At 51.9% G+C, this 288,358-nt stretch overlaps 1 long non-coding RNA gene, 3 pseudogenes and 6 gene segments (V, D, J or C); 9 read left to right on the top strand and 1 right to left on the bottom strand.

Moving 5' to 3' along the window:
• The first annotated feature begins 35,733 nt into the window (after positions 1–35,733).
• On the top strand, positions 35,734–39,171 carry LOC103229872 (serine/threonine-protein kinase tousled-like 1 pseudogene; annotated as a pseudogene).
• An 8,545-nt stretch (positions 39,172–47,716) lies between these two features.
• LOC103229879 (immunoglobulin heavy constant alpha 2-like) lies at positions 47,717–277,398 on the top strand. The segment is given in 6 exon segments: positions 47,717–47,917; positions 272,709–273,014; positions 273,229–273,555; positions 273,767–274,099; positions 276,750–276,985; positions 277,266–277,398. Coding segments are annotated over 5 exon segments (1,263 nt in total).
• On the top strand, positions 49,243–139,715 carry LOC103229933 (immunoglobulin heavy constant gamma 1-like). The segment is given in 8 exon segments: positions 49,243–49,281; positions 49,478–49,685; positions 132,467–132,760; positions 133,152–133,205; positions 133,324–133,653; positions 133,751–134,065; positions 135,364–135,494; positions 138,207–139,715. Coding segments are annotated over 8 exon segments (1,455 nt in total).
• On the top strand, positions 49,728–61,380 carry LOC103229874 (immunoglobulin heavy constant mu-like). The segment is given in 7 exon segments: positions 49,728–50,317; positions 56,844–57,158; positions 57,250–57,585; positions 57,808–58,125; positions 58,306–58,638; positions 60,806–60,921; positions 61,111–61,380. Coding segments are annotated over 6 exon segments (1,191 nt in total).
• On the top strand, positions 116,053–116,962 carry LOC140710018 (V-type proton ATPase subunit G 1 pseudogene; annotated as a pseudogene).
• Positions 187,248–187,609, top strand: LOC103229877 (V-type proton ATPase subunit G 1 pseudogene; annotated as a pseudogene).
• Positions 206,889–212,819, top strand: LOC119622805 (immunoglobulin heavy constant gamma 2-like). The segment is given in 6 exon segments: positions 206,889–207,291; positions 207,681–207,716; positions 207,835–208,161; positions 208,259–208,573; positions 209,873–210,003; positions 211,310–212,819. Coding segments are annotated over 6 exon segments (1,296 nt in total).
• On the bottom strand, positions 221,396–231,765 carry LOC140710020 (uncharacterized). The gene is made up of 4 exons (XR_012090897.1): positions 231,680–231,765; positions 224,959–225,146; positions 222,450–222,594; positions 221,396–221,903 (listed from the first exon to the last, which is right to left on the bottom strand). It is a non-coding gene; the product is annotated as an uncharacterized lncRNA (long non-coding RNA).
• LOC119619010 (immunoglobulin heavy constant gamma 4-like) lies at positions 232,147–236,708 on the top strand. The segment is given in 7 exon segments: positions 232,147–232,880; positions 233,270–233,305; positions 233,424–233,753; positions 233,852–234,166; positions 235,468–235,598; positions 235,990–236,022; positions 236,625–236,708. Coding segments are annotated over 7 exon segments (1,338 nt in total).
• On the top strand, positions 254,408–261,709 carry LOC119619006 (immunoglobulin heavy constant epsilon-like). The segment is given in 5 exon segments: positions 254,408–254,504; positions 259,820–260,143; positions 260,341–260,661; positions 260,747–261,070; positions 261,161–261,709. Coding segments are annotated over 5 exon segments (1,398 nt in total).
• Positions 277,399–288,358: the final 10,960 nt, after the last annotated feature.

The raw sequence follows: 288,358 nt of genomic DNA, 5'->3' as shown, positions 1-288,358 counted from the left end.
CATGGAACAGTCATGGAGGCCGCTGGATAGTAACTGAGTCAGTGACTGACCTGGAGGGCAGGGGAGCTGTGAGCCCGAGCCCAGACTGTAGGGATAGAGACCAGCCACTGACATCCCGAGCCCCTCACTGGTGGCCCCACAACACCCTGTGGAAACAGAACAGACCCGCAGTCCTACCTGGAACAGGGTAGACTCTGCCGAGTCCCCAGAACCAGCTCTGAAAACACCAGGCAACACCATCAGGGGCAGCATCTGAGAAAGAGAGGAGGGAAGGTCTCCTCCACCAGCAAGCGCTTCCCTTGACCAAAAACAGGGTCCACGCAACTCCCCCAGGACAAAGGCGGAGCCCCCTGTACAGCACTGGGCTCAGAGTCCTCTCCAAGGCACCGTGAGCTTTAGACAAAAAGCCCCTGGGAGGCACAGTCTCAGCAGGAGAGCCGGGCCAGAGCCAGAAAGAGGGGACTCGGTGACACCCGCAGGGACAGGAGGATTTTGTGGAGGCTCGTGTCACTGTGAGAATACTGTACTGGTAGTGGTTGCTATGCCCACAGTGACACAGCCCCAGTCCTAAAGCCCTGTGGCAAACACACCTGCTTCTGGGGCTGAAGGGCTGGGGCAGCATCTGGGAAGTAGGACCTGGAGTGGCCATCAATGTCCCAAATGCCCCAGACTCCCCCCATACATCACCCCACCAGCCAGTGAGCAGAGTAAACAGAAAATGAGAGGCAGCTGGGAAGCTGGCACAGGCTCCAAGGAAAGAGCTTTGGCGGGTGTGCAAGAGGGGATGCTGGCAGAGCCTGAGCAGGGCCTTTTGCTGTTTCTGCTTTCCTGTGAAGAGAATTCCATAAACTGGAGTTTGGGATCAATGACTGGGAGTGAGCCCAGGAGGACAGTCTGTGGGAAGGGCAGGGGGAAGGAGGAGCAGCCACTATCCTACGCTGTCATCTTTTGAAAGTTTGCCCTGTGCCCACACTGCTGCATCACGGGATGCTTAACAGCTGGTGTACACACAGCTGAAGAGAGAATCAGTGAGGTGAATCTGCAGCACAGATCTGAATAAATTCTCCTGTGGAGCAGCACAGAAGCAAGCACACAGAAAGTGCCTGATGCCAGGGCAAAGTTCAGTGGGCACCTTCAGGCATTGCTGCTGGGCACAGACACTCTGAAAAGTACTGGCAGGAGCTGCCTGCAACAAAGCAGAACCCTGCAGGCAATGCCAGCCCTAAAGCCCTCCCTGAGAGCCTCATGGGCAAAGATGTGCAGAACATCTGATTGTCATAGCCCCAAACTGAGAACGAAGCAAACGTCCATCTGAAGGAAAACAGGCAAATAAACGATGGCAGGTTCATGCAATGCAAACTAGGACAGTGACAAGGACAAGAGTAGAGAGTTACGTGTGACTCTGTGGTTGAGTTCATGACAATGCTGAGTAATTGGAGTAACAAAGGAAACTCCAAAAAATACTTTCAATGTGATTTCTTCTAAATAAAATTTATACCCAGCAAAATGAACTATCTTCTTAAGGGATAAACTTTCCACTAGAAAAACTACAAGGAAAATCAAGAAAATGAGGATCACATAAACACAGTTGTGGTTACTTCCACTGGGGAAGGAAGAGGGTATGAACTGAGACACACAGCGTTGGCAAGTCTCCTAATAAGAACAGAACAAATACATCATAGTACCTTGAAAACAGCAGTTAAACTTCTAAATCGCAAGAAGAGGAAAATGCACACAGCTGTGTTTAGAAAATTCTCACTCCGGCACTGTTCATAATAGCAAAGACATTAACCCAGGTTGGAGAAATAAACAATGGCACAGGCAATTGTACAATGATACAGACATATATTTAGTACATGAGTCATCAATGATGTATCCCCCAAAGAAACGACTTTAAAGAGAAAAGGCCTGATGTGTGGAGCACTCACCTCCCTGGGCATTCCCGGACAGGCTGCAGGCTCACCGTGTGGCAGGGCAGCCCGGTACCTGCTGGCAGCTCCTGCGGCCTGATGTGGAACAAGCACAGAGCTGTAACCCCCCAAGGACGTATACCGCTGAGGACGGCACAGTCGGTGCATTCTGGAGAGAAGCAACTCAGCCACAATCCTGGCCAGAGCCCGAGAGGGACGCCCATGCACAGGGAGGCAGAGCCCAGCTCCTCCACAGCCAGCACCACCTGGGCAGGGGCTGCCATCTGGCAGGCACAGAGCGGGGGCTGGGAGGAGGGGCAGGGACACCAGAAAGGCTCGGCACCGAGGTAAACTGCAGAAGCCTCGCATGTCCACCTGGCCTCCCCTGACCTGGACCTCACGTGGCTTGGGCCTCACCTGACATGGGCTTAAGCTGACCTTGGCCTCACCTGTCCTGGGCCTCACCTGGCTGGGACCTTACCTGGCCTGGACATCACCTGACCTGGGCCTCACTGGCCTGGACCTCACCTGGCCTGAGATTCACCTTGCCTGGGGCCTCACCTGCACATGCTCCAGGTCTAGCTGGAACCTGAGTAGCACTGAGGCTGCAGGAGTCCATCCAGGGTTGGGAAATGACTCTGGAACTCTCCTACATCTGACCTTTCTGGGTTGAGGCACCTGGTTCCCTGGGAATATAAAAAGCCGCAGAGCTTGTGGGCTTTTTATGAACCCGAAAGGACACGGCAACGGGGCAGGTAGCGACTGACGCAAGACTGAGGAGGAACCCCAGGACACAGGTGGCCACGGACACTGTCCACCTAAGCGAGGGGCAGACCCGAGTGTCCCCGCAGCAGACCTGAGAGCGCTGGGCCCACAGCCTCCCCTCGGGGCCTTGCTGCCTCCTCAGGTCAGCCCTGGACATCCTGGGTTTCCCCAGGCCTGGGTGGGTTTGGAGTGAGGTCCGTGTCACTGTGCTACTGGAGGGATTATTATGACCACAGTGTCATGGAGTCCATCAAAAACCCATCCCTGGGAGCCTCCTGCCACAGCCCTCCCTGCAGGGCACCGCCACGTGCCTTCGTCACAGGATGTTTTATCGGGGCCACGGCACCACAGGTGTGGTGGCTGCCAAAGCAGTACAAGACATGACCCAAACCCACAGGGCAGCAGGCATGACAGACAGGCCCACGAGTGGCCACGCTGGGCTGCAGCCCACCAGCCCCAGAGACCAGGAAACAGATGGCCAGGTCACCCTAAAGGTCAGCCAGACCTGGCTGCGAGGGGTCTGCACCGCTGCTGCCCTCCAACACCGATCCAGATGGGGACAGGGTCGACCCCACAGCACCATCCACTGCTGTCCGGCTAGCGGTCCTGGAAGTCCCTCCCTCAAGGCTGGGCCACATGTCTGGACCCTGAGAGCCCCCCATGTCTGAGTACAACAGGAATGGGGGGCTGGCCCTGTGCACTGTCCCTGCCCCGGTGGTCCCTGGCCCTGAGGTCTGAGCCTCTCCTGGGTCATTTCCAACACAGAAGACATTCCCCAGGACAGCCGGAGCTGGGCGTCACTCATCCTGCCCGGCCGTCCTGAGTCCTGCTGGTTTCCAGATCTCACCAGGGAAGCCAACAGAGGACTCACCTCCCACAGTCAGAGACAAAGAACCTTCCAGAAATCCCTGTCTCTCGCCCCAGGGGGCACCCTCTTCCAGAACAGTCCTTGGTGGCATCACAGCAGGAATCCACATCTGGATCGGGACGGCCCCCAGAACACAAGATGGCCCATGGGGACAGGCCCACAGTCCAGCCCTTCCCAGACCCCTAAAAGGCATCCCACCCCCTGCACCTGCCCCAGGGCTCAAACTCCAGGAGGCCTGACTCCTACACACTCTCCTGACAGACGTCACCTCAGCCCCTCCTGGAGGGGACAGGAGCCCAGGAGGGTGAATCAGCTCCACCTGCCCTGGATGGCAGGTGTGGAAGATTCAGAAAGGCCTGAGATTCCCAGGACGCAGCACCACGGTCAATGGGGGCCTCAGACGCCTGGACCAGGGCCTGCGTGGGAAAGGCCTCTGGCCACACTCAGGGGCTTTTTGTGAAGGGCCCTCCTACTGTGTGAATACAGTAACTACCACAGTGATGAAACCAGAGACAAAAACTGGCCGGACACCCAGGGGCCATGCACACTCCTCGGCTCAGAGCTCTCCGGGACCACGATAGCGGGGCCCAACGGTTTGTGCCCAGACCCTCAGCCTCTAGGGACACTTGGGCCATCACAGCCCCTGGGTTGGTGCCCCGCACACCGTGTACCCCCAAACAGGGGCTTCAGAGGACTCTGAGGTGACCTCACTGATAACAGGTGTCCTGGCCCCTTTCCCTCCACCTGTAACAGACCCTGTCCCAAGAGCTGGCCTGGTTCCAACAGCCAATTCCTGGGGCCTGGAATTGCTATAGACACCAACCATCTTCCAGCACCTCCTGCCAATTGCCTGGATTCCCATCCTGGCTGGAATCAAGAGGACAGCGTCCCCCAGGCTCCCAACAGGCAGGACTCCCACACACCCTCCTCTGAGAGGCCACTGTGTTCTATAGGGACAAGTCCCAGACAGTCCCCGTCACCTGCCACTACAGACACACCTGCTACTGATGTCCCCACCTGGCAAAGACCACTCATGGAGCCCCCAGCCCCAGGTATAGCCCCAGGTATAGAGAGAGTCTCCGAGGCTCCTAAAAAGGAGCCCATGCCGAGTTCTGCCTGGACCCTCGGCTGGGCTGACAGGAGTGGAGGCTGACGACTGGAGCTGGGCCCGCACTGGGTCGCATAGGAGCTCACCAGTGAAGAGACAGGAGAGCACATGCCGGGGGAGCACCCAGCCTCTTGCTGACCGGAGGCCCGTCCCAGAGCCCAGGAGGCTGCAGAGGCCTCTCCAGGGTGACACCGTGCACATCTGGTACCTGAGCAGCCCCCCCACCTCCCCAGCCTTAGGGGCTCCTGGCACAGCTGTCTGGGCCCTCCCCGTTCCCTGGGAAGCTCCTCCTGACAGCCCCGCCTCCAGTTCCAGGTGTGGTTATTGTCAGGGGGTGTCAGGCTGTGGTGGATATAGTGGGTACAGTTACCACAGTGGTGCCGCCCATAGCAGCAACCAGGCCAACTAGACAGACCCCTGCCACACAGCCCCAGGCCTCCAGCTCACCTGCTTCTCCTGGGGCTCTCAAGGCTGCCGCTGTCTGCCCTCTGGCCCTCTGTGGGGAGGTTCCCTCAGTGGGAGGTCTGTGCCCCAGGCAGGGATGACTGAGATAGAAACCAAAGGCTGACAGGACAGGCAGCTTCCAGCCCTGAGAGGTACAGGCAGCACCACGGAGTCAGAGCCACGGAGCCCCCAGTGTGGGCACGTGAGGGTGCTGTGCCCCTGGCAGGCCCAGCCCTGAGGGGGAAGCCCGCCCGTCCCACAGCCCAGGTCCACAGGGACAGCGGGCACAGAAGCTGCCAGGCTGTGCTCCATGATCCTCATCCCTCCAGCAGCATCCCCCCCACAGTGGGGAAACTGAGGCTTGGAGCACCACCCAACCCCCTGGAAACGAGGCGGGGAGCCCAGGCAGTGGGCCTGGAGCATTGTGTGTACCCGGCAGAACCTGGGCACGGGGATCAGCCAGAGATGCCAAACCCTGAGTGGCAGAAGGGTCCGACCCCACCCAGGCCACTCGATTAATCCCCATCCCCCTGCCCTGGAGACCTCTTCGAGAACCACCAGCAGCTCAGCTTCTCAGGGCCTCATCCCTGCAAGGAAGGTCAAGGACTGGGCCTGCCAGAAACACAGCACCTCCCAGGCCGCGGCTGAGACAGGGTGGGCAGACGGCTGTGGACAGGACGTATTGCTGGGGCATCTGTCACTGTAAGTTCTGGGTATTGGCTCCCATAACACAGACCCTGCCAAAATCCCCACTGCCTCCCCTTCGAGGGGCTGGCCTGGTCTCCTCCCGCTGTCCGAGGAGGCTGCTGACCTCCAGGATGGCTCCCACACCCAGTTTCAGACCCAGAGCGGATCCCAGGCAGGCTGCAGGCTGGGAGGCCACCCCCATCCTTGCCGGGGTTCAGTGCAGGTGTCCAGGGCAGGAAATGGCATGAACACAGGGATGACCGGGCCATCCCACACCTGAGTCCGCCCCTCCTGCTCTGCACCCCACACCCCCCAGGCCAGTCCACAACGTCCAACAACCCCACACCACAGTCACTGCCTGGCGCTGCCCTGGGGAGACCCCTCAGCCCCCACCCTGTCTGGAGGACTGGGGAGGACAGGACACAGGCCCTCTCCTTACCGTTCCCCCACCTGGCTCCTGCCGGGACCCTCAGGGTGTGGACAGAAAAGACACCTGCCTGATTGACCCCCAAGAGCCGGGAACTTCTCTCCAGGGACCCCAGCCCGAGCGCCCCCTAACCCAGGACCCAGTCCTGTCCCTCCTCCCCTCTGCCCTCCTCATCTCCCCAAGGGAATCCGGAATCCCCAGGAAGCCATCAGGAAGGGCTGAGGGAGGAAGCGGGGCTGCTGCACCACTGTGCGGGAGGCTCTGTCTTCATGAACCCAGGGAAGTGCCAGCCTCCTGGAGGGTATGGTCCACCCTGCCGAGGGCTCCCACAGTGGCAGGCTGCGGGGAAAGACCAGCGACGATGTGCCGAAGGGCTCAGGGCCCCATGGGTGCTCCTCCATCCTCAGTGAACCCCCATCGCTGGTGACCCACTGACCCGCTCACCTCCAGGTTGTCCACACTTTCCTAAGCCCCACCTACACCAGAGCTGGTAGAGCCAGTGCAGACAGAGGCTGGGGTACAAGGGGGCCGCCAGGGCAGCTTCAGGGAGGGAAGGATGGAGGGACGGGAGGTCAGTGAACATGGCCTCCTCCCCTGGGTCCAGGATCCTCCTATGGGATCCCCTGGATCCCGCCTCCTCCAGGCTCTGGGAGGACAATCAGGATGGGAGATTCTGTGTGGGACCCTCTCACAGTGGAATACCCCACAGCGGCCCAGGCCAGACCCAAAGGCCCCTCAGTGAGCTCTCCACTAGAGTCCTGGGCCTGGGGGCAGCCCCTCCCAGACAGGACAGACTCAGCACCCCGAGGAGGTCCTGCCAGGGGCAGCTCAGAGCCATGGAGGAGCATGATATGGGGCCCCCAATACAAACACAGACGTCAGCTCCATCCAGGACCACCCAGCCCACGCCCTGAGAGGAACGCCTGTCTCCAGCCTCTGCAGGCCCAGAGGCAGCTGGCCTCTGCCTCTGACCCCTACTGCAGACACAAGACAGAGGAGCAGGCCTCCCAGAGCCAGGGTTGAGGGATGCCCTCGTTAAGGCCAAACAAGACCAAGGGGCGCTGAGCTCAGCAAGGGAAGGCCCCCAAACAGACCAAGAGGTTTCTGAAGGTGTCTGTGTCACAGTGGGGTATAGCGGCAGCTGGAACCACAGTGACACTCGCCCGGCCAGAAACCCCATTCCAAGTCAGCGGAACGCAGACAGAGCAGGGAGGACAGGTTTAGGATCTGAGACCGCATCTGACACCCAGGCATCAGACGTCTCCCCTCTAGGGCACCACACCCTGTCCTGTATTTCTGCAAGAACAGGGGCAGCCTGGGGGGGATCTAGGGCGAGGAGATGGGTCCCCTCTACCCCAAGGAGGAGCTGGCAGGGCCCGAGCACCCTCCCCATTGAGGCTGACCTGCCCAGAGGGGCCTCGGCCAACTGCAGACACTGGGCGGAATGTGTGCAGGACCCGGTCTCTGTGGGTGTCCAGCTAGCTGGGGCCCCCAGTGCTCACCCCACACCTAAAACAAGCCACAGCCTCCAGAGCCCACAAAGGAGACCCCACCCAGCAGCCCAGCCCCCCCAGGAGGCCCCAAAGCTCAGGCCATCTGGATTCTGAACAGCCCCGAGTCACGGTGGGTATGACTGGAACTACCCCTGTGAGAAAAGTTGCGTCCAAAACTGTCCCGTGACCACTGCTGGAGGCCCAGCCAGAGAGGGGAGCAGCCGCCCGAACCCATGTCCTGCCGGCTCCCATGACCCCCGGCACCCGGAGCCCCACGGTGTCCCCACTGGATGGGAAGACAAGGGCCGGGGGCTCCGGCGGGTTGGGCAGGGGCTTGATCCCATCCTTCTGCCCTGGCCCAGTGCCCCTGGCTGGAGTTGACCCTTCTGACAAGTGTCCTCAGAGACACGGGGATCAGCGGCGCCTCCCAACATCAACCCCAGGCAGCCCAGGCACAAACCCACATCCAGAGCTGACTCCAGGAGCAAAGACGCCCCAATACCCTGGGGGACCCGACCCTGATGACTCCCGTCCCATCTCTGTCCTCACTTGGGGCCTGCTGCGGGGCGAGCACTTGGGAGCAGACTCGGGCTTAGGGGACACCACCGTGGGCCCGACCTCGCCCAGGCCACAGACCCTTCCTCCCTGCCCTGGTGCAGCACGGACTCTGGGGCCTGGGCCGGGAGGAACTTCTGGCAGGTCACCAAGCACAGAGCTCCCAGGCTGAAGTGGCCCCAGGAGGATCCCAAGGAGGTGGCCCACGTCCCTTCCTCCCAGCTGGACCCCATGTCCTCCCCAAGAGAGGGGTGCCATCCAAGGCAGGTGCTCCATGGAGCCCCCTTCAGGCTCCTCCCCAGACCCCACTGGGCCTCAGTCCCCACTCTGGAAATGCAGCCACCTCGGGCACCCCAGGCAGCCCAGGCCCAGCCACCCTGCAGTGCCCAAGCACACACTCTGGAGCAGAGCAGGGGGCGTCTGGGAGGGGCTGGGCTCCCCACTCCCACCCACCACCCCCACCTGCACACCCCACCCACCCCTGTCCAGTGGCTCTGCAGGGGAGACAAGCCCACATGGGGTATGGACTTAGGGTCTCACTCACGCGCCTCCCCTCCTTGGAAAAGGGGTCTCATGCCCAGATCCCCACAGCAATGCTGGTCACAACTGGAGGCAGTGGCCCCAGGGACACCTTGATCTGCCCCTCAGGTTCATCCAGCCCCGGCTGCCCTGCTGTCCCCGGGAGGCCTGAGCTCCACCAGACCACAGGCCGGGACACCGCCCACAGGAGCCACCAACATAGCTCACAGGAAGAAGATAAGCCCCAGACCCGCAGGGCCAGGACCTGCCTTGCTACCACTGCTTCCTGCCCCAGACCTCAGTGCCCTCCCCCTTCCACTTACACCAGGCCAGGAAGCTGTTCCCACACAGTTCAACCCCAAACCGGGACCGCCTGGCACTCAGGTCACTGCCCTTTCCTTCTCCGTTTACTCCCAGTGCCTCTGTGCTCCCTCCCTCCTCCCTCCTTCGGGGGAACACCCTGTGCAGCCCCTCCCTGCAGCCCACACCCTGGGGAGACTCAACCCTGCACCCACACCCTGGGGAGACCCAACCCTGCAGCCCACACCCTGGGGAGACCCGATCCTGCCTCCAGCCCTTTCTCCCCCGCTGCTCTTCCCGCCCACACAGACAACCCTGGGGTCCCGTCCCTGTAGTCCCCACCCTGGTGTCCACCCAGACCCCTGTCCCTCCCTCCAGACACCCCTACCAGGCCAACCCTGCACCTGCAGGCCCTCCTCTTCTGCTGCAGAGCCTCAGTTTCTCCCGCCTGTGCCCATCCCGTGCCCTCTCCTGTCCACAACTCGAGCTCTTCCTCTCCTGGGGCCCCTGAGCCATGGCACTGACCCTGCACTCCCCACCCACACACTGCCCATGCCCTCACCTTCCTCTGGCCACTCCGGCCCCGCTCCCCTCTCAGGCCCAGCTGTTGTATTTCCAGGACAAAGGCTCACCCAAGTCTTTGCCATGCAGGCCTGGGCCCTTGCCCTCACTGCCCGGTTAAAGGGCAGCCTCCTGTGCACAGAAGCAGGGAGCTCAGCCCTTCCACAGGCAGAAGGCACTGAAACAAATCGGCCTCCAACACCTTGACGCACGTCCGCCTGTGTCTGTCACTGCCCGCACCTGCAGGGAGGCTCGGCTCTCCCTTTAAAGACGAGGGATCCAGGCAGCAACATTACGGGAGAATGCACGGCTCCCAGACATCCCGGTCCTCTCACAGGCCTCTCCTGGGAAGAGACCTGCAGCCACCCAGTCAACAGAGTCTAACACCAAACATCCCCGGAGGTGAATGATACTAACGGAGTCGCTGCCAGACCCGGAGGCAGGGGAGCAGTGAGCCCGAGCCCAGACCGCAGGGACAGAGACCAGCCGCTGACATCCGGAGCTCCTCACTGGTGGCCCCACAACACCCTGTGTAAACAGGACAGACCCACATTCCCAGCTGGACCAGGGCGGAGACTGCTGAGCCCCCAGCACCAGTACCAAGAAACACCAGGTAACGACATCAGCGGGCGCTCCTGCAGAACAAAGGAAGGTCTCCTCCACCAGCAAGCGCTTGCCTTGACCAAAAACAGGGTCCACGCAATTCCCCCAGGACAAAGGAGGAGCCCCCTGTACAGCGCTGGGCTCAGAGTCCTCTCCAAGACACACGAGTTTCAGATAAAAACCCCCTGGAATGCACAGTCTCAGCAGGAGAGCCAGGCCAGAGCCAGCAAGACGGGACTCGGTGACACCGCAGGGACAGGAGGATTTTGTGGGGGCTCGTGTCACTGTGAGGATATTGTAGTGGTGCTTACTGCTACACCCACAGGGACACAGCCCCAGTCCCAAAGCCCTACTTCAAACACACCCATTTCTGGGGCTGAGGGGCTGGGGGCAGCTTCTGGGAAGTAGGGTCTAGGGGTGTCCATCAATGCCCAAAACGCACCAGACTCCCCCCATATATCACCCCCACCAGCCAGCGAGCAGAGTAAACAGAAAATGAGAGGCAGCTGGGGAAGCTTGCACAGGCCCCAAGGAAAGAGCTTTGGCAGGAGTGCAAGAGGGGATGCTGGCAGAGCCTGAGCAGGGCCTTTTGCTGTTTCTGCTTTCCTATGAAGAGAATTCCATAAACGAGTTTGGGATCAATGACTGAGAGTGAGCCCAGAAGGAGAGTCTGTGGGAAGGGCAGGGGGAAGGAGGAGCAGCCACTATCCTATGCTGTCATCATTCGAAAGTTTGCCCTGTGCCCACACTGCTGCATCACAGGATGCTTAACAGCTGATGTAGACACAGCTGAAGAGAGAATCAGTGAGGTGGATTTGCAGAACAGATCTGAATAAATTCTCCTGAATGTGGAGCAGCACAGAAGCAAGCACACAGAAAGTGCCTGATGCCAGGGCAAAGTTCAGTGGGCACCTTCAGGCATTGCTGCTGGGCACAGACACTCTGAAAAGCACTGGCAGGAGCTGCCTGTGACAAAGCAGAACCCTGCAGGCAATGCCAGCCCTAGAGCCCTCCCTGAGAGCCTCATGGGCAAAGACGTGCAGAACATCTGATTGTCATAGGCCCAAACTGAGAACAAAGCAAACATTCATCTGAAGGAGAACAGGCAAATAAACAATGGCAGGTTCATGCAATGCAAACCCAGACAGCCACGAGGACAACAGTACAGGGTTATGAGCGACTCTGCAGTTGAGTTCACGACAATGCTGAGTAATTGGAGTAACAACAGAAAGTCCAAAAAATACTTTCAATGTGATTTCTTCTAAATAAAATGTACGCCCAGCTAAATGAACTATCTTCTTAAGGGATACATTTTCCAGTTATAAAACCATAAAGAAAACCAAGAACATAATAATCACATAATCAAAGTAGTGGTTACTTCCACTGGGGAAGGAAGAGGGTATGAACTGAGACACAGGGTTGGCAAGTCTCCTAACAAGAACAGAACAATTACATTACAGTATCTGAAAATAGTAGTTAAATTTCTAAATCACAAGAGGAAAATGCACACAGCTGTGTTCAGAAAATTCTCACTCCAGCACTGTTCATAATAAAGACATTAACCCAGGCTGGATAAACAAATGATGACGCAGGCAATTGTACAATGATACAGACGTATATTTAGTACATGAGTCATCGATGATGTATCCCCCAAAGAAACGACTTTAAAGAGAAAAGGCCTGATGTGTGGCAACACTCACCTCCCTGGGCATCCCCAGACAGGCTGCAGGCTCACCGTGTGGCAGGGCAGCCCGGTACCTGCTGGCAGCTCCTGGGGACTGATGTGGAGCAAGCACAGAGCCCCGAGGATGTATATCCCTGAGGACAGCACAGTCAGTGAACTCCAGAGAGAAGCAGCTCAGCCACACTCCCCCGCCAGAGCCCGAGAGGGACGCCTCTGCACAGGGAGACAGAGCCCAGCTCCTCCAGAGCCAGCACCACCTGGGCAGGGGCCGCCATCTGGCAGGCACAGAGCAGGGGCTGGGAGGAGGGGCAGGGACACCAGGCAGGGTCAGCACCCAGAGAAAACTGCAGAAACCTCACACATCCACCTGGGCCTCCCCTGACCTGGACCTCACTTGACATGGGCTTCACCTGACCTGGGCCTCACCTTGCCTGGACCTTGCCTGTCCCGAGCTTCACCTGACCTGGGCCTCAACTCACCTGGACCTCTCCTAGCCTGGGTTTAACCTGTCCTGGAACTCACCTGGCATGGGCCTCACCGGACTGGAACTCACCTGACCTCGGGCCTCACCTGCACCAGCTCCAGGTCTTGCTGGAACCTGAGTAGCACTGAGGCTGTAGAAGCTCATCCAGGGTTGGGGAATGACTCTGGAACTCTCCTACATCTCACCTTTCTGGGTGGAGGCACCTGGTGGCCCTGGGAATATAAAAAGCCCCAGAATGATGCCTGCGTGATTTGGGGACAATTTATGAACCCGAAAGGACAAGGCTATGGGGTGGGTAGGGACAGTAGGAACAGTAGGAACAGCCTGAAATGGAGCCTCAGGACACAGGTGGGCACGGACACTGTCCACCTCAGCGACGGGCAGACCCGGGTGTCCCCACAGCAGACCTGAGAACGCTGGGCCCACAGCCTCCCCTCAGGGCTCCGCTGCCTCCTCAGGTCAGCCCTGAACATCCTGAGTTTCCTCGGGCCTGGCGGTAGGTTTGAAGTGAGGTCTGTGTCACAGTGGTATTACTATGATAGTGGTTATTACACCCACAGCGTCACAGAGTCCATCAAAAACCCAACCCTGGGAGCCTCCCACCACAGCCCTCCCCGCGGGGGACCGCCGCGTGCCATGTTAGGGTTTTGATCAAGGACACAGCACCATGGGTGTGGTGGCCACCACAGCAGTGCAGCCTGTGACCCAAACCCACAGGGCAGCTGGCACGATGGACAGCTCCACGAGTGACCACACTGGGCTCCAGCCCACCAGCCCCGGAGACCATGAAACACATGGCCAAGGTCACCCCACAGGTCAGCCAGACCTTGCTCCAAGGGGTCCACACCGCTGCTGCCCTCCAACACCAGTCCAGATGGGGACAGGGCCGGCCCCACAGCACCATCTGCTGCCGTCTGGCCAGCGGTCCCAGAAGCCCCTCCCTCAAGGCTGGGCCACATGTGTAGAGCCTGTGAGCCCCTCATGTCTGAGTAGGGGCATCAGGAGGGTGGGGCTGGCCCTGTGCACTGTCCCTGCCCCTGTGGTCCCTGGCCTGCCTGGCCCTGAGGCCTGAGCCTCTCCTGGGTCATTTCCAACACAGAAGACATTCCCAGGGACAGCCGGAGCTGGGCGTCACTCATCCTGCCCGGCCGTCCTGAGTCCTGCTCCTTTCCAGACCTCACCGGGGAAGCCAACAGAGGACTCACCTCCCACAGTCAGAGACAAAGAACCTTCCAGAAATCCCTGTCTCTCTCCCCAGTGAGCACCCTCTTCTAGGACAGTCCTCAGTGGCATCAGAGCGGGAACCCACATCTGGATCGGGACGGCCCCAGAGCACAAGATGGCCCATGGGGACGGCCCCACAGCCCAGCCCTTCCCAGCCCCTAGAAGGCGTCCCACCCCCTGCACCTGCCCCAGGGCTCAAACTCCAGGAGGCCTGACTCCTGCACACCCTCCACTAGACATCACCTCAGCCTCTCCTGGAGGGGACAGGAGCTCGGGAGGTGAGTCAGATCCACCTGCCCTCGATGGCAGACGGAAAAGATTCAGAAAGGCCTGAGATCCCCAGGACGCAGCACCACTGTCCATGGGGGCCCCGGACACCTGGAAGAAGGCCTGGGTGGGAAAGGCCTCTCGCCACACTCAGGGGCTTTATGTGAAAGGCCTTCTTACTGTGTGACTACAGTAGCAGCTACCACAGTGATGAACCCAGTGGCAAAAACCAGCCGGACACCCAGGGTTTATGCATACTCCTCGGCTCAGAGCTTTCCAGGACCAGAAGAGCCAGGTCTGAGAGTTTTGCCCAGACCCTCGGCCTCTAGGGACACCTGGTCATCTCAGCCCATGGGCTGGTGCCCCGCACACCGTGTGCCTCCAAACAGGGGCTTCAGAGGGCTCTGAGGTGACCTCACTGATGACCACAGGTGCCCTGGCCCCTTCCCTGCCAGGTGCACCAGACCCTGTCCCCACAGATGCCCCGGTTCCAACACCCAACTCCTGGGGCCTGGAATTGCTATAGACACCAGCAGCTCCTGTCAATTGCCTGGATTCCCATCCTGGCTGGAATCAAGAGGACAGCGTCCCCCAGGCTCCCAACAGGCAGGACTCCCACACACCCTCCTCTGAGAGGCCACTGTGTTCCGTAGGGTCAGGCCCCAGACAGTCCCCCTCACCTGCCACTACAGACACACCTGCCACTGATGTCCCCACCTGGCAAAGACCACTCATGGAGCCCCCAGCCCCAGGTAGAGCGGTAGAGATAGTCTCCGAGGCCCCTAAAATGGAGTTCATGCCCACTTCTGCCTGGACCCTCAGCCAGGCTGACAGGAGTGGACACTGGAGCTGGGCCCGCACTGGGCTGCATAGGAGCTCACCGGTGAGGAGACAGGAGAGCACATGCCGGGGGGAGCACCCAGCCTCCTGCTGACCGGAGGCCCATCCCAGAGCCCAGAAGGCTGCAGAGGCCTCTCCAGGGTGACACCGTGCATGTCTGGTACCTGAGCAGCCCCCTGCCTCCCCAGCCCTGGGGGCTCCTGGCACAGCTGTCTGGACCCTCCCTGTTCCCTGGGAAGCTCCTCCTGACAGCCCCGCCTCCAGTTCCAGGTGTGGTTATTGTCAGGGGGTGTCAGACTGTGGTGGATACAGTGGGTACGGTTACCACAGTGGTGCCGCCCATAGCAGCAACCAGGCCAAGTAGATGGGCCCCTGCCGCGCAGCCCCAGGCCTCCAGCTCACCTGCTTCTCCTGGGGCTCTCAAGGCTGCCGCTGTCTGCCCTCTGGCCCTCTGTGGGGAGGTTCCCTCAGTGGGAGGTCTGTGCCCCAGGCAGGGATGACTGAGATAGAAACCAAAGGCTGACAGGACAGGCAGCTTCCAGCCCTGAGAGGTACAGGCAGCACTATGGAGCCAGAGCCACGGAGCCCCCAGTGTGGGCACGTGAGGGTGCTGTGCCCCTGGCAGGCCCAGCCCTGAGGGGGAAGCCCGCCCGTCCCACAGCCCAGGTCCACAGGGACAGCGGGCACAGAAGCTGCCAGGCTGTGCTCCATGATCCTCATCCCTCCAGCAGCATCCCCCCCACAGTGGGGAAACTGAGGCTTGGAGCACCACCCAACCCCCTGGAAACGAGGCGGGGAGCCCAGGCAGTGGGCCTGGAGCATTGTGTGTACCCGGCAGAACCTGGGCACGGGGATCAGCCAGAGATGCCAAACCCTGAGTGGCAGAAGGGTCCGACCCCACCCAGGCCACTCGATTAATCCCCATCCCCCTGCCCTGGAGACCTCTTCGAGAACCACCAGCAGCTCAGCTTCTCAGGGCCTCATCCCTGCAAGGAAGGTCAAGGACTGGGCCTGCCAGAAACACAGCACCTCCCAGGCCGCGGCTGAGACAGGGTGGGCAGACGGCTGTGGACAGGACGTATTGCTGACGCATCTGTCACTGGAAGTTCTGGGTATTGGCTCCCATAACACAGACCCTGCCAAAATCCCCACTGCCTCCCCTTCGAGGGGCTGGCCTGGTCTCCTCCCGCTGTCCGAGGAGGCTGCTGACCTCCAGGATGGCTCCCGTCCCCAGTTCCAGGCCCAGAGCGGATCCCAGGCAGGCTGCAGGCTGGGAGGCCACCCCTATCCTTGCTGCAGTTCAGTGCAGGTGTCCAGGGCAGGAAATGGCATGAACACAGGGATGACCGGGCCACCCCACACCTGAGTCCGCCCCTCCTGCTCTGCACCCCGCACTCCCCAGGCCAGTCCACAACTTCCAACAACCCCACACCACAGTACTGCCTGGCGCTGCCCTGGGGAGACCCCTCAGCCCCCACCCTGTCTAGAGGACTGAGGAGGACAGGACACAGGCCCTCTCCTTACCGCTCCCCCACCTGGCTCCTGCCGGGACCCTCAGGGTGTGGACAGAAAAGACACCTGCCTGACTGGCCCCCAGGAACCAGGAACTTCTTTCCAGGGACCCCAGCCCGAGCGCCCCCTAACCCAGGACCCAGTCCTGTCCCTCCTCCCCTCTGCTCTCCTCTCATCACCCCATGGGAATCTGGATTCCCCAGGAAGCCATCAGGAAGGGCTGAGGGATGAAGCCTCCTGCACCAATAGGCGGGAGGCTCTGACTTCATGAACCAGGGAAGTACCAGCCTCCTAGAGGGTATGCTGCACCCTGCCGAGGGCTCCCACAGTGGCAGGCTGCGCAGAAAGACCAGGGATGGTGTCGGGAGGGCTCAGGGCTCCACGGGTGCTCCACCGTCCTGGATGAGCCCACTCCACGGCCGGTGACCCACTGACCCGCCCACCTCCTTTCCACCCTAGCCACAGGTCATCCACACCTTCCTAAGTCCCACCTACACCAGAGCTGGCAGAGCCAGTGCAGACAGAGGCTGGGGTGCAGTGGGGCCGCCAGGGCAGCTTCGGGGAGGGAAGGATGGAGGGAGGGGAGGTCGGTGAAGAGGCCCCCCTCCCCTGGGTCCAGGATCCTCCTCTGGGATCCCCAGATCCAGCCCCCTCCAGGCTCTGGGAGGACAAGCAGGATGGGAGATTCTCTGTGGGACCCTCTCACAGTGGAATACCCCCACAGCGGCTCAGGCCAGACCCAAAAGCCCCTCAGTGAGCTCTGCACTGCAGTGCCGGGCCTGGGGGCAGCCCCTCCCAAACAGGATGAACCCAGCACCCCAAGGAGGTCCTGCCAGGGGGAGCTCAGAGCCACGGAGGAGCAGGATATGGGGCCCCGATACAGGCACAGACCTCAGCTCCATCCAGGACCACCTGGCCCCTGCCCTGGGAGGAAGGCCTGTCTCCAGTCCCTGCAGGCAATTAGGCAGCTGGCCTCTGCCTCAGACCCCCCACTCCAGACGCCAGACAGAGGGGCAGGCCCCCCAGAACCAGAGTTGAGGGATGCCCCGTCAAGGCCAGACCAGACCGGGGGTGATGAGCCCAGTAAGGGAAGGCCCCCAAACAGACCAGGAGGTTTCTGAAGGTGTCTGTGTCACAGTGGGGTATAGCAGCAGCTGGTACCACAGTGACACTCGCCAGGGCGGAAACCCCGTCCCAAGTCAGCAGAACCCAGAGAGAGCAGGGACACGTTTAGGATCTGAGGCCGCACCTGACACCCAGGCCAGCAGACGTCCCCCCTCCAGGGCACCCTCCACTGTCCGGAATTTCTGCAAGAACAGGGGCAGCCTGACGAGGTCCAGGGCCAGGAGATGGGCCCCCTCTACCCCAAGGAGGAGCCAGGCAGGACCTGAGCACCCTCCCTGTTGAGGCCGACCTGCCCAGAGGGGCCTGGGCCCAGCCCACACACTGGGCGGAATGTGTGCAGGCCCCAGTCTCTGTGGGTGTTCCACTAGCTGGGGTTCCCAGTGCTCACCCCATACTTAAAATGAGTCACAGCCTCTGGAGCCCCCACAGGAGACCCCGCCCACAAGCCCAGCCCCCACCCAGAAGGCCCCAGAGCTCAGGGAGCCTCCTCAGGTTCTGAACAGCCCCGAGTCACAGTGGGTATAACTGGAATGACCCCTGTGAGAAAAGCTGTGTCCAAAACTGTGCCGTGGCCACTGCCGGAGGCCCAGCCAGAGAGGGGAGCAGCCGCCCGAGCCCATGTCCTGCCGGCTCCCATGACCCCCGGCACCTGGAGCCCCACGGTGTCCCCATTGGATGGGAGGACAAGGGCCGGGGGCTCCGGCGGGTCGGGGCAGGGGCTTGATCCCATCCTTCTGCCCGGGCCCCCGTGCCTCTGGCTGGAGCTGACCTTTCTGCAAGTGTCCTCAGAGAGACAGGGATCAGCGGCGCCTCCCAACATCAACCTCAGGCAGAACAGGCACAAACCCACATCCAGAGCCGACTCCAGGAGCAGAGACGCCCCAATACCCTGGGGGACCCTGACGCTGATGACTCCCCACTTCCGGGGAACTTCTGGGAAGTCGCCAAGCACAGAGCCCCCAGGCGGAGAGGGTCCCAGGCAGACCCCCAGGAGGTGGCACACTCACCTTCCTCCCAGCTGGACCCCATGTCTTCCCCAAGATAGGGGTGTCATCCAAGGCAGGTCCTCCACGGAGCCCCTTTCAGATTCCTCCACGGACCCCACTGGGCCTCAGTCCCAGTTCTGGGAATGCAACCACCACGCGCACGAGGCAGCCCAGGCCCAGCCACCCTGCAGTGCCCAAGCACACACCCTGGAGCAGAGCAGAGTGCGTCTGGGAAGGACTGGGCTCCCCACCTCCCACCTGCACCCAGCCACCCACCCCTGTCCAGCCCCTCTGCAGGAGGGTCAGAGCCCCCCATGGGGTATGGACTAAGGGTCTCACTCACGCCTCCTGGGTGACGGGGCCTCATGCCCAGATCCCCACAGCAGCACTAGTCACAGGTGGAGGCAGTGCCCCAGGGCTACCCTGACCTGATCCCTCAGGCTCCTCCAGCCCCGGCTGCCCTGCTGTCCCTGGGAGGCCTGGGCTCCACCAGACCACAGGTCCAGGGCACCTCCCACAGGTGCCGCCCACACACAGCTCACAGGAAGAAGATAAGCCCCAGACCCCCAGGGCCGGGACCTGGTTACTACCCCAGCTTCCTGCCCCAGACCTCAGTGCCCTCCCCCTTTCACTGACACACAGGCCAGGAAGCCGTTCCCACACAGTTCAACCCCAAACCGGGACCGCCTGGCCATCGGGTCACTGCCTTTCCTTCTCCATTTGCTCCCAGCACCTCTGTGCTCCCTCCTTCCTCCCTCCTTCGGGAGAACACCCTGTGCAGCCCCTCCCTGCAGCCCACATCTCAGGCCCGGCTGTTGTATTTCCAGGACGAAGGCTCACTCAAGTCTTTGCCATGCAGGCCTGGGTCCTTGCCCTCACTGCCCGGTTACAGGGCAGCCCCCTGTGCACAGAAGCAGGGAGCTCAGCCCTTCCACAGGCAGAAGGCACTGAAACAAATCGGCCTCCAGCGCCTTGACGCACGTCCGCCTGTGTCTGTCACCGCCCGCACCTGCAGGGAGGCTCGGCTCTCCCTTCAAAGATGAGGGATCCAGGCAGCAACATCACGGGAGAATGCACGGCTCCCAGACATCCCGGTCCTCTCACAGGCCTCTCCTGGGAAGAGACCTGCAGCCACCACGGAACAGTCATGGAGGCCGCTGGATAGTAACTGAGTCAGTGACCGACCTGGAGGGCAGGGGAGCTGTGAGCCGGAGCCCAGACCGCAGGGACAGAGACCAGCTGCTGACATCCCGAGCCCCTCACTGGGGGCCCCACAACACCTCAAGGAGACAGAACAGACCCACAGTCCCACCTGGAACAGGGTAGACACTGCCGAGCCCCCAGAACCAGCCCTGAGAAACACCAGGCAACAGCATCAGCGGGGGCTCCTGAGAAAGAGGAGGGGAGGTCTCCTCCACCAGCAAGCGCTTCCCTTGACCAAAAACAGGGCCCACGCAACTCCCCCAAGACAAAGGAGGAGCCCCCTGTACAGCACTGGGCTCAGACTCCTCTCCAAGACACCCTGAGTTTCAGACAAAAACCCCCGGGAATGCACAGTCTCTGCAGGAGAGCCAGGCCAAAGTAGCGAGTAGCGAGAAGGGACTCAGTGACACCCGCAGGGACTGGAGGATTTTGTGGGGGCTCGTGTCACTGTGAGCACACTGTAGTGATAGTGGCTGCTCCTCCCACAGTGACACAGCTCCAGTCCCTAAGCCCTACTGCAAAAGCACCCACTTCCGGGGCTGAGGGGCTGGGGCAGCGTCTGGGAAGTAGGGCCTGGGGTGTCCATCAATGTCCAAAATGCACCAGACACCCCCCGATACATCACCCCCACCGGTCATCGAGCAGAGTAAATAGAAAATGAGAGGCAGCTGGGGAAGATGGCACAGGCCCCAAGGAAAGAGCTTTGGTGGGTGTGCAAGAGGGGATGCTGGCAGAGCCTGAGCAGGGCCTTTTGCTGTTTCTGCTTTCCTGTGAAGAGAATTCCATAAACTGGAGTTTTGGAACAATGGCTTGGAGTGAACCCGGGAGGACACTCTGTGGGAAGGGCAGGGGGAAGGAGGAGCAGCCACTATCCTACGCTGTCATCATTCGAAAGTTTGCCCTGTGCCCACACTGCTGCATCATGGGATGCTTAACAGCTGGTGTAGACACAGCTAAAGAGAGAATCAGTGGGATGGATTTGCAGCACAGACCTGAATAAATTCTCCAGAACGTGGGGCAGCACAAAAACAAGCACACAGAAAGTTCCTGATGCCAGGGCAAAATTCAGTGGGCACCTTCAGGCATTGCTGCTGGGCACAGACACTCTGAAAAGCACTGGCAGGAACTCCCTGTGATAAAGCAGAACCCTGCAGGCAATGCCAGCCCTAGAGCCCTCCCTGAGAGCCTCATGGGCAAAGATGTGCAGAAAAATTGACTGTCACAGGCACAAACTGAGAACAAAGCAAACGTCCATCTGAAGGAAAACAGGCAAATAAACGATGGCACTTTCATGCAATGCAAACTAGGACAGCGACAAGGACAAGAGTAGAGAGTTACATGTGACTCTGTAGTTGAGTTCATGACAATGCTGAGTAACTGGAGTAACAAAGGAAACTCCAAAAAATACTTTCAATATGATTTCTTCTAAATAAAATTTATACCCAGCAAAATGAACTACTTTCTTAAGGGATAAACTTTCCACTAGAAAAACTACAAGGAAAATCAAGAAAATGAGGATCACATAAACACAGTTGTGGTTACTTCTACTGGGGAAGGAAGAGGGTATGAACTGAGATTCACAGGGTTGGCAAGTCTCCTAACAAGAATAGAACAAATTTACTACAGTACCTTGAAAACAGCAGTTAAACTTCTAAATCGCAAGAAGAGGAAAATGCACACAGCTGTGTTTAGAAAATTCTCACTCCAGCACTGTTCACAATAGCAAAGACATTAACCCAGGTGGGATAAATAAAATGATGACACAGGCAATTGTACAATGATACAGACATATATTTAATATATGAGACATCTATGATGCATCCCTGAAGAAACGACTTTAAAGAGAAAAGGCCTGATGTGTGGTAGCACTCACCTCCCTGGGCATTCCCAGACAGGCTGCGGGCTCACTGTGTGGCAGGGCAGGCTGGTACCTGCTGGCAGCTCCTGCGGCCTGATGTGGAACAAGCACAGAGCTGTATCCCCCCAAGGACGTATACCGCTGAGGACGGCACAGTCGGTGCATTCTGGAGAGAAGCAACTCAGCCACACTCCCGGCCAGAGCCCAAGAGGGACGCCCATGCACAGGGAGGCAGAGCCCAGCTCCTCCACAGCCAGCACCACCTGGGCAGGGGCTGCCATCTGGCAGGCACAGAGCGGGGGCTGGGAGGAGGGGCAGGGACACCAGAAAGGCTCGGCACCGAGGTAAACTGCAGAAGCCTCGCACGTCCACCTGGCCTCCCCTGACCTGGACCTCACGTGGCTTGGGCCTCACCTGACATGGGCTTAAGCTGACCTTGGCCTCACCTGTCCTGGGCCTCACCTGGCTGGGACCTTACCTGGCCTGGACATCACCTGACCTGGGCCTCACTGGCCTGGACCTCACCTGGCCTGGGATTCACCTTGCCTGGGGCCTCACCTGCACATGCTCCAGGTCTGGCTGGAACCTGAGTAGCACTGAGGCTGCGGGGGTCCATCCAGGGTTGGGGAATGACTGTGGAACTCTCCTACATCTGACCTTTCTGGGTGGAGGCACCTGGTTCCCTGGGAACATAAAAAGCCCCAGAGTGATGCTTGCGTAACTTGTGGGCAATTTATGAACCCGAAAGGACATGGCAACGGGGCAGGTAGCGACTGACGCAAGACTGAGGAGGAACCCCAGGACACAGGTGGCCACGGTCACTGTCCACCTAAGCGAGGGGCAGACCCGAGTGTCCCCGCAGCAGACCTGAGAGCGCTGGGCCCACAGCCTCCCCTCAGGGCCTTACTGCCTCCTCAGGTCAGCCCTGGACATCCTGGGTTTCCCCAGGCCTGGGTGGGTTTGGAGTGAGGTCCGTGTCACTGTGGTATTGGGGTGATTATTATGACCACAGTGTCATGGAGTCCATCAAAAACCCATCCCTGGGAGCCTCCTGCCACAGCCCTCCCTGCAGGGCACCGCCGCGTGCCTTCGTCACAGGATGTTTTATCGGGGTCACGGCACCACAGGTGTGGTGGCTGCCAAAGCAGTACAAGACATCACCCAAACCCACAGGGCAGCAGGCATGACAGACAGGCCCACGAGTGGCCACGCTGGGCTCCAGCCCACCAGCCCCAGAGACCAGGAAACAGATGGCCAGGTCACCCTAAAGGTCAGCCAGACCTGGCTGCGAGGGGTCCGCACCGCTGCTGCCCTCCAACACCGATCCAGATGGGGACAGGGTCGACCCCACAGCACCATCAACTACTGTCCGGCCAGCGGTCCTGGAAGTCCCTCCCTCAAGGCTGGGCCACATGTCTGGACCCTGAGAGGCCCCCATGTCTGAGTACAACAGGAACGGGGGGCTGGCCCTGTGCACTGTCCCTGCCCCGGTGGTCCCTGGCCTGCCTGGCCCTGAGGCCTGAGCCTCTCCTGGGTCATTTCCAACACAGAAGACATTCCTGGGGACAGCCGGAACTGGGCATCGCTCAGCCTGCCTGGCCGTCCTGAGTCCTGCTGGTTTCCAGACCTCACCGGGGAGGCCAACAGAGGACTCACCTCCCACAGTCAGAGACAAAGAACCTTCCAGAAATCCCTCTCTCTCTCCCCAGTGGCCACCCTCTTCCAGGACAGTCCTTGGTGGCATCACAGTGGGAACCCACATCTGGATCGGGATGGCCCCCAGAACACAAGATGGCCCATGGGGACAGCCCCACAGCCCAGCCCTTCCCAGACCCCTAAAAGGTGTCCCACCCCCTGCACCTGCCCCAGGGCTCAAACTCCAGGAGGCCTGACTCCTGCACACCCTCTGGCCGGACGTCACCTCAGCCCCTCCTGAAGGGGACAGGAGCCTGTGAGGTGAGTCAGATCCACCTGCCCTGGATGGCAGGTGTGGAAGATTCAGAAAGGCCTGAGATCCCCAGGACACAGCACCACTCTCAGTGGGGGCCCCAGACGCCTGGACCAGGGCCTGCGTGGGAAAGGCCTCTAGCCACACTCAGGGGCTTTTTGTGAAGGGCCTTCCTACTGTGTGACTACGGTAGCTACCACAGTGATGAACCCAGCGGCAAAAACTGGCCGGACACCCAGGGGCCGTGCGCACTCCTCTGCTCGGAGCTCTCCGGGACCACGATAGCCGGGCCCAACGGTTTGCGCCCAGACCCTCAGCCTCTAGGGACACCCGGGCCATCTCAGCCCACAGGCTGGTGCCTCGCACACCGTGTGCCCCCAAACAGGGGCTTCAGAGGGCTCTGAGGTGACTTCACTGATGACCACAGGTTCCCTGGTCCCTTCCCTGACAGCTGTGCCAGACCCTGTCCCGACAGCTGGCCCGGTTCCAACAGTCAATTCCTGGGGCCCAGAATCATTGTAGACACCAGCCTCGTTCTAACACCTCCTGCCAATTGCCTGGATTCCCATCCTGGCTGGAATCAACAGGGCAGCGCCCCCCAGGCTCCCAACAGGCAGGACTCCCACACACCCTCCTCCGAGAGGACACTGTGCTCCGTAGGGCCAGGCCCCGGAAAGTCCCCCTCACCTGCCACTATAGAAATGTCTGCCTTTGACATCCCCACCTCGCAAAGACCATTTATGGAGCCCCCAGCCCCAGGTACAACCGTAGAGAGTCTCTGAGGGACCTAAGAAGGAGCCATGCCCAGTTCTGCCTGGACCCTTGGCCAGGCTGACAGGAGTGGACGCTGGAGCTGGGCCCGCACTGGGTCGCATAGGAGCTCACTGGTGAGGAGGACAGGAGAGCACATCCTGGGGGAGCACCCAGCCTCCTGCTGACCGGAGGCCTGTCCCGGAGCCCAGGAGGCTGCAGAGGCCTCTCCAGGGGGACACTGTGCATCTGGTACTTAAGCAGCCCCCCACCTCCCCAGCCCTGGGGGCCCCTGGCACAGTTGTCTGGACCCTCCCTGTTCCCTGGGAAGCTCCTCCTCACAGCCCTGCCTCCAGTTCCAGGTGTGGTTATTGTCAGGGGGTGTCAGACTGTGGTGGATACAGCTACCGTTACCACAGTGGCGCCGCCCATAGCAGCAACCAGGCCAGGTAGATGGGCCCCTGCCGCGCAGCCCCAGGCCTCCAGCTCACCCGCCTCTCCCGGGGCTCTCAAGGCTGCTGTCATCTGCACTCTGCCCTCTGTGGGGAGGTTCCCTCAGTGGGACGTCTGTTCTCAGCATCCCAGGGCCTCATTCCCGCATGGAAGGTCAAGGGCTGGGCCTGCCAGGGGCACAGCACCCTCACACACCGCGGCTAAGACAGGGTGGGCAGCCTGGTGGGGGAAAGGACACACTGCTGGGGTATCTGTCACTGTGCCTAGTGGGGCACTGGCTCCCATACCACTCAGTCCTTGCCAAAATCCCCACTGCCTCCCCCGATAGGGGCCTGGTGTCCTGCTGTCCTAGGAGGCTGCTGACCTCCAGGATGACTCCCATCCCCAGTTCTAGGGCCAGAGCAGATCCCAGGCAGGCTGCAGGCTGGGAGGCCAGCCCCTCCTTGCCAGGGTTCACTGCTGGTGACCAGGACAGGAAATGGCATGAACACACGGATGACCAGGCCATCCCCCAACAGAGTCTGCACCCCCTGCTCTGTGCCCTGTACCCCCCAAGCCAGTCCACCACGACCAGGGCCCCACATCAGAGTCACTGCCTGGCTCTGCCCTGGGGAGGATCCCTCGGCCCCCACCCTGTCTAGAGGACTGGGGAGGACAGGACACAGGCCCTCTCCTTACTGTTCTCCCATCTGGCTCCTGCCGGGAGCCAGGGTGTGGACAGAAAGGACACCTGCCTGATTCGCCCCCAGGAACCCAGAACTTCTCTCCAGGGACCCCAGCCCGAGCGTCCCCTTCCCCAGGACACAGCCCTGCCCCTCCTCCGCTCTGCTCTCCTCTTAACACCCCATGGATATCAGGAATCCCCAGGAAGCCATCAGAAAGGGCTGAGGGAAGAAGCAGGGCTGCTGCACCACCGGGCGGGAGGCTCCGTCTTCGTGAACCCAGGGAAGTGCCAGCCTCCTAGAGGGTATGGTCCACCCTGCCAAGGGCTCCCACAGTGGCAGGCTGCGAGGAAAGAACAGGGACGGTGTGGGAGAGGGCTCAGGGCCCCACGGGTGCTCCACCGTCCTGGATGAGCCCACCCCTCTCACCCACAGACCCGCCCACCTCCTCTCCACCCGGGCACCACCCTGGTACACCAGAGCCGGCAGAGCCAGTGCAGACAAAGGCTGGGAAGCGGGAGGGCCGACAGGGCAGCTTGGGGAAGGGAGGGATGCAGGGAGGGGAGGTCAGTGAAGAGGCCCCCCTTCCCCTGGGTCCAGGATCCTCCTCTGGGATCCCCAGATCCAGCCCCCTCCAGGCTCTGGGAGGACAAGCAGGATGGGAGATTCTCTGTGGGACCCTCTCACAGTGGAATACCCCCACAGCAGCCCAGGCCAGACCCAAAAGCCCCTCAGTGAGCTCTCCGCTAGAGTCCTGGGACTTGGGGGCAGCCCCTCCCAAACAGAATGAACCCAGCACCCTGAGGAGGTCCTGCCAGGGGGAGCTCAGAGCCATGGAGGAGCAGGATACTGGGCCCCGATACAGGCACAGACCTCAGCTCCATCCAGGACCGCCCGGCCCCTGCCCTGGGAGGAAGGCCTGTCTCCGGCCCCTGCAGGCAATTAGGCAACTGGTCTCGGCCTCGGACACCGATTCCAGACACCAGACAGATGGGCAGGCCCCCCACAGCCAGCGTTGACGGATGCCCCTGTCCAGGCCAGCCAAGTCCAAGAGGCGCTGAGCCCAGCAAGGGAAGGCCCCCAAACAAACCAGGAGGTTTCTGAAGGTGTCTGTGTCACAGGGTATAGCAGCAGCTACCACAATGACACTGGCCAGGACAGAAATCCCATCCCAAGTCAGCCGAAGACAGAGAGAGCAGGCAGGACATGTTTAGGATATGAGGCCGCACCTGACACCCAGGCCAGTAGATGTCTCCCCTCCAGGGCGCTCTGCCCTGTTCGGTGTTCCTGAGAAAACGGGCAGCCTGAGGGGATCCAGGGCCAGGAGATGGGCCCCCTCTACCCCAAGGAGGAGCCAGGCAGCAACCCTAGCCCCCTCCCCATTGAGGCCGACCTGTCCAGAGAGGCCTGGACCCACCCCACACCCAGGCAGAATGTGTGCAGGCCTCAGGTTCTGTGGGTGTGCCGCTAGCTGGGGCTCCCGGTGCTCACCCCACACCTAAGGTGAGCCACAGCCTCCAGAGCCCCCACAGGAGACCCCGCCCAGCAGCCCAGCCCCCACCCATAAGGCCCCAGAGCTCAGGGCACCTGGCGGGATTCTGAACAGCCCCGAGTCACGGTGGGTATAGTGGGAACTACAACCACTGTGAGAAAAGCTGCGTCCAAAACTGTCTCCCGGCCGCTGCTGGAGGCCCAACCAGAGGGGGAGCAGCCACCTGAACCTACGACCTTCCCAGCCCTCGTGACCCCCAGCACCGGGAGCCCCACGGTGTCCCCATTGGATGGTAAGGATGGGGGTCGGGGGCCATCTGCACCTCCCAACATCACCCCCTAGGCAGCACAGGCACAAACCCGAATCCAGAGCCGACACCCGGACATCCCAACACCCTGGGGGACCCCGGCCCTGGTGACTTCCCACTGGAATCCACCCCCATGTCCATCTGGATCAAAAACCCCACCCCCGTCTCTGTCGCTCACTCAGGGCCTGCTGAGGGGCGAGCGCTTCGGGGCCGACTCAGGGCCTGCTGAGGGGCGAGCGCTTCGGGGCAGACTCAGGGCCTGCTGAGGGGCGAGCGCTTTGGGGCAGACTCAGGTTTAGGGGGCACCACTGTGGGGCCCAACCTCGACCAGGCCACAGATTTTTCTTTCCTGCCCTGGGGCAGCACAGACTTTGGAGTCTGGGCAGGGAGGACCTTCTGGCAAGTCACCAGGCACAGAGCCCCGGACTGAGGTGGCCTCAGGAAGACCCCCAGGAGGGGTTTGTGCCCCTTCTCTCATGTGGACCCCACGCCCCTCAAGACAGCGGCGTCATGCAGGCAGGTCCTCCATGCAGCCACCACCAGGCACCTCCCTGGCGCCGGTCCCACTGCGCCTCCATCGCGGTTCTGGGGATGCAGCCACGTTGGCCACACCAGCCAGCCCGTGCCCAGCCACCCTGCAGTGCCCAAGCCCTTGGCAGGATTCCCAGAGGCTGGAGCCCACCCCTCCTCATCCCCCCACACCTGTACACACACACCCACCCCCTGCGCAGTCACCCTCCAGGAGGGTTGGAGCCGCCCAGAGGGTGGGGGCTCCAGGTCTCACTCACTCGCTTCCCTTCCTGGGCAAAGGCGCCTCGTGCCCTGGTCCCCCCTGCCAGCGCTGGTCACAGGTGTGGGTACTGGGCCCCAGGGCTCCTCCAGCCGCAGCTGCCCTGCTGTCCCTGGGAGACCTGGACTCCACCAGACCACCAGTCCAAGGCAAAGCCCCAGAGAGCCGCCCACCGCCAGCTCACAGGAAGAAGATAAGCTCCAGACCCCCAGGGCCAGGAGCTGCCTTCCTGCCACCCCTTCCTGCCCCAGACCTCCATGCCCTCCCCCATCCACTTACACACGGGCCAGGGACTGTTTCCACACAGTCCAACCCCAAACCAGGACCGCCTGGCTCTCGGGTCGCTGCCATTTCCCTCTCCATTTGCTCCCAGCACCCCTGTGTTGGGGTTCCCTCCCTCCTCCCTCCTTCCTTTCTTCCTGCATTGGGTTCATACCCCGGAGTGCCGGGTGCAGGTCAGCCCTGAGCTGGGGGCCACCTCCTCACGGAAAGCAGCCTCAGGGTGCCTGGGGGCAGGCAGGGTGGGGGTGAGCTTCCAGCTCCAGCCACTCCACCATCCAGGACTAAGGAAGTGAGAGGCAGCCAGAAATCCAGACCATTCCGTAACAAAGGGATGTCATTAAAGTTACCAGACTTCAGTGTAAATAACATGAGCCCCTGGGCAACAATCTCTTATGAAGGCAAAGTCAGTGTCGCCTCAGATTTCTCAAAAAAATGCAAAAATTTATCAATGCCTGTAAAAGTCTGTTGGAAAGAAAATACGATTCAAGAATGTTATGCCCAACGAAGCTGGCATATTTTCCACACAGACACACTCGGGGAATGTGGCCCCTTGAGTGCTTCTCTCACTGCGTAAATCTTACGTGGTGTTTAAGCACATTCATAAATGTGTATGTCTATTTTTATGTGTAAGATGGTTCATTTTTATTTTATTTATTCAATATGTACAATAAAGAACATTGACAAATAGGCCGGACGCGGTGGCTCCCACCCGTAATCCCAGCACTTTGGGAGGCCAAGGAGGGCAGATCACCTGAGGTCAGGAGTTTGAGACCAGCCTGGCCAACATGAAGAAACTCTATCTCTACTAAAAATACAAAGATTAGGCAGGCATGGTGGTGCATGCCTGTAATCCCAGCTACTCAGGAGGCTGAGACAGGAGAATCGCTTGAACCCAGGAGGCGGAGGTTACAGTGAGCCAAGATCACACCACTGCACTCCAGCCTGGCGACAGAGCAAGATTCCATCAAAAAAAAAGACAAAGAAATTTATTTTTGGATAAAGACAAATTTCATCATGTGGAGACAAACATGCAAAGCTCCAGACAGGAAGGCAAGGCCACCACAGTGAAGCTCGGCATGGGCGCTGGGCGGCCAGGCACATGGCAGGAGTGCCAGCATCTCTCAGTGCCCACCATGGCCACTCCGGCCTCAGTGTTCTCACGAGGCTGGCTGTGCAAGGCAAAGAGCGTGTTACAAGCTCTAGGGCAACCACTGGAAGTGAGGCTGAGGAGCAGAGCCCAGAGGCCCGTGGAGATGATGAAAACAAAGCTACAGAAAGTGCTGCCTCCCGACATGGTAGGAAAAGAGAGAGAGCAGACGGCAAAGGGAGCTTGCTGAGGGGACTCTTTACAATGGTGTGCACAGAGCTCAGGGGGTCTGGGAGGCTAGGGCCCTGCGCAAAGCAGTCTCCCCAGCCTGCTGACCAAGGTTTGCTGCAGTGAGCTCAGGGGTGGCTGAGGCGTGGTCCCTGGAGCCATCCCTCAAGGGAACGAGGCAGCAGAGTGGGCCAAGGCCCAGGTCGGCTGCAAGGCTGCCCAGGACTTGGGGTCCTTACACCAGCAGCCACTGATGCAGCTGGCCCAGAGAGAGGCGCCGAGCAGGTTGCCTCCAGGGGACAAAACAGGTCGGAGAGGGTGAGGCAGTGGATGGAGTCACAACAACCCCCGGCACGGGCGAAACGTGCGTTCACGCACCTCTGACCCTTCCTCCCTCACAAAACTGTTTCCCTCTGCCTTCCCCATGGTTGCGAAAAAGCAAAATGTAGATGGTTTTTCTTTTTTTAATTAATGTTTTAATTGACAAATGAAGCTGTATCTATTTATTGTGTAAAACATGATGTTTTAAAATATGTATACATCGTGGGACGGCAACATCGAGCTAATTAACATGCATTACTTCACAAACTTGTCATCTTTTGTGGCAAGAATGCTTAAAATCCACTCCCTTAGTATTTTTTAAGAATGCAGTACATTGTTATCAACCGTGGTCACTGTGATGCACAGCCAAGCTCCCGAACTCACCCTCCTGCCAGCTGCGGCTATGCATCCTTTCACCAGCATCCCCCGCCCCAGCCCCTGGCCCTGGTAACTACCACTCTATCCTCTACTTGTATGAGTTCAGCTTTTTAAGATTCCACAGATGAATGAGATCATACAGCATTTGCTTTCTATGCCTGGCTTATTTTAGTTAACACACTGTCCTCCAGATTCATCCATGTGGTTGCAAGTGACAGGGTTTCATTCTTTTTAAAGTCTAAACAGTATTCCATTGTGTAAATGAACCTCATTTTCTTTATCCATGCATCAACTGATGGACATTTAGGTTGACTCCGTTTCGTAGCTGTTGTGGATGGTGCTGCAATAAATATGGGGTGCGGATGTCTCTTCAACATACTGACTTCATGTCCTTTGGATAAACACCCAGCAGTGAGATCGCTAGAACACAATGTACAGGTTTGTTTTTTTTTTTTTAAATAGAAACTTTCATTTTTTAGTGAAACTAGGAAAAGAGATAAACCCCACAGAATCCAAAATATATGTGAAGATGCCAAAAACAGCTGACATCGGGCAGAGGTCACATGGGAGGAAGTGAATATACGAAAACGGTACGAGGGCCCAGAGGCAGCTAAAATACACTTTCTAAACATGAGGACCTCTTCTGAGCATGCAGAAGCTTTATCCTGCACATACAATGACCAGCACAGGAGCCAGAATAAAGAAGAGTTGCCAGCAGACAGCCAGAGTCCATGTGTCCAGCTGAATTTAAGATGCAGACGGCGCTGGGGCAGCCAGTCACACCCTAAGTCGCTTTTGCTGCATGCATTTGTCTTTGCCAAAGCAGAAAACGAGAAACCCTTTGGGCTGCAGAGCTTCACAGGCTCCTCTTCTCCCACCTCCACAGAAACACCTACAAACAGCAGGCCCGGCACAGCTTAATTCATGAAAATGAGTAATACACTTGAACTGGAACAGTATCGACGTTTTACAAACAGCAACAGAGTGTATAAAAAATATTCACCAGAGGAATATTTCCAAACAATGAGATGAGAATTTCAGCCAAGTAATTCTCCTTGGATAGAAAATAATGAAGGGATTGAATTTATGAATGAAAGTCATGAGGCTCAAATACAAGAGAAGAGAATCAAAAATGAACAGAAGGAGATAAAGTAGGGTCTGGTCAAAGTTACAAAATAAATTTTTTTAAAAAACCTTCATTGGGCTGGGCACAGTGGCTCACGCCTGTAATCCCAGAACTTTGGGAGGCCAAGGAGGGCGAATCATGAGGTCAGAAGATCAAGACCATCCTGGCTAACACGGTGAAACCCCATCTCTACTAAAAAGAGAAAAATTAGCTGGGCGTGGTTTGCAGCACCTGTAGTCCCAGCTACTCGGGAGGCTGAGGCAGGACAATCGCGTAAACCTGGGAGGCAGAGCTTGCAGTGAGCTGAGATGGCGCCATTGCACTCCAGTCTCGGCGACAGAGCGAGACTCCATCAAAAAAAAAAAAAAAACCTTCATCATGGCAAGTAGAAAGAGCAAGAGGAAAATAGATCCCATGGAAGACACAAATAGGCCACAGGGAGAAAAATAAACGAGACGAAACACAGAGCAGAAATAAAATTTTACAGAACTAAAGACAAGTGATCTGAACTTGTCTGGGGCCTGGGGGACCTTGCCACCCTGAAGGGAAAGACACAGGCTTGTCTGTCTTTGCCACCTACTAATTGTAGAGCCCCACAGATTAGAACAAACATAGGTAGTAGCCAGGGAGTAGTTACAGTAGGCCTTGAGCAAGACCCAGTGTTGTGCTGACTTCAGGTCTGACCCAGCACAGTCATAGTGGTGGTGTCCATAGTGGTGGTGGGGGTGCTTGTGTCACTCCACCCCCAAATCCAGGAGGCTCAGAACAGAGAGAGAGAGAGAGACTCCACTTGTTTGGGAGAAAGTAAGGGACGAGAACAAGTCTCTGCCTGGTAATCCAGAGAATTATTCTAGATCTTGGCCAAGATGATCAACGCAGTACCTCTATGAGTCTGCAAGAACCATAATGTTTCTGGTCTTGGAGTCCCCCTAAAGCAGATATAGCTAAGATGACAACACCCAAGTCCTTTTGAATATCTGGGAAGCCTTCCCAAGGACAGGAGAAAACAAACAAACACAGACTGCAAAAACCTACAATAAATACCTCACTCTTCAATGCCCAGACACTGAAGAACATCTCCTAGCAGCAACACCATCCAGGAAAACATGGCCTCAACCAATGAACTACATAAGGCACCAGGGACCAGTCTTTGAGAAATAGAGATATGTTACCTTTCAGAGAATTCAAAGCAGCTGTGTTGAGGCAACTCGAAGTAATTCAGGATAATACAGTGAAGGAATTCAGAATCCTATCAGATAAATTTAACAGAGATTGAGACAATTAAAAAGAATTAAGCAGAAATTATGAAGCTGAAAAATGCAATTGGCATACTGAAAAATGCATCAGAGTACTTTAATATCATCATATATCAAGGAGAAGAAAAATTAGTGAGCTTGAAAACAGGCTGTTTGAAAAAGCACAATAAAAGGAAACAAAAGAAAAAAGAATAAATAACAATGAAGCCTATCTACAGGACCTAGAAAATAGCCTCAAAAAGCCAAATCTAAGAATTATTAGCCTTAAAGAGGAGGTAGAGAAAGAGAGATGGAGAGGTTACTCAAACGGATAATAACAGAAAACTTCCCAAACCTAGAGAAAGATATCAATATCCAAATGCAAGAAGGACGCAGTACACCAAGCAGATTTAATGCAAAGACGACTACCTTAAGGCATTCAATACTCAAACTCCCACATGACAAGGATTTTAAAAAGATCCTAAAAGCAGCAAGAGAAAAGAAATGAATAAAATGCTATGGAGCTCCAATATGTCTGGCAGCAGACTTCTCAGTGAAGACCTTACAGGACAGGACAGAGTGGCATAATGGATTTAAAGTGCTGAAGGAAAAAACTTTTATCCTCAAATAATATAGCTGGTGAAATTACCCTTCAAACGTGAAGGAGAAATAATTTGTTTCCAGACAAACAAATGTTGAGGGATTTCATGAACATCAGACCTGTCTTACAAAAAATGCTAAAGGGAGTATTTCAATCAGAAAGAAACAGATGTTAGTGAACAATAAGAAATCATCTGAAGGCATAAAACTCACTGGTAATATTAAATACACAGAAAAACACAGAACATTATAACACTGTAACTGTGGTGTGTAAACTTCTTTTTTTGTTAGTTTGTTTTTTGTTTTGAGATGGAGTTTCGCTCCAGCCCAGACTGAAGTGCAAACGGCTCACTGCAACTTCTGCCTCCTGGGTTCAAGCGATTCTCCTGCCTCAGCCTCCCAAGTAGCTGGGATTACAGGCATGTGCCACCATGTCCAGCTAATTTTGTATTTTAGTAGAGATGGGGTTTCACCATGTTGGTCAGGCTAGTCTTATCTTGAGTAGAAAAACGAAATGATGAAGCAATGAAAAATAGTAACCACAACTTTTCAAGACACAGTACAATAAGATAAAAATCATAACAAAAAGTTAAAAAGTGGAGGGATGAAGTTAAGGCATAAAGTCTTAATTAGTCTTCTTTTTACTTCTTTGTTTATGCAAACGGTGTTAAGTTGTTATCAGCTTAAAATAATGGGTCATAAGATACTATTTGCAAGCCTCATGGTAACATCAAACCAAAACCAGTACAACAGATACACAAAAAACAAAAAGCAAGAAGCTAAATAATATCATCAGAGAAAATCACCTTCACTAAAAGGAAGATGGAGAAAAGAAAGAAGAGAGAGAAGACCAAAAGCAATTAGCAAAATGGCAGGAGTAAGTCCTTACTTATCAATAATAACATTGAATGTAAATGGACTAAATTTTCCAATCAAAAGACATAGAGTGGCTGAATCAATTAAAGAAAAAACAAGACCCATTAATCTGTTGTCTACAAGAAACACACAGCATCTATAAAGACACATATTGACTGAAAACAAAGGGATGGAAGAAGATACTCCATGCCAATGGAAACCAAAGAAAGAGACACAGTAGCTACACTTACATCAGACAAAATAGATTTCAAGACAAAACTATAAGAAGAGACAAGGTCACTAATAATAAACAGGTCAATTCAGCAAGGGGATATAACAATTGTAAATATATATGCACCCAATGCTGGAGCACCCAGATATATAAAGCAAGTATTTACTAGAGCTAAAGAGAGAAATAGACTCCAATGCAATAATAGCCAGAGATTTCAACATCCCACTTCCAACACTGAACAGATCCTCCAGATAGAAAATCAACAAAGAAATACTGGACTTAATCTGCACTATCAACCAAATGGATCTAACAGATATTTACAGAACATTTAATCCAACAGCTGCAGAACACACATTCTTTTCCTCAGCACATAGATCATTCTCAAGGATAGACCATATGTTGGGTTACAAAACAAGTTTTAAAATATTCAAAGAAATTTATATAATATCAAGCATCTTCTCTGACCACAATGGAATAAAACTAGAAATCAACAACAAGAGGAATTTTGGAAACTATATCAATATATGGAAATTAAACAATGAATGCTGAGTAGGTCAATGAAGAAATTAAGAAGGAAACAAAATTTTCTTGGAACAAATGATCATGGAAACACAAAATACCAAAACCTGTGGGATACAGCAAAACTAGTACTGAGAAGGAAGTTTACAGCTACAAATGCTTACATAAAAAAGAAGAGAAACTTCAAATAAAAAACATAACAATGCATCTTAAAGAACTAGAAAAGCAAGAAAATCAAACCCAAAATTAGTGGAAGAAAACAAATAGTAAAGGTCAGAGCAGACATAAGTAAAATTGAAATGAAGAAAACAATACAAAAGATTAATAAAACAAAAAGTTGTTTTCTTGAAATGCTAAATGAAATTGACAAACCTTTAGCCAGACTAAGAAAAGACAGAAGGCACGCGAGTCAGGCAACCCCGGGCTTCCCCGCGGCCCTGCGATCCGCGGGTGCAGCAGGGTCGCCCCGACGCTCTCCTCTCTTTCCTCGCGCGCTCGCTCCCTCCCCATGCCCCCACCCCCCCAGTCCCTGGCAGGTCCCTCCCCAAAGCCTGCTCCCGCGGCCGCCGCCGCCGCCGCTACCGCTACCGGAGGCGCAGGAGCCTCGCGATAGTGTTTGCACAGGCGGCACGTGACGCCACCGCCGCCTGTAACCGATACAAGGGTTACCCCGCCGCCTCAGCCGCCACCCACCGCCGCCTCAGCCGCCACCCACCGCCCGCCGCCGCCTCAGCCGCCACCCACTGCCGCCTCAACCGCCACCCACAGCCCGCCGCCGCCTGTAACCGATGCAGGGGTTACCCCGCCGCCTCAGCGGCCACCCACCGCCCGCGGCCGCCTCAGCCGCCACCCACCGCCCGCGGCCCCCTCAGCCGCCACCCACCGCCGCCGCCGCCTGTAACCGATGCAGGGGTTACCTCGCCGCCTCAGCCGCCACCCACCGCCCGCCGCCCCCTCAGCTGCCACCCACCGCCCGCCGCCGCCGCTGCCGCCTCAGCCACCACCCACCGCCGGGAACCGAGGCGCTGCTGAGGTGCCGGCAGGTTCCGCCCGCGGAAGTCTCCTCGGCCGGCGCAGCCCGCGCTCGGATCCCGGCCTCAGGGCACCCCTTCGACGCCTCCGCCTCCGCGCCCTTTTTCTCCGCCTCTTCTCCGGCGCGCCCGCCCCCTCCCTGGCTTTTCTCCCTTTCACTCCTCCCTGTTCCCTCTCCTTCCTTCACCACCTCTCCTCTTCTCGGTTTCCTCCCCCATCCCCTTGACTCTCCCCTCCCAGCCCTTGCTCTCTAGCTCGCCTTTAGCGCGGCCCCCGCCATAACGGAGGCGGGTGCCGGTGCCCTTGCCGCCGCTGCCGTCGCAGGGGGAGAGTCGGGTTCCCAGAAAGTAGCTTGATGAGTGTCCAAAGTAGCAGTGGAAGTTTGGAGGGGCCGCCATCTTGGTCCCAGCGCTCCACGTCTCCAACCCCGGGCTCGGCGGCGGCGGCGGCCAGGTCCCCGCTGAATCGCACGCGGCCATCCGGGAGGCCCAGGGAAGGTGCAGTGGATGAGCTTCATAGTCTGGATCCAAGAAGGCAAGAGTTACTGGAAGCTAGATTTTCTGGAGTTGCAAGTGGGAGCACTGGGAGTACGGGCAGTTGCAGTGTTGGAGCTAAAGCCTCAACAAATAACGAAAGCTCTAATCACAGTTTTGGAAGCTTGGGATCTTTAAGTGACAAAGAATCAGAGACACCAGAGAAGAAACAATCAATCATCCAGGGGAAGAAAGAGAAAAGCAGAAAACCAGAATGAAAGTAATAAGGGAAAAAGTATTGGGGGACGTGGCCACAAAATTAGCGACTATTTTGAATACCAGGGTGGAAATGGCTCAAGTCCAGTAAGAGGCATACCTCCTGCAATCTGTTCTCCTCAAAATTCACATTCACGTTCCACTCCTTCCTCATCTGTTCGACCCAACAGCCATTCTCCTACTGCATTAGCATTTGGGGACCACCCTATTGTACAACCAAAGCAGTTATCCTTTAAAATTATTCAGACTGATCTCACAGTGCTGAAATTAGCAGCATTAGAAAGTAATAAAATCCAGGACCTGGAAAAGAAGGAGGGACGTATAGATGATTTGCTCAGGGCTAACTGTGATCTCAGACGGCAAATAGATGAACAACAAAAATTACTTGAAAAATTCAAAGAACGATTAAGTAAGTGCATATCAATGAGCAAGAAACTTCTTATTGAAAAGAGTACACAACAAAAATTGTCAAGCAGAGAGAAGAGTATGCAAGATCGATTACCCCTTGGGCACTTTACAACAGTTAGACATGGCGCTTCATTTACTGAACAATAGACAGATGGTTTTGCATTTCAGAATCTTGTGAAGCAACAAGAATGAGTGAATCAGCAAAGGGAAGATATTGAAAGGCAAAGGAAACTTTTAGCCAAACCCTAACCTCCCACAGCTAATAATTCTCAGGCACCCTCTACCAATTCTGAGCCAAAATAAAGGAAAAACAAAGCAGTCAATGGAGCAAAGAATGATCCCTTTGTTAGACCAAATTTACCACAACTATTGACTTTGGCAGAATATCATGAACAGGAAGAAATTTTCAAACTTAGACTAGGACATCTCAAAAAGGAAGAGGCAGAAATCCAGGCAAAACTTGAACGTTTGGAAAGAGTCAGAAATCACACACATGAGCTGAAAAGAATAAACAATGAAGATAATTCACAGTTCAAAGATCACCCAACATTGAATGAAAGATATTTATTACTTCATCTACTTGGTAGAGGTGGCTTTAGTGAAGTATATAAGGCTCTTGACCTTTATGAACAAAGATGTGCTGCTGTGAAGATACATCAGCTTAATAAAAGCTGGAGAGATGAGAAGAAAGAAAACTACCACAAACATGCCTGCAGAGAGTACAGAATACACAAAGAACTGGATCACCCCTGAATAGTTAAACTCTATGATTATTTCTCCTTGGATACAGATACATTTTGTATAGTGTTAGAATACTGTGAAGGCAATGACTTGGATTTCTATCTGAAGCAACACAAGTTAATGTCAGAGAAAGAAGCTAGGTCTATTGTAATGCAGATTGTAAATGTACCAAGATATCTCAATGAGATCAAACCCCCTATTATACATTATGATCTTAAGCCAGGAAACATCCAGCTGGTAGATGGATCAGCATGTGGTGAAATCAAAATCACTGATTTTGGTCTGCCCAGGATTATGGACAGTGATAGCTATGGTGTAGATGGAATGGATCTAACTTCCCAGGGGGCAGGCACTTACTGGTATTTACCTCCTGAGTATTTTGTAGTTGGAAAAGAGCCACCAAAGATTTCCAACAAGGTTGATGTATGGTCAGTTGGAGTCATCTTCTTTCAGTGTCTTTATGGTAGAAAGCCATTTGGTCACAATCAATCTCAACGAGACATTCTTCAAGAAAATACAATATTAAAAGCCACAGAAGTTCAGTTCCCTGTAAAACCTGTTGTAAGCAGTGAAGCCAAGGCCTTTACAAGACGCTGTTAGGCATATCGAAAAGAAGATCAATTTGATGTGCACCAGCTGGCAAATGACCCATACCTTCTCCCACATATGAGAAGATCAAATTCTTAAGGAAACCTACACATGGCTGGGCTGACAGCATCCCCTACACCCCCTTCTTCAAGCATAATTACTTACTGACTTTCCTCTAAGACTGGCATGATATCTTTGAATTGCTGTCAGATGCACACTTGAGTTTCAGAGCATTTGAGTGTTGTTTTTTTGTTTGTTTGTTTGTTTTTTACACAAGACATGGTTAAGAACTGTTTGTGAACTGAAGTTCCTCATAGTGTCATTTGTATGAGAGTGGATCATGGACAATGAATAAATGCACACTTCTGACTATAATTTTGAGCAGTGAAGGATGACCGCCTGTTACACAGAAACAGGAATACCATGTTAAGATAAAAGAAAAAAATTTTGTTTATTTGGGGGAACACTGTAAATAACGTTTATAATACTTAAATACATTTGGTTGTTACTAGAGAGTTCTAATATGAAGGGTAGTTTTTCATTATTTAAAAACACATGGAAAAATAAGAGACATATTTCTAACATACGAACTATAGTGCCTGGATATATTCTTCAGCATTTGGCAGTTAATCTGCTGAAACCAAAGTAAGAACTGAATGACAGTGACAGTTGTGTTTTATAGTAATAGAATGTGAGAGTTAGAATCTTTGGACAAAGTTAGGCTTTGTCATTTGCCTATTCTGGCTTTTACCAAGTTGTTCCTCAAGATCACATGTCCGTTTTCTTTCACTGGTTATATTAAAGGGAGAGCTATTATTTCTAAATACTTTACGCTTTTGACAAAATGAGCTGCTTGTTTTGAAATCAGTTAAATTCACTAAATTACAATATTGCCAGTGTTTTCAACATGTTAGAATTGATAACAGGTATTTTTCTTTTGTTACTAGGCCTTGTTTATCAAAACAGGTGACAGTATGTAACCAAATGCAGACCAGTTCTATGCAAGATAATGATAAATTCCCTTCTAGCTCTATTGTAAATTGTTGTACAGATGTCATATTTCAATTACTAAGTTTCAGCAGCTTATTCTTGTACAAATGTCTAAAGCATGACTTTTCTAATTGGATACTGTATTTTTTTAAGTCTTCTTGAAGGTGCTCTAATTGCTGCTCTAATTGCTGCTAAATGATGTTGCTTCTTTGCTAAAAAATTAAATGACCTAGAAGGTGCAAGTTGACTGTACATCATAGATATTAAAAAGCATACAGTCATTAACAATGAAGAGGTGAAAGTGATCCATGTTGGACATAATTGAATTTTTAAAATCAGTTCATTGGGTTCTAGGGCTGTGGAGCACATAGATACTAGATTTATACTTTGTTCATGGTTATTCTACATTTCTAGAAAGTTCTTATCAGCAAGATGGTCCCATAAACAAATTTCTTGTGGTTTGTACAGATTTGTTAAAATGTGAACATTTTCTAACTGCCTTGTAGGGTAGAAACCAATATTTTTCAGGATGCTGTATTTCACTCCTGGAAGGACTTTTTCTTTATTGTCACATTCATAATGCTGATACTTACACGTAAGTTGTTCATATTGCAGAAAAAGGAGGTTATACTTACCGCGGATTCTCTTTAATATTGTACAGTTAAACTGTATTTCTGATGTTGCGAGCCGTTTTGATTTTTCATTGTACATAGACACATTGTCTCTTTAAAATGCTGCTGAAATTGTAGAGAATATGGCCAAATGGTAATAAACAATGACAGTTAAAATGTAAAGACTATGAAAATTACGTTGGAAGGGAGCTTTCAAGATGGTAGGATATTGACTGACTGAGCTCCTTTACTTAAAAATCAGCTGAATAAATTCCTTAAGTATACTTCAAAAAAAAAGAAAAAAAGGAAAAAAGACAGAAGATCCAAATAATAAAATCAGAAACGAAAAAGGTGACATTACAACTTAAACCACAGAAACTCAAAGGATCATTAGTGGCTACTATAAGCAACTACATGGCAATAAATTGGAAAATCTAGAAGAAATGCACAAATTCCTAGACACATACAACCTCCCAAGATTGAACCAAGAAGAAATTCAAAACCCAAACAGACTGATAACAAGTATTGAGATCAAAGCCATAATAAAAAGTCTCCCAGTAAAGAGAAGCCCAGGACCCAATGGCTTCACTGCTGAATTCTACCAAACATTTAAAGTAGAACTAATGCCAATCCTACTTAGATTATTCCAGAAAATACAGGAGGAGGGAATACTTCGAAATTCATTATACAAGGCCAGTATTAACCTCATACCAAAACTAGACAAAGACACATCAAAAAAAGAAAACTATAGGCCAATATGTCTGATGAATATTGACACAAAAATCCTCAGCAAAATACTAGCAAACCAAATTCAACTACACATTAGAAAGATCACTTATCATGACCAAGTGGAATTTATCCAACTTGGGATGCAAGGATGGTTCAACATATATGAATCAATCAATGAGATACATCATATCAACAGAATGAATGACAAAAACCGTTTGATCATTTTGATTGATGCTGAAAAAGCATTTGATAAAATTCAACATTCCTTCATAGTAAAAATTCTCTTCTACAGTAGGTATGGAAGAAATTTACCTCAACATAATAAAGCCATATAAGACAGTGCCACAGTATGATACTAAATGAGGAAAAACTGAGAGCCTTTCCTCTAAGATCCGGAACATGACAAAGATGCCCACTTTCACCACTGTTATTCAGCATAGTAGTGGAAGTCCTAGCTAGAGTAATCAGACAAGAGAAAGATATAAAAGGCATCCAAATTGGAAAGGAAGAAGTCAAATTATCCTCATTTGCCTATGGTATGATCTTCTAATTAAAACTAACTAAAGACTCCACCAAAAATAAGTTATTAGAACTGGTAAACAAATTCAGTAAAGTTGCAGTATACAAAATCAACAAACAAAAATCAGTAGCATTTCTATATGCCAACAATGAACAATCTGAAAAAGAAATTAAAGAGTAACCCTATTTACAATAACCACAAATAAACACCTAGGAATTAACCAAAGAGGTAAAAGATCTCTATAGTGAAAATTATAAAACACTGATGAAAGAAATTGAAGAGTATATCCAAAAAAATGGAAAGATATTGCATGTTCATGGATGGATTAGAAGAATCAATGTTGTTACAATGTCCATACTATCCAAAGCAATCTACAGATTCGATGCAATCCCTATCAAAATACCAATGACATCATTCACAGAAATAGAAAAAAAACCCCTAAAATTTACATGGAACCACAAAGACCCAGGATAGCCAAAGTTCTCCTAAGCAAAAAGAACAAAACTGTAGGAATGACATTGCCTGTCTTCAAATTGTACTACAGAGCTATAGAAGTAACCAACACAGCATGGTACTGGCATAAAAACAGACACAGAGATGAACGGAATAAAATTTAAAACCCAGAACTAAATCCACACACCTACAGCGAACTCATTTTTGACAAAGTTGCCAAGAACACACACTAAGGAAAAGATAATGATATCTCTTCAATAAATGGTGCCGGGAAAACTGGATATCCATATATATAACAGTGAAACTAGACCCCTCTCTTTCACTGTGTATAAAAATCAAATCAAAATGGATTAAGAACTTAAATCTAAGACCTCATACTATGAAACCACTGTAAGACAACCTTGGCGGAAACTCTCCAAGACATCAGTCCAGGCAAAGATTTCTTGAGTAATATCCCACAAGCACAGACAACTAAAGCAAAAATGGACAAATGGGATCATATCAAGTTAAAAAGCTTCTGCACAGTAAAGGAAACAATCAACAAAATGAAAAGACAGCACACAGAATGGGAGAAAATATTTGAAAAATACCCATCTGGCAAAGGATCAATAACCAGAATATATACAGAATAAATAAGGAGTTCAAATAGTGCTATAGAAAAAAATCTAATAATCTGATTTAAAAATGGGAAAGATGTTAGAATAGATATTTCTTAAAATAAGACATACAGATGGCAAACTGACATGGAAAAGTGCTCAACATCATGGATTATCAGAGAAACACAATCAAAACTAAAACTAAAATGTGCTATCATCTCACCCCAGTTAAAATGGCTAATATCCAAAAGACAGGCAAAAACAAATGCTGGCAAGGATGTGGAGAAAAGGGAACCCTCATACACTGTTGGTGGGGATGTAAATTAGTACAACCACTATGGAGAACAGCATGAAAGTTCCTCAAAAAACTAAAAAGAGAGCTACCACAGGATCCAGCAATCCCACTGCTGCGTATGTACCCCAAAAGAAAGGAAGTCTGTATATTAAGAGGTATCTGCACTTCCATGTTTATTGCATCCCTGTTCACAACAGCCAAGATTTGGAAGCAACCTAAGTGTTCATCAGCAGTTGAATGTATAAAGAAAATGTGGTGCATATACACAATGTACTATTCAATCATAAAGAAGAATGAGTTGAGTCATTTGCAACAACATGGATGGAACTGGAGATCATTATGTTAAGTGAAATAAGCCAGGCACAGAAAGACAAACATTACATGTTCTGACTTATTAATGAGATCTAAAAATCAAAACAATTGCACCCATGTTCATAAAGAGTAAAAGGATGGTTACCAGAGGCTGGGAACAGTAATGGGGGGATAGGGAAATGTGAGAATAGTTAATAGGTACAAAAAAATAGAAAGAATGAATAAAACTTACTATTTGATAGCACAACAAGGTGGCTATAGTCAATAGTTTAGTTCTACAGTTTTAATAACGAAAAGTGTATAATTGGATTGTTTGTAACACAAAGGATAATGCTTAAGGGGATGGATACCTCATTTTCCATGATGTGATTATTTCATATTGCATGCCTGTATCAAAACATCCCATGTACCCCATAAATATATACATCTTCTATGTACCCATAAAAGTTCTGAAAAATAAAATATATAAAAAGAGGTGACAGATATGGAAGACAGGCAAAGAAGAGATGACATCCACACAATCCAAGTCCCTAGGAGAGAATGGAGTCCACTGCATTTGCTAGTAGACATCTCAGGAGCCACCATTCTGAGCCAATTTTCTCTGGCTCTAATTGCCCACCAATACGGGGGCAATCCTGTTTTATTTCAGGATAGAGTTTTTGAAATTATAAATGTAAGTATGCTTTCTGTTCTATTACTTTTGGTAATTAATTTTAGGAAGAACTAATTTGGGCACAAATTCAAAAAAATCTAAATCCAAACACACACACACACACACACACACACACACACACACACACACACACACAGAGTCATCTATAAGGGAGTTGATGACCAGTCCCAGATTTCTCACCAGCCACATTCAAGATCAGTAAATGGTAGGACAACACCTGTAGGGTTCTCAAGGGGGGAAGAAGTGGTGGATAGTCCAGAGTCTATATACAGCCAACTGTTCTACAAGAACAAAGGCTGCTGAAAAGGAGTTCCAAACATTCTATAGTCCGTAATCTCATGATAAAACTACTAGAGGAAGACTGCCAGCCATCAAAAGGTGCTTGGAGAACTCAGGGCCAAGAACTAAAAGTAAATATTAAGTGTCCTTAACTGCAAAACTAAGACAGAAATGACTGTGGGGGACTGTGTGACCTCAAAAGGGGTGAAATGGTGTCTGCCTGTCAAAGTGGATATTTTACAATGATCAAAACACAGAATATGAGACAGCACTTCTGAATTACTGCCCCACTCCAAATAACTCTCAGCCAAAGGACATCAGTAAAATCAAATCTGGCATCTTAGACAGTACAAACAAACTTTAAGAAAATAATATTATTGACTACAATCATATGATGCTAGAGATGGAGGGGAAAAGGAAGAGGAAACCAGGTAATTTCATACCTGTATATGGTAAAGAACTAAAGTATACTATCCAAAGAAGAACAAAGAATATTTTGGAAAGTTATAAAGGTAGCCACTACACGTGGAAGCTATCAAAGAATAAGAAAACTTAAGATGGAAAACTTTTGAAAGTATAAAAATAGAGAACATACACTACTAAGATTGAAGCCAAACAGATCTATGAAAACAACAAACGTGAATGGTCTTAACTTGCCTATTAAAAGGAAGAGACATTCAAATTGGACCCCAAGATTATTACACATAAAATAAGGAAAACTGAAAAAACTTGGGCAAAATTCACCCCAAGCAAATTCCACTGTTTCCTCTGGGACAAAATGTCAAACTCCATGCCAGGGAAGATGATTCTCCTCAGACCTTCTCCTCACTCTCCCAGTCCTCTTAGAGAAGGAATTGGGTGTCAGTGGAGGGAAACTCTGTAGATTCACCAGCGGTAGCAGCGGTGTGCTCCTGCAATGCTTCTGACCTGGGAAATGAAGCAGCAAGACTTTTTCCACTGTGGCTTTACCCAGAAGGGCCTTCCTCCCAGAGCAGAGTGCCGGGCTAGAGGAGCAGCAGTGGAAGCGTGGAAACCACATCTCCAGCAGCAGAGACCATCAGACACAGAGCCTCGGGTATAAGGGATACAACGCGCTCTCCCCAGCCTGAGAGTGACAGAATGTGTCATTCCTCACAATGATACCCCTGTGTTCCAGCCATCTGGCCCACCACAGAGCCAGCCCAGAGCCAGCCCCTCGCCAATCTGGAGCCTGGCCAGCTCGCCAAGCTGCACCGTAGGCCTGGAAGGCGTGGAGACCTGCTGCAGTGCCCTGTCCTCCAGTGAGGCCTGCCATCCCTGCCAAGGGTGGCCTCTGGCTTCTCCTTCTCCAGGATGGCACAGTCCAGAGACTCAGTGCCCAGAGTAGGTGTTGCCCCTCTGCTTCTGGGCCCAGACCCTCCCTTGTTGCTGACCCCTGGCCTTTCCCTCTGGCTTGGATGTCCAGGGCCCTGTCACAGCCGGGGAGCTGCTCCTGCTCAAGGACTTTCTTCAGCAGGATCGAAAGGCTATGTCCTGAACAATGTGTGGGCCACGTGAGCAGAGCAGGATCAAAAGGCCACATCCTAAACAGTGCATGGGCCATGTGAGTGGAGTGCCCTCTCCACTGCCCTCGGGGCTGCAGCTCTCAGCTCAGCTCCCAGCTCTGCTCAGGGCAGCCAGGCCAGGAAGTGCCATCCAGGCTAAGTGACCCTGAGGGGGGACAGGTACCCCAGGAGATGCCAGCTGTGGGCAGAGGCTGGGGGCCAACTCGACCTGGCCTGTGGGCCCTGCCCTGGCCACCCATTGCACGATCCGGCCACCATGTCTGTGACATTCGTGTGCTTTCCCTGGTGTGTCCTTGTGGCAGGTGGGGACAGAGGGTGTGCTCCCAGGACTCAGCCACAGGATGCTGTGGAAGGAGCTGGGCCCAGACACCTGCAAAGTCACGGGCATGGGGGTCTCTGGCCCCTCCACAGATCTGCACACAGGGACCATATACAGGGGCCTCATGTGCCTGCGCGTCTGCTGGAGCTGAACGGGCCTCTGAAGTGTGTGAAAAGGCAGGGCCAGGGGAGGGCTGGATGCGGGCAAGGGGTGGAGCCAGTGCTTCTGGAGGGACCTGGAAACCCCACCCCTCACCCCTGCAAAGGATGCAGGAGGCCCCAGAGCTGAGACCATCAGAGGAAGAGCCTTGGGAAAGGGTCTGGGGGCTCAAGGAGTCATACCACGAACTGTGAGCCCAAGTGAGTCTCAAAGGGCAGCTCAGAACCCCACTGCTTCCTCAGACAGCAGGACCCCAGTGCAGGAGGAGAGGGAAGGCCAGGCCCTCCCTCCCCCAGCCCAGGGATCCAGAGGCCCAGGCATGGAGGCGTGAGGCACAGCCCACCCTCAGCCTGCTCCCTTGACCCTTGACCCTGCCTGCGCCCCCCAGGGCCAGAAGTCCTAAGGCCAGAGAGCCACTCCCCCAGCGCCAGACCACCCTCCTCCTCACTCCCCCACCTCGCCCCCTCACAGGTGCCTCCCTGGCCATCAGGGCCCAACCACCCCTAATCAAATGGGTTCTCAGCCCCTCATGGCTAGAGACAAGTTATCTCACCATTCCCAGCCTAAGACTCCGTCCCCATGCTGGCAACTGTTCAACCATGTCTAGAGAGATCCACTGCCCCAGACAGTACCTCAGAGTCCCCCGTCCTGCCTGGACCCCTGTAGGAAACCCCACAAACCACTGCCATTCTGTCCACACCCCTACAGGAGCCCCAACCCTCTCCCCACATCCAGGCTTCCCTCCCAGACCCCTCATCCCTGCCCGCACAGTGCCTGAGGGAGTCTTCTTGAGCAGCCTCTAAGCAAGCCCCCAGCACCCTTCAGCCCCTTCAAGGCACTCAGGCCCCCTTTCCACCCCGCCTCAGCAAACCACCTGCGACCTCCAATGACAGGTCCCAGCCTCCCAGCCTTTGCCTTGCCTATTCCTCTCCCTGGAACTCTGCCCCGACATAGATCCTCCCCAGCAAGCCTGCAGGGGCAACTCCCCTCCCCCAGACACCCTGTGCCCATCAGTTCACCCCAGCAGAGGCCCTCGCCGGGCACACCCCCATGCTCACACCTGGCCGTGGGCCTCGGCCTCCCCGAGGGCCCCACCCAGCCCGCGTCTGGCCAGTGGTGCCTGCAAAGCCCCTCACCCAGACTCGGAAGGCAGCCAGTGCGGGCCTGGGGAGGGGCTCCCTGTAGACCACCTTGCACCTTCCCTGGCACCCGCCATGGGAACAGCTGAGACCTCATTGAGGACCAGCTGAGGCGCAGGGAAGGGACCTAACACTAGTGGACACACAGGGAGCCCACGCTAGGGCTCTGTGGTGAGACCCGCCACCACCCGCTGAGGCCTCCCGTTCAGTGGAACGTCGGTGAATAGGTGGAACCAACCAGGCAACCCACGCTGGGCCCCACAGACGGGATCAGAGCAAGAAAGGCTCCCTGCCCCTGCGGGCCAGCGAGGAGCCCTGGGGGGGGGCCGTGGCCCTGCAGGCGAGGAGGCTCCCCCAGCCACTGCCACCCGGGCCTCTCTGCAGCTGGGAAAACAAGTCAGAAAGCAAGCGGATGAGAGGTGGCGTGACAGACCCAGCTTCAGATCTGCTCTAATTTACATAAGAAAAGGAAAAACACACTCGGCAGCCTTCAGCACTCTAATGATTCTCAACGGCAGCAAATGACTGGCACAAGACTCAAGAGGGACTGGCAGGGTTGAGGGCTGGGGTCTCCCGCATGTTCTGGGGCTAACAGCGGAAGGGAGAGCACTGGCAAAGGTGCTGGGGGCCCCTGGACCTGACCCGCCCTGGGGACCGCAGCCAGACCAGCCCCAGGCCCCGCAGGCCCCCTACCAGCCGCAGGGTTTTGGCTGAGCTGGGAACCACTGTGCTAACTGGGGACACAGTGATAGGAAGCTCTGCAAAAACCATGCTCTCCAGGGACCCCGGCTGTGGGTTTCTGCAGCCCCTGGCTCAGGGCTGACTCACTGTGGCTGAATACTTCGAGCACTGGGGCCAGGGCGCCCTGGTCACCGTCTCCTCAGGTGAGTCTGCTGTCTGGGGATAGTGGGGAGCCAGGTGTACTGGGCCAGGCAAGGGCTTTGGCCTCAGACTTGGGGACAGGTGCTCAGCAAAGGAGGTTGGCAGGAGGGCGGAGGGTATGTTTTTGTATGGGAGAAGCAGGAGGGCAGAGGCTGTGCTACTGGTACTTGGATCTCTGGGGCCGTGGCACCCTCATCACCGTCTCCTCAGGTGAGCCCCCCTGCAGCCCCCTCCCAGTCTTCTCTGTCCAGGCACCAGGCCAGGTCTCTGGGGTCTGCAGCTGGTCTGGGTCTGGCCTGAGGCCACACCAGCTGCCATCCCTGGGATCTCTGCCATGGGCTGCATGCCAGAGCCCTGCTGTCACTTAGCCCTGGGGCCAGCTAGAGCCCCCAAGGACAGACAGGGACCCCGCTGGGCTTCAGCCCCATCAGGGACCCTCCACAGATGGCAAGCAGGCTGAGGGCAGGGATGGGAAAGAGAAGTTGTGGGCAGAGCCGGGACCGGGGCTAGGCGCTGGCTTTTCAGGTGCCAGGGACCAGGCCCATACTTTAGCGTGGCTGCAAGTACTTGGAGCACTGGGGCCCGGAGCACTGGGGCCCAGATCACAGGGCAGCCTGGCCACCATCTCCCTGGGAACGTCACCCCTCCTGGCCTGGGTCTCAGCCTGGGGATCTGTGTGACTGGGGACAGGGATGCCGGCTATCTCTGCTCTGTGCTTGGGCCATGTGACCCATTCGAGTGTCCTGCATGGGCACGGGTTTGTGTCTGGGCAGGAACAGGGACTGTGTCCCTGTGTGATGCTTTTGATCTCTGGGGCCAAGGGCTCAGAGTCACCGTCTCTTCAGGTAAGATGGCTTTCTTTCTGCCTCCTTGCTCTGGGTCCAGTGTCCTCTGTCCTGGAGCTGGGAGATAATGTCCAGTGGCTCCTTGGTCTGTGCAGGGCCACGTTCAGCAGGCCTTTCTTTGGGAATCGGGACTCTGCTCCTGGGACAAAGGGTGGGCAGAGTCATGCTTGTGCTGGGGACAAAATGACCTTGGGACACGGGGCTGGCTGCCACAGCTGGCCCGGGACAGTCGGAGAGTTGGGTTTTTGTGCACCCCTTAATGGGGCCTCCCACAATGTGACTACTTTGAGTACTGGGGCCAGGGAGTCCTGGTCACCGTCTCCTCAGGTGAGTCCTCACAACCTCTCTCCTGCTTTAACTCTGAGGGGTTTTGCTGCATTTTGGGGGAAAAATAAGTGTGCCTGGGTCTCCTGCCAAGAAAGCCCTGGAGCAGCCGGGGGGCTCAGGAGGATGCCCCGAGGCAACAGCGGCCACACAGACAAGGGGCAAGGGCTCCAGATGCTCCCTCCTCCTGAGCCCAGGCAGCAGGGGTCTCTCTGTGGTCAGGGCCACCCTGGGCCTCTGGGGTCCCTTGGCCCAACAACCCCTGGGCCCTCCACGGGCTCCGCCTGAGAGGGTCCCAGGGACTTAGCGGGTGCCAGTTCTTGCCTGGGGTCCTGGCATTGTTGTCACAATGTGACAACTGGTTCGATGTCTGGGGTCCGGGAGTCCTGGTCACCGTCTCCTCAGGTGAGTCCTCACAACCTCTCTCCTGCTTTAACTCTGAGGGGTTTTGCTGCATTTTTGGGGGAAAATAAGTGTCCCTGGGTCTCCTGCCAAGAAAGCCCTGGAGCAGCCGGGGGGGGCTCAGGAGGACGCCCTGAGGCAACAGCGGCCACACAGACAAGGGGCAAGGGCTCCAGATGCTCCCTCCTCCTGAGCCCAGGCAACATGGGTCTCTCTGTGGTCAGGGCCACCCTGGGCCTCTGGGGTCCCTTGGCCCAACAACCCCTGGGCCCTCCACGGGCTCCATCTGAGAGGGTCCCAGGGACTTAGTGGGTGCCAGTTCTTGCCTGAGGTCCTGGCATTGTTGTCACAATGTGACAACTCATTGGATGTCTGGGGCCGGGGAGTTCTGGTCACTGTCTCCTCAGGTGAGTCCTCACCACCCCCTCTCCGAGTCCACTTAGGGAGACTCGGCTTGCCGGGGTCTTAGGGTCAGAGTCCTGGAGGCACTTTGGACGTCAGGAAAGAAAGCCAGGGAGAGGGTCCCTTCGAATGGGAACTCAGCGTCTCCTCCCCAAGTCCAGCCACAGATGTCGGCAGCTGGGGGGTTCCTTTGGCTGGTCTGGGGTGACCACTCTCTGCTTCATTTGGAGCATTCTCAGGGGCTGTGGTGACGATTGTGTGGTAGGGCTCTGTCCCGCTCCAAGGCACCCACGCTCTGGGACGGGTGCCCGCCGGGGTGTTTGGACTCCTGGGGGTGACTTGTCAGCCGTCTGCTTGCAGTTGGATGTCCCAGGCTGACAGTGGTCTGGCTTCTGAGGGGTCAGGCCAGAATGTGGGGTACGTGGGAGGCCAGCAGAGGGTTCCATGAGAAGGGCAGGACAGGGACACGGACAGTCGGCTTCCATGTGACGCCTGGAGACAGAAGGTCTCTGGGTGGCTGGGAACAACGCGAGCCGGGCGCCCAGGGTTTTTGTGGGGTGAGGATGGACATTCTGCCATTGTGATTACTACGGTTTGGATTCCTGGGGCCAAGGGGTCCTCGTCACCGTCTCCTCAGGTAAGAATGGCCACTCTAGGGCCTTTGTTTTCTGCTATTGCCTGTGGGGTTTTCTGAGCATTGCAGGCTGGTCCTCGGGACATGTTCCAAGGGGACCTGGGCGGACTGGCCAGGAGGGGACGGGCACTGGGGTGCCTTGGGGATCTGGGAGCCTCTGTGGATTTTCCGATGCCTTTGGAAAATGGGACTTAGGTTGGATGTGTCTGATGGAGTAACTGAGCCTGGGGGCTTGGGGAGCCACATCTGGACGAGATGCCAGAGCAAAACAGGGGTCTTAGTGATGGCTGAGGAATGTGTCTCAGGTGCGGTGTCTGTAGGACTGCAGGATCGCTGCACACACAGCGAATCATGAAACATTTTCTTTAGAATTATGAGGTGCGCTGTGTGCCAACCTGCATCTTAAATTCTCTGTTGGCTGGAAAGAGAACTGTCAGAGTGGGTGAATCCAGCCAGGACGGACGCGTAGCCTTGGTCTTGATGAGAGCAGGGTCGGGGCACGGGTAGTCCAGAAAGGGTGGCTGCTGTCCTGACAGGGGCTTAGGGAGGCCCCAGGAACTCAGTGCCCTGAAGTTGGTTTCCAAGAGAAAGTGATTGTTCATCTTAAGAGGCGTGCTTATTAAATGTTAAAAGACAGGATATGTTTGAAGTGGCTCCAGAGAAAAATGGTTAAGACAATTATGACTTAAAAATGTGAAAGATTTTGAAGTATATTAATTTTTTTAACTGTCCAAGTATTTGAAATTCTTATCATTTGATTAACACCCATGAGTGGTGTGTCTCTGGAATTAGGGCCAAAGTAAGTTTAGCTAAGAAATACTAGCACAGTGCTGTCGGCTCTGACACAGGACTGAGTTTTGAGCATCATAAATCAAGTTTATTTTTTTAATTAATTGAGTGAAGCTGGGAGCGGATGATGAGTTAGAGTCAAGATGGCTGCATGGGGGTCTTGGGCACCCACAGCAGGTGGCAGGAAGCAGGTCACCGCAAGAGTCTATTTTAGGAAGCAAAAAAACACAACTGGTAAATTTATCACTTCTGGTTGTGAAGAGGTGGTTTCGCCTGGGCCCAGATCTGAAAGTGCTCTACTGAGCAAAACAACACCTGGACGATTTGCGTTTCTAAAATAAGGCGAGGCTGACCGAAACTGGAAAGGCTCTTTTTTTTAACTATCCGAATTTCATTTCCAATCTTAGCTTATCAACTGCTAGTTTGTGCAAACAGGATATCAACTTCTAAACTGCATTCATTTTTAAAGTAAGATGTTTCAGAAATTAAATAGTCTTAGGGAGAGTTTATGACTGCATTCAAAAAACTTTTAAAATTAGTTTGTTATCCCTTCATGTGATAATTAATCTCAAACACGTTTTCAATACCTCAGAGCATTATTTTTATAATAACTATGTTCACAATCTTTTTAGGTTAACTCGTTTTCTCTTTGTGATTAAGGAGAAACACTTTGATATTCTGATAGAGTGGCCTTCATTTTAGTTGTTTTTCAAGACCACTTTTCAACTACTCACTTTAGGATAAGTTTTAGGTAAAATATGCATCATTATCCTGAATTATTTCAGTTAAACATGTTAGTTTGTGGCTTAAGAGAAAACTCAGTCAGATAGTGCTGAAGACAGGACTGTGGAGACACCTTAGAAGGACGGGTTCTGTTCGGAATCACCGATTCGGCTTCAGCCAGACTGGCCTAGCGGAGGCTCTGGGAGGCTGCCTGCCAGGCCCGGGCTGGGCTTGGGTCTCCCCGGACTACCCAGAGCTGGGATGCGTGGCTTCTGCCACCAGGCCAACTGGCTGCTGAGGACCCAGCCCTTGTTAATGGACTTGGAGGAATGATTCCATGCCAAAGCCTTGCAAGGCTCGCAGTGACTACACACCCGACATGGTAAGACAGGCAGCCGCCGCTGCTGCATTCGCTTCTCTTAAACCTTTGTATTTGATGTCTTATTTGCAATAGAAGGGGAATTGGTCTTTGCTTGATGAAGAGCAGGAGACTCATTCGTGTGAGTCTTTTGAGTGACCATTGTCTGGGTCACTCCCATTTAACTTTCCCTAAAGCCCATTTGAAGAAGAGGTCACCCGAGCTCTTTCGCAACCTCTGAATGCGGATGGCATGAGTCATGATGCTTCAGCCCCACTGGCATCGCCCTTGTCTAAATCATTGACTTAGGTCATCGTGCCCTTGAAAGTAGCCCATGCCTTCCAAAGCAATTTGCGGTAAATGGCAGAATTTTAAGTGGCAAATTCAGATAAAATGCATTTCTTGGTTGTTTCCAATGATGACTGTTATCTAGAGGGAATTTAAAGGCAGGGGTTTATTTCAGACTCAGAAGGGAGGAGATGCTCCGAGAAGGTGGAGGCTTTGAGCATTTCAATACCCTCCTCTCGGTGCAGAAGCTAAGCTGCCGATTCTAGAGCAAGGGGAGCTCCTCATTTTTATCACAGTACAGGCTCCTAAATTCTTGGTCTAATTCTGAAGATGTTCTAATAACTTTAAAGCAGCAAAGAAATATTCCACCCCGGTAGTAGGGGGTGGTAATGACTGGTACTGCTTTGGAACCAAAACCCAGATGGTGCTAGGGCAGGACTGCAGGAAACTGGGGTATCAAGTAGAGGGAGACAAACGATGAAAGCCGGCCTGGCTGTGCAGGAACCTGGCAATGAGACGGCTTTAGCTGAGAAAAGCAGGTCTGGTGGGCTGACTGTTTCCAGCCATGACAACTCCATCCAGCTTTCAGAAATGGCCTTGGATGGGCAAAACTGACCTAAGCTGACCTAGACTAAACAAGGCTGAACTGGGCTGAGCTGAGCTGAGCTGGGCTAAGTTGCACTAGCTGAGCTGAGCTGGGCTGGGCTGCACTAAGCTGGGCTGAGCCGGGCAGGGCAGAGCTGTGCTGAGCTGGGCTGAGCTATGCTATGCTGGGCTGACCTGGGCTGAGTTATGCTTTGCTGGGCTGGGCTGGGCTGGGCTGGGCTGTGTTGGGCTAGGCTGGGCTAGGCTGGGCTGAGCTGGGCTGAGCTGGGCTGAGCTGAGCAAGACTAGGCTGAGCAAGACTAGGCTGAGCTGGGCTGGGCTGGGCTGGGCTGGGCTGAGCTGAGCTGAGTTGAGCTTAGCTGGGCTGAGCTAACCGGGGCAGGGGCTGAGCTGGGCTGAGCTAACCTGGACTGGGGCTGAGCTAACCCGGGCTGGGGCTGAGCTAACCTGGGCTGGGCTGAGCTGAGCTGAGCTGAGCTAGGTTGGGCTGGGCTGAGCAGGCTGTGTTGGGCTGACCCAAGCTGGGCTGAGCTCATGAGAGCTCAGCTGAGCTGAGTTTAGCTGGGCTGAGCTAACCAGGGCTGGGCTGAGGTGGGCTGAGCTGAGCAGAGCTAAGCCTGCTAGAGAACTAAGAGCTAAGCTATGCTGGGCTGACCTGGGCTGAGCTATGCTTTGCTGGGCTGGGTTGGGCTGAGCTGGGCTGAGCTGAGCTGAGTTGAGCAAGGCTAGGCTAAGCTGAGCTGAGCTGAGATGAGCTGAGCTGAGATGAGCTGAGCGGAGCTGAGCTGGGCCGGGCTGAGCTGGGCCGAGCTGAGCTGAACCGGGCTGAGCCGAGCTGAACTGGATTGAGCGTGCTGTGTTGGGCTGAGCCAAGCTAGGCTGAGCTGAGCCGAGTTGAGCTTAGCTGGGCTGAGCTAACCTGGGCAGGGATGAGCTGGGCTGAGATAACCTGGGCTGGGCTGAGCTAGGGTGAGCTGGGCTTCACTGGCGTCAGTCAGGTTGGATTGGGCTGAGTTGAGCTGACCTCAACTGAACTGACCTAGGCTGAGCTGAACTGAGCTGAAGTGGGATGTGCTGGGCTGAGCTGGGATGGGCTGGGCTGGGCTGAGCGGACCTGGGCTGAGCTGGGTCAAGCTGAGCTGAACCAGGATGAGCTGGGCTGGGCGGTACGGGCTGGGCTGACCTGGACCAGGCTGGGCCAGGTTGAGCTGGGCTGGGCTGCGCTGGGTTGAGCTGGGCTGGGCTGGGCTGGGCTGAGCTGAGCTGAGCTGGGCTGGGCTATGCTGAGCTGGGATGGGCTGGGCTGAGCCAGGTTGTGCCCGGCTGAACTGAGCTGGGCTAAGCTGAGCTGGGCTGAGCTGGGCTGAGCTGGGCTGAGTCGAGCTGGGCTGGGCTGGGCTGGGCTGGGCTGGGCTGGGCTGGGCTGAGCTGAGCTGGGCTGGGCTGGGCTGGGCTGAGCTGAGCTGGGCTGAGCTGACCTGGGCTGGGCTGGGCTGGGCTGGGCTGGGCTGGGCTGGGCTGGGCTGGGCTGAGCTGAGCTGAGCTGGGCTGAGCTGGGCTGAGCTGAGCTGGGCTGAGCTGAGCTGGGCTGAGCTGAGCTGGGCTGAGCTGGGCTGAGCGGAGCTGGGCTGGGCTGAGCGGGGCTGGGCTGGGCTGGGCTGGGCTGGGCTGAGCTGGGCTGAGCTGAACTGGGCTGGGCTGGGCTGAGCTGAGCTGAGGTGAGCTGAGCTAGGCTGAGCTGGGCTGAGTGGGGCTAGGCTGGGCTGGGCTGAGTGGGGCTGGGCTGGGCTGAGTGGGGCTGGGCTGGGCTGAGCTGAGCTGAACTGGGCTGAGCTGAGCTGGGCTGAGCTGAGCTGAACTGGGCTGAGCTGAACTGGGCTGAGCTGAGCTGAGCTGGGCTGGGCTGAGCTGGGCTGGGCTGGGCTGGGCTGGGCTGGGCTGGGCTAGGCTGGGCTGGGCTGGGCTGGGCTGGGCTGAGCTGAGCTGAACTGAACTGGGCTGAGCTGAGCTGGGCTGAGCTGAACTGGGCTGGGCTGAACTGGGCTGGGCTGGGCTGAGCTGAGCTGAGGTGAGCTGAGCTAGGCTGGGTTGGGTTGAGCTGAGCTGAGCTGAGCTGAGCTGGGTTGGGCTGGGCTGTGCTGGGCTGACCTGGGCTGAGCTGAGCTGAGCTGAGCTAAACTGGGCTGTGCTGGGCTGAACTGGACTGAGCTGTGCTGGGCTGGGCTGGGCTGAGCTGGGCTGAGCTGAATTGGTCCAGGCTGGGCTGAACTGAGCTGGGTTGAGCCAAACTAGGCTGAGCTGGGATGAGCTGGGCTGAACTGGGCTGGGTTGAACAGAGCTGGGTTGAGCTGGGCTGGACTGGGCTGAGTTGAACCAGGCTGACCTGGGCTGAGCCGAGCTGGGTTGAGCTGAACCGGGCTGGGCTGGGCTGCGATGAGCTGAGCTGAGCTGAACTGAGCTGGGCTGAGCTGAGCTGGGTTGGGCCAAGTTAGGCTGGGCTGGGCTGAGCTGAACTGAGCTGGGCTGAGCTGAGTTGGTCCGGGCTGGGCTGGACTGAGCTGGGCTGAGCTGTGCTGGGTTGAGTGGAGCTGGACTGGGCTGAGTTGAGCCAGGTTGACCTGGGCTGAGCTCAGTTGGGTTGAGCCGAGCCGAGCCGGGCTGGGCTAGGCCGAGCTGAGCCAGGCTAGGTTGAGCTGGGCTGGGCTGGGCTAAGCTACGCTGTGCTGAGCCGAGCTGGGTTGAGCGAGCTGGGCTGGGCTGGGTTGGGCTGAGCTGGGCTGTGCTGAGCTGGGCTGAGCTGGGTTGAACTGTGCTGAGCTGGGCTGTGTCGAACTGTGCTTAACTGGTCTAGGCTATACTGGGCTTAGCTGGGCTGAGCTGAGATGGTCTTAGGTGGTCTGAGCTCAGCTAGGCTGGGCTGAGCTGGTCTGAGCTCATCTGAGTTGGGTTGAGCTGAGCTTGGCTTTGCTGAGCTGGGCTTGGCTGAGCTGGATTGAGCCAGCCTGGGCTGGGATGAACTGGAAGACATGGCACTGGGCCAGTCTTCATGATCTTGTCGGACACAGATGGATAGCCTCAGCTGAGTGTACACTGCATTCCCCATCACATCCACCATCCCTATACTCACTCCCAGGTCTGGGTTGTCTGCCTGGGGAGACTTCAGGGTAGCTGGAGGGTGGCTGAGATGGGGGCAGCATAAGCTGGGTTGGAGGGACCAAGCTCTCTATTGGCTGCCTGCTGGGTATGTGGCTCCAGGCTTCCCATTCAGGTATGCAACCTGGGCCCTCCAGCTGCATGTGCTGGGAGCTGAGTGTGTGCAGCACCTACCTGCTGCTGCCTCAGGGGAAAGCAGGCCTGGTCCACCCAAACCTGAGCCCTCAGCCATTCTGAGCAGGGAGCCAGGGGCAGGCAGGCCTCAGAGTGCAGCAGGGCAGCCAACTGAATGGTGGCAGGGGCGGCTCCACCTGCTCCAGGAGCCCCCAGGTCTGCCCAGGTGTTCAGCGCTGGGCCCTGCAGCAGGACCGGCTGAGGCCTGCAGCCCCGACAGCCTTGGACAAAGACCCGAGGCCTCGCCACGGCCCCACCACCCGTTAGCCATGATAATCTGGGCTTTGGAGGCCTGCAGGTGGCCTTGGCTTTGGTGGGGCAGCCACAGTGGGACACAAGTAGAGAGGGCCACTCAGAACGCCACTCAGCCCCGACAGGCAAGGCACAAGGAGGCAGCTCCTCACCCCTCCCTTTCTCTTTTGTCCTGCGGGTCCTCAGGGAGTGCATCCGCCCCAACCCTTTTCCCCCTCGTCTCCTGTGAGAATGCCCTGTTGGATACGAACAAAGTGGCCGTTGGCTGCCTCGCACAGGACTTCCTTCCCGACTCCATCACTTTCTCCTGGAAATTCAAGAACAACTCTGACATCAGTAAAGGCGTCTGGGGCTTCCCATCAGTCCTGAGAGGGGACAAGTACGTGGCCACCTCGCAGGTGCTGCTGGCTTCCACGGACGTCATGCAGGGCACAGACGAACACGTGGTATGCAAAGTCCAGCACCCCAATGGCAACAAAGAACAGAACGTGCCTCTTCCAGGTGAGGGCGGGGTCCACCCACCAGGGGCAGAGAGGGAGCCAAAGGGGGCGGGAGTGGCGGGCACCGGGCTGATGCGTGTCCCTCACTGCAGTGGTTGCCGAGCAGCCTCCCAACGTGAGTGTCTTCATCCCACCCCGAGACGGCTTCGTCGGCAACCCCCGCGAGTCCAAGCTCATCTGCCAGGCCACAGGTTTCAGCCCCCGGCAGATTGAGGTGTCCTGGCTGCGCGAGGGGAAGCAGGTGGGGTCTGGCATCACCACGGACCAGGTGGAGGCTGAAGCCAAAGAGTCTGGGCCCACGACCTTCAAGGTGACCAGCACACTGACCGTCAGCGAGAGAGACTGGCTCAGCCAGAGCGTGTTCACCTGCCGCGTGGATCACAGGGGCCTGACCTTCCAGAAGAACGTGTCCTCCGTGTGTGGCCCCAGTGAGTGACCTGTCCCCGAGGGCGGCACCCACCGACACACAGGGGTCCACCTGGGTCTGGCATTCACCACCCAGATGCAGCCATCTGCTCCCTGAGCCTTGGCTTCCCAGAGCGGCCAAGGGCAGGGGTTCGGCAGAGGCTGTTGCTACTCTCTGGGTGGGAACCACGCCTCCGCCCGCATCCACACCTGCCCCACCTCTGACTCCCTTCTCTTGACTTCAGATCCAGACATAGCCATCCGGGTCTTCGCCATCCCCCCATCCTTTGCCAGCATCTTCCTCACCAAGTCCACCAAGTTGACCTGCCTGGTCACAGACCTGGCCACCTACGACAGTGTGACCATCTCCTGGACCCGCCAGAATGGCGAAGCTCTGAAAACCCACACCAACATCTCCGAGAGCCACCCCAATGGCACCTTCAGCGCCGTGGGTGAGGCCAGCATCTGCGAGGACGACTGGAACTCCGGGGAGTGGTTCAGGTGCACCGTGACCCACACGGACCTGCCCTCGCCGCTGAAGCAGACCATCTCCAGGCCCAAGGGTAGGCCCCACTCTTGCCCCTCTTCCTGCACTCCCTGGGACCCTCCCTGGGCCTCTGGGGCGTGGTGGAGAGCACCCCTCACTCCCCCGTTGTCTGGGCAACTGGGGAAAAGGGGACTTGCCCCCAACCCACAGGCCGGTCCCCTCACTGCCCCGCCCTCACCACCATCTCTTCTCACAGGGGTGCCCATGCACAGGCCCGATGTCTACTTGCTGCCACCAGCCCGGGAGCAGCTGAACCTGCGGGAGTCGGCCACCATCACCTGCCTGGTGACGGGCTTCTCTCCCGCGGACATCTTCGTGCAGTGGATGCAGAGGGGGCAGCCTTTGTCCCCGGAGAAGTATGTGACCAGTGCCCCAATGCCTGAGCCCCAGGCCCCAGGCCGGTACTTCGCCCACAGCATCCTGACCGTGTCTGAAGAGGACTGGAACACGGGGGAGACCTACACCTGCGTCGTGGCCCACGAGGCCCTGCCTAACAGGGTCACCGAGAGGACCGTGGACAAGTCCACCGGTAAACCCACCCTGTACAACGTGTCCCTCGTCATGTCCGACACAGCTGGCACCTGCTACTGACCCTGCTGGCCTGCCCACAGGCTCAGGGCGGCCGGCCGCTCTGTGTTGCGCGCAAACTAACCGTGTCAACGGGGTGAGATGTTGCATCTTATAAAACTAGAAATAAAAAGATCCATTCAAAAGATACTGGTCCTGAGTGCACAATGCTCTAGCCTGCTGGGGCGGTGGCTGTGCTGCACCCACTCTGCGCCTTCCCTACACACCACCTTCCTCCACAGCCTCCACCCCTCCCTCACCTACCCTACACACCACCTTCCTCCACAGCCTCCACCCCTGCCTCACCCACCTGCGTGCCACAGTGGCTTCTAGAAACCCCTGGACTCCCTGCAGCTGCTCACGGCAGGCTGACCTCAGACTTGCCATTCCTCCTACTGCTTCCAGGAAGAAAGCTGAAAGCAAGGCCACACGTATACAGGCAGCACACAGGCATGTGTGGACACACATGGACAGACACGGATACACACAGACACATGGACACACAGAGATGTGCTAACCCATGGGCACACACATACACAGACATGGACACACGCATACACAAACATACGTGGACACACATGTACAACCACGCACAGGCACACAAAGAGAACACTAACTACAGGCACACACACATGGACACATGGACGTATGCACACATGGACATATACATGTGCAGGACGTGCACACAGACACACTAGCACAGAGGCATACACACACAGACACATATCCACAAACACACAGGTGCATGCACACACACACAGACACAAGTACATGGACACGTGCACACACACAGACACACCGACACAGACACGCAGGAGCACGTGCATACACTAACACGTGGACACACACATGTCTACCCACAGGCACACAACAGACAGACACGTGCACACAGACATGCACACACCCACAGATACAACATGTGCACATGCTGGCCAGCCCCCACCCGCATTCTCCCGGTGCCCTGTCATACACTCTGTCCCTGCAGCAGTTTGCTCTCTGTGCTATGCTGGCCCCGGGGCTTTGGGCCCAGGCTCTGCTTGTCCTTCTGTCTCTGCTTGGAGGTGCTGCCATGGCACCCAGCTTGGACCCTACCTGGGAAGCAGCGGCCCCAGGGATAGCATGTGAACCCTGCTGAGGCCAGGCTCTTGATGAAGGCAGTAGATAGCCCCCACACCCACCGGTGAGCAGAACCAGGGCCTGTGCCATGTGCTGAGGGCAGGCAGTGACTAAGCATGGGCCCAGAGGGCAGGGTGGCTGCTCTGGCGGCTGCTCCTCTTACAGGAGGCCTCAGGAGATGAGCTGGAGCAAGTCTGCCCCTGCAAAGACCACCTGCTCCCCAGCCCACAGCAGGGAGCAGGCGAGGTCAGACAGCAGCAGCCCAGGAAGGACTGAGCCCAAGCAGGGGAAGGCAGGGCCCAAGTGAGGTCTCCACACCCAAACACAGTGCTGTCCCTAACTGGGGAGTCCCCACCACACTCTTGGCCCTTTGGGGTCCTGGGCTCCAGGTGTCTCCAGGGGCCCATCTGTGCAGGGGATGCAGCCCCCTGAATGTCCTCATTCCACTGTGGAGCTCAGGTCTCCGTCTGCCCCCTGGGTCCTGGCAGGGTAGGACAAGTCCGCCAGGATGTCCCCACGCAGACTCTGCTCCAAAAGGGAGCTGGAGAGTCAGGGCCTTGGTGACGGGGTGAAGATCGGGCACCCCCCAGCTTAGTCCTCCCACCTGCCCACCCCCACAGCACAAGGGCAGGGCCACACCCCCTGCTTCCCCCTCCAGGAGAGTGAGGACATGCTGGCCGCTGCTCCGCTAGGGCCCCAACCTCCGGCCCCTGCCTGTGTCTGTGTGCTGCATCCCCCACGCTCTCTCCACCACCCCAGGGCTCCTGGGAAGAGACCTCAGGGTCCCAGCCCTGCCCAGCCTCGGCCTGTGCCCCTGCTGCATCAGGCTTTCAGGGACCCAGCCCAGGCCCTGAACAGTGCCCCAGCCCCCCTGCACTTGCTCTCCCCGCCCCCGCCCCGGGTGCAGCACAGCCTAGGCGCCAAGGGTAGGCTTAGAGGATGGGCCCCAGGGGCAGGCTTTGCTGGGTGCCACCCCAGCCTGACCCTATTTCCCTGTGCTGTGTCTCCTGCAGAGGGGGAGGTGAGTGCTGACGAGGAGGGCTTTGAGAACCTGTGGGCCACTGCCTCCACCTTCATCGTTCTCTTCCTCTTGAGCCTCTTCTACAGTACCACCGTCACCTTGTTCAAGGTAGCACGGCTGTGGCACAGGGATGAGGGCACAGGGGGAGTGTGGGACCCGGGGAGCATGGAGCCCGGGGAGCAGCCTGGGCTGGACGTCTACCCCGGAGGCCCCCATACCACCCTGCTGGGTCACCTCTGCCCCAGCTCCCTTCCCAACCATGGGGAAAGCACTTCACCCTGTCTCTGTTGCCCGCAGGTGAAATGATCCCAACAGAAGAACATCGGAGACCAGAGACAGGAACTCAAAGGGGCGCTGCCTCCGGGTCTGGGGTCCCGGCCTGTGTGGCCTGTTGGCGCGTGTTTCTCTTCCCTGCCCGGCCTCCAGCTATGTGCTCTAACACAGGCTTCCTTCTAGAGAGGCAGGGGCGGGCTGGTGTGCGGACCACGACGGGGGCTCCACTCCACATCGCTTTGCTGTGTATACGCTTGTTGCCCTGAAATAAATATGCACATTTTATCCATGAAACTGCTTTCTCGTGAGGGTTTTTGTTTCTTTTTCAAAACTTTCATGCTTCATGGGCATCTCAAAGGCAGCTGTGGAAAAGAGCGCTGGGTCAGCGCAGGGGGTTTCGAGGAAAGCCATGTGCCCAGGAAAGGGGCCGCAGGAGCAGGTGGGCCAGACTTAGACTCGGGGCATGCCCAGCCTGATGGAAGGAGGGCAACTGAGCAGGAGAGGACTCCAGGCCTGGTCCCCCAAGCACAGCCTGAATTGGGAGACTGGGGCTCAGGCCTCTGCGGCCTCTGTGTGTGCTCCACGAGCCTACAACTGCCCGGGTCACCTTGCCGCCGTTCCTAGCAAGCCCAGATGGGTCTTGGCCTTGCCCCAAACCTTCGTGATGTCTGGTGCACACCACTGGGATCCAGGAGGCATGGGCTGAGCCCTCGAGAGCAGGTGGCCCTGTCTGCACAGTGTGGGGGCCTCTTGCACCCCACAGAAGCACAGGGGTGGGTTGGCTGCAGCCACGCCTGTGGCAGGGGTGTGGAAGTTGGAGCAAAAATTTTGGGTGAAGTAGTGTCTTACTCCAATTGGGCGACTATCACAAAACACTATCAGCTGGGAAGCTTGAGCAATAGACATTTGCCTCCCACAGCTCTTGAGGCTGGAAGTCTAAGATCAAGGCGCCAGCAACTTCAGCGTCTAGTGAAGGCCAGTTCCCGGCTCAGAGACGCACCTTCTCACTGCATCCTCACGCGGCAGAAGTGGGTTAAAGAGCTCTCGGGGTCTCTTTCATACGGGCGCTAAGCCCATCACGAGGGCCTCATCATTTCCCAGATGCTCAGGCTCCCAATGTTATCCCCTTGTGGGTGAGGACTGGGGGGCATGACCGTGTGGTCCTTAGGAACCATTAGGGAATACAAGGTGGGGAGGGTAAGTCTCCACCATCACCCTGAAGATGGGCAGGTGGTGGTCAGGCTTTGGGCAGTGCCAAAAAATGACTCCCCAGGTTGGTAGGAGCAGGATCAAAGAACAGGGGACTTTTTCAGAGATGGCAGCCAAGCAGAAGTTGGGGGCTCATGCCAGGAGGCTCACTTGGCCATGGTGCAGTCAGCCAGAGGTGACCCACAGTCCATGGCAAAGTCAAGGACAGCAGTGGTTGTGAGACCAGGCTGGAGTCAGGTGGTTGAGGGGAGAGGACCAGGCTGGAGGACTGGGCAGACCCCAAGGCCATAGAATTGTACTGGAGGAAGCATCCAGGATGGCGTCTTGGGAGGGCTCAAAAGCTGGGGGCCCAGAAGGAGGCCATTTCAGGTTCTGAGGAGCAGCCTGGCACTTGCTCTGAGCCAGCTGTCACGGGCATCTGGGGGCTGCTGGGTACAACTTGTGTCCCTCTCACTGTGCTCTCCACAAGGACCTGGCTCGCCCTTGTGACCCTGCTGGATCCCCGAGTTGGCACCAGCCCTGCCCTCAGAGAGAATGTACAGGAGGCAGGTGGAGATGCACATGTGGGTCCCTGGGGAAATCCATCCTCCGGCCGTGGGCTCCCAGTTGGCTCCTAGCCTCCGGCTCCAGCTTCACCCCATATAGCTTACCATGGGCTCAACCTCCCATGCTGGGGGAGGACAGAGTGAGGGATCCCACACTGCCCATGGCACACCCAGGGGGCCAGAGAGACTGCGCTGGGCTCGGGCAGGGAGGCCTCGTGCAGGCCGTGGGGCTGGCAGCTCAGAACACCACCCATATCCATTAGCTGTGGCCCTGGCAACACGGCACCCCAGACTGTGTGGCTTAAACAACAGAAGTTTATTCTGTCTTGGTTCTGGAGGCTGGGCATCTGGGATGGAGGCCTCGGTGAGGCTGACTCCTCTGTGTCACCGAAGACTCTGTCCCAGGCTCTCTCCTGGCTGCTGGGCGTTGCCGGCCCTGCTGCTCCTGGCTTGTGGAAGCAGCGCCATCTTCACAGGGCGTTCTCCCCACGTGCTATCTGTGCCCAGATTCCCCCTTTTGATGAGGACAGCAGTCATATCAGATCAGAGGCTCGCCCTACTCCAGGGTGACCTCATCTGAACTTGATTGCACTTGCAAAGACTGTTTCCAAACAAGGTCACATTCTGAGGTCCTGGGGGTTAGGACTTCAACACATGAATTTATAGGGGAACACACTTTAACCCATGACACTTTGCCTCTGCTCCCCTCATAATCATGTCCTTCTCACATGTAAAACTCCTGCATCCCATAGCAGCATCTCCAAGATGGCTAACCCCTTCCAGCACCAACTCTTAGTCCACAATCTCAGCTAAATATCACCTGCATCAAGTGTGGGAGAAACCCAGGGTGAGATTCATTCTGGGGTGAAATTCCTCTCCATCTGTGGACCTTTGTAATGGACAAGAAGCTACCTGCTTCCAACATGCAATGATGGGACAGGCATAGGATAGACATTCCCATTCTGAAAGGTATACATCAAAAGGGAGTAATGAGCCATGGGTCCCAAGCAAGCCCAAAACCCAGCAGGGAAAACTGCATTAGATTTAAGACTCAAGGCTCATCCTCCTGGGTCAATGCTCCATCTTCCAGGTCCACTGGGGTGACCCCATGCTCTTGGCCCGTGGTGGTCAGAGCCCCCACAGCCTCCTCATCCTTGGCTCTGATCTCAAAGTCACCCTTCCTTCATTGTGTCTGGTCTCCTTCCCCTTCCATCCAACCTGGCATTGTTTCTGCTGTTTTATAATTCACAAAATCCTTGTCAGCTTCCCATGAAATTCATGGGGGTTCGAGTCATCAGACAAGAGAGCCCTGCACAGTTATATCCTCAATAACCTCATCTCTACTCCTGGTTTCTGCTGAGATGTTTGATTGGATCCATAAGTCATGATTCCAATCTCTTTAACAAATTATTGCCCAGACACATCCTTGGCCTTGTTTCCAGAGCACACAATTGGACAGGCTGAGAATTTACCAGCTGTTCAAGTTGTGGGTCCTGTTTCCTGAACACTTTCTTCTTCAACTGATCTCTCTCCTCTCACATTTTACTATAAGCAGTTGGGAGAAATCAGGTTGTGCCTTCAACACTTTTCTTAGAAATATCCTCAGCTAAACATCCAAGTTCATCACTTGTAAGTCCTACTTACCATAAAAAGAATGTGATTCAGCAAAGTCCTTTGCCACTATAACAAAGGTCACCTTTCCTCCAATTTTCAATAACATGTTGCCTTACCACCAGAGGCATCTTTAACATTCACGTTTCTAGCAACATTCTGTTTGTGACAATTTATGTATTCTCTAAGATGACAGACGTTTTCTCTATAGCTCTCCTCTTTCTTTCTGAGCCCCTACCAGGATCACCTTTAATGTCCAAATCTCTACCAATAGTCTTCAAGGAAACCTAGGCTTTTTCTAACATGCACCTCAAAACTCTTCTCACCTCTACACATTACCCTATCCCAAATTTATTTCCACAGTTTTAAGTATCGATTAAATCAGCACCCCACTTCTAAAGCCAAATCTGTTTTAGTTTCTTATGAGCTATTGTAACAAAGTACCACAACTGCATGGCTGAAACAACAGAAATGTATTCTCTCTCATTTCTGGAGGCCAGGTGTCTGAGATCAAGCTGTGGGCAGGGTTGGTTCCTCTGGGTTGGCAGGGAGAATCTGTTCCAGGCTTCTGTCCTGAATTATGTTGGTTAGCTGGGAAACTTTGGTGTTCCTTGGCTTTTGGAAACAGCTCCTCCATCTCCACCTTTACCTTCATTTGGCATTCTGCCTGTGTGCATGTCTGTCTAAATTTCCCCTTTGCATAAGGACACCAGCCATATTGGATCAGAGGCTCACCCACCTCCAGTGTGACCTCATCTTAACTTGACAGCATCTGCAAAAGTCTACTTCCAAAGAAGGGCACATTCTGAGGCCCTACAGGTCAAAGCTTCAACACGTCCATTTATTTGAAGACACAACTCAACCCAAAACAAGACCCATCCCTAGTGTCTCACCAGTGGTGCTGTAGAGGGAGGCCTGGCAGGGCTGACATCCCAGAACCTCAGGGAAAAGTGAAAATAGCACAGAGAGGTCCAAGAGGTGGCTCAAGGAAGGGAATTAGGAAGGGAGTTTTGAGGTGCATGTTAGAAAAGGTCTAGGTTTCCTTGAAGACTACTGGTAGAAATTTGGACATTAAAGGTGATCCTGGTGGGGGCTCAGAAAGAAAGAGGAGAGCTATAGAGAAAACGTCTGTCATCTTAGAGAATACATAAATTGTCATAAACAGAATGTTGCTAGAAATGTGAATATTAAAGATGCCTCTGGTAAGGCCCCAGAGGTGGAAGATTCTGTTCAGGTGGAAGACTCTGAGGTGGGCCATGAATACTGCCTAGGATGTGGAGGGTTGATAACGGGTTGACAATCCTGCTCAGAAAATCCCAGGAAAAAGGATGTAAATGGGGAAAAGAGGAGGGTCATCCAGTGTTTGGGAAAGCAGGGCGGCAGGTTCTGCCCCAAGGGAGAAGGGAAGGAGGATGGGGCCACCGCCACACCGGATGACCTTGTGTACCAGGCTGAAGAACGGGAACAACTGGCCCCACCTGAGCAGCGACAGTCAGTGTGGTGGTGGGAAGACATGGGTGGAGGCAGGGGGTGAGTAGAAGATTAGACTAAGACGGAGCACCTGGGGCCACCAGGGACCCAGGCAAGAACTCTGCACTTGCTCAGCTGCCCTGGGTACCCAGGTCTCCAGGAAAGTGAGGCTGAGAGCCAAGCCCAGCAGGCAGCCACACATTCTGGGACCTGCCACCCTACAGCCTGCTGTCCATGAATAACACCCCTTACAAGGGGCCAGGCCAGCTCATGGGTTTGTCCCAGGCAGCAGAGCCCCTGGGGCCAGGTATTAGGGAGAGAAGGATCCAATCCCACCAGCTCCTCTGGAGCCACTCAGAGGACCAGACGCATGGCCCTCCACAGGGACCCCATGGCCCCTGCGGGTCAGCTGAGGACCCACGGCTGGAGGCCTGGGCAGGGGGGCCACACAGCCCTAGGCCCATTACACCCAGGCTTGAGGGCCCCTCCTCCCCTCAGGGGCCCAAGGGAAGTGGTTCCCAGAGAGACTAGGGGTAGCAGGGAAGGTGGAGGTCCCAGGAATGCCCAGAGGGGTACCAAAGCCTCTGGAAGGAAGACCTCTCCCTTCCAAGGGCTCTCAGCAACAGCAGCCTAGCGTCCTCAAAGCCACGGGTCCCACTCAGTTATGCTGATAGGAGCGGCAGTCGGGACATTCACGTGCACAGGCCATCTGGCCAGCCCTGCTCAACCTGGGAACTCCTCCTGGACCCCTTCTCCTTGGCTCCCCTATCATTCTGCTGCCAGGGACCTCTGCCCTGCCCTGCCCCTTGTCCTCAGAGCCTCCAGCCTCAGACTCCCACTGTGTCTGTCTTCCAGCGTCCACCAAGGCTCCGGACGTGTTCATCACATCAGCGTGCGAACTCCCAAAGGATAACAGCCCTGTGGTCCTGGCATGCTTGATAACTGGGTACAACCCAAAGTCCGTGACTGTCACTTGGCACCTGGGGACACAGATCCAGAACCAGATTATGTTCCCTGAGACAGACACACAGGGCAGCTACACGACAAGCAGCCAACTTGTCACCCCACCCCTCTCCCAGCGGCACCAAGGCGAGTACAAATGCACCGTCAAGCACACCCCCAGCAATACAAACAAGGAGAAGACCTTCCACTGGCCAGGTAGGTAGCACCAGAGATCACCTAGAAGGGTCCCCCAGGAACCCCAGCACCTTCCACTCAGGGCCCGACCACAAAGACAGAAGCAAGGGCTGGGCTGTGAGGCAACCCCCACCTCTCCCCTCGGGGTACATCCTTCCCCCCTTACCCTGTATCCACCCCACTGGACCTCCCCTTCCCTCTCCCTCAGCCCCTCCGCTCCCTCTCTCTGCAGCCCCATCTCCCAACATTCAGATCCCTTTCCTTCCAGACCTTTCCCCCAGTATGCACGGAGGCAGCTTGCCCAGCAAGGGTGGCTGTCGAGTGGGCTTCCCACAGCCAAGCTCCCACCCCATGCTGTGGCCCCTCCCTTCTGCCTGCCTGGCTCCCTGTGCCCCCCACCTACCTGTCCACAACCCAGCCTCTGGTACATCCATGCCCTCTGCCCTCACCCTCACCTGCACTGTTCCTTGGATTTCAGAGTCTCCAAAGGCACAGTACCCCTCAGTGTCCACTGCACAGCCCCAAGCAGAGGGCGGCCTCTCCAAGGCAACCAGATCCCCGGCCACCAACAGGAACACAGGTGAGAAGCCCTTTCCCTGCACCCCACCCCCACCCACCTGCTCATTCCTCAGCTGCCTCCTGCAGGCAGCCCTTCATAACTCCTTGTCTGAGTCTCCAAGTCACACTTTGGGTAAGGAAAGGGACATTGAACTGACCTCTAACAAACACCTACAGCCAGCCAGTCTGCAGGACAGCAGATGCCAAACAGCCAGCAGACTCCCAGAGCAGACCTGAGCCGGCTCCCTGGCCCATGGACCCAGCTCTGCCTCGCTGGGCTGAGGCATGGGCTCTCAGTGCAGCCTCACATAGAGCCACTCTGCCGAGGCAGTCTGGCTCGCAGACTCACAGGTGACTTGGGCTGCAGCAGCCCCTCCCCGTGACCCTCGCCTCCTGCCTGCCCCAGGCCTGGCTCTCTGCAAGTGTTCGGTCCTGATGGCCAGCCTGCTTCTCACCCTCACCCTGCCTGCCACCTCAGAATGGCAAAGGAAAGAGGGTCCTCACCAGGAACTTTATTTGAGAAGTCTGAGGCTTGTGACTCTGACCCACCTGAGATATCCATGTGGCTGGGGGGACGGGTTCAGTGTTCGGGAGAACACAGGTACGTGCCTGACCTTCTCTGAGTAGGGCAGGAGGCTGTTAGGAGAAGCAGCAGTAGGTGGGCTGGACCAACAGGCAAAATGACTATCCTTCACCCACCCTCTGGGGTGTGGGTCAAGCTCTGACAAGGGCATGGCACAGCCATGGTGGCCCCTGCCTGGATGAGTGGCCACAGTGCCCTCACCCTGAGCAAGAATCTGCCTCCACTCTGCAGGTGCAGAAACACGACATTCCCATCTCTAAACATACCTAGCTCCCAGGCTTGGGGTGGGTCAATTGGATGCAGGGAGATGGACACAACACAGGGGCCAGAGCTTCCCATGAGAAAGGTGAGGGCAGCTGCTCCCTGACCCAGGCATCTGCACTTGTCCCTCTCCACCCTCCTCATGGGCAGTGGAGACTCAGCAACAAAACAAGCTGAGTGCATTGGCAACCAGCTCTGGAGCCAAGTCACTCACCCCACCGCCTTGTCTGCTGGTGGAGGGGCCTTCCCCTGGGCAGCCTTCAAGAAGATGGCCAAGTGCTCTTACTCAGACCACAGTGCTACTTCCTGGCACCTCAATTTCCCACAACAATATGGGGTGCAGACAGGCGAGGGCCTCCTGTCCTGGGGCCCGGAGAGCATCCAGTTAAAGATGACCCTTCATAGGAGGCCTGAGATGTGCTGACCTCAGCAGCTGAGCCCTCAGGTCTGGTCTGCACTGCCCCACCTGGAGGACCCAATTGACCCAGACACAGTCAGGGTTATGGCATGACCCCGTGGACAGCGACCCACAGGCCAGATACAGCCAGGGCCTGTTTTGTGTGGCCTAGAAATGTCTTTATTTTAGTGGGATGGAGGAGGAAGAGAAAGAGGGGAGGGAGAGAGAAAAACAGGGAAGAGGAAGAAGAGGAGTTCAATGCAGTCTCTACCAAAATTTCAATGACATTCTTCACAGAAGTGGAAAAGACCATCCTAACGCACATATGTAGCCACAGAAGACCCCAAAAGCCAAAACAATTTTGAGCAGAAAGAACAAGGCAGGAAACATCCCAGTACCTGAATTCAAAACATACTGTAAAGCAGCTGTAATCAAAACAGGATGGTACATCATAAAAACAGATACACAGACCCATGGAACAGACAAGCGAGCCAAGAAATAAATCTACATGTTTGCAGTCCATTGATTTTCAACAAAGGCACCAGGAAAACACAATGGGGAGAGGACAGTTTCCTCAATAAATAGTGCTGTTCGGGAAACTGTGCAGACCATGTGCAGACCAATGAAACTACACAAAAATCAATTGAAAAACAGTCTAGGCCGGTGGCTCATGCCTGTAACCCCAGCACTTTGGGAGGCCGAGGCAAGGCGCATCACCTGAGGTCAGGAGTTTGAGACCAGCTTGGCCAACATGGCAAAACCCTGTCTCTACTAAAAATACAAAATTTAGCACATGGTGGCCCACACCTGTTATCCCAACTTTTCGGGAAGCTGAGGCAGGAGAATCACTTGAATCCAGGAGGTAGAGGTTGCAGGGAGCCGAGATTGTGCCACTGCATTTCAGCCTGGACAACAGAGTGAGACTGTGTCTCAAAAAGAAAAAAAGAAAAAAAGAAAAAGAAAACAGTCTAAAGGTTTAACTGAACAGAAAAAGCTACTAGAAGAAAACATAGGGAGAAAACTCCATGACATTAGTCTGAGCAACAATTTTTCAGTATGATCCCAAAAGCTCAGGCAGCCGAAGCAAAAATACACAAATGAGATTACGTCAAACTTCAAAGCTTCTGCACAGCAGAGGGAACAATCAACAGTGAAGAGACAACCTATGGAATGGGAGAAAATTCTTTGCAAACCCTACAACTGAGAAGGAACTAATATCCAAAATGTATAAGGAACTCAACAACTCAGTCCTAAGAAAACAAATAACTCAATTTAAAAATGGGTGAAGTATCTCAGTAGACATTTATGAAAAGAAGACCTTAATGGCCAATACACGCACGAAAAAGTGCTCAACCTCACTAACCCTCAGAGGAATTAAGATTAAAACCATAATGAGATATCATTTCATAGCTGTTAGGATTCCTATCACCAAAAAGACAGAACATAACATATGTTCGTGGGGCTGTGGAGGAAAGGAACCCTGGTGCACTATTGGTGGGAATGTAATTAGTACGGCCATCTTGGAAAATAGTATGGAGGTTCCTCAGAAAACAAAACATGGAAGTACCGTACCACCTGGTAATCCCACTGCTGGCGACATAGCCAAAGGGCAAGAAGTCACTATTTAGAAGAGACATCTGCATTCATGCTCATGGCAGCACCAGTAACAAAAGCCAAGATATGGAACCAACCTAAGCACCCTCAGCATATGCACGGGTAAAGAAAATGTGGTATATATGGGGCGCAATGGAATACTACTCAGCCTTTAAAAAGAGCGAAATTCTGTCATTGGCAACAATGTAGATGAACCTGAAGGGCATTTAGGCTAAGCGAAATAAGCCAGGCACAGAAAGAGCAATACTGCATGATTGCACTTACATTTGGAATGCTAAAAAGGCAAACTCTTAGAGGCAGAGAGCAGAGAGGTGGGTGCCAGGGAGCAGGCACTGGTGACTGGGGAGATGTTGGTCAAAGGGCACAAAACTTCAGTTGGGAGGAATTAGTTCAGGACATTCCTTGTACATGGGGACTGTAGTTAGTAACAATGGATTGTATTCTTGAAAACCACTAAGAAAACAGATTTTAAGTGTTCTTGCCACAAAAAGTGACAAGTATGTGAGATAATGCATGGTCATTAGCTTGATTTAGCCATTCCACAATGTACACATATTTCAAACATTGTGTTGTACATGATAAACATATATAATTTTTGTCAATTAAAAATTTTTAGGAAGAAGAGAAAAGGAGGACAAGGAGGAGAAAGAACAACAAGAGGGAGAGACAAAGACCCCAGGTTTTTTCTGACCCCTGGGTTGTCAAAACACCTATGACCTAATAACTAGTTGGCCGTTGGCACCCTAAACTATAGAAGTGACTGCTGTTGTGTGGATGGGCCCTGGACACTTAGAAGCTCATGACCCCTGAGGACCCCCACGAGGACAGTCAGAGTCCCCCCGAACTCAGGGAGCACTGAGGAAGGAGCTCTTAGAAGCATGGGGCCTCTCAAGCCCCTCAGAGGGCTCTGCCACATGGGTCGGGGGCAGGCTGAGGAGGAGTCCCAGGCTCCATGGGCAGCCTTTGTGCCTCTGACCAGGGTGTCCCCCACACTGCCACCTCCCCAGTGCCCTCCACTAGCCACACCTGGCCAGAAGCTGGGGGGAGGATTGCCCAGTGGTTAAGTCAGTCCCTGCAGGGAGACAGCACCAGAAAAAAACCCGGCCTGTGGATGAGTCCCGGCCTGGCAGCCACGGAGCCGAGAGCTCTGGAAGCAACGAAGGCCCAAGTCTGCTTAGGGAAGAGCCGGCAGCAGCCTTGGGGCCAGACAGTGACCAAGAGTGCACTGCCCATGGCCCAACGGGTCTTTGCCCATGGACCCCCCAGCTCCTGGAGACAGAGTCGGTGCACCTGGCCATGCAGGCAGGCCCCACACTCATGGGGAGGCTGCTGTGGAGCTCTGTGCAGCGCCCGGGGTGGGAGCCAGCTGCTCTCGAGGGTCTGGCCACAGCTGTTCTCCTTTGGTCTCCCCTGCAGAGTGTCCAAGACACACCCAGCCTCTCGGCATCTACCTGCTGCCCCCGGCCCTGCAGGACCTGTGGTTCCGAGACAAAGCCACCTTCACCTGCTTCGTGGTGGGCAGTGACCTGCAGGATGCCCACCTGTCCTGGGAGGTGGCCGGGAAGGTCCCCAAAGGGGACATGGAGGAGGGGCCGCTGGAGCAGCACAGCAACGGCTCCCAGAGCCAGCACAGCCGCCTGGCCCTGCCCAGGTCCTTGTGGAATGCGGGGACCTCCGTCACCTGCACACTGAACCATCCCAGCCTCCCATCCCAGAAGCTGATGGCGCTGAGAGAACCGGGTGAGGCCGGCTCCCAGGTGGGGAGATGAGGGTGCCCGCAGCCTGCTGACCCCCACGCCTGCCCCAGGGCCACGACCCCAGCTGGGCCCCAGCAGCACCCATCATCTTCCACAGGAAAGGAGAAGGGAGGCACCAGCACCCTGGCCGGCCCCGCTTCTCTCCCAGTGCCCCCTGTGACCACAGCCCGACAGCCTCCCCCGCCTCCCCGCAGCGCCCCCTGTGACCACAGCCCGACAGCCTCCCCCGCCTCCCCGCAGCGCCCCCTGTGGCCGGAGCCCGACAGCCTCCCCCGCCTCCCCGCAGCGCCCCCTGTGGCCGGAGCCCGACAGCCTCCCCCGCCTCCCCGCAGCGCCCCCTGTGGCCACAGCCCGACAGCCTCCCCCGCCTCCCCGCAGCGCCCCCTGTGGCCACAGCCCGACAGCCTCCCCCGCCTCCCCGCAGCGCCCCCTGTGGCCGGAGCCCGACAGCCTCCCCCGCCTCCCCGCAGCGCCCCCTGTGGCCACAGCCTGACAGCCTCCCCCGCCTCCCCGCAGCGCCCCCTGTGGCCACAGCCTGACACCCTCCCCTGCCTCCCCGCAGCGCCCCCTGTGGCCGGAGCCTGATAGCCTCCCCTGCCTCCCCGCAGCTGCCCAGGCACCCGTCAGGCTTTCCCTGAACCTGTTGGCCTCGTCTGACCCTCCGGAAGCAGCCTCATGGCTCCTGTGTGAGGTGTCTGACTTCTCGCCCCCCAACATCCTCCTGATGTGGCTGGAGGACCAGCGCGAGGTGAACTCTTCTTGGTTTGCCACCACGCACCCCACTCCACAGCCCGGGAGCACCATGTTCTGGGCCTGGAGTGTGCTGCGTGTCCCAGGCCCGACCAGCCCTCAGCCAGCCACCTACACGTGTGTGGTCAGCCACGAGGACTCCAGGACTCTGCTCAACGTCAGCTGTAAGTCACCCCTAGGCCCAGGGTTGGGAGGGGGACTCTGTGGGGGACCATAAGGAGCTGGACTCCGTACTGGGCAGGGGTGGGGCACTGGGCAGGGGCAGGGCTATGCTGCCCGGGGCACACAGGCTCGTTCTCAGTGTCTGGCAGGAGCAAAGGCTTCCCAGTACTCCTGGGCTGTGGGTGTCCCAGCGCCCATCCTCACTGTCCACACCACATGCTGGCCCAGGCTGGCTAGCACAGTAAGAGATGGATACGACCCTTCGCCATGCCCTGAGGAGTGGTGGTTCCCTGCCAAGACGCTCCTCATGGCTGGGTGCTGGGCACAGGCCTTCCCTGGTGTGACCGTGAATGTGGTCATCCTGAGCAGCTGCCCTCCCTGGGGACATCTGACTGTCAAGACCACAGTCAGCTCTGGCTCTGGGAGCCAGAGGGGATCTCCAGAGACCCCCAGATGTCACATTTGGGCTCAGTGCCCAGTGAAAGGTCAGCCCCACACATACCCACAGTGGGCGCCAACCCAGAGTGACAGCTCCCAGCCTCCTGCCAGGCCCACCCTTTGCCACCCCCTTGAGGCATGGCACCCAGACCAGTGCAGCCCCTGCCCGAACATGGCCCCAGCGGGACATGGTGGCCATGAGGGGCTGTGCACACAGCAAGAGGGTGTCCGCTCTGCTCAGGGCCTGCTGCCGGTGCCCCAGCTGTCTAGCCAAGGGAGGCGCAGAAGGGCCCCAGGTGTGAGCTGTAGCCAGGCGCCCAGCTGCTCTGCAGAGCCAGGGAAAGGAAGACACCCAAGTCAATAAGGGGCAGGGCTGAGGGCTGTCCCAGGCTCTGTTGGCCCCAGGGGCTGCCAGCAGCCCTGACCCAGCATGGGCCTTCCCGAAGAGTGACCCTGTGAGGTGGCCTCGCAGAGAACCCCCTCCGAGGACAGTGTCTGATCCTGCCTGCCTCACACAGATGGGCCCCACAGCAGTGGATGGCCTGTGGGGCAGCAGCCCCACCTGACCCTTCAGGCACCGCCCCCTGCAGCAGCAGCTGCTTCTCAGTCCACCAACCTCCCTGTCCCCAACAGACAGTCTCCCCCTGAAGCTGCAGCCCCAGCCCATGGCTGCCCACCAGGGGCCGGGACTCCCTGTCCACTGCCCCCTCCCCTTCGGGGCACCATCTGTGCTGGGGCCCAGGTTCGGCCTACAGATTCCCATCATTACCATGACCTCCTGACCTTGCCTGTCCACCCCCCACTATGGGCTCCACGCTGACCCTCCCCCAGGCTCCCACGCCCAGCTGTCCAGTCATCTCCAGGCACAGACAGTCTGAGATCTCACAGGTGAGCTGGACCATCCACCTGGCCAGACCTGGGAGAGACTGGAAGCTGCCCTGCCACCACACACCAGGGCCCCAGCTTGCAGTACTGTGGGGGGTGTGTGTGTGTACCCGTGTACCTAGGATATCTGAGTGAACTCTTGTGCCCCCAAGCACAAGTCTCCCTCCCAAGCAGTGAGGCCCAGAGGGTGCAGTGGTTAGAGCTAAGGCTTATCCCGGAGAACCCTGGCGCCTTGGTCCAAGGAAGCCCCTGTGCTTTTCTTGCCTCGATTTCCCCTCTTGTCTGCTGAGCCAGCAGGGGCCACGTCCTGGGCTGCTGTGAGGAGGAAGCGAGTTGGTGCTAGGAGGGGCTCCTGTGTGTGCGTGGGCGGGCGGGATGCAGGTATCTGAGCACCCCGGCCTCCACCTGAAAGAGCAGGGCAGGAGCTCTCTGACCCACCCAGACCACACATGGTGTGTTCCACGTGTCTCACGTTATCTGTGGCAGAGAATCCAGCTTCTTTCTAAATTTCCAGTTCTTCACAAAACAATACCTTTGTAAAATGCAGTAAGAAATACTAGAAAAATGATATGAACAGAAAGACACGCCAATTTTTTGTTATTAGATTTAACAGACCGTGGCCCCGTGAAATGATCCCTGGAACAGATCCGTCCACACCCGCCACTCAGCAGCCCTGGCTGAGCTCACAGTACAACCACAATAAACGCTTGTTGAATGAACACTAGGAAATCTGTGACGTGGCTGGTTCTTGTCAATGCTTCCTGCCTGCCCACAGGCTCTTCCTCATGGAGGGGGCTGTGCTGGCCACGAAAGTGTTTTTCCCAGCCTGGGCTTGCCTTGGGCCCCACTACCGTCTCCAGCTGCAGATTACCTTTTACACACACATTTGTTCGTGACAGACCCTTGCTTAGCCCCTTCCATGGCTCCCTCCTGCTGATGGGATAAAATTGCCTTGCCTGGATCTCCCCTCCTGGGCCCCTTTCCACCCTCCTGGGTCAGCCCCTCTAATTCAGGGCATCTGCTTTCCCCCCTGTGGAGATGCCACTCTGTCCTTGTTGCCTGGCTGTGTCTTGCCTTCCACACCTTGTCACAGTGGCCACTTCCTAAAGAAGGCCTCCAAGTGTGCAGGTGTGCAGAAGTGCCCCAGACTCCCATCACCCTTGTCACAGGAGCCCAAACCACGAGAGTCTATGGTTCTGTCTGTCTGCCCCACTCAGGGCAGTGACATGTCCAGGCGGGTCAGTGGGCAGAGGCTTGTCAAGGAGGCAGATGAGCAAGAGGGCGAAGCTGGGAGCTCCCTGGAGATAACCATGCCTCCTGGAAAGACTCGCCGTCATTTCAGCTCCACCCTGTGTGGGGCGGGTGGAGGAGTAGCCTGGCCCTCAGGACCAGGGAGCTTCTCACTCAGCCCCTGTTCCTCCCCAGACCTGGCCACAACCCCCCTGATCCCTCAGAGCAAGGATGAGAACAGCGATGACTACACGACCTTGGATGACATGGGCAGCCTGTGGACCACCCTGTCCACGTTCGTGGCCCTCTTCGTCCTCACCCTCCTCTATAGCGGCATTGTCACTTTCATCAAGGTCAGGGGAGCCGCCAGGCTCTCGGTGCCTCTCGGGGTGGGTACGGGGCAAGGTGCCCTTCCAGGGGACATGCCGGAGCTGGTCCGGGGATCTTGGACCAGGCAGAGGCAGGGTTGAGGGAGCCTAGAGGACATGCAGGCCCACTGTGGGCTGTGGACACTGCCAAAGGCCCTCTTGACCCTGTGGATGAAGGACAACATCCCCTCCCCTGCTCCTCTGTCTCCCCTGCCCCTGCACCCCTCAGGCTTCTAGCCCCCATCTGATCCCAGGGGCTGTCTTGCAGGTGAAGTAGCCCTAGAAGAGCAGGATGCCCTGTACCTGCAGAAAAGGGAAGCAGCCTCTGTGCCTCATCCGTGGATGCCAGAGAGCAGAAAGGACCCACCCTGGACTCTGCTGTACACAGGAAAATGCACCAGCCCCTGCCTCCAGCTCCCCTCTGTCTGCCACAGAACCCAGTCTTCTAGACCAGGGGAACGGGCATCCATCACTCCGCAGGTGAAGCGGAGCACCCTTGCCCTGGCCCTAACCCCTGTGCCTCCTTCCTGTGCTTCCCCCAGAGCCAGCTAGTCCCATCTGCACCCCCCAGCCTCCCCATAAACACGCTTTGGTTGATTTCACCTGCCTCCTGTGCTTTGTCCCAGCGGCCTGGATTCACCTGAAGTTAAAGGACACAGGGAGCTGAAGGCAATAGGCAGGGAGTTTGGGGTGTCAGCAGCAACAGGGAACACAATAGCCAAAGCTGTCACAGCAAGAACTGAGCGGAGACCCTGCTCTGAAGTTATGGGCTAAGAAATGCCCCTCCACACACCAAACACAAACATGCACGCTCACCTGTACATGCACACACACATCTATGTGCACATGCACATATGCACAGCTCACAAACACATATGCACACACATGCAGTACACCCACATGCGTGCAAACAGGCAGATGCACAGGCATGGGCACACACGCACAAGGCATGCATGTGCTGATCTGCAGACACACACATCTGCATGCACATACAGGGACGTGCACCTGCACATACACAAGTGCACACAGGCATCAAAAACACACGTGGTCATGCACACACATACACACAGACATGCACACTTACACATGCACACACCATGAGAAGATGGCACAGGAACAACCTTGCATATGGAGCTCGTACTGTGTGTATCTGCCTGCACCTCTTACTGTCTGCATGACTGTGGGCAAGAGCCTGAACCCTGTACCTCCCTTTCCTCATCAGAATAGGGGTGAAAATACCTGTCAAGTAGAGTGAGGTGACAAGTGAGTAAAATTCTATCTGAAAGGGGCTCAGCAAGGACCCGGGTATTGGTCGGCCCTCCTGTTATCATCTGCTGTGAGCTGAACATGTGTGTCCTCCTGAAATTCATACATTCATATATTCATACATTTCTCCCTGAAATCCTAACCTCCAATGTAATGGTATTAGAAGATGGGGTTTTTAGGGGTGCTGAGGTCATAAAGGTGGGGCCCTCATGAAGAGGATTAGCGACCTTATAAGAGAGGCCCCAGAGAGCTCCCTCACCCTTTCTCCCTTGTGAGGAGATGCTGTCTATGAACTAGGATGCAGGCCTCGCCTGACACCTGTCTGCTGGAGCTTTGGTCTGGGACATTCAGCCTCCAGAATGGTGAGAAATAAGTTTCTGTTGTTTATGAGCCACCATGTCTCTAGTATGTGGAAGTCATCAGAATCAAAATTGAGTCACCTATTTTTTTTTTTTAATCCCTGACAAATAGAGCCTAGGAAGACCAAGAAGAGAAGTGGGTTCTCATCCATAAACACTTGATAACAAAAACTATTATAAAAGACTCTACAAAAACTGCAACTGGCACAAAGGCTATCACAACCTTACACAGAAAATACTTCTGTGAGGACATCTTCCCAGCAATGGCCTGTCCAACCTCCGACCGGCATTGCCTTTGTTATTGGTCCTTGTAGCAAGGGTAATTATCTCAAAACAATCATGTAATCCTCCTCACTTTTCCTTTGAAAGCCTTGATCTCCCTTTGCCTCCCTGAATACGTACATAGTTGACTATGGCAGGCATATCCCATTGCAATGCTCTATCTGCAAATAGATATATTTTTCTTTTAGAGGGCCTTTCTGTGTTATTTAGGTTGAGATAAATGGAGTCAGAAGTGGGATGTGGAGAAGGATCACTGCTGGAAGGAATCAGCAGTTCCTGGGGCCGGTGTGCATATTCACTTGAGCCCTTTGAGCTCTCAACTTCCACGGCTTGCTTTTTGTGACCTACTCAATCTTCTCTCAGGCCAAACCCTCCCTCTTTTTAGAAAATGCTGTTTTAATATTAGGTCGGGTTTGTTTTGGTTATTGGACTGCCTTCATAAAGGACCGTATGTCCCTCCTGGAATGATAAAAGACTTTTTGTGTTTTCCGGCAAGTCCTGTTCGGCATAAAGACATTCCGGTCTGAGTACTCTGGTTGCTACAGAGTTTGCATTCTGTCTCTGAGGGATGTCTTCTCTGGCGAGGTGACTTTGGTTCTTTCTGTATGCCTCATTTAATATTTTGTTGGATAGGCATGCCTGGGTTTACATTTTTGTGAGCACCGTTATCTTGCCTTTTTTTTTTTTTTTCTTGCTGTGGTTATGTGTATCTGTCAATGATTTGGCTCTTTTCCTCTGCTTGTTTCTAAAAATCTTTCGAGAGCAAAACAAACATTCTAAATGGTGGGCACAGGACGGCTCATTAAAAGCTGTTACAGCAGTCACCACCATCTAAAGCACCAGTCCAAACTGCCGGCGTGGCCTCATAGCATCTGTAGAATGTTCTTTACTGTAAAAAGATTATTAAGAAGGGGAATGGTTTTTAAATATTAAGGCATGCCAAGTTTTCTGGGACTCCTGCTGGCTACATCCTTATGCACATTTTTAAAGTAATGGGCAAATTACATCAAGGAAAACTTAGAGTTCAAATGGTCATTGTTCCAACTCTCTAACAAAAACCCTGCAACTGTAGTCACCATGTAGAGCCTCCTAACTCCTCTGTCTCTCTATTTTTTTTTTTCTGCCGACTTTAAACCTGCTGATGGTTTTACTCATGTTGCAATAAAACTCACTGGTTACGGCATTCCAGCCAAGATTTTTTTGTTTTTTGTTTGTTTGTTTTTTGAGATAGAATCTTGCTCTGTCACCTAGGCTGGAATGCAGTGGTTCCCTTCTTGGCTCACTGCAACCTCTGCCTCCCGGGTTCAAGTGATTTTCCTGCCTTAGCCTCCTGAGTAGCTGATTACAGGCGCCCACCACCATGCCCAGCTAGTTTTTGTATTTTAGTAGAGATGGGTTTTCACTCTGTTGGCCAAGCTCGTCTTGAACTCCTGACCTCAAGTGATCCGCCTGCTTTGGCCTCCCAAAGTGCTAAAACTATAGGCCTGAGCCACCGCACCTGGCCCAGGATTTTTTAAAGTTTCTTAAAGGTTTTAAATTAATGGCTTTACAAATTACAACAGCTTTATGGTAACCAACGACCTAGATCTAAGAGTCATTTCTGTTGAAAATGTAAATTTAGGTTTGCCTGGCTAACAATTGCTTAGGCTGATGGAATAGCTAACTGAAGGACTGACAGTCTAAAAGAAAAGAACCAGGTAAATATTTATAGAAATTAGGCTCTCAGATAGAACAGGCCAAAATCTCAAGCTTAGAGCAGTAATACAAGGTATCTCTGTCTGCCATAAAAATTTTGCTTTGCCACACAGGTGCCAGAAAAAAGTGAAAACACTGCTAAAATGCTTCCCTGCATGCATTGTCTAGTCCAGAAAATCAGACCAGCAACCAAAAAACAGATTTGTTACTAGTGTAGACTAACTGAAGATTTTTGTTTTTCATACGCAATTCAGTCAGTCCTAGCTAAAACACAATCACTGAAAATTTAACCTTAAATTCATTTAAAACTGAAAAAGGTCTTTTGAAATCAAACTAATGCAGACACTGTTTTAGTGCAGTTTTCTGCTTTAATGCAGAAACCCAAAATTCTGATCCATAGCCCTCATTAGATTACCTATCAGGACAAATAAAGTTTAGCATGTGAACAAGCTCCAGTTTTGTCAAAAACATAATTTGGATTGACGTGTCTTTTAGAAACTGATAGATTTGTGTTATTATCTCATGACCAAAATTCTAAAATGAAAGCTATAATGTCTTTATTTGTGTGTGTATGTGGTTAAGTGTGTTTATGCATATGTATGTATATTATGTTGTATGTTGTATCTACATGGTAAAATCTGGCATCATCAACAAAAAATCTATTAAGGGATTCTATTTAGATTGGCTTAAATAAATGAGAATTCATAAAAACTATATACTAATTAACCCAAATGCCTTTTAGTTCATGTGACTTAAGTATATCTTTAATAAATAAATCACTTTTTAAATTGTTGGTAAAATAAAAATACAAATGTTCTCAGAATTGCCAGCATACATTTTTGCCTGAGTTTACTGGTCAGGCAGTTTTACATTTGACTCTGATAGATGTTTTAAGATGTCAGGGTTTGACACAAAGATGATAAAACTACAAACCCATCCTAAAACAGAATAATCTTTATATGATCTTTGATAAATAAGACTAATTTGGTTGGGTGCGATGGCTCAGGCCTGTAATTCCAGCACTTTGGGAGGCCAAGGTGGGCAGATCACTTGAGGTCAGGACTTTGAGACCAGCCTGGCCAACACAGCAAAATCCCATCTCTACTAAAAATACAAAATTAGCAAGGCATGGTGGAGTGCATAATCCCAGCTACTTGGGGGCCTGACGCAGGAAAATCACTTGAACCTGGGAGGCAGAGGTTGCAGTGAGCCAAGATAGCGCTACCGCACTCCAGCCTGGGCAGCAGAGCGAGACTCCATCTCAAAAAAAAAAAAAAGGCTAATTTAATATGACTGGCTTAATAAAAACAGCTGTATCTTCTGAGTTATCGACAAAATACCCATACACTTAACTAAGTTTCTTACTTAAGTGAACATCTAATAATCACAGGCTGTAAGAATGGTTAAAAGGGAAATAACTTTCAGTGATGGCTAGCTTTGTCTAATATCTCAATTTTCATAAGTAATCTAGGTAAATTGTTAAAAATAAATTAATTAAGCCTGGTGACATGGCACACGCCTATAGTCCTAGCTACTCCAGGAGGCTGAGGTGGGAGGATTGCTTGAGCCCAGTTCAGGCCACCCTGAGCAATGCAACAAGACCCCCAGCTAAAAAATAAATAAATAAATAAGATAAATGTCAATAAAATGAATGTTTATAAATAAGATTTTCATATAATTTACAGTCTTTTTTTTTTCAGACGGAGTCTCACTCTGTCACCAAGGCTGGAGTGCAGTGGCGTGATCTCGGCTCACTGCAAGCTCCGTCTCCCGGGTTCATGCCATTCTCCTGCCTCAGCCTCCTGAGTAGCTGGGACTACAGGCACCTGCCACTACGCCCGGCTAATGTTTTTTGTATTTTTAGTAGAGATGGGGTTTCACCGTGTTAGCCAGGATGGTCTCAATCTCCTAACCTTGTGATCCACCTGCCTCGGCCTCCCAAAGTGCTGGGATTACAGGCGTGAGCCACCGTGCCCAGCCATGTAATTTAAAATCTTAAAGTTATGTTATCTTCAGTCAAATAATAGATACTCATTAAATGTCTGGGTCATTTCCAAATAAGATTTTTAAACCTAAAACAACTTATGGAACATAAATGTCTGTTCTTGGCTTCTTAAATTTTACACAAATTTTGTAGAAAGATTAAATTTATTTGGGTCTATTAATATATGTAAAAATTATGGAAATATGTTTTCAAAAATTATAAAATGTTTCTCATCTATAAAATAGTGATATGTGACAAATGGTTAAAACTTGCTAGAAATTAAACTTATGAAGAGTTAAAATTCTAATTAATATATATAATTCTGTCTACAAAGTATACCACAAAAAGATGTGATTTTTATTTCTAAAATTTATAAGAAAGGCATTTATAATTTATTTTTATTTCAAAAAATAATTTTATCTAATTTGGAGTTTGTTTAAAGGTTGTTTCAAAGCACAGATTTAGGAAAAACCTAAAAACAAGATAGAAAAGAACCACTCTCATCTGCCGCCATGTAAGACGTACCTGCTCCCCTTCCACCACAATTGTGTTTCCCAAGGCCTCCCCAGTCATGTAGAAATGAATTTAATCTACAAATAGAGTTGAGCAAGTAACTTTAAGGTATATGGACAATAATACCCTTTGCAGCATAAATACCTGAAAACAAACTAAAGGCCCATCAGTGGGAAATTGTTTCAACGAATCACAGAACACTCAGTGAAAAACTCCACAGCCATTAAAAAAGAATGAAGGGGGAGAGACCATCATGGTGGACAGGAGGCAGGGCTAGATTGCAGCTCCGACTGGGACGGACAGAGCACATGTGGAGGCTCGTGTCATGAATTTTAGCTCCAGAGCAACTGCAGGAATAAATCAGGAATCCCAAGAGGACCCACAGACCATCTGAAGGAAGCAGGTTGCTCCCGCAGGACCCGGAGACACCCCAAATACTGTGAGTGCCCAAACAGTGGAAGTAGGAATGGGAGATCCTCCGTCCTGCACACACACCCTCACTAGAGAAACTGAAGGTCCAACCTTACCTGGAGCTGAGTCAATTTAGAAAGTCAAGTGAAATGCAGGAGTAGAGGGAGCAGCAGGAAAGGCCCTGGAGACTTGCTGGGTCCCCAAGCAGGACATTCCTGCTTGGCATCATATGAATACTTTGGGAGGGTGGCCAGAGGCACAGGGAAAATGTCACAGGGAGAAGGAAGTCTCCAGCTGAACTCAGGGGAGGGCACGAATCTGGCGTGCAGACTCCACCACTGGAGGAACAAAGTCCTGTTCTTTCAGAGCTGGGAAGCAGGTAGTCTGGGGCAAGTTCTCTGCTTGCCCAATGCCTGGAAACAGACTTGGTGCTGTTGGTGAGGGGCATGGTGTGAGTGAGACCCACCCTTCGGATTGCATGGAAGCTGGGTGAGGCCTGTGACTGCCGACTTTCCCACTTCCCTGACAACCTCCATGACTCAGCAGAGGCAGTTATAATCCTCCTAGGTTCACAACTCATTGACCTGGGAACCTCACAGCCATCCCCCACAGCAGCCACAGCAAGATCCATCCAAGGAGACTCTGTGAGCTCAGACACACCTAGCCCTGCCTGCATCTGATGGTCCTTCCCTACCCACCCTGGTAGTTGAAGACAAAGGGCATATACTCTTAGGAGTTCTAGGGCCCCACCCACCGCTGGTTCCTCTCCATACTACCACAACTGATGCTCTCTGGAAAACGCCATTTCCCGGCAGGAGGCCAACCAGCACAAAAATAGAGCATTAAACCACTAAAGCTAATGGACTCCTCATGAAGTCCATTTCACACCCCTGCCACCTCCACTGGGACAGTTGCTGGTATGCACGGCTGAGAAACCCACAGACGATTCACATCACAGGACTCTGTGCAGACAACCCCCAGTACCAGCCTGGAGCCTGGTAGACTTGCTGGGTGGCTAGACCCAGAAGAGAGCTGACAATCACTACAGCTCGGCTCTCAGGAAGCCACATCCATAGGAAACGGGGGAGAGTGCTACATCAAGGGAACACCCCGTGGGACAAAAGAATCTGAACAACAGCCTTCAGCCCTAGACCTTCCCTCAGACAGAACCTACTCAAATGAGAAGGAACCAGAAAACCAGCTCTGGTAATATGACCAAACAAAGCTCTTTAACGCCCCCAACAAATTACACTAGCTCACCAGCAATGGATCCAAACCAAGAAGAAATCCCTGATTTACCTAAAAAAGAATTCAGGAAATTGGTTATTAAGCTAATCATGGAGGTACCACATCAATGTAAAGCCCAATGCAAGGAAATTAAAAAAAAAAAAAAAAATACAAGAAGTGAAGGGAGAAATGTTCAAGGAAATGGATAGCATAAAGAAAAAACAATAAAAACTTCAGGGAACATTGGACACACTTACAGAAATGCAAAATGCTCTGGAAAGTCTCAGCAATAGAATTGAACAAGTAGAAGAAAGAAATCCAGAGCATGAATACAACGTCTTTGAATTAACCCAATCCAACAAAGACAAACAAAAAAGAGTAAGAAAATATGAACAAAGCCTCCAAGAAGTCTAGGATTATGTTAAATGAACAAACCTAAGAATAATTAGTGTTCCTGAGGAAAAAGAGAAATCTAAAAGTTTGGAAAACATATATGAGGGAATCATTAAGGAAAATTCCCTGGCTTTATGAGAGACCTAGACATCCAAATACAAGAGGCACAAAGAACGCCTGGAAAATTCATCACAAAAAGATCTTTAAAACTAAAACTAAAACAAGCAATCTACAAAACCTAGGCACATTGTCATCAGGTTATCTAAAGTTAAGATGAAGGAAAGAATCTTAACAGCTGTGAGACAAACACACCACATGCTTAGTTTCACTGGATACAAAATTCTCCGCTGATAATTGTTCCGTTTGAGGAAGATGAAGATAGGTCCCCAATCTCTTCTAGCTTGTAGTGTTTCTGTTGAGAAATCTGCTATTAATCTGATAGGTTTTCCTTTATAGGTTACCCGGTACTTTCGGTTCAAAACTTTCTTTAATTTCCATCCTGATTTCGTCTTTGACCCAATAATCATTCAAGAGCAGGTTATTTAATTTCCATGTATGTGCATGGTTTTGAAGGTTCCTTTCAGAGTTGATTTCCAGTTTTATTCCACTGTGATCTGAGAGAGTGCTTGATATACTTTCAATTTTCTTAAATTTATTGAGGCTTGTTTTGTGGCCTATCGTACAGTCTGTCTAGGAGAATGTTCCATACGCCGTTGAATAGAATGTGACCACATGATAGGAAATCAACTCCAAAAGGAACCGAATGACAACAGCGACACAACCTGTCAAAACCTCTGGAATACAGCAAAGGCGGTGCTAAGAGGAAAGGTCATACCCCCAAACACCTACATCAAAAAGACTGAAAAAGCACAAACTGATATTCTAAGGTCACACCTCAGGGAACAAGAGAAACAAGAACAAACCAAATCCAAACTCAGCAGAAGAAAGGAAATAAGATCAGAGCAAACCTAAAGGAAACTGAGACAAAAAAAAACACACAAAAGATAAATGAAACAAAAAGCTGGTTCTTTGAAAAGATAAATAAAATTGATAGACCATTAGCAAGATAACCAAGAAAAGAAGAAAGTCCAAATCACCTCAATAGGAAATGAAACGGGAAATATTACAACTGACAACACAGAAATACAAAAGATCATTCAAGGCTGCTATGAACACCTTTATGCAAATAAACTAGAAAACCTAGAAGAGATGGATAAATTCCTAGAAAAATACAACCCTCCTAGCTTAAATCAGGAAAAATTATATACCCTGAAGTAACCAATAACAAGCAGCAAGATTGAAATGGTAATTTTAAAATTACCAACAACAAAGAAAGTCCAGGACCAGATTCACAGTAGAATTCTACCAGACATTCAAAGAATTGGTACCAATCCTATTGGAGCTATTCCACAAGATAGAGAAAGTGGGAAGCCTCCCTAATTCATTCTATGAAGCCAGCATCACCCTAATACCAAACCCGGGAAAGGACATCACCAAAAAGAAAACTACAGACCAATATCCTTGATGAACACAGATGCTAAAATCCTTAACAAAATGCTAGCTAACCAAGTCCAATAACATATCAAAAAGATAATCCACCATGATCAAGTGGCTTTCATACCAGGGATGCAGGGATGGTTTAACATATGCAAGTCAGTAAATGTGATACACTACATAAACAGAATTAAAAACAAAAATCACATGATCATCTCAATAGATGCAGAAACAGCATTTGACAAAATCCAGCATAGCTTTATGATTAAAACTCTCAGCAAAATCGACATACCAAGGGACATACTTCAATGTAAAAAAAGCTATCCATGACAAACCCACAGCCAACATAATTCTGAATGGGGAAAAGTTGAAAGCATTCCCTCTGAGAACTGGAAAAAGACAAGGATGCCCACTGTCACCACTCCTCTTCAACATAGTATTGGACATAGTATTAGAAGTCCTAGACAGAGTAATCAGACAAGGGAAAGAAATAAAGGGCATCCAAATTAATAAAGAGAAGTCAAACTGTCACTACTGATGATATGATTGTTTACCTGGAAAACCCTAAAGACTCCTCCAGAAAACTCCTAGGACGGAAAAAAAATTCAGCAAAGTTTCCAGATAGAAGATTAACGTACACAAATCAGTAGCTATTCTATACACCAACAGCAATTAAGCAGAGAATCAAATCAAGAACTCAACCCCTTTTACAATAGCTGCAAAAAAAAAAAGTAGAATAGGGGCGCACCCAAGATGGCTGAATAGGAACAGCTCCAGCCTCCAGCTCCCAGCGTGAGCGGCACAGAAGATGGGTGATTTCTGCATTTCAACTGAGGTACCGGGTTAATCTTACTGGGGCGTGTCAGACAGTTGGTACTGGACTGTGCATGCAGCCTGACCAGCGAGAGCTGAAGCAGGGCGAGGCATCGCCTCACCTGGGAAGCGCAAGGGGGAAGGGAATTCCTTTTCCTAGCCAAAGAAAATTGAGACACACCACACCTGGAAAATCTCTCACCCTAATACTGCGCTTTACCAAGTGTCTTAGCAAACGGCACACCAGGACATTATATCCCACACCTGGCCCAGAGGGTCCCACGCCCACAGAGCCTCCCTCATTGCTAGCACAGCAGTCTGAGATCTAACTGCAAGGTGGCAGCGAGGCCGGGGGAGGGGTGCCCACCATTGCTGAGGCTTAAGTAGGTAAACAAAGCCGCCCACAAGCTCGAATTGGGTGGAACCCACCACAGCTCAAGGAGGCCGGCCTGCCTCTGTAGACTCCTCCTCTGAGAACAAGGTGTAGCTAAAGAAAAAGCAGCAGAAATCTCTGCAGAGGTAAATGCCCCTGTCTGACAGCTTGGAAGAGAGCAGTAGATCTCCCAGCATGGAGGTTGAGATCTGAGAACAGACAGACTGCCTGTTCAAGTGGGTCCCTGACCCCTGAGTAGCCTAACAGGGAGACATTCCCCAGTAGATTCTTCCAGAGCAAGAATCAGACATCAACACTCGCTGTTCAGCAATATTCAATCTTCTGCAGCCTCCGCTACTGATACCCAGGCAAACAGGGTCTGGAGTGGACCTCAAGCAAACTCCAACAGACCTACAGCTGAGGGTCCTGACTGTTAGAAGGAAAACTAACAAACAGAAAGGACACCCACACCAAAACCCCATCAGTACATCACCATCATCAAAGACCAAAGGCAGATAAAACCACAAAGATGGGGAAAAAGCAGTGCAGAAAAGCTGGAAATTCAAAAAATCAGAGCACATCTCCCCCTCCAAAGGAACGCAGCTCATCAGCAGCAATGGAACAAACCTGGATGGAGTATGACTTGAATGAGGTGAGAGAAGAAGGCTTCAGCTGATCAAACTTATCAGAGCTAAAGGAGGAACTACGTACCCAGCGCAAAAAAAGAAAAAACCTTGAAAAAAGAATGGAAGAATGGATAACTAGAATAATCAATGCAGAGAAGATCTTAAAAGAACTGACAGAGATGAAAACCATAACGCAAGAACTACGTGACAAATGCACAAGCTTCAGTAACCAACTGGATCAACTGGAAGAAAGAGTATCAGCGATTGAAGATCAAATGAATGAAATGAAGTGAGAAGAGAAGTGTAGAGAAAAAAAAAGAGTAAAAAGAAATGAACAAACCCTCCAAGAAATATGGGATTATGTAAAAAGACCAAATCTGCGTCTGATTGGTGAGCCTGAAAGTGACGGGAGAAATGGAACCAAGTTGGAAAACACTCTGCAGGATATGATCCAGGAGAACTTCCCCAACCTAGCAAGGCAAGCCAACATTAATATTCAGGAAATACAGAGAACGCCACAAAGATACTCCTCGAGAAGAGCAACTCTAAGACACATAATTGTCAGATTCGCCAAATTTGAAATCAAAGAAAACATGTTAAGGGCAGCCACAGAGAAAGGTTGGGTTACCCACAATGGGAAGCCCATCAGACTAACAGCAGATCTCTTGGCAGAAACTCTCCAAGCCAGAAGAGAGTGAGGATCAATATTCAACATTCTTAAAGAAAAGAATTTTCAACCCAGAATTTCACATCCAGTCAAATTAAGTTTCATAAGTGAAGGAGAAATAAAATCCTTTACAGACAAGCAAATGCTGAGAGATTTTGTCACCATCAGGCCTGCCCTACAAGAGATCCTGAAGGAAACACTAAAGATGGAAAGGAACAACAGGTACCAGCCATTGCAAAAACATGTCAAAATGTAAAATCCATCGATGCTAGGAAGAAACTGCATCAACTAACGAGCAAAATAACCAGCTAATATCATGATGACAGGATCAAGTTCACACATAACAATATTAACCTTAAATGTAAATGGAATAAATGGTCCAATTAAAAGACACAGACTGGCAAATTGGATAAAGAGTTAAGACCCATCAGTTTGCTGTATTCAGGAGACCCATCAGTTTGCTGTATTCAGGAGACCCATCTCACATGCAGAGACACACATAGGCTCAAAATAAAGGGATGGAGGAAGATCTACCAAGCAAATGGAAAACAAAAAAAAAAGCAGGGGTTGCAATCCTAGTCTCTGATAAAACAAACCTTAAACCATCAAAGATCAAAAGAGACACAGACGGCCATTACATAATGGTGAAGGGATCAATTCATTAGGAAGAGCTAACTATTCTAAATATATATGCACCCAATACAGGAGTACCCAGATTCATAAAGCCAGTCCTAAGAGACTTACAAAGAGACTTAGACTCCCATACAATAATAATGGGAGACTTTAACAGCCCACTGTCAACATTAGACAGATCAACGAGACAGAAAGTTAACAAGGATATCCAGGAATTGAACTCAACTCTGCACCAAGCGAACCTAATAGACACCTACAGAACTCTCCACCCCAAATCGACAGAATATACATTCTTCTCAGCACCACATCGCACTTATTGCAAAATTGACCACATAGTTGGAAGTAAAGCACTCCTCAGCAAATGCAAAAGAACAAAAATTATAACAAACTCTCTCAGACCACAGTGCAATCAAACTAGAACTCAGGACAAAGAAACTCAATCAAAACCACTCAACTACAAGGAAACTGAACAACCTGCTCCTGAATGACTACTGGGTACATAATGAAATGAAGGCAGAAATAAAGATGTTCTTTGAAACCAATGAGAACAAAGATGCAACATACCAGAATCTCTGGGACACATTTAAAGCAGAGGGAAATTTATAGCACTAAATGCCCACAAGAGAAAGCAGGAAACATTTAAAATTGACACCCTAACATCACAATTAAAAGAACTAGAGAAGCAAGAGCAAACACATTCAAAAGCTACCAGAAGGCAAGAAATAACTAAGATCAGAGCAGAACTGAAGGAGATAGAGACACAAAAAATCCTCCAAAAAATCAATGAATTCAGGAGCTGGTATTTTGAAAAGATCAACAAAATTGATAGACTGCTAGCAACACTAATAAAGAAGAAAAGAGAGAAGAATCAAATAGACACAATAAAAAATGATAAAGGGAATATCACCACTGACCCCACAGAAATACAAACTACCATCAGAGAATACTATAAACACCTCTATGCAAATAAACTAGAAAATCTAGAAGAAATGGATAATTTCCTGGACACTTACAATCTCCCAAGACTAAATCAGGAAGAAGTTGAATCCCTGAATAGACCAATAGCAGGCTCTGAAATTGTGGCAATAATTAATAGCTTACCAACCAAAAAAGTCCAGGACCAGACGGATTCACAGCCGAATTCTACCAGAGGTACAAGGAGGAGTTGGTACCATTCCTTCTGAAACTATTCCAATCAATAGAAAAAGAGGGAATCCTCTCTAACTCATTTTACGAGGTCAACATCATCCTCATACCAAAGCCTGAAAGAGATACAACAAAAAAAAGAGAATTTTAGACCAATATCCCTGATGACCATCAATGCAAAAATCCTCCATAAAATACTGGCAAACCGCATCCAGCAGCACATCAAAAAGCTTATCCACCATGATCAAGTGGGCTTCATCCCTGGGATGCAAGGCTGGTTCAACATACACAAATCAATAAACGTAAACCAGCATATAAACAGAAGCAAAGACAAAAACCACATGATTATCTCAATAGATGCAGAAAAGGCCTTTGACAAAATTCAACAGCCCTTCATGCTAAAAACTCTCAATAAATTCGGTATTGATGGAACGTATCTCATAATAATAAGAGCTATTTATGACAAAACCACAGTCAATATCATACTGAATGGGCAAAAACTGGAAGCATTCCCTTTGAAAACTGGCACAAGACAGGGATGCCCCCTCTCACCACTCCAATTCAACATTGTGTTGGAAGTTCTGGCTAGGGCAAGAGAAAGAGAAAGAGAATCAGGCAAGAGAAAGAATCAGGCAAGAGAAAGAAATAAAGGGTATTTAGTTACGAAAAGAAGAAGTCAAATTGTTCCTGTTTGCAGATGACATGATTGTATATTTAGAAAATCTGATCGTCTCAGCCCAAAATCTCCTTAAGCTGATAAGCAACTTCAGAAGAGTCTCAGGATAAAAAATCAATGTGCAAAAATCACAAGCATTCTTATACACCAATAACAGACGGAGAGCCAAATCATGAATGAACTCCCATTCACAACTGCTTCAAAGAGAATAAAATACCTAGGAATCCAACGTACAAGGGATGTGAAGGACCTCTTCAAAGAGAACTACAAACCACTGATCAGTGAAATAAAAGAGGACACAAACAAATGGAAGAACATACCATGCTCATGGATAGGAAGAATCAATATTGTGAAAATAGCCATACTGCCCAAGGTAATTTATAGATTCAATGCCATCTCCATTAAGCTACCAAAGACTTTCTTCACAGAATTGGAAAAAATTGATTTAAAGTTCATATGGAACTAAAAAAGAGCCTGCATTGCCAAGACAATCCTATGCCAAAAGAACAAAGCTGGAGGCATCACGCTACCTGACTTCAAACTATACTGCAAGGCTACAGTAACCAAAACAGCATGGTACTGGTACCAAAACAGAGATATAGACCAATGGAACAGAACAGAGCCCTCAGAAATAATACCACACATCTGCAGCCGTCTGATCTTTGACAAACCTGACAAAAATAAGAAATGGGGAAAGAATTCCCTATTTAACAAATGGTACTGGGAAAACTGGCTAGCCATAAGTAGAAAGCTGAAACTGGATCTTTTGTTTACTCCTTATACGAAAATTAATTCAAGCTGGATTAGAGACTTAAATATTAGACCTAAAACCATAAAAACCCTAGAAGAAAACCTAGGTAATACCATTCAGGACACAGGCATGGGCAATGACTTCATGTCTAAAACAGCAAAAGCAATAGCAACAAAAGCCAAAATTGACAAATGGGATCTAATTAAACTGAAGAACTTCTGCACAGCAAAAGAAACTACCATCAGAGTGAACAGGCAACCTACCGAATGGGAGAACACTTTTGCAATCTACTCATCTGACAAAGGGCTAATATCCAGAACCTATAAAGAACTCAAACAAATTTACAAGAAAAAAACAACCCCATCAAAAAGCAGGCAAAGGATATGAACAGACACTTCTCAAAAGAAGACATTCATACAGCCAACAGACACATGAAAAAATGCTCATTATCACTGGCCATCAGAGAAATGCAAATCAAAACCACAATGAGATACCATCTCATACCGGTTAGAATGGCAAACATTAAAAAACCAGGAAAACAACAGGTGCTGGAGAGGATGTGGAGAAATAGGAACACTTTTACACTGTTGGTGGGATGTAAACTAGTTCAACCATTGTGGAAAACAGTGTGGCGATTCCTCAAAGACCTAGAACTAGAAATACCATTTGACCCAGCCATCCCATTAGTGGGGATATACCCAAAGGATTATAAATCATGCTGCTATAAAGACACATGCACACGTATGTTTATTGCGGCACTATTCACAATAGCAAAGACTTGGAATCAACCCAAATGTCCATCAGTGACAGACTGGATTTAAAAATTGTGGCACATATACACAATGGAATACTATGTAGTCATCAAAAAGGATGAGTTCGTGTCCTTTATAGGGACATGGATGCAGCTGGAAACCATCATTCTCCACAAACTATCACAAGAACAGAAAACCAAACGCCGCATGTTCTCACTCATAGGTGGGAATTGAACAAGGAGATCACTTGGACACAGGAAGGGGAACATCACACACTGGGGCCTATTGTGGGGTTGGGGGAGGAGGGAGGGATAGCATTAGGAGATATACCTAATGTAAATGACGAGTTAATGGGTGCAGCACACCAACATGGCACATGTATACATATGTAACAAACCTGCACGTTGTGCACATGCACCCTAGAACTTAAAGTATAATTTTTAAAAAAAAGAAAGAAAAATTCCATCAAAAAGTGAGCTAAGGACATGAATAGACAGTTCTCAAAAGAAGATATCAAATGGCCAACAAATATATGAAAAAATGCTCAACATCACTAATGATTAGGGAAATGCAAATCAAAACCACAGTGCGATACCACCTTACCCCTGTAAGAATGGCCATAATCAAAAAATCAAAAACCAGTAGATGTTAGTGTGGATGCAGTGATCAGGAAACACTTCTACACTGCTGGTGGGAATGTAAACTAGTGCAGCCGCTATGGAAAACAGTGCGGAGATCCCATAAAGAACTAAAAGTAGAACTGCTATTTGATCCTGCAATTCCACTACTGGGTATCTACCCAGAGGAAAAGAAGTCATTATATGAAAAAGATCCTTGCACACTCATGTTTATAGCACCACAATTTGCAGCTGCAAACTTGTGGAACCAACCCAAATGCCCATTAATCAACAAGTGGATAAAGAAACTGTAGTATGTATATATGGTAGAATACTACACAGCCACAAAAAGGAATGAATTAATGGCACTCACTGTGACCTGGATGAGATTGGAGACTATTATTCTAAGTGACGTAACTCAGGAATGGAAAACCAAACATCTTATGTTCTTACTGACATGTGGGAGCTAAGCTATGATGCAAAGGCATAAGAATGATACAATAGACTTTGGGAACTTGGGGGTAAGCGTGAGAGAGGAATGAGGGATAAAAGACTACAAATATGGTGCAGTGTATACTGCTCGGATGATGGGTGCACCAAAATCTCACAAATCACCACTAAAGAACTTATTCAGGTAACCAAATACCACCTGTCTTCCAGTGACCTATAGAAAAATAAAAATTAAAAGAATAAAAAAGACAAAAAAATTTTAAAAACAGTAAGTAGAAGGGAGGTATGTGAAGGAAGTTATGGGTATGACGATGTATTTTTGGTAAGGAAGGTTAAAAAGAAAAGAGAATAATTTTTAAAAAAGGAAGAATCTTGTGTGATAAATTTTGTCGTAAAGTAAAATGACTGCTTACTTGAAAAAAGGAGGTATCAAACAAAGCAGAATGTCTCAACATGTCATAAAATATCTCAGTAAGTCATAATAAGGTTTGCAAATAATGAATTTATGAAAGGAATTTTGCATGTGATCAAGATGGCTATGATTAGAAGGGAATTATTTATAAGTCTAAAGACTGAGCTTTGCTATTAAAAACACACTAATATAAAACTAAAGATTTGGTTTCCTGTGTTAGAACAACAAGGTTATCTTGAAGTGTTGATCTGTTCTTAAAACTACAAGAAGTTTTTATTTTTAATCCTAAAATCTGTTTAACAGACCATTTCTATTGCTTCCTGGGATCCATTTACTTTCCCTAGTTTCAGGTTGGAAATGATGTCCTCTTCATGTAAAATGGGAATTTCATTTCTTGACATAGACTTTTCCCCTAAAGCTTCTCAGATTTAGATTTCAGAAGTTCAACTTCTGTTGTATCTCACAGCACATGATTTATAGATCATGTCTATAAATAAGGATTTATAGATCATGTCTATAAATACAGATTTATCCATCAGTGCCTTCAGCTCTTCCTCCCCATGAGATGGCCTGGGGTGATAACTCTCTTTTTCAACTTTTTAATCAACTCCAATCACATTTTTTCTCCCATTATAACTCGGCTGTCATGGCTTGATGCCGAAATGTTTATCCTGAAAGTCTAGAAAACAAATTTCTCTCCAGTATAATTCCAGTATAATTGAATTGTCCCATGTAACCAGGAAACTTCTCATGCTCTTGCTTTTCCTATGTGTTCCCCTGCTCAGGTACTAGTTATCTTGTTTACATTTCTCTACTAATGGTTCACACTCATAGCCTTGGACACACTCTTTCTCTGCCTAATTAAACTCAGTGTCTTTTTCATCAGGTTTGACTGCCAGTTGATCTACATGGGCTTCCCATGAGGGGACACAATCACACTGCAGGAGGCGTTTCTCTAACTTTTGGGTAAGTGGCCTAAAAAAAACAAAGATTTTGTATTTTACTAGTATAATTTTTTGCGTTGTCTTTATGAGGTTTTTGGTTACTTAGGAAACTTGAGCTTTAAAGAAGTTAGGTCCTTTTAATCCATGTAACTTTCTGTATTACTTTTAAAGTCTTTTGATGATCACTGGTTAAATACATGGCCATATTTAATAGTGACCTGTGATTCTGCTTTCATCAACCGTGTTGATGCTGCTGACATCTTTGGCAGGCTTCCTCAGGATCAAAATTCTAAAGTAAGTCTTTTTTATCTAGAATTGACCTAGTGATTTTACAGGTAGACCCCTGGAAAGCCTCAAATAATTTCTCTCTCATCCCATAGAGAAAATAAATGAACTAGGCTTATTTGGTAAATTATATGGGAAACATTGTCAAATCATAAGTGATATTAGATCTTCTTTCAGTTACATTTATGGGTATGCTATTGACATGATGTTTCAAAAATTACATAAATTCGTGTAAGTCTATAATGTTATCAGCCATAATTTTGGTTATGGTACATCTTCTTTAAAGCTATATTTGTATGGAGCTGTTATTGATGTGAGTATTCTAAAGATTATGTGAAATTTATAAAACCCTGATGGTTCTGATGTGATGCTATCAGTCACAGTCATGATTCTGTTTGTTACCTTAACACGCTCCAGTAATTTTTAAAAAGTAAATTTCCTTATCAATTGCTGATTATAATGAACTTTCATCAGCTGTTTCACCATGACTATTTTGTTTTTGTGACCCAGAGTTATTGTTTAGATTTTTCTCCAAGAGCATTTGTCATCAGCTATTGTCCAAAATGGCTTTTCATGGAAGAGACTCAAACAGGAACTCTTCAATACAGTTTCCTGATAAAAGATCAATGGACTCAATAAAAAATTTTCAGAACTCTAATAAGACACTGAGAAACTCAAAAACCTCTGATCAAGCTCAAGCAGAAAAACTAACCTCATGATATTGAAGAGCTGATGAGGGGAATATTTTCATGAATTTTATTTGAAGCATTGTTGGTTCTTTAGTTAAATGTTTTGTATGCCAACCCCTGCTCATGCTCTTGGTGAGCTTATCAATATTGTGGTTTCCAACAGCATCTGTTCATCATTTCAACTCATATCTGTCCCTAAGTGTGGACTTTTATTCCATGCATTGGCACTGGCAGTCAGCTGTGTGCCTCCTACTCAAGACATCCGAAACTGAAGTGGGGTAGTCGGCTAAGTCAGGCCCCAAAAGTGTCCTCATCCAGATTCCCAGAACCGTGACTCTGAGATCTTACATGGCAAACGGGACTTTGCAGATGAGATTAAGTGAACGATCTTGAGATGAGGAGAGGAGCCTGGGTTATGTGGGTGGCTCCGAATGTGATCACAGGTGTCATATGAGGGAGGCAGAGGGAGACGTGAGACGAAGGAGAAAGTGCTATGACTCCAAAGCCAGAGGCTCCTGCTGATCCTCCAGCCCCACCCCCACCCCACGGATCATGTGGTCTTTTTAAAACATGAATCTGTCAGGGCAGCCCATTCAAACCCACAGAGACGTTCCCACTGCATCAAGAACAAAGTCAGAACTCTCAGGCCTGACCCACTGCCCTAGGCCAGCCTGGATCCCCAGTGCCCGCAGGCCTGCTCCTGGCCTCAGAGTGTAACAGGTTCCCTCCCACCACCCATCTGCATGGCGGGCGCCTTGCCATCGCCTCCCCTCTGAGAGCACAGACAGCCACAGCTGGCCTCCGTGTGAAAGGATGGATGAACGGTCAGGCCGGGCGAGGGCTCTCAGAGCCTGCTGGCCAACGGAGGGAGCAGCTCAGGCCTCTGCCACGAAGCATCCCAGGTGTGATCACAGTTGCCGCCCAGTTGTCCCCAAGGAGGCAGCTCTTGGCTTTTCCCCTGGGCCTTGAATCTGCAGGGAGCCCCATCCACAGGCCCCTGGGAGGCGGGAAGACATCTCGGGCTCCAAAGCCAGTCACCTGTGATTCCCCTGAGGACAGTGAGAACCCAATCTGACGGTGTGGGGCAGATGGTCTGTATTTGAGCTTTGTTTCTCTCTAGCAATCATACCTAGGAAATGCCCTAAAGTGCACGACGCGACGCACTTTGTCCCCAGCAAACTCCCCACCCTGCGCCTGTTTCTAGTGCCGGGGCTGGTCCAGCACAGCCTGTGCACTTGCCCAAATGTCTACAGCCCTGGCCCTCAGCCGCACTGTGTTGTTTTCATGCACCTTCATCCAACAGACTTGCTCCAACAGAGTGATTCAGGGAGCTGCCCTCCAGCACCACTTCCCCTTTTCATGTTACATAAATGTCCGTTGAGTCCTGACCAACTACAGAAATCTGTCTGCTGGGGGCATGTGACGGCCCCAGGTGGCCAAGAGCCCCCTAGAGGAATGTGTTTACAGCGTTCCCGGCACTGAAGCCACAGTCATAACTCAGCCTCGTGACATGGGCCAGGGCCCTCGCCCCTGCATGCTCTGCAGCTCACCCGTGTCGCCACAGCCTCCTGGGCCTGGACGCCACCCTCTGAGGGGGCACTCAGGGCAGAAACATCTGTTTCCAGCTTGTAACAAACAGGACATGTGCGCCTCGCACACCTAAATCAATGCTTGACAAGCCTGGCCTGGTCTTGGGGCGCTCAGCACCAGCTACCTGCCTGGGCCCAGCCGAGCTCCTCTCTCTTGGTATTCTGAGGGAAGGGTCTGAGCCCTTTCTGCCCCGCTAGACTTGTGGACAGAGGCCCCCCAAGACCTGGACAGAAATCAGGCCATAGTCTCCAGCCCCAAAGAGCCTTCCAGAGGCCTGCACCTCTCCTCCCCAGCCGAGGCCCTGATGTCTGTGGCTGTGGCCACAGCCAGCTCTGTACTTGCCAAACATGGTTTAGATAACACCTAAAAACAGAATTGGGGAAATGAAAGAGAAAAGAGAAAGGATTTCTGCTCTCATTGTAAGGACAAAAAGCAATTAGGGATCAGCACTGATAAAGATCAATAATCAGACCAGAAAAAAATATGGCAAGATATCTATATTCTCTTAAGGTGAATAAGTGTTTTCTCAGAATGAGGCTAAGGCCAGGAACAGTGAAAAGTAAGACTGATGAATTTGCCCACAGGAAAAAAGTAAAGAGTCTCCAAGGACAAAGCCTCCATAAACAAAGCAAACACCACAGGAAAGAAGGTGACCAAAGTATCTAACATCAGAGAGAGTCTGTATTCACATGAGTTCGAGAGAGACAGAAGCCGCAGGATGTGGATGTGGATATCGACAGAAATAGGAATCAACACGGACACAGGCTATGGCCACAGGTATGGATAGAGGGAGAGATGCGAGAGAGAGATTTTAAGGAATTGGCTCACACAATTGTGGAGACGAATGTCCAAAATCTGCAGGGCAAACCAGCAGGCTGGAGACCCAGAGAAGAGCTGAGGCTGCTGCTCCCGTCCAAAGTTCAGCCTGCTGGCAGAACTCCCTCCTCCTTGGGGACTGCCGTCTGTTTTCTCTTAAGGCCTCCATCTGCCTGGATAAAACCCACCCACATGATGGATGATGATCTGCCTTACGTCAAGTCCACTGGTTGAAATGTTAATAACATCTAAAAATTACCTGCACTATCTAGACTGGTGCGTGGCCAAACATCTGGGTACTACGGCCTGCCCAAGTTAACACCTAAAATTAACTATCATGGAGTCTAAGTAAATCAATGTAAAAAAAAAAAAAAAAAAAAAAAAAAGATGAATGACACAAACTCGACCTTGAAGAAGTTTTCAGTGGAACATGGGAAAGAGGAGTTCACTTTAGCAAGCTGCAGGCACAAACAGCCAATAGAACACATGGAGATTATTAAAAGTCACAAATCGTCAATGGAAAGCAACTTACAATGTGATGTTCCTTGACCACCTACTGTGTGCCAGGCAAGAGCTAGGGTGGACACATGCAGTGTGCCTGCACTGCAGCACTAAGATCCTGGCGGGGAATGGATAATACAATTAAAAACAAATCACAAAGAAAACAGAAGAGGAAAAAAAGCAATTAAAAACAAATAAATGCTCCATAAAGGACAACACTGCCACGTGAGGGTGTGGCCATCGATGCCAGGCATCCAGAAAGTGTCCTTGGGGACATGGACCACTGGGAGATGCATCCCAGGCAGACGGAGCAGGAGGGGAAGGGTCCGGGCCAGAAACGTGCTTGCCAAGTTCAAGAGCAGTGGGAAGGCCAGTGGGCTTGGGAAGGAGTGGGCTGGAAGGACAGGCCTGAGGCCAGACTGCACGGGGCCAGACCGGCCCGATTCCAGCCTTGGACTTCACTTTATGGTGACAGATCCTCGGAGGGACTTGGGGAGGGGTTGTGTGTTTTCCTGGGAGCCACAGGAAAGTGAGTGGCACTGGGCTGAGGAGGGGAGTCACAGGGCCCACCAATGTCTATGCAGGAGTCCCAGTGGAAGAGCAGAAAAAATCCAGAAGAATATACAAAAGCATTCAAAAGTAATTCAAAATAACAAAAATCCAAAATATTCAATAATTTAAATGCTATTACTTAAAATAGTACTATAAATAATAAAAAACATATTATTAAATATAATAGATCACTGGCTATAATGCCAATGTACAGAAATTCGTTTTATTCCTATAGAACAGCAACAAACAGAAAATGTGATTCTTATAAAGATGGCAGATGTCTGCTTCTATTAAAGGCATACAGGGAACTCGGACCAGTTAGCAAATCTGAAAGAAATACTTTAAAAATCTGTCTGAAGGTAATGGAGAGACACCAAAGTGGTGAATAATAGCCACCAAAGTAGCTGTCATTTGCGGCCACTTCCCCCTAAGCCACCCCCCGAAAGCATTTGCTGATTCTGGGATAGTCAGCGAGAAGCTGAGCAGAAATCCTGACAATCTTAGAGCTAGGGAGAAAAAACTCAGAAGCCAGGACTCACCAGGAGAAAGGCACTTGGGAACTCCATGTACTTTGCATTAGAAACCCATAGACTTTCCTCATGGGAGCAAAGATGAAGGAAATCATCCCTCACATGAACTGCAACCAGATGCACGTCATCCAGGTCCTTAGAAAAGCTCAACCTCTGCCACTGGGTTAAGTTGACCTCAGATTTTGAATTCCACCAGGAACCAGCCAGAAGCATATGAAAATCATCTCTGGAAAATTATAACATCACTTTAGGCTCAATTGCTCAACCCAATATTTGTGAATACAATATGCAGCACACAATCACAAAGAACCACACATACAAGGAGATGAAGCAACATGAGGAAGAACAACAAAAACGGAAGATCAACAGGGACTCTAGACCTCAGCTATGGGAACCATCAAATGAAGACTTTCCTAATATTTTTTATTTCAGTAGCTTTGGGGCTACAAGTAGTTTTTGGTTACATGGATGAATTATATAGTGGTGAATTCTGAGATTTTAGGCAACCCATCATCCAAGTAGTGTACACTATATCCAATATGTAGTTTTTTATTCTTCACCTCCCCCACCTACCCTCATCCTGTAAGAGGCCAGGCAGGGTAGCTCACACCTGTAACCCCAGTACTTCAGGAGGCAGGAGGTTTGGGACCAGCCTGGGCAACATGGCAAGACCCTATCTCTACAAAAAATGTTTAATAATTACCTGGGCATAGTGATACACATCTGTAGCCCCCACTATCTGAGAGGCTGAGGTGGGATGATCGCTTGAGCCAGAAGTTTGGGGCTACAGGGAGCTGTGATTGAATCACTGCACTCCAGCCTGGGTGACAGAGTGAAGCCCTGTCTCCTGAAAAGAATAAAAATAAGTAAAATTTTAAAACTAATAAAATAACAGTACTACTAGGTTTGAAGAGTTTAAACGCAATCTGAAAATTTCATCATAAATTGAAAACTATAAAACACACATAACAGATCTTTTTTAATTCAGAATTTTAGAACAGAAGTATACAATTAAGAGCTCACATGATGGGTTTAAGAGCAGACTTAACACAGCTGAAGAAAGAATTAGTGAACCAGAAGCTGGATCAGAAGAAAATATCCAGAATGAAGGATAGACAAAAACACAAGCATGGAACTGGAGGGTTAAAAGAAGAGAGTGTCCACTGGTAAGGTCTAACATATAGGTAGTTAGAGTCCCAGAAGGAAAAGTGAGAAAGAAAAGAAGAAACATTTTTAAAGAGGCAATTGCAGAAATCTCTCTAAACTTAAGGAAATATCCATCCCATCATTCATATAGAATAAAATACGTAGAAAATCTCATCCGGGCCTGGCATGGTGGTTCATGCCTGCAATCTCAGCACCCTGGGAGGCTGAGGCAGGCATATCACTTGAGGACAGGAGCTTCGGACCAACCTGGCCAACATGGTGAAACCCTCTCTCTAGTAAAAATACAAAAATTAGCCTGTCTTGGTGGTGCTCACCTGTAATTCCAGCTGCTTGGGAAGCTAAGCCAGGAGAATCTCTTGAACTCAGGAGGTGGAGGTTGCAGTGAACCAAGATCACACCCCTGCACTCCAGCCTGGGTGACAGCAAGACTCTTAAGAAAAGAAAAAAAAAAAAAAAGAAAAGGAAAGGAAACCACATCCATCCATAACATTAGAAAACTCCTGAATACTGAAAGAAAAAAAAAAAAAAAGAGGCTATCTTAAAAGTAGCCAAGGGCAGGGAAGCTCACAGTAGCTTTAAAGGAGGACCAGTGAGGCTGGCAGCTAATGTCATAACAGAAACAAAGAGAATGAGATGCTATCTTTACAGTGCTAAAAGAAATACCTGCTAAGCCAGAGAAACTATCTTTTGAAAATAAAGATGACTTTTATTTTTCTCTTCTTTTCTGTTTTCATTCCCTAGGGCTATCCTAACAAGGACCATAAAGAACAGAAGTATATTCTTGCACAGCTCTGGAAGCTGGAAGTCTAAACTCAAAGTGTCAGAAGGGCTGGGCTCTCTCTAAAGCCTGTAGGGTAGGATCCTTTCTTGCCCCTTCTAGCTTCTTTTTTTAAATTTCTAAAAACACCTGTATTGCTAAGAACCATGATTATTACTTAAAATAGATTTTCAGTTACTGACATAAAATATGTTGCTTTTGAGAACACATGGACACATAGAGGGGAACGACACACACTGGGGCCTATTGGAGGGTGGAGGTCGGGAGGAGGGAGAGGGATGGGAAAAATAACTAAGGGGCACTAGGCTTAATACTTGGGTGATTAAATCATCTGTACGACAGACTCCCATGGCACACGTTTACCTGCGTAACAAACCTGCATATGTACCCCTGAACTCAAAATAAAAGGTTCTTTAAAAAATGTTCTTTGTGTTTCTAAAAATGTCTGAATGATCCTATATGCATTTTTTTTCTTATTTGCCTCTTATGCATAGCTTATAGATTTAAAAGTACAATGTTGCTTGTTTTGTATGCACCTTGGTGGATCTAATAATTTACAAATAGGACATAGGCATGCTGATACAGCCAGCAGTCAATTGCTCCTTCTGAAAGCAGGGTCCAAATATACAACAAGCAATGTGTGCAAGTGGAGAGACATAGAGGATTTTTTTTTTTTTTTTTTTTTGAGATGGAATTTCGCTCTTGTTGCCCAGGCTGGAGTGCAATGTCCTGATCTCGGCTCACTGCAACCTCCGTCTCCTGGGTTCAAGCAATTCTCCTGCCTCAGCCTCTTGAGTAACTGGGATTACAAGCATGCGCCACCACGCCTTGCTAATTTTGTGTTTTTAGTAAACATGGGGTTTCACCATGTTGGTCAGGCTGGTCTCGAACTCCGGACCTCAGGTGATCCGCCCACCTTGGCCTCCCAAAGTGCTGGGATTACAGGTGTGAGCCACCACGCCTTGCACAAAGTTGTAGGTCATCTGTGATTCACAAATGACAGGCTTCAAGAAGCTCTGGAACGTGCCAAACAAGGCACTGTGGGGTAGTTTGGCTCCATGTGACCTAAGAGAGGAAAATTCGTTGTCTTTGGGAACATTACACAATTCAGGTAACATATGTGCATATTCTCAAGGCAAATTTAAGGTCCTCATACTCAGTAAATCAACACGAGAGTAGCATTCGCAGATAATATTCAGAGTGACAGAAGCTTCTTCATACCTGACGTGGTGGAAAGACCACTGGATGACTGGACGCTGAGATGGGTGGTTGACAGTCTTGTCTCTGAAACACATGATTTGAGTTTTGAGATTGGATACTTGTTTTCCTCCAGCATCAGTTTTTTTCATCAGTAAAACAATAATAATAATGCTATTGATAACATGACAAAGTGCTAGCAGCCCTCACTCTCAGGGCCTCCTCAGCCTCAATGTCCACTCTGGTGGTGCTTGAGGGGCCCTTCAGCCTGCTGAGGCACCGTGGGAGCCCCTCTCTGGGTTGGCTGAGGCCGGAGCCCCCTCCCTCTGCTTGTCGGGAGGTGTGGAGGGAGAGGCGCAGGCGGGAACCGGGGCTACGCGCTGCACGCTCCGCGCTGGCAAGCCAGTGAGAGTTCTGGCGGGCGCGGGTGCGGGCGCGGGCTCTGGCTCGGTGGGCCCCACACACTGAGCGGCTGGTCAGCACCCCCGGCCCAGGGCAGTGAGGGGCTTAGCACCCGGGCCAGCAGCTGCGGAGCCAGCAGCTGCGGCGGTTGTGCTGGGTCCCCCAGCAGTGCCGGTCTGCCAGCGATGCACTCAAATTCTCGCCAGGTTTGGCCGCCTCCTGACGGGGCAGGGCTGGGGACCTACAGCCCGCCTTGTCGGAACTCCTCCCCCTGTGGTGGGCTCCTGCGCGGCCTGAGCCTCTCCCACGGGCGCCGCCCCCTGCTCTGTCGCGCCCAGTCCTGTCTACAGCCCAAGGGCTGAAGAGTGCAGGCGTGGCTCGGGAGTGGCGGGAAGCTCTGCCTGCAGCCCCGGTGCAGGACTCACTGGGTGAAGGGGCTCCTGAACTGGGTGGGGACTTGGAGAACTTTTATATCTACCCGGAGGATCATATATACACCAATCAGCACTCTGTGTCTAGCTCAGGGTTTGTAAATGCACCAATCAGCACTCTGTGTCTAGCTCAAGGATTGTAAATGCACCAATCAGCACTCTGTGTCTAGCTCAGGGTTTGTGAATACACCAATCAGCACTCTGTGTCTAGCTCAAGGTTCGTAAATACACCAATTGGTACTCTGTATCCACCTAACCTAGTGGAGACTTGCAGGACTAGCACTCTGTGTCTAGCTCAAGGATTGTAAATGCAACAATCAGCACTCTGTGTCTAACTCAAGGTTTGTAAATACACCAATCAGTACTCTGTGTATAGCTCAAAGTTTGTAAATACACCAATTGGTACTCTGTATCTAGCTAACTCTGTATCTAGCTATCTAGCTCTCTGTGACTCTGTCTAGCTCAAGGATTGTAAACGTACCAATCAGCACTCTGTCAAATCAGACCAATCAGCTCTCTGCAAAATGGACCAATCAGCAGGATGTAGGTGGGGCCAGATAAGGGAATAAAAGCAGGCTGTGGGAGCCAGCAGTGGCAACCGGCTGGGGTTGGCTTCCAGGTGGTGGAAGCTTAGTTTTTTTGCTCTTTGCAGTAAATCTTGCTGCTGCTCACTCTTTGGGTCGATTCTAACTTTATGAGCTGTAACACACCCTGTGAAGGTCTGCAGCTTCACTCCTGGAGCCAGTGAGACCACAAATCCACCGGGAATAATGGACAACTCCAGACGCGCGCTGCCTTTAAAAGCTGTAACACCACGAAGGTCTGCAGCTTCATTCCTGACAGTGAGACCATGAACCCAACAGAAGGAAGAAGCTCCAGACACATCTGAATGTCTGAAGGAACAAATTCCGGACACCCCATCTTTAGGAACTGTAACACTCACCTTGAGGGTCTGTGGCTTCATTCTTGAAGTCAGTGAGACCAAGAACCCACCAATTCCTGACAGACTATGACTGCACCAACATCATTAGGAAGATCACTTTAAATGGTGTATATAAAAGGCTCTGTCAACCTTAAAGCCAATACCCAATATACACTCATAGATATCAGCATATTACAGAAAAGTAGTATTTCTTTTGTGGTCAAGCATATCTGGATTCTAATCCCAATTCTACTAATTACTCCCTTATTTTTTGTGTGCTGTGATAATGTTTTTATCATTAAAATCTTGATAATATTTAGCTCGCCATGTTTTTCTGTAAATCATATGAGATAACATGCAAAGGACTTAGTGCAGCACCAAATGTGACTCTTCCAGCTCCTGTGGTTGTCGACTGCCCTGGGCGCTTCTGAGCCTGCAGACGCATCGCTCCAGCCTCTGCCTCTGCCTTCACGCAGTGTTCTCCCTATATCTGTGTCTCAATGTTTCTCTTCTTATAATGGCACTGACCATAGTGGATCTAGGACCCACTCTACTGTACAGTGGCCTCATGTTACCTTGATTACATCTGCCAAGTCCCTCTTTCCAAATAAGGCCACATTCTCAAGTTCTGGGTGGACATAAATTTGGGTGTGACTCTATTCAACTCAGTATACTCTCTCTTCCTGAGAAGAGCAGTTTGGACTCAAAGCTGTTCAGTGGGCAGATCAAGGGTGGGGGGTGTCTGCATGGTGGGGGTGGGAGGAGAGATGCAGGGGCCCAGAGTGGGAAGCCAGTGTGGAGTCCAGACTCGGAGCACCCACAGGAGCAGGAGTGGGCAGCCTCATGTGGAAAGTCAGATCTTAAGCGGGGTGAGAAGGGTTTCAGATGGGGAGGGAGTACAGACTAGAATGGAGGGGGTCCAGAATGGCAGAAGGGAAGAGAATACTGGCAGAGAGGGCAGATTGGTCACACAAGGGGATTGGTCAAGTAAGTAAATATACTGAAAAGAATAGAAAAGAGAGAAGATAGTTCCAAATACCAAAAGGGAGTGATGGTTTGGATCTGTGTCCCCACCCAAATCTCATGTCGAATTGTAATCCCCGGTGTTGGAGGTGGGGCCTGGTGGGAGGTGGTTGGATCACGGGGGCAGGTTCTCATGAATGGTTTAGCACCGTCCCCCTAGTGCTGTTTTCCTTAGAGTCCTCCTGAGATCTGGCTGTTTAAGAGCATGTGGCACCTCCCTGGTCTCCTTTTCTCCTGCTCTGGGCATGTAAGATGTGCCTGCTTCCCTTCACCTTCAACCATGATTTTAAGTTGCCTCAGGCCTCCCCAGAAGCCAGGCAGAAGCTACTATGCTTCCTGGATAGTTTGCAGAACCGTGAGTCAATTAAACCTCTTTTCTTCATAAATTACCCAGTCTCGGGTATTTATTTATAGCAGTTCAAGAACAGACTACAGAGAGAAACTGGCATGAATCCTATGGTACTGGAATGGAATTTGATCCAGTTTGAATACATGGTTTCTAACATAAATAGCCATTATACAGGAGCTGTCCTGATTTGTAGAAAACACACTAAAATATTTATGAAGGAGGAGGTGGCAGGTCAGAAAAATACTCTCTTGAATGATTCAGATAAAAATTCTTTGTACTTTTCTTGCAACTTCCAAATTTTGGCTGAAGCTAAAAAAATATTTTCAGACAAAACAGAATATTTGTTGCCAGAGGACACACACTAAAGGAACTACTTAAAGATAGCCTTAAGAAAGAAGGAAAATGATCCCAGAGGAAACCTCAGAGATGAAAAAAAGAATTGAAGAGTGTAAAGTACACAGGCGAGTACATTTTAAGAGTTATTAACTAATAACAATGATGAGGTAATGTCTAGTGAGGATAGAAAATTAAAACAATTTAGATACATAGCAATAACATGCAAGTAATGAAGGGCTAATAACACTGCCTCATCATATCTGAAAAGAAGATCAAAGAATTAGTGACAAATTTTTTGATAAATTAAACTAATAGAAAAAAAATGCAACTGTAAGAAAGTCTATCCAAAGGGAGGCAAGAAAAAAGGGATAAAGAAGACAAACAAGAACAGCATTATCTCACTTATTTGTGGAATCTAAAAAGAGCTGAGCTCATAGAAGTAGAGATTAGAATGGTGGTTACCAGAGGCTAGGGGTGGAGAGGGAGGGAATGGAGCATGGTTAGTCAAAGGGTATAAAGTCTCATAGACAAGAGGAATAAGTTCTGAGATCTATTGCATGACAGAGTGACTATACTCAATAATAATGTATATTTTGAGATAACTAAGGGAGTCAATTGAAAGGATCTCTCCACAAAAAATAAGTAAATGAGGTAACGGATATATTAATTAGCTTTATTCAATCATTCCACATTGTTTACATGTCCCAAAACATTGTGGCCAGGTGCGGGGGCTCACGCCTGTAATCCCAGCACTTTTGGAGGCCAAAGTAGGTGGATCACTTGAGGTCCGGAATTCAAGACTAGCCTGGCCAACATGGTGAAACCTAGTCTCCACTAAAAATACAAAAATCAGCTGGGCGTGGTGGTACATGCCTGTAATCCAAGCTACTTGGGAGGGTGAGGCAGGAGAATCACTTGAACCCGGGAGGCAGAGGTTGTAGTGAGCTGAGATGATGCCACTGCACTCTAGGCTGGGCAACAGAGCCAGACTCTGTCTCAAAGAAACAAACAAACAAACAAACAAAAAACATTGCATTGAACTCCATAAATGTATCTAATTATGATTTGTCAATTGAAAATTATATTAATTTTAAAACCACATGGCTAGACAGGAGATTTAGGCTCAAATATATCAGTATTTACATTAAATGTAAATGGTCTGGGAGTAATGTCACTGAAAATGGCAGCACCAAAAATGTGTCCTTTCACAAAAACAACAATTAAGCTGGCAAAAAACTGACAGAATTCATTTTTTCATAACTCTAGAATATAACCATATATTGAGGTGTTAACCATAAAATATTTGTCTATGACAATGTCCTGTAATGTGTTCCCTATGTTTTCTTCTAGTAGTTTCATAATTTTTAGTCTTATGTTTAAGTCTTTAATACATTTTAGTTGTTTTTTTATTATATCGGGACCTAGTTTTATTCTTCTGCATATGAATATCCAGTTTTCCTAGCATCATTTATTGAAGAGGCTGTCCTTTCCTAGCACTTTCATTGAAAATCACTAGGCTGTAAATATGCAGTTGTTTTGTTTCTAGATTTTCAATTCTGTTCCATTGGTCTGGGTCTGTTTTTATACCAATGTCATGCTGTTTTGTTTCCTATATCCTTGTGATAAAGGTAGTATGATGCGTCCAGCTTTATTCTTTTTCCTAAGGGTTGCTTTGGCTATTCAAGCTCTTTTTTTGGTTTCATACTAATTTTAGGATTGTTTTTCCATTTCTCTGAAAAAATGACATTGCCATTTTCATAGCGATTACATTGAATCTGTAGATTGCTTTGGATAGTATGGTCATTTTAACAATATTAATTCTTCCAATTTATGAGCCTGAAAGTTCTTTTGATTTGTTTGTGTTCTCTTCAATTTCTTTCATCAGTGTCTTGTAGTTTTCCTTGCAGAAGTCTTTCACCTTCTTGGTGAAATTCATTTATATGGATTTTTGTAGCTATTGTACATTGGATTGCCTTCTTGGTTACTTTCTCAGCTAGTTCATTATCAGGGTAGAGAAATACTACTGACTTTCATATATTGATTTTGTATCTTGCAACTTTACTAAATTTATTTGTCAGATCTAAGAGTTTTTGGTGGAGTCTTTGGGTTTTTTTCTGTTCAGCCAGAATATATCTTTTAAGTGGAAAGTTCTATCTGTTTACGTTCAAGGTTATTATTGACACATAAGGACTTATTTCTGTCATTTTGTTGGTTGTTTTCTTGTTGTTTTGTCTATCCTGTGTTCCTTTCTTTCTCTCTTATCCTTTATCATTGTGGCTTGGTGGTTCTCTGTAGTGGTGACATTTGAGTCTTTTCTCGTCCTCATTTTTTGTATTTGCTGTGCTGCTATAAGTTTTATACATTTATGTGTTTTCATGATGGTGGAGATAATCCTTTTGCTTCCAGGTATAGAACTCCCTTAAGCATTTCTTGTGAGGCCAATATAGTGGCGATGAATTTCCCCAGGCTCCAGTGGCTCACATAGATGCTGGCTGTGGTGGGCAGGATGGGGTGATCCCTTGACCCCTCCAGTAGCAGTAGCAGTGTGATGGGAGAGCCTGTCCTCAGAGCATGTGAAGTGCACAGTGGCCCTGCTATGGGGTCACTGCCCGAGGCATGTACTTCAGCCCTGGAAGCAGCAGCAACTTCATCATAGCTTATTTAATTCAGTGGACCAAGAGCATAAACACATGAGCTTCCTCTAATTATCTGCTCATTCTGTTTCCTAAGTTCTCAAGGACTTATGTGGACAGTCTTCCTGCACTTGCCAAAAACTCAGTTCATTCCGTTATAAATCTCAGTGCCTCTACCTGCTACAGACACAGAGCTCACCCCCTCAGTGGCACCCCTTCTGACCCAGAAGTGTCCTTGGGTGTCTTTGTGGCCTCTGCCATGGGTGCTGGGACACCATCGTGGGAGGTGGGAGGCAATGGGAGTCAGGAGGCTGCTCCTCTGGGAGGAGCTGCCTGCCAATCAAGATCCTGACTCTACTTCCACCCCATGTGACCAGGCCGCAGGGGCAGGGCTGAGTGGGCACTGCTGCTGCCCTGGTCACAAGATACCCTGGAGGTGAAGGAGGCCTTCCAATTCTAAAGATGTAGCTGCAGACTTGGGCAGTACAAATCCTGTCAAGACAGAACACCAAATTCCATCACCCACTCAGGCTTGAAGTTAAATGGGAGGGAGAGAGTCCCTGCAGGACCCTTTCTACAGTTGGGTGTTTGTCCCCCAAGACTTCATGTTGAAATTTGATCCCCAGTGTTGGAGACGGGGCCCAGTAGAAGGTGTTTGGATTTTGGCTGCAGATCCCTCATGAGTAGATTAATGCTCTCCTTTGAAGGTGAGTTCTCACTCTTACTCCTGCTAGAACTGGCTGTTGAAAAGAGCCTGGCATCTCCCCTCTCTCTTGCTTCCTCTCTCCCCATGTGATCTCTGCACATACCATGGTTCTTGTACAGCCTGCAGAACAATGAGCCAAATAAACCTCTTTTCTTTATAAATTACCCAGCTTCAGGAATTCCCTTATAGCAACTTAATGGACAAAGATGATGCCTGACAGCCACTCTCCCACATGCCTCCAGCAATGCTCTGTGGGTTTGCACCTCCAACTAAATCATTTAGGAAGGATTTAATGGAAGGACACCTTGCTGACACAGGTCTGGGCTTGGTGCAAGAGCCTCTGGGACACTGAGGCCTCCAGAGCCGGCCCCGGCAGAGTGAAGAGTAGCAGAATGTGCCACTTTCAAACAAGAATAATTTTGAGCTGAAGACAATTAAAAAGAAGCATACCCAAGAAGAAAATCTCTGCCCACTCCCTTTCTACCAGGAAAAGCAGAGGATTCTTAATCCTTGGAGACAACCGTAGATGCTTATCAGCCCAGAGAAGGCACTAGAGGAATCTACACAACAAACTAGCAAGTTATCTTCTGTTAGCTTCACCTATATATTTACTTCCCAGAATTTGCTGCCCTACAGGTTGAAAGCCCCTTTGCTTTGTCTTGCCAATTCTGTAAAAATGATTGCCCATTTGCTAAGATGCTCCGTAAGCTCACGTTCCAACCGCTCCTTTGAGTTCCTCATCTCTGACGGCTCCGGCATGGAGGCATAATGCACATGTTAGTAAACTTCTGTTTGTTTTTCTCTTGTTGATATGTTGTTAATCTAATTGACAAGACCCCAGTTAATGAACCTAAGATGGGTTGAAGGGGGGAAGATGTTTCTTCCCCTACAAAAGCAAGCACCGTTCCCACACTAGAGGAGGAGAGAGAGCCACTCTGAGATCTGCAGGAACAGAGGCTCCTTGGGCTGTCTGTTGAGGAAGGCAATAAGGTCCAGGCCACCCTGCAAGGAGACACCCAGCATCACCATTTAGCATCAGTATCTCCTCCCTCTGATCTCCTGCAGGCAGCCAGCCCACCCAAGGAGCTGACCCATCCAGCTCCCAAGGAGTGAGGCAGGCCAGAGTCCACTCCAAGGACAGAGGCTGTGGGGCACGTGGGGAGCCAGCCTGGAGGATGTTGGCAGAGCCAGGTGGGTCATGGCACCCACAGCCCGGGGACCCCAGCTGGAGAGAGACCCTGAGGGCCAGGCTTGTCAGAGCTGATAACAGAGGAGTTGTGATGACAGGGCTCATTGTCAGACACCATAGGCTATCAGGCTGTCAACCTGAGCAGACCCAAGTCTTCCCATCTGCAAGACAGCTCACCCCAGCTACCAGGGGTGGGCACCAGGAGGACAGGCCATTCTCATCTCCACCTGAGCTCCTTTAGTGCTCCTAGAACATTCTGATGCTGAAGAGGAGTGTGGAATCAGATAAAAACAATTCCTCTTGTAGCTTCCATGATGGGGTGGTAAAGTACAACTGGCTTTGTTCATTCATTTTGCATTGCTGTAGAGGAATACCTGAGGCTCGGTAACTTATAAAACAAAGAGGTTTATTTGGCTCAGGGTTTTGCAGGCCATAAAAGAACCCTCGTGCCAGCATCTGCTTCTCGTGAGGGCATCAGGGAGCTTACAACCATGGCAGAAGGTGATGAGGGAGAGAGCATGTGACATGGTGAGAGAGAGAGCAAGAGAGGGAAGGAGGAGATGCCAAGCTCTTTTAAACACCAGCGCTTGTGTGAACCAATAGAGCAAAACTCACTCATCACCAAGAGGATGGCAGCAAGCCATTCATGAGGGATCCATGGCATGACCCAAACATTTCCCACTAGGCCCCACCTCCAACATTGGGGATCACATTTCAACAGGAGATTTGGAGGGGACAAATATCCAAACCATGTCATTCCACACTGTCCCCACAAATGTCATGTCCCTCTCACATTGCAATATATAATCATCCCTTCCCAATAGTGCCCAAAAATCTCAACTTGCTCTAGCATCTACTCAATCAAAACTCCGAAGTTTCATCTGAGACTCAAGGCATGCTCCTACCTATGAGGCTGTACAATCAAAAACAAGTTGCTACTTCCAAGATACAGTGATGGTACAGGCATTGGGTAAACATTTCCATTCCAAAAGAGATAAATCAGCCCAAAAAGGGAGTGGGGAGAAGCAACAGGCCCCACACAATTCTGAGAGAAAAACATTAAACTAAAGCTCCAAAATAATCATTGACTCCATGTACTGCATCCAGGGCACACTGATGTGAGGAGCGGGCTCCCAAGGCCTTGGGCAGGTCAGCCCCCATGGCTTTGCAGAGTGCAGCCCACATGGCTGCTCTCATGGGTTGGAGTTGAGTGCCTGAATCTTTTCCAGGCTCTGGGTGCAAATTGCTGGTGGTTCTGCCATTCTTGCGTCTGGAAGGCAGCAGCCCCATTCCCAGAGCTCCACTAGGCATTGCCCCAGTGGGGACTCTGTGAAGGGGCTCCAACCCTACATTTTCCCTCCACATTGCCCTAGTGGAGGCTCTGTGAGAGAACTCCACCCCGTGGCAAGTTTCTGTCTGTGCTCCCAGGCTTTCTTTATTGTCTCTCTCTCTCTTTTTATTTTTATTTCAATAGTTTCAGGGAAACAGGTGGTTTTTTGTTACATAGATAAGTTCTTTCATGGTAATTTCTGAGATCTTGGCACACTCGTCACCCAAGCAGTGTACGCTGTACCCAGTATGTAATCTTTTATCCCTCACCTCCATCCTCCACTTGCCCTCAAGTATCCAAAGTCCATTACACCATTCTTATGCCTTTTTATCCTTATAGCTTAGCTCCCACTTATAAGTGAGAACACATGATGTTTGTTTTGCCATTCCTGAGTTACTTCACTTAGAATAATGGCCTCCAACTCCATCCAGGTTGCTGCAAATGCCATTATTTTATTCCTTTTTAAGGCTGAGTAGTATTCCACGGTGTATATATGCCACATCTTTTACCCACTCATTGGTCAATGGGCATTTAGGCAGGTTCCATATTTTTGCAATTGTAAGGAGTTGCAATTGCACTGCTGTAAATATGTGTGTGCAAGTGTCTTCTTCATATAATGACTTATTTTTTTCTGGATACCCAATAGTGGTGCTGCTGGATCAAATGGTTGTTCTACTTTTAGTTATTTAAGGAATCTCTATACTGTTTTCCAAAGTGGTTGTACTAGTTTACATTCCCAACCAGCAGTATAAAAGTGTTCCCTTTTCACCATATTCATGACAACATCTATCAGTTTTTAATTTTTAATTATAGTCATTCTTACAGGAGTGAGGTGGTATCTCATTGCAGTTTTAATCTGAATTTCCCAGAAAATTAGTGATGTTGAGCATTTCTTTATATGTTTGTTGGCCATTTGTATATCTTCTTTTGAGAATTGTCTATTCATGTCATTTGCCCACTTTTTGATGGTATTATTTGGTTTCTTATTGATTGTTTGAATTCCTTGTAGATTCTCGATATTAGTCCTTTATCAGGTGCATAGTTTGCAAATATTTTCTCTTATTCTGTGGGCTGTCTGTTTACTCTCTGATTATTCCTTTTGCTGTACAGAACCATTTTTGTCTGATTAGGTCACATTTATTTATTTATTTTTCTTTTTGTTGCACTTGCTTTTGGGTTCTTGATCATGAAGTCTTTGCCTAAGCCAACGTCTAGAAGAGTTTTACCACTGTTATCTTCTACAATTTTCATAGTTTCAGGTCTTAGATTTAAGCCTTTCATCCATCTTGAGTTGATTTTTGTATAAAGTGAGAGATGAGGATCCAGTTTCATTCTTCTACATATGACTTGCCAATTATCCCAGCACCATTTGTTGAATAGGGTGTCCTTTTCCCCACTTTACGTTTTTGTTTGCTTTGTCAAAGATCAGTTGGATGTAAGTATTTGACTTCATTTCTGGATGCTCTGTTCTGTTCCATTGGTCTAAGGCCTATTTTTATACCAGTACCATGCTGTTTTGATAACTATAGCCTTGTAGTATAGTATGAATTTCAGTAATGTAATGCCTCCAGATTTGTTTCCTTTGCTTAGTCTTGCTTTGGCTATGTGGAGTCTTTTTTGGTTCCAAATGAATTTTAGGATTGTTTTTTATATTTCTGTGAAGAATGATGGTGGCACTTTGATGGCAATTGCTTAAAATCTGTAGATTGCTTTTTGCAGTATGGTCATTTTCACAATATTGATTCTACCCATCCATGAGCATGGGATGTGTCTCCATTTGTTTGTGTCATTGATGATTGCTTTCAGCAGTGTTTTGTAGTTTTTCTTGTACAGATCTTTTACCTCCTTGGTTAGGTATACTCCTAAGTATTTTATTTTTTGCAGGTGTTGTAAAAGGGATTGAGTTCTTAATTTGTTTCTTAGCTTGGTCATTCTTGGTGTATAGCAGTGCTACTAGTTTATGTACCTTGATTTTGTATCCTGAAACTTTACTGAATTAATTTAACAGATCTAGAAGCTTTTTTGGATGAACTTTAGGTTTTCTAGGTATGCAATCATATCATCAGTGAACAGCGACAGTCTGACTTCCTCTTTACTGATTTGGATGGGCACCCAGACTTTCTTATACATCCTCTGAAATGTAGGTAGGAGCTGCCATGCCTCCTTCACTCTTGTATTCTGCAAACCTGTGGGCTTAGCACCATGTGGAAGCTACCAAGGCTTCCAGCTTGCACCTCTGGAGTGGAGCCTGAGCTGCACCTGGGACCCTTTGAGCCTTGGCTGAACCTGGAGCAGCAACCTTCCAAGATACCACAAGGAAGCAAGACCCCAGCCCTGGCCCCCATAACCATTTCATCCTCCTAGGCCTCTGGGCCTGTGATAGGAGAGACTGTCCAAAGACTTCTGAAATGCCTTCAAGACCTTTTTCTCATTGTCTTTGCTATTAGCACTTAGTTCCCTTTTAGTTAGGCTAATCTCTCTAGCAAGTGGTTGCTCCATAAGGCATTTGGGTCCCTTGCCTGAAAAGGCTCTTTTCTTCTCAACCTCATGGCCAGCCTGCAAATTTTCCAAATGTTTATCCTCTGCTTACCTTTTAATTATAAATACTAACTTTAAGTCATTTTTTACTCCCATATTTAATTTAGGCCATTTGAAGCAGCCAGGTTACTTCTTGGATGCTTTGCTGCTTAGAAATTTCTTCCACCAAATAACTTAGGTCATCACTGTTAATTTCAGCCTTTCACAAAGCCCTAGAACATGGACACAATACAGCCAAGCTCCTTGCTGGGGCATAACAGGCATCACCTTTACTCCAGTTCCCAATAAATTCCTCATTTCTACCTGAGACCTCATCAGCCTGGCCTTCACTGTCTGTATTTCTATCAGCACTTTGGTCACAACTATTTAACCAGTCTCTAAAAAGTTCCAAATTTCCCCTCATCTTCCTATCTTCTTCCTGGGCCCTCCAAACTCTTCCAACCTCTGCCCATTACCCAGTTCCAAAGCCACTTTCACATTTTCAGGTATCTTTATAGCAACACCCTACTCCTTGCTACCGATTTTCTGTTTTCATCCATTTTGCATTGCTATAAAAGAATATCTGAAGCAGATAATTTATAAAGAAAAAGAGTTTATTTGGCTCACTACAAACTGTACAAGAAGCATAATGCCAGTATCTCCATCTGGTGATGCCTCTGGAAGTTTACCATCAAGGCAGAAGGCAAAAAAGGAGCCAGCATAGGCCAGGCATGGTGGCTTACACATGTAATTCCAGCACTTTGGGAGGCCAAGGCAGATGGATCACTTGAGGTCAGGAGGGAGTTCGAGACTAGCTTGACCAACATGGGGAAGCCCCATCTCTACTAAAAGTGCAAAATTAGCTGGGTATGGTGGTGCATGCCTGTAGTCCCAGCTACTAGGGAGGCTGATGCAGGAGAATTGCTTGAACCCAGGAGACAGAGGTTGCAGTGAGTGAGCCGAGATCACACCATTGCAATCCAGCCTGAACAACAAGAGTGAAACTCCATCTCCAAAAAAAAAAAAAATAGGAGCCAGCAAGTCACATGGTGAGAATGGTGAGAGAGGGAGAAAGAGAGATAAGAAGGAGGCATCAGGCTTTTTTAAACAACCAGCTCTTGTATGAACTAATACAGTGAAAAATCACCCATCACCAAGGGGATGGCACCAAACCATTCATGAGAGATCTGCCCCCATGACCCAAACACCTCCCACTAGGCCCCATCTCCAACACTAGGGATCATATTTCAATATGGAATTTGGACGGGACAAACATCTAAATCATATCAGGAACTCCATATTATTGCTCACCCCCAAATCTCTAGGGGTGACATTGAGTGACATGTATGGTACTGAAAGATACTTGTTTAGGCTCTCCCAGTGAAGCCCAAGCGCCCTCAGGTACAGGGCTGGGAGGCCCAATCACACCAGCTGAGCCCAGGACTTGTCTGAGGCTGCCACAGCATTACAAGATAGCAGGCCTAGAACTGGGTTAAACAAGACCAGGCCACTTTGTGCATGTTGCCAAAAAAAAACTGAAGAATCAGAAGTGAGCAGTAAGTTTTCAGTGAACCCAGGGGTCACAAGTAGCAAAAATGTGGAATTCAGTAAGGGGTAGAGGCTGGAAGAGTTCTGAGGTATGTGTTAGAAAAAGCTTAGGTTTCTTTGAAGACTATTGGAAGAAATTTGGACATTAAAGGTGATCCCGATGGGGGCTCAGAAAGAGAGGTGAGCTGTAGAGAAAACATCTGTCATCTTAGAGAATACATGAATTGTCACAAACAAAATGTTGCTAGAAATGTGAATGTTAAAGGTGCCTCTGATGAGGCTCCAGACAGAAGTGAGGAACGTGTTATCGAAAACTAGAAGAAAGGTGACCCTTGTTATAAAGTGGCAAAGCACTTGGCTGAACTGTCTTCTCCTGTCTTGTGGAAAGTAGAAATTATACATGATGAACTTAGACGTTTAGCTGAGGAAGTTCCTGAGAAAATTGTTGAAGGCATTCCTGATTTCTCCTTGCAGCTTACAGTAAAATGTGAGAAGAGAGAGACCAGCTGAAGAGGGAAGTGCTGAGGTGGCTGGGTCAGCTGACCCAAGGGCCCTTCGAGCGGATGTAGGCTGCTCACCTCGGTCTCAGAGTCACCATGGCCGTGGCCAGTCAGTCACAGGCGATCCAGCAGCTGCTGCAGGCTGAGAAGCAGGCTACCAAGAAGGTGTCCTGGGCCCACAGGCAAAAGAACCAGAGGCTGAAGCAGCCCAAAGAAGCAGCTCAGGCTGAAATCGAACAGCACTGCCTGCAGAAGGAGAAACAGTTCAAGGCCAAGGAAGCTGCAGCACTAGGATCTCACAGACCCAGGATGACCATCCTCCAGACCTACTTCCAGCAGAGCAGGGAAGAAGTCTTAGATCAACTTTTGGCCTTTGTCTGCGGCATCCTGCCAGAAATCCCTGAAAACTATCACATAAATGGATAAGAAAAGAGAAGCACCTCTTCCATGGATTGGCATTTTAGATGCCCTCATGGAATAAGAAGCTCTAGTTATATTCTTAGAAGAAGACATTAACTTATTATATAGTAGGTCCATTCACTTTTTGGAGAGAAGCAAAACTAGTTTCTTCGTACAGACTTAGAATTTATCTAGGCTGGGCATGGTGGTTCACGCCTGTAATCCCAGCACTTTCGGGAGCCAAGGCGGGCAGATGGCTTGAGCTCAGGGGTTTGAGACCAGCCTGAACCACATAGGGATATCGTGTCTCGACAAGAAAATATAAAAATTAGCCAGATTTGGTGGTACACGCCTATAGTCCTAGCTACTTGGAAGGGTGAGGCAGGAGGATCACTTGGGCCCAGAAGACAGAGGTTATAGTGAGCCAAGATCATGCCACTGCACTCCAGCCTGGGTGCTAGAGTGAGACCCTGTCTCAAATAAAACTTATCTAAAGATTTCATCTTTTTACCTCATGTTTCTTAGGAATATAATGGGTAAATATTGTCTATTTTATTATGCCATTTGGCTCAAGCTATATACATATATACATACATATATGTATATGTACACAAATATATATATCACTGTTGACTTTTTCTTTCTTATATCAAGTTTAAAAGAAAAAACAAAACAAAGCAAGCCTTTAAAGAAAAGAAGGAATTAAATCATTTTCTCCTTAATGCTTTTTTGAAGGTCAGGGGCTTTATCTATGAAAAAGTAGTAGTTTTCGTAACCTGTGTGAAGCATCAGCCAGCCTTAAAGTAGTCCATTCCTGCTAATAACTAGAACAGTGAATACCACTAGTATAACTGCTTCAGCTTCTTAATCAAAATTACTAGATGATAGAATTCAAGAACTTGTTACATCTTATTACTCAGTGTACTAATAATCATTTAAAAGTAAAGACTGGCATGCAAAAAAAAAAAAAAAAAAATGAGACCAGACAAAATAAAGAAAGAGAGACTTTGAGATCAGAGCCACAAGTGAGGAGGCTGTTGGGGCTGCTGTGGCCACCATGGCCCAGAGCGTGGGGCCACCCCAGTGGGCCTGGAAGATGGAACATTAACTGAGGAGGATGAATCTTGAGCCTTAAATCTAATAAAGGGCCAACTAGAAGCCCCTAGTGCTCATCATCCTCATAAAGACAGCCAGAACGGTGAGTACACAACTCTATTTTAATGAAAATAACTGCGGGAGAGCACTGAGTGCATCAGAGGAGTAACAGAAACCCTGATATGCACAGAGATGTGGGCTGGCCACATAGACAACAGAAGGAAACGCACGGCCTCCACCACTCCTTCGCCCAACCAGGATTATCTGGGAATCCGGAGGAACTTCTGACATGAGGAGGTAAGCAAGAGGATCCCAGCGGCACCCACTAACACCCTGGACACCTGCAGACCTCGCCACTGCGGTCCCCTGCAGTTTGCACTAGAGGGAGTTGCCGGGAGGCCACACAGCTGTGCTCCTCAAAAAAGGTGCTCACACCGTACCCCACTCTCACATGGCTAGTGCTTCACTACACTGGAAAAGGAACTATGGTTGGAGTGTGTCTCACTCGAGGAGTCAGTAGCCACAGCTCCCCTTCATCCCTGAAGCTAAGCTGCCACTGAACAACCCAGACTAGTGGCCCGATGTCTCCAAGTCAAGGTATGGGCATCTACTAAACCCTTCCTCCCAGAGTCAAGTGGATCAGCTCCACCCACCCCTCCCCCGACCCTTTGAGTTGAAGCTAAAGCAGTTTCTTGCCTCCTAGCAAAACAAGACTTTGGCCATGCAGAGGAATCATGCCTTTCTAGTGTCTACATTGAAGCATCACCCTGCATCCCTGGAAATAATGCCTTGGCCACCCAGAAGGTCACACGCTGCAGTACCTAGGCTGAAGCAGCAACCTGTATCCTACGGAAATGGTGCCTGGAACACTCAGAACAATCACACCCACTGATACGTAAATGCAGGCCTTTCCTTACAGTGGAGAAGGCCTGAGCTGAAGCCACACATCACCCTCTAGGGAATCAGTGCCCTGGCTTAAGCTGAGCAGCAGCACATCCCAAGGCTGAGCTGATACAACACCCTATGTCCCAGGGAAACAGAGCAGTGGCTAAGCTGAGACATCTCACCTGACAGGGCAAACAACTGTAGTGCCCTGCTTCCCTGGAGCTTGCCTAGGCCCCTAGAGTCTGAGCTGCTGAGGCACCTTCTCCCTGGGAAGTAGAATCAGCACTGTGCTGTTCCCTGCCTGCCCCCTACCAAGGCCCAAATTACAGCTATGCTCTGCCATCCTGGGATACCTGCTGCCACTGTACCTGGTCTCACAGAGTCTGGGATCCTGCTGAGCCCCACCATCCTAGGGTCTACAGTCAATACCACACAGTGCCTCATCCCCTGGGACCAAAGTTTACATTGTGCCCTATTGGTTCAGTTTCTCAAATTGCAGCCATCCCTTATTCCCCAGGTCCACACCCCCAGAACACCCCTTCTTTCCCAGAGTTGGACCAATGATGCACCCCCCAGGAATAGACTCACAGCTGTAACCTGACCCCTTGAGCAAAAACTGTTAAGGGGTGCCTCAAAGTCACAGATCCTAGCACTGTGAGCAACCTAATCCAACCTTGCCACAGAAACTGAACCTACACCCCAAGACCCAGGTGCCACAGCAGATTCTTGAAACCAGGAGACTAGGACCCCAGCTGCACAGCTACTCTAATTTTCTGCACCTGGAACCCAGCACCATTGCAGCTGCACACTGGTCACATTAGACCTGCCACCAAGAGAGAGCCCCTTGACTAAGTCTCCTCATTGTGGGGAAACAAGAAGAGGAGGACTTCAAAAGCCCTGGACACTGAGTACATTAAAAATCTATGCCACCGCTACATCCACAGCCTAGGCCACTGAAGTGCCCACAGTTACTGCTGAAGCTGAATGCAGTTGAAGAAGATGCACGGAGGCAATGCCACTGCACCTATTCAGAAACAGAGTCATCACACTTTCCCAACCAAAACACTAAACCCAACTGCAGGTGAAATTCTTTTTCTAAAATCCCACTCTTGAAAGTTTGGAAGAGGTGACTGTTTCGCCAGATGCACAGACATCCATGCAGGAACACAATAAACATGAGAAAGCAAGGAGATATGACACCACCAAAGGAACATGACCCTCATTAATAGACCTCAATGAAAAAGAAAACAATGTATTGCTGGAAAAAGAATTCAAAATAATGATCTTCAGATAACTCAATAAGATACAAGGAAACAGATAAACAATTCAATGAATTCAGGAAAGTAATTTATAGTATGAATCAAAAACTCAACAGAGATAGAAATAAAAAAGAACCAAACTAAAATTCTGCAGGTGAAGAATTCAATGAATAAAATTTAAAAATACAGTGATGAGCTTCAACAGCAGATTTGATCAAGCAGAAGAAAGGAAGAGATAGATCCCAATACAATAGTAGTTGAGAACTTAACACCACTTTCAGCACTGAACAGATAATCTAGACAGAAAGTCAACAAAGAAGCATTCAATTTAAAAAGCACTTTAGACCAAATGCATCTGACAGATATTTACACAACATTTCATCCAACAGCTGTGAAATACACATTCTTTTCATCAGCACATCAGAACATTCTCTAGGATAGACCATGTGGTAAGTCACAAAACAAGTCTCAACAAATTTAAAAGAACTAAAATTATATCAAATATCATTTATGACCACAATAAAACTCAAAATCAATAAAAGGAACTTTTCAGACTGTACAAAGACATGGGAAATTAAACAATATACTCCTGAATGACCAATAGGAATTAAGAAGGGAATTTTAGAATGTCAACAAAGAAAATGAAAATAGAAATGCAAAGTACTAGAATTTATAAGATACAGCAAAAAGCAGCATTAAGATGGAAGTTTATGGCAATAAATATCTACACAAAAAATAGAGAGATTTCAAATAAATCTCATCATTGAAAATGCATGTCAAGGAACTAGGAAATCAAGAACAAACCAAACCCAAAATTAGCAGAAAGAAAGAATAAAGATCAGAGCAGAAATAAATGAAATTCAGACTAAAAAAGAAAGATCAACAAAAGGAAAAATTGAATTTTTCAAAAGGTAAACAAAAATGACAAATAATTAGCTAGACTAAACAAAAAAGACCCAAGTGAATGAAATCAGAAATCAAAAAAGAACATTACAACTCATACCACAGAAACACAAAGGATCATTAGAGACTGTACACCAACAGATTAGAAAACCTAGCATAAACAGACCGTATACCAACAGATTAGAAAACCTAGAAACAGGTATATTTCTGGACAATACAACCTACCAAGACTGAACCAAGAAGAAATAGAAAGTCTGAACAAACCAGTCATGAGCATTGAGATTGAATCTGTAATAAAAAGCTCCCATCAAAGGAAAGCCCAAAGAAATTCCTATTGAAATACTAATGACATCCCAATCAAAATGTCAATTCGACTGTAACCCAATGGCTTCACTGGGGAATTCTACCAAACACTAAAAATACTAATACATATTCTTCTGAAAAATCTTCCAGAAAATTGAAGAGGAGGGAATTCTTCTAAATTCCTTGTACGAGGCCACTATTATGGTGATTATGATTATGATTATGACTATGTGATTATTATTATGATTCCAAAACCAGACAAGGACACACAAAAAAAGAAAACTATAGGCTAATTACTCTGATGAAGATAATAGGTGAAAACCTTAAACCAAATACTAGCAAATTGAATCCAGCAGCACATTAAAAACATATTTACCATGATCAAGTGAGATTTATCCCAGGAATGCAAGGATGATTCAACATATGCAAATCACATCAACAGAATGAAGGACAAAAACCATATTATCATCATAACAGACACAGAAAAAGTATTTGATAAAATCCAATGTCCCTTCATAAAAATTCTCAGCAAATTAGGTATGGAAGGAGTATACCTCAACACAATAAGAGCTATATGTGACAAACCCATAGCCAACATCATACTGAACATGCAAGAGTTGAAGGCTTTTCTCTAAATTCTGGAGCAAGTCAATGATACCAGGCCAGATGCAGTGGCTTATGCCTCTAATTCCAGCACTTTGGGAGGCCAAGGCAGGAGGATCACTTGAGCAGGAGGAAATAATCAACAGAGTGAAAAGACAATCTACAGAATGTTAGAAAATATTTGCAAACTCTCCATCCAACAAGGGATATTCTAAATATTTAGAAGATATTAGAAACTCAAACAACTAAACAGAAAAAAAACAAATATTTTTATTAAAAATAGACAAATGAAAAAATATTTAAAAATTTTTAAAATCAAAAAAGGAACTGAATAGACATCTCTAAAAGGAAGATATATGAATGGCCAACAGACATATGAGAAAATGCTCAGCATTACTAAACATAAGCAAAAAGCAAATCGAAAACACAATAAGATATAATCTCTCCCCAGTTAGAATGGCTATTATTAAAAAGACAAAAAAAAAAAAAAAAAAAAAAAAAAAAACTGCTGTCAAAGATTCAGAGAAAGGGGAACTTGAATGCACTATCGGTTGAAATCTTGCCTTTGAAATTAGCACAGCCATTGAAAAACAGTAAAGAGCTTCCTCAAAAAATGGAAATGAGTACTGTCCCATGATCCAGCCATCCTCTACTGGGTATTTATTTATTTAATTTTTTTTTTTTTTTTTTTTTTTTTGAGACGGAGTCTCGCTCTGTCGCCTAGGCTGGAGTGCAGTGGCCGGATTTCAGCTCACTGCAAGCTCCGCCTCCCAGGTTCATGCCATTCTCCTGCCTCAGCCTCCCTCTACTGGGTATTTATCCAAAGGAAAGGAAATCTATGTCAAAGAGATATCTGCACTCCATGTTCACTGCAGTACTATTCACAATGCCAGTGTTGGAATCAACCTACATGTCCATCAACAGATGAATGCGTAAAGAAAATGTAGTGTTTATACACACACACACACACACACACACACACACACACACACAGAAGAATTCTATTCAGCCATGAAAAGGAATGAAATCTTGTCATTTGAGGCAACATGGATGAGCTTGGAGGATATGTTAAGTGAAATAAAGCTAGACACAGACAGTCAAATATCACATGTTCTCACTCATATATGGAAGCCAAATAAGTTGATCTCATAGAAATAGGGAGTAGAATAGTGGTAACCAGAGGCTGGGAATGGGACTGGATGGGGATAGCTAGAGGTTGGTTAATAAATACAAAATTACAGTCAGCTAGGCAGAATAGGTCCAGGTGTTCTCTAACTCCATAGGGTGACTATAACTAACAACAATTTATTGTATATTTTCATATGGCTAGAAGAGCAGATTTTGAATGTTCCCAGCACAAAGAAGTGATAAACGTTTGAGGTGATGGATATGCTAATTGTTGCAGGAAGTCAGGGACCCCGAATGGAGGGACCAGCTGGAGCCGCAGCAGAGGAACATAAATTGTGAAGATTTCATGGACATTTATCAGTTCCCAAATAATACTTTTATAATTTCTTATGCCTGTCTTTACTTTAATCTCTTAATCCTGTTATCTTCATAAGCTGAGGCTGTACGTCACTTCAGGGCCACTGTGATAACTGTGTTAACTGTACAAATGGATTGTAAAACATGTGCGTTTGAACAATATGAAATCAGTGCACCTTGAAAAAGAACAGAATAACAGTGATTTTTAGGTAACAAGGGAAGACAACCATAAGGTCTATCTGCCTGTGGGGTCAGGCAAAAGGAGCCATATATTTCTTCTTGCAGAGAGCCTATAAATGGTTGTGCAAGTAGGGAAGATATCACTAAACTCTTTTCCCAACAAGGAATATTAATATTAACACCCTAGAAAAGGAATGCATTCCTGGGGGGTGGTCCATAAATGGCCGCTCCGGGAATGTCTGTCTTATGCGGTTGAGATAAGGACTGAGATACACCCTCATCTGCTGCAGTAGGCTTGTTAGGGTAGGAAACAACTCAGCCCTGGTAAATTTGTGGTCAGACTGGTTCTCTGCTCTCAAACCCTGTTTTCTGTTGTTTAAGATGCTTATCAAAACAATACATGCACTGCTGAACGTAGACCCTTATAAGTAGTTCTGCTTTTGCCCTTCGCCTTGTGATCTTTGTTGGATCCTTATCAGTAGTTCTGCTTTTGCCCTTTGTCCTGTTCCCTCAGAAGCATGTGATCTTTGTTGGACCCTTATTAGTAGTTCTGATTTTGCCCTTTGAAGCATGTGATCTTTGTACCTACTCCCCATTCTTACATTCCCTCCCTTTTCGAAACCCTTAACAAAAAACTTGCTGGTTTGAGACTCAAGTAGGCATCACAGTCCTACCGATATGTGACGTCACCCCCAGCAGCCCAGCTGTAAAATTCCTCTCTTTTTATTTCTTTATTTGTCTGTCTGTATTTCTCAGCCAGCCAACAATTATGGAAAATACAAAGAACCTGTGTTGAAATATTGGGGGTGCATTCCCCCAATACTAATTACCCTGATGTGATCATCACCCATTGTATATATGTATCCAAATATCACAATATACCCCAAAATGTATACAATTATTATGTGTCAATTAAAAACAATAATAAAAAATGTTTTAAACAGGTAAAATAAAAGTATATTGTTTTCTTCAAAAAAAAATCTAATGCAGTTTTCCCTACTGGGTTTTGGGCTTGCTTGGGACCCATGGCTCCTCTCTCCCTCCCAATGTATCCCTTTGGAATGGGAATGTCCAGCCTATGCCTGTCCCACCATTCTACTTTGGAAGCAGGTAGCTTCTTGTCCAGTTACAAAGGTCCACATACGGAGAGGAATTTCACCCCAGAATAAATCTCAGCCTGGGTTTCTCCCATACTTGATGCAGGTGACATTTAGCTGAGATTTTGAGATTTTGGACTAAGAGTTGGTGCTGGAAGGGGTTAGCCATCTTGGAGGTGTTGCTATGGGATGCAGGGATTTTGCATGTGAGAAGGACATGATTATGGGGGGAGCAGAGGGCAAACTGTCATGGGTTAAACTGTGTCCCCTATAAATTCATGTGTTGAAGTCTAACCCCCAGGATCGCAGAATGTGACCTTGTTTGGAAACAGAGTCTTTGCAGGTGCAATCAAGTTCAGATGAGATTACCCTGGAGTAGGGCGAGCCCCTGACCCGATATGACTGCTGTCCTCATCAAAAGGGGGAATCTGGGCACAGACAGCATGTGGGGAGAACACCCTGTGAAGATGGCGCTGCTCCCACAAGCCAGGAGCAGCAGAGAAGGCCGGCAAAGCCCAGCAGCAAGGAGAGAGCCTGGGACAGAGTCTCCCATGACACACAGGAGTCAGCCTCACCAAGCCAACCATCTCAGATACCTGACCTCCAGAACCAGGACAGAATAAACTTCTGTTTTTTAAGCCATGCAATCTGGGGTGCTATGCTGCCAGGGACTTAGCTAAGGGATATGAGTGTTGTCCTGAGCTGCCAGCCCCACGGCCGACATAAGGCCTCCTCACTCGAGCCCAGTGCAGTCTCCCCAGCCCCCTGGGTGTGCCATGGGCATTGTGGGGCCCCTCACTCCATCCTCCCGCAGGCTGGGAGGTTGAGCCCATGATGAGTTCCATAGCGTGAAGCCAGAACCAGAGACTGGGAGCCAACTGGGAGCCAGTGGCTGGAGGATGGATTTCCTCACGGACCCACACGTGCACCTCCACCTGTCTCCTGGACATTCTCTCTGAGGGCAGGAATGGTGCCAGCTCAGGGATCCAGCAGGGACAGAGGTGAGGGCCAGGTCCTTGTGGAGAGCACATTTAGTGGGAGGGACACAATTTCCCCTTTGCAGGTGCCCATTCTGGACGCTTCCTGTTACACTCTGGATGCTTCCTGTTCCATTCTGGATGCTTCCTGTTCCATTCTGGATGCTTCCTATTCCATTCCGGACACTTCCTGTTTCATTCAGGACACTTCCTGTGCGACACCTCCTCAGGCTTTTGGTCTGCCCAGTCCTCTGGCCTCATCCCATCCCTTGCTACCTCGCACCTCCACGTTCATTCTTGCCCAGCTCCTCCCTCCCTCTAGAGCTTCCACTTGCCAAGGTCCCTGCAGAGCTCAGTCCAGGTTCCCCCAGCACAAGTAGGAGCCTTGCACCTGACCTTGGCCCTCCCCACCCTGCATGGTGCCAGCATCCCCAGCACCAGGGAGACCCTATTTCTCTCTCTGCTGGTAGTCCAGTGGCCCTGGAGTCTCACTGCAGGTGGGGTGTGCCCCTGGCCTTTGAAGAAGCTAAGTGCCCTGCCCCTAGCCAGGCCATCCCCTCTGCTCAGTCCCAGGGCCCTGCCCCGATCCCTTCCCCTCACCTGCACCACAGGCTCTGGCCGAGTCTGCCCAGGCCCTGAATGGGCCCCTCTGGCTCCCCTCTGCTGGTACACTGCCCTGTACCACCTCCACTCAGCTTCAGTGTGTTCATCCATCTCCACAACCCCTCGGCCCCCAGGAGCAGAGCTGGTGGCCCTGGCCCCTGGCAGCCCATTTTGTTCCTTCTGGAACACCAGCCTCAGAGGACTTCCTACACAATGCCCACTTGGGCCAGCCCTGGGACCCTCCTGGTCTCAAGCACACGTTTCCCCTGCAGCCCGACCCACCCCTGCCTGTGAGCTCAGTCCTGAGCCCTGGAGCGCCTTCCCTTCTCCGTCCCAGCTCGCCCTTGCCAGCTGCTCAGCGGGATGGGCTGACACTCCCCTCCCTGCACCATGAGTGAGGGCCACCTGGAGAGACGCCCAGGCAAAAGCAGCCACCAGGGCCCAGTGGGGACCAGAAGGCTCAGGTGACAGGCCCAGGTATTGAGAGACTCAGGCCATGGGCAGAATGGTCATAATCGCTGCCAGTCTCAGTCCAGCCCCAGGGACTCAGAGAAAAGAGCAGCGCACAAGGTCCAGTCTCCCCACCTTCTCCCGTGAGTATAGGGGCACCCATCACCCCCGTCCCCACACACCCAGGAGTCAGCCTCGGCTGTGTCTGGACTCCCCCTCGCCCTCTGACACACAAACCACCAGAAGAAAAGGGAACTTCAGGAAGTAAGCGGTGCCGCCAGTTTCAATCCTGTTCTTAGTCTTTGCAGTGTGGAGTTCACACCCCTGGGGACCTGGGGGCCGAGCTGTGATTTCCTAGGAAGACAAATAGTAGCTGACAGCGGGGGCGGGGCCACCCACATGTACCATGATAGAGCAGCAAGGGCTGGGACCCCCACCTCGATGAGTGGGGTCAGCACAGGGCAGGAGCACAGGCTTGGGAGGAGAAGGACAGAGCCTGGGGGCAGCTGTGGGTCTCCTGGACCTGAGCTGCTGAACAGGCTGCAAGAGGCTGGGGAGACGCTGGGGCGAGGCCGGCCCCACATGGAGGCCCAAGCAGAGCCAGCATGCGGGAGGTGGGCAGGATTCAGGCACCGATGCCCACCTAGTGCCAGATGATGGGGCCCGTGGGCAGGGGTTTCCCAGTCAACAGGGCAGGACTCACTAGAGGCTGACTGAGGCCTCCAGGACCACCGGGCTGGGATCACGAGGAACACACAGGATGCAGCAGAGCCGGCCGTGGGGTGGTATCAGCATGAGCAGGACTGACCTGAGCTGAGGAGGCAGCAGAGCGAGGGAGGAGGAGAGGCCGCAGGTGAACGGAGGGGCTTGTCCAGGCCGGCAGCATCACCGGAGCCCAGGTCAGGGTCAGCAGTGCTGGCCGTGGGGCCCTCTTCTCAGCCAGGACCAAGGACAGCAGGTGAGCCGGGAGCAGAGCAGGGAGGGTGATGTGGCAGCAGCACGGGAGGGTGGAAGTGAAGGAGCCCAGAGGCAGACGCAGGGACAGGGAAGGGACAGGGGCTGGGCTCAGAGCCAGCTGACGGGGCTGGGGCACCTGCTGGCAGGGAGCAGGGCTGTGGTCAGCAGCGGAGAGGAGAGAGTGGTGCTGAGTGCATGGGCGGGAGAAGGGAAGAGTCCAGGGAGGCCCAGAAAGGCCCAGAACACAGCAGGCCTGGAGTGAGAGAAGGCGCTGAGGCTCCAGGGGTTCAGGGAGCTGACAGGGAGTAACGGACAGGCTTCCAGAGCAGGAGCAGTGCCAGGACAGGAGGATGCAGGAGCTCATCCAGGAGGGGGACATGGGGAAGAGCAAGGGGTTCTGCTGGGGAGACCTGACTGGACACAGGGGTGCTCCACAGTGTAGAGAACAAGCCAAGTGCCGCAAAAACAAAAATGAGGTCAGAAAAAAGAGCCCAAACCTGGATACAGGGTGCCAGGACAGGCAGGGGGCAACAGTGGCCTGAGTGATGTTGCTGCCCCAGGTTGAGGGAGGGTAGAATGAGCAGGGGGCAGGCATTGGAGTTCAAGGGACCAGGACCAAGCAGCTGCAGGTGCACAGGGCAGGTGGGAGGAGGAGGACCAGGGCGCAGTTCCTGGAACTCAGGGGACCAGGACAGAGCATCTGAAGGTGAACAAGGGGTGGTGGGGGGCAGGATGCACAGGGGGCAGTCCCTGGAGCTCATAGAGCCAGGGCAGAGCAGTCGCAGATGGAAAGGGTTCAGTGGGAGATGGGTAAGCAAGGGCAGCCCCTGGAGCTCAGGGGACCAGGGCTGAACAGCCGCAGGTAAGGAGGGGCAGGTGGGAGGCAGGAGGAGCAGGAGCCAGCCCCTGGAGCTCAGGGAACCAGGGGAGGGCATCTGAAGGTGAGCATGGCTGGTAGGAGGTTGACAAGCAGGGGGCAGCCCCTGGAGCTCAAGTGACCAGGGCATAGCAGCTGCAGGTGAGCAAGGGCTGGTGAGAGGCAAGACAAGCAGGGGGCAGCCCCTGGAGCTCAGGGGATCAGGGCAGAGCAGCCTCAGGTGAGCAGGGCAGGTGGGAGGTAGGAGGAGTAGGGGACAGCTTCTGGAGCTCAGGGGAGCAGGGGAGGGCATCTGAAGGTGAACAGGGGCCAGTGGCGGGCAGGATGAGCAAGGGGAAGGCCCCAGAACTCGGGATCAGGGCAGAGCAGCTGCAGGTGAGCAGGGCTCAGGGGGAGGTGGGCAAGCAGAGGGCAGTCTCTGGAACTCAGGGGATCAGGGCAGAGCATCAGAAGGTGAGCATGGCTGGTGGGAGGTGGGGGAGCAGGAGGCAGCCCCTGGAGCTCAGGGGACCACGTAGAGCAGCCGCAGGTGAGCAGGGGCTGGTAGGAAGCAGGAGGAGCAGGGGGCAGCTTCTGGAGCTCAGGGGACCGGGGCAGAGCAGCCTCGGGTGAGCTTGCGTAGGTGGGAAGCAGGAGGAGCAGGGGGCAGCTTCTGGAGCTCAGGGGACCGGGGCAGAGCAGCCTCAGGTGAGCAGGGGTAGGTGGGAGGCAGGAGGAGCAGGGGGCAGCCCCTGGAGCTCAGGGAACCAGGGCAGATCATCTGCAGGTGAGCAGGGGTAGGTGGGAGGCAGGAGGAGCAGGGGGCAGCTTCTGGAGCTCAGGGGACCGGGGCAGAGCAGCCTCAGGTGAGCAGGGGTAGGTGGGAAGCAGGAGGAGCAGGGGGCAGCTTCTGCAGGTGAGCAGGGGCTGGTAGGAAGCAGGAGGAGCAGGGGGCAGCTTCTGGAGCTCAGGGGACCGGGGCAGAGCAGCCTCAGGTGAGCAGGGGTAGGTGGGAGGCAGGAGGAGCAGGGGGCAGCCCCTGGAGCTCAGGGAACCAGGGCAGATCATCTGCAGGTGAGCAGGGGCAGGTGGGAGGCAGAAGGAGCAGGGGCCAGCCCCTGGAGCTCAGAGAACCAGGGCAGAGCAGCCGCAGGTGAGCAGGGCTCAGGGGGAGGTGGGCAAGCAGAGGGCAGCCTCTGGAACTCAGGGGATCAGGACAGAGCATCAGAAGGTGAGCATGGCTGGTGGAAGGTGGGGGAGCAGGAGGCAGCCCCTGGAGCTCAGGGGAGCAGGTAGAGCAGCCGCAGATGAGCAGGGGCTGGTAGGAAGCAGGAGGAGCAGGGGGCAGCTTCTGGAGCTCAGGGGACCGGGGCAGAGCAGCCTTAGGTGAGCAGGGGTAGGTGGGAGGCAGGAGGAGCAGGGGGCAGCCCCTGGAGCTCAGGGAACCAGGGCAGATCATCTGCAGGTGAGCAGGGGCAGGTGGGAGGCAGAAGGAGCAGGGGCCAGCCCCTGGAGCTCAGAGAACCAGGGCAGAGCAGCCACAGATGAGCAAGGCTCAGGGTGAGGTGGGCAAGCAGAGGGCAGCTCCTGGAGCTCAGGGGATCAGGTCAGAGCATCAGAAGGTGAGCATGGCTGGTGGGAGGCAGGACGAGCAGGAGGGCAGCCCCTGGAGCTCCGGGAGCCAGGGCAGATCGTCCACAGGTGAGCAGGGACTGGTAGGAAGCAGGAGGAGCAGGGAGCAGCTTCTGGAGCTCAGAGCACCAGGGCACAGCAGCCTCAGGTGAGGAGGGGTAGGGAGGAGGCAGAATGAGCAGGGGGCAGCCCCTGGAGCTCAGGGGACCAGGTAGAGCAGCTGCAGGTGAGCAGGCGCCGGTGGGAGGTAGAACAAGTAGGGGTTAGCTCCTGGAGCTCAGGGGACAAAGGGATAGCATCAGAAGGTGAGCAGGACTGAGGCTCAGTCTCAGGGAGCCAGGACAGAGCAGCTGCAGGTGAGCAGGGCCAGTGAGAAGCAGAGGGAGCAGGTAGGCAGCCCCTGGAGCTCAGAGAGCCAAGGCAGATCACCCGCACGTGAGCAGGGGCTGGTGGGAAGCAGGAGAAGCAAGGGGCAGGCACTGGAGCTCAGAGGACCAGGGCAGAGCAGATGCAGGTGAACAGGGGCAGGTGGGAGCAGGAGGAGCAGGCGGCAGCTCCTGGAGCTATGGGGACCAGGGCAGACCCGCTGCAGATGAGCAGGGCCTATGGGAGGCAGGACAAGCAGGGAACAGGCACTAGAGCTCAGGGACAGCAGCCACAGGTGAGCAGGCCGGTGGGAGGCAGCACTCAGTTTCTACACGTTGGCAGGAGCTGGGCAGTTGCTGGCAGCCGACAGCTGAGGGCTGGTGAAAGCACAGTGCAGCCTCCTGGTGCAGGGAAGCGGGTGTGAGCCCATCCCACTGAGCAGTTGGCAAGGGTGAGCTAGGATGGAGAAGGGAAGGCATTCCAGGGCTCAGGGCTCAGCTCACAGGCAGAGGCAGGTTTGGATGCAGGGGGAACGTGTGCTGAGACCAGGGCTGGCCCCAGTGGACCCTGGGCAGGAAGGCCTCTGAGGCTGGCGCTCCAGAAGGAACAAGACGGGCTGCCAGGAGCCAGGGCCACCAGCACAATGAAGCTGAGTGGAGGTGGTGCAGGGCAGTGTACCAGCACAGGGGAGCCAGAGGGGCCCGTTCAGGGCCTGGGCAGAGTCGGCCAGAGCCTGTGGTGCAGGTGAGGGGAAGGGGTCGTGAGCAGGGCCCTGGGGCTGAGCAGAGGGGATGGCCTGGCTGGGGGCAGGGCACTTAGCTTCCTCAGAGGTCAGGGCACACCTGACCTGCAGTGGGACTCCAGGGTCACTGGGCAAACGGCAGAGAGAAATGGGGCCTCCCTGTGGCCTGGGGGTCTTGGTGCCATGCAAGGTGCGGAGGGCCAAGGGCAGGTGCAAGGCTCCTACCTGTGCTGGAGGGACTGGGCTGAGCCCAGCAGGAACCTTGCCAGGGGAAGCTCTGGAGAGACGGAGGAGGTGGGCTGGTGGCCGAAAAGGCCAGGCCAGGGCTGGGAGGGTGAGGGTGTGTGTGGTGACTCAGCCTCCGGAAGTACCGCAGGACACTGGGGAGGCAGGGGGCGTCGATGCACTCAGGGCCCTGACCTGGGCTGGTGCACACTGGGGCTAAGGGGAAACGGGGGAGACGCTGAGGAGGGGCTCCCAGGGGCTATTCCAAGGCAGGAGCTTCCGGGACCCTGGGGCTGAGGGTACCGACCCTATGCAGTGTCTGGCCCCTCTGCTGCACAGAAAAACAGGGCCCTGGAGGGCAGAGGGCAGGCTATGACCAGGGCCCTGGGCAAGTCAGGCCCACTCACTAGGGGAGGGCCACGCTGGGGCGGCAGGGTCAGGGGCTTCAGGGGGCCTCGGGGGACCCACGAGAAGCCATCTGAGAACAGTGGCCACTGGTCAAGCCAGGCACCCACAAAAGGCTGGAGTGGGGCCGACGGGCATGAGCCGTTCCTGAGGTGGCACCGATGGCCAGAGCCGAGGCCAAGCTAGAGGCCCTGGGCTGTGCTGACTCCCTGCGGACACAGAGCACTAACCCGGCTGCCCAGCCCCGCCTCCTAGGCTGCAGGGGTGCCTGCAGAAGGGCACCACAGGGCCGCCGCTCCTGCAAGCCTTCTGGGACAGGCTGGGCCTGACCTTGCCTTTGGGACAGGGAGGGGGCCAAGGTGAGGCAGGTGGCACCAGCCAGGTGCACACCCAATGCCCGTGAGCCCAGACACTGGACCCTCGCTGAGAGACAAGAATGGAGGGGCCTCTGCGCCCTGGGCCCAGCTCTGTCCCACACCACAGTCACATGGCGCCACGTCTCTTGCAGCCTCCACCAAGGGCCCATCGGTCTTCCCCCTGGCGCCCTCCTCCAGGAGCACCTCCGAGAGCACAGCGGCCCTGGGCTGCCTGGTCAAGGACTACTTCCCCGAACCCGTGACTGTGTCGTGGAACTCAGGCTCCCTGACCAGCGGCGTGCACACCTTCCCGGCTGTCCTACAGTCCTCCGGGCTCTACTCCCTCAGCAGCGTGGTGACCGTGCCCTCCAGCAGCTTGGGCACCCAGACCTACACCTGCAACGTAAACCACAAGCCCAGCAACACCAAGGTGGACAAGAGAGTTGGTGAGAGGCCAGCGAGGGAGGGAGGGTGTCTGCTGGAAGCCAGGCTCAGCCCTCCTGCCTGGACAAACCCTGGCTGTGCTGCCCCAGCCCAGGGCAGCAGGGCAGGCCCCGTCTGTCTCCTCACCCAGAGGCCTCTGCCCACCCCACTCATGCTCAGGGAGACGGTCTTCTGGCTTTTTCCACCAGGATCCGAGCAGCCACAGGCTGGATGCCCCTACCCCAGGCCCTGCACACACAGGGGCAGGTGCTGTCCTCAGACCTGCCAAGAGCCCTATCTGGGAGGACCCTGTCGCTGACCTAAGCCCACCCCAAAGGCCAAATTATCCACTCCCTCAGCTCAGACACCTTCTCTCCTCCCACATCCCAGTAACTCCCAATCTTCTCTCTGCAGAGATCAAAACATGTGGTGGTGGCGGCAAACCTCCCACGTGCCCACCATGCCCAGGTAAGCCAGCCCAGACCTCGCCCTCCAGCTCAAGGTGGGACAGGTGCCCTAGAGTGGCCTGCGTCCAGGGACAGGCCCCGCCCGGGTGCTGACGTGTCCACTTCCATCTCTTCCTCAGCACCTGAACTCCTGGGGGGACCGTCAGTCTTCCTCTTCCCCCCAAAACCCAAGGACACCCTCATGATCTCCCGGAACCCTGAGGTCACGTGCGTGGTGGTGGACGTGAGCCAGGAAGACCCCGAGGTCCAGTTCAACTGGTACGTGGACGGCGTGGAGGTGCACAATGCCCAGACGAAGCCGCGGGAGACGCAGTACAACAGCACGTACCGTGTGGTCAGCGTCCTCACCGTCAGACACCAGGACTGGCTGAACGGCAAGGAGTACACGTGCAAGGTCTCCAACAAAGCCCTGCCGGCCCCCATCCAGAAAACCATCTCCAAAGACAAAGGTGGGACCCGCAGGGTGCAAGGGCCACATGGACAGAGGCCGGCTCGGCCCACCCTCTGCCCTGGGAGTGACCGCTGTGTCAACCTCTGTCCCTACAGGGCAGCCCCGAGAGCCGCAGGTGTACACCCTGGCCCCGTCCCGGGAGGAGCTGACCAAGAACCAGGTCAGCCTGACCTGCCTGGTCAAAGGCTTCTACCCCAGCGACATCGTCGTGGAGTGGGAGAGCAACGGGCAGCCGGAGAACACCTACAAGACCACGCCGCCCGTGCTGGACTCCGACGGCTCCTACTTCCTCTACAGCAAGCTCACCGTGGACAAGAGCAGGTGGCAGCAGGGGAATACCTTCTCATGCTCCGTGATGCATGAGGCTCTGCACAACCACTACACCCAGAAGAGCCTCTCCGTGTCTCCGGGTAAATGAGTGCGACACCCGGCAAGCCCCCGCCCCCCGGGCTCTCGGGGTGGCGCGAGGATGCTTGGCCCGTACCCCGTGTACATACTTCCCAGGCGCCCGGCATGGAAATAAAGCACCCAGCGCTGCCCTGGGCCCCTGCGAGACTCTGATGGTTCTTTCCGCGGGTCAGGCCGAGTCTGAGGCCTGAGGGGCACGAGGGAGGCACAGCGGGTCCCACTGACCCCACACTGGTCCAGGCTGTGCACGTGTGCCTGGGCCACCTAGGGTGGGGCTCAGCCAGGGGCCGCCCTCGGCGGGGTGGGGGGCTTTGCCAGCGAGGCCCTCCCTCCAGCAGCAGCTGCCCTGGGCTGGGCCACCAGAAGCCTAGGAGCCCCCTGGGGACAGGCACACAGCCCCCGCCTCTGTAGGAGACTGTCCTGATCTGTGAGCTCCCTGTCCTCAGACCCCCTGCCCACTCAGGGGCAGGCCTAGTCCATGTGGGTAGGGACAGGCCCTCCCTCACCCATCTGCCCCCACGGCACTAACCCCTGGCAGCCCTGCCCAGCCTCACACCCGCATGGGGACATAACCGACTCCTGGGGACATGCATTCTCGGGCCCTGTGGAGGGACTGGTCCAGATGCCCACACACACACTCAGCCCAGACCCATTAAACCCCGCACTGAAGTTGGCCGGCCACAGAGCCACCACACACACACACACACGCACACCTCACAAGGAGCCTCACACGGGCGACCTGCACAGCACCCAGACCACAGCAAGGTCCCCGCACACGTGAACACTCCACGGACACAGGTCCCATGAACCCCACGCAGCACCTCAAGGCCCACGAGCCTCTCAGCAGCTTGTCCACATGCTGACCAGCTCAGACAAACCCCGCCCTCCTCTCACAGCAGAGCCCCTGCAGCCGCTGCACACACACAGGCCCCCACACACGGGAACACACGCCACATCGCGTCCCTGGCTCTGGCCCACTTCCCAGTACTGCCCTTCCCTGCAGCTGGGGTCACCTGAGGGGTGGGCTTCACCATCCTCCTGCCCTCTGGGCCTCAGGGAGGGACACGGGAGACGGGGAGTGGGTCCTGCTGAGGGCCGGGTCGCTATCTAGGGCCGGGTGTCTGGCTGAGCCAGGGGGCCAAAGCTGGTGCACAGGGCGGGCAGCTGCAGGGAGCTGACCTCAGGATACTGTTGGCCCATCCCGGCCGGGCCCTACATCCTGGGCCCCGCCACAGAGGGAATCGCCCCCAGAGGCCCGAGCCCAGAGGGACACAGCACTGACCACCCCCTTCCTGTCCAGAGCTGCAACTGGAGGAGAGCTGTGCAGAGGCGCAGGACGGGGAGCTGGACGGGCTGTGGACGACCATCACCATCTTCATCACACTCTTCCTGCTAAGCGTGTGCTACAGTGCCACCGTCACCTTCTTCAAGGTCGGCCGCACGTTGTCCCCAGCTGTCCCTGATACTGTCTCCCATGCTGTCACAAACTGTCCCTGACACTGTCCCCCAGTCTCTCAAACTGTCCCTGGCACTGTCCCCCACATAGTCCCCACCTGTCCAACAGTGTCCCCCAGGCTGTCTCCACCTGTCCCTGACACTGTCCCCCATGCTGTCCCCACCTGTCCCTGACACTGTCCCCCATGCTGTCCCCACCTGTCCCTGACACTGTCCCCCATGCTGTCCCCACCTGTCCCTGATACTGTCCCCTATGCTGTCCCCAGCTGTCCCTGACACTGTCCCCCACACTGTCATAAACTGTCCATGACACTGTCTCCCACTGTGTCCCCAGCTGTCCCTGACACCATCCCCCAGTCTGTCCCCACCTGTCCCTGACACTGTCCCCCATGCTGTCCCCACCTGTCCAACAGTGTCCCCCAGGCTGTCTCCACCTGTCCCTGACACTGTCCCCCATGCTGTCCCCACCTGTCCCTGACACTGTCCCCTGTGCTGTCTCCACCTGTCCCTGACACTGTCCCCCACGCTGTCATAAACTGTCCGTGACATTGTCCCCCGCTGTGTCCCCAGCTGTCTCTGACACTGTGCCCCAGGCTGCACCCACCTGTCCAACAGTGTCCCCCATGCTGTCTCCACATGTCCCTGATGCTGTCCATCATCCCTGACACTGTCCCCCATGCTGTCCCCACCTGTCCCTGACACTGTCCCCCATGCTCTCCCCACCTTTCCCTGATGCTGTCCCCCACACTGTCCCCACCTATCCCCAACACTATCCCCCATGCTCTCCCCACCTGTCCCCGACCCTGTCCAACACACTGTGCCCACCAGTCCCAGACACTGTAGGCCACACTATCCCCACCTGTCCCCAACACTGTCCCCATGCTGTTTCCTCCTGTCCCTGACACTGTCCCCCATGCTGTCCCCAATACTATCCCCCGCACTGTCTCCACCTGTCCCTGACGCTGTCCCCCACACTGTCCCCGGTCTCTGACACTGTCCCCCATGCTGTCCCTACCTGTCCCCAACACTGTCCCCCATGCTGTTCCCTCCTCTCCCTGATAGTGTCCCCCACACTGTCCCCACCTGTCCCCAACTGTCCCCCATGCTGTCCCCACCTGTCCCCAACACTGTCCCCTCCTCTCCCTGACAGTGTCCCCCACACTGTCCCCACCTGTCCCCAACACTGTCCCCCATGCTGTCCCCAACACTGTCCCCCATGCTGTCCCCACCTGTCCCTCTGACACTATCCCCCATGCTGTCCCCTCCTGTCCCCACCTGTCCCCTACACTGTCCCCCATCCCTGACACTGTCCCCCATGCTGTCCCCTCCTGTCCCCACCTGTACCCTACACTGTCCCCCATCCCTGACAATGCCCCCCATGCTGTTTCCTCCTGTCTCCTCCTATCCCCGACACTGTCACCCATGCTGTCCCCACCTGTCCCCCACACAGTCTTCACCTGTCCCTGACAGTCTCCCACTCTGTCCCCTAAAATCCCTGACACTGTCCCCCATGCTGTCCCCTCCTATATGCAACACTGTCCCCCACACGGTCCCCACCTGTCCCTGATGCTGTCCTCCACACTGTCTCCATCTCTCCCTGACACTGTCCCCCACGCTGTCCTCACCTGTCCCCGACACTCTCCTCCATGTTGTCCCCACTTGTCCCTCACATAGTCTCCACCTGTCCCTGACACTGTCTCCCACTCTGTCACCTACAGTCCCTGACACTATCCCCCACACTGTTCCCTCCTGTACACAACACTGTCCCCCACAATGTCCCAACCTGTCCCCGACACTCTCCTCCACACTGTCCTCACCTGTCTGACACTCTCCCCCACGCTGTCTCCACCTGTCCCTGACACTGTTCCCCATGCTGTCCCCTCCTGTATGCAACACTGTCCCCCATGCTGTCCCCACCTGTCCCCAACACTCTCCTCCACACTGTCCTCACCTGTCTCTGACACTCTCCACCATGCTGTCCCCATCTGTCCCTGACACTGTCCCCCACGCTGTTGCCTCCTGTATGCAACACTGTCCCCCACGATGTCCCAACCTGTCCCCGACACTCTCCTCCATGTTGTCCTCACCTGTCTCTGACATTCTCCCCCACACTGTCCCCACCTCTCCCTGACACTGTCCCCCATGGTGTCTCCACCTGTCCCTGACACTGTCCCCCATGGTGTCTCCACCTGTCCCTGACACTGTCCCCAGTGTAGTCTCCACCTGTCCCTGACACTGTCCCCCATGGTGTCTCCACCTGTCCCTGACACTGTCCCCAGTGTAGTCTCCACCTGTCCCTGACACTGTCCCCCATGGTGTCTCCACCTGTCCCTGACACTGTCCCCAGTGTAGTCTCCACCTGTCCCTGACACTGTCCCCCATGGTGTCTCCACCTGTCCCTGACACTGTCCCCAGTGTAGTCTCCACCTGTCTCTGGCACTGTCCCCCATGCTGTCTCCACCTGTCCCTGACACTGTCTTCTGTATTGTCCACATGATGTCGGTGCCCTGGCTCTGCTCTCCATGTCCAAGCCTCAGAGTAGGCAGTGGTGTGGCTCTCACAACTGGGTGCCCTGAAGGGCGGATGGGCCTCAGGGGCAGGGCTGTGGCCTGGGTAGCCTGAGGGATGGGTGGGCCTCGGGGGCAGGGCCGTGGCCTTGCTCACCCCTGTGCTGTGCCTTGCCTACAGGTGAAGTGGATCTTCTCCTCGGTGGTGGACCTGAAGCAGACCATCATCCCCGACTACAGGAACATGATCGGGCAGGGGGCCTAGGGTCACCCTCTGTGGGGTGTCCAGGGCCGCCCAGACCCCACACAGGAGTCATGGGCCATGCTCAGCCACCACCCAGGCCACACCTAACCCCTGACCTCACCGCCCTCAACCCCATGGCTCTCTGGCCTCTCAGTCACCCTCTGACCCCTGACACGCCCCCCTTCCAGACCCTGTGCATAGCAGGTCTACCCCAGACCTCCGCTGCTTGGTGCATGCAGGGCGCTGGGGGCCAGGTGTCCCCTCAGCAGGACATCCCTGCCCTCTGGCCTGCCAGGTGCTCACACAAAAGGAGACAGCGGCCGGCATACCAGGAGCCCACCCACGCAGGAGCTGTCCCTGGAGCCAACCCCGTCCACGCCAGCCTCCTGAACACAGGTGTGGTTTCCACATGGTGAGTGGGAGCATCAGCCACCAAGCGGGGAAGCCACAGCACCATCAGGCCCTGTCGGGGAGGCTTCGGAGAGCTGCAAAGGCTCAGTCAGACGGCCTTCCTCCCAGCCCGCAGCCAGCCGCCTCCATTCTGGGCACTCCTGGGAACTGACATGAGGAATGAGGTTGTTCTTATTTCAAGCCAAGCACGCTGCTCTCTGGCTCCTGGGAAGAAGCCTCCCATGGAACAGGGTCTCAGTGCCAGCACCGCCCCTTGGCTGCCGGCCCACGATGCTGGATTCTCGGGTGGAACTCGACCCACAGGGACAGCCAGCCCCAGAGCCTGCACTGGGGAGAGGAGGGACCAGGGCCAGGCCCAGGACACAGCCACCTCCCACCCACTCCACTCTGCTGAGATCACTCAGAGAAGAGCCTGGTCCACGTGGTCGCTGCAGGAGCCCTACAGGGCAAGGGTGAGGACAGCCCAAGGAAGGGGTGGGCATCTGCCCAGACAGGTTTGCCAGAGGAGGCCTGGTGACCAGGTCCCAGGCAGGCAAGACTCAGCCTTGGTGGGTCCTGAGGACAGAGGAGGCCCAGGAGCACCGGGGAGAGAGGTGGAGGGACACCAGGAGAGCCAGGAGCGTGAACACAGCAGAACTCATCACAGAGGCTGAAGTCCAGCCCCAAGTCACGTACAGCAGGAACAAGCAGCCACTCTGGGGCATGAGGTGGAGGCGAGACGGCAAAGAGGGTGCCCACGGCCTGGGGAGAGCGGGGCTGCTGGCCACGACTGCTGGACAGAGGCTCCCACGCTCTGCTGCCCGCGTCACGCCGTTTGGTGAATTTCATGCAGAGTCTGCAGACAGGGAGGGAGGCACGAGCGGGAGCGCGGCAAGCGCCTGCCTCGGCCGTCAGGGAGGACGCCCGGGCTCACTGGAAGGAGGTGCCACGATTTCAGCTTTGGTAGCTTTTCTCTTCTTTTAAATTTTCTAAAGCTCATTGTCTTTAATGTTTCTCATTTTTGATGAAAATAAAATATCCTTTTTAAGTCTTGTACTTTGTGATGGGAGCAGCCTTCCTGTGTTCACACACGTCCTGCGCCCAGTGCGAAGCAGAGTCAGGAGGCGGCTAGTCGAGCTGCACCTCGGGGGCTCCCTGCACACGCCCCCCGCCGCCTGCAGCCACACGCACTGCCCACGCAGCCCTCCCTGGCCCCGTCACTACATGGACCCCCGGGGCTTCTCCTCTTGCTACGTGGATGCAGTTTCTCCTCCTGCTGGGCACGGTGCTGCCTGCCCTGGTCACTCTGCATGGGGCAGGGCTTCCAGGACAAGCTGGGTTGAGGCCTGGGAGCTGGCTCAGGCTGGCCAGGCAGAGCCACAAGGAGGGCCTTCCAGAATCGAGAGGAGGGTGTCAGATCTGTGTGAGTCAGCTCAGGACCACCGTGGGGCGGCTCGCACCGCAGACCTGGATCCTCCCAGGCCTAGGGGCCAGGAATCTGAGATGGGGATGCAGGCCGGGCTGCTTTCTCTCAAGCCCTCTCTCCTTGGCTTATACACACCGTCTCCTCCCTGGGTCCTCACATGGCCATCCCTCTGTGTGCCCGTGTCCTGAGCTTCTCTTCTCAGAAGAACACACATCAGATTAGACTAGTGACCTCATAGGAACGTAATGACCTCTGTAAAGACCCCATCTCCAAATACAGTCACATTGCGAGGCCGGGGATTAAGACTTCAATATATGAATCTGTAGCACTCACAATGTAACTCATAACAGTCCATAGTCTGGCCCCCCAAAATTCACGTTCTTCTCACATGCAAAATACATTGATCCTATCTCAGCATCCCCCAAACTTAGCCCTTTCAGCATCAATTCTCAGCCTGAAATCTCATCAAAATATCACCTTAATCAGGTATGGGTGAAACCTGGTGTGTGATTCATTCCGGGGTAAAATTCAGCCCATAAGAGACATGTTGGGTGCCAGAAACAAGGACCAGGCCAGAGAGGCAGAGGTGGAGACAGACATTTTCAAAGATAAAGCTGGGCACTAGGTCATGTAGCAAGGACAGATTTTCAACAGAAATAACTATTGCAACAGAAGAAAGAGTCTGGCAAGACCTGAACTCACCTTCATCTGTGCAGAGGCGACAGCCTTGTAAAGGGAGACGGTACAGGGAGCAGGGAGGGTGCTCGGGGCTCAGTCGTCGGGGAAGGGAAAAGTTGCCCAGCGCTGGTCAGCGTCTCTGGGATGGGGCCCGCTGTGTCCGTGCTGGCCACTGTTGAGGTCAGGATTCTGTCCTCCCAGAGCCTGGAGACACCGGCCCCATCTTCCCAATGGGGACACTTCAGGGAGTGGCTCTCAGGTCCCGAGAAAGACCCTCCTGGGTCACAGGAAATGCACAGACATCGGGAACGGACAGAAGGACGTGTGGTTGCAGCCCTTTCAGCAGACGCCCTGAGAAAGGGAGGCCGGGGTTGGAGCAAAGAGTCAGTTCTGGTGCACGGAGCTTTCTCACGCAGGTGTTGACGGGGCAGGGGTCGGCCTAGGGGTGCGGCCAGAAGCTGTTAGAATCTGTTAGTGTCTGCTCAAGTCTTTACAAGCCAAAGGTGAGGCCGAATGGAGAAGCTCCAAGGAGCCTGGCTGGAACTGAGTCAAGGAGATGGTCTTGTTACTGAGGTGGCTGCAGTGGCTGGGCTGGGAAATGCCATCGGAGTTTCCTGTGGCAGGAGAGAGACCATCTCACCCAGGAAAAGGGGAGTGGTTGGATTCGTTGGTGTGGCATCGAGCAGCAGGAGCTGCACCAAACACAGAGTTGGGGTGAAATCCCCAGACTCCAGGCCCTGCGGTGCCGTGGGAGGCCTCACCGCTGGAGGGTGGGCTTCAGGGGGCCTGGCCTGAACTGGGTGCTGAAGCCCAGCCCTTTAACTCTCAGGACACACTGCTGTAGCCACGCGGGGGGTGAGAGAGACAGTACCTGGGGTCAGGGCGGGCAGCTGCTGCCTCACCAGCTCTAGCCCAAGCCCATGGATGGCGTCCCAGAGATGCAGGAGAGCTTTGTCTAGAGAACGAGCCAGCCTGCAGGGACCCTGCTGGACAGGTCTCCACCCTCTGCCCTTCAAGCGGGTGCTCTGGTGTGGTGGGCTCCAGTCCACCGTCTGATGACAGACGGCCTGGCCAGGCTAAGAAAGGGAAACCCAGGGCAGTGCTGGGCGCTGCGTCATTCCGTGCCCTGAGCAGGCCGAGTTGGGAAGAAGCAGATGCTCCATGCAGCTCCTGCCCACTGCAGGGCCTGGCGCCTGGAACAGGTTCCCTGGGGAAATTGGGCCCCTCCCTAAGGCACCCGGGCCCCACCTCCCACTTACTACCTGGGACCAAGCATCCTCCAGAGGGCCGGCCCTCCTGGAACAGCACTCCTGCAGGAACACCATGGCCAGCCCCAAGACACCCCCTCAACTCTCCAGAAAGGCTGCACTGTTGGCGGCCCCTGCACACCCCCCAGCCATCCATGCCGTGATGTAACATGACATGGTATGACGTGGTGTGATGTCCCTGGTGTGACAGGGTGTAATGTGGCGTGATGTGACAGGACATGGTGTGATGTGCTATGATGTGGTATGACAGAGTGTGACATCCCTGGTGTGACGTGGTATGATGTTACATGGTTGGACATGGCGTGATGTGGTGTGACATAGTGGGTTCAGGTATGACATCCCTGGTATGACAGGGTATGATATGGTGTAATGTGGTATGGTGTGATGTGGTGTGATGTCCTATGACACTGTGACATCCCTGGTGTGATGTGATGTGAGGTAGTGTGATGGGGTATGACATCCATGGCATTATGGGGGATAATATGGGATGACGTGGTATGGTGTGACATGATGTGATGTAATGGGATAGGGTGTGACATCCCTGGTGTAATGTGGTGTGATGCAGTGTAACAGTGTGACGTAGTGTGATGTGGTGTGGTGTAACATGACGTGATGTGGTTTGACATAATGTGATGGTGGGTGACATCCCTGGTGTGAATGGGTGTGATGTCGTTTGTTGGGGATGACATAATGTGACGTGGTGTGATGTGCAACATTCTTGGTGTGATGGGGTGTGTTCTGGGGTGACATAATGTGATGTGGCATAACATCCCTGGTGTGATGGGGCATGATGTCATTTGATGGGTGTGACGTAATGTGATGTGGTGGGATGGAGTGTGACATCTCTGGTGTGACGGGATGTGATGTGGTGTGACATGCGTGATGTGCTTGACACGGTGTCACATCCTTGGTGTGACATGATGCAGGTTACTAAGAGTTAAAATTCTAATTAATATATATAATTCTGTCTACAAAGTATACCACAAAAAAAGATGTGTTTTTTGTTTTTAAAAATTATAAGAAAGGCATTTATAATTTATTTTTATTTCAAAAAATAATTTTATCTAATTTGGAGTTTGTTTAAATGTTGTTTCAAAGCACAGATTTAAGAAAAAAGTAAAAACAAGATAGAAAAGAACCACTCTCATCTGCCGCCATGTAAGATGTACCTGCTCCCCTTCCACCACGATTGTGTTTCCCAAGGCCTCCCCAGCCATGTGGAACTGAATTTAATCTACAAATAGAGTTGAGCAAGTAACTTTAAGGTATATGGACAATAATACCCTTTGCAGCATAAAGACCTGAAAACAAACTAAAGGCCCATCAGTGGGAAATTGTTTCAACGAATCACAGAACACTCAGTGGAAAACTCCACAGCCATTAAAAAAGAATGAAGGGGGAGAGACCATCATGGTGGACAGGAGGCAGGGCTAGATTGCAACTTCGACTGGGAGGGACAGAGCACATGTGGAGGCTCGCGTCATGAATTTTAGCTCCAGAACAACTGCAGGAATAAATCAGGAATCCCAAGAGGACCCACAGACCATCTGAAGGAAGCAGGCTGCTCCTGCAGGACCCGGAGACACCCCAAATACTGTGAGTGCCCAAACAGTGGAAGTGGGAATGGGAGATCCTCCATCCTGCACACACACGCTCACTAGAGAAACTGAAGGTCCAACCTTACCTGGAGCTGAGTCAATTTAGAAAGTCAAGTGAAATGCAGGAGTAGAGGGAGCAGCAGGAAAGGCCCTGGGGGCTTGCTGGGTCCCCAAGCAGGACATTCCTGCTTGGCATCATATGAATACTTTGGGAGGGTGGCCAGAGGCACAGGGAAAATGTCACAGGGAGAAGGAAGTCTCCAGCTGAACTCAGGGGAGGGCACGAATCTGGAGTGCAGACTCCACCAGTGGAGGAACAAAGTCCTGTTCTTTCAGAGCTGGGAAGCAGGTAGTCTGGGGCAAGTTCTCTGCTTGCTTGCGCAATGCCTGGAAACAGACTCAGTGCTGTTGGTGGGGGCATGGTGTGAGTGAGACCCACCCTTCGGATTGCATGGAAGCTGGGTGAGGCCTGTGACTGCCGACTTTCCCACTTCCCTGACAACCTCCATGACTCAGCAGAGGCAGTTATAATCCTCCTAGGTTCACAACTCATTGACCTGGGAACCTCACAGCCATCCCCCACAGCAGCCACAGCAAGACTCATCCAAGGAGACTGTGAGCTCAGACATACCTAGCCCTGCCTGCATCTGATGGTCCTTCCCTACCCACCCTGGTAGTTGAAGACAAAGGGCATATACTCTTAGGAGTTCTAGGGCCCCACCCACCGCTGGTTCCTCTCCATACTACCACAACTGATGCTCTCTGGAAAACGCCATTTCCCGGCAGGAGGCCAACCAGCACAAAAATAGAGCATTAAACCACTAAAGCTAATGGACTCCTCATGAAGTCCATTTCACACCCCTGCCACCTCCACTGGGACAGTTGCTGGTATGCACAGCTGAGAAACCCACAGACGATTCACATCACAGGACTCTGTGCAGACAACCCCCAGTACCAGCCTGGAGCCTGGTAGACTTGCTGGGTGGCTAGACCCAGAAGAGAGCTGACAATCACTACAGCTCGGCTCTCAGGAAGCCACATCCATAGGAAACGGGGGAGAGTGCTACATTAAGGGAGTACCCCGTGGGACAAAAGAATCTGAACAACAGCCTTCAGCCCTAGACCTTCCCTCAGACAGAACCTACTCAAATGAGAAGGAACCAGAAAACCAGCTCTGGTAATATGACCAAACAAAGCTCTTTAATGCCCCCAACAAATTACACTAGCTCACCAGCAATGGATCCAAACCAAGAAGAAATCCCTGATTTACCTAAAAAAGAATTCAGGAAATTGGTTATTAAGCTAATCATGGAGGCACTACATCAATGCAAAGCCCAATGCAAGGAAATAAAAAAAAAAAAAAATACAAGAAGTGAAGGGAGAAATGTTCAAGGAAATAGATAGCATAAAGAAAAAACAATAAAAACTTCAGGGAACATTGGACACACTTACAGAAATGCAAAATGCTCTGGAAAGTCTCAGCAATAGAATTAAACAAGTAGAAGAAAGAAATTCAGAGCCTGAAGACAACGTCTTTGAATTAACCCAATCCAACAAAGACAAACAAAAAAGAGTAAGAAAATATGAACAAAGCCTCCAAGAAGTCTAGGATTATGTTAAATGAACAAACCTAAGAATAATTAGTGTTCCTGAGGAAGAAGAGTAATATAAAAGTTTAGAAAACGTATCTGGGGGAATAATTGAGGAAAACTTCCATGATCTTGTGAGAGACCTAGACATCCAAATACAAGAGGCACAAAGAACACCGGGAAAATTCATCACAAAAAGAACTTTAAAACTAAAACTAAAGCAAACAATCTACAAAACCTAGGCACATTGTCATCAGGTTACCTAAAATTAAGATGAAGGAAAGAATCTTAACAGCTGTGAGACAAACGCACCACATGCTTAGTTTCACTGGATACAAAATTCTCAGCTGATAATTGTTCTGTTTGAGGAAGATGAAGATAGGTCCCCAATCTCTTCTAGCTTGTAGTGTTTCTGTTGAGAAATCTGCTATTAATCTGACAGGTTTTCCTTTATAGGTTACCCAGTACTTTCGGTTCGAAAATTTCTTTAATTTCCATCTTGATTTCGTTTTTGACCCAATAATCATTCAAGAGCAGGTTATTTAAATTTCCATGTATGTGCATGGTTTTGAAGGTTCCTTTTGCAGTTGATTTCCAGTTTTATTCCACCGTGGTCTGAGAGAGTGCTTGATATCATTTCAATTTTCTTAAATTTATTGAGGCTTGTTTTGTGGCCTATCGTACAGTCTGTCTAGGAGAATGTTCCATACGCTGTTGAATAGAATGTGACCACATGATAGGAAATCAACTCCAAAAGGAACCGAATGACAACAGCGACACAACCTGTCAAAACCTCTGGAATACAGCAAAGGCAGTGCTAAGAGGAAAGGTCATACCCCTAAATGCCTACATCAAAAAGACTGAAAAAGCACAAACTGATATTCTAAGGTCATAACTCATGGAACTAGAGAAATAAGAACAAACCAAATCCAAACTCAGCAGAAGAAAGGAAATAATCAAGATCAGAGCAAACCTAAAGGAAATTGAGACAAAAAAAAAAATACAAAAGATAAAAGAAACAGAGAGCTGGTTCTTTGAAAAGATAAATAAAATTGATAGACCATTAGCAAGATTAACCAAGAAAAGAAGAAAGTCCAAATCACCTCAATAGGAAATGAAACAGGAAATATTACAACTGACAACACAGAAATACAAAAGATCATTCAAGGCTACTATGAACACCTCTGTGCAAATAAACTAGAAAACCTAGAAGAGATGGATAAATTCCTAGAAAAATACAACCCTCCTAGCTTAAATCAGGAAGAATTATATGCCCTGAAGAGACCAATAACAAGCAGCGAGATTGAAATGGTAATTTTAAAATTACCAACAATGGAAAAAGTCCAGGACCAGATTCACAGTAGAATTCTACCAGACATTCAAAGAATTGGTACCAATCCTATTGGAGCTATTCCACAAGATAGAGAAAGTGGGAAGCCTCCCTAATTCATTCTATGAAGCCAGCATCACCCTAATACCAAAATCAGGAAAGGACATACCAAAAAAGAAAACTACAGACCAATATCCTTGATGAACACAGATGCTAAAGTCCTTAACAAAATGCTAGCTAACCAAGTCCAACAACATATCAAAAAGATAATCCACCATGATCAAGTGGATTTCATACCAGGGATGCAGGGATGGTGTGACATATGCAAGTCAGTAAATGTGATATACTACATAAACAGAATTAAAAACAAAAATCACATGATCATCTCAATAGATGCAGAAACAGCATTTGACAAAATCCAGCATAGCTTTATGATTAAAACTCTCAGCAAAATCGACATACCAAGGGACATACTTCAATGTAAAAAAAGCTATCCATGACAAACCCACAGCCAACATAATTCTGAATGGGGAAAAGTTGAAAGCATTCCTTCTGAGAACTGGAAAAAGACAAGGATGCCCACTGTCACCACTCCTCTTCAACATAGTATTGGACATAGTATTAGAAGTCCTAGCCAGAGCAATCAGACAAGGGAAAGAAATAAAGAGCATCCAAATTAATAAAGAGGAAGTCAAACTGTCACTACTGATGATATGATTGTTTACCTGGAAAACCCTAAAGACTCTTCCAGACAGCTCCTAGGACTGAAAAAAAATTCAGCAAAGTTTCTGGATAGAAGATTAATGTACACAAACCAGTAACTATTCTATACACTAACAGCAATTAAACAGAGAATCAAATCAAGAACTCAACCCCTTTTACAATACAAAAAAAAAAAAGAATACTTAGGAATATACCTAACCAAGGAAGGGAAAGATCTCTACAAGGAAAACTACAAAACACTGCTGAAAGAAATCATAGATGACACAAACAAATGGAAACACATACCACGTTCATGGATGGGTAGAATCAATATTGTGAAAATTACCACACGCCAAAAGCAATCTACAAATTCAATGCAATCCCTATCAAAATACCACCATCATTCTTCACAGAATTAGAAAAAACAATTCTAAAATTCATATGGAGGCCAGGCACGGTGGCTCATGCCTGTAATCCCAGCACTTTGGGAGGCCAAGGCAGTAGGATCACTTGAGGTCAGAAGTTCAAGACTAGCCTGGCCAACATGGCGAAACCCCATCTCTACTAAAAATACAAAAACTATCCAGGTGTGGTGGCATGCGCCTGTAATTCCAGCTACTCAGAAGGCTGAGGCAGGAGAATCACTTGAACCTGGAAGATTTGCAGTGAGCCTAAATTGTGCCATTGTACCCTAGTCTGGCCCAAAGAATGAGAACCTGTCTCAAAAAAAAAAAAAAATTCAAATTCATTTCCAAAAAACAGTCTGCATAACCAAGGCAAGACTAAACAAAAAGAACAAATCTAGAGGCATCACACAGCCATATTCCAAACCATACTGTGAGGCCACAGTCACCAAAACAGCATGGTACTGGTATAAAAATAGGCAAATAGACCAATGGAACAGAACAGAGAACCCAGAAATAAACCCAAATACTTATAGTCAACTTATCTTTGACAAAGCAAACAAAAACACAAAGTGGGGAAAGGACACCCTATTCAACAAATGGTGCTGGGATAAGTGGCTAGCCACATGTAGGAGAATGAAACTGGATCCTCATCTCTCACCTTATACAAAAATCAACTCAAGATGGATCAAAGACTTAAATCTAAGACTTGAAACTATTAAAATTCTAGAAACTACAAAAATTTCCAATAACATTGGAAAACCCCTTCCAGACATTGGCTTAGGCAAGGACTTCATGACCAAGAACCCAAAAGCAAATGCAATAAAAACAAAGATAAAGAGCTGGGACATAATTAAACCAAAGAGTTTCTGCATGGCAAAAGAAACAGTCAGCAGAATAAACAGACAACCCACAGAGTGAGAGAAAATCTTCACAATCTATACATCTGACAAAGGACTAATATCCAGAATCTACAACAAACTCAAACAAATCAGCAAGAAAAAAACAATCCCGGAGCGCCCAAGATGGCCGAATAGGAAGAGCTCCAGCCTCCAGCTCCCAGCGTGAGTGACACAGAAGACGGGTGATTTCTGCATTTTCAACTGAGGTACCGGGTTTGTCTCACTGCGGCATGCCAGACAGTCAGTGCTGGTCAGTGGGTACACTCCAACCAGCGAGAGCTGAAGCAGGGCAGGGCATTGCCTCACCTGGGAAGTGCAAGGGGGAAGGGAATTCCTTTTCTTAGCCAAGGGAAACTGAGACACACAACACCTGGAAAATCAGGTAACTCCCCCCCAATACTGTGCTTTACCAAGGATCTTAGCAAACAGCACACCAGGATATTATATTCCATGCCTGGCCTGGACGGTCCAACACCCACGGAGCCTCCCTCATTGCTAGCACAGCAGTCTGAGATCTAACTGCAAAGCAGCAGCGAGGCTGTGGGAGGGGCGCCCACCATTGCTGAGGCTTAAGTAGGTAAACAAAGCCACTGGGAAGCCCAAACTGAGTGAAGCCCACCTCAGCTCAAGAAGGCCTGCCTACCTCTGTAAACTCTACCTCTGGGGACAGGACATAACTAAACAAAAACCAGCAGAGACCTCTGGAGATGTAAATGTCCCTGTCTGACAGCTTTGAAGAGAGCAGTGGTTCTCCCAGCACGGAGGTTGAGATCTGAGAACGGACGAACTGCCTGCTCAAGTGGGTCCCTGACCCCTGAGTAGCCAAACTGGGAGACATCCCCCACTAGGTGCACACTGACACGTCACACCTGACACAGCTGCGTACACCTCTGAGACGAAGCTTCCAGAGCAAGAATCAGACATCAACACTTGCTGTACAGCAATATTCTATCTTCTGCAGCCTCTGCTACTGATACCCAGGCAAACAGGGTCTGGAGTGGACCTCAAGAAAGCTCCAACAGACCTGCAGCTGAGGGTCCTGACTGTTAGAAGGAAAACTAACAGAAAGCACACCCACACCAAAACCCCATCAGTATGTCACCATCATCAAAGACCAAAGGCAGATAAAACCACAAAGATGAGGAAAAAGCAGTGCAGAAAAGCTGAAAATTCAAAAAATCAGAGCTCATCTCCCCCTCCAAAGGAATTCAGCTCATCGCCAGCAATGGAACAAAGCTGGACAGAGAATGACTTTGACAAGTTGAGAGAAGAAGTCTTCAGTCAATCAAACTTCACAGAGCTAAAGGAGGAACTACGTACCCAGCACAAAGAAGCTAAAAACCTTGAAAACAGAAGGGAAGAATGAATAACTATAGTAATCAATGCAGAGAAGTCCATAAATCGAACTGATAGAGATGAAAACCATGACACAAGAACTACGTGACAAATGCACAAGCTTCAGTAACCGACTTGATCAACTGGAAGAAAGAGTGTCAGTGACTAAAGATCAAATGAATGAAATGAAGTGAGAAGAGAAATTTAGAGAAAAAAGAGTAAAAAGAAATGAACAAAGCCTCCAAGAAATATGGGATTATGTGAAAAGACCAAATCTACATCTGACTGGTGTGCCTGAAAGTGATGGGGAGAATGGAACCTAGTTGGAAAACTTTCTGCAGGATATTATCCAGGAGACCTTCCCCAACCTAGCAAGGCAGGCCAACATTAATATTCAGGAAATACAGAGAATGCCACAAAGATACTCCTCGAGAAGAGCAACTCCAAGACACATAATTGTCAGATTCACCAAAGTTGAAATGAAGGAAAACACGTTAAGGGCAGTCAGAGAGAAAGGTCGGGTTACACACAAAGGGAAACCCATCAGACTAACAGCAGATCTCTCGGCAGAAACTCTACAAGCCAGAAGAGAGTGGGGGCCACTATTCAACATTCTTAAAGAAAAGAATTTTCAACCCAGAATTTCATATCCAGCCAAACTAAGTTTCATAAGTGAAGGAGAAATAAAATCCTTAACAGAGAAGCAAATGCTTACACATTTTGTCACCACCAGGCCTGCCCTACAAGAGATCCTGAAGGAAGCCCTAAACATGGAAAGGAACAACCAATACCGGCCATTGCAGAAACATGCCAAAATGTAAATACCATTGATGCTAGGAAGAATCTGCATCAACTAACGGGCAAAATAACCAGCTAATATCATGATGAAAGGATCAAGTTCACACATAACAATATTGACCTTAAGTGTAAATGGACTAAATGGCCCAATTAAAAGACACAGACTGGCAAACTGGATAAAGAGTCAAGACCCATCAGTTTGCTGTATTCAGGAGACTCATCTCACATGCAGAGACACACATAGGCTCAAAAGAAAGGGATGGAGGAAGATCTACCAAGCAAATGGAAAACAAAAAAAGGCAGGGGTTGCAATCCTAGTCTCTGATAAAACAGACTTTAAACCAACAAAGATCAAAAGAGACAAAGAAGGCCACTACATAACAGTAAAGGGATCAATTCAACAAGAAGAGCTAACTATCCTAAATATATATGCACCCAATACAGGAGCACCCAGATTCATAAAGCAAGTCTTTATGAGACTTACAAAGAGACTTACAAGGAGACTTAGACTCCCATACAATAATAATGGGAGATTTTAACACCCCACTGTCAACATTTGACAAATCAATGAGACAGAAAGTTAACAAGGATATCCAGGAATTGAACTCAATTCTGCACCAAGCGGACCTAATAGACGTCCACAGAACTCTCCACCCCAAATCAACAGAATATACATTCTTCTCAGCACCACATCACACTTATTCCAGAATATACATTCTTCTCAGCACCACATCGCACTGATTCCAAAATTGACCACATAGTTGTAAGTAAAGCACTCCTCAGCAAATGTAAAAGAACAGAAATTATAACAAACTGTCTCTCAGAACACAGTGCACTCAAACTAGAACTCAGGACTAAGAAACTCAATCAAAACCGCTCAACTACATGGAAACTGAACAACCTGCTCCTGAACGACTACTGGGTACATAATGAAATCAAGGTAGAAATAAAGATGTTCTTTGAAACCAATGATAACAAAGATATGACATACCAGAATCTCTGGGACACATTTAAAGCAGTGTGTAGAAGGAAATTTATAGAACTAAATGTCCAAAGTGAAAGCAGGAAAGATCTAAAATTGATACCCTAACATCACAATTAAAAGAACTAGAGAAGCAAGAGCAAACACATTCAAAAGCTAGCAGAAGGCAAGAAATAACTAAGATCACAGCAGAACTGAAGGAGATAGAGACACAAAAAACCCTCCAAAATATCAATGAATCCAGGAGCCAGATTTTTGAAAAGATCAACAAAATTGAAAGACGTCTAGCAAGACTAATAAAGAAGAAAAGAGAGAAGAATCAAATAGACACAATAAAAAATGATAAAGGGGATATCACCATCGATCCCACAGAAATACAAACTACCATCAGAGAACACTATAAACAACTCTATGCAAATAAACTAGAAAACCTAGAAGAAATGGGTAATTTCCTGGACACTTACGCTCTCCCAAGACTAAACCAGGAAGAAGTTCGATGCCTGAATAGACCAATAGCAGGCTCTGAAATTGAGGCAATAATTAATAGCCTACTAACCAAAAAAGTCCAGGACCAGAGGGATTCACAACTGAATTCTACCAGAGATACAAGGAGGAGTTGGTACCATTCCTTCTGAAACTATTCCAATCAATAGAAAAAGAGGGAATCCTCCCTAACTCATTTTACGAAGCCAACATCATCCTGATACCAAAGCCCGGCAGAGGCAAAACAAAAAAGAGAATTTTAGACTAATATCACTGATGAACATCGATGCAAAAATTCTCAATAAAATACTGGCAAACCGAATCCAGCAGCACATCAAAAAGCTTATCCACCATGATCAAGTGGGCTTCATCCCCGGGATGCAAGGCTGGTTCAACATACACAAATCAGTAAACGTAAATCCAGCATATAAACAGAACCAAAGACAAAATCCACATGATTGTCTCAATAGATGCAGAAAAGGCCTTTGACAAAATTCAACAGCTCTTCATGCTAAAAACTCTCAATAAATTTGGTATTGATGGAACGTATCTCAAAATAATAAGAGCTATTTACGACAAACCCACAGTCAATATCATACTGAATGGGCAAAAACTGGAAGCATTTCCTTTGAAAACTGGCACAAGACAGGGATACACCCTCTCACCACTCCTATTCAACATAGTGTTGGAAGTTCTGGCTAGGGCAATCAGGCAAGAGAAAGAAATAAAGGGTATTTAGTTACGAAAAGAAGAAGTCAAATTGTCCCTGTTTGCAGATGACATAATTGTATGTTTAGAAAACCCCATCGTCTCAGACCAAAAGCTTCTTAAGCTGATAAGGAACTTCAGCAAAGTCTCAGGATACAAAATCAATGTGCAAAAATCACAGGCATTCTTACACACCAATAATGGACAAATAGAGAGCCAAATCATAAATGAACTCCCATTAACAATTGCTTCAAAGACAATAAAATACCTAGGAATCCAACTTACAAGGGATGGGAAGGACCTCTTCAAGGAGAACTACAAACCACTGTTCAGTGAAATAAAACAGGACACAAACAAATGGAAGAACATACCATGCTCATGGATAGGAAGAATCAATATCATGAAAATGGCCATACTGCCCAAGGTAATTTATACATTCAATGCCATCCCCATTAAGCTACCAATGAGTTTCTTCACAGAATTGGGAAAAAATGCTTTAAAGTTCATATGGAACCAAAAAAGAGCCTGCATTGCCAAGACAATCCTAAGCCAAAAGAACAAAGCTGGAGGCATCATGCTACCTGACTTCAAACTATACTACAAGACTACAGTAACCAAAACAGCACGGTACTGGTACCAAAACAGAGATATAGATCAATGGAACAGAACAGACCCCTCAGAAATAATACCACACATCTGCCGCCATCTGATCTTTGACAAACCTGACAAAAGCAAGAAATGGGGAAAGGATTCCCTATTTAATAAATGGTGCTGGGAAAATTGGCTAACCATGAGTAGAAAGCTGATACTGGATCCCTTCTTTACTCCTTATACGAAAATTAATTCAAGATGGATTAGAGACTTAAATGTTAGACCTAAAACCATAAAAAACCCTAGAAGAAAAACTAGGTAATACCATTCAGGACATAGGCATGGGCAAGGACTTCATGTCTAAAACAGCAAAAGTAATGGCAACAAAAACCAAAATTGACAAATGGGATCGAATTAAACTAAAGAGCTTCTGCACAGAGTAGATTTTTGCAATCTACTCATCTGACAAAGGGCTAATATCCAGAACCTACAAAGAACTCAAACAAATTTACAAGAAAAAAACAAACAACTCCATCAAAAAGTGGGCAAAGTATATGAACAGACACTTCTCAAAAGAAGACATACATACAGCCAACAGACATATGAAAAAATGCTCATCATCACTGGCCATCAGAGAAATGCAAATCAAAACCACAATGAGATACCATCTCACACCAGTTAGAATGGCGATCATTAAAAAGTCAGGAAACAACAGGTGCTGGAGAGGATGTGGAGAAATAGGAACACTTTTACACTGTTGGTGGGACTGTAAACTAGTTCAACCATTGTGGAAAACAGTGTGGCGATTCCTCAAGGATCTAGAACTAGAAATACCATTTGACCTAGCCATCCCATTACTGGGGATACACCCAAGGATTATAAATCATGCTGCTATAAAGACATATGCACACGTATGTTTATTGCGGCACTATTCACAATAGCAAAGACTTGGAATCAACCCAAATGTCCATCAGTGACAGACTGGATTAAGAAAATGTGGCACATATACACCATGGAATACTATGCAGCCATAAAAAAGGATGAGTTCGTGTCCTTTGTAGGGACATGGATGCAGCTGGAAACCATCATTCTTAGCAAACTATCGCAAGAACAGAAAACCAAACACCGCATGTTCTCATTCATAGGTGGGAATTGAACAAGGAGATCACTTGGACACAGGAAGGGGAACATCACACACCAGGGTCTATTGTGGGGAGGGCGGATGGGGGAGGGATAGCATTAGGAGATATACCTAATGTAAATGACGAGTTAATGGGTGCAGCACACCAACATGGCACATGTATACATATGTAACAAACCTGCATATTGTGCACATGTACCCTAGAACTTAAAGTATAATAAAAAAAGAAAAAAGAAAAAAACAATCCCATCAAAAAGTGAACTAAGGACATGAATAGAAAATTCTCAAAAGAAGATATGCAAATGGCTAACAAATATATGAAAAAATGCTCAGCATCACTAATGATTAGGGAAATGCAAAGCAAAACCACAATGCAATACCACCTTACCCCTGCAAGAATGGCCATAAACAAAATATCAAAAAACAGTAGATGTTGGTGTGGATGCAGTGATCAGGGAACACTTCTACACTGCTGGTGGGAATGTAAACTAGTACAGACACTATGGAAAACAGTGCACCAATTCCATAAAGAACTGAAAATAGAACTGCTATTTGATCCTGCAATCCCACTACTGGGTACCTACCCAGAGGAAAAGAAGTCATTATACGAAAAAGATACTTGCACATTCACGTTTATAGCACTACAATTTGCAGCTGCAAACTTGTGGAACCAACCCAAATGCCCATTAATCAACAAGTGGATAAAGAAACTGTAGTATGTATATATGATGGAATACTACACAGCCACAAAAAGGAATGAATTAATGGCATCCACAGCGACCTGGATGAGATTGGAGACTATTATTCTAAGTGACGTAACTCAGGAATGGAAAACCAAACAGCTTATGTTTTTACTGACGTGGGAGCTAAGCTATGAGGATGCAAAGGCATAAGAATGATACAATAGACTTTGGGAACTTGGGGGTAAGGGTGAGAGAGGAATGAGGGATAAAAGACTACAAATATGGTGCAGTGTATACTACTCGGGTGATGGATGCACCAAAATCTCACAAATCACCACTAAAGAACTTATTCATGTAACCAAATACCACCTGTAGTCAAATAACCTATAGAAAAATAAAAATTAAAAGAATTAAGGAGACAAAAACATTTTAAAAACAGTAAGTAGAAGAGAGGTATGTGAAGGAAGTTATGGGTACGAAGATGTATTTTTGGTAACGAAGGTTAAAAAGAAAAGGGAATAATTTTTTAAAAAGGAAGAATCTTGTGTGATAAATTTTGTCGTAAAGTAAAATGACTGCTTACTTGAAAAAAGGAGGTATCAAACAAAGCAGAATGTCTCAACATGTCATAAAATATCTCAGTAAGTCATAATAAGGTGTGTAAATAATGAATTTATGAAAGGAATTTTGCGTGTGATCAAGATGGCTATGATTAGAAGAGAATTATTTGTAAGTCCAAAGACTGAGCTTTGCTATTAAAAATACACTAATATAAAACTAAAGATTTGGTTTCCTATGTTAGAACAACAAGGTTATCTTGAAGTATTGATCTGTTCTTAAAACTACAAGAAGTTTTTATTTTTAATCCTAAAATCTCTTCTTTAACAGACCATTTCTATTGCTTCCTGGGATCCATTTACTTTCCCTAGTTTCAGGTTGGAAATGATGTCCTCTTCGTGTAAAATGGGAATTTCATTTCTTGACATAGACTTTTCCCCTAAAGCTTCTCAGATTTAGATTTCAGAAGTTCAACTTCTGTTGTATCTCACAGCACATGATTTATAGATCATGTCTATAAATACAGATTTGTCCATCAGTGCCTTCAGCTCTTCCTCCCCATAAGATGGCCTGGGGTGATAACTCTCTCTTTCAACTTTTTTATCAACTCCTATCACATTTTTTCTCCCATTATAACTCTGTTGTCATGGCTTGATGCCGAAATGTTTATCCTGAAAGTCTAGAAAACAAATTTCTCTCCAGTATAATTCCAGTATAATTGAATTGTCCCATGTAACCAGGAAACTTCTCATGCTCTTGCTTTTCCTATGTGTTCCCCTGCTCAGGTACTAGTTATCTTGTTTACATTTTTCTACTAATGGTTCACACTTACAGCCTTGGACACACTCTTTCTCTGCCTAATTAAACTCAGTGTCTTTTTCATCAGGTTTGACTGCCAGTTGATCTACATGGGCTTCCCATGAGGGGACACAATCACACTGCAGGAGGCGTTTCTCTAACTTTTGGGTAAGTGGCCTAAAAAAAACAAAGATTTTGTATTTTATTAGTATAATTTTTTGCGTTGTCTTTATGAGGTTTTTGGTTACTTAGGGAACTTGAGCTTTAAAGAAATTAGGTCCTTTTAATCCATGTAACTTTCTGTATTACTTTTAAAGTCTTTTGATGATCACTGGTTAAATACATGGCCATATTTAATAGTGACCTGTGATTCTGCTTTCATCAACCGTGTTGATCCTGTTGACATCTTTGGCAGGCTTCCTCAGGATCAAAATTCTAAAGTAAGTCTTTTTTATCTAGAATTGACTTAGGGATTTTACAGGTAGACCCCTGGAAAGCCTCAAATAATTTCTCTCTCATCCCATAGAGAAAATAAATGATTAGGTTTATATGGTAAATTATATGGGAAACATTGTCAAATCATAAGTGATATTAGATCTTCTTTCAGTTACATTTATGGGTATTCCATTGATATGATGTTTCAAAAATTACATAAATTCGTGTAAGTCTATAATGTTATCAGCCATAATTTTGGTTATGGTACATCTTCTTTAAAGCTAAATTTGTATGGAGCTGTTATTGATGTGTGTATTCTAAAGATTACGTGAAATTTATAAAACCGTGATGGTTCTGATGTGATGCTATCAGTCACAGTCATGATTCTGTTTGTTACCTTAAAACGCTACAGTAATTTTTAAAAAGTAAATTTCCTTATCAATTGCTGATTATAATGAACTTTCATCAGCTGTTTAACCATGACTATTTTGTTTTTGTGACCCAGAGTTATTGTTTAGATTTTTCTCCAAGAGCATTTGTCATCAGCTATTGTCCAAAATGGCTTTTCATGGAAGAGACTCAAACAGGAACTCTTCAATACAGTTTCCTGATAAAAGATCAATGGACTCAATAAAAAATTTTCAGAACTCCAATAAGACACTGAGAAACTCAAAAACCTCTGATCAAGCTCAAGCAGAAAAACTAACTTCATGATATTGAAGAGCTGATGAGGGGAATATTTTTATGAATTTTATTTGAAGCATTATTGGTTCTTTACTTAAACGTTTTGTTTGCCAGATTAAAGGAAATTTTCTCTCTTAAGTTGTCTATAGTTTACAGTAATTTAATAAAGTATACTTTTTGTGAACAAAGATGAAAGCATTTATTTTCCCCCCTACTTGATTCCTCCAAAATTCAGAAACTATTCATGAGTGTTCTTACGATGATGTGGCTATTTGTGTAAGTCCAAATAAAAACTTGTTGTCTCCTTACTGCAGGATATAATTGGAAACATCAGGCATAATACTAAGGCTTTGGCTGAATTACCATATTTGAAAAATATACATAGAATGCCTAGTTTCGGCCAGACAGGGTGGCTCACCCCTGTAATCTCAGTACTTTGGAAGGCCCAGTCAGGCAGAGCACCCGAGGTCAGGAGTTCGAGACCAGCCTGGCCAACATTACAAAACCCCATCTCAACCCCATCTCTACTAAAAATACAAAAATTAGCCAGGTGTGGTGGTGGGCACCTATAATCCCAGCTACTCAGGAAACTGAGACAGGAGAATCGCTTGAACATGGGAGGCAGAGATTGCAGTCTGCCAAGATCACGCCACTGCACTCCAGCCTGGGCAACAAAGTGAGACTCTATCTCAAGAAAAAAGAAAGAAAAAACAATGCCTGGTTTCCATGGCTCCTTATAATGAGTAAAACTCATCACTTCTTGGCAAGCTCAGAAACCTTAAAACTGTAAGAAAAAGCTAAAGCCTGTCTTGGTTTGGCTTACCAGCATAAAGAGGTATTGAAGTATGAGATTCCTATGTGATCAGTGTACAGAGGAACAGTTATGCTTCTAAAGAAAAGCTGTAACACACCTGTTTATAGATTGTAGCTATGTGCATTATTTTCAAGTTCTTGTTTTCTACCTATAGACTAGATCCTGAATTCTTCTAGATTCTTCCAATCCAACTTTCTTCCATGGAGAAAAATGAAAGCTACTCTGTTCCTGAAGCCCTATAAGCTGAAGCTAGATAAATGTTAAGAAACAAGTGTCCTGCTTGATGTCCGAGTCAGACAGAAAGTGCACCAGACCGCCCAATGTCACGACTAGAGACATTCAAACTGCAAACCAGGATGAGAATTCCACAATTTCACTCTGTAGACAGCTTCTCCCAAGTCATGGGAACAAGACTCCATATCATAATGGGACTCTTACCTGTTCTAGGGCCTACATTTTTTACTTGGTTTCCAATTATATTTATTCAAGTAATTGCCTTTAATCCTAGACATTGCATGATCCTATTATGCAAACTAGGATTGTCATATTATTACTAATTTTACTTCTTATTTTCCCTTTTGTTTTTTAATTTATTTATTATTATTATACTTTAAGTTGTAGGGTACATGTGCACAACGTGCAGGTTTGTTACATATGTATACTTGTGCCATGTTGGTGTGCTGCACCCATCAACTCGTCATTTACATCAGGTATAACTCCCAATGCAATCCCTCCCCCCTCCCCCCTCCCCATGATAGGCCCCGGTGTGTGATGTTCCCCTTCCCGAGTCCAAGTGATCTCATTGTTCAGTTCCCACCTATGAGTGAGAACATGCGGTGTTTGGTTTTCTGTTCTTGTGATAGTTTGCTAAGAATGATGGTTTCCAGCTGCATCCATGTCCCTACAAAGGACACAAACTCATCCTTTTTTATGGCTGCATAGTATTCCATGGTGTATATGTGCCACATTTTCTTAATCCAATCTGTCACTGACGGACATTTGGGTTGATTCCAAGTCTTTGCTATTGTGAATAGTGCTGCAATAAACATACGTGTGCATGTGTCTTTATAGCAGCATAATTTATAATCCTTTGGGTATATACCTAGTAATGGGATGGCTGGGTCATATGGTACATCTAGTTCTAGATCCTTGAGGAATCGCCATACTGTTTTCCATAATGGTTGAACTAGTTTACAATCCCACCAACAGTGTAAAAGTGTTCCTATTTCTCCACATCCTCTCCAGCACCTGTTGTTTCCTGACTTTTTAATGATCGCCATTCTAACTGGTGTGCGATGGTATCTCATTGTGGTTTTGATTTGCATTTCTCTGATGGCCAGTGATGATGAGCATTTTTTCATGTGTCTGTTGGCTGTATGAATGTCTTCTTTTGAGAAATGTCTGTTCATATACTTTGCCCACTTTTTGATGGGGTTGTTTGTTTTTTTCTTGTAAATTTGTTTGAGTTCTTTGTAGGTTCTGGATATTAGCCCTTTGTCAGATGAGTAGATTGCAAAAATTTTCTCCCATTCTGTAGGTTGCCTGTTCACTCTGATGGTAGTTTCTTTTGCTGTGCAGAAGCTCTTTAGTTTAATGAGATCCCATTTGTCAATTTTGGCTTTTGCTGCCGTTGCTTTTGGTGTTTTAGACATGAAGTCTTTGCCCATGCCTATGTCCTGAATGGTACTACCTAGGTTTTCCTCTAGGATTTTTATGGTATTAGGTCTAACATTTAAGTCTCTAATCCATCTTGAATTAATTTTCGTATAAGGAGTAAGGAAAGGATCCAGTTTCAGCTTTCTACTTATGGCTAGCCAATTTTCCCAGCACCATTTATTAAATAGGGAATCCTTTCCCCATTTCTTGTTTCTCTCAGGTTTGTCAAAGATCAGATGGCTGTAGATGTGTGGTATTATTTCTGAGGACTCTGTTCTGTTCCATTGGTCTATATCTCTGTTTTGGTACCAGTACCATGCTGTTTTGGTTACTGTAGCCTTGTAGTATAGTTTGAAGTCAGGTAGCGTGATGCCTCCAGCTTTGTTCTTTTGACTTAGGATTGTCTTGGAGATGCGGGCTCTTTTTTGGTTCCATATGAACTTTAAAGCAGTTTTTTCCAATTCTGTGAAGAAGCTCATTGGTAGCTTGATGGGGATGGCATTGAATGTATAAATTACCTTGGGCAGTATGGCCATTTTCACGATATTGATTCTTCCTATCCATGAGCATGGTATGTTCTTCCATTTGTTTGTGTCCTCTTTTATTTCACTGAGCAGTGGTTTGTAGTTCTCCTTGAAGAGGTCCTTTACATCCCTTGTAAGTTGGATTCCTAGGTATTTTATTCTCTTTGAAGCAATTGTGAATGGAAGTTCATTCCTGATTTGGCTCTCTGTTTGTCTGTTACTGCTGTATAAGAATGCTTGTGATTTTTGCACATTAATTTTGTATCCTGAGACTTTGCTGAAGTTGCTTATCAGCTTAAGGAGATTTTGGGCTGAGACAATGGGGTTTTCTAAATATACAATCATGTCATCTGCAAACAGGGACAATTTGACTTCTTCTTTTCCTAACTGAATCCCCTTGATTTCTTTCTCTTGCCTGATTGCCCTAGCCAGAACTTCCAACACTATGTTGAATAGGAGTGGTGAGAGAGGGCATCCCTGTCTTGTGCCAGTTTTCAAAGGGAATTTTTCCAGTTTTTGCCCATTCAGTATGATATTGGCTGTGGGTTTGTCATAAATAGCTCTTATTATTTTGAGGTACACTGTCAACATTAGACAGATCAACGAGACAGAAAGTTAACAAGGATATCCAGGAATTGAACTCATCTCTGCAGCAAGCAGACCTAATAGACATCTATAGAACTCTCCACCCCAAATCAACAGAATATACATTCTTCTCAGCACCACATCGTACTTACTCCAAAATTGACCACGTAATTGGAAGTAAAGCACTCCTCAGCAAATGTACAAGAACAGAAATTATAACAAACTGTCTCTCAGACCACAGTGCAATCAAACTAGAACTCAGGACTAAGAAACACAATCAAAACCGCTCAACTACATGGAAACTGAACAACCTGCTCCTGAATGACTACTGGGTACATAACGAAATGAAGGCAGAAATAAAGATGTTCTTTGAAACCAATGAGAACAAAGATACAACATACCAGAATCTCTGGGACACATTTAAAGCAGTGTGTAGAGGGAAATTTATAGCACCAAATGCCCACAAGAGAAAGCAGGAAACATTTAAAATTGACACTCTAACATCGCAATTAAAAGAACTAGAGAAGCAAGAGCAAACACATTCGAAAGCTAGCAGAAGGCAAGAAATAACTAAGATCAGAGCAGAACTGAAGGAGATAGAGACACAAAAAACCCTCCAAAAAATCAATGAATCCAGGAGTTGGTTTTTTGAAACGATCAACAAAATTGACAGACCACTAGCAAGACTAATAAAGAAGAAAAGAGAGAAGAATCAAATCGACGCAATTAAAAATGATAAAGGGGATATCACCACCGACCCCACAGAAATACAAACTACCATCAGAGAATACTATAAACACCTCTACGCAAATAAACTGGAAAATCTAGAAGAAATGGATAATTTCCTGGACACTTACACTCTTCCAAGACTAAACCAGGAAGAAGTTGAATCCCTGAATAGACCAATAGCAGGCTCTGAAATTGAGGCAATAATTAATAGCCTACCAACCAAAAAAAGTCCAGGACCAGATGGATTCACAGCTGAAATCTACCAGAAGTACAAGGAGGAGTTGGTACCATTCCTTCTGAAACTATTCCAATCAATAGAAAAAGAGGGAATCCTCCCTAACTCATTTTATGAGGCCAACATCATCCTGATACCAAAGCCTGGCAGAGACACAACAAAAAAAGAGAATTTTAGACCAATATCCCTGATGAACATCGATGCAAAAATCCTCAATAAAATACTGGCAAACCGGATTCAGCAACACATCAAAAAGCTTATCCACCATGATCAAGTGGGCTTCATCCCTGGGATGCAAGGCTGGTTCAACATTCGCAAATCAATAAACATAATCCAGCATATAAACAGAACCAAAGACAAGAACCACATCATTATCTCAATAGATGCAGAAAAGGCTTTTGACAAAATTCAACAGCCCTTCATGCTAAAAACGCTCAATAAATTCAGTATTGATGGAACGTACCTCAAAATATTTTCCCTTTTTAAACTTTGTATCTGTTACTTGCTGAACTTTTCAGAAGTACAACTTCTAACGGAATAATGCTAGCCCAGCACTTTGAGATGATAGCAAAAGACTACAGCACAGACAAAATCGAACTTAATCATGTACTCCAGGTAGACTTAGCCTGAAAGCCATTCTCTTCAAACCTCCTTTGTTACTCAAATGTGGCGAAAAGGATTTTGACACCGACTCCTAGACATCAATCACTCCTTCAAACATGTGATGAGACCAGAAACCTGGGACAGGCCCATCCAGGTACTGAGGGACATCAGAACCTACCACAGCATGGTCCATCAGTGAGAATTCCAGAGAAAGACCTTGACCAAAAGGAGAAAATATGATGAAAGTCGTCAGAATCAAAATGGAGTCACTTGTGTTAAAAAAACAAACAAATAAAAGAAACTCTGACATATAAACCCAGAGAAGGTTAAGAAGAGAAGCGTTTTCATGCATAAACACCTGCTAGCAAAAACTATCACAAAAGACTATAAAAAACACAGCCGCGCACAAAGACCATTGCAACCTTACACAAAAAATACTTCTGCGAGGACATCTGCCCGGCAACTTCTTGTGGGCCTCATACTGGCACCATCCTTGTTATTGATCCTTGTAGCCAAAGATCACCTCAAAACGATCATGTAATCGTCCTCATTTTTCCTTTAAAAACCTTTGTCGTCCTTTACCTCCCCAAATATACACGTAGTTTATGATGGTACGTGCGCTCCCACTGCAATGCTTGGGGACCAAGTTCCCACCACACCTCACTCTTCCCCAGTAAACATCATTTTCTGTTAGAGCCTCTCTCTGTTCATTATTTAGCTTGACAGGTATTTGGTACAGCAGCCAAAACAGGCCAAGACATTGTCCGGAATCTTCCAGCAGTAGACGGGGGGCCTAGATTTGATCCTGTCAGTTGGTCACAGGCTTCTCTCACTCCACCAGATGAGGAAACAATAGTGGGGTGTGGCAGGAGCTTGCTCCCCAAACAGGTCCTCCCGCCACCTGCCCTCCCCACCCACGGGCCAGAGACAGGATGAGGGTGAACCCGGGTGTCAGCCACGTGCTCCCAACCCCGGTGCCTCATTTGTTCCTAGGATGTGCCCTGTAGGTCGTCTTCTTGCAGCTGTCCTGCTCAGTCTCCCCTCAACCCCTGCTCATGCTCTTGGCGAGCTTATCAATATTGTGGTTTCCAACAGCAACTGTTCATGGCTTCAACTCATATCTGTCCCTAAGTGTGGACTTTTATTCTATGCATTGGCACTGGCAGTCAGCTGTGTGCCTCCTACTCAAGACATCCGAAACTGAAGGGGGGTAGTCGGCTAAGTCAGGCCCCAAAAGTGTCCTCATCCAGATTCCCAGGACCGTGACTCTGAGATCTTACATGGCAAACGGGACTTGTGTCCTCATCCAGATTCCCAAAACCATGACTCTGAGATCTTACATGGCAAACGGGACTTTGCAGATGAGATTAAGTGAACGATCTTGAGATGAGGAAAGGAGCCTGGGTTATGTGGGTGGCTCCGAATGTGATCACAGGTGTCATATGAGGGAGGCAGAGGGAGATGTGAGACGAAGGAGAAAGTGCTATCACTCCAAAGCCAGAGGCTCCTGATGATCCTCTGGTCCCACCCCCACCCCACGGACCACATGGTCTTTTTAAAACATGAATCTGTCAGGGCAGCCCATTCAAATCCACAGAGACGTTCCCACTGCACCAAGAACAAAGTCAGAACTCTCAGGCCTGACCCACTGCCCTCGGCCAGCCTGGATCCCCAGTGCCCGCAGGCCTGCTCCTGGCCTCAGAGGGTAACAGGCTCCCTCCCACCACCCATTTGCATGGCAGGCGCCTTGCCATCACCTCCCCTCTGAGAGCACAGACAGCCACAGCTGGCCTCCACGCGAAAGCATGGATGAACGGTCAGGCCGGGCGAGGGCTCTCAGAGCCTGCTGGCCAACGGAGGGAGCAGCTCAGGCCTCTGCCACGAAGCATCCCAGGTGTGATCACAGTTGCCGCCCAGCTGTCCCCAAGGAGGCAGCTCTTGGCTTTTCCCCTGGGCCTTGAATCTGCAGGGAGCCCCATCCACAGGCCCCTGGGAGGTGGGAAGACATCTCGGGCTCGAAAGCCAGTCACCTGTGATTCCCCTGAGGACGGTGAGAACCCAATCTGACGGTGTGGGGCAGATGGTCTGTATTTGAGCTTTGTTTCTCTCTAGCAATCATACCTAGGAAATGCCCTAAAGTGCACGACGCGACGCACTTTGTCCCCAGCAAACTCCCCACCCTGCGCCTGTTTCTAGTGCCGGGACTGGTCGAGCAAAGCCTGTGCACTTGCCCAAATGTCTACAGCCCTGGCCCTCAGTCACACTGTGTTGTTTTCATGCACCTTCATCCAACAGACTTGCTCCAACAGAGTGATTCAGGGAGCTGCCCTCCAGCACCACTTACCCTTTTCATGTTACATAAATGTCCGTTGAGTCCTGACCAACTACAGAAATCTGTCTGCTGGGGGCATGTGACGGCCCCAGGTGGCCAAGAGCCCCCTAGAGGAATGTGTTTACAGCGTTCCCGGCACTGAAGCCACAGTCATAACTCAGCCTCGTGACATGGGCCAGGGCCCTCGCCCCTGCATGCTCTGCAGCTCACCCGTGTCGCCGCAGCCTCCTGGGCCTGGACGCCACCCTCTGAGGGGGCACTCAGGGCAGAAACATCTGTTTCCAGCTTGTAACAAACAGGACATGTGCGCCTCGCACACCTAAATCAATGCTTGACAAGCCTGGCCTGATCTCGGGGCGCTCAGCACCAGCTACCTGCCTGGGCCCAGCCGAGCTCCTCTCTCTTGGTATTCTGAGGGAGGGGTCTGAGCCCTTTCTGCCCTGCTAGACTTGTGGACAGAGGCCCCCCAAGACCTGGACAGAAATCAGGCCATAGTATCCAGCCCCAAAGAGCCTTCCAGAGGCCTGCACCTCTCCTCCCCAGCCGAGGCCCTGATGTCTGTGGCTGTGGCCACAGCCAGCTCTGTACTTGCCAAGTTTATTCTAGAAAACATTGGTTTGGACAAGACCTCAAAACAGAATTGGGGAAATGAAAGAGAAAAGAAAAAGGATTTCTGCTCTCGTTGTAAGGACAAAAAGCAATTAAGGACCAGCACAGAAACAGATCAATAATCAGACCAGAAAAAAATATGGCAAAATATCTATATTCTCTTAAGGTGAATAAGTGTTTTCTCAGAATGAGGCTAAGGCCAGGAACAGTGAAAAGTAAGACTGATGAATTTGCCCACAGGAAAAAAGTAAAGAGTCTCCAAGGACAAAGACTCCGTAAACAAAGCAAACACCACAGGAAAGAAGGTGACCAAAGTATCTAACATCAGAGAGAGTCTGTACTCACATGAGTTCGAGAGACACAGAACCCACAGGATGTGGATGTGGATATCGACAGAAATAGGAATCAACACGGACACAGGCTATGGCCACAGGTATGGATAGAGGGAGAGATGCGAGAGAGAGATTTTAAGGAATTGGCTCACACAATTGTGGAGACGAATGTCCAAAATCTGCAGGGCAAACCAGCAGGCTGGAGACCCAGAGAAGAGCTGAGGCTGCTGCTCCCGTCCAAAGTTCAGCCTGCTGGCAGAACTCCCTCCTCCTTGGGGACTGCCGTCTGTTTTCTCTTAAGGCCTCCATCTGCCTGGATAAAACCCACCCACATGATGGATGATGATCTGCCTTACATCAAGTCCACTGGTTGAAATGTTAATAACACCTAAAAATTACCTGCACTATCTAGACTGGTGCGTGGCCAAACATCTGGGTACTACGGCCTGCCCAAGTTAACACCTAAAATTAACTCTCATGGAGTCCAAGTAAATGAATGTTAAAAAAAAAAAAAGATGAATGACACAAACTCGACCTTGAAGAAGTTTTCAGTGGAACATGGGGAAGAAGAGTTCAGTTTAGCAAGCTGCAGACACAAATAGCCAATAGAACTCCATTTAATAATGGAGATTATTAAAAGTCACAAATCGTCAATGGAAAGCAACTTACAATGTGATGTTCCTTGAACACCTACTGTGTGCCAGGCAAGAGCTAAGGTGGACACATGCAGTGTGCCTGCACTGCAGCACTAAGATCCTGGCGGGGAATGGATAATACAATTAAAACCCAATCACAAAGAAAACAGAAGAGGAAAAAAAGCAATTAAAAACAAATAAATGCTCCATAAAGGACAACACTGCCACGTGAGGGTGTGGCCATCGATGCCAGGCATCCAGAATGTGTCCTTGGGGACATGGACCACTGGGAGATGCATCCCAGGCAGACGGAGCAGGAGGGGAAGGGTCCGGGCCAGAAACGTGCTTGCCAAGTTCAAGAGCAGTGGGAAGGCCAGTGGGCTTGGGAAGGAGTGGGCTGGAAGGACAGGCCTGAGGCCAGACTGCACGGGGCCAGACCGGCCCGATTCCAGCCTTGGACTTCACTTTATGGTGATAGGTCCTCGGAGGGACTTGGGGAGGGGTTGTGTGTTTTCCTGGGAGCCACAGGAAAGTGAGTGGCACTGGGCTGAGGAGGGGAGTCACAGGGCCCACCAATGTCTATGCAGGAGTCCCAGTGGAAGAGCAGAAAAAATCCAGAAGAATATACAAAAGTATTCAAAAGTAATTCAAAATAACAAAAATCCAAAATATTCAATAATTTAAATGTTATTACTTAAAATAGTACTACAAATAATAAAAAAATATATTATTAAATATAATAGATCGCTGGCTATAATGCCAATGTACAGAAATTCGTTTTATTCCTATAGAACAGCAACAAACAGAAAATGTGATTCTTATAAAGATGGCAGATGTCTGCTTCTATTAAGGGCATACAGGGAACTCGGACCAGTTAGCAAATCTGAAAGAAATACTTTAAAAATCTGTCTGATGGTAATGGAGAGATACCAAAGTGGTGAATAATAGCCACCAAAGTAGCTGTCATTTGCGGCCACTTCCCCCTAAGCCACCCCCCGAAAGCATTTGCTGATTCTAGGATAGTCAGCGAGAAGCTGAGCAGAAATCCTGACAATCTTAGAGCTAGGGAGAAAAAACTCAGAAGCCAGGACTCACCAGGAGAAAGGCACTTGGGAACTCCATGTACTTTGCATTAGAAACCCATAGACTTTCCTCATGGGAGCAAAGATGAAGGAAATCATCCCTCACATGAACTGCAACCAGATGCACGTCATCCAGGTCCTTAGAAAAGCTCAACCTCTGCCGCTGGGTTAAGTTGACCTCAGATTTTGAATTCCACCAGGAACCAGCCAGAAGCATATGAAAATCATCTCCGGAAAATTATAACATCACTTTAGGCTCAATTGCTCAACCCAATACTTCTGAATACAATATCCAGCACACAATCACAAAGAACCACACATACAAGGAGATGAAGCAACATGAAAAAGAACAACAAAAACGGAAGATCAACAGGGACTCCAGACCTCAGCTATGGGAATCATCAAATGAAGACTTTCCTAATATTTTTTATTTCAGTAGCTTTGGGGATACAAGTAGTTTTTGGTTACATGGATGAATTATATAGTGGTGAATTCTGAGATTTTAGGGAACCTATCATCCAAGTAGTGTACACTATACCCAATATATAGTTTTTTATCCTTTACCTCCCCCACCCACCCTCATCCTGTAAGAGGCCAGGCATGGTGGCTCACTCTTGTAATCCCAGTACTTCAGGAGGCAGGAGGTTTGGGACCAGCCTGGGCAACATGGCAAGACCCTATCTCTACAAAAAATGTTTAATAATTACCTGGGCATAGTGATACACATCTGTAGCCCCAACTATCTGAGAGGCTGAGGTGGGATGATCGCTTGAGCCAGAAGTTTGGTGCTACAGGGAGCTGTGATTGAATCACTGCACTCCAGCCTGGGTGACAGAGTGAAGCCCTGTCTCCTGAAAAGAATAAAAATAAATAAAATTTTAAAACTAATAAAATAACAGTGCTACTAGGTTTGAAGAGTTTAAATACAATCTGAAAATTTCATCATAAATTGAAAACTATAAAACACACATAACAGATCTTTTTTAATTCAGAATTTTAGAACAGAAGTGTACAATTAAGAGCTCACATGATGGGTTTAAGAGCAGACTTAACACAGCTGAAGAAAGAATTAGTGAACCAGAAGCTGGATCAGAAGAAAATATCTAGAATGAAGGATAGACAAAAACACAAGCACGGAACTGGAGGGTTAAAAGAAGAGAGTGTCCACTGGTAAGGTCTAACATATAAGTAGTTAGAGTCCCAGAAGGAAAAGTGAGAAAGAAAAGAAGAAACATTTTAAAAGAGACAATTGCAGAAATCTTTCTAAACTTAAGGAAATATCCATCCCATCATTCATATAGAATAAAATACGTAGAAAATCTCATCTGGGCCTGGCATGGTGGTTCATGCCTGCAATCTCAGCACTCTGGGAGGCTGAGGCAGGCATATCACTTGAGCACAGGAGCTTCGGACCAACCTGGCCAACATGGTGAAACCCTCTCTCTAGTAAAAATACAAAAATAAGCCTGGCGTGGTGGTGCTCACCTGTAATTCCAGCTGCTTGGGAAGCTGAGGCGGGAGAATCTCTTGAACTCAGGAGGTGGAGGTTGCAGTGAGCCAAGATCACACCCCTGCACTCCAGCCTGGGTGACAGCAAGACTCTGAAGAAAAGAAGAAAAAAAAAGAAAAGGAAAGGAAATCACATCCATCCATAACATTATAAAACTCCTGAATACTGAAAAAAAAAAAAAAAAAAAAAGAGGCTATCTTAAAAGTAGCCAAGGGCAGGGAAGCTCACAGTAGCTTTAAAGGAGGACCAGTGAGGCTGGCAGCTAATGTCATAACAGAAACAAGGAGAATGAATATCTTTACAGTGCTAAAAGAAATACCTGCTAAGCCAGGGAAACTATCTTTTGAAAATAAAGATGACTTTTATTTTTCTCTTCTTTTCTGTTTTCATTCTCTAGGGCTATCCTAACAAGGACCATAAAGAACAGAAGTATATTCTTGCACAGCTCTGGAAGCTGGAAGTCTAAACTCAAAGTGTCAGAAGGGCTGGGCTCTCTCTAAAGCCTGTAGGGTAGGATCCTTTCTTGCCCCTTCTAGCTTCTTTTTTTAAATTTCTAAAAACACCTGTATTGCTAAGAACCATGATTATTACTTAAAATAGATTTTCAGTTACTGACATAAAATATGTTGCTTTTGAGAACACATGGACACACAGAGGGGAACGACACACACTGGGGCCTATTGGAGGGTGGAGGTCGGGAGGAGGGAGAGGGATGGGAAAAATAACTAAGGGGCACTAGGCTTAATACTTGGGTGATTAAATCATCTGTACGACAGACTCCCATGGCACACGTTTACCTGCGTAACAAACCTGCATATGTACCCCTGAACTCAAAATAAAAGGTTCTTTAAAAAATGTTCTTTGTGCTTCTAAAAATGTCTGAATGATCCTATATGCATTTTTTTTCTTATTTGCCTCTTATGCATAGCTTATAGATTTAAAAGTACAATGTTGCTTGTTTTGTATGCACCTTGGTGGATCTAATAATTTACAAATAGGACATAGGCATGCTGATACAGCCAGCAGTCAATTGCTCCTTCTGACAGCAGGGTCTAAATATACAACAAGCAATGTGTGCAAGTGGAGAGACATAGAGCATTTTCTTTTTTTTTTTTTTTTGAGATGGAATTCCGCTTTTGTTGCCCAAGCTGGAGTGCAATGGCCTGATCTCGGCTCACTGCAACCTCAGTCTCCTGGGTTCAAGCAATTCTCCTGCCTCAGCCTCTTGAGTAGCTGGCATTACAGGCATGCGCCACCACGCCTGGCTAATTTTGTATTTTTAGTAAACATGGGGTTTCACCATGTTGGTCAGGCTGGTCTCGAACTCTGGACCTCAGGTGATCCGCCCACCTTGGCCTCCCGCAGTGCTGGGATTACAGGCGTGAGCCACCGTGCCTTGCACAAAGTTTTAGGTCATCTGTGATTCACAAATGACAGGCTTCCAGAAGCTCTGGAACGTGTCAAACAAGGCACTGTGGGGTAGTTTGGCTCCATGTGACCTAAGAGAGGAAAATCCGTTGTCTTTGGGAACATTACACAATTCGGGTAACATATGTGCATATTCTCAAGGCAAATTTAAGGTCCTCATACTCAGTAAATCAACACGAGAGTAGCATTCGCAGGTAATATTCAAACAGACAGGAGCTTCTCCATACCTGACGTGGTGGAAAGACCACTGGATGACTGGACGCTGAGATGCATGGTTGACAGTCTTGTCTCTGAAACACATGATTTGAGTTTTGAGATTAGACACTTGTTTTCCTCCAGCATCAGTTTTTTTCATCAGTAATAATAATGCTATTGATATCTGACACAGTGCTAGCAGCCCTCACTCTCAGGGCCTCCTCCACCTCAGCGTCCACTCTGGCTGCATTTGAGGGGCCCTTCAGCCTCCCTCGGCACCGTGGGACCCCCTCTCTGGGCTGGCTGAGGCCGGAGCCCCCTCCCTCTGCTTGTTGGGAGGTGTGGAGGAAGAGGCGCAGCCGGGAGGCGGGGCTGCGCCTGCGCGCTCGCGGGCCAGTGTGAGTTCCGCGGGGTGCGGGCGCGGGCTCCGGCTAGGTGGGCCCCGCACACGGAGTGGTCGGCCGACCCCTCGGGCCCAGGGCAGTAAGGGGCTTAGCACCCGGGCCAGCAACTGCGGCGGTTGTGCTGGGTCCCCCAGCAGTGCCGGTCTGCCAGCGCTGCACTCAAATTCTTGCCAGGTTTGGCTGCCTCCCAGCGGGGAAGGACTCTGGACCTGCAGCCCGCCATGGCTGAGCTCCTCCCCTTGTGGTGGGCTCCGAGGCCTGAGCCTCCCCGACGGGCGCCTCCACCTGCTCCCTGGCGCCTGGTCCTATCCACAGCCCAAGGGCTGAAGAGGCCCTGGCGGGAAGCTCTGCCTGCAGCCCCGTGCAGGATCCACTGGGTGAATGGGCTCCTGAACTCGGTGGGGACTTGGAGAACTTTTTTTTTTTTTTTTTTTTTTTTTTTTTTTTTTTTTTTTTGAAACGGAGTCTCGCTCTGTCGCCCAGGCTGGAGTGCAGTGGCCGGATCTCTGCTCACTGCAAGCTCCGCCTCCCGGGTTCACGCCATTCTCCTGCCTCAGCCTCCCGAGTAGCTGGGACTACAGGCGCCCACCACCTCGCCCGGCTAGTTTTTTGTATTTTTTTAGTAGAGACGGGGTTTCACCGGGTTAGCCAGGATGGTCTCGATCTCCTGACCTCGTGATCCGCCCATCTCTTTTATATCTAGCTGGAGGATCATATATACACCAATCAGCACTCTGTGTCTAGCTCAAGGATTGTAAATGCACCAATCAGCACTCTGTGTCTAACTCAAGGTTTGTAAATACACCAATCAGTACTCTGTGTATAGCTCAAAGTTTGTAAATACACCAATTGGTACTCTGTATCTAGCTAACTCTGTATCTAGCGAACTAGCTCTCTATGACTCTGTGTCTAGCTCAAGGATTGTAAACGCACCAATCAGCACTCTGGCAAATCGGACCAATCAGCTCTCTGCAAAATGGACCAATCAGCAGGATGTAGGTGGGGCCAGATAAAGGAATAAAAGCAGGCTGTGGGAGCCAGCAGTGGCAACCAGCTGGGGTTCGTTTCCACACTGTGGAAGCTTAGTTTTTTTGCTCTTTGCAGTAAATCTTGCTGCTGCTGACTCTTTGGGTCCATTCTAACTGTATGAGCTGTAACACACCCTGTGAAGGTCTGCAGCGTCACTCCTGAAGCCAGTGAGACCATGAATCCACTGGGAAGAATGGACAACTCCAGATGCGCACTGCCTTTAAAAGCTGTAACATTCACCACGAAGGTCTGCAGCTTCATTCCTGACAGTGAGACCACGAACCCACCAGAAGGAAGAAGCCCCAGACACATCTGAATGTCTGAAGGAACAAACTCCGGACACCCCATCTTTAGGAACTGTAACACTCACCTTGAGGGTCTGTGGCTTCATTCTTGAAGTCAGTGAGACCAAGAACTCACCAATTCCAGACAGACTATGACTGCACCAACATCATTAGGAATATCACTTTAAATGGTGTATATAAAAGGCTCTGTCAACTTTAAACTCAGTACCCAATATACACTCATAGATATCAGTGTATTACAGAAAAATAGTATTTCTTTTGTAGTCCAGCATATCTGGATTCTAATCCCAATTCTACTAATTGCTGCTTTGTTTTTTGTGTGCTGTGATAATCAATGTTTTTATCATTAGAATCTTGATAATATTTAGCTCACCATGTTTTTCTGGAAATCATGAGAGATAAATGCAAAGGACTTAGTGCAGCACCAAATGTGACTCTTCCAGCTCCTGTGGTTGTCGACTGCCCTGGGCGCTTCTGAGCCTGCAGACGCATCGCTGCAGCCTCTGCCTCTGCCTTCACGCAGTGTTCTCCCTATATCTGTGTCTCAATGTTTCTCTTCTTATAATGGCACTGACCATAGTGGATCTAGGACCCACTCTACTGTACAGTGGCCTCATGTTACCTTGATTACATCTGCCAAGTCCCTCTTTCCAAATAAGGCCACATTCTCAAGTTCTGGGTGGACATAAATTTGGGAGTGACTCTATTCAACTCAGTATACTCTCTCTTCCTGAGAAGAGCAGTTTGGACTCAAAGCTGTTCAGTGGGCAGATCAAGGGTGGGGGGTGTCTGCATGGTGGGGGTGGGAGGAGAGATGCAGGGGCCCAGAGTGGGAAGCCAGTGTGGAGTCCAGACTCGGAGCACCCACAGGAGCAGGAGTGGGCAGCCTCATGTGGAAAGTCAGATCTTAAGCGGGGTGAGAAGGGTTTCAGATGGGGAGGGAGTACAGACTAGAATGGAGGGGGGGCCAGAATGGCAGAAGGGAAGAGAATACTGGCAGAGAGGGCAGATTGGTCACACAAGGGGATTGGTCAAGTAAGTAAATATACTGAAAAGAATAGAAAAGAGAGAAGATAGTTCCAAATACCAAAAGGGAGTGATGGTTTGGATCTGTGTCCCCACCCAAATCTCATGTCGAATTGTAATCCCCGGTGTTGGAGGTGGGGCCTGGTGGGAGGTGGTTGGATCACGGGGGCAGGTTCTCATGAATGGTTTAGCACCGTCCCCCTAGTGCTGTTTTCCTTAGAGTCCTCCTGAGATCTGGCTGTTTAAGAGCATGTGGCACCTCCCTGGTCTCCTTTTCTCCTGCTCTGGGCATGTAAGATGTGCCTGCTTCCCTTCACCTTCAACCATGATTTTAAGTTGCCTCAGGCCTCCCCAGAAGCCAGGCAGAAGCTACTATGCTTCCTGGATAGTTTGCAGAACCGTGAGTCAATTAAACCTCTTTTCTTCATAAATTACCCAGTCTCGGGTATTTATTTATAGCAGTTCAAGAACAGACTACAGAGAGAAACTGGCATGAATCCTATGGTACTGGAATGGAATTTGATCCAGTTTGAATACATGGTTTCTAACATAAATAGCCATTATACAGGAGCTGTCCTGATTTGTAGAAAACACACTAAAATATTTATGAAGGAGGAGGTGGCAGGTCAGAAAAATACTCTCTTGAATGATTCAGATAAAAATTCTTTGTACTTTTCTTGCAACTTCCAAATTTTGGCTGAAGCTAAAAAAATATTTTCAGACAAAACAGAACATTTGTTGCCAGAGGACACACACTAAAGGAACTACTTAAAGATAGCCTTAAGAAAGAAGGAAAATGATCCCAGAGGAAACCTCAGAGATGAAAAAAAGAATTGAAGAGTGTAAAGTACACAGGCGAGTACATTTTAAGAGTTATTAACTAATAACAACGATGAGGTGATGCCTAGTGAGGATAGAAAATTAAAACAATTTAGATACATAGCAATAACATGCAAGTAATGAAGGGCTAATAACACTGCCTCATCATATCTGAAAAGAAGATCAAAGAATTAGTGACAAATTTTTTGATAAATTAATAGAAAAAAAATGCAACTGTAAGAAAGTCTATCCAAAGGGAGGCAAGAAAAAAGGGATAAAGACGACGAACAAGAACAGCATTATCTCACTTATTTGTGGAATCTAAAAAGAGCTGAGCTCATAGAAGTAGAGATTAGAATGGTGGTTACCAGAGGCTAGGGGTGGAGAGGGAGGGAATGGAGCATGGTTGGTCAAAGGGTGCAAAGTCTCATAGACAAGAGGAATAAGTTCTGAGATCTATTGCATGATGACAGAGTGACTATACTCAATAATAATGTATATTTTGAGATAACTAAGGGAGTCAATTGAAAGGGTCTCTCCACAAAAAATAAGTAAATGAGGTAACAGATATATTAATTAGCTTTATTCAATCATTCCACATTGTTTACATGTATCAAAATATTGCGGCCAGGTACGGGGGCTCACGCCTGTAATCCCAGCACTTTTGGAGGCCAAGGTGGGTGGATCACTTGAGGTCAGGAATTCAAGACCAGCCTGGCCAACATGGTGGAACCTAATCTCCACTAAAAATACAAAAATCATCTGGGCATAGTGGTACATGCCTGTAATCCAAGCTACTTGGGAGGCTGAGGCAGGAGAATCACTTGAACCCGGGAGGCAGAGGTTGTAGTGAGCTGAGATGATGCCACTGCACTCCAGCCTGGGCAACAGAGCCAGACTCTCTCAAAGAAATAAAGAAACAAACAAACAAAAAACATTGCATTGAACTCCATAAATATACCTAATTATGATTTGTCAATTGAAAATTATATTAATTTTAAAACCACATTGCTAGACAGGAGATTTAGGATCAAATATATCAGCATTTACATTAAATGTAAATGGTCTGGGAGTAATGTCACTGAAAATAGCAGCTCCAAAAACGTGTCCCTTCACAAAAACAACAATTAAGCTGGCAAAAAACTGACAGAATTCATTTTTTCATAACTCTAGAATATAACCAAAAACTTAAATCAAAGGATGCTTAATGAAGAAAGAAACTGCTAAATTTGGGTAAAAGAGAATTGTAGAATTTTCTTACCTGCCTATAAACCCCTTATGTCCCAGCTCAGAAGCAACCAGAGCAACAGCAGCTCATCTTCCCAGTGTGGTTTGCTGGTGCCAAAGGGAGTAAAAAAGCTGTTGTCATCAAAGAATTGTGCTTGCGAATCTCGACCTATCTGACAGCTCTCTGAGGGATCAGCTCAGGAGCTTGCCTTTGTTTTGTTCACCCTGCCCCTACCCTCCCTTCCCCATGTCCTACCCCCAACAAACACAAACACAGAATTCTCTGCAGGATCAAACAGCCTCCTGGGCAGCATACATGGAAAGTATTTAAAGGCATTTATTTGTCACAACCATCTAGGTCAACAGATAATAGAAGGGGAAAACAGTAGACAGGCTGAAACACCTAGGAAGAAAAAGGCTAAGGAAGGAAACGTGGGGAAATGAGAACTTTAAAAAACTCCTACATATACTAAGGAATTCAAACAGTCACATGTATTTCTAGATGTTTGCTCAGATGAGACCTGAGAACACCCTAAGCTTTCACTTCTGGCTGATGGTTAGGTTTCACATGAGCAGGAAGTAAAAGCTAAGGCAGAGTTGTAAATGACCTGGCTAAGTGTTGCAGCAGTGCTCTAAGTAACCCGGAGCCAGCCTGCAAAGAACAGGAGGGTCTTCTTTCTCTCTTTCTTTCTTTCTTTCTTTCTTTCTTTCTTTCTTTCTTTCTTTCTTTCTTTCTTTCTTTCTTTCTTTCTTTCTCTCTCTCTCTCTCTCTCTCTCTCTCTCTCTCTCTCTCTCTTCCTTTCTTTCTTTCTTTCTTTCTTTCTTTCTTCTTTCTTTTCTTTTCTTTTGGCTTAAGGAATTTAACAAAGTCTGTCAAAACACTAGCTGACCACTAAACTAACATAACAAAGATTTCTGTGGCTACATATGACAAAAGTCTTTACAAAAGTCTTTACAAAAGTAGTTTAGAAAAGTCACTAAACAACTATAACACATAATGAGCAACAACAACAATCCCTAGGGAGAAGAAAGAACCTAGTCTCCCATATTATAATATTTATTCAAATTTTCCAGTTTTTAACAAAGAAGTATGAGACATGCAGAAAAACAAGAAGTATGACCCTTTCACAGGAAAAGGTAAATTAACAGGAACTTTCCCTAAGGAAGCCCAGACTGTGGATTTACTAGACAAAGACCTTAAATCAACTATCTTAAATATTCTCAAAGAGCTAAAGGAAACCAGGAGAACAATGCCTCAGAACTAGAGAATACCAATAAAGAGATAGAAATTATAAAATAGGGCCAAATAGAATTCTTGAAATGCAAAGTACTGTAACTAAAATGAAAACTTCACCACAGGATCAAGACGAAACTTGAGCAGGTAGAATAATCCGTGAACTTGAAGGTAAGTCAATTAAAATTCTCCTGACTAAACAGCAGAAAAAAGGATAAGGAAAATGAGCTTAATTTGAACAATGTGATCAATAAATTCGATCTACTAGGCATATACAGATCTTAGAAAGAGCAGCTACAGAATGCACCTTCATTTCAAGACAGGTGGAATATTCACAATTTATACCATTTATGACCACAAAGGAAGATTTAACACCTTTTGAAAGACTGAAAGTATTTAGTGATGGTGTGACCACAGTGCTAAGTCAGAAATAAATAGCAAAGAGGTAAGTTAAAATACACATATGTTTGGAAAGTAAGATATAAACTACTAAATAACCCTGAAGCTAAAGGAGAAATCATAATGGAAACATTAAAATTAAAATAAGTTTAAAATATTTTTAACTGAATGATAAGGGAAATATTACATATGAAAACATGGTGAGATGCAGCCTAAACAGTGCTTAGTGGAAAACTGATAGCCTTAAAAGCATATATTATGAAACATAAAAGCCTGAAAGTTGATGAACTAAAACTTCATCTCAAGCAATGAAAGAGAGTTCTTTTTGCCCCACATCCTCCACAGCATTCGGCGTTGAGAGTTTTTTGTTTCATTTGTTTTGTTTGGGATTTTCTCCACTCTAGTAGCTGGTTGTGGTAACTAATTGTTGTTTTCATTTGCCATCCCAATGGCACAGCACGTGGAGCATATTTTCATGTGCTTATTTGCCATCTACAAGCCTCCTTTGGTGAGGTGTCTGTTCAGATCTTTTGCCTATGTTTTAATTGGGTTGTTTGTTTTCTTATTGTTTAAATTTAATAATGGTTCTTTAAGTGCTTAGATACAAGTCATTTATCAGATATACATTTTCCCCTCCCAGTCTGTGGCCTGACTTTTTCATTCTCTTGACAGTGTCTTTCACATGTAGACATTTTTTCATTTTAATAAAACTCAGTTAACTAATTTTTCTATTTTTACAAATTGTGCTTTTTGTATTATATCTAAAAACTCATTGCCAAGCCCAAGGTCATCTGGATTTTCTCCTGTTGTCTTCTAAAAGTTTCACAGTTTTATGCTGTACATTTGGGCCTGTGATCCACTTTGAGTTAATTTTTGTGAAAAGCATAGGGCCTACAAGGCCTGTCTCTAGATTCCCTTTTTTTTTTTTTTTTTTAATCTTTGGTGCCGTTTAGTGAAAAGATGACGTTTTTTCCATTGAACTGCCTTTGCTCTTTTGTTGAAGATCAGTGACTATGTTTATGGGGGTCTATTTTCAGACAATTTTGTTCTAGCAATTTATTTGTCTATCCTTTCACCAATTCCACACTGTCCTGATTATTGTGGCTTTAGAGTAAGTCTTGCATAAAAGTTGGGAAGAGTCAGTCCACTAACTTTTTTGTTTGTCAATATTGTGCTGTCTCCTCTGGGTATTTTCCCTTTCCATATAAACTGTAGAATGAGTTTGCCAACATCCACAAAATGAAATGGTGGGAATTTGATTAGGATTGTGTTAAATCTGTAGATAAAGTTGGGAAGAACTGACATCTTAAGAATATTGTCTTTCTTTTCATGAACGTGGAATATCTCTCGACTGATTTAGATCTTCTTTCATTTCTTCAGAGTTTTATAGTTTTCCTAATATATATCTTGTATATGTTTTATTAGATTTACACCCAAGTATTTCAGTTTCTGGTGCTAATATAAATAGTATTCGGTTTTCCACTTTAAATCCCAATTGTTCATTGCTGGTATACAGGGGAGAAAAATGGCTTTTGCCTGGTAAACTTAACATCCTTCAAATTTGCTGTTAGGACATGCTTGCATTGCTATAAAGAAATACTTGAGATTGGGTAATTTATTTTAAAAAAAAAAAAGAGGTCTAACTGGCTCATGGTTCTACAGGCTGTACAGAAAGCATGGCAGCCTCTGCTTCTGGGGAGGCCTCAGGAAGCTTCCAATCATGGCAAACAGCAAAGTGGGAGAAGCCATATCATATGGCCGAAGCAGAAGCAAGAAAGAGACTCTGTGGAGGGGGAAGTGGAACACACTACTAATGACTAGATCTCGTCTGAACTCTGAGTGAGAGCTCACTCATCACCAATGGGCTGCCCCAAGTCATTCATGAGGATCCGCCCCCATGACTAAAACACCTTCCAGCAGGCCCCACCTCCAGCATTGGGGATTACATTTCAACATGAGATTTGGGCAGGAACAAATATCCAAACTATATCATTGCTATAATCACTTATTAGTTCCAGGAGGTTTTTGGTCGATTATTTGGGATTTTCTGCATAGATACCATGTCATCTGATGACAAATGCAGCTTTATTTCTTCTCCTCCAATCTGTGTATCTTATACTTTCTTTTCATGTTTTAACACATTAGCTAGGACTTCCAGCATGGTGTTAATTGGGAGTGGTAAGGGGACCTGCTCACCTGTTGCTTCTCACCATGAAGTATGATGTTAGTAGTAGGTTTTTTGTAGATGTCCTTTATCAGTTTGAGGGTATTCCCCTTTATTCAAAGTTTGCTGAGAGTTTTTATGATGAACGGAGTTGTATTTTGTCAAATACTTTTTTGTTTTCTATTGATATGACCACATGAGTTTTCTTTAATCTTTTCCAGAGATGGAATATGTTAATTGACTTTTAAGGCAAAAGCTTATATTAATTGACTTTGAATGTCCAATCAGCCTTGTTTGTATTACTGAGAGTTCTCCAGATAAACAGAACTAATAGGATAGGGTGTGTGTGTGTGTGTGTGTGTGTGTGAGAGAGAGAGAGAGAGAGAGAGAAATTTTAAGGAATTGGTTCACGTGGGTGTGGAGGCTGGCAAGTCCAAAATCAAATCCACAGTGTGGAAGCTGACCTAGGGAAGAGATGATGTTCCAGCTTGAGTCCAAATATAATCTGGAGGCACAATTACATCTTCCTCAGGGGACCTCAGTCTGTCTTTTCTTATGGTCTTCAGCTGATTGGATGAGGCCCACCCACATTTTGGAGGATGATCTGCTTTACTTAAAGTCTAACAACTTAAATGTTAATCCTGTCCAAAAAAAAAAAGTACCTTCACAATATTCAGACTGATGTTTGACCAAATATGGGGTTCCAAGACCCAGCCAAGTTGACAAGTAAAATCAGCCATCACATTTGCATACCTGGGATAAATCTCAATGGGTATATTATTTTTTATACATGATTGGATTTCATTTGCTATTATTTCATTAACATGAGATTTTACACTGTCAACGTCAAAGGTAAGGAATCTTTGAAAAAGATGACAACAACTAATCCATACCTGTTTTTCTCCTTCCTTTGGACTCCTGTTAGACTGTGTTTCCCAGTGCCATCACATGTGGATGGAGACCTGTTACCAGTTCTGCTCAATGAGTAATGTGAATAAGTCAAACAGTACCTTGAAGAGATGTGATGCTGTAACAAAAAATAACATTATGTGGTTCATGCCTGTAATCCCAACACTTTGGGAGGCTGAGGCAGGCGGATCACTTGAACCCAATAATTCAAGATCAACCTGGGCAACAAAGCAAAATTCCATCTCTAGAAAAAAAATTAAAAATTAGCCAAGCATGGAGACAGATACCTGTAGTCCCAGCCACCAGGGAGGCTGAGGTGGAAGGATCACCTGAGCCTGCAGAAGTGGAGGCTGCAGCGAGCTGAGATCATACCACTGCACCCCAGCTTAGGCAACAAAGTGAGACTCTAGCTCAAAAAAATAAAATAAAAAACTTGCCTTAGAAGATGACGGGCAGTTAGTGAGGAACCTGGTGTCAGGCTGGAGGGCTGCAGACCCTTGTCATGCCTTAATAAATCAGTTATTAAACTTTGGAAGGCAGAGCCCCTGCCTATTCAGCCTGCAGCTCTAGGGTAAGAGATTGCAAAATCGAGTATTAAGAGTTTGTTGGCTACTATTAGCTCCCTTCATTAATTAACCAGAGAAAAGAGGTTAGGTCAGAGAATTGGTGGTTTTGCAAGCAAAAATTTTAAAGAATAGAGAATATCCAAAAATCACAGGGAAGGAGTGGAAAAGCTGACTTCTTCTAGAGCCCAAACAAGACTGGACACCAAGAAAGGTTTCAGATGACGAGGAGGATGGCCAAGGTCTGACTGGCAGTATGGCCTTTCCATCCATAGCCTCTTTCATAGATAACCTAATTTTTAATTGATTATTTTTGTGCACACATAATAATTTTATATTAATATACTGATGGCGTATGCATGATATTTTGATACATGCCAAGAATGTGTAGTGATCAAATCGGGGTAGTTAAATCATCTCAAAATTTATTATTTCCTTTGTTGGGAACATTTCAAATCTTCTCTTCTAGCTATTTGGAAATATAAAATAAATTCTTGTTAAGGAGGGCATGCCCAAGATGGCCAAATAGAAACAGCTCCAGCCTCCAGCTCCCAGCATGAGCAACACAGAAGATGGGTGATTTCTACATTTTCAACTGAGGTGCCAGGTTCATCTCACTGGGGCGTGTCAGACAGTTGGTGCTGCTCCATGGGTGTAGCTCGACCAGTGAGAGCTGAAGCAGGGCGAGGCATCGCCTCACCTGGGAAGCGCAAGGGGGAAGGGAAGACTAACAGCAGATCTCTCAGCAGAAACACTCCAAGTCAGAAGAGAGTTGGGGCCAATATTCAACATTCTTAAAGAAAAGAATTTTCAAACCAGAATTTCATATCCAGCCAAACTAAGTTTCATAAGTGAAGGAGAAATAAAATCCTTTACAGACAAGCAAATGCTTAGACATTTTGTCACCACCAGGCCTGCCCTACAAGAGATCCTGAAGGAAGCACCAAACATGGAAAGGAACAACAGATACAAGCCATTGCAAAAACATGTCAAAATGTAAAGTCCATTGATGCTAGGAAGAAACTGCATCAAGTAGCGAGCAAAATAACCAGCTAATATCATGACAGGATCAAGTTCACACATAACAATATTAACCTTAAATGTAAATGGACTAAATGGTCCAATTAAAAGACACAGACTGGCAAACTGGATAAAGAGTCAAGACCCATCAGTTTGCTGTATTCAGGAGACCCATCTCACATGCAGAGACACACATAGGCTCAAAAGAAAGGGATGGAGGAAGATCTGCCAAGCAAACGGAGAACAAAAAAAAGCAGGGGTTGCAATCCTAGTCTCTGACAAAACAGACTTTAAACCAACAAAGATCAAAAGAGACAAAGAATGCCACTACATAATGGTAAAGGGATCAATCCAACAAGAAGAGCTAACTATCCTAAATATATATGCACCCAATACAGGAGCACCCAGATTCATAAAGCAAGTCCTTAGAGACTTACAAAGAGACTTAGACTCCCATACAATAATAATGGGAGACTTTAACACCCCACTGTCAACATTAGACAGATCAATGAGACAGAAAGTTAACAAGGATATCCAGGAATTGAACTCAACTCTGCACCAAGTGGACCTACTAGACATCCACAGAACTCTCCACCCCAAATCAACAGAATATACATTCTTCTCAGCACCACATCGCAGATTCCAAAATTGACCACATAGTTGGAAGTAAAGCACTCCTCAGCAAACAAAAAGAACAGAAATTATAACAAACTCTCTCTCAGACTACAGTGCAATCAAACTAGAACTCAGGACTAAGAAACTCAATCAAAACCACTCAACTACATGGAAACTGAACAACCTGCTCCTGAATGACTACTGGGTACATAACAAAATGAAGGCAGAAATAAAGATGTTCTTTGAAACCAATGAGAACAAAGATACAACATACCAGAATCTCTGGGACACATTTAAAGCAGTGTGTAGAGGGAAATTTATAGCACTAAATGCCCACAAGAGAAAGCAGGAAACATTTAAAATTGACACCCTAACATCACAATTAAAAGAACTAGAGAAGCAAGAGCAAACACATTCAAAAGCTACCAGACGGCAAGAAATAACTAAGATCAGAGCAGAACTGAAGGAGATAGAGACACAAAAAACCCTCCAAAAAATCAATGAATCCAGGGGCTGGTTTTTTGAAAAGATCAACAAAATTGATAGATCACTAGCAAGACTAATAAAGAAGAAAAGAGAGAAGAACCAAATAGATGCAATAAAAATGATAAAGGAGATATCACCACCGACCCCACAGAAATACAAACTAACATCAGAGAATACTATAAACACTTCTATGTTAATAAACTAGAAAACCTAGAAGAAATGGTAATTTCCTGGACACTTATACTCTCCCAAGACTAAACCAGGAAGAAGTTCAATGCCTGAATAGACCAATAGCAGGTTCTGAAATTGAGGCAATAATTAATAGCCTACCAACGAAAAAAAGTCCAGGACCAGATGGATTCACAGCCGAATTCTACCAGAGGTACAAGCAGGAGTTGGTACCATTCCTTCTGAAACTATTCCAATCAATAGTAAAAGAGGGAATCCTCCCTAACTCATTTTACGAAGCCAACATCATCCTGATACCAAAGTCTGACAGAGATACAACAAAAAAGAGAATTTTAGACCAATATCCCTGATGAACATTGATGCAACAATCCTCAATAAAATACTGGCAAACCGAATCCAGCAGCACATCTAAAAGCTTATCCACCATGACCAAGTGGACTTCATCCCTGGGATGCAAGACTGGTTCAACATACGCAAATCAATAAACGTAAACCAGTATATAAACAGAACCAAAGACAAAAACCACATGATTATCTCAATAAATGCAGAAAAGGCCTTCCACAAAATTCAACAGCCCTTCATGCTAAAAACTCTCAATAAATTCGGTATTGATGGAACGTATCTCAAAATAATAAGAGCTATTTATGACAAACCCCCAGCCAATATCATACTGAATGGGCAAAAACTGGAAGCATTTCCTTTGAAAATTGGCACAAGACAGGGATGCCCTCTCTCACCACTCCTATTCAACATAGTGTTGGAAGTTCTGACTAGGGCAATCAGGCAAGAGAAAGAAATAAAGAGTATTCAGTTAGGAAAAGAAGAAGTCAAATTGTCCCTGTTTGCAGATGATATGACTGTATATTTAGAAAACCCCATTGTCTCAGCCCAAAATCTCCTTAAGTTGATAAGCAACTTCTGCAAAGTCTCAGGATACAAAATCAATGTACAAAAATCACAAGCATTCTTACACACCAGTAACAGACAAACAGAGAGCCAAATCATAAATTAACTCCCATTCACAATAGTTTCAAAGAGAATAAAATACCTAGGAATCCAACTTACAAGGGATGTAAAGGACCTCTTCAAGGAGAACTACAAACCACTGCTCAGTGAAATAAGAGGACACAAACAAATGGAAGAACATACCATGCTCATGGATAGGAAGAATTAATATCATGAAAATGGCCATACTGCCTAAAGTAATTTATAGATTCAATGCCATGCCCATTAAGTTACCAATGACTTTCTTCCCAGAATTGGAAAAAACTGCTTTAAAGATCATGTGGAACCAAAAAAGGGCCCACATTGCCAGGACAATCCTAAGCCAAAAGAACAAAGCTGGAGGCATCATGCTACCTGACTTCAAACTATACCACAAGGCTACAGTAACCAAAACAGCATGGTACTGGTACCAAAACAGAGATAAAGACCAATGGAACAGAACAGAGCCCTCAGAAATAATGTCACACATCTACAGCCATCTTTGACAAACCTGACAAAAGCAAGAAATGGGGAAAGGATTCCCTATTTAATAAAAGATACTGGGAGAATTGGCTAGCCATGAGTAGAAAGCTGATACTGGATCCTTTCCTAACTCCCTATATGAAAATTAATTTAAGATGGATTAGAGACTTAAATGTTAGACCTAAAACCATAAAAACCCTAGAAGAAAACCTAGGTAATACCATTCAGGACATAGGCATGGGCAAGGACTTCATGTCTAAAACAGCAAAAGCAATGGCAACAAAAGCCAAAATTGACAATGGGATCTAATCAAATTAAAGAGCTTCTGCACAGCAAAAGAAACTATCATCAGAGTGAACAGGCAACTTACAGAATGGGAGAAAATTTTTGCAATCTACTCATCTTACAAAGGGCTAATATCCAGAACCAATAAAGAACTCAAACAAATTTACAGAAAAAAAAACAAACAACTCCATCAAAAAGTGGGCAAAGGATATGAACAAACACTTCTCAAAAGAAGACAGTCATACAGCCGACAGACACATGAAAAAATACTCATCATCACTCACCATCAGAGAAAGGCAAATCAAAACCACAATGAGATACCATCTCACACCAGTTAGAATGGCAATCATTAAAAAGTCAGGAAACAACAGGTGCTGGAGAGGATGTGGAGAAATAGGAACACTTTTACACTGTTGGTGGGACTGTAAACTAGTTCAACCATTGTGGAAAACAGTGTGGCGATTCCTCAAGGACCTAGAACTAGAAATACCATTTGACCTAGCCATCCCATTACTGGGGATATACCCAAAGGATTATAAGTCATGCTGCTATAAAGACACATGCAAACATATGTTTATTGCAGCACTGTTCAAAATAGCAAAGACTTGGAATCAACCCCAATGTCCATCAGTGACAGACTGGATTAAGAAAATGTGGCACATATACACCACGGAATACTATGCAGTCATAAAAAAGGATGAGTTCGTGTCCGTTGTAGGGACATGGATGCAGCTGGAAACCATCATTCTCAGCAAACTATCGCAAGAACAGAAAACCAAATACTACATGTTCTCACTCATAGGTGGGAATTGAACAATGAGATCACTTGGACACAGGAAGGGAAACATCACACACCAGGTCCTATTGTAGTGGGGGGAGGGATAGCATTAGGAGATATACCTAATGTAAATGACAAGTTAATGGGTGCAGCACACCAACATGGCACATGTATACATATGTAACAAACCTGCATATTGTGCACATGTATCCTAGAACTTAAAGTATAATAAAAAAAAAATAGGAGCCAGCATGTCACACGGTGAGAATGGTGAGAGAGGGAGAAAAAGAGATAAGAAAGAGGCGTCAGGCTTTTTTAAACAACCAGCTCTTGTATGAACTAATACAGTGAGAAATCACCCATCACCAAGGGGATAGCACCAAACCATTTATGAGAGATCTGCCCCCATGAGGCCTCACCTCCAACACTGGGGATCATATTTCAATATGGAATTTTGAGGGGACAAACATCTAAATCATATCAGGAACTCCATGTTATTGCTCACCCCCAAATCTCTAGGGGTGACATCGAGTGACATGCACGGTACTGAAAGATACTTGGTCAGGCTCTCCCAGTGAAGCCCAAGCGCCCTCAGGGTACAGGGCTGGGAGGCCCAATCACACCAGCTGAGCCCAGGATTTGGCTGAGGCTGCCCTGGCATTACAAGATAGTAGGCCTAGAACTGGGTTGAACAAGACCAGGCCACTTTGTGCATGTTGCCAAAAAAAAACTGAAGAATCAGAAGTGAGCAGTAAGTTTTCAGTGAACCCAGGGGTCACAAGTAGCAAAAATGTGGAATTCAGTAAGGGGTAGAGGCTGGAAGAGTTCTGAGGTATGTGTTAGAAAAAGCTTAGGTTTCTTTGAAGACTATTGGAAGAAATTTGGACATTAAAGGCGATCCCGATGGGGGCTCAGAAAGAGAGGTGAGCTGTAGAGAAAACATCTGTCATCTTAGAGAATACATGAATTGTCACAAACAAAATGTTGCTAGAAATGTGAATGTTAAAGGTGCCTCTGATGAGGCTCCAGACAGAAGTGAGGAACGTGTTATCGAAAACTAGAAGAAAGGTGACCCTTGTTATAAAGTGGCAAAGCACTTGGCTGAACTGTCTTCTCCTGTCTTGTGGAAAGTAGAAATTATACATGATGAACTTAGACGTTTAGCTGAGGAAGTTCCTGAGAAAATTGTTGAAGGCATTCCTGATTTCTCCTTGCAGCTTACAGTAAAATGTGAGAAGAGAGAGACCAGCTGAAGAGGGAAGTGCTGAGGTGGCTGGGTCAGCTGACCCAAGGGCCCTTCGAGCGGATGTAGGCTGCTCACCTCGGTCTCAGAGTCACCATGGCCGTGGCCAGTCAGTCACAGGCGATCCAGCAGCTGCTGCAGGCTGAGAAGCAGGCTACCAAGAAGGTGTCCTGAGCCCACAAGCAAAAGAACCAGAGGCTGAAGCAGCCCAAAGAAGCAGCTCAGGCTGAAATCGAACAGCACTGCCTGCAGAAGGAGAAACAGTTCAAGGCCAAGGAAGCTGCAGCACTAGGATCTCACAGACCCAGGATGACCATCCTCCAGACCTACTTCCAGCAGAGCAGGGAAGAAGTCTTAGATCAACCTTTGGCCTTTGTCTGCGGCATCCAGCCAGAAATCCCTGAAAACTATCACATAAATGGATAGGAAAAGAGAAGCACCTGTTCCATGGATTGGCATTTTAGATGCCCTCATGGAATAAGAAGCTCTAGTTATATTCTCAGAAGAAGACATTACCTTATCTCTGTATATTATATAGTAGGTCCATTCACTTTTTGAAGAGAAGCAAAACTAGTTTCTTTCTACAGACTTAGAAATTATCTAGGCTGGGCATGGTGGTTCACGCCTGTAATCCCAGCACTTTCAGGAGCCAAGGCGGGCAGATGGCTTGAGCTCAGGAGTTTGAGACCAGCCTGAACCACATAGTGAGACTGTGTCTCTACAAGAAAATATAAAAATTAGCCAGATTTGGTGGTACATGCCTATAGTCCTAGCAACTTGGAAGGGTGAGGCAAGAGGATCACTTGGGCCCAGAAGGCAGAGGTTATAGTGAGCCAAGATCATGCCACTGCACTCCAGCCTGGCTGCTAGAGTGAGACCCTGTCTCAAATAAAACTTATCTAAAGATTTCATCTTTTTACCTCATGTTTCTTAGGAATATAATGGGTAAATATTGTCTATTTTATTATGCTGTTTGGTTCAAGCAATATATATACATACACATATATATATCACTGTTGACTTTTTCTGTCTTATATCAAGTTTAAAAGAAAAAACAAAACAATCCTTTGAAGAAAGGAAGGAACTAAATCACTTTCTCCTTAATGCTTTTCTGAAGGTCAGGGGCTTTATCTATGAAAAAGTAGCAGTTTTTATAACCTGTGTGAAGCATCAGCCAGCCTTAAAGTAGTCCATTCCTGCTAATAACTAGAACAGTGAATACCACTAATATAATTGCTTCAGCTTCTTAATCAAAATTACTAGATGATAGAATTCAAGAACTTGTTACATCTTATTACTCAGTGTACTAATAATCATTTAAAAGTAAAGACTGGCATGCAAAAAAAAAAAAAAAATGAGGCCAGACAAAATAAAGAAAGAGAGACTTTGAGATCAGAACCACAGGTGAGGAGGCTGTTGGGGCTGCTGTGGCCACCATGGCCCAGAGCGTGGGGCCACCCCAGTGGGCCTGGAAGATGGAGCATTAACTGAGGAGGATGAATCTTGAGCCTTAAATCTAATAAAGGGCCAACTAGAAGCCCCTAGTGCTCATCATCCTTATAAAGACAGCCAGAACGGTGAGTACACAACCCTATTTTAATGAAAATAACTGAGGGAGAGCACTGAGTGCATCAGAGGAGTAACAGAAACCCTGATATGCACAGAGATGTGGGCTGGCCACATAGACAACAGAAGGAAACACACAGCCTCCACCACTCCTTCGCCCAACCAGGATTATCTGGGAATCCGGAGGAACTTCTGACATGAGGAGGTAAGCAAGAGGATCCCAGCGGCACCCACTAACACCCTGGACACCTGCAGACCTCGCCACTGCGGTCCCCTGCAGTTTGCACTAGAGGGAGTTGCCGGGAGGCCACACAGCTGTGCTCCCCAAAAAAGGTGCTGACACCGTACCCCACTCCCACATGGCTACTGCTTCACTACACTGGAAAAGGAACTATGATTGGAGTGTGTCTTACTCGAGGAGTCAGTAGCCACAGCTCCCCGTCATCCCTGAAGCTAAGCTGCCACTGAACAACCCAGACTAGTGGCCCGATGTCTCCAAGTCAAGGTAAGGGTCTATTAAACCCTTCCTCCCAGAGTCAAGTGGATCAGCTCCACCCACCCCTCCCCCAACCCTCTGAGTCGAAGCTAAAGCAGTTTCTTGCCTCCTAGCAAAACAAGACTTTGGCCATGCAGAGGAATCATGCCTTTCTAGTGTCTACATTGAAGCATCACCCTGCATCCCTGGAAATAATGCCTTGGCCACCCAGAAGGTCACACGCTGCAGTACCTAGGCTGAAGCAGCAACCTGTATCCTACGGAAATGGTGCCTGGAACACTCAGAACAATCACACCCACTGATACGTAAATGCAGGCCTTTCCTTACAGTGGAGAAGGCCTGAGCTGAAGCCACACATCACCCTCTAGGGAATCAGTGCCCTGGCTTAAGCTGAGCAGCAGCACATCCCAAGGCTGAGCTGATATAGCACCCTATGTCCCAGGGAAACAGAGCAGTGGCTAAGCTGAGACATCTCACCTGACAGGGCAAACAACTGTAGTGCCCTGCTTCCCTGGAGCTTGCCTAGGCCCCTAGAGTCTGAGCTGCTGAGGCACCCTCTCCCTGGGAAGTAGAATCAGCACTGTGCTGTTCCCTGCCTGCCCCCTACCAAGGCCCAAATTACAGCTATGCTCTGCCATCCTGGGATACCTGCTGCCACTGTACCTGGTCTCACAGAGTCTGGGATCCTGCTGAGCCCCACCATCCTAGGGTCTACAGTCAATACCACACAGTGCCTCATCCCCTGGGACCAAAGTTTACATTGTGCCCTATTGGTTCAGTTTCTCAAATTGCAGCCATCCCTTATTCCCCAGGTCCACACCCCCAGAACACCCCTTCTTTCCCAGAGTTGGACCAATGATGCACCCCCCAGGAATAGACTCACAGCTGTAACCTGACCCCTTGAGCAAAAACTGTTAAGGGGTGCCTCAAAGTCACAGATCCTAGCACTGTGAGCAACCTAATCCAACCTTGCCACAGAAACTGAACCTACACCCCAAGACCCAGGTGCCACAGCAGATTCTTGAAACCAGGAGACTAGGACCCCAGCTGCACAGCTACTCTAATTTTCTGCACCTGGAACCCAGCACCATTGCAGCTGCACATTGATCACATTAGACCTGCCACTGAGAGAAAGTCCCTTGACTAAGTCTCCTCATTGTGCAGAAACAAGAAGAAGAGGACTCCAAAAGCCCTGGACACTGAGTACATTAAAAACCTATGCCACGGCTACATCCACAGCCTAGGCCACTGAAGTGCCCACAGTTACTGCTGAAGCTGAATGCAGTTGAAGAAGATGCACGGAGGCAATGCCACTGCACCTATTCAGAAACAGAGTCATCACACTTTCCCAACCAAAACACTAAACCCAACTGCAGGTGAAATTCTTTTTCTAAAATCCCACTCTTGAAAGTTTGGAAGAGGTGACTATTTCGCCAGATGCACAGACATCAATGCAGGAACACAATAAACAAGAGAAAGCAAGGAAATATGATACCACCAAAGGAACATGACTCTCATTAATAGACCTCAATGAAAAAGAAATCAATATATTACTGGAAAAAGAATTCAAAATAATGGTCTTCAGATAACTTTGATCTTCAGATCACTCAATAAGATACAAGATACAAGAAAACAGATAAACAATTCAATGAATTCAGGAAAGTAATTTACAGTATGAATCAAAAATTCAACAGAGATAGAAATAAAAAAGAACCAAACTAAAATTCTACAGGTGAAGAATTCAATGAATAAAATTTAAAAATACAGTGATGAGCTTCAACAGCAGATTTGATCAAGCAGAAGAAAGGAAGAGATAGACCCCAATACAATGGTAGTTGAGAACTTCAACACCACTTTCAGCACTGAACAGATAATCTGGACAGAAAATCAACAAAGAAGCATTCAATTTAAAAAGCACTTTAGACCAAATGCATCTGACAGATATTTACACAACATTTCATCCAACAGCTGTGAAATACACATTCTTTTGTCTCATTTTGCCCTGTGCCATGAAGACCGGGCTGTTAATTTATATTGTCAGGGTGAGGGAGGCCACCTAGGGAGACTTGGCCTATCTGCTGCTGCTATCAGTTCAGAAACAAAAGGAAAGGCGTGACTTTCATTCTTTTTTATTATTATTATTATTTTCCATGACTCAGCTTCCCAGCTCAACTTTTCTTTTTGGCATAATGAGTTTGGAGTCTTGAGATTTTATTTCCCTTTCACAATGGTCAAGGTCACACCCTCTGTATTCATGAAGGCTGGTCCACACCCGGACCCCTGCCATCCCTGGATGCTTTTCAAATGAGTACTGCAGTCTCTGGCACTCTTTCACCATTGTAGAAACTGAGGCCTTGGGGAGCCTGCAGCCCATGCTCATGGGGACAATGCCAGGCTGGAACCCGCATTTCTGACCCCAAAACTCCTGTTCCTTTCACTCACCCCACACCACCTTTATGAGTCCAGAACATTGTCCTTGCCTGAGTCCTACCCTCCGGGACAAGGGCTCAACCCAGCCACCAACACATCACACCCTGAGAAGGTCCCTTGAGCCCAGACAGGTTTGGAGAGCACAGAAGCCCTGGAAGCTCTGTGGAGGGGCTGCACATTTCTCTATTCAACACATACTCACCAGGTGGCCACCAGCAGAGATGTCACACGGCATGGAGCTCACCTGGGCCAACAGGACAGGTGTGGGGTTGGGAGGCATTCCCAGGGCACTGGTTAAAGCAGAGCTATGGGGAAAAGTTGCGACCAACCTCAGATCTGCTCGTCAACACCTGGTCTCCTGCCCTCCAGGGCCACAGAATACTAAGCTTCCTGAATACTGAGGCTGGATGGGGCCATGGGGGAGAAGAAATCTCAATGAGTTAAAAGGTCATTTTAAAAAAATATTATGATCATGACTCACATAAACATGATGACACATTTCAGAGATGCTCTTTATCTCATTAATTAAGGTGCTACAACCAGTTCAAAGAGGAATTCAAATTACTACACGTATATAATTGATTAAAGAATGGTAAAAGGCATTCATAAATAGATGCAAAATTGCCCTTTTCCCTGGAAGGTGAGGAGGAATCCATTGTCCTTCCAAAGATGAGAATTTGAACTTCTACCAATTCAAAGAGTTTTGCATCGCTATCAATTATCTACAGCTTCGAGCAGTGGTCCCTAACCTTTTTGGCACTAGGAACTAGCTCCATGGAAGATGACTTTTCCACAGACCAGGATCGGGGGATGGCTTCGGGGCAAAGCTGTTCCACCTCACATCATTAGGCATTAGGGTCTCATAAGGAGTGTGCAATGTAGATCGCATGAATCTGCAGTTTGCAATAGTGTTCGCTGCTATGAGAATCTAATGATGCCACTGATCTGACAGGAGGTGGACCTCAGACAGTAATGCTCACTCACCCCTCTCCTCCTGCTATGTGGCCCAGTTCCTAACACGCCATGAACTAGTTCCAGTGCATGACCCAGGGGTTGGGGACCCCTAGCTTATAGAGTTGTAAAATAGTTCAAAGAAAATAAAAGATGCAGAGTTTCACAGAATGAAATAACCTGGAAGAGTGTACAAGATGATGTCTTGCTTTCCATTGAAGGCACTTAGTAGTCTTTTGGTCCATTTCAGTTTTTCTCAATGTTTCCTATAAACATTTGTAACTAACTGACAGAAACAGATCCATAATATGGAGAAGATCCCTGTAAACAAACCAAAAAAACTCAAACAATTCAACAGAGGAATAGGAAAGAGAACTGAACAGATGTTTTACAGAAGACATCCAAATAGCCACTAAACATATGAAAAGATGTTGAACCACACTAGTCAACAGGGAAATGAAAACAAAAAACCACATGAGAGAAAGTCGTTCTAATTCCAATAATGCTGGAGCAGCTGGAGCAGCAAATATCAGACCAGTCCTTTGGCAGATGGCAATTATAAACACTGGAAAAACTGTAAGCACACACAACACACACACACCAATTGCAGGCACTGGAACATGACCAAAAGTAGACAAACACTAGTAAGGATTATTCCTTGAAATATTTGTCTGAAGTCACACCCAGCACATGTAACAGGTGCAGCTAGAGTTCAAGCAGAAAACTGCAGCCCTCCTGGTGAGGAGTGGGATGCAGGGCTGCATTTTCAGAGCAGCTGGAAATGAAGAGAAGATGTCCATAAAGGAGAAGGTCACCGAAGGGAAACCCCACAATCTGCAGGTAAACTCCACGGAAACCTCTGGCTGATCCCTTAGGTGTGCATGGGTAAGGAAAACTCCAAAGGGCCCAGCAGAAAGCAACACTTGTAAGGTTAAGAGAACTGAGATTCCAGCTACTGCCAACTGCTGGGCAGACAGACTTAGGAGTTTGAGTCAACTCAAGCTAACTGCTTCCTAACATTGAAAAACACAATCAATGCTCTGCTAAGGAAGAATGAAAAACCCAACGTCAGTACCACATGTTATCAACAACATTGGGCGCTCATTCAAAATTACCATGTATGCAAAGAAATACGAAAAGGTGATCCATAGTCAAAAGAAAAAGAAGTCAATGGAGATAAACTCCAAGATGACCTAGATGCAGACTCAGTTATTAGACAAGGACTTTAAAGAATTTATGTTAAATATGTTCAAAGACATAAAGGAAAATATGATTGTAATGAGAGATTAGATGGGGAATCTCTATAAGAAACTGAAAATATTTACAAGAACCGAATGAAAATTCTACAACTGAAAGTATGATTCTGAAATGAAAAACATCATTTGGCCAGGCACAGTGGCTCATGCCTGTAATCCTCACACTTTGGGAGGCCAAAAAGGAATCATCACTTGATCCCAGGAGGTTGAGACTAGCCTGGGCAACATGGTGAAACTCCATCTCTATTTTATTAAAAAAGAAAAGAAAGAGAAAAACATTACTCAAGTTTAATAACAGATTGCTGCAGACATGAGAAGGAACTGAAAACTTAAAGATGCATTAATAGAATATGTCAATTCTTTTTAATCCAATCCAAAGAAGAGAGAGAAAAATACTAAAAAATGAAAAGAGACTCATCCTGCTGGACAAGGTGAAGCATTCCAAAACATGTGAAACTAGAGTCCAGAGGTAATGTATAAGGGTAACGTATATGGGAAAGAGGTTGAATTGGCTCACAGTTCTGCAGGCTGTATAGGAAGCCTGACACCACATCTGCTTCTGGTGAGGACTTCAGAAAACTTGCAATCATAGCAGAAGAGCAGGTATGTCACATGGCAAGAATGGCAGCAAGAGGCTGAGGGGGGTCCCAGACTTAAACAACTAGATTGTGTGTAAGCTCACTGGGGGAGAACTCCCTCATCATCAAGGGGATGATGCGAAATCATACATGAGGGATCTGCCCTCATGATCTAATCACCTCCTACCAGGCCCCACCTCCAATACTGGGAATCATATTTCAACATGAGATTTTGAGGGGACAAATATATAAATCATATCCTTCCACCCCTGGCCCCCCAAATCTCATGTCCTTCTCACCTTGCAAAATAAAATCATGCCTTCTCAACAGTCCCCCAAAGCCTTACCTCATTCCAGAATCAACCCAAAATTCCCAAGATCCACGTCTCATCTGAAGATGACTCCCTTCCACCTATCAGTCTATGAAATCAAAGACAAATTATTGACTCCAAAAATACAATGAGAGTGCAGACATTGGGGTAAACATGCCCATTCCAAAAGGGAGAAGTTGGCAAAAAGAAAGGATCTATATGCCCCATACAGGTCAGACATCTGGCAGGGCAGTCATTAAATCTTAAAACTCCAGGGTAATCTCCTTTGACATCATGGCCCATATCCAGGTCACAGTGGTGCAGGAGGTGGGCTCCCAAGGCCTTGGACACCTCTATCCGTGTGGCTTTGGAGGATGTAGCCCCTGTGGCTTCTCTCACAGGATAAAGTTGAGTGCCTGTGGCTTTTCCAGATTCAGGGTGCAAGCTGCCAGTGGATCTACCATTCTGGGGTCTGGAGGACAGTGGCCCCCTTCCCACAGCTCCACTAGGCAGTGCCCTGGTGGGGACATTATATGGGGGTTCATCCCCACATTCCCTTTGGCACTGCTCTAGTAGAGGTTCTCTGTGAGGGCTCCATGCTGGCAGTCAGCTTCTGTCTGGGCACCTAGGCTTTCTCATACATTTTTCAAATCTAGAGGGAAGATGCCAAACCTCCTTCACTCTTGCATTCTTGGGCCCTACAGGCTTAACACCAGGTAGAAGTCACCAAGGCTTATAGTGGCTTGTACTCTCCAAAGAAGCAAGCTGAGATATTCTTGGGGCCATCTGAGCCAAGGCTGGAGTCAGAGCAGCCAGGATGTGGAAAACAGTGTCCCAAGGCTGAACAGGAAGCAGTGGCCATGGGCATGGCCCACAAAACCATTCTTTCCTCCTTGGCCTCTGGGCCTGTGATGGGAAAGACTGCCTCAGAGATTTCCAAAAATGCCTTCAAGGCCTTTTTCCCTTTGTTCTGGATATGAGCACTTAGCTCCCTTTTAGTTATGCCAATCTCTCTAGCAAGTGACTGCTCCACAGCCTGCTTATATTTCTCTCCTGAAAATACCTTTTCTTTTCTAACACATGGCCAGACTGTGAATTTTCCAAATTGTTTATGCTCTGCTTCCCTTTGTTGATGAAAAAAGCCAAACTCTATAAAACACTTGAAGACATGGATTCTGAGCCAAATGTGAGAGCCATGAACTGTGGCACAGCCTCAAAGTGTCCTGAGAACATGTGTGCAAGGTGGTTGGGTTACAGCTTGGTTTATGTTTTAGGGAGACATAACACGTCAATCAAAACATGTAAAGTATACATTGGTTTGCTTTGGAATGGCAGAACAGTTCAAAGTGGGGCATTGCAAATCACAGGTGGATTTGAAGATTTTCTGATTGGAAATTGGCTGAAAAAGTTAAATTACCTAAAAAGTTGAAGTCAGCAAAAAGTAATGCTTAAGATAAAGGGGATTGTGGAAGCCAAGGTTCTTCTTATGTAGATGAAGCCTCCAGGTTTCAGAAAGAAGAGATGGCAAATGTCTCTTATCAGATGACCCTAAAAGGTGCCAGACTCACATAAATCTCTCCTGAATCAGGAAGAGACCTGGAAAGGGAAGAAGATTCTCTACAGAATATAAATTTCCTCCACAAGAGACAGCTTTGCAGGGCCATTCCAAAATGTGTCAGAGAAATAGATTCTGGGATAAAATACTTTAATTTCCTTCCATGCCTGCCACCTGTCATGTGATGCTATACCAGAGTCAGGTTGGAATTTGATATCTTATTGCTACAGAGAGTCTGCTTTGTCAGTCTTAAGCTCCTTGTTTTAATGTTAATACTGGTCAGCTGAGCCTAAACTCCAAAAGGGGGAGGTTATAGTGAGGTACCTCCAACCCCTCCCCTTCCTATCATGGCCTGAACTGGCTTTTCAGGTTTCTTTGGAATCCCCTTGGATTCGCATTTCATTTTTTCATTTACACCTTTTAAATATAAGTTCTAACTTTAAGTCATTTCTTTGCTTCCCTATGTTATAGACTATTAGAAGCAACCAGGTCACATCTTAGAAATGTCTGCTTAGAAATGTCTTCCACCAGATGCCCTAAGTCATCGCTCTTAAGGTCAAACTTCCACAGATCCCTAGGGCATGAACACGATGCAGCCAAGTTGTTTCTTAGGATTTAACAAGGGTGACCTTTACCCCAGTTGCCAATAAGTTCCTCATTTCCATCCGAGATTTCATCAGCCTGGCTTTCGCAGTCCATATGTCTATGAGCATTTTGGTGACAGCCATTTAATCAGTCTCTAAGAAATTCCAAACTTTCCTCATCTTCCTGTCTTCTGAGTCCTCCAAATTCTTCTAACCTCTCTGCCTGTTACCTAATTCCAAAGCTGCTTCCACATTTTCAGGAATCTTTATAGCAATGTTCCACTCCTCATACCAATTTTCTGTGTTAGTTTGTGTTACTAGAAGAAAAATAATAATAATACGTGAGGCTGGTAATTTATAAAGAAAAGAGGTTTGCACCAGGCACTGTGGCTCATACCTGTAATCCCATCATTCTGGGAGGCCAAAGCAGGAGGATCACTTGAGCTCAGAAGTTTGAGACCAGCCTGGGCAACATAGTGAGAACTTCTCTTGAAAAGACCAGAAGAAGGGAAGGGCAGGGGAGGGTGGGGCAGGGTGGGGGAGGGCAGAAGTGCAGGGCAGAAGGGAAGCACAGGGCAGAAGGGAAGGGCAGGAAAGGGAGAAGAGAAGGAAGGAAGGGAGGTTTAATTAGCTCACAGTTCTGCAGGCCATTCCAGAAACATGGCCCCAGCATCTGCTTCTGGTGAGGCCTCAGGGAGATTGCAATCACAGCAAAAGGCGAAGGGGAAGCAGGCAATGTCACATGGTAAGAGGGAGCAAGAGAAGAGAAGTGGCATGTCCTAGACTTTTAAACAACCAGCTGCCGCATGGACTAACTGAGGGAGAACTCATTCATCACCTGGGGGATAGTGCTAAACCATTCATGAGGGGTCCAGCCCTGTGATCTAATCACCTCCCACCAGGCCCCACCTCCAACACTGGGCATCACATCTCCACATGAAATTTGGAGGGACACATGCCCAACACATTTCACCACAGGAAGCTGAAAGAGGCGGAGGGTCCTCTCCTGGAGCACTCAGAGAGAGACAGCCACCAACACCTTGGTCTCTAACACTTGATCTCAGACTCCTGACTTCCAGAACTCTGAAGACATTAATTTTTCTTGTTTTAAGCCACATTTGTGATATTTTGTTACAGCAGCCACAGCACGGATGTAGCTGGTAACAGAGTTCTCTAGCCTCCAAAATACAAGCCTGGGGTAAATAACTATTGAATTTGACCACATGGAAATCAGGAAGAATGTAATGAGCATCATCAATAGACGGGATGACCTGGGAGATCGTGGCAAGTTTAAAGCTAATCGGAAGTTGGCAACCAAAAAATCCTGTCTTGCGAATTTCCAGGAAATTGCCACGAAAAACTTTAGAAGACAGGGTTAGAGAAAAGATGGAGAAACCCAGATGACTCCCTGGTTTCTGAAGAGGTGCTTAGGCATTTAAGTGAGACCGACGAGACTCCACACTGTACCTTTCAGAAGGGCAGACACTCATGAGATCGTCAACCACAGCTCCCTCACTGGGAGGCAGACACAGAGCTGGAGGCGGCGGCCACAGTTTAAACTAGGTGGACAAAGAAGTGTCAGCACCGGGACTTGCAGGAGGCCTGGGAAGGAGCAGGCGGCAGTGGGGCCTGGACAGCCCTGGGGAAAGGAAGTTACTCGGAGGAGACCAGGGACTTGCATTCGGGCCAAAACCAAGGACAAGAGGTCAGCTGGTCCCAGGGAACTCTGGAGCCCAGCACCCCACCATGGGTGCAGGGGCCTGACAACCCCACAGAGGGCTGTGGGCACCGGGCACCAGCCTGCGGGGGGTCTGAAGGCTGCTGCCCAGCCACACATGTCCTGTCCCTGAACAAAGGGTCCAAGAGGCAGCTGCAAACCTGCCCTCCTCAGAGCAGCCCGTTAGCCTCAGCTGGTGTTGGCCCCTGGTCACCACACATGCCCTGACAGTGGGGCCTGGCCTCAGAAAGGGGCCCCTCCATTTGTATTTTCTATCTGATCCTTGACACGGTGCAGACACCAAAGACCAAACCCTAATCTTGATTCACATACTCTGCAAAGAAATGACTAAGACTAGTTCTTCCGGAGGTCAGTTTTAGAACATCTTTATTCTAATCTGCCTTATCTCTATGCACCAAGAAAAATATCTGCATGTCTGTAGTAAAATGGGAAGGTACCTTCATTTTGTTTGTACATTAAAGAAAACTTTTAACATATCACGTTTTAAAACTTGGTTTTGTGTGTTTGGGATGCTTATAACACTTTCCATAATAGATCATTCTAATGATGAAGTCAGAGTCTTCTGACAGAAAGTAGATCAATGGATTCCTGGCAATCAGGGAGGCGTTGATTGCAAAGGGGAGAGACTCTTCTTGTTACAACTGTTCGTCTGGATTACGGTGGTGGTTGCAAGACTCTGCATTTGTTGAAACTCATGTGTAACAGGATGCATTATACTGAATGCAAACTACACTTGAATAAATACGATGTTTAAAACTTAAAAAAGTTGGGGGGTGGTTCACTGCCCCGGCTTGAGGCCCCCCTGGCCACACTGCCTGGCCAGCCAGCCCCCACCCGTACCAGCGCTTGCCTCCAGCATCCCAACAGCCCCCTGACCCCCAGCATAGACAGCCCTGGGCCGCTCGGCAACCTCAGGAGTGCAGCCATTCGGGAGCAGCTTGATGGAGATGTGGAGCCCGAGACTGGTGCTGAATCATGTCCTCCTGCCCCCACCAGCCACACACAGACGTCAAAGCTGCACTGTCCTCACACACGCTGCCCCCACCCACCCTGGTAGGGCCATTCCAGGCCTGGGGCAGGAGGGCAGACTCTCCCCCTGCCCGAACAAGCATACCTGCACATACCCCAGCACACACACATACACACACACACACACACAGGTGTGTACAGCTGAGACACAGCCCGTTCTCATGCAGTCTAACCCCTGTCACTGAGGGAAAGGGGCAGCACTGTGGGGCCACGGGAGAGGAAGCTGGACACAGAGCCAGGCCCTGGTGAAGGCCCAGGCCACTAGGGGAGACTGCCAGCATGGCTGGGCATGAAGGCCAGAAGAGGGCAGGAGGGGCTGGGGCACTGTGCCTGTTGCGCCTACGTGGGAACACGCCAGGCAGGAGAGGAACAGCCCGGTCCCTCAAACAGGAAGGGGTGGAGGCAAGAGCAATTTCTGGAGGCCAGGGCAGGGCCACCACCTCAAGGAAAAGCAGAGCAGGGCGAGAACGGACATGGGACTCGGAGCTGAGCAGGCCTGGTAGGCCCCAGGAGGGAGACACAGAGGACTGGGGGATCTCAAGATTGGCAGAGGCCAGAGATGGAGCCCCAGCTGGGACTGGACCTGGGCTTATGCGAGCAGCAGGTGACCCTGTTCCCCTTCCTGGGGGCCCACCCTGCCCAGCACCTGCAGCCCAGCACAGCCTGGGGCATTGGATAGAACCGGGAGAGAGCTGACCAGACACTGAGGCCCCTGCCCCAAATGCCCACAGCCTGGGGAAAATGAGCAGGTAGATGGGGGCGGGGGGGCAAGTGGAGCCCCAGCCACACCCACACAGTGCACACAGAGTCACCGGGACTGGAGGGGACAGGAGGCTCGCCACCCCTGCGTGGTTCCTCTCCTCATCTCACCCTGGGTTTCTACCACATTTGATGCAGGTGATGTTTAGCCGAGACTGTGGACTAAGAGTTGGTGCTGGAAGGGGTTAGCCATCTTGGAGGTGTTGCTATGGGATGCAGGGATTTTGCGTGTGAGAAGGATGTGATCATGGGGGAGCGGAGGGCAAACTCTCACGGGTTAAAATGTGTCCCCTATAAATTCACGTGTTGAAGTCCTAACCCCCAGGACCTCAGAATGTGACCTTGTTTGGAAACAGAGTCTTTGCAGGTGCAATCAAGTTCAGATGAGGTCACCCTGGAGTAGGGCGAGCCTCTGATCTGATATGACTGCTGTCCCCATCAAAAGGGGGAATCTGGGCACAGACAGCACGTGGGAGAACGCCCTGTGAAGATGGCACTACTTCCACAAGCCAGGAGCAGCAGAGACGGCCGGCAACGCCCAGCAGCCAGGAGAGAGCCTGGGACAGAGTCTTCGGTGACACAGAGGAGTCAGCCTCACCGAGGCCTCCATCCCAGATGCCCGGCCTCCAGAAGCAGGACAGCATAAACTTCTGTTGCTTAAGCCACGCAGTCTGGGGTGCCATGTTGCCAGGGCCGCAGCTAACAGATACAGGTGTTGTCCTGAGCCACCAGCCCCACAGGCTGCACGAGAATTCCCTGTCCCAGCCCAGCACAGTCTTCCTGGCCCCCTGGGTGTGCCATGGGCAGTGTGGGGCTCCTCACTCCGTCCTCCCCCAGTCTGGGAGGTTGAGCCCATAATGAGCTCCATGGGGTGAAGCCAGAGCCGGAGGCTGGGAGCCAACTGGGAGCCCACAGCCGGAGGATGGATTTCCCCAGGGACCTACACATGCACCTCCACCTGCCTCCTAGACATTCTCTCTGAGGGCAGGGCTGGTGCCAGCTCGGGGATCCAGCAGGGACACAAGGGAGGGACGGATCCTTGTGGAGAGCACATTTAGGAGGAGGGATATGATTTCCCCTCGAAATGTCCATTCTGCATTCTGCCTATTCCATTCTGGATACTTCCTGTTCCATACTGGATGCTTCCTGTTCCATTCTGGATGCTTCCTGTTCCATTCTGGAAGCTTCCCTCTCCATTCTGGACACTTCCTGTGCGACACCTCCTCAGGCTTTTGGTCTGCCCAGTCCCTCTGCCTTCATCCTGTCCCCTCCTACCTCCTACCTCCACATCAGTCCTTGTCCAGCTCCTCCCTCCCTCCAGAGCTTCCGCCTGGCAAGGTCCCTGCTGAACTCAGTCCAGGCTCCCCCAGCACAGATGGGACCCTTGCACTTGCCCTTGGCCCTCCCCACCTCACATGATGCCAGCACCCCCAGCACCAGGGAGACCCCATTTCTCTCTCTACTGCTGGCCCAGTGGCCCTGGAGTCCCACTGCAACTCGGGTGTGCCCCTGGCCTCTGAGGAAGCTGAGTGCCCTGCCCCTAGCCAGGCCATCCCCTCTGCTCAGTCCCAGGGCCCTGTTCACTACCCCTTCCCCTCACCTGCACCAAAGGCTCTGGCTGACTCTGCCCAGGCCCTGAATGGGCCCCTCTGACTCCCCTCTGCTGGTACACTGCCCTGCACCACCTCCACTCAGCTTCAGTGTGTTCATCCACCTGTCCCATGTCCCCTTGGTCCCTAGGAGCAGAGCTGGTGGCCCTGGTTCCTGGCAGTCCATCTTGTTCCTTCTGGAGCGCCAGCCTCAGGGGCCTTCCTGCCCAGGGTCCACTCACACCAGCCCTGGGACCCTCCTGGTCTCAAGCACACGTTTCCCCTGCAGCCCGACCCGTCCCTGCCTGTGAGCTCAGCTCTGAGCCCTGGAGCGCCTTCCCTTCTCCATCCCAGCTCACCCTTGCCAGCTGCTCAGCGGGATGGGCTGACACTCCCCTCCCTGCACCATGAGTGAGGGCCACCTGGAGAGACGCCCAGGCAAAAGCAGCCACCAGGGCCCAGTGGGGGCCAGAAGGCTCAGGTGACAGGCCCAGGTATTGAGAGGCTGAGACCATGGGCGGAATGGGCATGATCCTTGCCAGTCTCAGTCCAGCCCCAGGGAATCAGGGACAGAGAAAAGAGCAGCGCACAAGGTCCAGTCTCGCCACCTTCTCCCGTGAGTATAGGGGCACCCACCACCCCCGTCCCCACACACCCAGGAGGCAGCCTCGGCTGTGTCTGGACTCCCCCTCGCCCTCTGACACACAAACCACCAGAAGAAAAGGGAACTTCAGGAAATAAGCAGTGCCCCCGGTTTCAATCCTGTTCTTAGTCTTTGCAGGGTGCAGGGGTGGAGTTCCCACCTCTGGGGACCTGGGACCTGAGCTGTGATTTCCTAGGAAGACAAATAGCGGCTGACAGTGGGTACGGGGCCGCCCACATGAACCGCGACAGAGCAGCAAGGGCTGGGACCCCCACCTCGATGAGCGGGGTCAGCACAGGGCAGGAGCACAGGCTTGGGAGGAGAAGGACAGAGCCTGGGGGCAGCCGTGGGTCTCCTGGACCTGAGCTGCCGAACAGGCTGCAAGAGGCTGGGGAGACGCTGGAGCGAGGCCGGCCCCACATGGAGGCCCAAGCGGAGCCAGCATGGGGGAGGTGGGCAGGTTTCAGGCACCGATGTCCACCTAGTGCCAAATGACGGGGCCCGCGGGCAGGTGCTTCCCAGCCAACAGGGCAGGACGCACTAGAGGCTGACGGAGGCCTCCAGGACCACCGGGCTGGGATCACGAGGAACATGATGAGATGCGGCAGAGCCGGCCGTGGGGCGATGCTAGGATGGCCAGGACCGACTTGAGCTGAGGAGGCAGCAGAGCGAGGGAGGAGGAGAGGCCCCAGGGAGGGGTTGTCCAGGCCAGCAGCATCACCAGAGCCCAGGGCAGGGTCAGCAGTGCTGGCCGTGGGGCCCTCTTCTCAGCCAGGACCAAGGACAGCAGGTGAGCCGGGAGCAGAGCAGGGAGGGTGATGTGGCAGCAGGACGGGAGGGGAGAAGTGAAGGATCCCAGAGCCAGAGGCAGGGACAGGGGACGGACAGGGGCTGGGCTCAGAGCCAGTTGACGGGGCTGGGGCACCTGCTGGCGGGGAGCAGGGCTGTGGTCAGCAGCGGAGAGGAGGGGAGAGCTGTGCTGAGTGCATGGGCGGGACGAGGGAAGAGCCCAGGGGGGCCCAGAAAGGCCCAGAGCACAGCAGGCCTGGGGCGAGGGAAGGGGCTGAGGCTCTATGGGTTCCGACAGCTGACCCAGCAGAGCAGAGGCCACTGAGGAGCTGAGGTTCAGGAGAGGCTTCCAGAGCAGGAGCAGTGCCGGGACGGGAGGATCCAGGAGCTCATCCAGGAGGGGGACATGGGCAAGAGCAAGGGGCTCTGCTGGGGAGACCTGACTGGACACAGGGGTGCTCCACAGCGAAGGGAACAAGCCAAGTGCCACAAAAACAAAAATGAGGCCAGAAAACAGAGCCCAAACCTGGACACAGGGTGCCAGGACAGGCAGGGGGCAACAGTGGTCTGAGTGATGTTGCTGCCCCAGGTTGAGGGAGGGTAGAATGAGCAGGGGGCAGACTTTGGAGCTCAGGGGACCAGGACGGAGCAGCCGCAGGTGCACAGGGCAGGTGGGGGCAGGAGGAGCAAGGGGCAGCTCCTGGAGCTCAGGGGACCAAGACAGAGCATCTGAAGGTGAACAGGGGCCGGTGGGGGGACAGGATGAGCAGGGGGCAGCTCCTGGAGCTCAGGGGACCGGGACCGAGCAGCCGCAGGTGAGCAGGGGCTGGTGAGGGGCAGGATGAGCAGGGAGCAGCTCCTGGAGCTCTTAGAGCCAGGGCAGAGCCGTCGCAGGTGAGAAGGGCTCAGTGGGAGGTGAGCAAGCAGGGGCAGCTCCGGGAGCTCTGGGAACCAGGGCAGAGCAGCCACAGGTGAGAAGGGCTCAGTGGGAGGTGAGCAAGCAGGGGCAGCTCCGGGAGCTCTGGGAACCAGGGCAGAGCAGCCCCAGGTGAGCAGGGGCAGGGGGGAGGCAGGACGCGCAGGGGGTAGCCCGTGGAGCTCAAGGAACCAGGGCAGAACAGCCTCAGGTGAGCAAGGCACGGGGAGAGACAGGAGGAGCAGGGGGCAGCTCCTGGAGCTCAGGGGACGAGGACAGAGCAGCCACAGGTGAGAAGGGGCCAGTGAGGGGCAGCATGAGCAGGGGGAAGCCCCTGGAGCTCATAGAGCCAGGGCACAGCCTCGCAGGTGAGAAGGGCTCAGTGGGAGATGAGCAAGCAGAGGCAGCTCCCAGAGCTCTGGGAACGAAGGCAGAGCAGCCGCAAGTGAGCAGGGGGTCCTGGGAGGCAGGACGCGCAGGGGGTAGCCTCTGGAGCTCAGGGAATCAGGGCAGAACAGCCTCAGGTGAGCAAGGCAGGTAGGAGACAGGGGGAGCAGGGGACGGCTTCTAGAGCTCAGGGAATGAGGGAAGGGCATCTGAAGGTGAGCAGGGGCTGGTGGGAGGCAGGACGCGCAAGGGCCAGCCCGTGGAGCTCAGAGGACCAGGGCAGAGCAGTCACAGAGGAGCAGGGCTCAGGGGGAGGTGGGCAGCAGGGGGCAGCTCCTGGAGCTCAGGGGACCGGGGCAGAGCAGCTGCAGGTGAGCAGGGGCTGGTGGGAGGCAGGACCAGCAGTGGGCAGCCCCTGGAGCTCAGAGAGCCAAGGCAGATCACCCACATGTGAGCAGCGGCTGGTGGGAAGCAGGAGAAGCAAGGGGCAGGCACTGGAGCTCAGAGGACCAGGGCAGAGCAGCCGCAGGTGAACAGGGGCAGGTCACGGGCAGGAGGAGGAGGCGGCAGCTCCTGGAGCTCTGGGGACCAGGGCAGACCCGCTGCAGGTGAGCAGGGTGGGTGGGAGGCAGGACAAGCAGGGAACAGGCACTAGAGCTCAGGGCACAGCAGCCACAGGTGAGCAGGCCGGTGGGAGGCAGCACTCAGCTTCTACACGTTGGCAGGATCTAGGCAGTTGCTGGCAGCCGACAGCTGAGGGTTGGTGAAAGCACAGTGCAGCCTCCTGGTGCAGGGAAGCGGGTGTGAGCCCATCCCTCTGAGCAGTTGGCCAGGGTGAGCTGGGATGGAGAAGAGAAGGCATTCCAGGGCTCAGGGCTCAGCTCACAGGCAGGGGCAGGTCTGGATGCAGGGGGAACGTGTGATGAGACCAGGGCTGACCCCAGTGGACCTGAGGTTGGTGCTCCAGAAGGAACAAGACGGGCTGCCAGGAGCCAGGGCCACCAGCACAATGAAGCTGAGTGGAGGTGGTGCAGGGCAGTGTACCAGCACAGGGGAGCCAGAGGGATCCCTTCAGGACCTGGGCAGAGTTGGCCAGAGCCTGTGGTGCAGGTGAGGGAAAGGGTAGTGAGCAGGGCCCTGGGGCTGAGCAGAAGGGATGGCCTGGCTGGGAGCAGGGCACTTAGCTTCCTCAGAGGTCAGGGCACACCTGACCTGCAGTGGGACTCCAGGGTCACTGGGCCAGCGGCAGAGAGAAATGGGGCCTCCCTGTGGCCTGGGGGTCTTGGTGCCATGCAAGGTGCGGAGGGCCAAGGGCAGGTGCAAGGCTCCTACCGGTGCCGGGGGGCCTGGGCTGAGCCCAGCAGGGACCTTGCCGCGGGAAGCTCTGGAGAGAGGGAGGAGGTGGGTTGGTGGCCGAAAAGGCCAGGCCAGGGCTGGGAGGGTGAGGGTGTGTGTGGTGACTCAGCCTCCGGAAGTACCGCAGGACACTGGGGAGGCATGAGGCATCGATGCACTCAGGGCCCTGACCTGGGCTGGTGCACACTGGTGCTAAGGGGAAACGGGGGAGACGCTGAGGAGGGGGCTCCCAGGGGGCTATTCCAAGGCAGGAGGTTCCAGGGCCCTGGGGCTGAGGGTCCCAACCCTATGCAGTGTCTGGCCCCTCTGCTGCACAGAAAAACAGGGCCCTGGAGGGCAGAGGGCAGGCTATGACCAGGGCCCTGGGTAAGTCAGGCCCACTCACTAGGGGAGGGCCACGCTGGGGCGGCAGGGTCAGGGGCTTCAGGGGGCTCAGGGGACCCACGAGAAGCCATCTGAGAACAGTGGCCACTGGTCAAGCCAGGCACCCATAAAAGGCTGGAGTGAGGCCGACGGGCATGAGCCGTTTCTGAGGTGGCACCGATGGCCAGAGCCGAGGCCAAGCTAGAGGCCCTGGGCTGTGCTGACTCCCTGCAGACACAGAGCACTAACCCAGCCCCGCCTCCTAGGCTGCAGGGGTGCCTACAGAAGGGCACCGCAGGGCTGCCGCTCCTGCAAGCCTTCTGGGGCAGGCTGGGCCTGACCTTGCCTTTGGGGCAGGGAGGGGGCCAAGGTGAGGCAGGTGGCACCAGCCAGGTGCACACCCAATGCCCATGAGCCCAGACACTGGACCCTCGCTGAGAGACAATAACGGAGAGGCCTCTGCGCCCCGGGCCCAGCTCTGTCCCACACTGCAGTCACATGGCACCACGTCTCTTGCAGCCTCCACCAAGGGCCCATCGGTCTTCCCCCTGGCGTCCTGCTCCAGGAGCACCTCCCAGAGCATAGCGGCCCTGGGCTGCCTGGTCAAGGACTACTTCCCCGAACCCGTGACCGTGTCGTGGAACTCAGGCGCCCTGACCAGCGGCGTGCACACCTTCCCGGCTGTCCTACAGTCCTCCGGGCTCTACTCCCTCAGCAGCGTGGTGACCGTGCCCTCCAGCAGCTTGGGCACCCAGACCTACACCTGCAACGTCGTTCATGAGCCCAGCAACACCAAGGTGGACAAGACAGTTGGTGAGAGGCCAGCGAGGGAGGGAGGGTGTCTGCTGGAAGCCAGGCTCGGCCCTCCTGCCTGGACAAACCCTGGCTGTGCTGCCCCAGCCCAGGGCAGCAGGGCAGGCCCCGTCTGTCTCCTCACCCAGAGGCTTCTGCCCACCCCACTCATGCTCAGGGAGACGGTCTTCTGGCTTTTTCCACCAGACTCAGGGCAGCCACAGGCTGGATGCCCCTACCCCAGGCCCTGCACACACAGGGGCAGGTGCTGGGCTCAGACCTGCCAAGAGCCATATCTGGGAGGACCCTGCTCCTGACCTAAGCCCACCCCAAAGGCCAAACTCCACTCCCTCAGCTCAGACACCTTCTCGCCTCCCACATCCCAGTAACTCCCAATCTTCTCTCTGCAGGACTCACATGTTGTTCCACATGCCCACCGTGCCCAGGTAAGCCAGCCCAGGCCTCGCCCTCCAGTTCAAGGTGGGACAGGTGCCCTAGAGTGGCCTGCATCCAGGGACAGGCCCCGCCTGGGTGCTGACATGCCCACCTCCATCTCTTCCTCAGCTGAACTCCTGGGGGGACCGTCAGTCTTCCTCTTCCCCCCAAAACCCAAGGACACCCTCATGATCTCCCGGACCCCTGAGGTCACGTGCGTGGTGGTGGACGTCAGCCAGGAAGAACCCGAGGTCCAGTTCAACTGGTACGTGGATGGCGTGGAGGTGCACAATGCCCAGACGAAGCCACGGGAGGAGCAGAACAACAGCACGTACCGTGTGGTCAGCGTCCTCACCGTCACACACCAGGACTGGCTGAACGGCAAGGAGTACACGTGCAAGGTCTCCAACAAAGCCCTCCCGGCCCCAAGGCAGAAAACCGTCTCCAAAACCAAAGGTGGGGCCCGCAGGGCGCGAGGGCCACTTGGACAGAGGCCGGCTCGGCCCACCCTCTGCCCTGGGAGTGACCGCTGTGTCAACCTCTGTCCCTACAGGGCAGCCCCGAGAGCCGCAGGTGTACACCCTGCCCCCGCCCCGGGAGGAGCTGACCAAGAACCAGGTCAGTCTGACCTGCCTGATCAAAGGCTTCTACCCCAGCGACATCGTCGTGGAGTGGGAGAGCAACAGGCAGCCGGAGAACACCTACAAGACCACGCCGCCCGTGCTGGACTCCGACGGCTCCTACTTCCTCTACAGCAAGCTCACCGTGGACAAGAGCAGGTGGCAGCAGGGGAATGTCTTCTCATGCTCCGTGATGCATGAGGCTCTGCACAACCACTACACCCAGAAGAGCCTCTCCGTGTCTCCGGGTAAATGAGTGCGACACCCGGCAAGCCCCCGCCCCCCGGGCTCTCGGGGTGACGTGAGGATGCTTGGCCTGCACCCCGTGTACATACTTCCCAGGCGCCCGGCATGGAAATAAAGCACCCAGCGCTGCCCTGGGCCCCTGCGAGACTCTGATGGTTCTTTCCGAGGGTCAGGCCGAGTCTGAGGCCTGAGGGGCACGAGGGAGGCACAGCGGGTCCCACTGACCCCACACTGGTCCAGGCTGTGCACGTGTGCCTGGGCCACCTAGGGTGGGGCTCAGCCAGGGGCCGCCCTCGGCGGGGTGTGGGGCTTTGCCAGCGAGGCCCTCCCTCCAGCAGCAGCTGCCCTGGGCTGGGCCACCAGAAGCCTAGGAGCCCCCTGGGGACAGGCACATAGCCCCCGCCTCTGTAGGAGACTGTCCTGATCTGTGAGCTCCCTGTCCTCAGACCCCCTGCCCACTCAGGGGCAGGCCTAGTCCATGTGGGTAGGGACAGGCCCTCCCTCACCCATCTGCCCCCACGGCACTAACCCCTGGCAGCCCTGCCCAGCCTCACACCCGCATGGGGACATAACCGACTCCTGGGGACATGCATTCTCGGGCCCTGTGGAGGGACTGGTCCAGATGCCCACACACACACTCAGCCCAGACCCATTAAACCCCGCACTGAAGTTGGCCGGCCACAGAGCCACCACACACACACACACACGCACACCTCACAAGGAGCCTCACACGGGCGACCTGCACAGCACCCAGACCAGAGCAAGGTCCCCGCACACGTGAACACTCCATGGACGCAGGCCCCCATGAACCCCACGCAGCACCTCAAGGCCCACGAGCCTCTCAGCAGCTTGTCCACATGCTGACCAGCTCACACAAACCCCGCCCTCCTCTCACAGCAGAGCCCCTGCAGCCACTGCACACACACAGGCCCCCACACACGGGAACACACGCCACATCGCGTCCCTGGCTCTGGCCCACTTCCCAGTACCGCCCTTCCCTGCAGCTGGGGTCACCTGAGGGGTGGGTTTCACCATCCTCCTGCCCTCTGGGCCTCAGGGAGGGACACGGGAGACGGGAAGTGGGTCCTGCTGAGGGCCGGGTCGCTATCTAGGGCCGGGTGTCTGGCTGAGCCTGGGGGCCAAAGCTGGTGCACAGGGCGGGCAGCTGCGGGGAGCTGACCTCAGGACACTGTTGGCCCATCCCGGCCGGGCCCTACATCCTGGGCCCTGCCACAGAGGGAATCGCCCCCAGAGGCCCGAGCCCAGCGGGACACAGCACTGACCACCCCCTTCCTGTCCAGAGCTGCAACTGGAGGAGAGCTGTGCGGAGGCGCAGGACGGGGAGCTGGACGGGCTGTGGACGACCATCACCATCTTCATCACACTCTTCCTGCTAAGTGTGTGCTACAGTGCCACCGTCACCTTCTTCAAGGTCGGCCGCACGTTGTCCCCAGCTGTCCCTAACACTGTCCCCCATGCTGTCACAAACTGTCCCTAACACTCTCCCCCATGCTGTCTCCACCTGTCCCCTTGCTGTCCCACCTGCTGTCCCCTATTCCTGACACTGTCCCCCCACTGTCCCTGATGCTCTCCCACGCTGTCTTCCACATGGTCTCCACCTGTCCCTGATGCTGTCCCCAACACTGTCCCACATGCTATCCCCTATTCCAGACACTGTGCCCCACATTGTCCCCACCTGTCCCCGATGCTGTTCCCACTTGTCCCCAACACTGTCTCACATGCTTTCCCCACCTATCCCTGATGCTGTACCCCAAGATCTCCCCACCTCTCCCTAACACTGTCCCCCACACGGTCTCTGCCTGTCCCTGATGCTGTCCCACATGCTGTCTCCCATTCCTGGCACTTTCCCCTATGCTGTCCCCACCTGTCCCCGATGTTGTTCCCCAGGCTGTACCCACCAGTCCCCAACACTGTCCCTGACACTGTCCCCCACGCTGTCACCTGTCCCCAACAGTCACCCACACTTCCCCACCTGTCCCTGTTGCTGTCTCCAACGCTCTCCCCACCTCTCCCTGACATTGCCCCCACACTGTCCCTACCTGTCCCCTCCTGTCCTGACACTGTCCCCCATACTCTCCCCACCTCTGACACTGTTCCCCCCACTCTCCCCACCTCTCCCTAACAGTGTCCCCCACTCTCCCCACCTCTCCCTAACACTGTTCCCCACTCTCCCCACCTCTCTCTGACACTGTTCCCACCTCTCCCTGACACTGTCCCCCACACTCTCCCCACCTCTCCCTGACACTGTCCCCCACACTCTCCCCACCTCTCTCTGACACTGTTACCCCCACTCTCCCCACCTCTCCCTAACAGTGTTCCCCACTCTCCCCACCTCTCCCTGACACTGTCCCCCACTCTCCCCACCTCTCCCTGACACTGTCCCCTATGCTGTACCCACCTGTCCCTGATGCTGTCTTCTGTGTTGTCCACATGCTGTCACTACCGTGGCCCTGCTCTCCATGTCCAGGCCTGGGGACAGGCAGTGTAGAGGCCCTGCCACCTGGGTGGCCTGAAAGGCAGATGGGCCTCAGGGGCAGGGCTGTGGCCTCGGCAGTCTGAGGGGTGGGTGGGCCATGGGGGCAGGACTATGGCCTCGGTGGTCTGAGGGGTGGATGGGCCTCAGGGGCAGTGGTATGGCCTCAGTAGCCTGAAGGGTGGGTGGGCCTCGGGGGCAGGGCTGTGGCCTCACTCACTCCTGTGCTATGCCTTGCCTACAGGTGAAGTGGATCTTCTCCTCGGTGGTGGACCTGAAGCAGACCATTGTCCCCGACTACAGGAACACGATCGGGCAGGGGCCCTAGGGTCACCCTCTGTGGGGTATCCACGACCGCCCAGACCCCACACAGGAGCTGTGAGCCATACTCAGCCACCACCCAGGCCACGCCGGCCCCGTGACCTCAGCGCCCTCAACTCCATGGCTCTCTGACCTCCCAGTTGCCCTCTGACCCTGCCATACCAGACACACCCCCCTTCCAGACCCTGTGCATAGCAGGTCTACCCCAGACCTCCGCTGCTTGGTACATGCAGGATGCTGGGCGCCAGGTGTGCCCTCAGCAGGACATCCCTGCCCTCTGGCACACCAGGTGCTCACACAAAAGGAGAAAGCGGCCGGCATACCAGGAGCCCACCCACGCAGGAGCTGTCCCTGGAGCCAACCCCGTCCACGCCAGCCTCCTGAACACAGGTGTGGTTTCCACATGGTGAGTGGGAGCATCAGCCACCAAGCGGGGAAGCCACAGCACCATCAGGCCCTGTCGGGGAGGCTTCGGAGAGCTGCGAAGGCTCAGTCAGATGGCCTTCCTCCCAGCCCGCAGCCAGCCGCCTCCATTCTGGGCACTCCTGGGAACTGACATGAGGAATGAGGTTGTTCTTTTTTCAAGCCAAGCACGCTGCTCTCCGGCTCCTGGGAAGAAGCCTCCCATGGAACAGGGTCTCGGTGCCAGCACCGCCCCTTGGCTGCCGGCCCACGATGCTGGATTCTCAGGTGGAACTCGACCCACAGGGACAGCCAGCCCCAGAGTCTACACTGGGGACAGGAGGGACCAGGGCCAGGACACAGCCACCTCCCACCCACTCCACTCCGCCGAGATCACTCAGAGAAGAGCCTGGTCCACGTGGTCGCTGCAGGAGCCCTACAGGGCAAGGGTGAGGACAGTCCAAGGAAGGGGTGGGCATCTGCCCAGACAGGTCTGCCAGAGGAGGCCTGGTGACCAGGTCCCAGGCAAGCAAGACTCAGCCTTGGTGGGTCCTGAGGACAGAGGAGGCCCAGGAGCACCGGGGAGAGAGGTGGAGGGACACCAGGAGAGCCAGGAGCGTGAACACAGCGGAACTCATCACAGAGGCTGAAGTCCAGCCCCAAGTCACGTGCAGCAGGAACAGGCAGCCACTCTGGGGCATGAGGTGGAGGCGAGACGGCAAAGAGGGTGCCCGCGGCCTGGGGAGAGCGGGGCTGCTGGCCACGACTGCTGGACAGAGGCTCCCACGCTCTGCTGCCCGCGTCACGCCATTCGGTGAAAGTCACACAGTCTGCAGACAGGAAGGGAGGCACGAGCGGGAGCGCGGCAAGCGCCTGCCTCGGCCGTCAGGGAGGACGCCCGGGCTCACTGGAAGGAGGTGCCACCATTTCAGCTTTGGTAGCTTTTTTCTTCTTTTAAATTTTCTAAAGCTCATTGTCTTTAATGTTTCTCATTTTTGATGAAAATAAAATATCCTTTTTAAGTCTTGTACTTTGTGATGGGAGCAGCCTTCCTGTGTTCACACACGTCCTGCGCCCAGTGCGAAGCAGAGTCAGGAGGCGGCTGGTCGAGCTGCACCTCGGGGGCTCCCTGCACACGCCCCCCACCGCCTGCAGCCACACGCACTGCCCACGCAGCCCTCCCTGGCCCCGTCACTACATGGACCCCCGGGGCTTCTCCTCTTGCTACGTGGATGCAGTTTCTCCTCCTGCTGGGCACGGTGCTGCCTGCCCTGGTCACTCTGCATGGGGCAGGGCTTCCAGGACAAGCTGGGTTGAGGCCTGGGAGCTGGCTCAGGCTGGCCAGGCAGAGCCACAAGGAGGGCCTTCCAGAATCGAGAGGTGGGTGTCAGATCTGTGTGAGTCAGCTCAGGACCACCGTGGGGCGGCTCGCACCGCAGACCTGGATCCTCCCAGGCCTAGGGACCAGGAATCTGAGATGGGGATGCAGGCCGGGCTGCTTTCTCTCAAGCCCTCTCTCCTTGGCTTATACACACCGTCTCCTCCCTGGGTCCTCACATGGCCATCCCTCTGTGTGCCCGTGTCCTGAGCTTCTCTTCTCAGAAGAACACACATCAGATTAGACTAGTGACCTCATAGGAACGTAATGACCTCTGTAAAGACCCCATCTCCAAATACAGTCACATTGCGAGGCCGGGGATTAAGACTTCAATATATGAATCTGTAGCACTCACAATGTAACTCATAACAGTCCATAGTCTGGCCCCCCAAAATTCATGCTTTTCTCACATGAAAAATACATTCATCCTAATCTCAGCATCTCCCAAACGTAACCCTTTCAGCATCAATTCTCAGCCTGAAATCTCATCAAAATATCACCTTAATCAGGTATGGGTGAAACCTGGTGTGTGATTCATTCCGGGGTAAAATTCAGCCCATAAGAGACATGTTGGGTGCCAGAAACAAGGACCAGGCAGGAGAGGCAGAGGTGGAGACAGACATTTTCAAAGATAAAGCTGGGCACTAGGTCATGTAGCAAGGACAGATTTTCAACGGAAATAACTATTGCAACAGAAGAAAGAGTCTGGCAAGACCTGAACTCACCTTCATCTGTGCAGAGGCGACAGCCTTGTAAAGGGAGGTGGTACAGGGAGCAGGGAGGGTGCTCGGGGCTCAGTCGTTGGGGAAGGGAAAAGTTGCCCAGCGCTGGTCAGCGTCTCTGGGATGGGGCCCTCTGTGTCCGTGCTGGCCACTGTTGAGGTCAGGATTCTGTCCTCCCAGAGCCTGGAGACACTGGCTCCATCTTCCCAATGGGGACACTTCAGGGAGTGGCTCTCAGGTCCCGAGAAAGACCCTCCTGGGTCACAGGAAATGCACAGACATCGGGAACGGACAGAAGGACGTGTGGTTGCAGCCCTTTCAGCAGACACCCTGAGAAAGGGAGGTCGGGGTTGGAGCAAAGAGTCAGTTCTGGTGCACGGAGCTTTCTCACGCAGGTGTTGACGGGGCAGGGGTCGGCCTAGGGGTGCGGCCAGAAGCTGTTAGAATCTGTTAGTGTCTGCTCAAGTCTTTACAAGCCAAAGGTGAGGCCGAGTGGAGAAGCTCCAAGGAGCCTGGCTGGAACTCAGTCAAGGAGATGGTCTTGTTACTGAGGTGGCTGCAGTGGCTGGGCTGGGAAATGCCATCGGAGTTTCCTGTGGCAGGAGAGAGACCATCTCACCCAGGAAAAGGGGAGTGGTTGGATTCGTTGGTGTGGCATCGAGCAGCAGGAGCTGCACCAAACACAGAGTTGGGGTGAAATCCCCAGACTCCAGGCCCTGCGGTGCCGTGGGAGGCCTCACCGCTGGAGGGTGGGCTCCAGGGGGCCTGGCCTGAACTGGGTGCTGAAGCCCAGCCCTTTAACTCCCAGGACACACTGCTGCAGCCACGCGGGGGGTGAGAGAGACAGTACCTGGGGTCAGGGCGGGCAGCTGCTGCATCACCGGCTCTATCCGAAGCCCAAGGATGGCGTCCCAGAGATGCAGGAGAGCTTTGCCCAGAGAACGAGCCAGCCTGCAGGGACCCTGCTGGACGGGTCTCCACCCTCTGCCCTTCAGGCGGCCCTAGGGGCCTCCAGGTGCTCTGGTGGGGTGGGCTCCAGTCCACTGTCTGATAATAGATGGCCCGGCCAAGCTAAGGAAGGGAAACCCAGGGCAGTGCTGGGTGCTGCGTCATTCCGTGCCCTGAGCAGGCCGAGTTGGAAGAAGCAGATGCTCCCTGCAGCTCCTGCCCCCTTCAGGGCCTGGCGCCTGGAACAGGTTCCCTGGGGAAATTGGGCCCCTCCCTGAGGCACCCAGGCCCCACCTGCCCCTTTCCACCTGGGACCAAGCATCCTCCAGAGGGCCGGCCCTCCTGGAACAGCACTCCTGCAGGAACACCATGGCCAGCCCCAGCACCCTCCCTCAACTCTCCAGCAAGGCTGCACTGTGGGTGACCCCTGCACACCCTCCAGCCATCCGTGCTGTGATGTAACACAACATGGTGTGACGTGGTGTGATGTCCCTGGTGTGACAGGGTGTAATGTGGTGTGATGTGACAGGACATGGTGTGATGTGCTACGATGTGGTATGACCGAGTGTGACATCCGTGGTGTGATGTGATGTGGTGTGACATGACTGGACATGGTGTGATGTGATGTGACACAGTTGGATGGGGTATGACATCCCTGGTATGATGGGGTATGACGTGATGTGGTGTGACAGAGTGTGACATCCCTGGTGTGATGTGGTGTGATGTGGTGTGATGGGGTATGACATGGTGTGATGTGGTAAGGTGTGACATGATGTGATGTGTTGTGACTGGGTGTGACATCCCTGGTGTAATGTGGTGTGATGAAGTGTAACTAGGGGTGATATAGTGTGATGTGATGTGACATGTGATGTGGTGAGACATGATGTGATGTGATGGGGTGTGATGTGGTGTAACATGTGATCATATGATGTGATGTGATGTGGTGTGACATTCCTGATGTGATGAGTTATGATGTGGTATGATGTGGTGTGACATAATGTGATGCAGTGTGATATGATGGAGAGTGATGGGGTGCAACACTCCTGGTGTGATGTGGTGTGATGTGGTATGATGTGGTGTGATGTAATGTGATGCATTGTGACGTGGTGTGACAGGCTGTGACATCCCTGATGTGATGGGGTATGATGTGTTGTGACATGGTGTGACAATGTGATGAGTGTGCCTCCCTGGTGTGATGTGGCGTGACATATGTGATGTGGCATAACATCCCTGGTGTGATGGAGTATGATGTAGTTTGACATGGTGTGATGTAATGTGATGTGGTGTAATGGGATGTGACATCTCTCGTGTGATGGGGTGTGATGGGGTGTGGTGTGACATGATGTGACGTGAGATGTGCTGTGACAGGGTGTCACATCCTTGGTGTGATGTGATGCAGTGTGACATGGTGTGATGTGGCATGATGGGGTGTGACAGGGTACGACATCCCCAGTGTGATGATTTCCATGGTGTGATGTGGCGTGACATCCCTGGTGTGACATAGTGTGCTGTGGTGTGACATGTGACATGGTATGACATTCCTGGTGTGACTCTTGTGTTGACATTTGTGGTCAGCCCAGGATACAGAGGTCCCTGTGGCCGAGGGAAGGGGGAGAATGGAACCATTTGAGCATGTTCACCTGGAGGAATCGGTGGCCCTTGAACCCACGAAGCCCACCCTGCCAGGTGCCCCTGCCCCACGGGACCCAAGTGGGCTTGCAGAGCAGCAAGCAGGACTCTGGTTAGACTGGAGGAAGGACCTGCCACCATGTGGCCTTGTGAGGGGACACAGAGCGAGGCTGTGATCTCAGCGTCCACCCAGCACAGGGTGTTGCTGAAGCCCCTCCTGTCCTCTCAGCAGGGGTCCCAGAGCAAGGCCCGAGGCAGGCTGAAGAGAGGGGCAGAGGGAGGATGCTGAGGAGGCAGGGGTGAGGGGAGTGAGAGCCCAGGTTTCAGCTGAGCCCCTGCACAGGGAAGGAGCCTAGCTGAACACCCGTCTCCCAACATGCTCCCGACCCTGCCCCTGCCCAACCACCTCCCAGAGGGCACCTCGGCCCCTCTGCTACCCACACCCAGCAAGGGGTGTGGTGTCCCCACCGAGCCCAACCAGCGAGACCCGGCACAGCCACGCCTGTGCTCTCCACTCCCATGGCCAAGATCCCTGTTAACATGGCAGGCCAGGGCCAGGCCTGGAGGAGACGGAACATCAGTCCCATGGCCAAGCTCCCTGCTCAAATGGCAGGGCTGGGCCTGGAGGAGACAGAAAGCCTAGTCTGGCATGGTACTAAGGCTGCACATGCCTGCCAAGTGTGAGGACCACGTGACAATGCCTGCCACGTGTGGGGGCCACGTGACAATGCCTGCCATGCATGGGAGCCACATGACACAAACGTGTACTCACACAGGCCTCGCACAGGGACACAAGCATTTGCGACCCCAGCACCCACCCTGCAAACTCAGGCACGGGCTCCCCAGGCAGGTCACAGCCTCACGCCTTCAGCTGCTCCATGTGCCAGGCCCTTCACCCACGTTCCCGTCCCCAGTGCTGGCTGCTGAGCCACACCGTCTTCTCTGTGGATCCCTCCCAGCCCGCTCAGCACAATGGACTTGCTCTCTCCCGTCCTGTGACTGCACTGGCCTCTTCCCCTCAGGACCCACATCTGGCTGTCTCCCAGGAAACACGGACCACCACGGTCAGGGACCACCCCACACCTGACCCCAGGTGGAATCACACTGCATCCTGCTTCAATATTGAAAAGGGGAAAAGCTGGAGGAGGGGAAAGATGAAAGAGAAAAAATCAGGAGGGGAGGGTCACATTCTTGTGAGGCTTTGATTGGAGGTCACTGAGCCCCCACGTTGTATGAAAAAGAGGAGTTGAGGGAGCAATTACTCATTCGCCTTGTGCTCAGTAAATCTCCACTTGATAAGAAAATAAACAGAGTAGAGGAAGACGTCAAACATGCGTTCGTCTCAGGGGCAGGAGGGACGATTTCTTGTCTCCTTTTGTCCCACGTCATGAAGACCGGGCTGTTAATTTATAGTGTCAGGCTGAAGGAGGCCACCTGGAGAGACCCGGCCTACCTGCTGCTGCTATCAGTTTAGAAACAAAAGGAAATGCATAACTTTTGTTCTTTTTTTATTATTTTTTTTTTTCCATGACTCAGCTTCCAAGCTCAGCTTTTCTTTGTGGCATAATGAGTTTGGAGTCCTGAGATTTTATTTTTCTTTCACAATCGTCAAGGTCAGTGGTGCGACCAAGGTCACACCCTCAGTATTCGGGATGTGATGTCACATAACATCCCTGGTGTGATGGGTTATGGTCAGGAGGCTGGTCCACACCCAGAACCCTGCCATCCCTGGATGCTTTTCAAATGCGTACTGCAGTCTCTGACACTTTCACCATTGTAGAAACTGAAATGGACCAAAAGATTACTAGGTGAGTAATCTTATAATTATTGGTGAGGTTGCAGCCCGTGCTCATGGGGACAATGCCAGGCTGGAACCTGCATTTCTGACCCCAAAGCTCCTGTTCCTTTCACTCGCCCCACACCACCTTTATGAGTCCAAAGCTTTGTCCTTGCCTGAGTCCTACCCTCAGGGACAGGGGCTCAACCCAGCCACCAACACATCACACCCTGAGAAGGTCCCTTGAACCCAGACAGGTTTGGAGAGCACAGAAGCCCTGGAAGCTCTGTGGAGAGGCTGCACATTTCTCTATTCAACACATACTCACCAGGTGGCCACCAGCAGAGATGCCACATGGCACGGAGCTCGCCTGGGCCAACAGGACAGGTGTGGGGCTGGGAGGCGTTCCCGGGGCACTCCTTGAAGCAGAGCTGTGGGGAAAAGTTGCGGCCAACCTCACATCTGCTCGTCAACACCTGGTCTCCCGCCCTCCGGGGCCACAGAACGCTAAGTTTCCTGGATACTGAGGCTGGGTGAGGCCATGGGGGAGAAGAAATCTCAACGAGTTAAAAGGTCATTTTTAAAAAAATATTATGATCATGACTCACATAAACATGATGACACATTTCAGAGATGCTCTTTATCTCATTAATTAAGGTGCTACAACCAGTTCAAAGAGGAATTCAAATTACTACACGTATATAATTGATTAAAGAATGGTAAAAGGTGTTCATAAATAGATGCAAAATTGCCCTTTTCCCTGGAAGGTGAGGAGGAATCCACTGACCTTCCAAAGATGAGAATTTGAACTTCTACCAATTCAAAGAGTATTGCATCGCTATCAATTATCTACAGCTTCGAGCAGTGGTCCCCAACCTTTTTGCCACCAGGAACTAGTTCCATGGAAGACTATTTTTCCACAGACCAGGATCGGGGGATGACTTGGGGACATAGCTGTTCCACCTCACATCATTAGGCATTAGGATCTCATAAGGAGTGTGCGACGTAGACCGCATGAATCTGCAGTTTGCGATAGTGTTCGCTGCTATGAGAATCTAATGCTGCCACCGATCTGACAGGAGGTTTAGCTCAGACAGTAATGCTCACTCACCCCTCTCCTCCTGCTATGTGGCCCAGGTCCTAACAGGCCACGAACCGCTTCCAGTGCACGACCCAGGGGTTGGAGAACCCTGGCTTATAGAGTTGTAAAATAGTTCAAAGAAAATGAAAGATGCAGAGCTTCATAGAATGAAATAACCTGGAAGAGTGTACAAGATGATGCCTTGCTTTCCATTGAAGGCACCTAGTAATCTTTTGGTCCATTTCAGTTTTTCTCACTGTTTCCTATAAACATATATAACTAACTGACAGAAACAGATCCATAATATATAGAAGATCCCTGTAAACCAACCAAAAAATTTCAAATATTCAATAGAGGAATAAGAAAGATAATTGAACAGATGTTTTACAGAAGATATCCAAATAGCCACTAAACGTATGAAAAGATGTTGAACCACACTAGTCAACAGGGAAATGAAAATGAAAAACCACATGAGAGAAAGTCATTCTAATTCCAATAATGCTGGAGCAGCTAATATCAGACCAGTCCTTTGGCAGATGGCAATTATAAACACTGGAAAAACTGTAAGCACACACAACACACACACACCAATTGCAGGCACTGGAACATGACCAAAAGTAGACAAACACTGGTAAGGATTATTCCTTGAAATATTTGTCTGAAGTCACAACCAGCACATGTAACAGGTGCAGCTAGAGTTCAAGCAGGAAACTGCAGCCCTCCTGGTGAGGAGTGGGATGCAGGGCTGCATTTTTAGAGCAGCTGGAAATGAAGAGAAGATGTCCATAAAGGAGAAGGTCACCGAAGGGAAACCCCACAATCTGCAGGTAAACTCCACAGAAACCTCTGGCTGATCCCTTAGGTGTGTGTGGGTAGGGAAAATTCCAAAGGGCCCAGCAGAAAGCATCACCTGTAAAGTTGAGAGAACTGAGATTCCAGCTACTGACAACTGCCGGGCAGACAGACTTTGGAGTTTGAGTCAACTCAAGCTAACTGCTTCCTAACATTGAAAGAAACAATCAATGCTCAGCTAAGGAAGAATGAAAAGCCCAACGTCAGTACCATATGTTATCAACATTGGGCGCACATCCAAAATTACCATGTATGCAAAGAAATACGAAAAGGTGATCCATAGTCAAAAGAAAAACAGGTCAATGGAGATCAACTCCAAGGTGACCTAGATGCAGACTCAGTTATCAGACAAGGACTTTAAAGAAGTTATGTTAAATATGTTCAAAAACTTAAAGAAAAATATGGTTGTAATGAGTGACTAGATGGGGAATCTCTATAAGAAACTGAAAATATTTACAAGAACCGAATGAAAATTCTAGAACTGAAAGTATGATTCTGAAATGAAAAACATCATTTGGCCAGGTACAGTGGCTCATGCCTGTAATCCTCGCACTTTGGGAGGCCAAAAAGGAATCATCACTTGATCCCAGGAGTTCGAGACCAGCCTGGGCAACATGGTAAAACCCCATCTCTATTTTATTAAAAAAGAAAAGAAAGAAAAAAACGTTACGCAAGTTTAATAACAGATTGCAGCAGACATGAGAAGGAACTGAAAACTTAAAGATGCATCAATAGAATACGTCAATTCTTTTTAATCCAATCCAAAGAAGAGAGAGAAAAATACTAGAAAATGAAAAGAGACTCATCCTGCTGGACAAGATGAAGAAGCATTCCAAAACATGTGAAACTAGAGTCCAGAAGGGGATGTAATACTTCCATGGGAAAGGTCAACCCTAAGCTGTATGCAAATGTACCTGCATAGGCTGCTGTGGCAGGCTGATGGCATCTCCCTGACCAAATGTATGCCCACCTGGAACCTCAGAATGTGACTGTATTTAGAAATGGAGTCTTTACAAATTAGGGTAAGGACTTGAGATGACACCATACTAAATTTTGGATGGGTCCCAAGTCTAAAGACTGGTGTTCTCATGAGAGAAGAGGACCCAGACACACATAGAAGTAAGCCATATGATGGCAAAGGAGAAGATGAGGGGTATCTGGAGCCACCTGTGTTTGTCCATTTGCATTACTGTAAAGAAATACATGAGGCTGGGTAACTTATAAAGGAAAGAGGTTGAATCAGCTCACAGTTCTGCAGGCTGTATAGGAAGCCTGGCACCAGCATCTGCTGCAGAAAGGACCTCACAAAACTTGCAATCATAACAGAAGAGCAGATATCTCACATGGCAAGAATGGCAGCAAGAGGCTGAGGGGAGTCCCAGACTCAAACAACTAGATTGTGTGTGAGCTCAGTGGGGGAGAACTCACTCATCACCAAGGGGATGATGCGAAATCATACATGAGGGATCTGCCCTCATGATCTAATCACCTCCTACCAGGCCCCATCTCCTACACTGGGAATCATATTTCAACATGAGATTCGGAGGGGACAAATATATAAATCATATCCTTCCACCCCTGGCCCCCCAAATCTCATGTCCTTCTCACTTTGCAAAATACAATCATGCCTTCTCAACAGTCCCCCAAAGCCTTACCTCATTCCAGAATCACCCCAAAATTCCCAAGATCCATGTCTCATCTGAAGATGAGTCCCTTTCACCTATCAGTCTATGAAATCAAAGACAAATTATTGACTCCAAAAATGCAATGAGAGTGCAGACATTGGGGTAAACATGCCCATTCCAAAAGGGAGAAGTTGGTAAAAAGAAAGGATCTATATGCCCCATACAGGTCAGACATCTGGCAGGGCAGTCATTAAATCTTAAAGCTCCAAGGTAATCTCTTTTGACTTCATGGCCCATACCCAGGGCACATTGGGTGTAAGCAGTGGGCTCCCAAGACTTTGGACACCTCTACCCCTGTGGCTTTGGAGGATGTAGCCCCTGTGACTTCTCTCACAGGATAAAGTTGAGTGCCTGTGGCTTTTCCAGACTCAGGGTGCAAGCTGCCAGTGGATCTACCATCCTGGCATCTGGAGGACAGTGGCCACTTTCCCACAGCTCCACTACGCAGTACCCTGGTCAGGACATTATATGGGGGTTCAACCCCACATTCCAACCAAAAAAATCTTGTCTTGCAAGTTTCCAGGAAACTGCCAAGAAAATTCTTAGAAAACAGGGTTAGAGAAAAGATGGAGAAACCCCCATGACTCACTGGTTTCTGAGGAGGTGCTTAGGCATTTAAGTGAGACCGATGAAACTTCACACTGTACCCTTCAGAAGGTCAGACACTCACGAGATCGTCAACCACGGCTCCCTCGCTGGGAAGCAGACACAGAGCTGGAGGCGGCGGCCACAAACTAGGTGGACAAAAAGGCATCAGCACCGGGACTTGCAAGAGGCCCTGGGAAGGAGCAGGCAGCAGTCGGGGCTGCACAGCCTTGGGAAAATAAATTTACTTGGAAGAGACCAGGGACTTGCATTTGGGCCAAAACCAAAGACAAGAGGTCAGTTGGTCCCAGGGAACTCTGGAGCACAGCACCCCACCATGGGTGCAGGGGCCTGACAACCCCACAGAGGGCTGTGGGCACCGGGCACCAGCCTGCGGGGGTCTGAAGGCTGCTGCCCAGCCACACATGTCCTGGTCCTGAACAAAGGGTCCAAGAGGCACCTGCAAACCCGCCCTCCTCAGAGCAGCCCATAAGCCTCAGCTGGTGTTGGCCCCCGGTCACCACACATGCCCTGACAGTGGGGCCTGGCCTCAGAAAGGGGCCCCTCCATTTGTATTTTCTGTCTGATCCTTGACACAGTGCGGACACCAAACACCAAACCCTAATCTTGATTCACATACGCCAAAGAAATGACTAAGACTAGTTCTTCCGGAGGTCAGTTTTAGAACATGTTTATTCTAATTCTGCCTTATCTCTGTGCACCAAGAAAAATATCTGCACGTCTGTAGAAAAATGGGAAGGTACCTTCATTTTGTTTGTATGCTAAAGAAAACTTTTTAAATATCTCACTTATCTTACTTTTTAAAACGGTTTTGTGTGTTTTGGATGCTTATAACATTTTCCATAATAGATCATTTGGATGATGAAGTCAGAGTCTTCTGACAGAAAGCAGATCAATGGAGGCCGGGCGCGGTGGCTCAAGCCTGTAATCCCAGCACTTTGGGAGGCCGAGACGGGCGGATCACGAGGTCAGGAGATCAAGACCATCCTGGCTAACCCAGTGAAACCCCGTCTCTACTAAAAAATACAAAAATCTAGCCGGGCGAGGTGGCAGGCACCTGTAGTCCCAGCTACTCGGGAGGCTGAGGCAGGAGAATGGCGTGAACCCGGGAGGCGGAGCTTGCAGTGAGCTGAGATCCGGCCACTGCACTCCAGCCTGGGCGACAGAGCGAAACTCCGCCTCAAAAAAAAAAAAAAAAAAAAAGAAAGCGGATCAATGGATTCCTAGTGATCAGGAAGGTGCTGTTTGCAAAGGGGCTGATGGAATTTTCGGAGAGATTCTACATCTTCTTACAACTGTTCATCTGCATTACAGCGGCGGTTGCATGACTCTGCATTTGTTGAAACTCACGTGTAACAGGATGGACTATACTGAATATAAACTACACTTGAATAAATATGACTTTCAAAACTTAAAACAGTTGGGGGGTGGTTCACTGCCCTGGCTCAAAGCCCCCTGGCCACGCTGCCTGTCCAGCCCACCCCATCCCTGCCAATGCTTGACTCCAGCGTCCCGACAGCCTCCTGACCCCCAGGGCTGCTCTGCACCCTGAGGAGCGCAGCCATCCGGGAGCGGCTGGATGGAGATGCAGAACCCGAGACTCGACTCGTGCCACACCGTGTCCTCCCGCCCCCACCAGCCACACACAGACGCCGAAGCAGCACTGTCCTCACACACGCTGCCCCCACCCACACTGGCAGGGCCATTCCAGGCCTGAGGTAGGAAAGCAGATGCTCCCCCTGCCCCCAGACACAAGTATACCTGCAACACACCCCAGCACACACACACACTCACATGCACGCACCAACACACACACAGGTGCGTACAGCTGAGACACAGCCAGTTCCCATGCAGTCTAGCCCCTTCACTGAGGGAAAGGGGCAGCACTGTGGGACCACGGGAGGGGCAGCTGGACACAAAGCCAGGCCCTGGTGAAGCCCAGGTCACTGGGGGAGGCTGCCGGCATGGCTGGGCGTGAAGGCCAGAAGAGGGCAGGAGGGGCTGGGGCACTGTGCCTGTTGGGTCTAGGTGGGCACATGCTTGGCAGGAGAGGAACAGGCTGGCCCCTCACACAGGAAGGGGTGGGGGCAAGGGCAATTTCTGGAGGCCAGGGCAGGGCCACCGCCCCAAGGAAAAGCAGAGCAGGGTGAGAACAGACATGGGACTCGGAGCTGAGCAGGCCTGGTGGGCCCCAGGAGGGAGACACAGAGGACCTGGGGGATCGCAAGGGTGGCAGGGGCCAGAGATGGAGCCCCAGCTGGGACTGGACCTGGGCTTATGGGAGCTGCAGGTGACCCTGTTCTCCTTCCTAGGGGCCCACCCTGCCCAGAACCTGCAGCCCAGCACAGCTTGGGGCACTGGATAGAACTGGGAGAGAGCAGGACGGGCACTGAGGCCCCTGCCCCAAATGCCCACAGCCTGGGGAAAATGAGCAGGTAGATGGGGGAGCAGGTGGAGCCCCAGACACACCCACACAGTGCACACAGACTCACCGGGGCTGGAGGGGACAAGAGACTCGCCACCCCTGCGTGGTTCCTCTCCTAATCTCACCCTGGGTTTCTCCCACACTTGACGCAGATGATATTCAACCGAGATTGTGGACTAAGAGTTGGCGCTGGAAGGTGTTAGCCTTCTTGGAGGTGTTGCTATGGGATGCGGGGATCTTGCATGTGAGAAGGACCTGATTATGGGGGGAGTGGAGGCAAAGTGTCATTGGTTAAAATGTGTCCCCTATAAATTCATGTGTTGAAATCCTAACCACCAGGACCTCAGAATGTGACCTTGTTTGGAAACAGAGTCTTTGCAGGTGCAATCCAGTTCAGATGAGGTCACCCTGGAGTAGGGCGAGCCTCTGATCTGACTGCTGTCCTCATCAAAAGGGGGAATCAGGGCACAGACAGCACGTGGGGAGAACGCCCTGTGAAGATGGCGCTGCTTCCACAAGCCAGGAGCAGCAGAGACGGCCGGCAACGCCCAGCAGCCAGGAGAGAGCCTGGGACAGAGTCTTCGGTGACACAGAGGAGTCAGCCTCACCGAGGCCTCCATCCCAGATGCCCGGCCTCCAGAAGCAGGACAGCATAAACTTCTGTTGCTTAAGCCACGCAGTCTGGGGTGCCGTGTTGCCAGGGCCGCAGCTAACAGATACGGGTGTTGTCCTGAGCCACCAGCCCCACAGGCTGCACGAGAACTCCCTGTCCCAGCCCAGCACAGTCTCCCCGGCCCCCTGGGTGTGCCATGGGCAGTGTGGGGCCTCTCACTCCGTCCTCCCCCAGTCTGGGAGGTTGAGCCCATAATGAGTTCCATGGGGTGAAGCCAGAGCCGGAGGCTGGGAGCCAACTGGGAGCCCATGGCTAGAGGATGGATTTCCCCAGGGACCCACACGTGCACCTCCACCTGCCTCCTAGACATTCTCTCTGAGGGCAGGGCTGGTGCCAGCTCAGGGATCCAGCAGGGACACAAGGGTGAGCCAGGTCCTTGTGGAGAGCACACTTAGTTGGGGGGACATGATTTCCCCTCACAAGTGTCCATTCTAGATGCTTCCTGTTCCATTCTGGATGCTTCCTGTTCCATTCTGGACACTTTCTGTGTAACACCTCCTCAGGCTTTTGGTCTTCCCACTCCCTCTGGCTTCAACCCGTCCCCTGCTACCTCCCACCTCCAAGTCAACCCTTGCCCAGCTCCTCCCCCTCTCCAGAGATTCCACCTGGCAAGGTCCCTGCTGAACTCAGTCCAGGCTCCCCCAGCACAGATGGGACCCTTGCACTTGCCCTTGGCCCTCCCCACCTCACATGATGCCAGCACCCCCAGCACCAGGGAGACCCCGTTTCTCTCTCTACTGCTGGCCCAGTGGCCCTGGAGTCCCACTGCAACTCGGGTGTGCCCCTGGCCTCTGAGGAAGCTGAGTGCCCTGCCCCTAGCCAGGCCATCCCCTCTGCTCAGTCCCAGGACCCTGCCCCGACCCCGTCCCCTCACCTGCACCACAGGCTCTGGCTGACTCTGCCTAGGCCCTGAACAGGCCCCTCTGACTCCCCTCTGCTGGTACACTGTCCTGCACCACCTCAGCTTCAGTGTGTTCATCCACCTGTCCCATGTCCCTCAGTCCCCAGGGGCAGAGCTGGTGGCCCTGGTTCCTGGCAGTCCATCTTGTTCCTTCTGGAGCGCCAGCCTCAGGGGCCTTCCTGCCCAGGGTCCACTCAAACCAGCCCTGGGACCCTCCTGGTCTCAAGCACACGTTTCCCCTGCAGCCCGACCCACCCCTGCCTGTGAGCTCAGTCCTGAGCCCTGGAGCGCCTTCCCTTCTCCGTCCCAGCTCGCCCTTGCCAGCTGCTCAGCGGGATGGGCTGACACTCCCCTCCCTGCACCATGAGTGAGGGCCACCTGGAGAGACGCCCAGGCAAAAGCAGCCACCAGGGCCCAGTGGGGGCCTGAAGGTTCAGGTGACAGGCCCAGGTATTGAGAGGTTGAGACCATGGGCGGAATGGGCATGATCCTTGCCAGTCTCAGTCCAGCCCCAGGGAATCAGGGACAGAGAAAAGAGCAGCGCACAAGGTTCAGTCTCCCACCTTCTCCCATAAGTATGGGGGCACCCACCACCCCCGTCCCCACACACCCAGGAGGCAACCTCGGCTGTGTCTGGACTCCCCCTCGCCCTCTGACACACAAACCACCAGAAGAAAAGGGAACTTCAGGAAGTAAGCAGTGCCCCCGGTTTCAATCCTGTTCTTAGTCTTTGCAGGGTGCAGGGGTGGAGTTCCCACCTCTGGGGACCTGGGACCTGAGCTGTGTTTTCCTAGGAAGACAAATAGCGGCTGACAGCGGGGGCGGGGCCGCCCACATGAACCGCGACAGAGCAGGAAGGGCTGGGACCCCCACCTCGATGAGTGGGGTCAGCACAGGGCAGGAGCACAGGCTTGGGAGAAGGACAGAGCCTGGGGGCAGCCGTGGGTCTCCTGGACCTGAGCTGCCGAACAGGCTGCAAGAGGCTGGGGAGACACTGGGGCGAGGCCGGCCCCACATGGAGGCCCAAGCAGAGCCAGCATGAGGGAGGTGGGCAGGCTTCAGGCACCGATGCCCACCCAGTGCCAGACGACGGGGCCCGCAGGCAGGGGTTTCTCAGCCAACAGGGCAGGACGCACTAGAGGCTGACGGAGGCCTCCAGGACCACCGGGCTAGGATCACAAGGAACATGATGGGATGCGACAGAGCCGGCCGTGGGGCGATGCTAGGATGGCCAGGACCGACTTGAGCTGAGGAGGCAGCAGAGCGAGGGAGGAGGAGAGGCCCCAGGGAGGGGTTGTCCAGGCCGGCAGCATCACCAGAGCCCAGGGCAGGGTCAGCAGTTCTGGCCGTGGGGCCCTCTTCTCAGCCAGGACCAAGGACAGCAGGTGAGCCGGGAGCAGAGCAGGGAGGGTGATGTGGCAGCAGGACGGGAGGGTGGAAGTGAAGGATCCCAGAGGCAGAGGCAGGGACAGGGGACGGACAGGGGCTGGGCTCAGAGCCAGTTGATGGGGCTGGGGCACCTGCTGGTGGGGAGCAGGGCTGTGGTCAGCAGCGGAGAGGAGGGGAGAGCTGTACTGAGTGTATGGGTGGGAGGAGGGAAGAGCCCAGGGAGGCCCAGAAAGGCCCAGAGCACAGCAGGCCTGGGGCGAGGGAAGGGGCTGAGGCTCTATGGGTTCCGGGAGCTGACCCAGCAGAGCAGAGGCCACTGAGGAGCTGAGGTTCAGGAGAGGCTTCCAGAGCAGGAGCAGTGCCGGGACGGGAGGATCCAGGAGCTCATCCAGGAGGGGGACATGGGCAAGAGCAAGGGGCTCTGCTGGGGAGACCTGACTGGACACAGGGGTGCTCCACAGCGAAGGGAACAAGCCAAGTGCCGCAAAAACAAAAATGACGTCAGAAAAAAAGGGCCCAAACCTGGACAGAGGGTGCCAGGACAGGCAGGGGGCAACAGTGGCCTGAGTGACGTTGCTGCCCCGGGTTGAGGGAGGGTAGAATGAGCAGGGGGCAGGCATCGGAGCTCAGGGGACCAGGACCGAGCAGCCACAGGTGAGCAGGGGCTGCTGGGGGCAGGAGGAGCTGGGGGCAGCTCCTGGAGCCCAGGGCACCAGGACCGAGCAGCCGCAGATGACAGGGGCTGGTAGGGGGAAAGGATGAGCAGGGGGAAGCCCCTGGAGCTCATAGAGCCAGGGCAGAGCCGTCGCAGGTGAGAAGGGCTCAGTGGGAGATGGGCAAGCAGGGAGCAGCCCCTGGAGCTCAGAGAACCAGGGCAGAGCAGCCTCAGGTGAACAGGGGCTGGTGGGAGGCAGGACATGCAGGGGTCAGCTCCAGGAGCTCAGGGAGCTGGGGCAGAGTAGCCTCAGGTGAGCAGGGCAGGTGGGAGACAGGAGGAGCAAGGGGCATCTTCTGGAGCTCAGGGGACCAGTGGAGGGCAGCCGCAGGTGAGGAGGGCCAAGTGGGAGGTAGGACAAGGAGGGGGCAGCCCCTAGAGCTCAGGGGACCAGGGCACAGCAGCCTCAGGTGGGCAGGGCAGGTGGGAGACAGGAGGAACAGGGCCATCTCCTGGAGCTCAGGGGACCAGCGGAGAGCATCCGAAGGTGAACGGGGCCAGTGGGAGGCAGGACGAGCACGGGGCAGCCCCTGGAGCTCAGGGGACAAGGACAGATCATCCACAGGTGACCAGGGTCTGGTGGGAGGCAGGAAGAGCAGGGGGCAGCCCCTGGAGCTCAGAGCACCAGGGCACAGCAGCCTTAGGTGAGGAGGGGTAGGTAGGAGGCAGAATGAGCAGGGGGCAGCCCCGGGAGCTCAGGGGACAAGGCAAGAGCATCGGAAGGTGAGCAGGACTGAGGCTCAGCCTCAGGAAGCCAGGACAGAGCAGCTGCAGGTGAGCAGGGCCGGTGGGAAGCAGGGGCAGCAGGTGGGCAGTCCCTGGAGATCAGAGAGCCAAGGCAGATCACCCGCACGTGAGCAGGGGCAGGAGGAGCAAGGGACAGGCACTGGAGCTCAGAGGACCAGGGCAGAGCAGCCGCAGGTGAACAGGGGCAGGTCGGGGGCAGGAGGAGGAGGTGGCAGCTCCTGGAGCTCTGGGGACAAGGGCAGACCCGCTGCAGATGAGCAGGGCCGGTGGGAGGCAGGACAAGCAGGGGACAGACACTAGAGCTCAGCGCACAGCAGCCACAGGTGAGCAGGCCGGTGGGAGGCAGCACTCAGCTTCTACACTTTGGCAGGAGCTGGGCAGTTGCTGGCAGCCGACAGCTGAGGGCTGGTGAAAGCACAGTGCAGCCTCCTGGTGCAGGGAAGCGGGTGTGAGCCCATCCCACTGAGCAGTTGGTCGAGCAGCCACAGGTGCACAGGGCAGGTGGGGGCAGGAGGAGCAGGAGGCAGCTTCTGGAGCGCAGGAGACCAGGACAGAGCATCTGAAGGTGAACAGGGGCCGGTGCGGGGACAGGATGTGCAGGTGGAAGCCCCTGGAGCTCATAGAGCCAGGGCAGAGCAGTCGCAGATGAGAAGGGTTCGGTGGGAGATGGGCAAGCAGGGAGCGGCTCCTGGAGATCAGGGAACCAGGGCAGAGCAGCTGCAGGTGAGCAGGGGCTGGTGGGAGGCAGGAGGAGCAGGAAGCAGCACCTGGAGCTCAGGGGACCAGGGGAGGGCATCTGAAGGTGAACAGGGGCTGGTGGGAGGCAGGACAAGTAGGGGGCAGCTCTTGGAGTTCAGGGGACCAGGGCAGAGCAGCTGCAGTTGAGGAGGGGCAGGTGGGAGGCAGGACGCGCAGGGGGCAGCCCCTGGAGCTCATAGAGCCAGGGCAGAGCAGTCGCAGATGAGAAGGGTTCAGTGGGAGATGGGCAAGCAGGGGCAGCCCCTGGAGCTCAGGTGAGCAGGGCACAGCAGCTGCAGGTGAGCAAGGGCTGGTGAGAGGCAAGAAGAGCAGGGGGCAGCCCCTGGAGCTCAGGGAGCCAGGGCAGAGCAGCCTCAGGTGAGCAGGGCAGGTGGGAGACAGGAGGAGCAGGGGACAGCTTCTGGAGCTCAGGGGAGCAGGGGAGGGCATCTGAAGGTGAACAGGGGCCAGTGGCGGGCAGGATGAGCAGGGGGAAGGCCCCGGAACTCAGGGGACCAGGCAGAGCAGCCACAGGTGAGCAGGTCCTGGTGGGAGGTAGGACAAGTAGGGGTTAGCTCCTGGAGCTCAGGGGACAAGGGGAGAGCATCAGGTGAGCAGAACTGAGGCTCAGCCTCAGGAAGCCAGGGCGGAGCAGCTGCAGGTGAGCAGGGCTGGTGAGAAGCAGGGGGAGGAGGTGGGCAGCCCCTGGAGCTCAGAGAGCCAAGGCAGATCACACGCACGTGAGCAGGGGCTGGTGGGAAGCAGGAGAAGCAAGGGGCAGGCACTGGAGCTCAGAGGACCAGGGCAGAGCAGCTGCAGGTGAACAGGGGCAGGAGGAGGAGGCGGCAGCTCCTGGAGCTCTGGGGACAAGGGCAGACCCTCTGCAGGTGAGCAGGGCGGTGGGAGGCAGGACAAGCAGGGAACAGGCACTAGAGCTCAGGGACAGCAGCCACAGGTGAGCAGGCCGGTGGGAGGCAGCACTCAGCTTCTACACTTTGGCAGGAGCTGGGCAGTTGCTGGCAGCTGACAGCTGAGGGCTGGTGAAAGCACAGTGCAGCCTCCTGGTGCAGGGAAGCGGGTGTGAGCCCATCCCACTGAGCAGTTGGCAAGGGTGAGCTAGGATGGAGAAGAGAAGGCATTCCAGGGCTCAGGGCTCAGCTCACAGGCAGAGGCAGGTTTGGATGCAGGGGACATGTGCTGAGACCAGGGCTGGCCCCAGCGGACCCTGGGCAGAAAGGCCTCTGAGGCTGGCGCTCCAGAGGGAACAAGACGGGCTGCCAGGAGCCAGGGCCACCAGCACAATGAAGCTGAGTGGAGGTGGTGCAGGGCAGTGTACCAGCACAGGGGAGCCAGAGGGGCCCGTTCAGGGCCTGGGCAGAGTCGGCCAGAGCCCGTGGTGCAGGTGGGGGGAAGGGGTAGTGAGCAGGGCCCTGGGGCTGAGCAGAGGGGATGGCCTGGCTGGGGGCAGGGCACTTAGCTTCCTCAGAGGTCAGGGCACACCTGACCTGCAGTGGGACTCCAGGGCCACTAGACCAGCAGCAGAGAGAAATGGGGCCTCCCTGTGGCCTGGGGGTCCTGGCGCCATGCAGGGTGGGGTGGGCCAAGGGCAGGTACAAGGTTCCTACCTGTGCCAGGGGGCCTGGGCTGAGCCCAGCAGGGACCTTGCCAGGGGAAGCTCTGGAGAAGGAGGAGGTGGGCTGGTGGCCAAGAAGGCCAGGCCAGGGCTGGGAGGGTGAGGGTGTGGTGACTCAGCCTCCGGAAGTACTGCAGGACACTGGGGAGGCATGAGGCATCGATGCACTCAGGGCCCTGACCTGGGCTGGTGCACACTGGGGCTAAGGGGAAAGGGGGGAGATGCTGAGGAGGGGCTCCCAGGGGGCTATTCCAAGGCAGGAGCTTCTGGGGCTCTGGGGCTGAGGGTGCTGACCCTATGCAGTGTCTGGCCCCTCGGCTGCACAGAAAAACAGGGCCCTGGAGGGCAGAGGGCAGGCTATGACCAGGGCCCTGGGCAAGTCAGGCCCACTCACTAGGGGAGGGCCACGCTGGGGCGGCAGGGTCAGGGGCTTCAGGGGGCTCGGGGGACCCACGAGAAGCCATCTGAGAACAGTGGCCACTGGTCAAGCCAGGCACCCACAAAAGGCTGGAGTGGAGCCGACGGGCATGAGCCGTTCCTGAGGTGGCACCGATGGCCAGAGCCGAGGCCAAGCTAGAGGCCCTGGGCTGTGCTGACTCCCTGCAGACACAGAGCACTAACCCGGCTGCCCAGCCCCGCCTCCTAGGCTGCAGGGGTGCCTGCAGAAGGGCACCGCAGGGCCGCCGCTCATGCAAGCCTTCTGGGGCAGGCTGGGCCTGACCTTGCCTTTGGGGCAGGGAGGTGGCCAAGGTGAGGCAGGTGGCACCAGCCAGGCACACACCCAATGCCCATGAGCCCAGACACTGGACGCTCATTGAGAGACAAGAATGGAGGAGCCTCTGCGCCCTGGGCCCAGCTCTGTCCCACACTGCAGTCACATGGTGCCACGTCTCTTGCAGCCTCCACCAAGGGCCCATCGGTCTTCCCCCTGGCGTCCTGCTCCAGGAGCACCTCCCAGAGCACAGCGGCCCTGGGCTGCCTGGTCAAGGACTACTTCCCCGAACCCGTGACCGTGTCGTGGAACTCAGGCGCCCTGACCAGCGGCGTGCACACCTTCCCGGCTGTCCTACAGTCCTCCGGGCTCTACTCCCTCAGCAGCGTGGTGACCGTGCCCTCCAGCAGCTTGGGCACCCAGACCTACACCTGCAACGTCGTTCATGAGCCCAGCAACACCAAGGTGGACAAGACAGTTGGTGAGAGGCCAGCGAGGGAGGGAGGGTGTCTGCTAGAAGCCAGGCTCAGCCCTCCTGCCTGGACAAACCCTGGCTGTGCAGCCCCAGCCCAGGGCAGCAGGGCAGGCCCCGTCTGTCTCCTCACCCAGAGGCTTCTGCCCACCCCACTCATGCTCAGGGAGACGGTCTTCTGGCTTTTTCCACCAGACTCAGGGCAGCCACAGGCTGGATGCCCCTACCCCAGGCCCTGCACACACAGGGGCAGGTGCTGGGCTCAGACCTGCCAAGAGCCATATCTGGGAGGACCCTGCTCCTGACCTAAGCCCACCCCAAAGGCCAAACTCCACTCCCTCAGCTCAGACACCTTCTCTCCTCCCACATCCCAGTAACTCCCAATCTTCTCTCTGCAGAGTTCACAAGTGGTCCCAACTGCCCACCGTGCCCAGGTAAGCCAGCCCAGGCCTTGCCCTCCAGCTGAAGGTAGGACAAGTGCCCTAGAGTGGCCTGTGTCCAGGGACAGGCCGCGCATGGGTGCTGACATGCCCACCTCCATCTCTTCCTCAGCACCTGAATTCCTGGGGGGACCGTCAGTCTTCCTCTACCCCCCAAAACCCAAGGACACCCTCATGATCTCCCGGACCCCTGAGGTCACATGCGTGGTGGTGGACGTGAGCCAGGAAGAACCCGAGGTCCAGTTCAACTGGTATGTGGACGGCGTGGAGGTGCACAATGCCCAGACGAAGCCGCGGGAGAGGCAGTTCAACAGCACGTACCGTGTGGTCAGCGTCCTCACCGTCACACACCAGGACTGGCTAAACGGCAAGGAGTACACGTGCAAGGTCTCCAACAAAGGCCTCCCGGCCCCCATCGAGAAAACCATCTCCAAAGACAAAGGTGGGACCCGCAGGGTGCAAGGGCCACATGGACAGAGGCCGGCTCGGCCCACCCTCTGCCCTGGGAGTGACTGCTGTGTCAACCTCTGTCCCCTACAGGGCAGCCCCGAGAGCCGCAGGTGTACACCCTGCCCCCGCCCCGGGAGGAGCTGACCAAGAACCAGGTCAGCCTGACCTGCCTGGTCACAGGCTTCTACCCCAGCGACATCGTCGTGGAGTGGGAGAGCAATGGGCAGCCAGAGAACACCTACAAGACCACGCCGCCCGTGCTGGACTCCGACGGCTCCTACTTCCTCTACAGCAAGCTCACCGTGGACAAGAGCAGGTGGCAGCCAGAGAATACCTTCTCATGCTCCGTGATGCATGAGGCTCTGCACAACCACTACACCCAGAAGAGCCTCTCCGTGTCTCCGGGTAAATGAGTGTGACACCCGGCAAGCCCCCGCCCCCCGGGCTCTCGGGGTGGCGTGAGGATGCTTGGCCCGCACCCCGTGTACATACTTCCCAGGCGCCCGGCATGGAAATAAAGCACCCAGCGCTGCCCTGGGCCCCTGCGAGACTCTGATGGTTCTTTCCGCGGGTCAGGCCGAGTCTGAGGCCTGAGGGGCACGAGGGAGGCACAGAGGGTCCCACTGACCCCACACTGGTCCAGGCTGTGCACGTGTGCCTGGGCCACCTAGGGTGGGGCTCAGCCAGGGGCCGCCCTCGGCGGGGTGGGGGGCTTTGCCAGCGAGGCCCTCCCTCCAGCAGCAGCTGCCCTGGGCTGGGCCACCAGAAGCCTAGGAGCCCCCTGGGGACAGGCACACAGCCCCCGCCTCTGTAGGAGACTGTCCTGATCTGTGAGCTCCCTGTCCTCAGACCCCCTGCCCACTTAGGGGCATGCCTAGTCCATGTGGGTAGGGACAGGCTCTCCCTCACCCATCTGCCCCCACGGCAGTAACCCCTGGCAGCCCTGCCCAGTCTTACACTCGCATGGGGACATAACCAACTCCTGGGGACATGCACTCTCGGGCCCTGTGGAGGGACTGGTCCAGATGCCCACACACACACTCAGCCCAGACCCATTAAACCCCGCACTGAAGTTGGCCGGCCACAGAGCCACCACACACACACACACACGCACACCTCACAAGGAGCCTCACACGGGCGACCTGCACAGCACCCAGACCAGAGCAAGGTCCCCGCACACGTGAACACTCCACGGACACAGGCCCCCACGAGCCCCACGCAGCACCTCAAGGCCCACGAGCCTCTCAGCAGCTTGTCCACATGCTGACCAGCTCAGACAAACCCCGCCCTCCTCTCACAGCAGAGCCCCTGCAGCCGCTGCACACACACAGGCCCCCACACACAGGGGAACACACGCCACATCGCGTCCCTGGCTCTGGCCCACTTCCCAGTACCGCCCTTCCCTGCAGCTGGGGTCACCTGAGGGGTGGGCTTCACCATCCTCCTGCCCTCTGGGCCTCAGGGAGGGACACGGGAGACGGGAAGTGGGTCCTGCTGAGGGCCGGGTCGCTATCTAGGGCCGGGTGTCTGGCTGAGCCAGGGGGCCAAAGCTGGTGCACAGGGCGGGCAGCTGCAGGGAGCTGACCTCAGGACACTGTTGGCCCATCCCGGCCGGGCCCTACATCCTGGGCCCTGCCACAGAGGGAATCGCCCCCAGAGGCCCAAGCCCAGCGGGACACAGCACTGACCACCCCCTTCCTGTCCAGAGCTGCAACTGGAGGAGAGCTGTGCAGAGGCGCAGGACGGGGAGCTGGACGGGCTGTGGACGACCATCACCATCTTCATCACACTCTTCCTGCTAAGCGTGTGCTACAGTGCCACCGTCACCTTCTTCAAGGTCGGCCGCATGTTGTCCCCAGCTGTCCCTGACACCGTCCCCCAGTCTGTCCCCACCTGTCCCTGACGCTGTCCCCCACTCTCTCAAAAACTGTCCCTGGCATTGTCCCCCACGCTGTCCCCTCCTGTCCAACAGTGTCCCCCAGGCTGTCTCCACATGTCCCTGACACTGTCCCCCACATTGTCATAGACTGTCCATGACACTGTCCCCCACTGTGTCCCCAGCTGTCCCTGACACTGTCCCCCAGGCTGACCCACCTGTCCCTGACGCTGTCCCCCACTCTCTCACAAACTCTCCCTGACACTGTCCCCCACACTGTCCCCACCTGTCCAACAGTGTCCCCTAGGCTGTCACATGTCCCTGACACTGTCCCCCGCTCTGTCCCCTACAGTCCTTGGCACTGTTCCCCATGCTGTCCCCTCCTGTAGGCAAACCTGTCCCCCATGCTGTCCCCCTGTCCCCGACACTGTCCCCCACGCTCTCCCCCCCTTTCCCTGACACTGTCCCCCACGCTCTCCCCACCTCTCCCTGACACTGTCCCCCATGCTCTCCCCACTTTTCCCTGACACTGTCCCCCATGCTCTCCCCACCTCTGACACTGTCCCCCATGCTGTCCCCACCTTTCCCTAACACTGTCCACCACTCTCCCCACCTCTCCCTGACACTGTCCACCATGCTCTCCCCACCTTTCCTTGAAACTGTCCCCCACGCTGTACCCACGTCCCTGACACTGTCTTCTGTGTTGTCACTACCGTGGCCCTGCTCTCCATGTCCAGGCCTGGGGGCAGGCAGTGTAGACACCCTGGCACCTGGGTGGTCTGAAAGGCAGATGGACCTCAGGGGCAGGGCTGTGGCCTTGGCAGTCTGAGGGGTGGGTGAGCCATGGGGGCAGGGGTGTGGCCTCGGTGGCCTGAGGGGTGGGTGGGACTCCGGGGCAGTGCTGTGACCTCGGTAGCCTGAGGGGTGGGTGGGCCTTGGGGGCAGGGCTGTGGCCTCACTCACCCCTGTGCTGTGCCTTGCCTACAGGTGAAGTGGATCATCTCCTCGGTGGTGGACCTGAAGCAGACCATCGTCCCCGACTACAGGAACATGATCGGGCAGGGACCCTAGGGCCACCCTCTGCAGGGTGTCCAGGGCCACCCAGACCCCACACAGGAGCCAAGGGCCATGCTTAGCCACCACCCAAGCCACTCGTGCCCCGTGACCTCACCGCCCTCAACCCCATGGCTCTCTAGCCTCGCAGTTGCCCTCTAAGCCTGCCATACCAGACACGCCCCCCTTCCAGACCCTGTGCATAGCAGGTCTACCCCAGACCTCCGCTGCTTGGTGCATGCAGGGCGCTGGGGGCCAGGTGTCCCCTCAGCAGGACATCCCTGCCCTCTGGCACACCAGGTGCTCACACAAAAGGAGACAGCGGCCGGCATACCAGGAGCCCACCCACGCAGGAGCTGGCCCTGGAGCCACCCCGTCCACGCCAGCCTCCTGAACACAGGTGTGGTTTCCACATGGTGGGTGGGAGCATCAGCCACCAAGCGGGGAAGCCACAGCACCATCAGGCCCTGTCGGGGAGGCTTCGGAGAGCTGCGAAGGCTCAGTCAGACGGCCTTCCTCCCAGCCCGCAGCCAGCCGCCTCCATTCTGGGCACTCCTGGGAACTGACATGAGGAATGAGGTTGTTCTTATTTCAAGCCAAGCACGCTGCTCTCTGGCTCCTGGGAAGAAGCCTCCCATGGAACAGGGTCTCGGTGCCAGCACCGCCCCTTGGCTGCCAGCCCACGATGCTGGATTCTCAGGTGGAACTCGACCCACAGGGACAGCCAGCCCCAGAGTCTACACTGGGGACAGGAGGGACCAGGGCCACGACACAGCCACCTCCCACCCACTCCACTCCGCCGAGATCACTCAGAGAAGACCCCGGGCCACGTGGTCGCTGCAGGAGCCCTACAGGGCAAGGGTGAGGACAGCCCAAGGAAGGGGTGGGCATCTGCCCAGACAGGTCTGCCAGAGGAGGCCTGGTGACCAGGTCCCAGGCAGGCAAGACTCAGCCTTGGTGGGTACTGAGGACAGAGGAGGCCCAGGAGCACCGGGGAGAGAGGTGGAGGGACACCAGGAGAGCCAGGAGCGTGAACACAGCGGAACTCATCACAGAGGCTGAAGTCCAGCCCCAAGTCACGTGCAGCAGGAACAGGCAGCCACTCTGGGGCATGAGGTGGAGGCGAGACGGCAAAGAGGGTGCCCGCGGCCTGGGGAGAGCGGGGCTGCTGGCCACGACTGCTGGACAGAGGCTCCCACGCTCTGCTGCCCGCGTCACGCCATTCGGTGAAAGTCACGCAGAGTCTGCAGACAGGAAGGGAGGCACCAGCGGGAGCGCGGCAAGCGCCTCCCTCGGCCGTCAGGGAGGACGCCCGGACTCACTGGAAGGAGGTGCCACCATTTCAGCTTTGGTAGCTTTTTTCTTCTTTTAAATTTTCTAAAGCTCATTGTCTTTAATGTTTCTCATTTTTGATGAAAATAAAATATCCTTTTTAAGTCTTGTACTTTGTGATGGGAGCAGCCTTCCTGTGTTCACGCGCGTCCTGCGCCCGGTGGGAAGTAGAGTCAGGAGGCGGCTGGTCGAGCCGCACCTCGGGGGCTCCCTGCACACGCCCCCCGCCGCCTGCAGCCACACGCACTGCCCACGCAGCCCTCCCTGGCCCCGTCACTACATGGACCCCCGGGGCTTCTCCTCTTGCTACGTGGATGCAGTTTCTCCTCCTGCTGGGCACGGTGCTGCCTACCCTGGTCACTCTGCATGGGGCAGGGCTTCCAGGACAAGCTGGGTTGAGGCCTGGGAGCTGGCTCAGGCTGGCCAGGCAGAGCCACACGGAGGGCCTTCCAGAATCGAGAGGTGGGTGTCAGATCTGTGTGAGTCAGCTCAGGACCACCGTGGGGCGGCTCGCACCGCAGACCTGGATCCTCCCAGGCCTAGGGACCAGGAATCTGAGATGGGGATGCAGGCCGGGCTGCTTTCTCTCAAGCCCTCTCTCCTTGGCTTATACACACCGTCTCCTCCCTGGGTCCTCACATGGCCATCCCTCTGTGTGCCCGTGTCCTGAGCTTCTCTTCTCAGAAGAACACACATCAGATTAGACTAGTGACCTCATAGGAACGTAATGACCTCTGCAAAGACCCCATCTCCAAATACAGTCACATTGCGAGGCCGGGGATTAAGACTTCAATATATGAATCTGTAGCACTCACAATGTAACTCATAACAGTCCATAGTCTGGCCCCCCAAAATTCATGTTTTTCTCACATGAAAAACACATTCATCCTAATCTCAGCATCTCCCAAACGTAGCCCTTTCAGCATCAATTCTCAGCCTGAAATCTCATCAAAATATCACCTTAATCAGGTATGGGTGAAACCTGGTGTGTGATTCATTCCGGGGTAAAATTCAGCCCATAAGAGACATGTTGGGTGCCAGAAACAAGGACCAGGCCAGAGAGGCAGAGGTGGAGACAGACATTTTCAAAGATAAAGCTGGGCACTAGGTCATGTAGCAAGGACAGATTTTCAACAGAAATAACTATTGCAACAGAAGAAAGAGTCTGGGGGCCTGGCCTGAACTGGGTGCTGAAGCCCAGCCCTTTAACTCCCAGGACACACTGCTGCAGCCACGCGGGGGTTGAGAGAGACAGTACCTGGGGTCAGGGCTGGCAGCTGATGCGTCACCGGCTCTATCCGAAGCCCAAGGATGGCGTCCCAGAGATGCAGGAGAGCTTTGCCCAGAGAACGAGCCAGCCTGCAGGGACCCTGCTGCACAGGTCTCCACCCTCTGCCCTTCAGGCGGCCCTAGGGGCCTCCAGGTGCTCTGGTGGGGTGGGCTCCAGTCCACTGTCTGATGATAGATGGCCTGGCCAAGCTAAGGAAGGGAAACCCAGGGCAGTGCTGGGTGCTGCGTCATTCCGTGCCCTGAGCAGGCCGAGTTGGGAAGAAGCAGATGCTCCCTGCAGCTCCTGCCCCCTTCAGGGCCTGGCGCCTGGAACAGGTTCCCTGGGGAAATTGGGCCCCTCCCTGAGGCACCCAGGCCCCACCTGCCCCTTTCCACCTGGGACCAAGCATCCTCCAGAGGGCCGGCCCTCCTGGAACAGCACTCCTGCAGGAACACCATGGCCAGCCCCAGCACCCTCCCTCAACTCTCCAGCAAGGCTGCACTGTGGGTGACCCCTGCACACCCTCCAGCCATCCGTGCTGTGATGTAACACAACATGGTGTGACGTGGTGTGATGTCCCTGGTGTGACAGGGTGTAATGTGGTGTGATGTGACAGGACATGGTGTGATGTGCTACGATGTGGTATGACCGAGTGTGACATCCGTGGTGTGATGTGATGTGGTGTGACATGACTGGACATGGTGTGATGTGGTGTGATGCAGTGGGATGGGGTATGACATCCCTGGTATGATGGGGTATGACGTGATGTGGTGTGACAGAGTGTGACATCCCTGGTGTGATGTGGTGTGATGTGGTGTGATGGGGTATGACATGGTGTGATGTGGTAAGGTGTGACATGTGATGTGTTGTGACTGGGTGTGACATCCCTGGTGTAATGTGGTGTGATGAAGTGTAACTAGGGGTGATATAGTGTGATGTGATGTGACATGTGACGTGGTGAGACATGATGTGATGTGATGGGGTGTGATGTGGTATAACATGTGATCGTATGATGTGATGTGATGTGGTGTGACATTCCTGATGTGACAAGGTATGATGTGGTATGATGTGGTGTGACATAATGTGATGCAGTGTGATGTGATGGAGAGTGATGGGGTGCAACACTCCTGGTGTGATGTAGTGTGATGTGGTGTGACATAATGTGATGGAATGTGATGGGGTGTGATGGGGTGTGACATGTGACATGGTGTGACATGATGTGATATGCTGGGGTGTGATGTGGTGTAACATGTGATGTGGTGTGACGGGGTGTGACATCCCCGGTGTGATGGAGTATGATGTGGTGTGACATCCCTGGTGTGATGGGGTATGATGTGTTGTGACATGGTGTGACAATGTGATGAGTGTGCCTCCCTGGTGTGATGTGGTGTGATGTGGTGTGACATATGTGATGTGGCATAACATCCCTGGTGTGATGGGGTATGATGTAGCTGATGTGGTGTAATGTGACATGTTGTGATGGGGTGTGATGTGGTGTGACATAATTCGATGTGGTATGTTGTGGTGTGACAATGTGCTGTGGTGCAACATCCCTGGTGTGATGGAGTATGATGTAGCTTGACATGGTGTGACATAATGTGATGTGGTGTAATGGGATGTGACATCTCTCGTGTGATGGGGTGTGATGAGATGTGCTGTGACAGGGTGTCACATCCTTGGTGTGATGTGATGCAGTGTGACATGGTGTGATGTGGCATGATGGGGTGTGACAGGGTACGACATCCCCAGTGTGATGATTTCCATGGTGTGATGTGGCGTGACATCCCTGGTGTGACATAGTGTGCTGTGGTGTGACATGTGACATGGTGTGACATTCCTGGTATGACTATTGTGTTGACATTTGTGGTCAGCCCAGGATACAGAGGTCCCTGTGGCCGAGGGAAGGGCCAGAATGGAACCATCTGAGCATGTGACCTGGAGGAATCGGTGGCCCTTGAATCCACGAAGCCCACCCTGCCAGGTGCCCCTGCCCCACGGGACCCAAGTGGGCTTGCAGAGCAGCAAGCAGGACTCTGGTTAGACTGGAGGAAGGACCTGCCACCATGTGGCCTTGTGAGGGGACACAGAGCGAGGCTGTGATCTCAGCGTCCGCCCAGCACAGGGTGTTGCTGAAGCCCCTCCTGTCCTCTCAGCAGGGGTCCCAGAGCAAGGCCCGAGGCAGGCTGAAGAGAGGGGCAGAGGGAGGATGCTGGGGAGGAAGGGGTGAGGGGAGTGAGAGCCCAGGTTTCAGCTGAGCACCTGCACAGGGAAGGAGCCTAGCTGAACACCCGTCTCCCAACATGCTCCCGACCCTGCCCCTGCCCAACCACCTCCCAGAGGGCACCTCGGCCCCTCTGCTACCCACACCCAGCAAGGGGTGTAGGGTCCCCACCGAGCCCAGCCAGCGAGGCCCGGCACAGCCACACCTGTGCTCACCACTCCCATGGCCAAGATCCCTACTAACATGGCAGGGCTGGGCCTCGAGGAGACAGAATGCCCAGTCTGGCATAGCACTCCACGCGTGGGGGCCACGTGACAATGCCTGCCATACATGGGAGCCACAAGACACAAACATGTACTCACACAGGCCTCACACAGGCACATGCGTGCTTACAACCCCAGCACCCACCCAGCACACTCAGGCACGGGCTCCCCAGGCAGGTCACAGCCTCACGCCTTCAGCTGCTCCATGTGCCAGGCCCTTCACCCACGTTCCTGTTCCCAGTGCTGGCTGCTGAGCCACACCGTCTTCTCTGTGGATCCCTCCCAGCCCGCTCAGCACAATGGACTTGCTCTCTCCCATCCTGTGACTGCACTGGCCTCTTCCCCTCAGCACCCACGTCTGCCCATCTCCCAGGAAACCTGGACCACCACGGTCAGGGACCACCCCACACCTGACCGCAGGTGGAGTCACACTGCGTACTGCTTCAATATTGAAAAGGGGAAAAGCGGGAGGAGGGGAAAGATAAAGGAGAAAAATCAGGAGGGGAGGGTCACATTCTTGTGAGGCTTTGATTAGAGCTCACTGAGCCCCCACGTTGCATGAAAAGGAGGGGTGGAGGAAGCAATTACTCGTTTGCCTTGTGCTCAGTAAATCTCCACTTGATAAGAAAATAAACAGAGTAGAAGACGTCAAATATGCGTTCGTCTCAGAGGCGGGAAGGACAATGTCTTGTCTCCTTTTGTCCCACGTCATGAAGACTGGGCTGTTAATTTATAGTGTCAGGCTGAAGGAGGCCACCTGGAGAGACCCGGCCTACCTGCTGCTGCTATCAGTTTAGAAACAAAAGGATATTGGTCTAAAATTCTCTTTTTTTGTTGTGTCTCTGCCAGGCTTTGGTATCAGGATGATGTTGGCCTCATAAAATGAGTTAGGGAGGATTCCCTCTTTTTCTATTGATTGGAAGAGTTTCAGAAGGAATGCTACCAGCTCCTCCTTGTACCTCTGGCAGAATTTGGCTGTGAATCCATCTGGTCCTGGACTTTTTTTGGTTGGTAGGCTATTAATTATTGCCTCAATTTCAGAGCCTACTACTGGTCTATTCGGGGATTCAACTTCTTCCTGGTTTAGTCTTGGGAGAGTGTAAGTGTCCAGGAATTTATCCGTTTCTTCTAGGTTTTCTAGTTTATTTGCGTAGAGGTATTTATAGTATTCTCTGATAGTAGTTTGGAAAACAGTGTGGCGATTCCTCAAGGATCTAAAACTAGAAATACCATTTGACCCAGCCATCCCATTACTGGGTATATACCCGAAGGATTATAAATCATGCTACTATAAAGACACATGCACACGTATGTTTATTGCGGCACTATTCACAATAGCAAAGACTTGGAATCAACCCAAATATCCATCAGTGACAGACTGGATTAAGAAAATGTGGCACATATACACCATGGAATACTATGCAGCCATAAAAAAAGGATGAGTTCATGTCTTTTGTAGGGACATGGATGCAGCTGGAAACCATCATTCTCAGCAAACTATCGCAAGAACAGAAAACCAAACGCTGCATGTTCTCACTCACAGGTGGGAACTGAACAATGAGATCACTTGGACACAGGAAGGGGAACATCACACACCGGGGCCTATTATGGGGAGGAGGGTCGAGGGATAGCATTAGGAGATATACCTAATGTAAATGAGTTAATGGGTGCAGCACACCAACATGGCACATGTATACATATGCAATAAACCTGCATGTTGTGCACATGTACCCTAGAACTTAAAGTATAATAAAAAAAAAAAAAAAGAAAGAACCAAAAGGAAAGGCTTTTTTTCTTTTTTTCTTCCCACGACTCAGTTTCCCAGCTCAACTTTTCTTTTTGGCATGGTGAGTTTGGGTTCCTGAGATTTTATTTTGCTTTCACAATGGTCAAGGTCACGCCCTCACTTTTCAGGAGAGCTGGTCCACACGCACACCCCTGCCATCCCTGGACACTTTTCAAATGCATGCTGCAGTCTCTGACACTCTCTTACTACTATAGAAACTGAGGCCTTGGTAAGGCTTCAGCCCATGCTCATGGGGACAATGCCAGGCTGGAACCCGCATTTCTGACCCCAAAGCTCTTGTTCCTTTCACTCGCCCCTCACCACCTCTTTGAGTCCAGAACATTATCCTTGCCTGAGTCCTACCCTCAGAGACAGGGGCTCAACCCAGCCACCAACACATCACACCCTGAGAAGGTCCCTTGAGCCCAGACAGGTTTGGAGAGCACAGAAGCCCTGGAAGCTCTGTGGAGAGGCTGCACATTTCTCTATTCAACACATACTCACCAGGTGGTCACCAGCAGAGATGTCACACGGCATGGAGCTCGCCTGGGCCAACAGGACAGGTGTGGGGCTGGGAGGCGTTCCCGGGGCACTCCTTGAAGCAGAGCTGTGGGGAAAAGTTGTGGCCAACCTCACATCTGCTTGTCAACACCTGATCTCCTGCCCTCCAGGACCACAGAACACTAAGCTTCCTGGATACTGAGGCTGGGTGAGGCCATGGGGGAGAAGAAATCTCAACAAGATAAAAGATCATTTTTTAAAAATATGAGGATCATGACTCATATAAACATATGATGACACATTTCAGAGGTGTTCTTTATCTCATTAATTAAGGTGTTACAAGCAGTTCAAAGTGGAATTCAAAGTACTACACTGACATAATTGATTCAGGAATGCTATACGGAGTTCATAGATGCAAAACTGGCCTTTTCCCTGGGGGGTGAGGAGGAATCCATTGTCCTTCCAAAGACGAGAACTTGAACTTCTACCAATTCAAAGAGTTTTTGCATCACTATCAATTATCTACAGCTTCGAGCAGTGGTCCCCCAACTTTTTGGCACCAGGAACCAGTTCCATGGATGACAATTTTTCCAGACCAGGATCGGGGGATGGCTTGGGGACAAAGCTGTTCCACCTCACATCATTAGGCATTAGGGTCTCATAAGGAGTGTGTAATGTAGATCGCATGAATCTGCAATAGTGTTCGCTGCTAGGAGAATCTAATGCTGCCACTGATCTGACAGGAGGTGGAGCTCAGGCAGTAATGCTCACTCACCCCCCTCCTCCTGCTATGTGGCCCAGTTCTTAACAGGCCACAAACCAGTTCCAGTGCACGACCCAGGGGTTGAGGACCCCTGGCTTATAGAGTTGTAAAATAGTTCAAAGAAAATGAAAGATGCAGAGCTCCATAGAATAAAATAGCCTAGAAGAGTGTACAAGACGATGCCTTGCTTTCCATTGAAGGCACCTAGTAGTCTTTGGGTCCATTTCAGTTTTTCTCAATGTTTCCCATAAACATATATAACTGACTGACAGAAACAGATCCATAATATAGAGAAGACCCCTGTAAACCAATGAGAAAAAAATCAAGTAATTCAACAGAGGAATAGGAAAGAGAAGTGAACAGATGTTTTACAGAAGATATCCAAATAGCCACTAAACATATGAAAAGATGTTGAACCACACTAGTCAACAGGGAAATGAAAATGAAAAACCACAGGAGAAAAAGTTGTTCTGATTCCAATAACGCTGGAGCAGCTAATATCAGACCAGTCCTTTGGCAGATGGCAATTATAAACACTGGAAAAACTGTAAGCACACACAACACACACACCAATTGCAGGCACTGGAACATGACCAAAAGTAGACAAACACTAGTAAGGATTATTCCTTGAAATGTTTGTCTGAAGTCACACCCAGTGCATGTAACAGGTGCAGCTAGAGTTCAAGCAGGAAACTGCAGCCCTCCTGGTGAGGAGTGGGATGCAGGGCTGCATTTTCAGAGCAGCTGGAAATGAAGATAAGATGTCCATAAAGGAGAAGGTCACCGAAGGGAAACCCCACAATCTGCAGGTAAACTCCACTGAAACCTCTGGCTGATCCCTTAGGTGTGCGTGGGTAAGGAAAACTCCAAAGGGCCCAGCAGAAAACAACACCTGTAAGGATGAGAGAACTGAGATTCCAGCTACTGACAACTGCCGGGCAGACAGACTTTGGAGTTTGAGTCAACTCAAGCTAACTGCTTCCTAACATTGAAAAAAACAATCAATGCTCTGTTAAGGAAGAATGCAAAACTCATAATCTGTACCACGTTATCGACAACATAAGGAGCACATCCAAAATTACCATGTATGCAAAGAAATATGAAAAGGTGATCCATAGTCAAAAGAAAAAGGGGTCAGTGGAGATCAATGCCAAGATGACCTAGATGCGGACTCAGTTATCAGACAAGGACTTTAAGTTATGTGAAATATGTTCAAAGACTTAAAGGAAAATATGGTTATAATGAATGATTAGATGAGGTATCTCTAAAAAACTGAAAATATTTACAAGAACCCAGTGAATATTCTAGAACTAAAAGTACGATTCTGAAATGAAAAACATCATTTGGCCAGGCACAGTGGCTCATGCCTGTAATCCTAGCACTTTGGGAGGCCAACAAGGAAGGATAACTTAATCTCAGGAGTTTGAGACCAGCTTGGGCAACATGGTGAAACCCCATCTCTATTTTATTAAAAAAGAAAAGAAAGAGAAAAACATTACTCAAGTTTAATAACAGATTGGAGAAGACATAGATGGAACTGAGAACTTAAAGATGCATCAATAGAATATATCAATTCTTTTTAACCCAATCCAAAGGAGAGAGAGAAAAATGCTAAAAAATGAAAAGAGACTCATCCTGCTGGACAAGGTGAAGCATTCTAAGGCATGTGAAACTGAAGTCCAGAGGGGGATGTGATACTTCCATGGGAAAGGTCAACCCTAAGGTATATGCAAATGTACCAGCCTAGGCTGGTGTGGTGGGCTGATAGCATCTCCCTGGCCAAATATATGCCCACCTGGAACCTCAGAATGTGACCTTATTTGGAAATAGGGTCTTCACCAATTAGGTTAAGGACTTGAGATGATATACTAAATTTTAGATGGGTCCCAAGTCCAAAAACTGGCACCCTCATAAGAGGACAGGACATAGATACACATGGAGGTAAGCCATACAATGACAAAAGAGAAGATGAGGGGTGTCAGGAGCCACCTGTGTTTTTCCATTTGCATTACTGTAAAGAAATGCATGAGGCTGGTTAACTTATAAAGGAAAGAGGTTGAATTGGCTCACAGTTCTACAGGCTGTATAGGAAGCCTGGCACCAGCATCTGCTTCTGGTGAGGGCCTCAGGAAACTTACAATCATCACAAAAGGTGAAGGGAGAGCAGGTATGTCACATGGCAAGAATGGGAGCAAGAGGCTGAGGGGGGGCCTCAGACTTAAACAACTAGATTGTGTGTGAACTAACTGGGGGAGAACTCACTCATCACCAAGGGGATGATGTTAAATCATTCATGAGGGATCGGCCCTCATGATCTAATCACCTACCGGGCCCCACCTCCAACACTGGGAATCATATTTCAACATGAGATTTGGAGGGGACAAATATATAAATCATATCCTTCAACCCCTGGCCCCCCAAATCTCATATCCTTCTCACATTGCAAAATACAATCATGCCTTCTCAACAGTCCTCCAAAGTCTTACCTGATTCCAGAATCAACCCAAATTTCCCAAGTCCCAAGACTCATCTGAAGATGAATCCCTTCCACCTATCAGCATATGAAATCAAAGACAAATTATTGACTCCAAAAATACAATGAGAGTGCAGATATTGGGGTAAACATACCCATTCCAAAAGGGAGAAGTTGGCAAAAAGAAAGGATCTACATGCCCCATACAGGTCAGATATTCAGCAGGGCAGTCATTAACTCTTAAAGCTCCAAGGTAATCTCCTTTGACTTCATGGCCCATATCCAGGGCACACTGGTGCAGGGTGTGGGCTCCCAAGACCTTGGACAACTCCACCCCTGTGGCTTCTCTCACAGGATAAAGTTGAGTGCCTGTGGCTTTTCCAGATTCAGGGTGCAAGCTGCCAGTGGATCTACCATTCTGGGGTCTGAGGACAGTGGCCCCCTTCACACAGCTCCACTAGGCAGTGCCCTGGTCAGGACATTATATGGGGGTTCAACTCCATATTTCCCTTTGGCACTGCTCTAGTAGAGGTTCTCTGTGAGGGCTCCATGCTGTTGGTAGGCTTCTGTCTGGGCAACTACGCTTTCTCATACATTTCTCAAATCAAGAGGGAAGATGCCAAGCCTCTTTCACTCTTGCATTCTGGGGGCCTACAGGCTTAACACCAGGTGGAAGTCGCCAAGGCTTATAGTGGCTTGCACTCTCCAAAGCAGCAGCCTAAGCTATACTTGGGGCCCTTTGAGCCAAGGCTAGAGCCAGAGCAGCCAGGATGTGGAGAGCAGTGTCCCAAGGCTGCACAGGGCAGTGGTGGCCATGAGCATGGCCCACAAAACCATTCTTTCCTCCTTGGCCTCTGGGACTGTGATGGGAAAGACCACCTCAGAGATTTCTGAAATTCCCTTGAAGGCCTTTTTCCCTTTGTTCTGGATATGAGCTCTTAGCTCCCTTTTAGTTATGCTAATCTCTCTACCAAGTGGTACAGCCTGCTTATATTTCTCTCCTGAAAATACCTTTTTCTTTTCTACCACATGGCCAGGATGTGAATTTTCCGAATTTTTTATGCTCTGCTTCCCTTTCTTGATGAAAAAAGACAAATTCTATAAAACACTTGAAGAGATTTATTCTGAGCCAAATGTGAGAGCCATGAACTGTGGCACGGCCTCAAAAGGTCCTGAGAACATGTGTGCAAGGTGGTTGGGTTACAGATTGGTTTTATGTTTTAGGGAGACATAAGACATCAATCAATACACATAAAGTATACATTGGTTTGCTTTGGAATGGCAGAACAATTCAAAGTGGGGAATTCCAAATCACAGGTGGATTTGAAGATTTTCTGATTGGCAATTGGCTGGAAAAGTTGTTACCTAAAAAGTTGAAGTCAGCAAAAAGCAATGCTTAAGATAAAGGGGGTTGTGGAAGCCAAGGTTCTCCTTATGTAGATGAAGCCTCCAGGTTTCAGAGAGAAGAGATGGTAAATGTCTCTTATCAGACCCTAAAAGCTGCCAGACTCAGATAAATCTCTCCTGAATCAGGAAGAGACCTGAAAAGGGAAGAAGATTCTCTACAGGATATAAATTTCCTCCACAAGAGACAGCTTTGCAGGGCCATTCCAAAATGTGTCAGAGAAATATATTCTGGGATAAAATACTTTAATGTTCTTCCATGCCTGCCACCTGTCATGTGATGCTATACCAGAGTGAGATTGGAATTTGATATCTTATTGCTACAAGGAGTCTGCTTTGTCAGTCTTAAGCTCCCTGTTTTAATGTTAATACTGGTCAGCTGAGCCTAAACTCCAAAAGGGGGAGGTTATAGTGAGGTACCTCCAACTCCTCCCCTTCCTGTCATGGCCTGAACTGGTTTTTCAGGTTTCTTTGAAATCCCCTTGGATTAGCATTTTATTTTTTCGTTTACACCTTTTAAATATAAGTTCCAACTTTAAGTTATTTCTTTGCTCCCACATCTTATCATAGACTGTTAGAAGCAACCAGGTCACCTCTTAGAAATGTCTGCTTAGAAACGTCTTCCACCGGCCAGGCACGGTGGCTCACACCTGTAATCCCAGCACTTTGGGAGGCTGAGACGGGCGGATCACGAGGTCAGGAGATCGAGACCATCCTGGCTAACATGGTGAAACCCCGTCTCTACTTTAAAAAAATACAAAAAACTAGCCAGGCGTGGTGGTGGGCACCTGTAGTCCCAGCTACTCAGGAGGCTAAGGCAGGAGAATGGCGTAAACCCAGGATACGGAGCTTGCAGTGAGCTGAGATCTGGCCACTGCACTCCAGCCCGGGCGACAGAGCAAGACTCCGTCTCAAAAAAAAAAAGAAAAAAAAGAAAAAAGAAATGTCTTCCACCAGATGCCCTAAGTCATCGCTCTTAAGGTCAAACTTCCACAGATCCCTAGGGCATGAACACGATGCAGCCAAGTTGTCTCTTAGGATTTAACAAGGGTGACCCTTACCCCAGTTCCCAATAACTTCCTCATTTCCATCCGAGATTTCATCAGCCTAGCTTTCGCAGTCCATGTCTATCAGTATTTTGGTGACAACCATGTAATCAGTCTCCAAGAAATTCCAAACTTTCCCTCATCTTCCTGTCTTCTGAGTCCTCCAAATTCTTCTAACCTCTCTGCCTGTTACCTATTTCCAAAGCTGCTTCCACATTTTCATCTTTATAGCAATGTTCCACTCCTCAACACCAATTTTCTGTGTTAGTTTGTGTTACTAGAAGAAAAATATATATATATATGTGAGGCTGGTAATTTATAAAGAAAAGAGGTTTGCGCCAGGCACTGTGGCTCATACCTGTAAACCCAGCATTTTGGGAGGCCAAAGCAGGTGGATCACCTGAGCTCAGAAGTTTGAGACCAGCCTGGGCAACATAGTGAGAACTTGTCTCAAAAAGACAAAAAGAAGGGAAGGGCAGGGAAGGGAGAAGAGAAGGAAGGGAGGTTTAATTTGCTCACAGTTCTGCAGGCCATTCCAGAAACATGGCCCTGGCATCTGCTTCAAGGCCTCAGGGAGATTGCAATCACGGCAGAAGGCGAAGTGGGAGCAGGCATGTCACATGGCAAGAGGGAGTAAAAGAGAAGTGGCACGTCCCAGACTTTTAAACAACCAGCTGCCGCATGGACTAACTGAGGGAGAACTCAATCATCACCTAGGGGATGGTGCTAAACCATTTATGAGGGGTCCAGCCCTGTGATCTAATCACCTCCCACCAGGCCCCACCTCCAACACTGGGCATCACATGAAATTTGGAGGGACACATGCCCAACACATTTCACCACAGGAAGCTGAAACAGAAGGTCCTCTCCTGGAACACTCAGAGAGAGACAGCCACCAACACCTTGGTCTCTAACACTTGATCTCAGACTCCTGACTTCCAGAACTCTGAAGACATTAATTTTTCTTGTTTTAAGCCACATTTGCGATATTTTGTTACAGCAGCCACAGCACGGATGTAGCTGGTAACAGAGTCCTCTAGCCTCCAAAATACAAGCCTCGGGTAAATAACTATTGAATTTGACCACATGGAAATCAGGAAGAATGTAATGAGCATCATCAATAGACGGGATGACCTGGGAGATCGTGGCAAGTTTAAAGCTAATCAGAAGTTGGCAACCAAAAAATCCTGTCTTGCGAATTTCCAGGAAATTGCCACGAAAAACTTTAGAAGACAGGGTTAGAGAAAAGATGGAGAAACCCGGATGACTCCCTGGTTTCTGAAGAGGTGCTTAGGCATTTAAGTGAGACCGACGAGACTCCACACTGTACCTTTCAGAAGGGCAGACACTCATGAGATCGTCAACCACAGCTCCCTCGCTGGGAGGCAGACACAGAGCTGGAGGCGGCGGCCACAGTTTAAACTAGGTGGACAAAGAAGTGTCAGCACCGGGGCTTGCAGGAGGCCTGGGAAGGAGCAGGCAGCAGTGGGGCCTGGACAGCCCTGGGGAAAGGAAGTTACTCGGAGGAGACAAGGGACTTGCATTCGGGCCAAAACCAAAGACAAGAGGTCAGCTGGTCCCAGGGAACTCTGGAGCCCAGCACCCCACCATGGGTGCAGGGGCCTGACAACCCCACAGAGGGCTGTGGGCACCGGGCACCAGCCTGCGGGGGTCTGAAGGCTGCTGCCCAGCCACACATGTCCTGGTCCTGAACAAAGGGTCCAAGAGGCAGCTGCAAACCCGCACTCCTCAGAGCAGCCCGTTAGCCTCAGCTGGTGTTGGCCCCCGGTCACCACACATGCCCTGACAGTGGGGCCTGGCCTCAGAAAGGGGCCCCTCCATTTGTATTTTCTGTCTGATCCTTGACACAGTGCGGACACCAAACACCAAACCCTAATCTTGGTTCACATACTCTGCAAAGAAATGACTAAGACTAGTTCTTCCGGAGGTCAGTTTTAGAACATGTTTATTCTAATTCTGCCTTATCTCTGTGCACCAAGAAAAATATCTGCACGTCTGTAGTAAAATGGGAAGGTACCTTCATTTTGTTTGTATGCTAAAGAAAACTTTTTAAATATCTCACTTATCTTACTTTTTAAAACGGTTTTGTGTGTTTTGGATGCTTATAACACTTTCCATAAAAGATCATTTGGATGATGAAGTCAGAGTCTTCTGACAGAAAGCAGATCAATGGATTCCTAGTGATCAGGAAGGTGCTGTTTGCAAAGGGGCTGATGGAATTTTCGGAGAGATTCTACATCTTCTTACAACTGTTCATCTGCATTACAGCGGCGGTTGCATGACTCTGCATTTGTTGAAACTCACGTGTAACAGGATGGACTATACTGCATATAAACTACACTTGAATAAATATGACTTTCAAAACCTAAAATAATTGAGGGGTGGTTCACTGCCCTGGCTCAAAGCCCCCTGGCCACGCTGCCTGTCCAGCCCACCCCATCCCTGCCAATGCTTGACTCCAGTGTCCTGACAGCCTCCTGACCCCCCAGGCTGCTCTGCACCCTGAGGAGCGCGGCCATCCGGGAGCAGCTGGATAGAGATGGGGAACCCGAGACTCATGCCACACCGTGTCCTCCTGCCCCCACCAGCCACACACAGACGCCGAAGCTGCACTGTCCTCACACACGTTGCCCCCACCCACCCTGGTAGGGCCATTCCAGGCCTGGGGCAGGAGGGCAGACTCTCCCCCTGCCCCGACAAGCATACCTGCAACACACCCCAGCACACACACACACACAGGTGTGTACAGCTGAGACACGGCCCACTCTAGTGCAGAGTCTAGGCCCCGTTACTGAGGGAAAGGCACAGCACTGTGGGGCCATAGGAGCGGCAGCTGGACACAGACCAAGGCCTTGGCAAAGGCCCGGGCCACTGGCTGGGCATGAAGGTCAGAAGAGGGCAGGAGGGGCTGGGGCACTGTGCCTGTTGGGTCTAGGTGGGCACATGTTTGGCAGGAGAGGAACAGGCCGGCCCCTCACACAGGAAGGGGTGGGGGCAAAGGCAATTTCTGGAGGCCAGGGCAGGGCCACCGCCCCAAGGAAAAGCAGAGCAGGGTGAGAACGGACATGGGGCTCGGAGCTGAGCAGGCCTGGTGGGCCCCAGGAGGGAGACACAGAGGACCTGGGGATCTCAAGGCTGGCAGGGGCCAGAGATGGAGCCCCAGCTGGGATGCCATCCTCCTTCCTGGGGGCCCACTCTGCCCAGCCCCTGCAGCCTAGCACAGCTTGGGGCATTGGATAGAACTGGGAGAGAGCAGACCAGGGGGGTCTCACTGAGGCCCCTGCCCCAAATGCCCACAGCCTGGGGAAAATGAGCAGGTAGATGGGGGGGGCAAGTGGAGCCCCAGCCACACCCACACAGTGCACACAGCCTCACCGGGGCCGGAGGGGGCAGGAGGCTCGCCACCCCTGCTGTGGTTTCTCAGAATCATGGGTCCTTCCAGGGAACTCAGCGTTTCCTCCTCACCCTCCCACACGGCACCTTTCCCCAGGGCCACGAGCAGGGCGTGGGGGCCTTGGACAGCCTGGGAACAGGACACTCACACCCAGCCTGGATTCCCTGAGCCTCACATCATAGCCCTCCAGGGCTCTGGCAGCCAACAGCCCTTCCGGGGTCTTCCACACGTGCTGAGCATCCCTCTGAGGGTGCCAGGCCTGACAGCCCCTCTCCCTCCACAGGACCACCAGCCCTGGGAACCCGGGGTCCTGGGGGCAGGGTCCCAGTGTCTCCCTCCCCAAAGGTTCTATACACCCCACCCCTCCCCGGTGGCCACTCCATGCATGCTGGCCTCCGGGGGACAGGCAGGCCAACGGTGTGAAGGAAATCATCTCGCTCAGGGCTGCAACCAGGGACAAATGCCATGGGCGCCTCTAGGAAGGCCACCGAGCCCGAGCCCAGCCTTCATGTGCCCACACCCACCCACGGCATAGATGGGGCACGGCGTCCCCAGCCTCCAGCAGCTGCAGGGACCTTGCAGAGCCACCAGCCACCTCCGCCCAGCTCCCTGCCAGCCCCTGGCCAGGCCCCCGCCTTCACGTGCTTGCCTTGAGGAGCAGCCCAGCTGGGGACCCCCGGCTGCAGGACGGTGACCTGGGAGTGAGTACAAGGTGAGGCCACCGTGCAGGGTGCCAGCTCCAAGCGGGTCATGGGGACGAGAGCTGCAGCCATCAAGAAGCCCTGCACGCACACCTTGGACACGCGGCCCCTGAGTTCACCTTAGTGCGCCTCATTCCCCTGCACAAAAGAGCCCCCATCCTTTCTTCACAAGGCTTTTGTGGGAGCAGAGGTGGCATTGCCCAGTACCCTCTCCCTTTCCGAGGCAGCGGGACCCCGAGTTTGCTGACCGGCACCACCAAGCCCAGGCATGCATCAAGAGTGACAGTCTGGGAGCTGGGCAGGGGCCCCGGAGTGGGGGCTGAGAGGGCAGAGAACCTCCCCCAGCACTCGGTGTGTGTCCGTAGTAAAGGAGCCTCACCTGAGCCCCCGCTGTTGCTCAATCGACTTCCCAAGAACAGAGAGAAAAGGGAATTTCCAGGGCGGCCCTGGCCTCCGGGGGTTCCCACCCCATTTTTAGCTGAAAGCACTGAGGCAGAGCTCCCCCTACCCAGGCTCCATTGCCCAGCATAAAAATAACCGCCATGGTTACTGATCATCTGGGAGCTATCCAGGAACGCAACAGGGAGCCGGATGGGCCACACCAGCCACAGGCGCCAAATGGAGGACCCGGCACTTCAGGTATCCCAGGCCACAGGGAACCCCAGTCGAGGGGCTGGCCCAGGCAGCAGTGAGGGAGAGGCTGCCTGGGCCCCTGACAGGGAGGGGACTCCTGGGCCACCCTCACAGCATAAACCAAGCTTCTTGGTCACTGCATGGACTCTAGGCACCCCTTCCCTGCGTGGGGACACAGGAAAGCTAGAAACAGCCTAACACCGACCTGGAGAAGGCAAGGGGCTAGGAGTCTTGGGTGGGACAGAGCTGGGCCCAAGACTAAAAAGGTCAGAGGCCCCACACTGGGCAGGGCTAGGCTGGGTGCAGACTGCCACCCCCAGGACAGGGACAGGCAACCCAGAGCCGGGAGGGAGGGTGGGTAGGCGGCAGCAGGGATCCGTCCTGAGCTGCACTGCGCGACTGGCAGATCTGGGCAAGTCTGGGCTGGATGGACTGCGTGGACTAGACGGACAGGCAGAACAGACTGAGCTGAGGCAAGCTGGGTGGGCTGAGAGGGCTGCCCTGTCCCTTTAGAGGATAGGCTGGCCAAGCTGAGCTGTACTGAGCCAGGGCGATCGGGGCTGGCCCGGGCCAGGTGGGTTTAGCTGAGTTGAGTGAGTGGACTGGGTAGAGTGAGATGATCTACCCTCAATTGAGCCAGGTTTGAGCTGGGTTATTCTAAGCCCTAAGGTGGACTGAGCTGGGCTGAGCTGGACTTATCTGGGGGGCAGGGCAAAATCAGGCTGAGCGGAGGTGGCCTGCACTGAGTGGTCCAGGATTGGGTTAAGCTAAATTAGGCTGACTTGGACCCGACTGGACTTGGTTGAAATAAGCTGGGCCGACACAGGAGTAGGGACAAGCTACAGTTCTCTACTTAGGATAAAAGGGGTGTTCGTGGACGATCCGGACTGAATGACACCAAGCTAGGGTATTACCTGCTGAGCTTACCTGACCTGGCCTGGGCTTAGCTGCGCTGCACTGAGCCGGGCTGAGCTGAGCTGAACAGACCTGAGCCAAGCTTAGCTGGTTAGGCTAAGTTGGGCTGAGCTAAATTGGATTGAGCTGAGGAGGGCTAGGCTGGATGAGAGGCCTGATGATAGACAGGGTTAAAAGCTGGAGTGAGCAGGGCTTAAATTATTGAACTAAATTGGGCTGGGGTGATCTAAGTGAGTTCAGCTGGGATGAGCTGGTCTGTGCTGAACTGTGCCAAAGTGAACTGGGCTAAACTAGGCTCGCCTGAGTGGACTAAGCTGGGCTGGGCTCAACTGGGTTCAGCTGAACTGTGCTGGGTTAGACTAAACTGGGTTCAGCTGAACTGTGCTGGGTTAGACTAAACTGGGTTCAGCTGGGCTGAGTCAAGCTGAACTGGACTAAGGTGGCCTGGCCTGGCCTGAGCTGTGATTGGAAGGGCTGATCTGAGCTGGGCTGAGCTGGACAGACCTGAGCCAAGCTCAGCTTGTTGGGCTAAGCTGAGCTAAGCTAAATTGGGTTGACCTGTGGAGGGCTAGGCTGAGTGAGGGATCTGAGATGGACAGGGTTAGAAGCTGGACTGAGCTGGGCTTAGATTGCTGAAGTGAGTTGAGGTGGGGTGAGCTAAACTGGGTTTAGCTGGGATGAGCTGATCTGAGCTGGGCTGAACTGAACTGAGCCAAAGTGAACTGGACTGAACCAGGCTAGCCCTAAGTGGGCTGGGCTGGGCTAACCTAGGTTCAGCTAGGCTCATATGGGCTGGGCCAGGCTAAGGTGAACTGAACTGAGCTGAGTTGCACCAAAATGGGTTCAGCTGGGCTGGGCTGAACTGACCAGAAGTGGACCTGGATGGGCTGAGCTGGGCTGAACTAGGCTAGCCTGAGCGGGCTGAGCTAGGTTGGACTGGGGTGAGCTGAGCTGAGCTGGGCTGGGCTAGGCTAACCTAAGCCAACCTAACCTGGGTTCAGCTGGCCTAGGCTGGGCTGGGCTAAACTGGGTTCACCTGAGATGTGCTAATATGGGCTGGGCTGGGTCAGGTTGAGGTTAACTGAACTGGGCTGACCTGGGCTGGGCTCAATTGAGTTCACATGGGCTGGGCTGGCCTGGTCTAAACTGGGTTTGTCTGGGCCAGGCCAACTGGGCTGAGGTAGATGGAGCGGAGCTGAGCTGAGCTGGCCTGGCTGGGCCTCAGCTGTGACTGGAAGACCTGGGCTGAGCTGGACAGACCTGAGCCAAGCTTAGCTGGTTGGGCTAAGCTGGGTTGAGCTAAATTGGGTTGAGCTAGGGAGAGCTAAGCTGAGTGAGTGACCTGAGATGGATAGGGTAGAAGCTGGAGTGAGCTGGCCTTAGATTATTGAACTGAATTGGGATAGGGTGATCTAAACTGGGTTCTGCTGGGATGAGCTGATTGGGGCTGGGCTGAAATAGGCTAGCCCTAAGTGGGCTGGGCTAGACTAACCTAGGTTCAGCTGGGCTCATATGGGCTGGGCCAGGCAAAAGTGAACTGAACTGAGCTGAGATGTGCTAAACTGGTTTCAGCTGGGCTGAACTAAGCTAGCCCAAGCGAGCTGAGCTAGGTTGGACTGGGGCGAGCTGGGCTGGGCTGGGCTAACCTAACCTAGTTCAGTTGGCCTAGGTTAAGCTGAGCTGGGCTACACTGGGTTCAGCTGAGATGTGCTCATATGGGCTGGGCTGGGTCAGGTTGAGGTTAACTGAACTGGGATGAGCTGAGCTGGGCTCAACAGAGTTCACATGGGCTGGGCTTGCCTGGCCTAAATTGGGTTTCGCTGGGCCGGGCCAACTGGGCTGAGGTAGATGGAGCTGAGCTGGCCTGGCTTGAGCTGTGACTGGAAGACCTGGGCTGAGCTGGACTGTCCTAAGCTAAGCTTAGCTAGTTGGGCTTAGCTGGGTTGAGCTGAATTGGGTTGAGCTGGGGAGGGCTAGCCTGGGTGAGGGACCTGTGAGATGAACAGGGTTAGAAGCCGGACTGAGCTGGGCTTAGATTGCTGAAATGAGTTGAGCTAAACAGGGTTTAGCTGGGATGAGCTGATCTGGGCTGGGCTGAACTGAACTGTGCCAAAGGGAACTGGACTGAACCAAGCTAGCCCTGAGTGGGCTGGGTTGGGCTGGGCTAACCAAGGTTCAGCTGGGCTCACATGGGCTGGGCCCGACTAAGATGAACTAAAGTGAGCTGAGCTGTGCTAAACTGGGTTCAGCTGGGCTCATATGGGCTGGGCCAGGCTAAGGTGAACTGAACTGAGCCGAGCTGTGCTAAACTGGGTTCAGTTGGGCTGGGGTGGGCTGAACTGACCAGAATTGAACTGGGCTGGGCTGGGCTGGGCTGAACTAGGCTAGCCTGAGCGGGCTGAGCTAGGTTGGACTGGGGCGAGCTGGGCTGGGCTGGGCTGGGCTGGGCTGGGCTGGGCTAGGCTGGGCTAGGCTGGGCTAAGCTAACCTAACCTGGGTTCAGCTGGCCTAGGTTGGGCTGGGCTGAACTAGGCTAGCCTGAGCAGGCTGAGCTAGGTTGGACTGGGGCGAGCTGGGCTGGGCTGGGCTGGGCTGGGCTAGGCTAGGCTAGGCTAAGCTAACCTAACCTGGGTTCAGCTGCCCTAGGTTGGGCTGGGCTAAAGTGAGTTCGGCTGAGATGTGCTAATATGGGCTGGGCTGGGTCAGGTTGAGGTTAACTTAACTGGGCTGACCTGAGCTGGGTTCAGCTGAGTTCACATGGACTGGGCTGGCCTGGCCTAAATAGGGTTTGTCTGGGCCAGGCCAACTGGGCTGAGGTGGATGGAGCTGGGCTGAGCTGGACAGACCTGAGCCAAGCTTAGCTGGTTGGGCTGACTAAGCTGGGTTGAGCTAAATTGGGTTGAGCTGGGGAGGGCTAGGCTGGGTGAGTGACCTGAGATGAACAGGGCAGGAGAAGCTGGAGTGAGTTGGGCTTAGATTATTGAACTGAATTGGGCTGGGGTGATCTAAACTGGGTTCTGCTGGGATAAGCTGATCTTGGCTGGGCTGAACTGAGCAGAGCTGAACCTAGATGGGCTGGGCTGAACTGGGCTGCTGGGCTTGACTGGGTAAGCTGGGCTGAGCTGAGCTAGGCTAAGCTGAGTTGGGATGGGCTAGGCTGGGCCAAACTGGGTTCAGCTGAGATGGGCTAATATGAGCTGGGCTGGGCCAGGCTGAGCTCAACTAAACTGGGCTGTGCTGGACTGGGCTGAGCTGGACAGAACTGTATTCAGCTGGGCTGGCCTGGCCTGGGCTAAATGGAGTTCGGCTGAGCTGAGTAGGATTAGTTGAGCTGGTCATAACTGGACTTAACTAGCTAGGCTAGACTTAGCTGACTAAGCTGATCTGGACTGTATTCATCTGTGTGAAGCTGGGGTGAGGTGGCTATTTTAAGTTCAGCTTTGCTGAGCTAAACTGGACTGGGCTAAATTGAGCTGAACTGACCATTCTCACCTGGCTGACTAAGAGGCGCTGAGACAGAAGCAAGCTGGTTGAGCTGGCTGGACTGAAATAAGAGTTTGCTGCCTGCAAGGGGAGGTCCTGGGCTGACCTGGGCCAGGCTGAGCCAGGTTGGTCTAGAGTGCACTCCAGAGGGTGACTCCTGCAGTGGGCCAGTCTCAGCTGAACTTGGCTGTCCCGGTGGGCAGAGTGGGACTGGATACTGTGATTTTCGGGGTGCCTAGAGCAGACTTCAAGACCAAGCTAAACTGGGCTCCAGGGGCAGGATGGGCTGGCGACCTGGGGCTCCGGGCCAGGGGCGAAGGGCCACGCTGTGCAGACCACAATGTCTGGGCCAGGGTTCTGTTGTGGGAGGGACTGCCCAGGGCATCAGGGCAGGTCTTCCCGCCCTCCCCTAGAGGTCAGGGGTAGGCAGAGCACCAGGGGCATCTGGCAGGTCAGGGGAGGGCTGCTGTGATGGGGAGATGGGGGCTCGGCACTCGAGAGCCCGAGGAGCTGAGACCACAGCCTCGGGGGATGGGAGTCGGGGTTGGAGGGCAGGCAGACCATCCACCATGAGCCCAGAGAGAGTGTGAAGGGGGAGGGCTCTGGTGTTCCACGTCCCATGGGGTCCCCGGGCTTCAGCCTAGGGGCATGGCCCAGTGCCTCTGCTTCTGAGTGCCCACGCTGCAGCGGCCTTGATGGGGACGCTGGGGTCATCCTGGAGGCACCCCCTTCCTGAGCCCATCCTGAGGATAGTGGCTGAGCAACAGCTTCTGGTGGGGGAACGGCGGCCCTGGGAGGTGCCCTGGGCCGGGGGCTTGTGGGGATAAAGGTCCAGAATGAGCCTGGGCTGCCACGGGGTCCCTAGCTCCTCCATCCAGACCCCCAGGCCTGATGGGCCCTGGCCCGAGGCTGGCACTGACTAGGTTCTGTCTTCACAGCCTCCATACAGAGCCCCTTCGTCTTCCCCTTGATCCCCTGCTGCAAACACATTGCCTCCGATGCCACCTCCGTGACCTTGGGCTGCCTGGCCACGGGCTACTTCCCGGAGCCGGTGATGGTGACCTGGGACGCAGGCTCCCTCAACAGGAGCACTATGACCTTACCAGCCACCACCTTCACGCCCTCCGGTCACTATGCCACCATCAGCTTGCTGACCGTCTCGGGTGCGTGGGCCAAGGAGACGTTCACCTGCCATGTGGTGCACACTCCATCGTCTGCAGACAAAGAGGTCAACAAAACCTTTGGCGGTAAGAGAGGGCCAAGCTCAGAGACCACAGTTCCCAGGAGTGCCAGGCTGAGGGCTGGCAGAGCGGGCAGGGGGTGAGGGGGTGGGTGGGAACACCCAGCATGCTTGGGGACCCGGGCCAGGAACACGGGGGCAAGAGGGAGGGCGCACAGAGCTCAGGGAGGACAACAACCCTCATGACCATCAGCTCTCCCCCAGTCTGCTCCAGGAACTTCACCCCACCCACCGTGAAGATCTTACAGTCATCCTGCGATGACGACGGGCACTTTCCCCCGACCATCCAGCTCCTGTGCCTCATCTCCGGGTACACCCCAGGGGCCATCAACGTCACCTGGCTGGAGAACGGGCAGGTCATGGAAGTGAACTCGCCCACCCCTCCTGCCACGCAGGAGGGTGAGCTGGCCTCCACACAAAGTGAGTTCACCCTCCCCCAGAAGCACTGGCTGTCGGACCGCACTTACACCTGCCAGGTCACCTATCAAGGTGGTACCTATGAGGACAGCACCAAGAAGTGTGCAGGTACGTTCCCACCTGCCCTGGTGGCCAACACAGAGGCCAGAGAAGGTGGCGAGCGGGCCTCACACAGTCCTCCGGTGTACCACAGATTCCAACCCGAGAGGGGTGAGTGCCTACCTAAGCCGGCCCAGCCCGTTTGACCTGTTCATCAGCAAGTCGCCCACAATCACCTGTCTGGTGGTGGACCTGGCACCCAGCAAGGAGACCGTGAACCTGACCTGGTCCCGGGCCAGTGGGAAGCCTGTGCCCCAGGTCCGCCCAAAGCGGGAGAGGCAGCGCAATGGCACGTTAACCGTTATGTCCATCCTGCCGGTGGTCACCCAAGACTGGATCGAGGGGGAGACCTACCAGTGCAGGGTGACCCACCCCCACCTCCCCAGGGCCCTCGTGCGGTCCATGACCAAGACCAGCGGTGAGCCACAGGCAGGCCAGGGTCGTGGGGGAGGAGGGAGGGAGCGAGCGAGCGAGCGAAGCTTGGGCTTGACCCCATGTCTGGCCACAGGCCCGCGTGCTGCCCCGGAAGTCTATGTGTTTGCAACGCCAGAGAAGCTAGAGAGCCGGGACAAGCGCACCCTTGCCTGCCTGATCCAGAACTTCATGCCTGAGGACATATCGGTGCAGTGGCTGCACAGCGACGTGCAGCTCCCGGACGCCCGGCACAGCGTGACGCAGCCCCGCAAGACCAAGGGCTCCGGCTTCTTCGTCTTCAGCCGCCTGGAGGTGACCAAGGCCGAATGGGAGCAGAAAGACGAGTTCATCTGCCGTGCAGTCCATGAGGCAGCGAGCCCCTCATGGATCGTCCAGCAAGCGGTGTCTGTAAATCTCGGTAAATGATGCACTCCTGCCTCCCTCCCTCTCAGGGCTCCATCCAGCTGTGCAGTGGGGAGGGCTGGCCAGACCTTCTGTCCACTGTTGCAACCACCCCAGGAAGCCACCCGCAATAAACCGTGCCTGCTCAGAGCCCTGGGTACACCCATTCTTGGCAGCGGGCAGGGCTGTGGGCAGGGGCATCTTGGCACAGAGGAATGGGCCCCCCAGGAGGGGCAGTGGGAAGAGGTGGGCAGGGCTGAGTCCCCCCAGGAGAGGTGGTGGGAGGAGGTGGGCAGGGCTGAGGCACCATTTCATCCATCTGTCTTCATGTCGGGGGTATTTGTCAAACAGTGTATCTGCAGGGACTCATCACAGATACCCTGGGCCCTCTCTGCCCCTACTCTGGATTCACCCCCTCCAAGGAGTCCAAAGACCCAGGAGAGGTCCTCAGGGAAGGGGGTAAGGGAGCCTAGCCCCTACAGCCCTCTCTCGGGGACTTGGCTTCTACCCCCCTGGATGGAGCCCCTGAACCCCTAGGTGTAGATGGGCACACAGGCCCTCCAGGTGGAAAAACAGCCCTAAGTAAAACCCCCACACAGGCACACAGGACCCCAGACAGCCCTCCCCCGAGTCTGTGCCACCGCGGTCCGCCTCTCTGCCCTGTCCCGCCTTGCAGAGCCCTGGCCCCAGCACAGGGGCCAGTGGGGCCGAGCCCACTCACACCCCACAGCCTCCGCCAGCCTGCCCTGAGGGCACACCAGGCCCAGGTCAGCAGCCAGGCCCCCTCTCCTACTGCCCCTCCCCTGCCCCTCAGTCCATCCTGAGTCGGCCCCCAGGGAACTGCCAGCCTCACACACCCAGTCACGCCCACTCAAGGCACAGTTGTGCATGTACCAGACCCCATAGCAACTCCACAGCGCCCTGCACCACCACCAGGATGCCAAAGGCACCCACACATGGTCACGTGTGGCCCACACTCCGCCTCCCAGGCTGCCTCCAGCCAGGCTACTCCCAAGCACTTCCTCTGAGTCATGCCTGGGCCGCTGGATCCCAGACAGAAATGAAGAGGCCCTCACATGGTGTCCTCCAGTCCAGCCCTCCCTGTCACCCTGTCAAACACGAGATGGATGCACCCCAGGACCTGGGCTCCATCCCACTCCCCCTCTCACCCACACCAGAATCCCAGAGCAGGCTACATGCCCCTCCCAGGCCTCAAACCCACGGGTGCATCTGACACCCCCAATCCCAACGCTCCCCGTGGTCATGCGTACCAAGTGCACAGCACCCACCAAATCCACACGGAAACACAGGTGCCGGGCACCCCGTGAGCACAAAGCCCCTCCCTGTCTGAAGACAGTCCCTGCACACCATCACGCCATGCACTCAGCTTCACTCTCACATCCCGGCCCACCTGCACCCAGCTCCGGGCCGGGAGCAGCAGAAAGAGGTGTGAGGGGCCAAGGCTGGACCTGTGCCTGCTGGTGGCCCGTGACCAGCAGGCAACTCAGGGCATTGGGGAAGGGAGTGGAGGGGACCCAGGGCAAGAGGAGCCAGAGGGACCAGGCTGGTAGGCGGGGCCGGGCCAGGAGGCTGCTCTGGACTCCCACAGGCCTGGGCTCATAGTCCACACCAGGACAACCCCTCAGAGCACCCACGCAGTGAGTCCCAGGTCTTGGGAGCCAGGCTGCAGAGCTCACGCATCCTTCCGAGAGCCCTGAGTGAGGGGCCACTCCTGTGCCAAGGGGCTGGGTCCTTCTCTGGGGATGGGGAGGGGGTGGGGTCTAGAGAGAGGTGGAGTAGAGGTAACCAGAGAAGCCGTAAGGAACAGGGGGGAAATGGGGCCAGAGTGGGGGCCCACAGACGAGAGGTCAGGAGTGGTCAGCCTGGTCCTGGGCTGTTGACTGACTTGGGACCTGGGTCCCCACCCTCAGGGTTGGCTGGCGGCTCTGCGCAGTCCCAGAGGGCCCCAGATAGGGTACTCTGCCACTCCGAACAGCAGCAAGGGCTACCGAGAGCAGCAAGGGGCTCTGTCCCCGACCACCGCTGCCACTGCGGAGCCGGGAGGGCTGACTGGCCAGGTCTCCCAGAGCTGGACGTATGCGTGGAGGAGGCCGAGAGTGAGGCGCTGTGGACGTGGACTGGCCTCTGCATCTTCGCCACACTCTTCCTGCTCAGTGTGAGCTACAGCGCTGCCATCACACTCCTTATGGTGGGCACCCACCTCCAGGGGCCAGGCCAGGGCAGGGGGCTTGGCAGAGCCAGCAGAGCGCCCTGACCCACGCCCTCCCCTCAGGTGCAGCGGTTCCTCTCAGCCACGCGGCAGGGGAGGCCCCAGACCTCCCTCGACTACACCAACATCCTCCAGCCCCACGCCTAGGCCGCGGGCCACTCGCGTTCCACCAGGCCTAGCTGCTTCTCTGCCGGCACCTGAGCCTCCCTCGGGCTGTGCCCTGCCCTGGGTGGGAAAAGGGAAACAGACAAGAAAAGGGGGTGCAAGGTCACTACTGTGGGCTGATGGCCAGTAAATCCGAGCCCAGAGGGGCCCGCTCAGCCGCAAGGTTAAAGGTGCCGACAGAACCACCAGTCACAGCCCCCACCCCAAATCAGTGTCCGTCCCTTCAACGGAGTCATCAAGGAGGGGGTGGCTGCTAGCCGTTCTGAGCTCATCCCAGGCCCCTGGGTCTCAGGGTCACTCCCATTCTGACTGTACAATCACCAAAAGCCAAGAAGGGCCCAGCACCCAGCCCAGGACACAGCTGAGTCCGCGTCCAGCCCAACGCCAGCCCACAGCCTCACTCTGAGTCTGCGTCCAGCCCAACGCCAGCTCACGGCCTCACTCTGAGTCTGCGTCCAGCCCAACGCCAGCCCACGGCCTCACTCCCCAGCCTTGCTCTGACCCTTCTACCCCTGAGGTCCAAGTGCCTGGCATCCCCGTCCCCCAGGCCTCACCCACCCTCTTTCCCTTCACCCACCCCTCCATCCATCCACAGCCCCCATCCCTGCAGCGTGAAGGAACAGGGAAGCCCTCTGAGGCCAGGCCACAGGACTGCTGGGGACTTCGGCCCCTGGAGTGGGTAGAGGGGCTCCCACAGCCAGAGGAGGGGTTTCCTGCAGGGACAGCAGCTGCTGACCTCATCCCTGTGACCTCGTCCAGCCTCTGGCTTCAGCAGTCCTATTTCTTTCCCTCAGGGTTTCCTAGTAAAGTTCCTTTTCACAAATCCCATGTCTCCAGAGTGCTCTTTGGGAGGTGTCTGTGGCCTTGGAGTGGCTGGTGGGAGGCAGGACCCCTGAGGATGTGGAGGAGGAGCCAGAGGGGAAGGAAGGGCAGGGGCCATTCTGGGGTCCTGAGAGCCAAAGTGTCCAAGCAGTGGTTCCCATCAGTCACCCCTCAGCACCCCAGAGACTCCCCAGCTCAGCCCTGTCATACCTGGTCTGCTGGTCTCCAGCCCAGAATCATGCCTCTTCTCAGGTAAAGTCAAAGCAACAATCAACACATCAACCCCTTTGTGGGCAAAACCAGAAGAGGGACCCATGCTGTGGTCAGCGCAGGAGGCCCCAAGAATGTGGCTGCACAGTCACCAAGGTGGAGGCTGGTGGCGGCCCCCAGGACCACTGGCCACACGCCCTGATCCACCACCCACTGAGCACAGACAAAGTTGACTCCCCATCCCACAGCCGCCCACCAGCCTGGACCTCCTGAAGAGCTGAGAGATGACACAGGAGCAGGCTAGGGCCCCAGAACCATCGGGGTCACAGGTGGGCATGACCCATACCTGGCCTCAGGGCAAACATGCAGCTTCCCTGGCTGGAGAGGCCTGCTTACACTGTGTCCACAATATCCTAAAAATGGGAGAGAATACATAATAGGCATGACAAAGGGCAGGGTTCCCTCATATACAAAGAGCACTCAGGGATCAATAAGAAGAAAGGTGAGCAATAGGTTCTTCATGGAAAGGAAAAACCCAGTGGCCGATAATACAAAGAACCCATTTTAACAATTAGAAAAGTGAAAGTAAGGAGGAGGGGATGAAGGGGGTGGAGGTGCTTCTTGGCCCTGACTGAGGGCACGTGAATTGCTAAGACCACTTTTTAGGGCAAGTTGGCAAAATGCCCCAATGCAGGAGAGTCCTCTCACAGTGATGGCCCCACAGGGAGAGCCTCACTCTGTGCCAGGAGACCCACATCACATGGAGTCTGGCACAAAACGGAATGAAGCAAGCCTGCCACAGTCTGACAGCAGCACCTGGGTCCCCCGCCCTGTCCTCCACTGGGACCTCAGAGCAACTGGGCACAGGGGAGAAGGTGAGGAGCGACGGCTCCCTATGGGGTAGAAAACTCCAAAGTGGGCAGTGCTGAGGCCAACTGGATCCAAACACCACCAGAGGAGGGGGCGTCGCAGGACATGGCAAAGGCCACAGCCGCTGCTGCCCAGCTCTCCTCACACACTCCCTCATTCACAGACACACACACAAGCACACACTCGCACATGCAAAAACACACACAGGTTCACACACAGACTCAACCTCTCCTACACATTTGCACTCACACACCAATCATGCACTCACAAACACACGCTGACACGCTCGGGCGTGCTCACACCCACACACACACAGTCTCAGGAAGCCAGGCCCTCAGTCCACCCCATCACCAGCCCAGGATCTCGCAAACCCGTGTCTCCTCCAGCAGACCGGTCCTCCGCAGCCAAGGTCCCCTGGACCAGGAGCCCCTCCGGCGGGCAGGGCTCAGTGACTCTTTTCTCTGCCCTCACTCTAGATCACGAGACCCCCATGGCCCCACAGCAAGGGCAACAAGGAGCCAGCTCACCGCCCCGCTGGGTGGCAGACATCCTCACACACAGAAAACCCCCTCAAAGGCCTGAGAGGAAGGCGAGATGAGCACCCACGTAGAGGAGACAGACGGGGCCCGTGGGGAGGGGCAGAGGCCTGGATTCACACCCAGGCTCAGAACAGCGCCCCTGCCTTCCACATGGCCTGGCCTCCTGGAGGCAAGAGGATGCCGTCTCCGGGTTCCTCCATCCCCCTCTTTATTCCCCTATTAACCCACCGGTGGATACAACCATGGCCCCCAAAAGACAGAGCCACATCCTAGTCCCTGGGGCCATTGAGTGCGGCATTATTTGTCAAAAGGGCCTTTGTAGATCTCATCAAGGTAAGGATTTCGAGATGAGGGCACCCCGGATTATCAAGGATTTCGAGATGAGGGCACCCCGGATTATCAAGGATTTCGAGGTGAGGGCACCCCAGATTATCAAGGATTTCGAGGTGAGGGCACCCCGGATTATCAAGGATTTCGAGGTGAGGGCACCCCGGATTATCAAGGATTTCGAGGTGAGGGCACCCCGGATTATCAAGGATTTCGAGGTGAGGGCACCCCGGATTATCAAGGATTTCGAGGTGAGGGCACCCCGGATTATCAAGGATTTCGAGGTGAGGGCACCCTGGATTATCAAGGATTTCGAGGTGAGGGCACCCTGGATTATCAAGGATTTCGAGGTGAGGGCACCCTGGATTATCAAGGATTTCGAGGTGAGGGCACCCTGGATTATCAAGGATTTCGAGGTGAGGGCACCCTGGATTATCAAGGGGGCCAGGTCCAAGGATAAGTGTCCTAGCTGGAGACAGACATGGGGAGAGGCAGAGGCCGACAGGGGCGGTGCTATGGACTGAGCGTCTGTGTCTGCCCAAAACTCATGTGTGACAGCCCTAATCCCAGAGTGAGAGCATGCAGAGCTGGGGCCTTGGGGAGGTGGTTAGGGCCTGAGGGGGGAACCCTCAAAAATGTGATTCGTTCCCTAATCTCACTAGAGACCCTAAAGAAAAGGGACCGCAGAGAGCAGCCCTGCCCTCTTTCCACCACCCGAGGACACAGCAAAAAGATGGGGGTCTGTGAACCAGGAAGCGGCCCTTACTGGAACTTGACTCTGCTGCCATCCTGACGTTGAACTTCCAGCTTCGAGAACTGTGAGAAATGAATGTTGCTGATGAACCCACCCGTCTATGGTATTTTTGTTATTGCAGCCAGAAATGACTAAGACACAGCAGCCACGTCCCGCTGGCGAGGGCTGGGGCATCCCAAGGTTCATAACAAGCTCCAGAGCTTCCTTGAACCACCAGGGTGTGTCTTCCCAGGACCCTGGGGCAGCCCCAGGCTACCTCCCTCCTCCTCTGCCCCCCACCTGCCCTGATCCGGCCTCACTGACACTCCCTGGATTTCACCCGATAGCCTCCGCCGGGGTGGCCCGGCGCCATGGCCAGGGCATCTTCCATTCACGCCCTCACTTTCCAGGACTCCGAGGCAGCAGCTCCTCTGTGAAGCGCCCCTGGCCTCCCGTTGCCAGTGCCACCCGAGCCCCCAGAAAGAGCTGGCATCCCCTGACTCCAGGGCCAGCGTCGCTGGCGGGATCTCTCCAATGCTATGGCCGGCTCCCCAGTGACCCACAGTAGGAGTGCCACCTGGGCAGCGCTGGACAGGGTAGAGCAGGCACCTTGGCCAACCTGACCTGCAGGGCTGCAGCTAGGAGACGGGGTGCCCCCACGCCCCCACCCTGGGCTGCAGTCTGGGACCCCCCGTGGCCTGTGGGGCAGGCTGAGGGAGGCCAGGCCGGAATGGCTCCAACCCAGCAGCGCAAGACTCACTCTCCCCAGCCGGATGCCCGCCCTGGGGCCCCAATGCCCCTCACCGGGGGTCCACTCACAAGCGCCCTTCCCCTGCGGGCAGTCGGGGACCCTCTCTGGCCCTGTGTCTCCCCTTCACCATCTCTGTCTCAGGGTCTCTGAGCCTCCAACCGTGTCTGTTCCTGTTTCCCTGAATTGTGGCCCCCACCCCGCCCTGTGGAGCCATGTGGAGCTGTGAAGCCCCATGGCCGGTGGGGTCACAGAGCCCTGGCCATACACACCTGGCCCCACCACAGCCAGACCACAGACCAGACATGACGTGGAGCCGCACGGCCGTGTCTGCTGGGGCAGGAAGTGGGCGAGTGACCCCGTCTGTAGGCCAGACTTACAGGCATGCAGGCCCTCCCCTCCAGCCCCTCAGCATCCAGCCACATCTGTGGACACAGGCAGAGCAGCGGAGCAGGGGTCTGCTAAGGACAGACAGTCATCAGGGCAGGGCCTGGGCCGGGCCTGGGCACCCTCCCCACAGCAGCCCCTCTTGGCCACACGCCTGTAAGGGTGCACCTGCCGTGACGGCCTGCACACCGGAGGCCACCCACTCAGCCCGGTGGGTCCTCCAGCAGCCTGACCAGGTGGGTCTTGGAGGTCTCCAGGCCTGCATCTCCTCCTCTGCACATTGAAGAGTCCAGCCAGGCTGGTCCTGGCCCCTTCTGGAAGCAAAAGGTGGATAACAGGCACCAAGATAAGAGGGAAGGACAAAAGAGGCTACCACAGAGACTCCGGAACCACAGGACAGGACTTCCTAACCGGGCAGGAAGGATCTGGGCACTGGGGCTAAGCCAGGCTGGCCAGGCCTAAACTGGGATGACCCAGCCCTTCCTGGGATACAAGGTGAACAGCTTTCATGGCTGAGCTGAGGCCCAGGCTGAGCCGAGCCAGAGGGCAGAGGAGAAGATGACCTGGAGCCAGTTGATACACGTCCATGTGGGCTGCCCTGAGCTGCCCGGGGCTGAGCTGAACTGGGCTGAGCTGGGCTGGGCTGGGCTGAGCTGAGCTAAGCTGGACTGAGCTGGGCTGAGCTGGGCGGGGCTGAGCTGAGCTGGGGCGGGGCTGAGCTGAGCTGAGCTGAGGCTGAGCTAAGCTGGGCTAAGGCTGAGCTGAGCTGAGCTGAGGCTGGGCTGAGCTGGGCTGGGCTGAACTGGGCTGGACTGGGCTGGACTGGGCTGGGCTGGGCTGGACTGGACTGGACTGGGCTGGGCTGGGCTGTGCTGGGCTGAGCTAGGCTGGGCTGAGGCTGAGCTGGACTGAGCTAGACTGAGCTGAGCTGGGCTGAGCTGGACTGGACCAGGTTGGGCTGGGCTGGGCTGAGCTGAGCTGAGCTGAGCTAGGCTGAGCTGAGCTGGGTTGGGCTGAACGGGCCTGGGCTGAGTCAGGCTGAGCTGGGCTGGGCTGGGCTGAGCTAGGCTGAGCTGAGCTTGGCTGAGCTGGACTGGGCTGAGCTGGGCTGGGCTGGGCTAAGCTGGACTGGGCTGGGCTGAGCTGGGTGAGCTAGGCTAAGCTGAGCTACGCTGGGCCAAACTGGGCTGGACTGAGCTGGGTTGGGTTGGGTTGACCTGGGCTGAGCTAGGTTCAGCTCAGCTAGGCTAAGCTGGGCTGGGCTGGGCTGGGCTGGGCTGGGCTGGGCTGAGCTGGACTGGGCTGGGCTGAGCTGAGCTAGGCTAAGTTGAGCTACACTGGGCTGAGCTGGGCTGGGCTGAGCTAGACTGAGCTGAGCTGGGTTGGGGTGACCTGGGCTGAGCCAGGTTCAGCTGGGCTAGGCTAAGCTGGGCTGGGCTGAGCTTGGGCTGGGCTGGGCTGAACTGAGCTGGGTTGGGTTGGGCTGAGCTGAGCTGGGTTGGGCTGAGCTGAGCTAGGCTGAGCTGGGCTGGGCTGGGCTGGGCTGAGCTGGGCTGGGCTGGGGTAGGCTGAGCTGAGCTGAGCTGAGCTGGGCTGGGCTGGGCTGGGCTGGGCTGGGCTGGGTTGGGCTGGACTGGGCTGGGCTGGACTGGGCTGGGCTGGGCTGGGCTGGGGTACGCTGAGCTGGGCTGAGCTGGGCTGGGCTGGGGTAGGCTGAGCTGAGCTGAGCTGAGCTGGGCTGGGCTGGGCTGGGCTGGGCTGGGGTAGGCTGAGTTGGGCTGGGCTGAGCTGAACTGGGCTGGGCTGAGCTGGGCTGAGATGGGCTGAGCTGGGCTGAGCTAGGCTAAGCTGAGCTACACTGGGCCAAACTGGGCTGGACTGAGCTGGGTTGGGTTGGGTTGACCTGGGCTGAGCTAGGTTCAGCTCAGCTAGGCTAAGCTGGGCTGGGCTGGGCTGAGCTGGACTGGGCTGGGCTGAGCTGAGCTAGGCTAAGTTGAGCTACACTGGGCTGAGCTGGGCTGGGCTGAGCTAGACTGAGCTGAGCTGGGTTGGGGTGACCTGGGCTGAGCCAGGTTCAGCTGGGCTAGGCTAAGCTGGGCTGGGCTGAGCTTGGGCTGGGCTGGGCTGAACTGAGCTGGGTTGGGTTGGGCTGAGCTGAGCTGGGTTGGGCTGAGCTGAGCTAGGCTGAGCTGGGCTGGGCTGGGCTGGGCTGGGCTGGGCTGAGCTGGGCTGGGCTGGGGTAGGCTGAGCTGAGCTGAGCTGAGCTGGGCTGGGCTGGGCTGGGCTGGGCTGGACTGGACTGGGCTGGGCTGGGGTACGCTGAGCTGGGCTGAGCTGGGCTGGGCTGGGGTAGGCTGAGCTGAGCTGAGCTGAGCTGGGCTGGGCTGGGCTGGGCTGGGCTGGGCTGGGCTGGGCTGAGCTGGGCTGGGCTGAGCTAGGCTGGGCTGGGCTGGGCTGGGCTGGGCTGGGCTGGGGTAGGCTGAGTTGGGCTGGGCTGGGCTTGGCTGGGCTGAGCTGGGCTGAGCTGAGCTGAACTGGGTTGAGCTGGACCCGGCGGGGCTGGGCTGGGCTAGGCTGAGCTGAGCTGAGCTGAGCTGGGTGAGCTTAGGTGGACTGAGCTGGGCTGGGCTGGGCTAGGCTGAGCTGAGCTGAGCTGAGCTGGGTGAGCTTAGGTGGACTGAGCTGGGCTGGGCTGAGCTGGGCTGAGCTGGGCTGAGCTGAGCTGAGCTGGGTGAGCTTAGGTGGACTGGGCTGGGCTGAGCTGAGCTGAGCTGAGCTGAGCTGAGCTAGGCTGGTTTCAGCTGGGCTGGGCTGGGCTGGGCTGAGCTGGGCTGAGCGGAGCTGGACTGGGCTGAGCGGAGCTGGACTGGGCTGAGCTGGGCTGGGCTGAGCTGGGCTGGGCTGGGCTGAGCTGAGCTGGGCTGGGTGAGCTTAGGTGGACTGGGCTGGGCTGAGCTGAGCTGAGCTGAGCTGAGCTGAGCTGAGCTGAGCTAGGCTGGTTTCAGCTGGGCTGGGCTGGGCTGAGCTGAGCTGGGCTGGGCTGGGCTGGGCTGAGCTGGGCTGAGCGGAGCTGGACTGGGCTGAGCGGAGCTGGACTGGGCTGAGCTGGGCTGGGCTGAGCTGGGCTGGGCTGGGCTGGGCTGAGCTGAGCTGGGCTGGGCTGGGCTGGGCTGGGCTGGGCTGCGCTGCGCTGCGCTGCGCTGGGCTGGGCTGGGCTGGGCTGGGCTGGGCTGCGCTGCGCTGCGCTGCGCTGCGCTGGGCTGGGCTGGGCTGGGCTGGGCTGGGCTGGGCTGGGCTGGGCTGAGCTGGGTGAGCTTAGGTGGACTGAGCTGAGCTGGGCTGGACTGAGCTGGGCTGGGCTGGGCTGAGCTGGGTTGGGTTGACCTGGAACCAGGCTGGGGTGAGCTAGACTGGGCTGGACTGGGCTAGGCTGAGCTGGGCTGAGCTGAGCTGGGTTGAGCTGAGCTGGGTTTGACTGAGCTCAGCTGAGCTCATGCAGCTGTGTTCTTAGGGGTTCTGAGGGCCATGCAGCTCTGTTGCACCATGATTCTGTCTTTCCTCTTGCCCATTGCCTGAAGGAAATTTGGAATGGGCTCGGCCCAGAGCTACCGGGTGTAGCAGGCCCTGCCCTGGAGGGCCTGGCAGGGACATGGCTTAGCCTGTTGGCCTCTGGTCCTGAGACCTCATATGCCACAGGGGTCCACTGTGGCTTGTTTGGGCCTGGGGTGGGGCTCGTGGAGTGCTGGGTGTTGGACTGAGACCCTGACTGGGGACAGGGAGGTGGGGTCACAGCCAAGCCGTCCCACCCCATGCACACAGCACTCAGAGCCCAGGCTACCTCCTCAGAGCCCCCGCCAAGATCCTCTCTAGCTGCAGGGGAGAGAGCAAGATATGTCCCCCACCCAGAGCAGGAGCTGCAGTCAGGGAGCTCAGGGGACTCGGCCACTCCATAGCAGAGCCCTGTTTAATACAACTTGTGTCTGGGACGGCCTGGGTCAGAGACCCTATCTGAGGAGCATGTTCAGAAACCGTGTTGCTGGGATCAGACAGCCAGGTCCAAATGCAGGCCTGTGGTGCAGGAGCTGTGTGACCTTGTCACCGGGCCTCTCTGTGCTAGGTTCCTCCAGTGTAGGGGAGAGGCAGGCACAGCCTGTTCTCCTGGGGACATGGCATGAGGGCCGCGTCCTCACAGCGCATTCTGTGTTCCAGCATCCCCGACCAGCCCCAAGGTCTTCCCGCTGAGCCTCGAGGACACCCAGCCAGATGGGAATGTGGTCGTTGCCTGCCTGGTCCAGGGCTTCTTCCCCCAGGAGCCACTCAACGTGACCTGGAGCAAAAGCGGAGCAGGCGTGACCGTCATAAACTTACCGCCCAGCCAGGCCGCCTCTGGGGGCCTGTACACCACAAGCAGCCAGCTGACCCTGCCGGCCGCACAGTGCCCAGCCAGCGAGTACGTGACATGCCACGTGAAGCACTACACAAATCCCAGCCAGGATGTGGCTGTGCCCTGCAGAGGTCAGAGGGCAGGCTGGGGAGTGGGGCGGGGCCATCCCAGCCTGCCCTGACACTGCGCCTGGACCCATGTTCCCCACAGGGAGCCGCCCCTTCACTCACATCAGAGTGGACTGTGGGCCGAGCCCCAGGAGGTGGTGGTAGACAGGCCAGGAGGGGCAAGGCGGGGGCACGGGGAAGGGCGTGCTGACCAGCTGAGGCCATCTCTCCACTGCAGTTGCCTCACCCAAATGTCCCTTATGTGACAAACCCCGACTGTCGCTGCGCCGGCCAGCCCTCGAGGACCTGCTCCTAGGTTCAGAAGCGAACCTCACGTGCACACTGACCGGCCTGAGAGATCCCTCGGGTGCCACCTTCACCTGGACGCCCTCAAGTGGGAAGAATGCTGTCCAACAGTCACCTGAGCGTGACCCCTGTGGCTGCTACAGCGTGTCCAGTGTCCTACCCGGCTGTGCCGAGCCATGGAACAATGGGGTGACCTTCACCTGCACTGCTAATCATTCTGAGTTGGAGACCCAGCTAACCGCCACCATCACAAAATCCGGTGGGTCCAGACCCTGCTTGGGGCTCTGGTTTGCAAAGCATATTCCTGGCCTGCTTCCTCCCTCCCGGTCCTGGGCTTGGGTGCTCATGCCAAGTGCAGAGGGAAACTGAGGCAGGCTGAGGGGGCCAGGACACAGCCTGGGGTGCCCACCAGAGCGGTAGAGGCTCTCTCATCCCCTGCCCAGCCCCCTGACCTGGCTCTCTACCTCCAGGAAACACGTTCCGGCCCGAGGTCCACCTGCTGCCGCCGCCGTCGGAGGAGCTGGCCCTGAACGAGCTGGTGACGCTGACGTGCCTGGCACGCGGCTTCAGCCCCGAGGACGTGCTGGTTCGCTGGCTGAAGGGAACAGAGCAGCTGCCCCGTGACAAGTACCTGACTTGGGAATCCCGGAAGGAGCCCAGCCAGGGCCCCACCACCTTCGCCGTGACCAGCATACTGCGCGTGGCAGCCGAGGACTGGAAGAAGGGGGACACCTTCTCCTGCATGGTGGGCCACGAGGCCCTGCCGCTGGCCTTCACACAGAAGACCATCGACCGCCTGGCGGGTAAACCCACCCACGTCAATGTGTCTGTGGTCATGGCGGAAGTGGACGGCACCTGCTACTGAGCCGCCCGCCTGTCCCCACCCCTGAATAAACTCCATGCTCCCCCAAGCAGCCCCACGCTTCCATCCGGCGCCTCTGTCCATCCTCAGGGTCTCAGCACATGGGAAAGGGCCGGGGCACGGAGAGGGAAGAACACCCCTGCCCTGAGCCTCGGGGGGGCCCTGGCACCCCCATGAGCCTTTCCACCCTGGTGTGAGTGTGAGTTGTGAGTGTGAGTGTGTGGTGCAGGAGGCCTCGCTGGTGTGAAATCTTAGGTCTGCCGAGGCAGGCACAGCCCAGGGTGGGTTCTGAGAGACGCACATGCCCCGGAGAGTTCTGAGTGGGCAGCGGCATGGCCGTTTGTCCCTGAGAGAGCTGCCTCTGGCTGCAGATGGGAGGGAATAGACAGTGTGAGAGGAGCAGGCTGGCCGAGAAAGAGGCAGGTAGTGGGAGGAGCAGCGAGGGAGTGAGGGGCTGGACTCCAGGGCCCCCTGGGAGGACAAGCTCCAGGAGGGCCCCACCACCCTAGTAGGTGGGTCTCAGGATGTCCCCACTGACACATACAGAAAGGGGCACCTCCCCTTAACCACACTGCTCTGTACGGGGCACACGGACACACGTGCACACTGACACCCACATATACGCCTGAGCCCTGCAGGAGCAGAATGTTCACAGCCCAGACCCAGCTCCAGAAAAGCCAGGGGAGTCCCCTCCCAGGCCCCCAGTGGGCATTCCCAGGCTCAGCCTGCTGCCCCAGGCCCCTCTGGCCTCCCTGTGTTTCCACTGTGCACAGCTCAGGGACCAACTCCACAGACCCCTCCCAGGCAGCCCCTGCTCCCTGCCTGGCCAAGTCTCCCATCCCTTCCTAAGCCCAACTAGGACCCAAAGCATAGACCGGGAGGGGCCGTGTGGGGTAGCATCAGAAGCAGGCCAGTGAAACAGGGCCTGCCCAGGGCCCCTCTGCATGCCTCTGGCTTCTGCTTGGGGCTCCCAGGAGAGGAAGAACTGTGCCACAACCACTGTGGGGACACCTGGCACCAGGACTCCCACAAGGGGGCAGTGGGGCCCCTGCTCTTGCCTTAGACATCTTCCGGGCCTCCCCAGGCACCCCCGCCTTCTGGCTGCCTCTCTGCTCTCAGGGCCAAGGTGAGGTGGAGGTTACTGTCACCCTTGAGGGTCCAGTCACCAGAGGGTGAGAGCAACAGGTCACCCAAGGAAGCCCTGCCACAGAGAAGCCTTCCAGTCCATGGGACCCAGGACCTGGCCCAGAGGAGGGGCTTTTAAAGAGACAGGGAAAGAGGGAGAATCAATAGATGAGGGGCTGAACCAGCAGACAGAGATCAGGCAGACACATGGGTAGATCCTAGGACATATAGTGAATGAATGGGCAGATGGGGATTGGTAGATGGAGGATGGATGGGTGGTAAAATGGATGGGTGGGTAAATGGCTGGATGGAGGGTGGATGGATGGATATATGATGGATGGATAGATGAAGGATAGGTGGACGGGTGGATGGAGAATGGATGAGTGGATGAATGAAGGATGGAAGATGAATGGATGGATGGATGGATGGATGGATGGATGGATGGATGGATGATGGATGGGTGGGCAGATGGAGGATGGATGGGTGGATGGAGGATGGAAGATAAATGGAGGGGTGAATGGAGGATGGGTGGATGGATGGAGGATTGAGGATAGATGGGTGGGTGGGTAGATCTATGGAGGATAGGTGGATGGAAGATAAATGGATGGAGAATTGCTTTATGGATGGATGAGTGAATGGATAGAAAATAGCTTTATAGATGGATGAGTGGATGGATGGATGGATAGATGGAAGAAGCATGAATGGATGGAAAATAGCTTTATAGATATATGGGTGGATATTTAAATGATAACCTTATATTAATAGATGAATGGAGGATGAATGGATGAGTGAGTGGGTAAGAGTGTTATCGATGGAGGGGTGGATATACAGATAATAGCTTTGTAGATGGATGGATGGATAGATGGACGGAAGGATAGAAAGATAGGTGAATGACTGGATGTATCAGCATGTGACAAGCAGGTACAGCTGTACAAGGGAGGTCTATGCCCTGAGACCCTGAGGAAAATAAGAATGCCCGTGCTGGTAGCCCTCCCCTGGCCCTCCCTTGTAACCCCTCAGCCACATTCCCTGGGAAGGCAACAGAGGCCTCTGGTCTTGCCCATTCAATTTTGGCACACTGAATGTCAGACCCAGGTCTCTGTCTTGGACCCAGATATCCCTGAGGGTGGGTGTATCTGGTCCTCTCTGGCCCCAGGACCCAGTCACTGAATACATGGCTGGGACTGAGATGGGGTGGGGGTGGGGGTGGGGGGTGGGGGGGTGGGAGGGTACCTTGGGCTCAAACTACCCTTGGAGAAGCAGATGGTGTCCACTTTCTGCCCTGCTGAGTCTCTCCCTGAAGTGCCCTAAGAACCTCAAAGACAGAAAGTCCCAGCCCCTCACCTGGGACCCTGCCTCCTCATCCTCCCTGGGGGAGTCTCAGGCCTTAGATGGGGACCCAGACCCCACTGTCCCCAGACCCCAAGGAAGCATACCCACTATTCACATGAGTCTGGGCCTGGAAGGCTCTTGCTGTGTTACAGATTGGCAGATGGTGCCTCCCTATGTGGTGCTGGACTTGCCGCAGGAGACCCTGGAGGAGGAGACCCCTGGTGCCAACCTGTGGCCCACCACCATCACCTTCCTCACCCTCTTCCTGCTGAGCCTGTTCTACAGCACAGCGCTGACCGTGACCAGCGTCCGGGGTCCATCTGGCAGCAGGGAGGGCCCCCAGTACTGAGCGAGAGCCAGCAAGGCACAGGTAGGAGCCCAGGAGAGGGATGAGCCCACAGTAGATGGGGTGGGCTGCAGTGCTTGGCTGTGAGGAAAGCACCACCTGCTCCCACTGTGGGGGCACGTGCTCTCCTGGGGGGCCCTTCACAGACACTGAGGACACAGGCAGGCCCGGCGTCAGGGCTGAGCTTCCCTCCAGTACAGTAACCAGGATTCCGTCCAGGCTCCCATGAGCCAGGCCAGGGCTAGGACAGAGGGCATTGGCAAGGGTGCTGCTCCTTCAGGCTGTGACCCCTCTGTCTTTGCAGGGAGGAAGTGTGGAGGAACCTCTTGGAGAAGCCAGCTATGCTTGCCAGAACTCAGCCCTTTCAGAAATCACCAACCCGCCCTTACTCACATCCCTTCCAGGTGCAATAAAGTGGTCCCAAGGAAAATGTTCACAGACTCTGAATGAGGAGATGGGGGTCAGGGAAAGGGTGGTGGCTTTAGACCGGAGGACGCCTGCTTCAAAGTCCCCCTGGGTGTCATGGTGGTCATGGTGGGCATGGACAGAGGGTACCCCTAGTCCCAAAATCAAGAAACAACCTGATCTTGCATGAGGCTGAGGCCCAAGGATGGATGCTGGACTCACCAGAGACCATGGCAAAGAAGCCTGCTCCCAAGAACTATGTGGGATCCCTGTTCCCCACAACCTAGACAGCCCTAGTCCTCCTCACTGGGTCCTCATCCTGATCACAGGGCCCTGGTCCTGACCAGTGGGCCCTTTTACCGATCGCTGAGCTCTGGTCCTACTACTTGGGCCCTGTTCCTGATCACTCAATTCTAGCCTTGATCACTGAGCCTTAGTCCTGATCACTGAGTCCTACTCCTGTTTTTGACCCTGGACCTGATCACTCAGCTCTGGACCTGATCACTCAGCCCTGGTCCTGGTCACTCAGCCCTGGTCCAGATCACACAGCCCTGGTCCTGGTCACTCAGCCCTGGTCCTCATCACTCAGCCCTGTTCCTGGTGACTCAGCCCTAGTCCTGATCACTCAGCCCTGGTCCTGGTCACTCAGCCCTGGTCCAGATCACACAGCCCTGGTCCTGATCACTCAGTCCTGGTCCAGATCACACAGCACTGGTCCTGATCACTCCATCTTGGTCCTCATCACTCAGCCCTAGACCTGATCACTCAGCCCTGGTCCTGATTATTAGACCCTGATCCTGGTCACTGGGCCCCGGTGCTGATTACTGAGCCCTGATCCTAATCACTGAACCCTGCTCCTGATCAATGAACCCTGGCCCTGATCAAAGGGCCTTGTTTCTGATCACTGGGCCCTGGTCATGCTAACTGTGCTCTAGTCCTTACCCCTGAGCCCTGGTCCTGATTACTGAGTCTTGGTCCTGATCACTCAGTCTTGGTCCTGATCCCTGAGTCCTAGACTTGATCACTCAATTCTGGTCCTGATCACTGGGCCCTGGTCATGATCACTGAGCCCTGGTCTGGATCACTAGGCTCTGGTCCTAATAACTCAGTCCCGGCTGGATTGCTGAGTCTTGATCCTGATCACTGGGCAATGTTCTGGATCAATGAGCCCTGGCCCTGATCACTGGGCCCTGGTCCTGCTAACTATGCTCTGGTCCTCACCACTGAGCCCTTGTCCCAGTCAACACTCAATAACTGAGCTCTGGTCCTAGTCAATAGTCAATCACTGAGCCCTGGTCCTGATCACTGGGTCCTGGTCCTGATCATTGAGCTCTGGCCCTCATCACTGAGCCCTGGTCCTAATCACTGGACCCTGGACCAGATCACTGGGCCCTGGTCCTGGTCACTCAGTCCTGGTCTTATTACTGAGCCCTAGTTATGATCACTGAGCCCTGGTCCTGATCACTGGGTACTAGTCCTGATTTTTGAGCTCTGGCCCTGATCACTGTGCCCTGGTCCTGATCACTGGGTCCTGTTCTTATCCCTGAATCTTGGTCCTGACCACTAAGCCCTGGTCCTCATCACTGGGTCTTGTTCCTAATCACTGGGCTCTGGTTCTGACCAATGGTCCCTGGTTCTGGTCCCTGAATCCTAGTTCTGATCGATGGGCTCTGCTCTTGACTTCTGAGTCCTGGTGCTGATCATCCAGTCCTGGTCCTGATCACTGGGCCCTAATTCTAATCACTCAGTCCTACTTTTGATCACTGAACCCTGGTATTTATCACTGAGCCCTGATCCTCATTGTTGGGCCCTATTTCTGGTAACCGAGCTCTGATCCTGACCACTGACCTCTGTTTCTAATCACTGAGCCCTGGACAGATCACTGGCCCCTGGTCCTGATAACTGACCACTGTTCCCAATCGTGGAGCCCCAGACCCGATCACTGAGCCCTGGTTCTGATCACTGAGCCCCAGACCCGATCACTGGGCCCTGTTCCCAATCATTGAGCCCTGGTTCTGATCACTGAACCCCAGACCCGATCACTGGGTCCTATTCCCGATTACTGAGCCCCAGACCCAATCACTGGGCCCTGTTCCAGATCACTGAGCCCCAGACCCAATCACTGAGCCCCGGACCTGATGACTGAGCACTGGTCCTGATCACTGAGCCCTGGTCCTGATCACTGGGCCCTGATCCTGATCACTGGGCCCTGTTCCTGATCACTGAGCCCCGGACCCAATCACTGAGCGCTGGTCCTGATCACTGAGCCCTGGTCCTGATCACTGGGCCCTGTTCCTGATCACTGAGCCCTGTTCCTGATCACTGGGCCCTGTTCCTGATCACTGAGCCCTGTTCCTGATCACTGAGCCCTGGTCCTGATCACTGAGCCCTGGTCCTGATCACTGAGTCCTGTTCCTGATCACTAACCCCTGTTCCTGATCACTGAACCCTGTTCCTGATCACTGAGCCCTGGACCAAATCACTGAGCCCTGGACCAGATCACTGGGCCCTGGTCCTGATCACTGAGCACTGTTCCTGATCACTGAGCCCTGGACCCTATTGCTGGGTCCTGGTCCTGATCACTGGGCCCTAGTCCTGATTACTGAGCCCTGGTCCTGATCACTGGGCCCTGTTCCTGACCACTGAGCCCTAGACCAGATCATGAATCCCTGTCCCTGATCACTGATTCCTGATCCTTTTCTTATACATATTCATTTTGAAGTCTTACTCCTTTTCTGAGCCTGTATCAGTCTGTCTAGACACTGAGTCCTGTCTGATTTCTGAACGTTCGCCCTCATTAGTGAGTGACCTGCAGCAGTGGAGGGAGGTCTCCGGGGAAGCCGAGACCCTCTCAATGCATGCACTCGGTGGTAGATGAAGAAATGACCCCAATGACTTGCTCCATTTTTTCTAGGCTCAGAGGGGTGTGTAGGCCCCAGGAGGACTTGGTGGGGAGAGGACCAGCCCAGGCCCCATGATCTACACCCCCAGCCCCTAAGGGGTCCCCAGGTCTGGATTTACCACTGGGGAGGGAGTACAGTACAGGAGTGGGTACAGGAAGGTGGGGGGAGGACATACTGTTTGTACTCTCTTGCTTTTCTCTTTCTCCTGAAGCCTCTTGTACCCCATCACCTGCAGAAATACCCAAAATAGTCCTGTGGGGTGGCTGAGTCATTGTGAACACAGCCCAGGCAGGTGTACCAGCCAGAGAACTGCTGTTCTGAGAAACATGCCCCAAAACCGAGATCTGGCCAGGTGCGCCTGGGGCCTGAGCAAGGGGCTGCAGCCACAGGGAGGCCCAGCCCCAAGCCACCCAGGGTCAGCCAGGGCTTTCCAGGTCCAAGGTTGGCAGAGGTCAGCCAGGGTCAACTATGGTCTATCTGAGGTCATCCAGGGTCAGCCAGGGTCAGCCAGGGTCAGCTGGGGCCAGCCAGAGCCAACGAGGGCCAGCCAGGGTCAGCCAAGGTCAGCCAAGGTCAGCCTGGTTTCTGCCAGGGTCAGCCAGGGTCATCTGGGGTCAGCCAGGGTCAGCCAGGGCCATCTGGAGTCATCTGGGGCTAGCCAGGGCCAGCCTGGGTTCCGCCAGCATCAGCCAGGGCTATCCGGGGTCATCTGGGACCAGCCAGGGCCAGCCTGGGTTCCACCAGCATCAGCCAGGGCCATCTGGAGTCATCTGGGACCAGCCAGGGCCAGCCTGGGTTCCACCAGCATCAGCCAGGGCCATCTGGAGTCATCTGGGACCAGCCAGGGCCAGCCTGGGTTCTGCCAGGGTCAGCCAGGGCCATCCGGGGTCATCTGGGACCAGCCAGGGCCAGCCTGGGTTCCTCCAGGGTCTGCACAGGCCATTGTCCACCTGTCCGGGCTCTCCAGGAGACAGGCCTCCTCCATGGGCAGCCCTTATGAGGGCTGTGCCCACCACACAGCAGACCAAGAGAGGCACTGGCACTGAGCATCTGGCAGTGACCATGGTGGGCCCCACACCCTGCATGCACCTCCCTCAGCTCTCCCCAGGGCCCTTGGCCAGAGCCAGGATGCAGTGCCCAGTCCTGGGGCTTGAGCGGCTGCCCCAGCAGGCTGTGTCCAGCACAGGCACAGCCCACAGGGCCACAGCAAGACCTGCACCCCACACCAGGGAAACAGGGGTTCTGGGAAGGGGACATTGGACCAGGGACCCAGAGAGACACAGAGACATAGACAGAGACAGGGATGGGGAGAGACAAGAGACACAGAGACATAGAGAGAGACAGGGATGGGAAGAGATAAGAGACACAGACAGAGACAGGGATGGGGAGAGACAAGAGACACAGAGACATAGGCAGAGACAGGGATGGGGAGAGACAAGAGACACAGAGACATAGGCAGAGAGAGACAGGGATGGGGAGAGACAAGAGACACAGAGACAAAGGGAGAGACAGGGATGGGGAGAGATAAGAGACACAGAGACATAGAGAGATAGGGATGGGGAGAGATAAGAGACACAGAGAGAGACAGGGATGGGGAGAGACAAGAGACACAGAGACAGGAAAAGAGAGACAAAGACAAACACAGAGAGAGAGATGGGGATGGAGAGAGATAAGAGACAGGGACGAGGAGGGACAGAGGCGAGAACAGTGAGACACAGAGACACAAGAGACAGAGAGAGAGATGAGGTGAGAGAGATAAGAAGAAACAGAGACAGGGAGACACAGAGATGGAAGAAAAAGAGAGGAGATGGGAACAGGGAAAAAGAGACATGGACACAGAAATAGAGAGAGGACACAACAGAGGCAGAGAACACACAGGGAGAAAGAGGCAGCAAGCTGGGCCCAGGAACTCAGGTGCAAGCCCCGTCACACACTCACACAAACACACACCGCAGCTGTTATACAACATTCACACACAAACACACACAGAAACATACCCCCACACACACCCCCAAACACATTCACACCCTCACCCACGCTCACACCCACACACTAAGTCACTGTCACATTCATACCCACACTCACACCCAAACACACATGGCCCAGGAGCAAATGGGCAGAGTTCAGCCTGCAGCTGGGAGTGGCTGAGCGGGTGCTGGGACAGAGTCGGGGCCTCTCTGTGGGTGGGGGGCATGGCAGCTCGGGCCCATCTGCACCTCCAAGGCCTGGCTCCTGAGGTCACTGGGCCACCACCCAGCCCTCACCCTGTTCCCTGTCTGTGCCAGACGGGGCAGGCCTCTGAGCCTCAGGGAAACCCACAGACCCACACGGGACCCCGAACATCAGGCTGGGGAGCCTGGGGTGGGTAACAACATGCCAGAGGCAGGAGCAAGAGGTCCCGGGCCCCTGGGCACTGCGATCCTAGCCCTGGGGGCTGAGGCCTGGGACAGCCTCGGGTCTCCCAGGAAGGACTAGACAGTGGGGGATGGTCAGAGAACAGGACAGCCAGCAGGGTGCAGCCCGAGGACAGGGATAGACGCTGGGAGGTCAAGAGGACAGGGGCAGGGGCAGGAGCCATGGAGTGGGCAGAGGGCCTGGAGGGCCTGGAGAACCTGCGGGTCTGTGTCTGTGGGAAGGGGGCCAGGAGCAGCCCAGAGTGGCCAGACTGGCAGAGGTGAGGGGGTGGGGGCCGTGAGGTGAGGGTGACCGAGCCAGTGAGGCCTCTGGCCAGGGAGGGGACCTTGGCTGGACTCTGACTGAACCCAGGGCTCCTGGAGAAGGGGCCCCAGGCGAGGATGAGGATGTGGGCATCTGATTCCATCAACACTAGGGCTTCCAACACACACAGCCTGGGCCTCGGAGATCTGGGCCCTGACCCACCACGCCCTGGCACTGGGCCGGGCACCATGCGTGGTCCCCAGTCCCCGCAGCACCTCCCTCACCCTGGTCACGTTCCAAGGCCCCTCTGAAGCACCTGCTGTGAGGGGATGTGGGTTGGGGGACAGGGACTTGGGCCTGAGCTGCCGGGTGTGGGCGGGTCGGGAACTCAGGCTCAGCGTGTGGCTGGGGACCAGACAGGTGGGGATGGAGGAGGACATGCCGTGTGCCCACTGTCTGCCTAGGGGCTGGACCCATGCCCAGTCTAGGCCATGTCCCCCGAGTCCTATGAACCTTCACTGTGACCCATAAAACATTCAGGAGCTTTGAAAGCAGCCCCCGTCCTTGTCACTACACGATGACTCTGAGTGTCACGCCGTCCCTGCTGGATCCACCCTCCAGCCCCAGAGAGGCAGGCTGGGCCCCAGGCAGCAGGTGGTGAGGGCCGCGGGCACAGCCACCCTACAGCACACACAGGGTCACGGGGACGCACCCACCACACCCTGTGCACACGCTCCTCATGGCACTGAGTTCACTGAGGGCGCTGGCCGTTTGTCTTCGGGAGTCCCACTGTGCCCCCCACCCTCACCCCTGTCCTGCTGGGGCTGCAGCTGGGTCCCGGGGCACAGGGCGGCCCTGGGCATCTTGTCATCTTGGTCCCTGTCGGGTGAGCTGTTGGCTCTCTGTGGAGCTGGCAGAGCCGCGGTTCAGCCTTGGAGGCCGGTCCTGGGGCCCAGCAGCCGTGGGGAGCACTGCCCGATCCCGTGCCCACAGGGAATCACCTGGGCTGAGGAAGGGCCCACACACCGATGGGATCGGGGTCAGGCAGCGCGAACCTCACACTGAGATCCCGTGTCCCAAAGTGGGGACATGGCCCAGGGGCACTGTTCCGTGAGGGTCTCAAGATGGGGTCTCCTATTTCAATTTTCACTCCTTCTGCACCTGTTAGCTGGGAACCTTCTAGAAGGAGGGGTGTCCTCAACCATGGGGTGGTTGTGAGCTGAGCACAGATCATGCCGGAAGGTACATGGCTTCTCCTTCACCAGGAACACAGTGCAGAGAGACAGAGACACAGAGACAGAGTAACCGAGAAAGAGAGACAGAGACGCAGAGACAGAGACAGAATAACAAAGAAAGACAGAGAGACAGAGAAAGAGACAGAGACAGAGTCACAGAGAGACAGAGACAAAGAGAGAAACAGAGACACAGAGAGACACACAGACACAAATAGACACAGAGACAAAGATGAGGAGTTAGAGACAGAGATAGAGACAGAGACAAAGAAACACAGACAGATACAGAAAGAGACATTGGCAGAGACAGAGAGACAGAGAAAAACAGAGACATAGACACAGAGACAGAGAAAGACAGAGATAGTTACAGAGAGACAGAGATACACAGAGACAGACAGATAAAGAGAGACAGAGATATAGACAGAGACAGACAGAGAAAAACAGAGATAGAAACAGAGAGACAGAGATAAAGTTACAGAGAGACAGAGACGAAGACAGAGATAAAGAGAGACAGAGACAAAGTGAGAGAAACAGGCAGTAAGAGATAAAGAGAGTTACAGAGAGAGAGACAGAGTTAGAGAGATAGAGATAGAGGCAGAGAGACAGAGATAGAGAGACAGAGAGAGATCGAGACAGATTGGCAGAGATAGACACAGAGAGATAGAGATACAGAGAGACAGAGACAGAGAGTCACTGTCACGTTCACACCCACACTCACACACTCACACACTCACGCCCTCACACACACGGAGGTTCCCTCAAGCCCTGTCACTTCCTATGGGGCCCACAGCATGTCCAAACCTCTGGGCCACCAGCCCCATGGTTCACGGGTGTGTGCCCACCACACCCCGCCTCAGAGGTCCTCTCTGGGAGCTGGGCACATGCCCTACGCTCTGCTCATGGATGGCCTGGGGGAAACAGGGCCCACCCAAGGCCTGGCTCAGGAAAGGCTCCAAACACACATGGCCCAGGAGCAAACGGACAGAGCTCAGCCTGCAGCTGGAAGCGGCTGAGCAGGTGCTGGGCCAGAGCCAGGGCCTGTCTGTGCGTTGGGGACACGGCAGCACGGGCCCACCTGCACCCCCCAGGCCTGGCCCCCAAGGGGCCACCATCCAGCCCGCACCCTGTTCCTTGTCTGTGCTGGCCGAGACAGGCCTCTGAGCCTCAGGGAAACCCACGGACCCAGATGGGATGGAGAGACAGAGATACAGAGAGAAAGGGAGAGATAGAGAGAGAGAGAGAGGCAGAGATAGAGACAGAGAGATAGAGAGACAGAGATAGAGACAGAGATACAGAGAGACAGAGAAAGACAGAGAGAGAGATAGAGACAGAGAGATACAGGGAGACAGAGAAAGACAGAGAGAGAGATAGAGAGACAGAGAGAGATAGACAAAGGTAGAGACAAAGAGATAGAGACAGATTACAGAGAGACAGAGAAAGACAGAGAGAGATAGAGAAAGAGACAGAGATGAGAGAAACAGAGACAGAGATACAGAGAGACAGAGAAAGACACAGAGATAGAGAGACAGAGATAGAGACAGAGAGACAGAGATAGACAGAGATGGAGACAGCAAGATAGAGATAAGAGAGAGACAGAGAAAGAGATAGATAGAGATAGAAACAGAGAGATAGAGATAAGGGACAGAGATAGAGATAGAGATACAGAGAGACAGAGAAAGACAGAGAGAGATAAAGAGGCAGAGATAGAGATGAGAGAAAGAGAGACAGAGACAGAGAGATAGAGATAAAGATAAGAGAGAGACAGAGATAGAGACAGAGAGATACAGAGAGAGAAAGACAGAAAGATAGAGAGACAGATAGAGACAGAGTGATAGGGATAAGAGAAAGACAGATAGAGACAGAAAGATACAGAAAGTGAGAGAGACAGAGAGATAAGAAGAGAGACAGAGATGGAGACAGAGAGACAGAGAAAGACAGAGAGAGGTGAAGAGAAACAGACAGACATCAACAGAAAGACAGAGAGATAAATACAGAGAGGAAGAGACAGAGACAGAGAGACACAGAAAGACAAAAAGAGACAGAGAAAGAAATAGAGAGAGAGAGAGATAAGGAGAGACAGAGAGAGGAGAGAGGGAGAGCTACAGAGAGGAAGAAACACAGACAAACAGAGAGACATACAGAAACAGAGACACAAAATGACACAGAAAGGCAGAGACAGACAGAGATGAAAAGACAGAGAGAGATAGAGACAGAGGCAGAGAGACAGAAAGAGACACACACAGGAAGAGACAAACGAGAGAGACAGAGATAGAGACAGAGATACAGAAAGACAGAGACAGAGAGACACACACAGGAGCATGAACAGACAGAGATACAGACAGAGATACAGAAGCAGAGAGACAGAGATACAGACAGAGACATGGAAAGACAGAGACAGAGAGAGACACACAGAGGGACACAAAGAGACAGAGAAACAGAGATATAGACAGAGATACAGAAAGACAGAGACAGAAGCAGAGAGACAGAGAGACACACACAGAGACACGAAGAGACAGACAGAGAGACAGAGGCAAAGAAAGACACAGCAAAGGGACAGGCACAGAGGGAGGGATAGAGACAGACACAGGGAGAGATGGATGGAGAAAGGAGGCAGAGACGGAGACACATAGAAAGAGAGAGAGGCCAAAACAGGCAAGATGGCAGGACAGCGTCCAATAGACAGGCTTGACAGAGATGAGTCAGAGACACCGACGACAGGACAGAGACAGAGATTCAGGCAGGGAGATGCCTTCAGAGAGGCAGAGAGAGAGACAGGGAGACATAAGGGTGGCCAGAGACAAGGACAGCAGGAAAGAGAGCTGGAGGCTCAGATGGAGACCGGTGTGGCAGAGCTGGGAGCAGGGAGGCCACAGCCCACAGTCCGGGTGCTGCACCCACCACGGCCCCCAGGCCCGGAGACCCAGCCCCCATCACCATGTAACCTCAGGCCATGTCCCTGGCCCTGCTGAGCCTCGGTGTTCTCTCTGCACAGTGGGGACCACCAGGCCCTGAAGATGGGGGAGGTTGGGGCCTGCACCAGACAGGCCCTGTACCAATAGGGTTGCCAGTGCCCAGGCCACCAGGGCCATCTCTGCTCAGCCTCCTTGGGGTTCCCGGGGTAGGGGTTGGCTGGGGGCCCTGGGGACTCGAGCATACTCCCCTCTCCAGCCCTGCCAGCGTTGGCTCCCCTGCCCTTCCTGCCAATCTGGGAGCTGCCTCTGGGGCCCTGGTCCCAAAGATGGCAACAAGTTGAGAACCACTGAGTTCAATAAAGTTGATATTGGCAGGGTGGGCCCAGTGTCAGTAACCCAAGTGCGCCTGTCCTGGGGGAGGGGGCAGGTGACCCTAAATCTGGAGGCCTGGGCCAGCCTGGCCACGTTGGGGGAGGGCGCGGGTGTCCCCGAATCTGGAGACCTGGGCCAGCCTGGCCACGCTGGGGGAGGGGGCGGGTGTCCCCGAATCTGGAGACCTGGGCCAGCCTGGCCACGCTGGGGGAGGGGGCGGGTGTCCCCGAATCTGGAGGCCTGGGTCAGCCTGGCCATGCTGGGGGAGGGGGCGGGTGTCCCCGAATCTGGAGACCTGGGCCAGCCTGGCCACGTTGGGGGAGGGCGCGGGTGTCCCCGAATCTGGAGACCTGGGCCAGCCTGGCCACGCTGGGGGAGGGGGCGGGTGTCCCTGAATCTGGAGGCCTGGGTCAGCCTGGCCATGCTGGGGGAGGGGGCGGGTGTCCCCGAATCTGGAGGCCTGGGCCAGCCTGGCCATGCTGGGGGAGGGGGCGGGTGTCCCTGAATCTGGAGGCCTGGGTCAGCCTGGCCACGCTGGGTGGGCAGCGGCTGCAGCTGCAGGTGGAGAATCGTGCCAAGCTATTTCTGGAAACAGCCTCAGAGGGCGAGAAACATGTTTTCGATGTGGAACAAACAGCCATTTGCATGTGCCCTGAGGGCCAAGTTTGCCCAGAATGAGTCACTCAAGGAGAAACAGATCAGAGCCCTCACACCTGCCTGGGGGAGGGGCGGGCGCCACACCAGGGACCTGCTGTTGAGTCCAGAGATGCCAAAAATTCAGCCCACCCGGCCGCCATGGCAGGACCCACTTTCCTCACCAGCTTGCCCATAGCTGGGACCCACAGGACCCCTGGGAAGCCCCCAGCAGCCCTTGGGCAGGTCCCACCCTGCAGAGAACACGAAGTCTCAAAGGCC

The sequence above is a fragment of the Chlorocebus sabaeus genome, chromosome 24 (genome assembly GCF_047675955.1).
Source record: "Chlorocebus sabaeus isolate Y175 chromosome 24, mChlSab1.0.hap1, whole genome shotgun sequence".
In the NCBI taxonomy this organism is placed as follows: domain Eukaryota; kingdom Metazoa; phylum Chordata; class Mammalia; order Primates; family Cercopithecidae; genus Chlorocebus; species Chlorocebus sabaeus.
Note: the sequence above shows the minus strand (reverse complement) of the source record. Positions and strands in the feature narration are given on the sequence as shown.